The sequence below is a fragment of the Agelaius phoeniceus genome, assembly GCF_051311805.1.
Source record: "Agelaius phoeniceus isolate bAgePho1 chromosome W unlocalized genomic scaffold, bAgePho1.hap1 SUPER_W_unloc_2, whole genome shotgun sequence".
NCBI classification, from domain to species: domain Eukaryota; kingdom Metazoa; phylum Chordata; class Aves; order Passeriformes; family Icteridae; genus Agelaius; species Agelaius phoeniceus.
This window is the reverse complement of record NW_027509867.1, coordinates 2,175,452-2,426,485: the sequence shown is the minus strand read 5'-3', so window position 1 is coordinate 2,426,485 and position 251,034 is coordinate 2,175,452. Positions and strand designations below refer to the sequence as shown.

The following is a 251,034-nucleotide window of genomic DNA, read 5'->3' as shown; positions in this document are numbered from 1 at the left end:
TATGATGCTGTAGCTGCTCAATGACCTCACACAAAGAACTCTGTGATGTCATAGCCCAATATGTGACCTCACACAGCCCACTCTGTGCTGTCACACAGCCCCTTGCTGACATCACAGTTGCGCTGTGCCTCCATGACACAGCCACAGAGGAGCTGCTGTGACACAGCCCCCTCTGGGACATGCCACAGCCCCTGCCAGTGCTGAGCCCCTGGGAGCTCTGTCTATGCCCTGCTGGTGTCCCTGAGGGGCCCTGGCAGTGCCCCAGCCCTGCTGGGCTGTGCACAGGAGCTGCTCCTGCCCAGAGCTGTCTCTCTGCAGCTCTGCTGCCCTTGCCAGGAGCTGCCTCTGGGCAAGGAGCCCAGCCCAGCTCAGCAGCACAGACACAGCACAAGGGCTTTAATGACCCTCTGGGGCTTTGGTGCTCTTTGTGTCTACCGTGGCCAAAGTGCTGCCCAAGTTGGCTCTGGCAGGGCTGTCTTGCAGCTGCTGCCCATCCCTGTGCCCTGTGCAGCCCAGGCTGTCCTACGGTGTCCCTGCCCTGCGCCTCTGTCCCTGCAGGCTGTCGGCATCCCCCGGCTGCCCCACCTGGCTGGGCCCTTCCTTTGCTGACAGCTCTGCCTCCTGCCTGCCTCTGCCTGCCCACACAAAGCCTTGGGCTGCTCCAGGCTCCTCCTGGGGGACGTGCTGCACCACAGCCCTGCCCTGGCAGGGAAATTCCTTTCTCCTGGTGTCCAGCCTGGACCTCCGCAGGTGCCTTTGGAAATAATTCTTTCTTTCTCTGGCTGTTTTCTACTATGTCAAAAGGATCCACCATCTCTGAAACCACTCTTCAGTCCCTCCCAGGGCTCTCCTCCGATGTCCTCAGTCTCCACCCCACTGAGCACAGAGCTCCTGTGTCCCTATAGAGTGGTCAAGGGCTTGAGGCCAAGAGCACCCGGACAAGAGGGACAGTTCTTTTCTATAGGAAGGAAACCACAGAACCCCAGGGTTTGAAGGCAGATGAGAAGCAGTCACCAGAGGCCAAGGCCAGCGAGACCTGTCTGTCCTTGCAGCTTTTGTCTGAAAGCAGTGTTTGGATATATGGGGAGTTTTGGGTGTGGAATTCCATTTCAGCCACGGGTTCCTGGACTGGAATGACAGTTCTCCACAGGAAGGAAAGGACAGAGCCCCAGTGTTTCAAAGGCTGATTAGAGGCAACCCCAAGGAGGCCAAGGCAGCCAGATCTGTTGTCAGGGAAGAATCCTTGGATAGACAGAATCTGGGAGGCCAAACCCCACTTTTGTCTATTGGGCTCTGGACAAGAAGGACAGTTCTTTTCCATAGGAAGGAAAGTGCAGAACCCCAGTGCTTCAAAGGGAGATGAGAGCTGGCCCTTAGCAAGCCGAGGGAACCTAGATAGTCCTGAAAGCTTTTGTCTGGAGCTCTCCTTGGATTTAAGGAATTCTGGAGGTGAATTCTCAGTTTTGGCCATGGATGCCTGGACTTGAGAGATGTTTTTTCCCATGAGGAGAAAAGCACAGGCCCCCAGTGCTTTGAAGGCAGATGAGAGGTGGCCCCCAAGAGGCCAAGGCCAGCCAGAGCTGTCTGTCCCTCCAGGTGACCAATGGGAATAATCCTTGGATATAATCAAATTTGGAAGAGGAATCCCAATTTCAACCATGAACCCCTGGAGGAGAAGGACAATTCTTTCCCACAGTAAGGAAAGCACAGAACTCCAAGGTTTCAGGGGCTGATGAGAAGCAACCCTCAATATGCCAAGGTCAGCTGGACCAGTCAGGCAGCCCCCAGGAGGCCCAGCCAGCCAGACCTGTTCCATGTTCTTGGATCCTTGGGGCCCTGCAGCATCACAATGGCCCCTTGGTTCCATGAGGCTCTGTAGGATCACAACAGATCTTTGTTTCCATGAGGCCCAGTGATATAACAATGGTCTCCTTGGCTCCACAGTGGCACAATGGCCCCTTGCTTCCATGAGGCCTTGCAGTGTCCATGAGGCCTTGCTTGTTTCCATGGGACTGTGCAATGCCACAATGGCCCCTTGGTTCCATAAGGTCACAGAGTCTCAAAATGGCCCCTTGGTTCTTTTGGGTTCCTGAGGATCACAATGGCCCCTTGGTTCCAGCAGGCCTGGATGTGTTACACTGGCCCCTTGCTTCCATGGGGACCCGCAGTGTCACAATGGTCCCTTGCTTCCATGAAACCTTGCAGTGTCACAGTGGCTGCCTTGGTTCTGTGAGGCCCTGTGGTGTCACAATGGCCCCTTGGTTCCATGGGGACTCAGAGTGCCAGAATGGTCTCATTGGTTCCATGAAGCCCCTCAGTGTCACAATGGTCTCTTTTGGTTCCACAGTATCACAATGGCACCTTGGTTCCGTGAAGCCCTGAAGTAAAGAATGGCCCCTTGGTTCCATTGGGCTCCTCCCTGCCACACGAGTTCTCAGTTCCACGGAGCCCTGCAGTGTCACAGTGCTCTCCTTGGTTCCATGGTGCCACACAGGGTCACAAGGGCCCCTCAGCTCTACAAGACCCATAGTGTCACAATGGCCCCTTGCTCCCATGAGGCCGTGCCATGTCACAATGGTCTCATTGGTTCCACGAGGCCCTGCAGCTCCACAATGGCCCTTGAAGTGTCACAATAGTCTCAGCAGGTTCCCCGACTGGATCACAATGGCCTCCTTGGTTCCATGATGCCCCATAGTGTAACAATGGTATCCTTGGTTCCACAGTTAAAACAGCCCCATGGTCTCATAGAGCCCACAGCCCCTTATAGAGCCCCACAGCCCCTTGTGGAGCCCCACAGGGTCACTGTGATCCCCTTGATTCCATGAGGCCCTGCTGTGCTACAATGGCTCCTTGGTTCTATGAGGCCCTGTGGTGTCACAATGGCCCCTTGGTTCCAGTGGGTCCCTAAGTGTCATATCAGTCTCCTTGGTTCTATGAGGCCCCACAGTGTCACAATGGACTTTTTGTTCCATGAGCTTTTGTACTGCCAAAACCAGACAACAACAGTCTCCTTGGTTCCATGGTGTCACACTGGACCTTGGTTCCATGGGGACTCACAATGTCAGAAGGGGCTCCTTGGTTCCATGAGGCCCTGCAGAGCCCCGTGATTCAACGAGGCCTCAAAGTGTCATCATGGCCTCCAGGATGTCATGAGGCCCTGCAGTGTCATAATGGACCTTTGGTTCCATGTGTTCCAGCACTGTTCCACAAATCTTTAGTTCCATGGAGCCCTGTAGTGTCACAATGGACTCCTTGGTGCCACACAGTGTGACAACTGCCCCTTGGCCTGCCAACGCTCCATGGTACCACAATGATTCCTTGCTTCCAAGAGGCCTTGTAGTGTCACAATGCCCCCTTGTTTCAATGAGGCCTTTGGTGTCACCATGGTCTCCATGATTCCATAAGGCCTCGTAGTGTCACAACAGACCATTGGTTTCACTGAGCCCCACAAAGTCACTGTCATACCCTTGGTTCCACCGGCCCCACAGTGTAAAAATGAACTCTCGGTTCCATGAGGTTTCTCCATCCCAATGGCCTCCTTGGATCTGCAGTGTCACAGTGGCCCCTTGGCTCCATGTGGCCATGCTGTGTCACAATGGCTCATGATTCCATGAGGCCACAGAGTTTAACAAGGGACCCTTGGTTCCATAAGGCGTTGCTGTGTCACAATGGATTTCTGGTTCCATGAGCTTTCACACAGCCAACAGCATCTCCTTGGTTCTGCAGGGTCACCATGGACCATTTGTTCCATGAGGTTCCATAGCAGAACACGGTCACCTTGGTTCCGTGAGGTTCTGCAGTGTCACAATGGACCCATGGTTCTACCAGGCCTTGCTGTGTCGGAATGGCCCCATGGTTCCCAGAGGTTTTTCAGTGTCACAATGGTCTCCTTGAATGCACAGTTTCACAATGGGCCATTTTTTCAATGTGGCCCCAATGTGCCAAAATGGATTTTGGTTCCATGGGGTTCCATGCTGTCACAATGGACCCTTTATTCCATGGGTTTGCTCAGTGTCACAGCTGAATCCTTGGTTCTGTGAGGCCTCACCACTATCAAAGCCAAAATATCAAAATAGGACTCATTAACACTAAATTGCTGTTTAAGAGGGTATCATTTATTCAGGCCTGAGATCTAGTTTGGGATAACTCCTAACCCTATGTGGATGTGTAATTCTACCAGCGTCACTAAATGTGTATTACAATTTACCCATTACCATAAAATCCACCCCAAGTTCCCAGTTTCAGTCCTTCTTTTTTCTGCCGTTACATTCTTGAGCTAGATGTCTTCTTGTCTTCCAACCATCCTTGCTGGGAAAGCAGCCCCTGCATGGCTTGTTCTTGTGCTGAAAGTTCACAGGCACAGTAAAAATGGAATGAACCCTTTTGGTATCAGCCCAAGGCTTTGTGTGGGCAGGCAGAGGCAGGCAGGAGGCAGAGCTGTCAGCAAAGGAAGAGCCCAGTCAGGTGGGGCAGCCAGAGGATGCCGACAGCCTGCAGGGACAGAGGCGCAGGGCAGGGACACCGTAGGACAGCCTGGGCTGCACAGGGCACAGGGATGGGCAGCAGCTGCAAGACAGCCCTGCCAGAGCCAACTTGGGCAGCACTTTGGCCACGGTAGACACAAAGAGCACCAAAGCCCCAGAGGGTCATTAAAGCCCTTGTGCTGTGTCTGTGCTGCTGAGCTGGGCTGGGCTCCTTGCCCAGAGGCAGCTCCTGGCAAGGGCAGCAGAGCTGCAGAGAGACAGCTCTGGCCAGGAGCAGCTCCTGTGCACAGCCCAGCAGGGCTGGGGCACTGCCAGGGCCCCTCAGGGACACCAGCAGGGCACAGACAGAGCTCCCAGGGGCTCAGCACTGGCAGGGGCTGTGGCATGTCCCAGAGGGGGCTGTGTCACAGCAGCTCCTCTGGGGCTGTGTCATGGAGGTACAGAGCAGCTGTGATGTCAGCAAGGGGCTGTGTGACAGCACAGAGTGGGCTGTGTGAGGTCACAGACAGGGCTATGACAAGACAGAGTTTGTTGTGTGAGGTCACTGAGCAGCTACAGCATCATAGAGGGAACTGTATGACATCATAGAGGGGTTCTGTGACATCACAGAGCAGGCTGTGACATCATGGCATGGCTGTATGGCATCATAGAGCTGGCTGTGAGGTCAGAGTGTATACTGTGACCTTACAAAGTGGCAATATGACATCACAGAGAGGGTTTTGTGATATCATTGAGGGGTTTGTGACATCACACATCTGTCTGTGACATCACAGAGAACGGTGTGAGGCCATAGAGCAGATCCTGAATTCATAGAGGGTGGCTCTGTGACATCAGAGAGAGCATTGTGACATCACTGGCCAGCTGTGTAACATCATAGAGCAGGCTATGACATCACAGTACAGATTGTGACATCACAGGGTGACTTTCTGACATCACAGAGTCTTCTGCGACATCACAGTGCAGCTGCATGACATTCCAGGGTGACATCCCAGATTTGGCTCTGTGACATCACAGGGGCTGTGTGAGGTCACTGGGGAGGTCACTCTGCCCCGGCCCCCTCACAGTTCCCCCCAGAGCAGTCCAACCCTGCTCGTGCACAGTGGGGTCCCCTGTCCCCCCGGGTCCCCCCGCCCCCGGCACCGCAGCCTCCCCCAGAGGATGTTCCACGAGATCGACCCCAGAGCCTGACACGGGGACGGGGGGCCGGGGCCCTGGGGGTGGCACAGGGGGACAGGGACCCCCCGGCAGCGTCCCCATGTCCCCCAGGGCCAGAGCCTGGGCCAGGGCTCCTTCACCCTGGTACCAACGAGGCCTTGAGAGCGCTGAAAAAATCCCCAGCAAGGGATCAGCAAAAACCAGATTTAATATTAAGGGACAGCAGCACAAAGTTCCTTGGCAGGAGTCACTCTGCTCCTGACTGGACACTTCAGGCACACCAAGGAAACAAAGCAACAACAAAACCAAATAAAGTCTGGACAATCAAACCAGAAATGAGCCGAGAACTGTCCCTGTGTGTGTGTGTGTGTGTGACACAAGGACAGTGAGGGCAAGGATAAAAGGAATACGGCCCAAAAGCTGAACAGAGCTCAAACTTAACAGGACTTAACTTACACTTTAACCTTAACTGATACCTTCAACTTGACAATTTAGCAAAAGAACAGCACTTAACTTTAACACTGGCTGGGGGTTTATTTACAGATGCGAACGAGATGGGGGTGCTATGGAAAGCTCGAGCTGTTTATTTTTTCAGCATCAGTCTCATTACATGATTATGATAATGGGAAGATGCTAGCAGCTCACAATCCAGGCAGCAGGCCAGAAAACTTCATGTTACAACATACTTTATAAGCTTCTTGACCAATCACACAAAGCAAAAGCATATTGAGAGTAGTTCTATCCAATCACCATAAGCACACGTACCTTTGGTTAAAACAATGCTTGCTCTTTTAGAATACAGTACCTGTTTGTAAGAGACAACGCACAGAGCTCCATTACTAAGCTTTAACCTTCCTAATATCTTGCTAGATAAACTTTCTGAACTTAGAGAGCTATTCAGACAAGCATTAATACATAGGCTATTGTTCTATTTGCCCTTGCCTTTTCTACAGTTTAAATAATTTTTCTGCTGACCTATCTCATGACTGTTGCTTTAGCACTGTTCACAATTCTGCTGTATCTGAGGCCTGTCTTTTGCAGCTTTCCTAGAACCCTCTAATTTTATGGATTCCCACAAACAGTATTTAACCTAACTTACAACCTATGACTTAATGATTTAATGGTAGAATAACATTAAACAATATTCAACTTAGCTTATATCATATTAAACTTTACTTAGCAAAAAAAAGCTCTTAACACCATTTACCTTATTCCTCATGATGTAACCTTACTTACAGGCCTGACTGACTCAGCTATCCAAGGCTCTCAAACCCCTCAGAGAGCAGCATTTCTGCCACATTTCCCCAGCACATGCACTCCTGTGTGCACACAGACACAAAGAGTCACCTCCAAATTCCCTATATTCAAAGACTACTCCCAGACAAAATCTGCCATTCCTGGCAAGTCTGGCTTGCCTTGGACTAGAGAGGCTCTCACCTGGCTTCCAAACACTAGGGGTGTGTGCTTTCCTTCCTATGGAAAGGAACTGTCCTTCTGGGCCAGGCACACATGGCCAAATTTGGGATTTCACCTCCAACACTGCCTGTTGTGACAGCCTGGAGGAGATTGTTGGCTGGAAACATTTTGTGTGTGTGGGGGAGGAGGGGGCAGGTCCAGCCCTGCCCTGCCCTGGAACCCCAGCCCTGCCCTGCCCTGTGACCCCAATCCCCCCAGAGCCTCTATCCCAGCCCAGCAGTGGCTGCCAGTCCCTGGCACAGCACAGGCAATGCTCCACAGCCACCTCTGCAGCCCCAGCCCAGCTCCTGAGGGACCAAATGAGCCCAACCCCACCTGGGGGAAGGGCCCAGGGAGACCAAGGGCTATTGAAGGCTGACCACAAGGCAAGCACACATCTTGACCCGGAATCCTCTTGGAATTTCCATCTGAACTCTGCTGGAATCCAGGAGTTGGTAGCTGTGTATGCTTCTCTATATCACATTTTTCTCTCTTCCTGTGTCTTCTATTTTTGTCCCCTTGCAAATTTTGAGTAACTTAAAATTGAACAAGCTATGAATTTTTGAAGTTGAATGGGCCAAGGTAATGCTTTGAGAAGTGTTTTGTGTTGAATGAATGTTGTATTAAACCATTTGCCAAAGTTTCTCTGATTTTCTAAAGTTGCCAGTAAAATCTGTTTTGTTGCTTTGAGCTCCTGACAATCCCTTGTTGGTATTTCTCCAGCACATCCAATTCAGAGGAAACAAACAACTGTAAATTCCTTTTAATTGTCTCATTAAGAGAGTTGTATGGGGAATGGGAGTCAGGGCTTGTGTGTGCTGCTTGGCCCAGCCCAGGCAGGGCTTTCCCAGCCACATTCCACACTCCATTGCCCAGCTGGAGCCGCTGGTGCCTCTGAGTTGTGCTGCCCCAGCCCCAGGGACGCTCTCCTTGTCTGCCCATTCCCCCACGGTCTCTGGGCAGGGATGGCCTCACTGGGGGCTGCTGACATCCTCAGCAACTTGGAGGCTGCTGCTGAATTTCACTGCTCCAGAGGCTTGTTCAGCCTTCAGCTCTTGAGTGCAGGAATTCAGTGTCCCAGGGCTCATGAACATTCAGAACACCTGAACAAGCCAAGCCTCTGGGAATCATTTGATTTTAATTTTCAAATCCTTTGGTTAAGTAGATCTCAGTAGTGTATTGAAATTGAATACATGATATTTAAAAAGACAGCAAAAAAAGATTTTTTAGGTCCTGTTTAGTTTGGTTTTCCTGTTAATTCACTGATATGTTCAGTCTCCAATTGACACTGAATCCAGGTACCTCCTCATGCAGTTTGAATAGATATGAAAATCAAGACCCTTCCTGGCTGACAATCAATCAGACTCTGTCCCTACCCCCAGCCCACCATTTCCCCCATCCAAGCCCTGGCACTCAGAGCAGCCTTGTGCAAATCTGAGCTCCCTCCAGCCCAGGCTGCACCTGCAGCTTTCAGCTCCTTGGCTCCAACTCCCACCTGCTTTCCTTGCAGAAGGAGCTGCCCGAGACACAGAGGGATGTTCATTTCTTGTCAGCCAGCAAAGCCAAGGGAAGGCACAGCCCCATCAAATGCAAAAGTCATTCTTCTCCCTGGCTCTGCCCCTGATCCCCACAGCCTGTCCTGTTTCCTTCATCCCTGCATTGCCAGGGACTTTCTGGGTAAAGGGAGCTCTGCTCTGACTATGGAGGGAGGTGCAAATGCCACCACTGGAGTGGGAACCACAGCTCATCAGGTTTGTGTCCTTTGGGGGTCAGGAACTGGTGAGACTCAGAGGCACAGAAAGTTTCTCCTCATGGCCAACAGACCACGGTTGAACAGGACACAATTTAATAACAATCTCAGTCTTCCCTGAGCTATGTGCAAAGTCCCAGCAGTGCCTGATGTGTCCTCCATCCACATTTCCATTCAAACATTAATTTCACACAAATGTGGTTCTGTGATAGATATAAACACAATCAAGTTTTTGTATCAGGATGCTCATCCTGGAGTGGGGGCAAAACAGCTCCAACAATTCCTGATTTGCAAAGCTGTCAGTGGTGGATGGAGAAGGGAGGTCAGGCTGCTTTTGGTGCTGAGGAAATGCTGAAACCAGCCTGACTCATTTCATCTCCTCCTGTCCTGGCCGATCTCCCCTCTTTCCCCTTCCACCCATTGGCTTTTGTCTCCCACCAGGCCCCCGGTGAAGAGCCTGGCTCTGTGTTCTCCATCCCCTCCTCGCTGGCACTGCCAGGCTGGGATGAGGAGCCCCTCAGCCTTCCCTGCTCTGGGCTGGACAAGCCCAGCTCCCTCAGCCTCTGCTCACAGCCCGAGGGCTCCAGCCCCACCTTGGAGGCCCTTCCCAGACCCTGCTCCAGCTGCCAGACATCTTTCCTGCCCTGGGCAACCCAACCCAGGCCACAGTGACCTGGAGAATCCCCGTCCTTGATGTCCTGGTCACACAGCCCTGGCCCCTTGTCCCCATGTCAGGCTCTGGGGTGGATCCTGTGGAACATCCTTTGGTGGAGGCTGTGGCTCCAGGTGGGCCGGGGGGATCCCGGGGGACAGGGACCCCGCTGGGCATGGACAGCATTGGACTTGTTGGGAGAAACTGTGAGGGGGAGCTGGGGCCAAGTGACCAACCCAGTGACCTGACACAGCCCTGCTGGGATGGAACACAGCCCCTCTGGGATGTCACAGCCTGCTCTGTGAGCTCACAGCCCCTTCTCTAATGTCACACAGCTGGTCTCTGATGTCACAGCCAACTCTGTGATGTCATAGTCTGCTGTGTGATGTCACAGCTGGCACTGTGATGGCACAGTTGGCTCTGTGATGTCATAACTGATCAATGACCTCACATCCCCCACTCTCTGATGTCACAGCCCACTCTGTGACCTCATGTTACCAGATAATCAATTGCCTACACCAGGTGAGCTGACACCTGGAGCTTGTTCTCCACATCCCCAGGCCTATGGAAACCACACAAGGCCCATTGTGTGAGAAGGGGAACTGGAAGTTCAGCAGCCTCAGGGTCCTGCCAGCTCAGCCAGGCCCACTGGAACATTGGGGTCCACGACCACCTGGGACAACCAGAGAGACCCGCAGGACAGAACAACACATGGGTAAAGGGGAGGGGAAATATGTTAATGATTTTGGGGAAATGATTATCATATGTATGTTTAGTCCAGGACAATCAATGAATATGTGTGCAAAATACAGAATATAAACAGAAATTTTCCTGTACTCAGCCTGCACGGCTTTGGGAGGAGCTCTCCCCCGTGCAAGCAGCTGAATAAAGAATGCTGCTTCTTAGTGCTACATTGGGGTTAAGGAGTTTCCTGTTTTACTGAATTTTTGGTAACACTCCCACTGCCAAGGAAAGCTCTGTCTGCTGCTGTTCACAGACAGAGAAGGGCTGGGGGCAGATGTGGGACTCAGAGGCTGCCTGGGGCACAGTGACCATGAAATAATCAAGTTTTCAATGTTCTGTGAAAGAAGGAGGGGCAGCAACAAAACTTCTGCACTGGAATTAGGAAGGGACGACTTTGGCCTGTTCAGGATGCAGACCTGGGGAGTACCAAATTGGGTACTGATTTTTTTAAGGGAAACAGCCCTTAAAAACAAGGAGGGCTGGGAAGGGTGGACACATTTCAAGAAAGTAATCTTAAGGGGGAAGGAGCAGCCTGTCCCAGTGTGGCAAAAGATGAGCTGGTAAGGAAAATGACTGGCCTGGCAGGGCATGGAGCTTTTGTGGGAAAAGGGGAAAATGGACTGACAACTCAGGAAGTGTTTAAAGATGTCATTAGGTTATGCAGAAAGAAAATTTAAGAGCTGAAAACTCCATCAGAACTTAACCTATCAGCTTCTGTAAAAAAATAAAATTCTTTTTATAAAGAAATTTAATAGCAAAAGGAGGGAGAAGGAGAACCGCTACTGTTCATTAGATGCAGTGGGGAATACAGTAACTAAAGATAAGGCAAAGGCTGAGCTACTTAACACCTTGTTTCTCTCAATTTTCAATATTAGGACAGGCTGTCCTCAGGACAAGTGTTCTCCTGAGCTGGTAGATGGGCACAGGGAGCAGAACAGCCCCCTGGAATCCAGGAGGAAGCAGCTGGGGACCTGCTGAGCCACTCAGATGCTCACAGGTGTACGGGATGAGATGGGATCCATCCCAGGGGGATGAGGGAGCTGTGGATGAGCTCCCCAAGCTGCTCTCCATCATTTACCATCAGTCCTGGCTCAGCAGGGAGGTCCCAGAGCACTGGAGGTGCCAGTGTGAGCCCATCCCCAGGAAGGGCTGGAAGGAGGAGCTGGGGAACTCCAGGCCTGTCAGCCTGACCTGGGTGCCCGGTAAGGTTATGGAACAGATCACCTTGAGTGCCATCACAGGGCACCCACAGGATGGCCCAGGGATCAGAGCCAGCCAGCGTGGATTCAGGGGTGGCAGGTCCTGCCTGACCAACCTGGGCTCCTTTTATGCCCAGGTGACCCACCTGTGGATGGGGGAAAGGCTGTGGATGTTGTGTGCCTGGACTCCAGCAGAGCCTTTGACTCTGTCTCTGACAGCATTCCCTGGAAAAGCTGCAGCCCACGGCTTGGGCAGGTTCCCTCCTGGCTGGGAGATTTAAGAGCTGGCTGCAGGCTGGGCCCAGAGAGTGGTGGGGATGGTGCTGCACCCAGCTGGTGTCCAGGCACTGGTGCTGTCCCCAGGGATCTGTGCTGGGCCCAGTCCTGTTTAATATCTTCACTGATGATCTGGGTGAGGGGATCGACTCCAGCATTCACAAATTGCAGATGGCACCAAGATGGGTGTGAGTGTGGATCTGCTGGAGGGCAGGACAAGAAGACCCAGCCTTAAGCTGCACCAGGGGAGGTTCAGGCTGGACAATAGGAAGGAGTTCTTCACAGAAAGGGTGAGTGGGAACTGGAATGGGCTGGCCAGGGGGGAGGTGGCAGAGTCACTGTCCCTCTGCAGTGGCACTCAGTGGCATGGTCTGGGTGACAAGGCAGTATTAGGGCATTGGTTGGACTTGATGATCCCAAAGGTCTTTTCCAGCCTATTTGATTCTGTCATTCTGTGATGATTGGGACACTCTGGGGCCATTGTGACACTGCAGGGCCTCCTGGAACTAAGAGGACCATGCTGACACCGTGCAGCCCCACAGAACCAGGGGTCCATGGTGGTGCTGTGGGGCCAAATGGACCCAGGGAGTGCCCCATGACACTCTGGGCCCTCGTGGAACCACAGAGGCCATTGTGACACTGCAGGGCCTCGTGTAACCAAGGGGTTTCACCATTTTGACACTGCAAAACCAAGGGGACCATTGGGAGACTGCAGGGCCCAGTGGAACCAAGGGGCCGTTCTGACACTGCAGGGCCTCATGGCACCAAGGGGACATTGTGACACTGCAGGATCCTGTGTAACCAAGGGGCCACTGTGACACGATGGGGCCTCAAGGGATCTGGAAGAACGTTGTGACACTGTGTGGCCTTGTGGAAACAAGGAGTCCATTGTGACACTGAGGGGACTTGTGGAAGCACAGAGACCATGGTGACAGTGTGGGACCTCATGTGACCATGGGGCCATTGTGACACCCTGGGGCCCCATGGAACCAAGGGGCCACTGTGAAACTGCAGCACCAATGAGAACATTGTGACACTGTGAAGCCCCATGGAACCAAGGAGTCCATTGTCACATTTTGAGGCCCCATGGAACCAAGGAGACCAGTGTGACAGTGCAGGGCCTGGTGTAACCAGGAGGCCATTGTGACACTGAGGGGTCCCATGGAACCAATGGAACCCCATGGACATCGTCGCAAATGTCACCAAGCTGGATGTGAATGTTGACCTGCTGGAGGGTCAGGGGACTCTGCACAGTGACTTGGGCAGGCTGGATCCAGTGGATGAATCCAACAAGCTGAGGTTTAACAAATCCAAGTGCTAGGCAGTGATATTTGGCTCCAGTGCTACAGGCTGGGGACAGAGTGGCTGGAGAGCAGCCAGGCAGAAAGGGACCTGCAGGGACTGATGGACAGCAGGCTGGACATGAGGCAGCAGTGTGCCCAGGTGGCCAAGAAGGCCAATGGCTCCTGGCCTGGATCAGGAATGGTGTGGCCAGCAGGAGCAGAGCTTTTGTGCCAGCACTGATCTGCCCCCAGCTCTGCACACAGACATTGCTGCTGCAGCTCCAGAGAAGGGAACAAAAGCAGTATAGCCGCAGCTGTCTCTATAGAGAGCAGCAGACATGATTTTCTTAGTATTTTCTTGGGGAAGCTTGTGAGAAGATTGGAGAAAAGAGTAAGAAATTATTTTTATTTTTATTTGTTATACTTATTGTGTACACGTAGAATGTGTTTTAGAGATATGTTTATTAAATGGTGATTTCTTATTTAGACAATAGTAATAGTGTTTTAGATTCATTGACCAATTCAGTCAATGCTGTATTGGACTGTTGGTAAGGGGTTAAGTTTCTTAAGAAGTACAATATTATAAGATAATAAAGTGATTGATCAGCCTTTTAGAATCATGGAGTCAATGCTAATTATTACCTGGGTGGCAGCAGCCAACAACAAGGAGAATCTCTGGAGAAAACTTTGCTGGAAGATCCTTTAGTTCCTTTAAAGTCACCAAGAGCGCAGCCCCACATTGACACAGTCTGTGGCGAATGGGAATGTAGGGAGAAACAAAATGAGAAATGGCAAAAACAATGACCTTTCTTTGTGGAAAATATGAGAAAACTAAAACAAAAGAAAAATATTGCCACATAAATAAAAGCCCCCAGCCAAACCAACTCGCAGTATGAAAGATGACTTTTATTACAAGTGATTTGCAGAAATTTCCAGCAGTTTAATGTTTCTGAAAGCATCCAGTCATCAGTCTCCACACTGCAGCCTTGAGCTCCTGGTTCCTCAGGCTGTAGATGAGCGGGTTCAGGGCTGGAGGCACCACTGAGTACAGAACTGACAGGGACAGATCCAGGGATGGGGAGGACATTGAGGGAGGCTTCAAATAGGCAAACATGAGAGTGCTGAGGAACAGAGAGACCACAGCCAGGTGAGGGAGGCAGGTGGAAAAGGCTTTGTGCCGTCCCTGCTGGGAGGGGATCCTCAGCACAACCCTGAAGATCTGCACATAAGAGAAAACAATGAACACAAAAGAACCAAGTCCTAAAGACGCACTTAAAACAATGAGCCCAAATTCCCTGAGGGAATTGGAGTGTGAGCAGGAGAGCTTGAGGATCGGGGGCACATCACAGAAGAACTGGCCTAGGGCATTGCCATGGCACAGGGGCAGGGAAAATGTATTGGCCGTGTGCACGAGAGCAGTGAGAAAGGCACTGGCCCAGGCAGCTGCTGCCATGTGGGCACAAGCTCTGCTGCCCAGGAGGGTCCCGTAGTGCAGGGGTTTGCAGATGGACACATAGCGGTCGTAGCACATCACGGTCAGGAGGAAATACTCTGCTGAGATGAAGAACACAAAGAAAAAGAGCTGAGCAGCACATCCAGTGTAGGAGATGTTGCTGGTGTCCCAGAGGGAATTGTGCATGGCTTTGGGGACAGTGGTGCAGATGGAGCCCAGGTCGGCGAGGGCCAGGTTGAGCAGGAAGAAGAACATGGGCGTGTGCAGGTGGTGGCCGCAGGCTACGGCGCTGATGATGAGGCCGTTGCCCAGGAGGGCAGCCAGGGAGATGCCCAGCAAGAGGCAGAAGTGCAGGAGCTGCAGCTGCCGCGTGTCTGCCAATGCCAGCAGCAGGAAGTGCCTGATGGAGCTGCTGTTGGACATTTCTTCTGTCTTGGCAAGGGGACCTGTAGAAAAAGTAATCATGGAATAGTTGGGTTTGGAGAGGACTTGAAATATCCCAGCAGAGCCTGGGGGCACTTTCTCCCCACTGCCTGCCCAGGGCTCTGCTGCCTGGAGCTGTCCCTGCCAGCAGCTGCTTCCCTGTGCCCAGGGCTGGGCCCTGCCAGTGCTGCCAGAGCCCAGCCCAGCCCTGGGGGCTCAGCTCTGCCCTGCAGAGCCCTCCCAGCTCAAGCACTGCCCAGGGGCAGCTCTGGCTCTGCAGGCTCTGATGGCAATGTCAGAACAACCCTAGGAGGCTGGAAAAGCGACACTGATGCTGCATGTGAGCGGCCCTGTGCTGATTTCTTTCACTGCCTTGTTTAATCAGATCAAAGAGAAACTTTTTTTTTTTATTTTTCACAGGCTGAACTGAGAGATGAAGATCTATATGCAATTTCCAACCCAGAGCAGTTGATGAAAAAAGTAGGATATCCACTTTTATACAGCCCCTGCCTTGCTGTGCTCCCTGTATCATCTAAATTCTGCAGTTAAATGTCATGCTGAGAGCAGTCCTGAACAATGCAGCATCCTCCCCACACAAGGAGAACACTCCCAAGCCTCACCAGCTGTCTCCTGCCACCCAGATCTTGTCCCCCAGCGCTGGGAGCAGCTGCCAGGGCTGGCTGAGAGCTGTCCCTGGCAGGCAGCAGAGTCCCTGCCCCAGCACAGCACCCTGGGCTGCAGGACCCTGCTCTGCAGGACAGCCCTGGGCACCCCTGGCTGCTCTGCACAAGAGACAAGCAGAGAATGTACTCACAGGCTCTGCAGGCATTGGCATGTTCCAGCTTGAGGAGATGGCTCCAGGAGCTGCAGCTGCATTGTCCTGCAGCCAGAGGTTCCTGTGCCAAGGGCTGGCAGCGATTGTGCCCCAGGCACTTCTCAGCCCCTTCCCAGCCCTGACTGATTGAAGCTCTCTGTGCCTCTGGGCTGTGCCCAGGCTGGCTGCAGGCAGTGCCCCAGCCCTGCTGGGCTGGCACAAGAGCTGCTCATCCAGAGAAATGTGCTTTTGAAGCTCTTCTTGGTGACCAGGAGCTGCCTCTGTGCCAGGAGCCCAGCCCAGCTCAGCAGCACAGACACAGCACAAGGACTTTAATCAGCCTCTGGGGCTTTGTGCTCAGGCCCTGAACATCAGTCCCTGAGAGGGAGCTGAAGAAACCTCTCCAGAACTCCAAGGCAGAATCCAACTCCAAACTTTCTTGGACTTGTAATGGGTCCCAGAGAGGGACACAACTGAGCAAGTGTTCCCAGGCCCCAGGCAGAGCAGAGAACTGCAGGCAGTGATGACAGGTGGGGACAAAGAGAAGCCAAGTCTTGGTGCCCTGGGGCACAGCAGGGTCTGTGCCACCAAGGGCTGGGAGGAGACACCTTGTCCTGAGGCCCTGGGGCCTCCTGGCACAGCCCCAGCCAGGCTGGGCACTGTCAGCCCCTTGTGCTGCCCTCAGCATCCCCCCCTAGCCCACATCCCAGTGGCCTCAAGGATCTGCTGCAAGGAGTCCCTGGGGAGCCTTGCTCAGCAATGGCCCTGGGGGCTCCTTCATGCTCCCTGCTGGGACTGCAGGTTTTTCAAAGGACTTTGGGTTTGGCTTTTGCCTTGCAGTCTCTGAGAGGTTTGTGCAATCATGGCCTCCAATTATCTGCTGTAATTAGTCCCCGGAGAGGCTTTGTCATTAACAACACTTAGTGGGGCTCATTAATGCTTCAAGGTACTTCAGTTATTTGAAGGTACTTGGTGTTTCCCTTTTGATACAGACTCTGTGAGAGGTTTGTGCAATCATGGCCCCAATTAACGGCTTTAACGAGTCCCTTGAGAGCTTTGCACTGACACTCAGTGGGTCTCATTAATGCTTTGAGATACTCAAAATTTTTAAGGTAGTTTGGAATTTCCTTTCCATATTGAGACTCTGAGAGGTTTTTGGTTAATCCTGGCCTCCAATTCTCTCCTCCAAGATGTCCATGAGAAGCCTGTGTTGGGGATGGACCTCAGTGGGACCCATTCATGCTTTGAGACACTTTGGGGTTTTCTTCTGACTTTGACTCCTGGAAAGGTTTGTGCCATCTCCTCTCAGGCCCTGAGGTTCAAGAGCTCAGCTCCAAATGCACCACAGGGCTCATCAGGATGCGGCAAGTCCTGACAAACCATGGCTCTGCCTTGATTTCCCTCTGCTCTTATGCAGTTTATCAGGAATGTATCTGGAGTGATTTTGGTTTGCTAATTTGAGATTTCTCAGCCAATGCACCTATCAGTGCAGTGGGATCAGTGTTAGCTAATTACCATTGCACTCACTGGAATATATTTACTCATTTCCTGCTGTGAGATAGGATTAGGAGAAAGGTAAAGTAGGCTCAAAATTTTAAAAGGGTATATAGAAAAGTTTATTACCACTAGATAGAAAAAAGAATAATAAGAATCTAAACACTTCTCCTCTCCCTACAACCTTTTCTTTCTTACTGACAATGCAAGGAGACAAAACCTGAAATTTTCAGTCAGTTTACACCATCTAGAACAGTCTTTCTTCAGTTCACTTAGGGAGAGGAGACTCTCTTTCATGCTATGGAGACTTCTCCATAAGAAAAATGTTCTCTTGTGGCTCTCAATTCCCACGAAGAGCAGGTGCCCAGAAAATATGCAAGTGTGAAGTCCCTCCCATTTTTCACAGCTTAACCCACAGCTGGTTTTATGGGCCATGTCAACTAATGGGGTATGAGTTTAAAGATGAGCTGTTCAAGAGCAAAGATTCTCTTCATCTATTTCTGAAATCATCTTCATCTCTGAGAACAGAGATCTTCTTCTTCTCTCCCTGAGGGCACAGGATCTCACCACTCTTCTCTCTTTCTCTGTTTAAACTTCTCATGGGATCACAGCTACTTCAACATTTGCTTACTTTAGCATGGAGGATTTGCTGAAGAGGTCATCTCCCCATATTTTCAAATAGTTATAGGGAAAAGAGAGTCTGATATATTAATTCCATCCTTCTCCATAGCTTTACAAGAGGATTTCAGCCCCAAGATCAAGGCATCTCCTCATTCCTCCCATCTGGGACTCAGCTTCCCCTTCAGTGACCTGGGTGTCTTCATGTTTGTCCTTTTCTCTCACTGGAGGGAGGATGGAAGCACTGAAAGAGTTCATATCTCACCCGGGGCCTGCAGATGGTTCCGTGCCCCCGGCCGGGCTTGGTGCTTGCGGCCGGAGCTGTTTTACGATGGAGGTTTCTGCAGCGGCTGCGCTGGGGCTGTGTCAGGATGGGCCGCGCTGGGGCAGGGCCAGGATCTCAGCAGCCAGGCCAGAGCACAGCAGCAGCACGGCCGGGGGCCGATGGCTTCTCCTGCCCCTGCCCGGGGCTTGCGGCTGAAGCCCAAGGGTGGCAGAATCTTGGCCGAGCCGGCCCGGCCCGGGGCTGCTCCTGGGGCCCGGCGGATCCTGGCTGGGCCCGGGCTGGCGGCGGGGCAGGGCTCAGCAGGGCCCAGATGTTCCCAACTGCAGCCATGGCCCGGCCCGGCCTCGGCCCCGCGGCCTCCCCTGCCCTGCCCGGCAGCCGATGGGGCCTGGCGGGGTCCCTGGGAAGGGGCCCGGCCCCACGGCAGGAGCCGCCCGGCCCGGCCTGGCTGAGACGGGGCCGGGTCAGCCTTGTTACCTCTGTGCCAGCCAGAAGGGAAAGAGACCCTCCCAGGCTTTCCCATCTTTAACATGTGCCTTCACAGAGGTGTGTACAGTTTCCTTCATAGTTTAACAGATTGCCAATTCTCAAAGATAATTACTGATTGTTTTTTTTGTCAGACACGGAGGAAACTGCTAGCAGCTTCTCTTAGAACATCACTTCCGTGATGCAAAACCAACACAACAGCGCAGAGCACAGAGCTCGTTTGTCCATATATAGTGCTCATTTGCCCGAGGTTTCAAAATACCTCCCTGGGAGATCTCCGGGCCCTCTCCAAGGTGTTTTCAAATGAAAACATTCAGCTCAGAGTCTAAGAAAATCACCAGAGGACAGGGCCAGCCTGACCTGTCTGTCCTTACTACTTTTGTCTGAGATCAGTCCTTGGATAAACAGAATTGAGAGGCCAAATTCTAATTTTGGCCATGGTCCCTGGACCTGAAAGCCGGTTCTTTTCCATAGGAAGGAAGGAACAGAGCCCCAGTGTTTCAGGGGCAGATGAGAAATGGCCACCAGAGGCCAAGGCCAGCCAGAGCAAGCAGGATTTTGTTCTGAGTGATATCCTTGCATATAGGAATTGCTTTAGGGAGAGTTTCAATTTTGGCAATGGGCATCTGAAAAGGGGGGTGGTTCTTTCCCATAGCAAGAAAAGCACGGAGCCCCAGTTTTCCAGGAGCTGATGAGAGGCGGCCCTTGACATTGCAACATCAGCCAGACCTGTCAGGGGATCCCTGGGAAGCCAAACCAGCCAGGTCTGTTCCATGTTCCCTCAGTTCCATGGGGCCCCACAGTGTCCCAATGGTCCCTTGCTTCCCTGAGGCCCTGAGGTGCCATAATGCCCCCTTGGTGACACCAGGCCCTGAAGGGTCCCAATGGTCTCCATGGTTCCATCAGGCCCCACGGAGCCATAATGGTCTCTGGGTTCCATGAAGCCCCACTGTGTCACCATGGCCCCTTGGTTCCATGGGCTCCAGTGGTGCCACAATGATTCCCTTGGTTCCATGAGGTCTCCACAGTGTCCCAGTGATCTCCATGGGGAGGGAAGAACCCAGCCCCAGTGTTGCAGGGGCAGTCACCAGAGGTCCAGGCCACCCAGGCTTGATGGTACTGGCAGATTGTGCCTGGGAGCAACCCTTGGATATCCAGAATTTTGGAGGTGGAATCCAATTTCAGACATGGACACCTGGAGGATAAGGATGCTTGTTTTCCATTGGAAAGAAAGCACGGAACACTGATTACACAGTGACATTTGGGGATCTATGGGGAGTATTGGGGATTGTTCCTGCACCTCGTGACCCAACAGGAGCTTCTCTAATAAATGTTGCCTGAAGCTCCCACTGTGGTCATGACAGGAACCCATGTGAGTGTCTGGGACATCCCGGCTCTTTGGCAGCCTGGGGACTCCTGGGATGTCACCATGGGATGGCTGTGACTGTCTCTGACCCCAGGGCTCTTTACCATCCCAGAAAGCCCTGGGAGGCATCCATGGAGCCCCTGTCTCTGTGTGTGACATTCCAGCTCTGGAACAGCCTGGAGACTCTTGGAAAGTCCCCATGGAACCCTTCTGAGGACCTGTGACAAATCTGATCCTTAGCAGGCAACCATCACCAGTCCACTGTTGCTATGGTCAGTTTCCATGGCAACCATCACCAGCCCCCTGCTGCTATGCTCAGTCCCTTGGCAGCTCCATGGAGACCCCATGCCAGGGGTGGTTGCCATGGACACCAGCTCAGGCCTGCAGCCAGAGCCCGTTGCCATGGCAACCATTGGCAGCCCCCATCCCCAGGCTGATGGGATCCCAGAAGCACAGAATTGGCTGAGCTGGGAGGGACCCATCAGGATCCTCCAGTCCAACTGCTGGCCCTGCACAGGACCCCCCAACAATGCCAGCCTGGGCCTGGCAGCGCTGGCCAAACGCTGCTGCAGCTCAGAGAGCCCTGGAGCTGGGAGCCTTCCCTGGGGAGCCTGGCCAGGGCCCCAGCAGCCTCTGGCCAAAAACCTTTTCCTGACATCCAACCTGAGCCTGCCCCAACTCAGCTGCAGCCGCTCCCTCCACTCCTGTCCCTGGGCACCAGAGGGAAGAGGTTCCCACAGCCCCAGCCAGGGACCCGCTCCCAAGGCTGCTGCCATGGCCACCAGGGCTGCCACCAGCTGGGATGCTTGGTTTCCACGGGCCGGGTTTCAGGAATGGGATTCCCCAATTTCCTGCTCCCGCTAAAACCGTGCTGCCCTCACTGCCCTCCCGCCTCCCATGGAAAGCACAAAAGGCAAAGATCCCGGACTGGTTTAAGAACAATTTAATGGGAACAGCAACGGGATAAGGAACAAACAGGAACAGAAACAATATTGATAACAGAAAGGATAAATAAAACTGTTTACAGGGAAAACTACAACACAACTCACAGGGTCTGCCTGGCTACAATATTTCTTGCCTGGAAAGGACACCCTTCTCCTCAGGGAGAGAGAGAGAGAGAGAGTCCCTTTCCTGTCCCTGGCAATGATCTGAGGTGGGACTGAATGTAATGACAGGGCCATGGCCAGACCCTCATGTTCTCCAATCCCACATCAGGTCATTGGCAAAGGGCAGGAAAAGGTAAAGGTGTCTTCCCAGCATGGATCACAGGGATCATGGATCACCAGGGCTCTTTCCAATCTGGCTTCTCCCATGGGGGATGAAGCTGGAGTGGTGCATCAAGCTGTTCCTGCAATCGAGGCACTTGCAGGGCTTCATTTACTGGTGGCTCCGTTGGTGTCTTGTCAAGCTAGAGCTTCTGGTGAAGCTCTTCCCACACTGGGGACACTCGTAGGGCCTCTCCCCAGTGTGGATGCACTGGTGCCTGATGAGGGTGGAATTGTGCTTGAAGCTCTTCCCGCAGTCAGGGCAGTAGAAGGGCCTCTCATCCCTGTGAATGCGCTCATGCAGGAGGAGATTTGAGCTGGTCCGAAACCTCTTCCCACACGTGCGGCACTCGTAGGGTCTCTCCCCAGTGTGGATGAGCTGGTGCCTGATGAGGTGGGACTTGCGCTTGAAGCCCATCCCGCAATCAGGGCAGTGGAAGGGCCTTTCTTCTGTGTGAATCTGCCAGTGCCTGGCGAGATCAGGGCTGGTGTGAAACCTCTTCTGGCACTCAGGACACTCGTAGGGCCTCTCCCCAGTGTGGATGCACTGGTGGGTCAAAAGGGTGGAGCTGCAGCTGAAGCCCTTCCCACACTCCCCACACTCGTAGGGCCATTCCCCGGTGTGGATCATCTGGTGGCTGATCAGGGTGCTGCTCTGCCTGAAGCTCTTCCCACACTCCAAGCACTTGTGGCGCTTTTTCCCATCATGAAGCTGCTCATGGGCCACCAGCTCGGAGCTCTGGCTGAAGCTCTGTCCACCTTCCTGCCTCAGGGTGGGTCTTTCCTCCTCAGAGCACCCTGGGCTGGGTTTGGAGCCCCTTCTCCTGTGGGATCTCTGGGACTTGTCCTCCACGTTGGAATTCTGCACTGTGGAGCCACTGGAATTGGCCTCTTCCATGAGGTTCTGCCACAGGGATTTGCCCACCCTGGTCTCCATCCTCAGCTTCTTCCCTGCGGGAGGAAGGCCAAGGAGAGGATGGGATTTGCCTCCGTGCCAGAGGGAAGGGGAAGGAGATCCCCCCAGTGCATCCCCGGCAGGACGGGGTTGGCAGCAGGGTTGTCCTGGAGCCGGGGGCTGTGCTGGGCTGGGAGATGGAGCAGGAGAGAGGGGGAAAGGGGCACTGACTTCCTCCTCACCTGCCTGGGGCTCCTGGGGCACCGTCTTCTTCCTCACAGCCTCCTCCTCCATCTGGCCAAGTTTAAGGGATGGAAAATCCTGTTTTGAGAAGAAAACAAGGGATAAGTACATTGAATTTTGTACTTGTTTGAAGGCAAACCTGGGGAGGGTCTAAACCAGGATTACAATTTAATAAGAAAATGAAGATCAAGGCAATGATGCAGAAACACTGCCTTAAACTGACAGAGTCTGGATATAACCTGACACCCTGCTGGTCAGGCTGGTGGCTGCAGTCCCATTAAATGGTGGCTGCAGTCCTGTTGGAGTGATGAACGTGATTCTGTCCAAGCAGTGATCCTGTAGAAGGGTCTGGTCTTCCTCTGGAGGTCCAGGGGTGGTTCTGGAGCTCTTGTCCTCTGGGAATCCAGTAGGCAAGCTGCTCCTGGTGTTGCAAGGCTCAGCTTATATGCAGGTAGGAATGCTTGGATCCTCCCCCTGGGCGGAGCATCCCACAATGGGAGGATGGAATTCTATCAGTCCTGCAGTGACACTCAATGGCCCATTCCCAGAAGATCTCTCCCCTGGAGGGCGTTATCAGGGCTGAGTCATGGAAGAGATCAAGAACACTGCCCCACCTGTTTATAGCAGTTGATGAAGATGGGGATTGAAAACATGCATTTGGTTCCATCTTACATTGCAGCCTGAAACAGTGGGGGAATCCCTGCTCAGGGGGTGAACACCACCCCCCTTACCCAAACTGGCTTAGGTGTAAAACCCCCACCCCAGGAAGGCCACACACACAGGGGACAATGTCACACTTGCCCTGCTCCAGGGCAAATGGCATCTCTCTAATATTTTCTTAACCAGATTGCAAAATTATTTTGGCACAGTGAGTTCAGGGCACTGTTCTTTGACCCCTGTTGCCTTTGACAACAGCATGGTTCCTTCCTCTGAGGAGGTTGTGGGTCTCTCTGGAGGAACTCTTGGAAACTTGGATGCAGCTTCGTCTGAGCGACCTATGGGAGAACTGATGAGGAAAATGGCTGTTGTGGGACTGGAGTGTAAAGAAAATATTTTGTTGTCCCTCCTTGAAAAGTTTGTTAAAATCACTGGAGGAAATGGAGGAAATGATACCAGCAAGACTGACAAGGTTCATTCACCACATGGTGAGGAACACAAGGCTGCTAAAAGTCCCACAAGAAGCCCAGCTCAAGTAGCTAAATTCCCAAATAACTACTGAATTCCCAGGCTTGGGTTTTTTGCCAAATGTGAGAATCATTATTCTCTTCATCCCTGTCACCTTTGTGACAGCTACACAGTGCTTTCCCTTCCTTTTAATAATATCTGTATTGGGCCGAATTTGCACTTTTCTTTAATTGTAACCTGCCAGCAGCTGAGCTGGAGCTGTGCAGGAACCAAGGAAACTTAGAATTGCCCCAGAATTGCTTCTATTGTCAGCCGGTGCTGCGGCGGCCGTGGGGCAGAGGGGTGGGAAAGGGGGCTCCGGGGTGGCAGTGGAGGAAATGCCGGGCCCGGGGGCTGAGCACAGGGCTGAGCACGCAGAGATGGTTTTGTTCTTGCTGAGCTCGCACTGAGCCAAGGCCTGTCCTGCCCCTCATTCGGCCACGCTGGGGAGGGGCTGAGGGTGTGGGGGAGCTTGGGAGGGGACACAGCCAGGACAGGAGATCCCAGCTGACCCCAGGGATAGCCCAGACCATAGGACATCATGATCAGTGCATGAAGTGTGGGGAACAAGGAGGAAGGGGGCACATTTGCAGTGAGGGTTTTGTCTCCCCAGGTAACACTTAGGCAGGATTGGGCCCTGTTTCGCCAGTGGGCAGAGCCCGCACCAAAGACACAGACACCAACTTAACTTAAGGAACAGTGTAATTTAGATAATGCAAATTTGCAAAAAATTACAAAAATATTAGGTAGGCAAAGCAAATAATCATTAGTAAATAATTCCAAAAGAGAAGATGTTGAAATGAGTATCATACAACTGTCCATTTCTGGCTGCAGGCTCTGGAGATTCTATCTCTGCCTTCAATCAGGGTTGCATTCCCTAAAGAATCCTGGTACCAAATCCTGCTTTCCAAGGCTGGAACAGTGTCTCAGGTTTAGCTGGGTGTGTATTCAATTACCCTCTGTTAAAGGTGGGGCAATTATCATCTGTTAATTGAGCAGTTTACTTTATCTCTTCCGCAAGGAATCCTCCCTCCAGGGAGATATCTTCTGTTAATGGGCCATTGAGTGTCACTGATAAAAATTCCATCATCCCATTGTGAGAAGCTCTGCCCAGAAGGAGGAGCCAAGCATTCCTACCTGGATATAATCTGAGAATTGGCACAACAGAGTCAGCCTTCTCCCACAGGATTCCCAGAAGAGCAGCTTTCAGCTCCACTGGATCCCAGAGGAAGACCCGGCCGATTGGCACCACCACTGGACCTTCAGAGGAAAACTCCACCCTTCTGCAGGATCACTGCTCCAACAGAACCACACCTGTCCCTGCAGGAGCACTGCAGCCACCATTTAACAGGAGTGCTACCAACACTCTGACCCACAGGGTGTCAGGCCTTATTCTGACTCTGTAAGTGGTTTTTAGTATTACTGCATTTGTATTTTTAATTTTCCTTCTGAAGAACTGTTATTCCTATTCCCATAGACTTTGCTTGACAGCCCCTTGTTTTGAAAATTATAATTCCAAGTGAAGGGATTAACATTTTCCATTTAAAAGGAGTCTCCTGCCTTCCTTAGCAGACACCTGTCTTTTCAAACTGACACAATGCCCTGGGACACCCAGGCAGGTGAGGAGGAAGTCAGTGCCCCTTTCCCCCTCTCTCCTGCTCCATCTCCCAGCCCAGCACAGCCCCTGGCTGCAGGACAACCCTGCTGCCAACCCCGTCCTGCTGGGGATGCACTGGGGGAATCTCCTTCCCCTTCCCTCTGGCACGGAGGCAAATCCCATCCTCTCCTTGTCCTTCCTCCCCCAGGGAAGAAGCTGAGGATGGAGACCAGGGAGGACAAATCCCCACCGCAGAACCTCATGGAAGAGGCCATTTTGAGTGGCTCCACGGTGCAGAATTCCAACGTGGAGGACAAGTCCCAGAGATCCCACAGGAGGAGGGGCTCCAAACCCAGCCCAGTGTGCTCTGAGGAGGAAAGACCCACCCTGAGGCAGGAAGGTGGAAAGAGCTTCAGCCAGAGCTCAGAGCTGGTGGTCCATGGGCAGCTTCACAATGGGGAGAAGCCCCACAAGTGCTTGGAGTGTGGGAAGAGCTTCAGGCAGAGCAGCACCCTGATCAGCCACCAGATGATCCACACTGGGGAATGGCCCTACGAGTGTGGGGAGTGTGGGAAGGGCTTCAGCTGCAGCTCTGCCCTTGTCAACCACCAACACATCCACACAGGGGAGAGGCCCTATGAGTGTCCCCAGTGTCAGAAGAGGTTTCACACCAGCTGCCATCTCCTCTGCCACCAGCGAATTCACTCAGAGGAGAGGCCCTTCCACTGCCCTGACTGTGGGAAGGGCTTCAAGCAGAAATCCCACCTCATCAGGCACCAGCGCATCCACACAGGGGAGAGGCCCTACGAGTGTCCCAATTGTCAGAAGAGGTTTCCCACCAGCTTCCAGCTCCTCCAACACCAGCGGATTCACTCAGAGGAGAGGCCCTTCCTCTGCCCTGACTGCGGAAAGGGCTTCAAGCACAACTCCACCCTCATCACCCACCGTCGCATCCACACTGGGGAGAGGCCCTACGAGTGTCTCCAGTGTGGAAGAGCTTCACCAGCAGCTCTCATTTGACAAAACATAAATGGAGCCACCAGTAAGAGAAGCCCTGGAATTGCCCCGACTACAGGAACAGCTTCATGCACCACTCCAGTTTCATCCCCCATGGGAGAAGCCACATTGGGAAGAGCCCTGGTGATCCATGTTCCCTGTGATCCATGCTGGGAAGACACCTGTTTCTTTTCCTGCCCCTGCGAATGACCTGATGTAGGATGGAAGAACATGAGGGTCTGGCCATGGCCCTGTCATTACATTCGCTCCCACCTCAGAACATTGCCAGGAGCAAGAAAGGGACTCTCTCTCTTTCTCTCTCCCTGAGGAAAAAGGTGTCCTTTCCAGGCAAGGGGAAATTGTGGCCAGGCAGACTCAGTGAGCTGTGTTTTTGTTTTCCCTGTAAATAGTTGTATTTATCCCTTCTTTTATCAATATTTTTTTTGTTCTGTTTGTTTCCTTATCTCGTTGCTGTTCCCAATAAATTGTTCTTTTCCCAGACCGGGATCTTTGCCTTTTGTGCTTTCCATGGGAGGCGGGAGGGCAGCGAGGGCAGCGCGGTTTTAGCGGGAGCAGGAAATTGGGGAATCCCATTCCTGAAGCCCGGCCCATGGAAACCGAGCATCCCAGCTGGTGGCAGCCCTGGTGGCCATGGCAGCAGCCTTGGGAGCGGGTCCCTGGCTGGGGCTGTGGGAACCTCTTCCCTCTGGTGCCCAGGGACAGGAGTGGAGGGAGCGGCTGCAGCTGAGTTGGGGCAGGCTCAGGTTGGATGTCAGGAAAAGGTTTTTGGCCAGAGGCTGCTGGGGCCCTGGCCAGGCTCCCCAGGGAAGGGTCTCAGCTCCAGGGCTCTCTGAGCTGCAGCAGTGTTTGGCCAGCGCTGCCAGGCCCAGGCTGGCATTGTTGGGGGGTCCTGTGCAGGGCCAGCAGTTGGACTGGAGGATCCTGATGGGTGCCTCCCAGCTCAGCCAATTCTGTGCTTCTGGGATCCCATCAGCCTGGGGATGGGGCTGCCAATGGTTGCCATGGCAACGGGCTCTGGCTGCAGGCCTGAGCTGGTGTCCATGGCAACCACCCCTGGCATGGGGTCTCCATGGAGCTGCCAAGGGACTGAGCATAGCAACAGGGGGCTGGTGACGGTTGCCATGGAAACTGACCATAGCAACAGGGGCCTGGTGATGGTTGCCATGGAAACTGACCATAGCAACAGGGGGCTGGAGATGGTGAATTAAGAGTTTAAAGAAACTCCAAGTGTTAAAATCTAGAGGAAGGTTAATTTAGTCAAGGGGGACAGTATTGCGAGAGAAATAGAAATAATAAGGGACAGTTAATTATTTGTAGATAAAGTAGTTAAGTCCAGGGCAATATGTCTGCCTGTCAGAAATCACCTGCCTGTCTTTACTATGTTTAAAGAAACAGGGTGGGATGTGGATTGAATTGTGGAAGTGGACTGTGGCCTGCACCTGGGCCCTGAAACTTGAGCTGTAGCCATGGGTTTAGAAAGCCTGCCAACAAGTCATAAGTAAAGAGGTCAAATTGAGGAAGACATCTTTGCCTTCATCAGAAGGAGACCACTCCCATTTTAAAAACTCCTGACCCATTTGAAGGGAAAGACTGCACAAGCGTGAAGGAACTTTGGACTCAATTATAATACTTTTTAATATGAAGTGGGGATAGGCAGGGTTAGGTAATGAATATGTATTAGGCACTTTGGACATTATATGAATATATAAGACTTTTTCAGATAAATAGAGAGCCAGAGCCTGTAATTCTTTGCACATGCCTTTGGGAGATTACTCTGCTTGTGTCTGGCGCTGTCAATAAGCACACCACTTTCTAACTTTAACTGCTTGGGGAGTTCTATTCCACACCTCATTTGATGACCGTGGCAGGACACTTCTCTGCCCCGGCGAGAGCAGCCAGGCTGAGCACGTCTCTGGGCGCCCCCAGGACATTCCTTTCCTGGAGGGACCTACACTCTCGGCTGTTCATTGCAGGGACAGACAAGAACTGCTGGGACTGCGGATAATGGGCACGTTTAAATCTGTGTAAAGTAACCCACAAGCCGTACGTAGGGGAACGGCTGTTGGTAAGCCACACAGAGACATCCTGCACACAACATGAGCCTGTACAGTTTCCCTTTGGGTTTGTTGCCGGCAGAAGGATTTTCTGTGTTGATAAGGACCCGCTAGCAATTCTGGGTGAATTGAGCAAATTCTGGTTTATTGCTGCTATTTGATTGTGTGTTGTTATTTTGATTGTGTTTTGATTTTGATGTGTTTGTGTGAGCTGATTGGTGAGGTGAATGTGGGTGCATGCTAAGGTGCTGTATGCTGTGTGTTGAGAGGAGGTGAACACTTTATCCCTTGAAAAAGAGATACCCCTCCCCAGTGATTCTGTGTGTGGACTTTTTAGTTGCAGGGGATGGTGTTCCCTTTAGCACCTGGTGGTTGGGTTTAACTGGTCCCTGCCAATGTTTTGGGTTTGGGTTTCACCAATGCCCTGCCTCTGGAACTTGAGAGGCAAGGGTCGGATGCTGTAACACGGTGTCTTTGTGGTCCCTTTTTGCGGGGTTTGTGAAGCCGTAATGCCTTTATTTTCTTGGGTTTATTTGGTGTGGTTTGGGGTTTTGATGGTTAGTGTGTATTTTTAGTACAATACTGCCACACTGCCATCTTGTGTCGAAAGTTATAATGGCAAAAACCTGGTAATTTTTGCTTTGTGCAGCTGTGATTGTTGGCTATAGCTGTGTGTTGTTGGATGTCTTGTGGTGGCAGTTGAAGCTTGAGCCCGGGTTGAAATGGTTCAGCCCTTTAGGCCACCCCTTTTAGGATGGCTTCAGCTTGAACTGGTGTTTGTGGGTTGTTAGAGCTGTAACAGGGACAGCTTGTTGTATGAGAATAGTGGGGTGAGTTGACTCCTGGGATTTGAGCTAAGGAAAGGGTTGCCAAGAACTATCAGAGTGATCTGATAGGCACTGCTAAATGATTAAAATATATGATGAAACAACACAACCCAGACTGGACTGACATTCAATTCCTGTTGGATGCTTTTACTGAGATGGAAAAGCAGTTAATTTTGAAAATTAACAGGAACTTCATGGAAGACACTTGTAGACCAGCTGAACTTGATGCTAAGGAATTTTTCCCCCTTTGAGATCCATGATGGGATTGAACTAAACCAGAAGATTTTTCCAAACTGGAGGATTATCAGGAGATTATAATAAAGGGAATGGAAAGGTCAATCCCTAAAACCATAAACTGGGCTGCCCTATATGCAGTGAGACAAGGCCCTTCTGAAAGTCCTGAATTTTTAGACCACTTGTGGGAGGCAATGCATCATCATGCAGCTTTAGATCCTGATTCCTAGGATGGGATACAACAGTTAGTAAATTTGGCTTTGGGAAACAGGAGACATTAGGTGTAAGGTGTAGAAGATTTGGGGGCCTATGGGGTGAAATTTAGAAGCCTTATTAGAAGAGGCATGGAGGGGTTTTAGCAGTTGAGAGGAAGGATACAAACAAGGGATGAGAAAATTAGTAGCAGTAGAAAGAGAAGAGGAAAAAGAGAGATGGCATATTCAAATGACTTCCACAGGAGGTCATCAGCAGTGGAATTATAGGGCATGGATGGATGGCTGGTCCAAAAGGGAATGAAGCTCATGTTCTGCAAGTCAAGGCATTTTCAGAGATGGCACCACAGAAATGGACTGTGGGATCTTGGCTCCGAAATGGTCATTAGTATTGTTGATGCATTCAGTCTTTAAGCTGTTACAGTGCAACAAGGTCACTGAACTATTATCTTTGTTATATGCATGTAACAGTGTCTAAAGTTGGACCCTTGGCTGAAATATCAATCCTGACATAAGTTTAGACAAAAAGTCCCCGTATTCAGTGGGACAGAAGAGGAAGAACTCCTTAAAATAGGAGCCAAGATAGATAACAAAGGGAAGTGGAGATTAGCAGATGGGAGGCAAATGCTGAATAAACCCCTTGCCAGGAAAATGCTAGAAGGCATACATGAAACAACACACTGGGGTACACAAGCGCTAAGTGGTCAATTTCTGAAGGATTTGGGATGCAAAGGAATTTTCAGAATAGCTAAGAAGTAACTGAAAAGTGTGTGATATGTCAACAAGTGAATAAGAAAATCATGAGGCAAACACCCAGGGGAGGGCGAGAACTGGCCTTAAGGCCCTTCCAAAACATCCAAGTAGACTTTACTGAGCTTCCCCAGGTAACCAGGGGAAGTTTTTGCCAGTGATAGTAGATCACTTGACTCATTGGGTAGAGGTGGTACCCACTGTGAAAGCCAATGCCAATATTGTGAGTAAAACACTTCTAGAATCAATCATTCCCCAATATGGGATGGCAAACAGGATTGATTCAGACTGGGGAACTCATTTCACATCAAAGATATTGCAGAAAGTTGTTCAGGCCCTGGGAGTAAAATGGGAATTACACATTCCATGGCATCCACAGAGTTCTGGTCAGGTTGAGAGAATGAATCAAACTCTTAAAAGAGCTCTAGTTAAGCTAATGAGTGAAACCCAAATGTCATGGATAAAATGTCTCCCTTTGGCCTTATCAAGAATTAGAACCCAACCCCAGTCAGATCTGGGGGTGTCACCCTATGAAATGATGTTTGGGTTTCCCTTCCTGACCTCACCCCAGAAGGCTGCCACACATGAGGAAGGGGAAGCCAATGCCAAGAAATAAGTGATGTCTACAGCACAAACCTTAGAAGGGGTAAGACATAAAGGGGCAATTCCTCAAACTACCACCCTGGATTTCAGAATCCATAATATTAATCCTGGGGATTGGGTGATGATTAAGCCATGGAGAGATCAGCCTCTAACTCCTCAGTGGGAAGGTCCCTTTCAGGCACTGCTCAGCACTGAATCGGCCGTGCGAGCTGCAGAGCGGGGATGGACTCATGGCAACAGAGTCAAAGGCCCAGGAGAAGAACCCAAAGAGTGGACTGTAACATCCAGGCTGGGTGAAACAAGATTGACTCTAAAACAGACTGAGAGACAACCAGAAAAACACCAAGATGCCCAAAAAGCAGAGTCAAGCTTCCACCAACCAGCTCAAGAACTGTCTTCCCGTTTTCATGGGAGAGAATTACCAGCATCTGTTGAGGGGAAGTACACAAGGTACTGTAAAAGGTAATGGGACAGCTTCTTCAAGAAAATAAGACAAAGGAAGGAGGGCAAGACCAGGTTGGCCCCTTTGTTCGCTACCAAGAAGGCTCCATAGCCCTGCTGTGGGTAGCAACCCCATAGGCATGGTAAGGTAGGGACAAAAGGCCATTCCAGACCTCTGTAATTCCTCAGTTGTCTTTTAATTCAACAGGGACTGGAGGGCAGGACCAAGTTGGCCTCTGTGCTCACCCCTAAGATGCACCAACTATGGGTAGCAGCCACATAGGCACGGTAGATGGGAGTCAAAGCCACACTGGACCTCTGGGATGCCCTTTTGTCCATTCCAAATAAGTGTGTCTAAGGAAAACCTGAGATTTTTTCTCCTGTTCCCACTGTCCTTGCCCACATCAACAGATGCTGGTATGACTCATTCAAGAGAGAGAGAAAAATGTTTTTACTCAATTGTTCAAGCAAAATTACTTATAGATAAAGAAAAGGGGGGTTTATTATAGATGAGTAATCCTATGGTTGACTCTCACAATTAAGGGGTGCATATTAAATCTATGTTAAGAGAAGTTTTGTAGATGTACAGTTATCCTTCCCCTCCCCCTTGCATTGCTATCACAGGATGGCCTCAGTAGTTGGGGCATTTGGGAGGGTTGGCTTGTTCCTATGGCAGCACCTGACCTCCAATCAAGGTGTGAGACAGTGATCTCCACCACTGGACAGAGAAGAAGGAGTAGATTGACAAGACTTTGGGAGGGGCTAGAGGTGTAAAAGACAGAACATCCATTTTGTAGATGAGCACAGAGTGACTGAATTCTTTGCTCCAAGTGCTGTATTCTTTTCTTGATTCAGTCTTCTGTTGTATTTTGATAAGGTCTTAATAAACCATTTAAATTTTTGAAACCAGAAATAATTTCTCCCATGGGGTTGGGGAATGTGGGATAAGGTTGTCTATGCTATATCAGCTCTCAAAGTACAACTTCTCTGACCTGGCCAGACCTCCTTAGGAGAGACCCTGGATCAATATCAATCACAGAATGCTGCAATCAGCTCTTTGATAATATGAACAGCAATAAAGGCACCCATTAAGATAGGAATACATATTTCTTAGAAGCTCTTTGAAATATTTCTCCATAACTGTAAAAGGAAAACTTCCCGATGAACTGCACAAAAGCAGAGGGAAATCAAGGCAGAGCCATGGTTTGTCAGAACTTGCTTGATCCTAATGAGCCCTGAGGTGCATTTGGAACTGAGCCCTGGAACCTCAGGGCCTAAAAGGGGATTGCACAAACCTTTCCAGGAATCAAAGTCAGAGGAAACACCCAAAGTGTCTCCAGGCATGAGTGGGTCCCACTGAGGTCCATCCCCAACACAGGATCCTCATGGACTCCTGGAAGAGAGAATTGGAGGCCAGAATTGGACAAAAACCTCTCAGAGATTCAGAGTGGAAAGGAACATCCAAAGTACCTTAAAAACCTTGAGTATCTCAAGGAATTAATGAGCCCCACTGAGTGTCAGTACAAAGCTCTCCAGGGACTCATTAAAGCAGATAATTGGGGCCATGATTGCACAAACCTCTCACAGAGTCTGTATCAAAATGGAAACACCAAGTACCTTCAAATAACTGAAGTACCTTGAAGTATTAATGATCCCCACGGAGTGTTGTTACTGACAAAGCCTCTCCAGGGACTAATTACAGCAGATAATTGGAGGCCATGATTGCACAAACCTCTCAGAGACTCCAAGGCAAAAGCCAAAGCCAAAGTCCTTTGAAAAACCTGCAGTCCCTGCAGGGAGCATGAAGGAGCCCCCAGGGCCATTGCTGAGCAAGGCTCCCCAGGGACTCCTTGCAGCAGATCCTTGAGGCCACTGGGATGTGGGCTAGGGGGGGATGCTGAGGGCAGCACAAGGGGCTGACAGTGCCCAGCCTGGCTGGGGCTGTGCCAGGAGGCCCCAGGGCCTCAGCACAAGGTGTCTCCTCCCAGCCCTTGCTGGCACAGACCCTGCTGTGCCCCAGGGCACCAAGACTTGGCTTCTCTTTGTCCCCACCTGTCATCACTGCCTGCAGTTCTCTGCTCTGCCTGGGGCCTGGGGACTCTTTCTCAGTCATGTCCCTCTCTGGGACCCATTACAAGTCCAAGAAACTTTGGAGTTGGATTCTGCCTTGGAGTTCTGGAGAGGTTTCTTCAGCTCCCTCTCAGGGACTGATGTTCATGGCCTGAGCACAAAGCCCCAGAGGCTGATTAAAGTCCTGGTGCTGTGTCTGTGCTGCTGAGCTGGGCTGGGCTCCTGGCACAGAGGCAGCTCCTGCTCACCAAGAAGAGCTTCAAAAGCACATTTCTCTGGATGAGCAGCTCTTCTGCCAGCCCAGCAGGGCTGGGGCACTGCCTGCAGCCAGCCCAGGCACAGCCCAGAGGCACAGAGAGCTTCAATCAGTCAGGGCTGGGAAGGGGCTGAGAAGTGCCTGGGGCACAATCACTGCCAGCCCTTGGCACAGGAACCTCTGGCTGCAGGACAGTGCAGCTGCAGCTCCTGGAGCCATCTCCTGCAGCTGGAACATCCCAATGCCTGCAGAGCCTGTGAGTGCATTCTCTGCTTGTCTCTTGTGCAGAGCAGCCAGGGGTGCCCAGGGCTGTCCTGCAGAGCAGGGTCCTGCAGCCCAGGGCGCTGTGCTGGGGCAGGGACTCTGCTGCCTGCCAGGGACAGCTCTCAGCCGGCCCTGGCAGCTGCTCCCAGCGCTGGGGAGAAGCTCTGGGGGGAAGGAGCCGCCCTGAGCAGGGCAGGGGCTGCTGCTGAGAGGGGCTGGGTGGGGCAGGGCTGCTCCCAGCTCCAGACCAGCCTGGGCACAGCTCCACAGGACACTTCCCAAAGAAGGTAAGCCTGGGATTGCTGGAAAGATCAGGAGCTTTCCTGAGAGTGTTTTCCATTTCCTGCTTGAAGAAGGATGGGAACACTGGGGTAATGACAAAAAGATTTATTTTATACAATTTTCATATATTTGTAGCTCTACAAATTACTATTACATAATTATAAATCTTTATTCCTTTTTTAAGTCTATTAAACTCTTAATGAACTCTATTACTATTGCATCTATAACTAGAATCCTTTATTAACTTTATTTTTTTCCCTAACCTTTTTCTTTGATTTTAGAAAAATAAGCTGATTGTCTAAATGCATTCCTGAAATACATATAGTATACAATACATATAGTATCCTGTATAGTCTTATTATCAGGAAGAGGACCTACAAGAAGAACATTTTGTTTTTTGACCAGAATGTGAGCAGTCATAACAAAAAGTGAAGGCAGAGAAGCCCTTGGACCTACTCTAATGGATTGAGCCAGGGATGTGTAACTGGGGTAAGTGAATCTCCTATTGGATGTTCCTGTTAAATATCCTAACTAATCAACCTTAATTAATTGTTGAAATCAGGCCCTGGGTGTGCCCCATCCCCACTGGGACACCTGGAAGCTTCCAATAAAGGTCTGGTTTTTACTTTACTCTTCGAACACTGTTGCAAGGGAATTTTTTTCTCTTTTGATTATAAAAAACAAGGGGATGAGAGAAGCAGAAAAGGAATTGTAATCCAAGAATCCCAGGACATTCGGAGTTGAAAGGGATACACAGGATCATCAAAGGAATATTTGAGCATTTACAGAGAGTCCAGAACTGTAAATTAAGTTGATCAGTGTCTCTGCTGGGAGCCTCCCAAAGGGCCCTCAGCCACTCCTCAGCCCTGCACAGCAACAGCAGCACCTTTGCAGGGCCCAGCAGGGCTCTCCTGAGCTGCCCTTGCCCAGCTGCACACAGAGCCTGCCCCAGCCAGGGCCCTGCACACAGGCAGGTTTCTGTAGGGCCCCAGCCAGGGCACACAGGCTGGCATGGGCTCTGTGAGCGCTGGCAGGGACAAGGCTCCTCTCAGCAGGGAATGTCCAGGCCCAGGGAGATGCTCAGGGAAGGAGAGGGGGCTGGAGAGAGCAGGGCTGGGGCAGGAGGGCACTGTTGGTGTGTGGGAGGTGCCGGGCACAGCTGGGCACGGGAACACTGTCCTGAGTGCCCGGCTGTCTCTGCCCTGCCCTCTCAGGCACAGCACCACAACATCTGCTCTTGCTTCTGCACTGCCCTGACATTGGCACTGTTACCTGCTGCTCTCAGGGAGGCTCTGGCATCTGCAGCAGCTGAGTCAGGCACTGCCCTTGGCATTCCTGCCAGGCAGGGCTGTCCATGGGAATGGGGTGTCCAAGCTTCCCTGGCACCTGTGGGGCTGTGGGCAAAGCAGTCCATGGCAAAGGGGAATGAGCTGAGCCCCCTCCCTGAGATCCCATCATGGGCACAGCCAGGGATCTCCTTGCTGTGCCCTGCCAGGCTCTGAGCTGCCCTCCTGGGTGCAAATCTGTGCCAGAGCCTCTGGGAGTTCCCTGAATGTCCCACGGGGAAGGGCAGAGCTGCCACAGCTGAGGAAATGCTGCTGGGTTTGCCCAGGAAGCCGTGAGTGTCCTTGGCACAAGGGGGTGCTGAGACCTTGCCCAGAGACCTTGAGAGAGGGTGAGACATTCAGGGATCCCTCTGCTCTGGGCAGGGTCTGGTTTATCCCAGGCTGACCTGGGAGTGTGATTGTGCTCTGATTGCAGCCAAAGCTGCAAAGCCAGGGTAGCTGGGAACAAGCCCATCCAGCCCCTCACCTTCCCTGAGCCACGGGGAATCCTTTGTCTCTCCCATCTCTCAGTGGCAAACTCTGAGAGCAGCAGAAATGCTGGGGATTTGTGACCTCAGAGAGCCAGGAATGATGTGTGGGTAGGAAAACAATTCCTAAAATCCATTCCTGCCCTCCTTTAAAAGTGGGAGTTCAGTTGCTACCAAGCCTGTCTGCATTAGGAGTGATTCCCCTGACAAATCCTGAATATCCAGCCTTGTCCCTCTGCCTCATGGCCACAAACCCAGGGCAGTGAGGCAGGGATGGCTCCTTGAGACCCCCCACACACAGGCCTGGCTGCTCCTGGCACACTCAGCCAGCACAACTGGAGCTCAGGCAGGGACCTGGGTGAAGGTTTTCCCAGAGCAGAAACAAGGCTGGGTGAGTCCCAGCGGGGCAGTCTGCAGGGAATGGCCCAGGTTTGGCCCAAAGCAGCCTCTCCTGACTTGTCACTGTCCTTTCTCCATGAACAGGTGCCCATGTGCAGCCCCAGCAAATGTCCAACAGCAGCTCCATCAGGCACTTCCTCCTGCTGGCATTGGCAGACACACGGCAGCTGCAGCTCCTGCACTTCTGCCTCTTGCTGGGCATCTCCCTGGCTGCCCTCCTGGGCAACGGCCTCATCATCAGCGCCGTAGCCTGCGGCCACCACCTGCACACGCCCATGTTCTTCTTCCTGCTCAACCTGGCCCTCGCCGACCTGGGCTCCATCTGCACCACTGTCCCCAAAGCCATGCACAATTCCCTCTGGGACACCAGGATCATCTCCTACACTGGATGTGCTGCCCAAGTCTTTCTGATTTTCTTCTTCCTTGGATTAGAGTTTTATCTCCTGACCATCATGTGCTACGACCGCTACGTGTCCATCTGCAAACCCCTGCACTACGGGACCTTCCTGGGCAGCAGAGCTTGTGCCCACATGGCAGCAGCTGCCTGGGCCTGTGCCTTTCTCAATGCTCTCATGCACACAGCCAATACATTTTCCCTGCCCCTGTGCCATGGCAATGCCCTGGGCCAGTTCTTCTGTGAAATCCCACAGATCCTCAAGCTCTCCTGTGCCAAATCCTCTGTCAGGGAACTTGGGCTTCTTGCTGTTAGTGTGTGTTTATCTTCTGGTTGTTTTGTGTTCATTGTTTTCTCCTATGTGCAGATCTTCAGGGCTGTGCTGAGGATCCCCTCTGAGCAGGGACGGCACAAAGCCTTTTCCACCTGCCTCCCTCACCTGGCCGTGGTCTCCCTTTTCCTCAGCACTGGCTTTTTTGCCTACCTGAAGCCCCCTTCCCTGTCCTCCCCATCCCTGGATCTGGCCCTGTCAGTTCTGTACTTGGTGATTCCTCCAGCCCTAAACCCCCTCATCTACAGCCTGAGGAACCAGGAGCTCAAGGCTGCAGTGTGGAGACTGATCACTGGATGGTTTCAGAAACATTAAACTGTTGGCCAATTTCTGCAAATCATTTGTAGTAAAAGTTATCTTTGATCCTTCTTGTTGATTTAATTTTGGAGGTTCTTTTCCTTTGTTTTAGTATTTTCTTATTGTCCACAAAGAAATGCAAATCTTTGTGCTATTTCTCATTTTGTTTCTCTCCACCTTCCCTGTGGCCACAGACTGTGTCAGTGAGTGGTTGTGCTCTCAATGGCTTTAAAGGAACTAAAGGATCTCCCAGCAGAGTTTTCTGCAGAGATGCCCTTTTGTTGCCTTCTCTGGAGCTGCAGCAGCAATGTCTGTGTGCAGAGCTGGGGCAGATCAGTGCTGGCCCAGCAGCTGTGCCCAGCAGCAGCAGCAGCAGCAGCACTTGGTGTTGCCAGTGCTGCTGCCGTGGCCCTGCCCCGCTGCCCTGGTGGCCCTGGTGTTGCTGCAGGGCCTGAGTGCTCTCGGGGCCGGGCACAGCCCTGGGGGTGGCAGTGCCGGGGCTGCAGCAGGGACAGGCCATGGGCACTGCTGGGGCAGCGCTGACGCCTCAGGCCAGGCCCTGGGGGCTCCAGGCTCCTTGCCCAGGCTCTCTCAAGAACACGGCCAGGCCAATGCTCAACACAGAAACCCCCGTCAGCAGCCCCAGGCTGGCCGTGGGCAGGCTGGGGGTAAACAGCATGGCTGGGGCTCTGCAAGGGCCCTGGGGCAGACGGGAAGGAGCAGCAGAGCAGGGGCTGATCCATGCCCAGTGCGCTGCACAGCCCAGGGCAGCGTCCCAGAGCGTCCTCATGCAGCTGCCAACAACATCCCCCCTCTGCAGCCCTGGCCTCTCCCCCAGCTCACACAGGTGCCCCATCCTTGCAGGCACAGACACGGCAGCACTGCCTCAGCAGCCCCTGTTTGCATTGCACACAGCAGGGCCAGCACCCCCATGCTGTTGCTGTGGGGACATGAACCTGAGGGAGCACAAATGCCATCAGCCCCTGGGGCCAGCAAGGCCTGCGGGACACCAGGGAAACCACTCAGCTTTGTCCTGGCCTCTGCACTCAGCCAGAAAGTTTGTTCCCATCAGCTGGGAGTTTCCTGTGCCACTGCAGACGCTGTTGCTCAGAGCCAAGGCTGCCTGGCAGCCACCCCCAAACTGCCCTGAGAATTTCTTTGGCTGCACCTTTGCTTATTTACTCCTCCTGCTACAAATTTCTTCCTCTTGCCCACTCCAGGGGGCTCAGATATGGACACAGCACTCAAGGTGCTGCCCAAGCAGTGCCCCCGAGCACAGTAGAAGAATCCCTGCCCTGCTCCTGCTGGCCACACCATTCCTGATCCAGGCCAGGAGCCATTGGCCTTCTTGCCCACCTGGGCACACTGCTGCCTCGTGTCCAGCCTGCTGTCCATCAGTCCCTGCAGGTCCCTTTCTGCCTGGCTGCTCTCCAGCCACTCTGTCCCCAGCCTGTAGTGCTGCAGGGGTTGTTGTGGCCAAAGTGCAGGATCCGGCACTTGGACTTGCCTGTCCAGGGCCCTGTGCAGAGCCCTCCTACCCTCCAGCAGATCCACACTCCCAGACAATTTGGTGTCACCATGCTTTCATGAGGCCCCTGAGTGTCCCAATGGTCTCCATGATTCCATGAGGCCTCCCAGTGTCACCATGTCCCTTTGGTTCCATGGGACCCCTTGGTGTCACAAAGTCCCTTGGATCCTTGGGCCCTGCAGTGTCACAATGGATCCTTGGTTCCATCAGGTCTGGCAGGGCAGCAATGCTCTCCTTGGTTCCACAGTGTCACAATGGCCTCTTGTCCCAAGGGCCACCATGATGTCAAACATGTTTCCTTCATTCCAGGAGTCCCTGAGGAGCAGCACTGGCCCCTTGGGTCCATGGCGCCCTGCAGTGTCACAATGGTCCCATCGTGACACCAGGTCCTGCTCTGTCACAATGCTCTGCATGGTTCCACAGGGCCCTGCAGTGTCACAGTGGCCTCTGTGGTTCCAGCAGGGCCCAGACTGTCACCATGGACTCCTTGCTTCCATTCAGCCCCACAGTGTCACCATGGCCCCTTGGCTCTGTGCTGCCATGTTGTACACAGTGTCACCATGGTCCTCTTGGTGACACCAGGCCCCGCAGTGTCACAATGGCCCCTTGCTTCCCCAGGGCCCTGCAGTGTCACAATCATCAGAGAATCAACCAGGCTGGAAATGACCTTGGAGAGCATCAAGTCCAACCTGGCATCCAACACCACCTTGTCACCCAGGCCATGGCACTGAGTGCCACATCCAGTCTTTCCTTACACACCTCCAGGGACGGTGACTCACCCACCTCCCTGGGCAGCCCATGCCATTGCTCCATCACCCTCTGTGTGAAGAATATTTCCTAATGTCCAGCCTAAATGTCCCCTGGTGCAGCTGAAGGCTGTGTCCTCTTGTCCTGTCACTGTTCCCTGGGAAAAGAGCCCAACCCCCACCTGGCTGCACCCTCCTGTCAGGGAGTTGTAGAGAGTGATGAGGTCTCCCCTGAGCCTCCTCTTCTCCAGGATAAACAACCCCAGCTCCCTCAGCTGCTCCTCTCAGGACTTGTGCTCCAGATCCCTCCCCAGCCTTGTTGCCCATCTCTGGACACGCTCCAGCCCCTCCATGTCCTTCCTAAATTGAGGGCCCCAGAACTGGACACAGCACTTGAGGTGCTGCCCAACCAGTGCCAAGCACAGGGGAAGAATCACTGCCCTGCTCCTGCTGGCCACACCATTCCTGATCCATCAGAGTGCCAGGGGTTGGATGAGGGAAATGGTGGGGAGGGGGTGTGACAAAGTGTTATTGATTGTCAGCCATGAAGGGTCTTGATTTTTATATCTCTCCACACTGCATTGGGAGGTGCTGGGGGTCAATATCAATTGGACATTGATTATACCAAACTATAAACAGAAAAACAATACTGGATAAAATATTCTCTTCCCTTTTTTTTTTTTCAATACAGCAGATTCACATTGAAAACACTTCTGAAATTTGTCTAATTAACCACAGAAGAATTGAAAACTTCCATTATTCCTGAGGCCTGTTCTTGTTCAGGTGTTTTAAAGAGATGTTTATCAGCCTTATTCACTGAATTCCTGAACTGAAGAGCTGAAGAAAGAGGCCGCTGGAGTAATAAAATTCATTAGCAACCTCCAAAAGGCTGAGGATCCATGTCGATGAGAGCAGCAATGAACAGAAATGGGCACAGCTTTGTGGCTGCTGTCCCAGCTTTGCAATGGGCCCTGGGCCGGGAGCAGGAGCAGCTCTTGAGGGCCCCAAGGCTGGGGCTCTTGCGCTGCCCTGGGCAGATGGGATGGCAGCAGGGGCTGCAGAGCTCTCAGCACCTCAGGCCGAGGGCAGCAGGGCAGCCAGGGAGCCTCCTTTGGCCTTGGCCAAGCACCTTCCCCCATGGCTGGGGCTGAGTCCTGTGGCAGCTGCAGCTGCTGCTGTGGCCTTGGCAGGGGCTGAGGCCGTGGGGCCAGTGGCCAGAGCAGCCTGGCCTGAGCAGAGCTGTGGGGCCAGAGCCGGCTGGGCTGGGCTGGGCTCAGAGAGGCCCTTGGTGCTGCCCAGAGCTCAGGGCAGCTGGCAGAGCTTGCAGGGAGCTGGGCTGGGCTCCGAGAGCCTGGCCCAGAAACCATCAGTGTCCATCTCAGCCTGGCTGAGCGTGCAGGGGCAGGGCTCAGGCCAGGCCTTGTGGGGCAGGGCCAGCGCCTGTGCAAGGCATTGCAAACAGACAAGTGGCCAGAGAGGAGGCTGCTCTGTGCCCTTGGTGGCATGGACAGAGCAGGGAGGGGGCCCAGGACATTTGTCAGCACCAGCCTCTGTGCCCATGTGTTGGCAGGCCTGGCTGCTGAGCCCAGCTTTGGCCTGGGCTGAGTTTGGCTGTGGCCCAGCTCCATCCTCCTGCGGGGCTCAGGGCCTGTTCCCGGCCATGGCCAGCCCTGGCTGCCTCTCTGCCGGCCCAGAGGCCGGCAGAGCCCGGGGCAGGGCTGTCTGTGCAGCCCCACAGGTGCCACGGGTTCTGCAGGAGCTGGCAGGGGCTGCCCAGCAGGGAGGCCATGGGGCACAGAGCCCCAAGGCTGCTGTGGGCACCACGGCACAGGGGCCGTTCCCAGCCGCAATGCTCCTGGCCTGGGCTGGGCCTGCACAGGGGCTGGGCCACCATGGCTGGGCCAGCACAGGGCCACAAAGGGGCCACGCAGCCGCTCACGGGGCTGACAGCAAGGCCAGGCACACACAAGCAATTGCTGAGCATGGCCTGCGCTGGCCAGGCCTGACTGTGCCAAAGGCCAAGCTCAGCTGCCCTTGGGGTCTGCAGCAACACTCCAGAGCCCAAAGAGCCTCCATGGCTGGGCTGGAGACCAAGGCTGCAGCAGGGAAATGCAGGGCTGCTGCGGGATGGGGAGGCCATTGAATTCCAACACACACCTCAGCTCTCTGATGATCCCGGCACCATGCTGGGCCCTGTTTCAGACTGGAGCAGAGCAGATGTTGATGGGACAGGAGCCCTGTGAGGCTGTCAGGGACCTGCAGCTTGCAAGGTGCTCTGCTCTCCCTCAGGTGCTCTGGGAGAGATCCAATCCCAGCTGGGCACCTCAGGGCACAAGTGGCACTGCCTGTCCATGGGCACACAGCTAATGTCTTCCTGGAAAGGGGCACAGGTTTTAATACTTGTAAATTTCATAATATGCAAGCACATTTTCATTATCTGGGTCATTTGAGTACTCTTAAGACATGGCAAAATTTTCCCACCAGGAACAGCATTTTACTGGAAGTGCACTGATGGCAGGAGAAGAACTACTGATCTTCCCCTCTGCTTGAGTCTTCAATAATCTGTGTATTATATCACCTCCCTTTTCCTTCAGGTGTTACCAGCTCTCCTGTTTAAATGGCCATCTCTCTGCATATCTCTTCATTAGACACACTGGATCTTCGTCCTTCCCATTGGTCCCAGATTTCTTCCTCCAGGTGCTCTCTGGTCATTCAAGTGCCTCTCAACTGACTGGGTTCCTGTTTTGAACTTCAGGGAGTTTCTCAATCTTTCTGATATTCAAATAAATATCACCTTAGTACACATCCTAATTGTGTTTATATCTATCACAGAATTACCTTTGCTTATGTCCTTATCTAAAACTGTTCCAGAACAGAAATCCCTTGGTGGGGGACATGAGGGAAGAGCTGTGATGGTTATTAAACTGCTCAAATGTTCAACTTGTGTTTGTTGGCAAGAAACCTTTCTGTGCCTCTGAGTGTCACCAGGCCCTGAGCCCAAAGGACACAAACCTGATGAGCTGTGGTTCCCACTGCAGGGGCACTTGGACCTTGGCTCTGCACAGGAGAGCTCTTCATCCCCTTTCTCTCTTTTCCTCCCTCTGGGCATGGAGGGAGCTCCTGACTTCAGCCTGTGACTCGTGTGTGCAAAGAACAAATCTGGACAGAATCAGGGCAGGGAGGGTTTGGGGGGACCTTGGGATCTGTGCTGGGCACAGAAGGTGTTTTCCATTGCTCTGAGACTGTCTGCTGTGCAAAGTGGATTTAATATCCAGCAGAGGAATGACTTTGGCATTGGATGGAGCTGTGCCTTCCCTTGGCTTTGTTGGCTGACAAGAAATGAACATCCCTCTGTGTCTCGGGCAGCTCCTTCTCCAAGGAAAGCAGGTGGGTGTTGGAGCCAAGGAGCTGAAAGCTGCAGGTGCAGCCTGGGCTGGAGGGAGCTGAGATTTGCACAAGGCTGCTCTGAGTGCCAGGGCTTGGATGGGGGAAATGGTGGTGTGGGGGTAGGGACAGAGTCTGATTGATTGTCAGCCATGAAGGGTCTTGATTTTCATATCCATTCAAACTGCATGAGGAAGTACCTGGATTCAGTGTCAATCAGAGATTGCACAAATCAATGAATTAACAGGAAAAAAAAACTAAACAGGACCTAAAAAATCTCTTCTTGCTGTCTTTTTAATATCATGTATTCAGTTTGAATGCACTATTGAGATCTACTTAACCACAAAATATTTGAAAATTAAAGTCAAATTATTCCCAGAGGCTTGGCTTGTTAAGGTGTTCTGAATGTTCATGAGCCCTGGGACACTGAATTCCTGCACTGAAGAGCTGAAGGCTGAACAAGCCTCTGGAGCAGTGAAATTCAGCAGCAGCCTCCAAGTTGCTGAGGATGTCAGCAGCCCCCAGTGAGGCCATCCCTGCCCAGAGACCGTGGGGGAATGGGCAGACAAGGAGAGCGTCCCTGGGGCTGGGGCAGCACAACTCAGAGGCACCAGCGGCTCCAGCTGGGCAATGGAGTGTGGAATGTGGCTGGGAAAGCCCTGCCTGGGCTGGGCCAAGCAGGACACACAAGCCCTGACCCCCATCCCCTAAAAAACTCTCTCAATGAGACATTTGAAATGAATTTACAGTTGTTTGTGTCCTCTGAGTTGGACAAAGATTCTCAGGAGCTGAAAAGAACGAAACAGTCACTACTGGGAGCTTTAGAAAATCAGAGAAACTTTGGCAAACGGTTTATTATGACATTGTAGTGGTTTTAGTTTGTTAATTTAAGATTTTTCCAATATTGAGATTTCTTAAATAATGTATTGATGAGTGTAGTGAGATTTAGTGTCGGTTAATCATTTATGTATTTAATTTATTGTGAGATAGGATTACAGGAAAGGTAAACTAGGCCTAACATTTTAAAAGGGTATAAAGAAATTTTTATTAAAAGTAAATTGAAAAAGAAAAAATCTAGTAAGAACTAAAATAAACCAAATAAACCCTTTAGAACACTTTTTTTTCTTTATAACTTTTTCCTTTTACTGACAATGTAAAGTAAACTTAAAATTTCTAGTTGGTTTGTTATTTCAAGAGTAGTCTTTTTTTAGTTTACTTGGGGAGAGAAGTTTTTCTTGTTAAGGTTATGGAGATTTTTTACAAGAAGAATTTTTTTTTTTTTTGGTTCCTAATTTTTTCATGGATAACAGTTGTCTGGGGAACTTTGCTCTTGTGAAGTTGTTTTTTTTGCTACAAGCTTTTTCACAGCTTGTAGATGGGCCATGTCAACTTATGGGGTATTGTTTTAAAGATGAGTTCTTTAAGGGTCAAAGTTTTTATTTTTTACTTTTAAAATTATTTTTATCTCTGGGAATAGAGATCTTCTCTTGGGGATACTGGATTACTTGGATTTTTTTTCCCAGCTGTTTAAACTTTTGATAAAATTACAGTTATTTTAACATTTGTTTATTTTAGTATGGAGGGGTTTTTTTTAATATTAATTGTAATTTTTTAAAAAAGATTTTGTGTTATAAAGAAAAAGAGTTTTTTCATTATAGTTTACAAGAGGATTTTAGTTTTAAGATTAAGGTATTTTTTCTTCTTTTTTATTTGGGATTTAATTTCTCCTTTACTGACTTTAATAGTTTTATATATTTTTTTATATGCTGGTATTTTGTTTTTTTCTTTTACTCGATGGAGCAATGAAGTCTTGAAAGGATTAACACCTGACCTGCCAGTAACTTGTGGTGGAAGTTGTGGTTGGGTTGTGTTAGGATTGGTTTTATGGTTGGTTTTGGGGGTTTTTTTTGTGTTTAATTTTAGTTGTAGTGTTATTTTGTATGGGTTTAGGTTGTAGGGGTTTTTGGTTTTAGTTGTGTTAGGGGGAGGGGACTTCATGGTGAGATTTTAATGGCTGTGATTGGCTTTGTTCTGTTTGGGGTTTTGTAGCCTCTTTTGTTTTCCTGTTTGGGAGTTGTTGGGGTTTGGTTCGGTCAGAATGGGGCCAATGGGGAGGGGAGGGCAGCCTGGGGAGGGGGGAAGGGGAAAATCAGCCCATGGCAGGGTTGCTTGGTTTGGTTTGGTTTGGTTTGGTTTGGTTGGGTTTGGTTTGGTTGGGTTTGGTTTGGTTTGGTTTGGTTGAGATGGGGGCCAGGGCCGGGGCCCGCTGCTTCTTTGTTGACTGGAAAAGAAAGAGGAGGCTCCTGGGTTTTTTGTCTTTTACCTATGTGTTTCACAGAGGCATGTTCAGTATCTCAGTGGTTTAACAGATTGTCAGTTACACAAAAAGTTTTGTATTACTTTTTAAAAATCTTCTTATGTCAAACTACAACAGACATTCAATCAACAAAAAACATTTCTCAAAGCATTGACTTGACCCATTCAACTTCACAAACTCTAAGCCTGTTCAATGTAATGTTAATCAAAATTTGCAAGAGAAACAGAAGAAGAAGACACAGAAAGAAAGACAAAAAAGATACAGAGAAGCACACACACAGCTACCAACTCCTGGATTCCATCAGAGTTCAGAAGGAAATTCCAAGAGGAAGCAGGGTCAAGATGTGTGCTTGCCTTGTGGTCAGCCTTCAATACCCCTTGGTCTCCCTGGGCCCTTCCCCCAGGTGGGGCTTGGGCTCATTTGGTCCCTCAGGAGCTGGGCTGGGGCTGCAGAGGTGGCTGTGGAGCATTGCCTGTGCTGTGCCAGGGACTGGCAGCCACTGCTGGGCTGGGATAGAGGCTCTGGGGGGATTGGGGTTCCAGGGCAGGGCAGGGCTGGGCTTCCAGGGCAGGGCAGGGCTGGACCTGCTCCTTCCTCCCCCACACATGAAATGTTTTGAGCCAAGAATTTCCTCCAGTCTGTCACAACAGGGAATGTTGGAGATGAAATGCCAATTCTGGCCATGGGCACCAGGACAAGAAGGGCAGCTTTTTTCCATAGGAAGGAATGCAGAGAGCCCCAGTGTTTGGAAGGCAGGTGAGAGCCTCTCTAGTCCAAGGCCAGCCAGACTTGTCAGGAATGGCAGATTTTGTCTGGGAGCAGTCTTTGGATTTGAGGAATTTTGGAGGTGGAACCATAATCTCAACCATGGGCACCTGCAGAAGCAGGAAAGTTCTTTTCCATAGGAAGGTGAGCATGGAGCCTTCCCCAGGGTTTTAGGGACGGGTGAGACCTGACCCTTGTGAAACCATTTCCAGCCAGACTGGTCCTGGCAATATTCCTATTGGAACTATCCTTGGATATAAGGAAAATTTGGAGGTGAAATCCCAATTCTGGCCATGGTTGCCTGGCGGAGAAGGAGAGTTCTTTTCCATTGGGAAGGAAAGCACGGAGCTCCAGTGTTTCAGCAGCAGATGAGAAGAGACCCTCAACATGCAATGATCAGCTGGACCAGTCAGGCAGTCCATGGGAGACCAAACCTGTCAGATATGCTCTCTGTCCCCTTGGTTTTGTGGGGCCCCACAATGTCACAATGGCCTGTTGATTACAAGAATACCTGCAGTGTGACACTGGTCCCTAGGTTTGAAAGGGTCCCACAACGTCACAGTGGCCCCTAGGTTTCAGAAGGCCCCAAAGTATCACAATGGTCCCCACAATTCCACAAGGCCCTGAAGTGTCACTATGGTCCCAATGACTCCATGAGGCCTTGCAGTGTCACAATGGTCTCCTTGGTTCCACCGGCCCCACAATGTCACGGGACTCCTCTGTTCCATAAGCCCTGCAATATCACAATGGACCTTCGGACCCTGGGGGTTTGCAGTGTCTCAATGGTCTCCTTTGGCTCTACAGTGTCACAGTGAACCATTGATGACAGGAGGCCCCTCTGTGTCACCCTGGAGCTTTGGTTCCATGCAGCCCTGCAGTGTGACAAAGGCCTCTTGGTTTCATGAGGCCCCACAGCATCACAATGGTCCCCTTGGTTCTTTGGGGACCCCCAGGGTCACCATGGTCTCACTGGTTCCATGAAGCCTCACAGTGTCACAATGCTTTGCTTATTCCATGGGCCCTCATAGCATCACAATGGTCTCCATGATCCAATGGGTCCCCTCAGTGTCACAACGGTCTCCATGATTCCATGGTGCCCCAGAGTACAAAAAGGCCTCTTGGTTCCATGAGGCTGTGAAGTGTCTTAATGGTCTCCACGGTTCCATTAGGCCCTGTGGTGTTACAATGGACCCTTGGTTTGATGGGGCTTCACAGTGTCACAATGATCCCTACATTTCATGGAGTCACACAGCATCAGTACAGTCCCCTGGGTTCCATGAGGCCCAGCAATGTCACAGTGCTCTCCATGATTCCATGGGGCCCCACAGTGTCACAATGGTCCCTTGGTCTCACAGGGCCCCACAGTGTCACTATGGTCCCTTGGTTCCACGGGCCCTGTGCTGCTGCATTCCCCCCTCCCCTTCTCAGCCCGCCCTGCCAGCTGAGAAATGCTCCTTGGGGCTCGGCCTTGGCCAACAGCCCCTGGGCTCAGCTCCTCTGCAGCTCATCACAAACACTGTCTGCTCCAGGCACTGCTGCTGCCCAACCAGCTCCTGCTTTCTGGAGGAGCAGCCCTGGGAACTGGTTTTGTTCCCTCAGTGGCACAACATCCCTGTTCTCACCCTGCCAAAGAAAGCTGTTGGTGCCAAGTGCGGCCAGGATGAACCATTGCTGGGACTGAAGCCCCTCTCTTGGGGCCCTGCAAACAGCGCTCCAAAAGGAGCCCTTGGAGCTCTCGTGGGCCAGCGACTCCCTCTGAGTGGGGCCTCTCCCAGCCGGGAACTCTCCCGTTTGCTGCACTCGGGGATCCCCAACAACGACGGAGCCTGGGCTGATCCCCCCACTCCTCCAGGCTCAACCCTTCACCCTCTGGGGAGATGCCAAAGGATCCACAGGGAGCATTTCCTGCCCTCAGGGGAATTTCTCCCAGGTGCCCTGCACTGACTCTGGGTCTGTGTGCACACAGGAGTGCCCGTGCTGGGGAAATGTGGCAGATATGCTGCTCTCTGAGGGGTTTGAGAGGCTTGGATAGCTGAGTCAGTCAGGCCTTAAATTAAATCAAAAGGTCTAAGCTAACTGCAGCTAAGAGTTGTTCTTTTGCTAAGTTGTTATGTTTAATCTAAGTTATAAGCTAAGTTGAATACTGTTAAATATTATTCCTCTGTTAAATTGCTACATCATAGGTTTTAAGTTAGGTTAAATACTGTTTAGTGTTGTTCTTTTGCTAAATTTTGAAGATGAAGGTGTCAGTTGAGGTTAAGTTATAAGTTACGTCCTGTAAGGTTGAGCTCAGTAAGATTTTGGGCCATATTCCTTTTATCCTTGCCCTCACTCTCCTTGTGTCACACACACACAGGGAAAGTACTCGATTCATTTCTGGTGTGATTGCCTGGATTTGGTTTGGTTTTGTTCTTGCTTTGTTTCCTTGGTGTGCCTGAAGTGTCCAGTCAGGAGCACAGTGACTCTTGCCAAGGACCTTTGTGCTGCTGTCCCTTAATATTAAATCTGGTTTTTGCTGCTGCATTGCTGGGGATTTTTTCAGCACTCTCAAGGCCTCGTTGGTACCAGGGTGAAGGAGCCCTGGCCCAGGCTCTGGCCCTGGGGGACACGGGGACACTGCCGGGGGGTCCCTGTCCCCCTGTGCCACCCCCAGGGCCCCGGCCCCCCGTCCCCGTGTCAGGCTCTGGGGTCGATCTCGTGGAACATCCTCTGGGGGAGGCTGCGGTGCCGGGGGCGGGGGGACCCGGGGGGACAGGGGACCCCGCTGTGCACGAGCAGGGTTGGACTGCTCTGGGGGGAACTGTGAGGGGGGCCGGGGCAGAGTGACCTCCCCAGTGACCTCACACAGCCCCTGGGATGTCACACAGCAACCTGTGATGTCACACAGCCCCTGTGATGTCACAAAGCCCCCTGTGATGTCACACAGCCAACTCTGAGATGTAACCCTATGATGTCATTCAGCTGCACTGTGATGTCACAGAAGCCTCTGTGATGTCCAAATGTCACCCTACATTATCACAATTTGTTCTGTGATGTCACAGCGAGCTCTATGATGTTACACAGCCAGCCATTGATGTCACAACCCACTCTCTGATGTCACAGAGCCACCCTCTCTGATGGCAGGATCGACTCTATGGCCTCACACCTACTCTGTGCTGTCATAGATAGCTGTGTGATATCACAACCCCCTCAGTGATGTCACAAAACCATCTCTGTGATGTCATACTGCCACTCTGTAATGTCACAGCACACACTTTGACCTCACAGCCAGCTCTATGATGTCACACAGCCATGCCATGATGTCACAGCCTGCTCTGTGATGTCACAGAATACCCTCTATGATGCTGTAGCTGCTCAGTGACCTCACACAAAGAACTCTGTGATGTCATAGCCCAATCTGTGACCTCACACAGCCCACTCTGTGCTGTCACACAGCCCCTTGCTGACATCACAGTTGCGCTGTTCCTCCATGACACAGCCACAGAGGAGCTGCTGTGACACAGCCCCCTCTGGGACATGCCACAGCCCCTGCCAGTGCTGAGCCCCTGGGAGCTCTGTCTGTGCCCTGCTGGTGTCCCTGAGGGGCCCTGGCAGTGCCCCAGCCCTGCTGGGCTGTGCACAGGAGCTGCTCCTGGCCAGAGCTGTCTCTCTGCAGCTCTGCTGCCCTTGCCAGGAGCTGCCTCTGGGCCAGGAGCCTGGCCCAGCTCAGCAGCACAGACACAGCACAAGGGCTTTAATGACCCTCTGGGGCTTTGGTGCTCTTTGTGTCTGCCATGGCCAAAGTGCTGCCTAAGTTGGCTCTGTCAGGGCTGTCTTGCAGCTGCTGCCCATCCCTGTGCCCTGTGCAGCCCAGGCTGTCCTACGGTGTCCCTGCCCTGCGCCTCTGTCCCTGCAGGTGTGGGCATCCCCCGGCTGCCCCACCTGGCTGGGCCCTTCCTTTGCTGACAGCTCTGCCTCCTGCCTGCCCCTGCCTGCCCACACAAAGCTTGGGGCTGCTCCAGGCTCCTGCTGGGGGACGTGCTGCACCACAGCCCTGCCCTGGCAGGGAAATTCCTTTCTCCTGGTTTCCAGTCTGGACCTCCCCAGGTGCCTTTGGTATTATTTCTTTCTTTCTCTGGCTGTTTTCTACTATGTGAAAAGGATCCACCATCTCTGAAACCACTCTTCAATCCCTCCCAGGGCTCTCCTCTGATGTCCTCAGTCTCCACCCCACTGTACACAGAGCTCCTCTGTCCCTATAGTGTGGTCAAGGGCTTGAGGCCAAGAGCACCTGGACAAGAGGGACAGTTCTTTTCTATAGGAAGGAAACCACAAAACCCCAGGGTTTGAAGGCAGATGAGAAGCAGTCACCAGAGGCCAAGGCCAGCGAGACCTGTCTGTCCTTGCAGCATTTGACTGAAAGCAGCGTTTGGATATTTGGGGAGTTTGGGAGGTGAAATTCTATTTCAGCCATGGGTTCCTGGATTGGAATGACAGTTCTCCATAGGAAGGAAAGGACAGAGCCCCAGTGTTCCAAAGGCTGATTAGAGGCTGCCCCAAGGAGGCCAAGGCCAGCCAGACTTTTTGTCAGGGAGCAATCCTTGGACAGACAGAATTTGGGAGGCCAAACCCCACTTTTGTCTGGATGAGGGATCTGGATGAGAAGGAGAGTTCCTTTCCATAGGAAGGAAAGTGTGGAACCCCAGATTTTCAAACGAAGATGAGAGCTGGCCCTCAGGAAACCAAGGGAACCTAAACAGTCCTGGCAGCTTTTGTCTGGGAGCTGTCCTTGGATTTAAGGAATTCTGAAGGCCAATTCTCAGTTTTGGCCATGGATTCCTGGACTTGAAAGATGTTTTTTCCCATGAGAAGAAAAGCACAGGCCCCCAGTGTTTTGAAGGCAGATGAGAGGTGTCCCCAAGAGGCCAAGGCCAGCCAGAGCTGTCTGTCCCTCCAGGTGACATATGGGAATAATCCTTGGATATAATCAAATTTGGAGGAGGAATCCCAATTTCAGCCATGAACCCCTGGAGGAGAAGGACAGTTCTTTCCCACAGGTAGGAAAGCACACAACTCCAGGGTTTCAGTGGCTGATGAGAAGCAACCCTCAACATGCCAAGGTCATCTGGACCAGTCAGGCAGCCCCCAGGAGGCCCAGCCAGCCAGACCTGTTCCATGTTCTTGGATCCTTGGGGCCCTGCAGCATCACAATGGCCCCTTGGTTCTATAAGGCCCTGTAGGATCACAACAGATCTTTGTTTCCATGAGGCCCAGCAATATAACAATGGTCTCCTTGGCTCCACAGTGGCACAATGGCCCCTTGCTTCCATGAGGCCTTGCAGTGTCAAAATGGTTTCCTTGTTTCCATGGGACTGAGAATGCCACAATGGCCCCTTGGTTCCATGAGGTTGTAGTCTTAAAATGGCTCCTTGCTTCCATGGGTTCCTGAGGATCACAATGGCCCCTTCCTTCCATGAGGCCTGGATGTGTTACACTGGCCCCTTGCTTCCATGGGGACCCACAGTGTCACAATGGCCCCTTGCTTCCATGAGACCTTGCAGTGTCACAGTGGCTGCCTTGGTTCTATGAGGCCCTGTGGTGTCACAATGGCCCCTTGGTTCCATGGGGACTCAGAGTGCCAGAATGGTCTCATTGGCTCCATGAAGCCCCACAGTGTCACAATGGTCTCTTTTGGTTCTGCAGTATCACAATGGCACCTTGGTTCCGTGAAGCCCTGAAGTATGGAATGGGCCCTTGGTTCCATTGGGCTCCTCACTGTCACACGAGTTCTCAGTTCCACGGAGCCCTGCAGTGTCACAGTGCTCTCCTTGGTTCCATGGTGCCACTCAGGGTCCCAAGGGCCCCTCAGTTCTACAAGGCCCCATAGTGTCACAGTGTCCCCTTGCTCCCATGAGGCCGTGCCATGTCACAATGGTGCCATTGGTTCCATGAGGCCCTGCAGCTCCACAATGACCCTTGAAGGGTCACAATTGTCTCAGCAGGTTCCCCTGCTGGTTCACAATGGCCTTGGTTCCATGAAGCCCCGCTGGGTCACCATGGCCCCTTGGTTCCATGGGCTCCAGTGGTGCCACAAGGATCCCCTTGGTTCCATGAGGTCCCCACAGTGTCCCAGGGATCTCCATGGGAAGGAAAGAACCCAGCCTCAGTGTTGCAGGGGCAGTCACCAGAGGCCGAGGCCAAGGCCAGCCAGACTTGATGGTCCTGGCAGATTTTGTCTGAAAGCAACCCTTGGATATAGGGAATTTTGGAGGTGCAGCCCCAATTTTGGCCATTTCTGTGTAGATAATAAGGACAGTTCTTCTCCAAAGGAAGGAAAGCACAGAGCCCAAGTGTTTCAAAGGCAGATGAGGAGAGAAGTGGCTCCTGGGAGGCCAAGTCAGCCTGACCTGTTTTTCTTGGTAGCTTTTGTCATAGAGGGATCCTTGGATATATGGAATTTTGGAGGAGAAATCTCAATTTGTACAACACACCCTGGGTGTGACTGTGTTCACAGGGGTTCTTGGATGAGGGAAGAGACGAGAATGTTGACTCCATGTTCAGAAGGCTTGATTTATTATTTTATTATATATATATATATTACATTATAACTATACTAAAAAGAAAAAGAAGGACAGGTTTTCTGAGAAGCTAGCTAAGGTAAGAATAGAAAAGAATGAATAACAAAGATCTGTGTCTCGGACAGAGAATCCAAGCTATCTGGTCTGTTGTTGGCCATTAATTTTAAACATTCAAGATGGCCCAATCACAGATGGACCTGTTGCATTCCACAGCAGCAGATAACCATTGTTTACATTTGTTGCTGAAACTTCTCAGCTTCAGCAGGAAAAATCCTAAGAAAGATTTTCACAAAAAGATGTCTGCGACACCCATGAGAAGAAAGAAGGTTTTTTCCATAGGAAGGAAAGCACTGAGCCCCAGTGTTTGGAAAGCAGGTGAGAGGCAGCCCCCAAGAGGTCAAGGGCAGCCAGACCTGTCTGTCCTGGCTGCTTTCACTTGGGAGCAATCCTTGGATGTCTGGAGTTTTGGAGGTGGAATCCCAGGTTTGGCCATGGGCACCTGGTCATGATGGACGGCTTTTTCCTATAGGACAGAAAAGCACAAAGTCCAAGTGTTTTGGTAGAAGATGATGAGAGGTTGCCACCCTTAGGCCAAGCCAGCCATCCCTGTCTTTCCTGGCACCTTTCATGTAGGGACTATCCTTGGACATAGGGCATTTTTGAGGTGGAATATCAGTTTTTGCCATTGGCACCTGGACAAGAAGAAGAGTTCTTTTTATGAGTGTAATATATGTTATGAAATAATTCATGCTATAGAGAGAATGTATTTTATAAAAATTGTGAAATCCAAATGAGTCTCTGACCACAAGCAGCCCAAAGGCAGACATCTACTCAAATTCTGAGATTCCTGGAGGCGGCAGGAGAACAATCCGCAGTTAGCTTACCCAGCACGATGATCACCGCTATCCCAAGCCATCAGAAGATGCCTAAGAGTGATCATCACCCTGTTGATAACATCAATCAAGATAGCCAGAGTCACCAGAAAGATACATCTCAATACACAACTTCCCCGGACTCGATTAACACTGGCTATTGACCAGGAAACAGCAATTGTCCACCTCTGCACAGTGAAAGAACCAGCTTTGAATATGCAGAGTTACAAAAGAAACTGGGACTCCTCTGCCTCAGGAGTAATAAACTGTATAAAACAACCCCGCAGGAAGTGGCTCTCGTGAATGGGGAAGGGTCCAATGCGATAGAGGTCGGATCCAGGTTCACCCAGCGCCAAACCCAGGCTCGACGCTGTCTCTTTGGCTGTGGTGATTTTGAGGACCATATTTTGGTCGCAGAAAAAGATAAATAAAATATTTTCTCATTTTTGATAATCTGCCTTCTTGATTGATTATTTATAACATCTATGAAACCATACTTGCCCTTCTGGACAAGCATGACTCCCCCATCCTAAAGGAGGACCTTAAGTCACCTTTAGTCCCATCCTGGAGAATACTTTTTAAGATGTTGAAAAAGCGAGAGCAGCCAGATGCTGCCGGCCCCCTACCCTACTCTGGCTGTCCTCAGTCTGACTCTCCCTGCCCGCTTGAAACTGGCACCTCTCATACTGAAGAGCGGCCACAGCCATTAACCTTGCCCCTGCCCTGACAAAGGAGGGGAAGGCATCCTTTCTCACAGTCATTAGCAGTTTATATCACTGACCGAGGCTCTAGCAGGGAGGAGAGGGAGCCCTTTGACCCAAGGCCAATAGACTCAGAGTATGAGACTGATCCATTCCCTCCTGACCCTTCCCTTAGGATGCAACTAAAGAAAAATGGAGCAGGACCCCCAAATTTGCGGGAAATCTAGGCATTTGAAAAAGGACTGTTTTGAAAAGAGGGAAGCCAGATCCAAAACTCCTGGTATTTGCCCTTGGTGCTGTTATCAATGTCTGTCAAGTATGATTTTGAAGGGTGTCCGATATCGGGAAACCGGAGCAGAAGCGCTGAGCGGCGCCGTGTGAGACACAGATGCCCCAGCCGATGCCTCGGAGGGACCACGCAAGCCTCAGCCCGGTCTCCCCAAGCAGCCTTCGCCAGACCACAGGCAGCCCTGGCCGGACCATCCCCGAGCAGCCACCCCAGCGCAGGGATGGACCTGGCAACCTCCAACACAGTAACGTTGCTTGATTCATCTGTTCATGTGCTTCCCACAGGAGCCTTCAGACCACCTAGACAGTGTATGCATACTTTGTTTGCTCTCCCTTGGCTATGGACTCTGATTCCCTTGGAGAAATAAAGATCATGGCTTGGACTCCCCAGCTGCCCTGTACAATCCTGGCCGTGAGCCATATAACACAACTCATACTCTTTCCAGCAGTACCCCTATCTGCATCCCCGATAACTGAACAGAAGGAGGGGGATTTTTAGTTCCACAGAAGTCCCACAGATTTTATAGACACGGCATATTACATCTGAGCATCCAACATGCCCATGCAAGGTGACTCTGAAAGGCAGAGACACTCCTAACACACTCATTGATACAGGAGCCAATGTGACTGTTATCTCAAGGAGCCAATGTCCCAATGAGTGGCCATTAACAACTCAGGAACTCTCTGGCTTAAGTGGAAGGAGAGAAAGCCTGAAAAGCCAACACTTGGTGCAAATAACAGGAGCCTGATAAGCAGATCGCCATAGTTAAACTTTTTGTGCTGTCTGTCCCCCTAGTTTTGTGGGGGAGAGATTTGTTAACACAGTGGGGAATTTTTATGCATTCAGATTTTGTACAGGAGTCATTGGGGACGCTGACACCCCCACAATGGTCCCTGGCTGAAGTGCCCCAGACACTTTCAAGCATTGGAAGGAGCAGACCAGCTATCAAAAGCCACAGTTCACACAGATCTAAAGCCCTGAGAGACACCTAGCCTTGGTCAAATTTCCAGTTACTTGCCCTTTTTTTAAACAATATATTTGTTGTGAATTTTTTGGTACAGCTATTTAGTACTATGTAACTACATCTCTTTTTGGTTTAGCCTTCAATGCTTATATCCCATTGCTCTTATTAAGCCAAACTTAAATCTATCCTACAAGCAATCTTTAAAGCTGCTGCAGGGGGTGCACCTGCCCCTCCGCCCTGTCTGGCACCAGCCAGTGTTGAGATTCACCTTCTAACTTTGTGATTTGTGATTTTTAACAAGCTTGTTACTAGAAAAATTCCCAAGTGTTTGTATAGAAGTAGTGTCTTTTACCTATTAGTAACATAGGAAAAAATACATTGTTCACTAAGAGGAATTAGATAAGTTTGAAATTCAAAATTCTTTAGCTCCCATTCAAGACAAACCTTGAACTTTATCTGTACTGATTATTTGAGACTTAATTCCACTGTCAGCTTTGTTAAGTGCTTGCTTTTTACTCCATAGTTCTAACAAGGTAATTTTATTGTAAAGATTTCAGTACAGTTGTTTACTTGCATGTTGTTTACTCTGATGTTTAACTGCTATATGACAAATTTCCAGTAACCTTTTTGTAATAATAGAGTTTAAATAAGTTAATTCTTGTTAAGATTGATTTTGTTTAGTCTCAGTGATGTTAACTTTAGGTTCTTTTAGAGATACTTTATTAAAGCTAAGTTTTAGTGAAGTTGATTTTAAGTTTTGTTGAAGTATACCTGTTTGAGTTATAAGATATAATTCCTTTGCTATACAAGTGTATGACATAAAGTCTGAATGAATTTTTGTCAAAATTTGCTCATTTAAATTACAAGATAATGCTATTTTGCTATAGAAATAAGAACAATTTTTGCTATTTTATTTTTTATAAGTAGTATTGAAGAATGAGTCTCCATATTATGACCGTAATTAGTTATGAGTTGTTGGATGCTTTCTTTTACTTTTTTGCTTTAATGTCATATATGTCTAGGGAAATAAACCTCAATTTCTTAAGACAATTTCTACTGATATATTAAGTAACCCTGATTATGTTGTTAATCTTACAATGTGAATTCACTAACTTTTTATAACAAGCATTACTTTCTTCATTTGCAATTTGTTTATGGTACCATTGACTAACTAACAATAAATGAGAAAGCCAACTACTTTACAAACCTTCACTTATTGTTGTGAAACTATTTATAAGACATACATTATTTTTCTAAGTACTATTACTAAGAGGTTTCTAAAATATATTAAAAAGATTCTTCCAGTTAAAAGCCTGTACCGTGGCCAAGTCCTGGCCTTAACTAGTAGAGAAAATATTCTGTGCCAAAATTATATTGAAGTAATTTTGACTTACCAAAATTGGACCTATAACAGCTAAACCTCCTTTTAAGGTAAACTTAGAAATCTTACCCAGGAATGATTTTCCAAACCCTCACTTTAAAAAATAAAGCTTGCCAATTACTACAGACTCTAAGTAATAGTGCAATATTAAAGAAATTGATAAGGCATTGTTTTAAATCACCATTCTATTTTTCACATGCTACTAATTGTATCTATTATCTGATTTATTTTTACATAATATAAGTTTATTGTTATGTTACATGTTGTTTTGCTTTGATATTACCTTCATGTTCATAATGAGAAACACACGTGTTATTAAAAACCAAAAAATTAGGGGGGAATATTGCTCCTTCAGAACTTTACACTAAAAAAATTAATTTTTTTGAAAGCAGATCAAATCACATCAAATTGGATCCCTTACCCTCCTGAAACACCACTATGGAACCCCAAGAATTAGAATTCCTGAGTTCTGTGAAATTGGATTTTTGTGTTCATTTTAAATACATGGAAAGGAATCAGTCTAAAAATGTTTCTCCCTATCACCCTGTGTATAAGAATCAAAACTTTTTGTAAAATTACACTTCTGGTAGCCTTTCTAAATCCAGTAATGCAGCTGCCATCAGGAATGTTTTTAGTCTATAAAAATCAAGCCTGAACATTTTAGTGGCTACAGTTTTTAACTAAAAGATTCTTCTAAAGATAGGTACGTATGTGATGATTTTGATAATAATTGTATTAATCATGATACCTTTCAATGTGTGCAGAGATTAATTATTAAGGTCATTAAAGAGTATTTTTAGTCAAAAGGACGGGGGGAAATGTTGGAACGTTGAGGGACACAAGAGAGATGATGGACTTTGAACCTGGTTAAGAGATTTGATAACAGGATGCCTTAGCAAAAGCAAATGGAACTTTGAAAATTAGACCTGGATTGTAAGAAGATTAAATCAGACAGGCTTACCAGAAAAAGAAAATCCCAATAAACTCTGCAAGCAAGAGATGCTGTTATATGCATAAGTTTGTGTATGTGATTTTAACCTAATCATTGTAGTACACATTACCAGTCTTCCTGAAATAGTATATAAGCATTTGTATCCCACAATAAAATCGGATTCTGATCACCGAGTCAGGCTGCCTGTCTCTCTCCATCGCCGACAAGAGTGGGCTGTGTGAGGTCACAGGTTGGGCTATGACATCACAGAGTTTGTTGTGAGAGGTCACTAAGCACCCACAGCATCACAGAGGGGGTTCTGTGACATCACAGAGCAGGCTGTGACATCATGGCATGGCTGTCTGGCATCATAGAGCAGGCTGTGAGGTCAAAGTGTGTGCTGTGCCATTACAGAGTGGCAGTATGACATCACAGAGAGGGTTTTGTGACATCACTGAGGGGCTTGTGACATCATAGAGCTGTCTGTGTCATTACAGAGTAGGGTGTGAGGCCATAGAGCAGATTCTGCCATCATAGAGGGTGGCTCTGTGACATCAGAGAGTGGGTTGTGACATCACTGGGTGGCTGTGTAACATCATAGAGCAGGCTGTGACATCACAGAAAAGATTCTGACATCACATGGTGGCTTTCTGACATCAGAAAGTCTTCTGGGACATCACAGTACAGCTCTATGACATCACAGGATGACATCACAGAATTGGCTCTGTGACAGCAGAAGGGTGTTGTGTGATATCCCAGAGTGGGCAGTGACATAACACTAGGTTGTGTGACATCACAGAGGCTGTGTGACATCACAGGGGCTGTGTGACATCACGGGGGCTGTGTGAGGTCACTGGGGAGGTCACTCTGCCCCGGCCCCCCTCACAGTTCCCCCCAGAGCAGTCCAACCCTGCTCGTGCACAGCGGGGTCCCCTGTCCCCCCGGGTCCCCCCGCCCCTGGCGCCGCAGCCTCCCCCAGAGGATGTTCCACGAGATCGACCCCAGAGCCTGACATGGGGACGGGGGGGCCGGGGCCCTGGGGGTGGCACAGGGGGACAGGGACCCCCCGGCAGCGTCCCCGTGTCCCCCAGGGCCAGAGCCTGGGCCAGGGCTCCTTCACCCTGGTACCAACGAGGCCTTGAGAGCGCTGAAAAAATCCCCAGCAAGGGAGCAGCAAAAACCAGATTTAATATTAAGGGACAGCCCCACAAAGTTCCTTGGCAAGAGTCACTCTGCTACTGACTGGACACTTCAGGCACACCAAGGAAACAAAGCAACAACAAAACCAAACAGAATCCAGGCAATCAAACCAGAAATGAGCTGAGAACTGTCCCTGTGTGTGTGTGTGACACAAGGACTATGAGGGCAAGGATAACAGGAATACAGCCCAAAAGGTTAACTGAGGTGAAATTTAAAAGGACTTAACCTTAACTGATACCGTCAACTTCGCAATTTAGCAAAAGAACAGCACTTAACAGTACTTAACCTAACTTAAAACCAATGACTCAATAATTTTACACAGGAATAACACTTAACAAAACTAAGCTAATAACTAGAATTAAACTTAACAAGTTAGCAAAAGAACAACTCTTAGGAGCATTTAAATTAGCTTAGATCTCCTGACTTAACCTTACTTACTGATATCTGGATATCTTACTGTCTCAGCTATCCAAGGCACTCAAACCCCTCAGAGAGCAGCATTTCTGCCACATTTCCCCAGCACAGGCACTCCTGTGTGCACACAGACACAAAGAGTCAGTGCAAGGCACCTGGGAGAAATTCCCCTGAGGGCAGGAAATGCTCCCTGAGGATCCTTTGGCATCTCCCCAGCGGGTGAAGGGTTGAGCCTGGAGGAGTGGGGGGATCGGCCCAGGCTCCGTCATTGTTGGGGATCCCCGAGCGCAGCAAACGGGAGAGTTCCCGGCTGGGAGAGGCCCCACTCAGAGGGAGTCGCTGGCCCAGGAGAGCTCCAAGGGCTCCTTTTGGAGCGCTGTTTGCAGGGCCCCAAGAGAGGGGCTTCAGTCCCAGCAATGGTTCATCCTGGCCGCACTTGGCACCAACAGCTTTCTTTGGCAGGGTGAGAACAGGGATGTTGTGCCACTGAGGGAACAAAACCAGTTCCCAGGGCTGCTGCTACAGAAAGCAGGAGCTGGTTGGGCAGCAGCAGTGCCTGGGGCAGACAGTGTTTGTGATGAGCTGCAGAGGAGCTGAGCCCAGGGGCTGTTGGCCAAGGCCGAGCCCCAAGGAGCATTTCTCAGCTGGCAGGGCGGCCTGAGAAGGGGAGGGGGGAATGCAGCAGCACAGGGCCCATGGAACCAAGGGAGCATTGTGACACTGTGGGGCCCTGTGAGACCAAGGGACCATTGTGACACTGTGGGGCCCTGTGACACCAAGGGACCATGGTGTCACTGTGGGGCCTCATGGAATCATGGAGAGCACTGTGACATTGCTGGGCCTCATGGAACCATGGGGACCATACTGACGCTGTGGGCCTCCATGGAATGTAGGGATCATTGTGACACTGAGAGGCCGAAGGACAACCAAGGGTCCATTGTGACACTGTGGGGCCTCCTGAAACATTGGAGACCATTGTGACACTTGGGGCTTTCAGGGAAACAAGGAGCCATTGTGACACTGTGAGACCCCATGGAGCCAAAGGTCCATTGTGACATTGTAGGGCCTCATGGAACCAAGGGGCCATTGTGACACTGTGGGGCACCATGGAACCACGGAGACCATTGTGACACTGAGGGGACTCATGGGATCATGGAGACTATTGTGATCATATGTGGGTTAATGGAATAAGCAAAGCATTGGAACACTGTCAGGCTACATGTAACCAGTGAGACCATGGTGACCCTGGGGATCCCCACAGAACCAAGAGGACCATTGTGATACTGTGGGGCCTGGTGAAACCAAGAGGCCTTTGTGACACTGCAGGGATGCATGGAACCAAAGGGTCATTGTGACATTGCAGGGCCTGGTGTCATCAATAGTGCATTGTGACACCGTGGAGCCAAAGGAGACCATTGTGACACTGCAAACCCCCAGGGTCCAAAGGTCCATTGTGACATTGCAGGGCTCATGGAACAGAGGAGTCCTGTGACATTGTGGGGCCTGGGGAACCAGGAAGACCATTGTGACACCTTGGGGCCTTCTGGAACCTGGGAGCCATTGTGACACTCTGGGACCCCATTGAACCAAGGGTCTATTCTGACACTGCTGGACCCCATGGAATCAAAGTACCATTAGGACACTGCGGGGCCCATGGAACAAAGGGGACCATGGCGATACTGCAGGCCATCATAAAAGTGGGGGAACATGGAACAGGTCTGGCTGGTTTGGCCTGCCCTTGACTGCCTGACTGATCCAAATGACCTTGGCATGTTGAGGGTCTCTTCTCATCTGCTATTGAAACATTGGGGCTCTCTGCTTTCCTTCCCAATGGAACAGGTCTCTCCTTCTCCTCCAGGCACCCATGGCCAGAATTGGGATTTCATCCCCAAATTTCCTTCTATCCAGGGATTGTTTGCATAGGAATATTGCCAGGACAAGTCTCGCTTGTCTTCATGCAATGACTTCCTGGCAATGACTTCATGCGGGTCTCCTCCCATCTATCCCTAAAACACTGGGGAAGTCTCTGTGCTTTCCTTCGCATGGGAAAGAACTGTCCTGCTTTTCCAGGTGGCCATGGCTGAGACTGGGTTTCCACCTCCAAAATTCCCTATATTCAAAGACTGCTCCCAGACAAAATCTGCCATTCCTGTCAAGTCTGACTGGACTTGGCCCAGGCTCTCACCTGCCTTCCAAACACTGGGGCTCTGTGCTTTCCTTCTTATGGAAAAGAACTGCCCTTCTCAGCCAGGTGCCCATGGCCTGATATGGGATTTCACCTCCAACATTCCCTGTTGAGACAGCCTGGAGGAGATTGTTGGCTGGAAACATTTCATGTGTGGGGGAGGAAGGGGCAGGTCCAGCCTTGCCCTGCCCTGGAACCCCAGCCCTGTCCTGCCCTGGAACCCCAATCCCCACAGAGCCTCTATCCCAGCCCAGCAGTGGCTGCCAGGCCCTGGCACAGCACAGGCAATGCTCCACAGCCACCTCTGCAGCCCCAGCCCAGCTCCTGAGGGACCAAATGAGCCCAAGCCCCACCTGGGGGAAGGGCCCAGGAAGACCAAGGGGTATTGAAGGCTGACCACAAGGCAAGCACACATCTTGACCCTACCTCCTCTTGGAATTTCCATCTGAACAATGCTGGAATCCAGGAGTTGGTAGCTGTGTGTCTGATTCCCTATATCTTTCCTACTTCCACTTCTTGTAAAATTTTGAGTAACTTAAAATGGAACAGGCTTAGAGTTTGTGAAGTTGAATGGCAAAAATTAATGCTTTCAGAAGTGTTTTCTGTTTATTGAATATCATATTAAACCTTTTGTCAACCTTACTCTGATTTTCTAAAGTTGCCAGTAAAGGCTGTTTGGTTGTTTTCAGCTCCTGAGAGTCTCTTATTGGTATTTCTCCAGTACATGCAACTCTGAGTACAGAATCAATTGTAATTCCTTTAAATGTATCCTTAAGGGAGTTTTTTGGGGGATGGGAGTCAGGGCTTGTGTGTCCTGCTTGGCCCAGCCCAGGCAGGGCTTTCCCAGCCACATTCCACACTCCATTGCCCAGCTGGAGCCGCTGGTGCCTCTGAGTTGTGCTGCCCCAGCCCCAGGGACGCTCTCCTTGTCTGCCCATTCCCCCACGGTCTCTGGGCAGGGATGGCCTCAGTGGGGGCTGCTGACATCCTCAGCAACTTGGAGGCTGCTGCTGAATTTCCCTGCTCCAGAGGCTTGTTCAGCCTTCAGCTCTTCAGTGCAGGAATTCAGTGTCCCAGGGCTCATGAACATTCAGAACACCTGAACAAGCCAAGCCTCTGGGAATCATTTGATTTTAATTTTCAAATCATTTGTGGTTAATTAGATTTCAGTAGTGTATTAAAATTGAATCTATTCTATTTAAAAAGATAGAAAACATTTTTTAGGTCCTGTTTATGTTTTTTTCCCTGTCCATAAATTGATACGCGCAATCTCCAATGGACACTGAATCTAGGTACCTCTTCATGCAGTTTGAATGGATATGAAAATCAAGACCCTTCATGGCTGACAATCAATCAGACTCTGTCCCTACCCCCAGCCCACCATTTCCCCCATCCAAGCCCTGGCACTCACAGCAGCCTTGTGCAAAGCTGAGCTCCCTCCAGCCCAGGCTGCACCTGCAGCTTTCAGCTCCTTGGCTCCAACTCCCACCTGCTTTCCTTGCAGAAGGAGCTGCCCGAGACACAGAGGGATGTTCATTTCTTGTCAGCCAACAAAGCCAAGGGAAGGTACAGCTCCATCAAATGCAAAAGTCATTCCTCTGCTGGATATTAAATCCACTTTGCACAGCAGCCAGTCTCAGAGCAATGGAAAACACCTTCTGTGCCCAGCACAGGTCTCAAGGCCCCCCAAAGTCTCCCTGCCCCAATTCTTCCCAGATTTGCTCTTTGTACAAACGAGTCACTGGCTGAAGTCAGGAGCTCCCTCCATGCCCAGAGGGAGGAAAAGAGAGAAAGGGGATGAAGAGCTCTCCTGTGCAGAGCCAAGGTCCAAGTGCAGCCCCTGCAGTGGGAACCACAACTCATCAGGTTTGTGTCCTTTGGGCTCAGGGCCTGGTGACACTCAGAGGCACAGAAAGGTTTCTTGCCCACAAATAGAAGATGAACATTTGAACACTTTAATAACCATCACAGCTCTTCCCTCACCTCTCTGGGATGTCCCAGCAGCTTCTGACATGTCCACCATCCCCAAGGAATTTCTTACAGGAACAGTTTTAGACAGAGACATAAGCAAAGGTAATTCTGTGATACATATAAACAGAGTTAGGATGTTTATATGTAATGTGGAGTTGTATATGTAATATGTCAAGTTCAAATATATACCACTAATGTGGTATATATTTGAACTTCAGAAAGATTGGAAACTAGCTGAAGCTCAAAGCATGAAACCAGTCATTTCAGAGGCACTTGAATGACCAGAGAGCACCTGGATGAGAAAATCTGGAAGCGATGGAAAGGACATAGATCCAGTTGCTCTAAATTAAGAGATATTAGACATGGACATTTAAACAGGAGAGCAAGAAACACATGAAGGAGGTGGGGTCATTAAATATTACAGTCAATGTCAGTGGCAAAGGTAGAAGGGAAGATGAGTATTTCTTCTTCTGCCATCAGTAGAAGAAGGAAATTCCTGTTCCGGCTGGGAAAAGTTTGCTGTTTCTTGAAAGTACTCAAGTGACCCAGATAATAAAGATTTGCTTGTATATTATAAAACTAACAGGTATTAAAACCTGTGCCCCTTTCCAGGCTGACATCAGCTGTGTGCCCATGAACAGGCAATGCCACTTGTGCCCTGAGGTGCCCAGCTGGGATTGGATCTCTCCAAGAGCACCTGAGGGAGAGCAGAGCACCTTGCAAGCTGCAGGTCCCTGACAGCCCCACAGGGCTCCTGTCCCATCAACATCTGCTCTGCTCCAGTCTGAAACAGGGCCCAGCATGGTGCCGGGATCATCAGAGAGCTGAGGTGTGTGCTGGAATTCAATGGCCTCCCCATCCCGCAGCAGCCCTGCATTTCCCTGCTGCAGCCTTGGTCTCCAGCCCAGCCATGGAGGCTCTTTGGGCTCTGGAGTGTTGCTGCAGCCCCCAAGGGCAGCTGAGCTCTGCCTTTGGCACAGTCAGGCCTGGCCAGCGCAGGCCATGCTCAGCAATTGCTTGTGTGTGCCTGGCCTTGCTGTCAGCCCCGGCAGCGGCTGCGTGGCCCCTTTGTGGCCCTGTGCTGGCCCAGCCATGGTGGCCCAGCCCCTGTGCAGGCCCAGCCCAGGCCAGGAGCATTGCGGCTGGGAACGGCCCCTGTGCCGTGGTGCCCACAGCAGCCTTGGGGCTCTGTGCCCCATGGCCTCCCTGCTGGGCAGCCTCTGCCAGCTCCTGCAGAGCCCGTGGCACCTGTGGGGCTGCACAGACAGCCCTGCCCCGGGCTCTGCCGGCCTCTGGGCCGGCAGAGAGGCAGCCAGGGCTGGCCATGGCCGGGAACAGGCCCTGAGCCCCGCAGGAGGATGGAGCTGGGCCACAGCCAAACTCAGCCCACGCCAAAGCTGGGCTCAGCAGCCAGGGCTGCCAACGCATGGGCACAGAGGCTGGCGCTGACAAATGTCCTGGGCCCCCTCCCTGCTCTGTCCATGCCACCAAGGGCACAGAGCAGCCTCCTCTCTGGGCCACTTGCCTGTTTGCAATGCCTTGCACAGGCGCTGGCCCTGCCCCACAAGGCCTGGCCTGAGTCCTGCCCCTGCACGCTCAGCCAGGCTGAGATGGACACTGATGGTTTCTGGGCCAGGCTCTTGGAGCCCAGCCCAGCTCCCTGCAAGCTCTGCCAGCTGCCCTGAGCTCTGGGCAGCACCAAGGGCCTCTCTGAGCCCAGCCCAGCCCAGCCGGCTCTGGCCCCACAGCTCTGCTCAGGCCAGGCTGCTCTGGCCACTGGCCCCACGGCCTCAGCCCCTGCCATGGGCACAGCAGCAGCTGCGGCTGCCACAGGACTCAGCCCCAGCCATGGGGGAAGGTGCTTGGCCAAGGCCAAAGGAGGCTCCCTGGCTGCCCTGCTCCCCTTGGGCTGAGGTGCTGAGAGCTCTGCAGCCCCTGCTGCCATCCCATCTGCCCAGGGCAGCACAAGAGCCCCGGCCTTGGGGCCCTCAAGAGCTGCTCCTGCTCCAGCCCAGGGCCCATGCCAAAGCTGGGGCAGCAGCCACAAAGCTCTGCCCATTTCTGTTCATAGCTGCTCTGAGGGGGGTGGATCCTCAGCCACTTGGAGGTTGCTGATGAATTTTACTGCTCCAGAGGCCTCTTCTATCTGGAGCTCTTCACTTCAGGAATTTGGTGACAAAGGCTCCCAAACATTTGTTCAAAATACTTGAGCAAGAAAAACCTCTGGGAATAATCTATATTTTCATTTCTTCTGTGATTAATCAGACAGATTTCAGACGAGTATTTTAAGTGAATCTGCTATATTGAAAAAATGCCAGGAGAATTGTTATGTACTCTTTGGTTTTCTTTTCTTGTTAATAGATTGATATCAGCAATGTCCAACTGATATTGACCCTCAGCACCTTCTAATGTAGTCTGAATAGATATGAAAATCAAGACCCTTCATGGCTTACAATCAGTAGCACATTTTCCCCAACACCCCCCACCATGTCCCTCATCCAACCCCTGGAACACCTATGGATCAGGAATGGTGTGGCCAGCAGGAGCAGGGCAGGGATTCTTCCCCTGTGCTCAGCACTGGTTGGGCAGCACCTCGAGTGCTGTGTCCAGTTCTGGGCCCCCAATTTAGGAATGACATGGAGGGGCTGGAGGGTGTCCAGAGAAGGGCAACAAGGCTGGGGAGGGGTCTGGAGCACAAGTCCTGTGAGGAGTGGCTGAGAGAGCTGGGGTTGTTTATCCTGGAGAAGAGGAGGCTCAGGGGAGACAAGGCAGTGTCAGGGCACAGGTTGGACTTGGTGATCTCCAAGGTCTTTTCCAACCTTGATGATTCTGGGATTCTCTGGAATCACCTTTGGAGCAGTTGCAGGATGAGCCCTGGGCATCTTCTTCAGCAGCTCCAGCAGCCCAGGTCCCTCAGCTTCTCCTGGCAGCCCCAAAGCCCATCCTGTCAGTCCTGCAGAGCCTCTGCAGCTCCTCCTCATTGCCCAGAACAGGGAGCCCCAGAGGCAGAAACAGCAGCCCAGATGTGCCCCCCCTGGCCTGGGGTGCCTCTGGCAAGGGAGCAGCAGCAGGCACTGCAGGAGCCTGCAGACAATTCCTGCAGCACTTGTAGGATGATCCTGCTGCCCAAGGGACATTCCCATGGTGCCAAGTCAGGAACTGCAATGGGGAGTGGGGCCAGAGAGGAAAGGGCAAACAGGGATGGGCTGTTTGCTGGGCAGGAAACGGGAGTGGGCAGTTGGAAGAAATCTGAAGCAGGAAGAGTGGAGAAAGCAAAGGAGAAGGCAAGGAATTGCTCAGGGCAGTTTGGGGGTGGCTGCCAGGCAGCCCTGGCTCTGAGCAACAGCGTCTGCAGTGGCACAGGAAACTCCCAGCTGATGGGAACAAACTTTCTGGCTGAGTGCAGAGGCCAGGACAAAGCTGAGTGGTTTCCCTGGTGTCCCCCAGCCCTGGCTGGCCCCAGGGGCTGATGGCATTTGTGCTCCCTCAGCTTCATGTCCCCACAGCAACAGCATGGGGGTGCTGGCCCTGCTGTGTGCAATGCAAACAGGGGCTGCTGAGGCAGTGCTGCCGTGGCTGTGCCTGCAAGGATGGGGCACCTGTGTGAGCTGGGGGAGAGGCCAGGGCTGCAGAGGGGGGATGTTGTTGGCAGCTGCATGAGGACGCTCTGGGACGCTGCCCTGGGCTGTGCAGCACACTGGGCATGGATCAGCCCCTGCTCTGCTGCTCCTTCCCGTCTGCCCCAGGGCCCTTGCAGAGCCCCAGCCATGCTGTTTGCCCCCAGCCTGCCCACGGCCAGCCTGGGGCTGCTCCCGGGGGTTTCTGTGCTGAGCATTGGCCTGGCCGTGTTCTTGAGAGAGCCTGGGCAAGGAGCCTGGAGCCCCCAGGGCCTGGCCTGAGGCGTCAGCGCTGCCCCAGCAGTGCCCATGGCCTGTCCCTGCTGCAGCCCCGGCACTGCCACCCCCAGGGCTGTGCCCGGCCCCGAGAGCACTCAGGCCCTGCAGCAACACCAGGGCCACCAGGGCAGCGGGGCAGGGCCACGGCAGCAGCACTGGCAACACCAAGTGCTGCTGCTGCTGCTGCTGCTGGGCACAGCTGCTGGGCCAGCACTGATCTGCCCCAGCTCTGCACACAGACATTGCTGCTGCAGCTCCAGAGATGGCAACAAAAGGGCATCTCTGTAGAAAACTCTGCTGGGAGATCCTTTAGTTCCTTTAAAGGCACCGAGAGCACAGCCCCTCCTCGACACAGTCTGTGGCCACAGGGAAGGTGGAGAGAAACAAAATGAGAAATGGCACACACAATGACATTTCTTTGTGGACAATGTTAAAAAACTAAAATAAAGAAGAAGAACCTCCAAAATGAAACCAGCAAGTATCAAAGACTACTTTTATTACAAGTGATTTGCAGAAATTGGCCAGCAGTTTAATGTTCCTGAAAGCATCCAGTCATCAGTCTCCACACTGCAGCCTTGAGCTCCTGGTTCCTCAGGCTGTAGATGAGGGGGTTCAGGGCTGGAGGCACCACCGAGTACAGAACTGACAGGGCCAGATCCAGGGATGGGGAGGACATGGAGGGAGGCTTCAGGTAGGTTAATGTGCCAGTGCTGAGGAACAGGGAGAGCACAGCCAGGTGAGGGAGGCAGGTGGAAAAGGCTTTGTGCCGTCCCTGCTCAGAGGGGATCCTCAGCACAGCCCTGAAGATCTGCACATAGGAGAAAACCATGAACACAAAACAACCAAATGCCAAACATACACTAACAGCAATGAGCCCAAATTCCCTGAGGTAGGATTTGGAGCAGGAGAGCTTTAGGATCTGTGGGATTTCACAGAAGAACTGGCCCAGGGCATTGCCATGGCACAGGGGCAGGGAAAATGTATTGGCCGTGTGCACGAGAGCATTGAGAAAGGCACTGGCCCAGGCAGCTGCTGCCATGTGGGCACAAGCTCTGCTGCCCAGGAGGGTCCCGTAGTGCAGGGGTTTGCAGATGGACACGTAGCGGTCGTAGCACATGATGGTCAGGAGGGAAAGCTCTGCTGAGATGAAGAAGAGAAAGAAAAAGAGCTGAGCAGCACATGCAGTGTAGGAGATGTTGCTGGTGTCCCAGAGGGAATTGTGCATGGCTTTGGGGACAGTGGTGCAGATGGAGCCCAGGTCAGCGAGGGCCAGGTTGAGCAGGAAGAAGAACATGGGCGTGTGCAGGTGGTGGCCGCAGGCTACGGCGCTGATGATGAGGCCGTTGCCCAGGAGGGCAGCCAGGGAGATGCCCAGCAAGAGGCAGAAGTGCAGGAGCTGCAGCTGCCGCGTGTCTGCCAATGCCAGCAGCAGGAAGTGCCTGATGCAGCTGCTGTTGGACATTTGCTGTGGTGCCTTGGCATGGGGATCTGTAAGAAAAGTAATCATGGAATAGTTGGGTTTGGAGAGGACTTGAAATATCCCAGCACAGCCTGGGGGCACTTTCCCCCCACTGCCTGCCCAGGGCTCTGCTGCCTGGAGCTGTCCCTGCCAGCAGCTGCTTCCCTGTGCCCAGGGCTGGGCCCTGCCAGTGCTGCCAGAGCCCAGCCCAGCCCAGGGGGCTCAGCTCTGCCCTGCAGAGCCCTCCCAGCTCAGGCACTGCCCAGGGGCAGCTCTGGCTCTGCAGGCTCTGATGGCAACGTCAGAGAAACCCTGAGGAGGCTGAAAAAGCGACACTGAAGCTTTCGCTCAGGGGCCCTCTGTTGATCTCTGTAACTGCAAAGTTTATTCATATCTAAGAGAATTTTTAAATTTATTTTTCCCAGCCTTAACTGAGAGATGAATATCTATGGGCAGTTTCATATCCAGGCAACCCAGAGCAGTAGATTAAAAAAGCAGGATTTTCCCTTTTATGCAGCCCCTGCCTTGCTGTGCTCCCTCTATCATCTACTTGGAAATGTTCTGCAGTTCAATGCCATGCTCGGATCAGTCCTGAACAATGCAGCATCCTCCCCACACAAGGAGAACACTTCCAAGCCTCACCAGCTGTCTCCTCCCAGCCAGATCTTGTCCCCCAGGGCTGGGAGCAGCTGCCAGGGCTGGCTGAGAGCTGTCCCTGGCAGGCAGCAGAGTCCCTGGCCCAGCACAGCGCCCTGGGCTGCAGGACCCTGCTCTGCAGGACAGCCCTGGGCACCCCTGGCTGCTCTGCACAAGAGACAAGCAGAGAATGCACTCACAGGCTCTGCAGGCATTGGCATGTTCCAGCTGCAGGAGATGGCTCCAGGAGCTGCAGCTGCATTGTCCTGCAGCCAGAGGTTCCTGTGCCAAGGGCTGGCAGTGATTGTGCCCCAGGCACTTCTCAGCCCCTTCCCAGCCCTGACTGATTGAAGCTCTCTGTGCCTCTGGGCTGTGCCCAGGCTGGCTGCAGGCAGTGCCCCAGCCCTGCTGGGCTGGCAGAAGAGCTGCTCATCTAGAGAAATGTGCTTTTGAAGCTCTTCTTGGTGAGCAGGAGCTGCCTCTGTGCCAGGAGCCCAGCCCAGCTCAGCAGCACAGACACAGCACAAGGACTTTAATGACCCCCTCTGGGGCTTTGTGCTCAGGCCCTGGACATCAGTCCCTGAGAGGGAGCTGAAGAAACCTCTCCAGAACTCCAAGGCAGAATCCAACTCCAAAGTTTCTTGGACTTTTAATGGGTCCCAGTGAGGGACACGACTGAGCAAGTTAACCCAGGCCCCAGGCAGAGCAGAGAACTGCAGGCAGTGATGACAGGTGGGGACAAAGAGAAGCCAAGTCTTGGTGCCCTGGGGCACAGCAGGGTCTGTGCCAGCAAGGGCTGGGAGGAGACACCTTGTCCTGAGGCCCTGGGGCCTCCTGGCACAGCCCCAGCCAGGCTGGGCACTGTCAGCCCCTTGTGCTGCCCTCAGCATCCCCCCCTAGCCCACATCCCAGTGGCCTCAAGGATCTGCTGCAAGGAGTCCCTGGGGAGCCTTGCTCAGCAATGGCCCTGGGGGCTCCTTCATGCTCCCTGCAGGGACTGCAGGTTTTTCAAAGGACTTTGGCTTTGGCTTTTGCCTTGGAGTCTCTGAGAGGTTTGTGCAATCATGGCCTCCAATTATCTGCTGTAATTAGTCCCTGGAGAGGCTTTGTCAGTAACAACACTCAGTGGGGCTCATTAATGCTTCAGGGTACTTCAGTTATTTCAGGTACTTGGTGTTTCCCTTTTGATACAGACTCTGTGAGAGATTTGTGCAATCATGGCCCCAATTATCTGCTTTAATGAGTCCCTTGAGAGCTTTGTACTGACACTCAGTGCTGCTCAGTAATGCTTTGAGATACTCAAATTTTTTAAGGTACTTTGGATTTTTCTTTCCACACTTAATCTCTGAGAGGTTTTTTGTGCCATCCTGGCCTCCAATTCTCTCCTCCAAGGAGTCCATGAGGAGCCTGTGTTGGGGATGGACCTCAGTGGGGCCCATTCATGCTTTGAGGCACTCTGAGTTTTTCCTCTTACTTTGACTCCTGGAAAGGTTTGTGCAATCTCCTCTCAGGCCCTGAGGTTCCAGGGCTCAGCTCCAAATGCACCACAGGGCTCATTAGGATGCAGCAAGTTCTGACAAACCATGGCTCTGCCTTGATTTCCCTCTGGTCTTTTGCAGTTCAGCAGGAAGGTTTCCTTTTACAATTATGGAGAAATATTTCAATGAGCTTCTAAGTAATATTTAATACTATTTTAAAGAGTGCATTTTATTACTGTTCTCTTTAGAGAAGAGCTGATTGCAGCTTTCGGTTATTGATATTGATCCAGGGTCTCTCCCGAGGAGATCTGGCCAGGTCAGTGAAGTTGTACTTTGGAGCTGATCCAGTGTGGACAACCTTGACCCATATTCCCCAGTCCCCTGTTAGAAACCATTTTCACTTTAAAAAATTTAGATGCTTTATTAAGACCTTTACAGAATACAACAGAAAACTGAATAATGAAAAGAGTACTGCGCCAGGAGCAAAGGATTCAGTCATTGTGTTCTCATCTACAAAATGGATGTTCTGTCTTTTATACCTCTGGCCCCTCCCAAAGTCTTGTCAATCGACTCCTTCTTCTCTGTCCAGTGGTGGAGATCACTGTCTCACACCTTGATTGGAGGTCAGGTGCTGCCATAGGAACAAGCCAACCCTCCCAAATGCCCCAACTACTGAGGCCATCCTGTGATAGCAATGCAAGGGGGAGGGGAAGGATAACTGTACATCTACAAAACTTCTCTTAGCATATATTTAATATTCACCCCTTAATTGTGAGAGCCAACCATAGGATTACTCATCTATAACAAACCCCTCTTTTCTTTATCTATAAGTAATTTTGCTTGAACAATTGAGTAAAAACATTTCTCTCTCTCTTGAATGAGTCATACCAGTATCTGTTGATGTGGGCAAGGACAGTGGGAATAGGAGAAAAAATCTCAGGTTTTCCTTAGACACACTTATTTGGAATGGACAAAAGGGCATCCCAGAGGTCCAGTGTGGCTTTGACTCCCATCTACCGTGCCTATGTGGCTGCTACCCATAGTTGGTGCATCTTAGGGGTGAGTCCAGAGGCCAACTCGGTCCTGCCCTCCAGTCCCTGTTGAATTAAAAGACAACTGAGGAATGACAGAGGTCTGGAATGGACTTTTGTCCCTACCTTACCATGCCCACGGGGTTGCTACCCACAGCAGGGCTATGGAGCCTTCTTGGTAGCAAACAAAGGGGCCAACCTGGTCTTGCCCTCCTTCTTTTGTCTTATTTTTTTTGAAGAAGCTGTCCCATTACCTTTTACAGTCCCTTGTGTACTTCCCCTCAACAGATGCTGGTAATTCTCACCCATGAAAACAGCAAGACAGTTCTCAAGCTGGTTGGTGGAAGTTTGACTCTGCTTTTTGGGCATCTTGGTGTTTTTCTGGTTGTCTTTCAGTCTCTGCTTGAGAGTCAATCTTGTTTCACCCAGCCTGGATGTTACAGTCCACTCTTTGGGTTCTTCTCCTGGGCCTTTGACTCTGTTGCCATGAGTCCATCCCCGCTCTGCAGCTCGCACGGCCGATTCGGTGCTGAGCAGTGCCTGAAAGGGACCTTCCCACTGAGGAGTTAGAGGCTGATCTCTCCATGGCTTAATCATCACCCAATCCCCGGGATTAATATTATGGATTCTGAAATCCAGGGTGGTAGTTTGAGGAATTGCCCCTTTATGTCTTAGCCCTCCTAAGGTTTGTGCTATAGACATCACTTATTCCTTGGCATTGGCTTCCCCTTCCTCATAGGTGGCAGCCTTCTGGGGTGAGGTCAGGAAGGGAAACCCAAACATCATTTCATAGGGTGACACCCCCAGATCTGACTGGGGTTGGGTTCTAATTCTTAATAAGGCCAAAGGGAGACATTTTATCCATGACATTTGGGTTTCACTCATTAGCTTAACTAGAGCTCTTTTAAGAGTTTGATTCATTCTCTCAACCTGACCAGAACTCTATGCCTGTGTAATTCCAATTTTACTGCCAGGGCCTGAACAACTTTCTGCAATATCTTTGATATGAAATGAGTTCCCTGGTCTGAATCTATCCTGTTTGCCATTCCATATTGGGGTGTCCTGGTTTAGGGCAAATTTGGGAGAGAATCTCCAAAGGGGGGCCCCTCCAGAAAGCAAACCCACATGGCCCCTCCCCACAGCCAGTTTGGGAAGGATTCCTTCGAGAGAAGTGGAAAGAACCTGTTTATTTAACAGGCACAGCACCCCCAGCACACAGAATGAACAATACCGGATGACACCGCTCTTTCACCACTCTGAAAAAAGATGGCAAATTCAGAAAGTCTCTCTTGGGGGTGGTCACTCAGTCCCTCTGGCGCTGGGGCAGCTGCTGCAGGCCACAGGGTGCAAACACTCGGTGTTCCCAGGTCCCAGTCTGAAGCAGGTTCAAGATGGTTCAAAAAGGAAAGGAGAAACAGTCCAGGAAGAAATTTGGACAGTTTAGCTAAACTAGCTAATGAGCAGAAGCAAGAGAAAGCAGAAGTGAAGCAGAAGCAAGAGTGAGAGAGCAACGCAAAAAGCGAAGGCAAAAAGCAAAAGCAGCACTATGTACTGCGCGTCTCTGTGTCCCACCAGGCTGATAAGAAAACCAAAACAAAACTTTCACTCTTCAGAGCCAGTCTTAGAGGCATAGAACATAATATCCAGCATAAACAGAACACATGAATGGGGATACAAGCATCGTAACGTCACCCTAGGACATTCCACCCCTTATCCCCATATCATCAACATACTACAACACATCATGCATTTATTCACACAAAATTTCCATCTGTTCCCCCAAAAATTACAAGCAATACCCATCATGCCCTCATCACATCCTCACACTGGACCACTGAATCCAGGCCCTATACTACAGAGCTGCAGGATTTCACCCCTTTCACCTTACTCACTCAAAGTTCCATCTTTCACTTGCTCAGACCTTCGACACTTGCACATTTCCTTCTCCATCTCCCACTTGCCCAGACCTTCAGCACTTACACATTTCCTTCTATCTCATGTCTGTATGGTGTAATGTACAGGCAATGGCAGTAACATCCAACGAACAGTGATATTGCATATCATTCTCACCCCACAATCAGATCTCCCTGAGGTACACATCGTGTTGTTCCATCTCTTTGCATTATCCACCATGTGCAACCTGCTCCCTGGGCAAAGACAACCCCACGAATGGGTTTGTCTGTACTCGAGGCAGAATTGACCCACACAGTCTTCCCTAACAAACTTCTGACATGCACCACTGGGACTTTATCTCCATCTGTTATATTCAGGGACTCAGACTGGGCAAGGCCTGCTCGGTTGGTGGAACCTCAGGTGTTAACTAACCAGGTGGCCTTTGCTAAATGCTGCTCCCAATTTTTGAAAGATCCCCCACCCAAAGCTTTCAGCTGGGTTTTAGTAGTCCATTGTACCTCTCCACTTTGCCTGCAGGTGGTGCATGGTAGGGGATATGGTTCACCCACTCAATGCCACGTTCCCTAGCCCAGGTGTTGATAAGGCTGTTCTTGAAATGAGTCCCATTGTCTGACTCAATTCTCTCAGGGGTGCCATGTCTCCACAGGATTTGGTTTTCCAGGCCCAGGATGGTGTTCTGAGCAGTAGCATGAAGCACAGGGTAGGTTTGCAACCATCCAGTGGTGGCTTCCACCATGGTCAGCACGTGGCGCTTGCCCTGGCGTGTCTGGGGCAGTGGGATGGAGTCAATCTGCCAGGCCTCCCCATACTTGTACTTGGACCCCTGCCCACCGTACCATAGGGGCTTCACTCGCTTGGCCTGCTTGATGGCAGCACACGTCTCACAGTCATGGGTGACCTGAGAAATACTGTCCATGGTTAAATCCACCCCTCGGTCTCGTGCCCACTTATAGGTGGCATCTCTGCCCTGATGGCCTGAGGCATCATGGGCCCATCGAGCTAGGAATAACTCTCCCTTCTGTTGTCAATCTAAGTCTATCTTCGACACCTCTATTTTTGCTACCTGATCTACCTGTTTGTTGTTTTGGTGTTCCTCATTAGCCCAACTCTTGGGGACATGGGCATCTACATGGTGCACCTTCACAGGTAGCCTCCCTACCCTGGTAGCAATGTCTTTCCACTCTTCAGCAGCCCAAATTGGTTTTCCTCTATGCTGCCAGTTGGACTCATTCCACCTCTCCAGCCATCCCCACAGAGCATTGGCTACCATCCATGAATCAGTGTAGAGGTAGAGCTTTGGCCACTTCTCTCTTTCTACAATGTCCAGGGCCAGCTGAATGGCTTTGAGTTCAGCAAGTTGGCTTGATCCACCTTCACCTTCAGTGGCCTCTGTTACCTGTCGTGTGGGGCTCCATACGGCTGCTTTCCACTTCCAGTTCATCCCTACGATGCGACAGGAACCGTCAGTGAAAAGAGCGTAGCGCGTTTCCTCTGGGGGCAGTTGGTTACATGGAGGAGCCTCTTCAGCCTGTGTCACTGGTTCTTGTTCTTCATACGTGACACCAAAATTCGCACCTTCGGGCCCATTTGTAATTACCTCCAAAATCCCAGGGCGATTCAGTTTACCTATACGGGCACTGTCTCTGTCCCTCTGGGAGCCTCTCAGGAACCCTGGGCCATCCCGAGTTGGCAGACACCGGGGGCAGCCCCGACACAGCCGACAGCGGGGAGACACTCTCTGTGCCCCGAGGGTACTGAGGGCACCTGGGCTGGGCGCCTGGGCAGCACAAGAGACACCAGAGACATCGGTAGAAGATAAAGGGCTGACTCTTAGCAGGGGTTAATCCAAGGTTTTATTCTAGGAGTCCCAAAGGAGCCCCTACACCTCAGGGCACTCCTGCCCAGAGCCCCGGGAGATGTGCCAAGGTTACATTTAAAGGGAGGTGGAAACCCAAAGTAGATAACATTTTACTAACCAAGAAGTGACCCTAAGGGATGGGTACTGGGGGATGGACATTTAGGACAGCATATGGGGCAGGGCTTGGGGGGCTGACCCCTGGCCTCTGGCTGATCACTCGACATCCTGGAATGAAGCTTCTGGATGGAGGGGATGGGATGCTGACTGATTGACAGAGAGCCAGGGTGGGGGTTTGGGGATGATCTCAGCAAGGGAAAGGGATTACACAGGTAAAGGGAGGGGGGTACCATCTGGGATGAACCACTTGGGAAAAATACCAGGATTCAAACCCAAAACTATTACAAAACTCTTACAAAGTATAAAAACACACTACAACACACCACCCAGATCTGTTGTTTGCTGTGCAAGTGCCCAGATCCGGAAATTTCCCAGGGCTGGCACAGCCCAAGTCCAGCAATTTGCTGGCACAGAAAGCCAAAATCTGGCAATTTCCTGATGTCAATACAGGTGCCCAGACCTGGTGTTTGCTGCCACTGCCAGTGCCCAGATCTGGATATTTCCCTGTTCTGGCAGAGCCAAGTCCAACAATTTTCTGGCAAAGAAAGCCAAAATCTGGCAATTCCCTGCTACCGTCATTGGCAATGCCAGGATCCGGTGTTTGCTGGCACCACCAGTGCCCAGATGCAGGAATTGCCCGGTGCTGGCACAGCCCCAGTCAAGTAATTTTCTGGCAAAGAAAGCCAAAACCTTGCAAATACCTGGTGCTGGCCCCACCCAGATCTGGTGTTTGCTGGCACTGCCAGTGCTCAGATCCAGCAGTTTCCCAGTGGCAGCAAAGACCAAGTCCAGCAATTTGCTGGCACAGAAAGACAAAACCCGGCAATTTTCTGGTGTCAGCACTGGCACCACCCAGATCTGCGGTTAGCTGGCACCGCCAGTGCCCAGATTGGCAATTTCCCTGTGCCAGCACAACCCAAATGCAGCAATTGTCTGGCAAAGAAAGCCAAAACCCAGCACTGCCCAGATCTGGTGTGTTGGGGTTGGTTTAAAAGAAGAGGGAGACCTTGGCTTAAGGCTGTGGGAAAACCCTCTTTAGTCAGGGTCAGCAGGAGCTCCCGGCCATAATCCTCTTGTTCAGGTTTGCAGATTGTTACTAGAAAGTTCTGAGTTCTCTTTGCTACCATTGGTTACTTTATACTGCAAAAATTGTAATATTCTTAATCCTTCCTTCCTCTTGGATCCTTCCCTCAGATCCCACCTTAACCCCTCCCCATAAATAAATGGATAAATATCCCTGCTAGACCCTGGACCCAGGCTTTTTTCTGCTTTGCTCTCTCTACTGTGCACGCCGTCCTGTTTGTTGTGTTTGCCTTCATTGAAGTTCTGTTTCCAGAGCACCAGATGGAAGCAGTCTCTGTCTGTAAAGTGGCCAGAGCTGGTTCTCAGGGAAACCACTGGTCAATGGTCCGGACGAGGGCCAGAAGGTTTCACTGGTGTTTGCTGGCACCACCAGTGCCCACATCTGGAAATTTCCCTATTCTGACACAGCCCAAGTGCAGCAGCAATTTACTGGCACAGAAATCCAAAACCCGGCAACTTTCTGCTACTGGCTCTGGCACCGCCCACATCTTGTGTTTGCTGCGCCAGTGCCCAGATTTGGAAATTTCCCGGTGCCAGCGGAGCCCAAATGCAGCAGATTTCTGTCGCTGGCAACGACACCTCCCAGATCTGGTGTTTGCTGGCAGTGCCAGTGCCAGATCTGAAAACTTCCTGGTGCTGGCACAGCCCAAGTCCAGTGATTTGCTGGCACAGAAAGCCAAAATTTGGAAATCTGCAGGTTCTGGCTCCAGCACCATCCAGATCTGGTGTTTGCTGGCAGCGCCAGTGCCCAGATTTGGAAATTTCCCGATGCCTTCACAGCCCAGGTCCAGCAATTTGGTTTTAGCTAGCTTAGGCAGAGAAGTTCCTGGGACTGTGACTTTCCTTTTTCTTGGAACTGTTTAAACCTGCTCTGGACTGAAAACCCAGAAAAACACCGGCAGCTCACACCTGTGGCCCACCGAGCTCTGGGACGCTGCATTCCAGCACCAGAGGGACATAGAAGAGACCGAGTGAGCCAACTACACCCCACAAAAAGGACTTTCTGAATTTGCCATCTCTTCAGCACTGTCAGAAGTTTTATTTAATATTATTCATTTTTCATGCTTCTGAATACTTTACTTGTTAAATAAACTGGGGTTTTTTCACTTTTTTCGAGGGAAGTCTTTTCCTGAACTAGTAGGGGGACAGGCTGCTTGAACTTGCTTTCTAGACAGATCCCTTTTGGAGGTTTCCTCCCCAAATTTGCCCTAAGCCAGCACAAACAGTCATCATGAAAATTTCAGCAGTGGCATAATTTCCTGCTGGCAAATCTTGGGACAGAAGCTTGACCTTGTTCTCCATGAGACATTCTTGAGAAGAGAGACAGGAGAAGATTCCTGGAAAAACTGAAACAGCTTTCCAGAAGGGAAATGAAAATGAAAGAAACAATCCAAGATCTTTTCCTCTATTTATTTCTATGCTCCCCTTTTCCATGTTGCACTACTTCTCCATCCCAGGAATTCCAGATGCACTTCACCTCTAAGATCGGTGTCTTAGTGATTTTTAGACACTCAAAAAAACCATGAACCACACATAGTTTTCCTTCCCCTGGTTTTACTGGAAAGCAACACTGGAGATGTAAGTGCAGTGCTGGGCTCAGGTAGGAATCCTACAGCAAGGGAAGGTGGCCCGACAGTGTTTGACCCTCAGCCAGGCCAATGCAGAGCAGCAAGCGAGGGGATTGCTGTGCCAGTGTGCAGGAGTCAGGGCTCTGCATCTGGGCTCACCGCTGCAAAGTTCCCGTGTTTGGACAGACTCAGGGGCTGTGCCCGGGGCGCGCGGGGCTCGAACGTGGGGCTCGTGGGGCGAGCGGGGAACGGACACGGGGACGAACGGCCCCGGTGCTTCAGTTGCAGCGGCGGCAGCGGCGGCAGCAGCAGCAGAAAAGCAGATATTTTAGATCACTCTTTCTCTCTTTCTCTTTATCTTTTTCTTTCTCTGTCTCTCCCCTTCCCGCGGTCGGGCACCCTTCTCTCGGGGTCCCTTGCCCGGCGTCCCTCTCCTCTCCCCGCTTCCCTCTCCCCTGCCGGGCCGGGCCATGCCCCCGGCCCGCCCCCGGCCCCGGGCGGGGCTGCCCCGTGCCCGGCCCCGGCCGTCCCGCCGCGCTCTCGCCTCCGCCCGGCTCTGGCCGTACTGGCGGTGGCGCTGCTGGGCGGGCGTCAGTGCCTGGTGCGGGGGCGGCATCGCCGCCCTTCGGCTCCGCCTGGCCCGAGCCCGGCCCCGGACCCGAGGCAGGGTCCAGTCCCGGAACCGGAACCGGCCCCGGCCCCGGCCCCGGCTCCGGCCCCGGCTCCGGCTCCTCCCGGGGTCCGCGGAGGACACAGGCGGCGCGGCCGCTCCCGCCGCCTCCGCTGCGGCTTCCCCGGCCCGAGCTCCTCCGCTCGGCAGCGCGGCCGCCGGCCCCGAGCCTCCCGTGCCGCGTTCCAAAGAGCGAACGCCTGGGCATGGCCAGCCCAGGGCGGCTGAGGGGCGCTCGGGGGCCGTTGCTGGCCCCGGGCCGAGCGCTGACAGCCGCGTCCCGCCCGCAGGGAAGGCGCAGGAGGCCCTGCAGGAGCGCTACCGAGTGGGTTCGCTGCTGGGGCGCGGAGGATTCGGCAGCGTCTTCGCGGCCACGCGGCTCTCGGACGGCGCCCCGGTGAGCGGCGGGGCCGGCGGCGGGCGCAGGAGGAGGGGGCGGAGGAGGAGGAGGATGGGGCTGGGCAGGGCGGGCGGCGAGCTGAGCCCGCTGCTGTCCTTGGCTTGCAGGTGGCCATCAAGAGGGTGCCACGGAACCGCGTCCGGCACTGGGGCGAGCTGGTGAGTGAGCGGGGCCAGCGGCAGCAGCCGGGGCTGCGGGCGGGGATGAGCCGAGGCCCGGCACGGTGGAAGCCGCCAGGACGCCTCGAGGGAGAGCGGGCGTGGGTCCAGCGCAGGGCGCAGAGCATCCCGGGCTGGCTGAGGGCTCCCCGAGCCCCGGCACGGCATCAGCCCCACTGAGGGCATCGTGCTCCTCCCGCAGCCCGACGGCAGCAGGGCCCCGCTGGAGGTCGTGCTGCAGGCCAAGGTGTCCACTGGCTTCCCTGGTGTGGTGCAGCTGCTGGAGTGGCTCGAGCTCCCCGAACACATCGTGATGGTGCTGGAGCGGCCAGAGCGGTGTCAGGACCTGCAGCGTTTCATTGGGGCACGGCGGTTCCTGCCCGAGGAGGAGGCGCGGGAGCTGTTCTGCCAGGTGCTGGAGGCCGTGCGGCACTGCACCAGCTGCGGGGTCCTGCACCGCGACATCAAGCCCGAGAACATCCTGCTCGACCTGCACACCGGGAAGGCCAAACTGATCGACTTTGGCTGTGGCACCTACCTGCAAGACACAGCCTACACCCACTTTGCAGGTGAGCCCACGTAAGGGTGTACTCCTGGTCCCGGGATCTCATGGCCCAACATCTCCCAGCCCAAGCTGGCTGTGGCAGAGGGGATTCTCCCTTTTGCTGCCAGTCAGGGGACTGAGTCTTCAGCTGAGTTGCTTTAGAGCGGGGCTGGGTGGGGAGCCATCTTCCAGCCCTGCTGGCAGCCTTTGCCAGCCACTCTGCCCAGGACTGGGGCTGGGCTGGGGCAGCCAACCTGACCAAAACCCCCATGGGTGGGGGTAGCAGAGATGGGGGTGGAACCTGTGCCCCAGCCAGTTTGATGTGCAGGCGAGAGGAAGGGCTTGGACTGATCCACTCTCCCTGTTTGCCTTGGCTTCCTAATATTTTTGGGGCAATGCAGGCAGGGAGGATAAGGGCATGTTTTCCCCAACACGGAGAGGGTTTTTCCTTTGCAGGTCATGGTCAGGCTTAGCCAGGGCTTCCTCTGCCCTCTTCTGACACCAGTGGCTTCTTTTCCAAGCCTAAGTTTGTGCACAAGTCCCAGGTGCTGGCGAGAGGGCAGTGGTCACCCTGTGTGCCACTGATGCAGCCCCCGCAGGCCAGGGATGCTGGGGCCAGGCTGTGGGAGCAGCAGCATCCCCCTGCTGAACTCCATCTGTATTCCATAGGAACACCGTCCTACAGCCCCCCGGAATGGAACGACTTTGGCTGGTACCATGGCGAGGCAGCAACGATCTGGTCCCTGGGCATCCTGCTGCACCAGATGGTCTGCGGGGAGCACCCGTTCAGGAGGGGCCGGAACCTCAGCTGGGGCCAGCTCCCGCTGCCACAAGGGCTCTCTCAAGGTGGATCCTCTTCTCTGGGCACGGGGGGAATCCCAGTGCTGGGAGCCAGCAGCGGGCTCGTGAGCATCCCGCTCTGGCAGCTGCTGAGGAGGTGGCACATGTCCTGCTCTCCTCCAAAACAGGGAATTGATGGGAAAGTTTAGGCCCAAGCCTGACCACATCCAGAATGGCCTGGCCATGGGAATAGTGGGGCAAAGCAGACAGGAGCCTTCTCTGGCTGACCGGCAGGTTCTGCTTTCTCTTGCCAGAGTGCAAAGATCTGATCAGGTGGTGTTTATCCGTGAACTCCTTGGACAGACCCACATTAGAAGACCTGTTTTGTGATCCTTGGGTGCAGGATATTCCTCTGCCATAGAAGAAGGGAGAGAGCCACAGGCACACTTTGATGCAGGGCCCTGGTAAGTTCCAGCTCCACACATGCCTTGGCAATGAGAAGCAAAGGAACCCAGACCTTTTTGTGCTGCCTGTGTCACTGCACCGGGGCCATGGGATGGGCACACGCAGCCCTTGTGCTGGAGCTGAGCTGCTCTGCCCAGCACTGGTGGCCGCCATCCAAGCTGGTTTTGCTTGTGCTGGTTCCCTGACAGCTGGGGCCCTGGGCAGAGCCCTGAGAGCCTGGTCTCCCCCCAGGGAAGGAGCAGGAGCCCCTGGAGAAGCTGTACCGGGTGGGGATGCTGCTGCTGCTGCTGCTGCTGCTGCTGCTGCTGCTGCTGCTGCTGCTGCTGCTGCTGCTGCTGGAGACAGCCAGGATGACATCAAGGATGACAAGCTCTTCCTCAGCCTGGCCACTGGAGGCTGAAGGTGATGGACTTTGATTCTGGCACCTTCTTCAAAGGCAAACTCCACAGGGAATTTGCAGATGAGTCCACACCCAGGGAAATGCTGCCAGATTTGGGCACGGCCCAGCCTGGCTGGGAAGCAAAGGTTCCCCCTTTGCTGGGGCAGATGCAACTCAACCTTCAGTCACTGCCCAGCTGCTTTTTGGCAGGGCTGGGGGCATGGGCTGGGCTGGGTACGAAATGGGAGTGGGCTCCTGGCCCTGCCAACAGTCCCCAGCACCCACCGTGCCCCGGGCTGGGGCTGGGGCTGGGGCTGGGGCAGCCAGCCCGACACAAACAAAGCCCCATGATGGGAGCAGAGGTGGGACTCCAGAACCTGTGCAGGGGCTGCTTTGCTGTGCAGGCAAGGAAGGGCTTGGGCTGCCCCACTGCCCTTGTTTGCTTTGGGATCACGGTGATTTTGGGGGGCAGTGCAGGGGGGAAGAGAGAAAGTGTGGGCTTCCCTCAGCCATGGCTGGGTTTATCCCTACCATGTAGGAGTTGGGCCTTCCTCAAGGCCCTGACAGAGATAAGAGTTTTCACCATTTTTCTTGTTTTCCCTTTTTGCATCTAATCTCTTTTCAATAATGTGTTGTTTGTTTTTCCAGAGGAAGTGTTCTAGGTGGTCCAGTGTGGATGGGGAAGTGCTTGGGAGCAGCTGTGGCGTGGATGGGCCATGCCCTTGGAGAAGGCTGAGGCCATGGTTTGGGAGCAGCTTTTCTTGCAGCTGTGGCTGGTGTGAGGTGGGTCCCTGTGTGCTTGGCAGGGTGGGATCAGAGCTTTTGGGAGATGGCAGCGAGCACAGGGGCATCCTGCTCTGGGCAGCTGCTGAGGGCTGGATGTGCCGTGGCTGGCTGCAGGCTGGGCACATGTCCTGCCCTCCTGCTCTGCTGCCAAAGGCAGCAGGGATGGGCAGCTCTGGGCACAGCTCTGGGCACAGCCAGCATGGCCTGGGCACCGCAGGCCTTGGCACAAGGGCACAGGAGCCCTCAGCTGACGGGCGGTTTCTGCTTTCTCTCCTTGCAGCCGGGCTCTGCGGCTGCTGAGGCTGCTCTGGGCTCTGCCAGGGCTCTGCTGGGCTCAGCCCTGGGCCCAGCTGGGCTGGCTCTGCCCTCACATTGCTCTGACAGCTTTGCATCAGACGAGCCCCTTGCGAGCACAGCGCCTGAGCTTTCTGCTTTGGCTGCTGAGTGAGACTCTGCTGCAGGCCCAGAGATTGCAGCTGGGGACACACATCCAATTGGCAAGGACCCAAACTCTCCACAGTCCCAGCTGAACGCCTGCATCTGCACAGGGTGTTTGTCTGTCCCTTTCTTCCTTCTTGATTGGCTGGAATTGTGCAGTTGCACTTTCTTCCTCCTCTAGCAGTGCCACGAGTGGGCCAAAGCTGGCGAGTGGGCCGTGCTCCTGAGGCAGTGCAGTCTGGAGCTGCTGGATGGAGAATTGCCCTTCTGCATTGCCAAACCAGAGCAAAAAGCCCTAAGTGGGACTTGGTGTCTTTAAGAAACCCCTGACAGTTTCAACGGGAATGTGCAGCTCATTAACTGAGGGTGAGAAGGAAGGGCATCTTCTAAAGGATTTGGGCTTTGACAGAGTTTCCATTCCCAGTCCTGCTTGGAGGTGGCAGGGCACAAAGCAATTTCCCATTGCTTCACCCACAATTTAACAATGTTGGAAACAACCTCAAAAACTTTTCAAAAACGGGTGCTGAGGTCAGCAAGATGGATCCATGCCATCAGCACATTTGCAATGTAAATAACTGAGTTCTCTTTTTAAAATAATTCACTTCTTAATGCAAAGAATGTAACTTTGCATTTATGTTTTGTTATTTTCACTAACATTATGTTATGTTTTTTCACTAACACTTGGATTTTATTCTTATCTTTTACAATTTACCTATTTTTTTCCCTTTTTCTTTTTTCTTCCTTTAAATAGAAAACATGTCCTATCAAAGGAATGTCCTTTGCTCCTGGCTCCCGTGTGGAGCAGCTCCCTTCCTGCTGGCTGAGCTGCTCAGGCAGAACCTGGCAGCTCCTGGCCCTGCAGGGCTGAGGCTTTTCCTCATTGCTGGGCACAGACTGATGGAGCAGCACTGCTGAACACGGGCACACAGAGGGACCAGGAGCAGCTGCCTTTGCCCACCTGAGGCTCCAAGGCCCAAACTCTGAGCAGCCAGGGCTGGAAGAGACTGGCAGGATCTGATCCCTGACTCTGGGCCAGGGCTGCACAAATGACCCCACAGCAGCAGCAGCAGCAGCAGCAGCAGCAGCAGCAGCAGATGGAGCTGACTTTCAGCACAGCCCCTGCCCCTGTTCCCTCCCTTGTGCAGCGGTGTCACAGCAGCCTGAGGCACCTGGGAGCCCCCAGTGCCAGCAGGGACTTGAGATGGCAGCCCTGGGCTCCTGGAGGCTGTGCAAGGAACGGAGCTGGGCACTCCCTGTCCATGGGGAGCTTGCAGATGGAAAAGGCTGCTGTGCCCAGGCAGCTCCAAGGGCACAGAAAGGAGGCTCTGGAGCACTGGATCTGTGCCAGTGCCACAGTCCTGGGCAGCAGCCAGCGAGCCCTGGGGGAACAGAGGGCACAGCACGAGGGACAGAAGCAGGCAAGGGCAGAGACTGGAGAGAGCCAGAGCCAGGAGCAGGAACAGCTGCTCCATTGCACTCTTGGAGAAAGCTCTTGGCTGGTTCCAAGCGCTGAAAGGCGTGAAGGGCAGAGAGGAGGCCACAGCAAACAATGCTCCTGTTTGCACAGCCTCCCCTCTCCGAGTCCCAGAAGGAATTGCATGGACTGTGCTCTTCTCTCCGAGTCGTCTCGTTCAGCATGAGCAGCTCAGCACCAGGAGCTGAAGGAGCTGAAGCCTCAGGCCACAGGAGCTGGGCAAGAGGAGACTTTCTGAGCAAATGAGTGCTGCTAACATGGACCCAGCTGAATGCAGTGGATAGAATCATGGAATCACAGAATCCTTTCTGTTGGAAAAGCCCTCTGAGCTCACCCAGTGCAGCCGCTCAGCCAGCAGTGCCAAGCCCAGCACTAAACCACGTCCCTGAAGTGCCAAGGCCTGGACAGCAGCCCTGAGTGAGGCCTGAACAGCAGGCCCTGAGCCCAAGGTGGCCTCTGGATGAACCTTGCAACCAAAGGTTATCTTTGTATCTGCTCCCTGATGAAATATGCATGGTCATTAGCACTGTGATAGATGTAGCCACTCATTAGTGAAACATGTATTGACCTTTGTGTATTTAGAAGCCAGACCAGGCCATGAAATCTGACATCTGGCCTTGTTTGGGGCTGAATGGTCAAAGTCACCTCCCTTGGTTCCTCCTGGGGCCCTGGCCAGGTTTTGGGAGGGAGCCAAGAGGAGGATGAAACCAGATGTTGCCACACTAGCAGTGCTGTCAGTTTGTCCATTCAGCACTGTCAGAGCTGGGCCCTCTCCCAGCGGGGTTGGAGCCTCAGCTGTGGCTGGAGGCACCTGCAGGAATTGCCAGTGCCCAGGAGTGGCTCTGCAGCCCTTGGCTGTGACAGCTTCCCCAGCTGCTGTGTGGGTCTGGGGGATGGTAAAGGCTGAGGGTAACTGGGGCTGGATCTTTCTCAATCACTGCAGGCAATCTTTGGTGAGGATGGTCGGGTGCATTGCTGAGCTGCTCATTTTGTGATTCTTTGCTGCTTTGAGCTGCAGGAAATGACACTGATTCCTTCAGTTGGAGTCTGTGTCTTTGGTGCTGACCCTGCCCACTGGCAAAACAAAACTGGCCCAGTCTGGCCAGATCCCAACAAAATGTCCCTTGTTCAGTGTAAATGTGAGGAATCAGTGCCATCAGAAATTCCCAGATGGGAAGCCCTTCCCTGGAGTTCCCTGGCTCTGGAGTGGGCTGAGGTCGGAGCCCCGTGGGAGCAGTGGGGCAGTCGGGTAAAAGAGGCTGCACCCCTGGATGGCTTCAAATGCATCCAAAAATTGCACATGGAAAAGGAAAAGAACTTGTGGGTTTGGGCAGACAAAGATGAATTTGTTAAGAGTACATTGAAAAGAGGAGCAACAGAAGGAAAACCTGTTGTTGGAATGCTCCCACATAGAGCAAGAGAAGAAGGTTTTAATCTTGAGCTCAGATGCATTTGTGCAAGTGAAATATCAATATAATAAGTAACTATACATGTGTTTATAGTACAATAGGACCTTCATATATATATTTTTATATATTTTTATATGTATGTCTAAGTCTGTCTATCTATATCAATATGTTTATCTACATATAAAATTATAATAATGTGAAGTAGTGCTGACAATAGTAATTTGGTAGCTTTGACTGCTCAGGGATGTAACCCTAAATACCCTACAGAACAGGATTGGCCAGGACCCTAATGTCAGTGGTCAACTATGTGAGATTGTATACAATGAAAAAAGGAGGAAGGGAGGATATTGGCTGTTTTCCCAGGGTTTGCTGATACTGTGATGCAGAGTGCTTTGTCTGTTCCTGTGAAAAATTCCGTGATTAAGCCTGCAGGGTTTTTCATGTACCAGACTATGCACAAGCTGCAGGATTGGTTGCACGGGCAAAGGGGTTGTTTAAAAAGCAGTTGAAAAAATGAGGAGATGGAACCTTTGCCCATGGAGAACCCATCTCCCAGATGTGCTCCCTGCCCTTAACAATGGCCCACGGGGGAAATGGAAACCCCCTGGCTGTGCACGGCTGCCCCCAGTTTGCAAATCCAACCATGGGCAGTGAGACTTGGACTGCCTGGGAAATTGTTCTGGCTGTGATGGCCCCTGGCAGGGCCAGCCCAGAGGCTGCAGGGCTGGGCCTTCATGCACTGGAATTAGTTTGGATAAATTCAAAGCAAATGAGAGCTATCAACACTGAAACAGGAATTCAGATTCCTCCAGGACACTTTGGTTTGATAACTGCTCACCTGAGCTTGGCCTTGCAAAGTGTTCCTGTCATGGCAGGAGGAATTGATGCAGAATATCAAGGAGAAATTAAAGGAATTGTGTTAAACAATAGTGACCAGGATTGGATTAGTCAACCCCATGACAGGGTAGCACAATTATCAATATTGCAATTTTAAGAAGGATTGTGAAAAAAGGAGATCCACCTGCAATCACCACCGTTTGTGGAGATAAAGGGTTTGGATGCAGCAGCCCTAATAATGGAGCCCGAGTGTGGGTCTGGAGGCCAAATGGCCCTCCCGAGGCAGCTGAAGGAGCAGCTCCTGGGAAAGACAACTCTGAGTCCTGAAACCTGGGCAGGAACAATGGGAATGTGTCCCTGCAGCCAAGTGTTCTGTGTGAGAACAAGTAGATCTGACAGGATATTGTTTTACACATGCTGCCAGACCAAATCTCCCTGTTTGCCCCAAGGGCCCCTTTGGGAAATGCTCTGATCCACAGGGCTCCATGGGAAGGCTGCTGTGACACTGAGGGACTTGCACAGGAATTGCATCCAGGAGCCCGGGTGCCCCTCAGGGACTGGGACCCGGCCCCTTCCAGCCAGAGGGGAAAGGGCCCCCTCAGGCCTTGTTAGCCCCAGACAGCATGGTAAAGCTGAACAGAAAAGGGCCTGGGGGCATTATTCTGGAATTAACATGGTGCCAGCTCCATGGACAGCAGAATTCTTGTTCCTAACTCAAATGAGATTGAGAAAAATGAATGAAGAACGGTGTCACCAAAGTACTACTGGTGTCTGTAAGTTGTACCTTGATAGTCAGCCAGAATCTTTGTCTGCCACAAACACCTCTAGTGTTTGACCAAGGGGTTAGTCATCAAAATGTAATGATGAGTTCTGATGGATTGCTGAGCTTCTTTTGTAATTCTTTGCTAATGATGATGTGCTTTGCTGAGCTTATCCTTTTGTAATTCTTTGCAGCTGTGCATGATATAAATGACACAATTCCTTCAGTTGGTGTCTGTGTCTTTGGTAGTGACCCTGCCTACTGGTGAAACAGGGCCCCCTCTTGCCTGAGTGTTACCTGGGAAGGCAGAAACCTTCCCTCCAAAATTCCCCCCTTCCTCCTTGTTCCCCCCCTTCATACCCTGAGCATGATGTGCTCTGGTCTGGGCTGTGCCCGGGGTCAGTTGGGGTCACCTGTCCTGGCTGTGTCCCCTGCCCAGCTCCCCCGCAGCCCCAGCCCCTCCCCAGCGTGGCTGGACAAGGGGCAGGACAGGCCTTGGCTGTGCTGCAGCTCAGCAAGAACAAAACCATCTCTGCGTGCTCAGCGCTGTGCTCAGCACCCGGCCCAGCAGTGTCTCAGTGCCAGGGCCTGTGCCCCCAGTGCCTGCCAGGGGTTTCCATGGCAACTGCCAGGCCAGGTGACCCAGGTGTCCCCCCCAGTGCCGGTTGCCATGGAAACAGTGCCCAGCCCTGCCCCTTTCTGTCTTGCTGACCTGGCCTTTGGCCCTGGCAGTGCCCTTGGCTGCTGGTTCCTGGTGCCCGAGCGGCCAGCGCGGCACAGGGCAGGTGGCCATGGCACAGCCCCCAGCAAGGGATCCCCTCTGGCTCTGGGCACTGACACCAGCCCTGAGCAAGGGGCCCAGGGCAGCTTTCCATGGCCACCAACCACCACAACGGCTCTGGGCATTGGTTGCTATGGCACCAAACCAAGGAACGGGTCCCTGTGTCCATTGCCATGGCACCTGGTGGCACCGACGAGTGTCACTGCAATTGTTCCTGGAACAGCCCTGGCACCGCTTTGTCCTCAGGGTTGCCATGGCAGCCCAGGGCAGCAACAGCTCTGCAGGCAAGGGGCCATGGAACCTGGCTGCAGAAATGGCTCCCTGGGCTGGTTTCCAAGGAAACCTGAACTGATGGGGGTTGCCATGGCACCCAAAGCCAGCAGTGGGGTCCCTGCAGTGTCCATGGCAACAGCCTCTTGCAGTGGCCCACTGCCTGTTGGGATGATGATCCACCCTCACAGCTGGCCCAGAGCAGGTCTGGAGTGCTCTTGGTGGCAGCTTGGGCTTGGCACACACTTGAGGAGGATTTCTGTTTGCAATGGGGAAACTCAGGAGCTTTAGATTGCTTTAAAAAATTAAAAAGTCAAAATCCCTCTTCAGCTGAGTGAAGTCAGTTCTCCAAGCAAAGCAGGTCTCAGGTGAGTGAGGGGAGACAGGATGGGGTTCACAGGTGTGTTTGCTGTATGCTACACTGAACCCAATGAAAGGAAGAAGGGGGCACCGTGCCCTTTTTGCAACAATAGCCTTGGAAGTTGTCCCAACTCTCAGCCTGGCTGGACTTCTCCTGAATTTTGGGTGGTCCCTCACAGAAGACCCCTCACTTGTCTTACAACCACTGTGACAGACAGACTGAGATGTAAGAAACCTCTCCATCAAAGACCAGGACAGGAAATCCCTATGGGAAAAGGCCCCCCACACTCTTTCCAAGGACTGGGACTGAGACCCCCAGCCTGGGGGAGGTGTGTGGGGGAGGCAAGCTGACCAAGGCAAGATGGATGTTGTGGGTGTGAGCAGTGGACCAAGAAGACAATGGCTCTCGCCCACTGCAGAGAACATGGACTGTGTGTACCCTTCTCTAAATTCCATTTTCCCCCCAAAATACAATAGACTACCTTTGATTTGGTTTCAAGTTTTACCCCTTCCCCCATCAAAAAAAGAGTATAATAAGAGTTTGGATGAACTGCAACCCTGAGACCTCCCCAGACGTGACCTGGTGAACTCCATTGGCTGGATATTGAAGGACTTCGCCCATTCTACGTTTGGTAGCTCTACACCTTCCTTTCTCTTCCTCCCTCTTTTTCCCTTTCCCCCAGTTCCTCCCCAAAGCATTTTGTTGTGGTTATTCAATAAAGGTACATTTGTTTTGACTATCACTGCAACCCCCTGTACCGTGTTGGTGTTTTTTGCACTCTGAGATCAACCCACAAACCATCACAAAACCTGTTTGTAAGGACGGATTGTGACACTTGTATACATACTATAGAAACCTTCTATTAAACCTTAAAAATTCTCTACAAATTCATGTCCAACATTACTGGGTCTGGCACCGCCCAGATCTGCTGTTTGCTGCCACCACCAGTGCCCAGATCTGGAAATTCCCTTGTTCTGGCATAGCCAAATCCAGCAATTTTCTGGTAAAGAAAGCCAAAATCTGGCAATTTCCGCTGCTGGCACCGGCAATGCCAAGATCTGGTGTTTGCTGCCACCGCCCGTACCCTGATCTGGACATTTCTCGGTTCCAACACAGCCCAAGTGCAGCAATTTTTTGGAAAAAGACGACAAAACACAGCAATTTCCTGGTGCCAAGACTGTCACTGCCCAGACCTGGTGTTTGATGGCACCGCCCATGCCCAGATCTGGACATTTCCCTGTGCCACCACAGCCCAAGTGCAGCAATTTGCTGGCAAAGAAAGCCAAAACCAGGCAAATACCTGGTGCCTACGCTACTCTGATCTCGTGTTTGCTGACACCGCCAGTGCCCAGATCCGGAATTTTTCAGATGCCTGCACAGCATAATTCCAGCAGTTTGCTGGCACAGAAAGTTCACATTTGGCAATTTCCCAGTGGCAGCACATTCCCCACCAAGATCTGCTGTGCGCTGGCACTGCCAGTGCCCACATCTGGCAATTTCCCAGTGCTGGCACAACCCAATTGCAGCAATTTTCTGGCAAGAAAAGCCAAACGCGGCAGCTTCCTGGTGCTGCCACCAGCATCACTGTCTCTGTCCCTCTGGGAGCCTCTCAGGAACCCTGGGCCAGTCCCGAGTCGGCAGACACCGGGGGCAGCCCCGACACGGCCGACAGCGGGGAGACACTCTCTGTGCCCCGAGGGTACTGAGGGCACCTGGGCTGGGCGCCTGTGCAGCACAAGAGACACCAGAGACATCGGTAGAAGATAAAGGGCCGACTCTTAGCAGGGGTTAATGTGACCGTGCTCACAGGGGTTTTCAGGGGAAGTAAGAGACGAGAATGTTGACTCCATGATCAGAAGGCTTGATTTATTATTTTATGATATATATATATTACATTATAACTATGCTAAAAGGAAATAGGAAAGGAAAAGGTTTCCTCAGAAACTAGCTAAGCTAAGAATAGAAAAGAATGATAACAAAGGCAGCTCTCTCGGACTCTGTCCGAGACAGCTCGGTCCTTGATTGGCCATTAATTATAAACATCCAAGATGGGCCAATCACAGGTGGACCTGTTGCATTCCACAGCAGCAGATAACCATTGTTTACATTCTGTCTCTGAGGCCTCTTAGCTTCTCAGAAGGAAAAATCCTAAAGAAAGGATTTTTAGTGAAAAGATGTCTGTGACACGTCACCTTTTTTATTTAGTTAAATTAAAAAGAAAAGTGTTTGTAATTTTCTCTGCTGGGCACATGCAGAGGAAAGAACAAATACTTGACAGGTTATCTGTTGCCAATCAAAACGTGGGTCAAGTGCTCCTGTGGAATGAACAGGGAATTTCTTCACCTGTAGAACATTAAACTCTATCATATCACTAAACCATTTACAATATAAGAAAATGCAAAAGCAATGCAAAGAAAGTTCAAGTCCAAGCAGCTGAGTTTCAGGAAAAGTCCATGGACTGAAGATGTTCCTCTTTGCCATCTCTGAAAGTTCCTTTTGGTCCTGAAACAGGCTTGCTACAGAAAAATCCATCAATAGTTATCAAAAGTCCATTGACAGTCATCAAACAATTTCAAACAATTTTGAGAAGATTTCTGGAATGTCTTGCCACAGCCCTTTATGGAACAACTTGGGCTGAAGCTATCTTTTGGCCCTTCAATACTTCTGAGCTGCTGCCAGCTATTTCAACTCTTTTTATTTAATTTAATTTTTTTTTTTTTTTTTTTTTTTTTTTTGTCAGAAAGAGCAGCAGCAGCAGCAGAGGAGCCTGAGAGAGGCCCTGGGGGGCCCTGGCCCATGTGGAGGGATCAGGAACCCCAGACCTGGCCCACAAAACGGTGGCCCAGGACCTGAAGGGGGAAGCAAAGCCCCCAAACCCAGCAGGAGGCCGGGAGGTGGCCCTGGTCCAGGGACCCGAGCCCAACAGCCCAGGCCCGGTCCCGTGGCAGGCTCTGCATTGTCACAGACCCGCACCCTGCTGCCAGTACAATGGCAGAACAGGTGACCAAACGCTTCCTCCCCCAAAATCACCGAGGCATGCCAGCAATGGGGGGACAGAAGCTGCCCCGAGGATCTTCATCTCGGGTCTGGGAATGTTTGTTCCCCATAGCAAACAGGCGATGACCGCTTCCCGCTGTTCCCCTTGCCTCTGCAATGCAAATGCAAAAGGCGTTCCTCCCATCTGCCTCCCGGCACCACGCCAAACCTCTCCGGCCGGGGGACCGGGGGCAGAACTTTCGGGAGCCACCTCCCCAACGCCGCTGGGGCGCACGAGGGGCGGCAGGGATGGCAACCTCCAAGGGGCAGTCCCCGACCAAACACCCCCCACCCCGCCAAGAGCGCTGAGTTTGAAAGCAGGCAGCCGGGCTGCACCCACACCCAGCTGTCGGGCCATGCCTCCCCTACGGAAGGAGAGGCTCATGCCCTCTTCCCCTGTCCCAGCTCCACCCACAGGCGCAGCCCCGGGACAGCCCGAAAAACTCAGGGGGGAGTCACGCTGGGTGCAGGAGCCGCCGTGGCAGCTGCTGCCGGGGGCACTGGGACCACGGGCAGCTCCGAGGATCCGTCGGGCTCGGTGTCGTTTTCAGCAGCATCCTGAACTGGGACTGATTCGGCGGAAGGTGGCGAAGCCGCCGGGGGGGCTGGCGGGGGCGGCGGGGCCAGAGAGAATGCACCCCCCGCCGGGCCAGAAGCAGCAGCCGCGTCGTCGCCGCCTGGCAACACCGGCGCAGCGGCGGGAAGCGGTGGAAGCGACACCGGATCTCCGTTGCCTGGCAACACCAGCACAACCACGGGAAGCGGTGGAAGCGACGCCGGATCTCCGTTGCCTGGGAACACTGGCGCAGCCGCAGGAAGCGGTGGAAGAGACACCGGATCTCTGTTGCCTGGCAACACCGGCGCAGCCGCAGGAAGCGGTGGAAGAGACACCGGATCTCTGTTGCCTGGAAACACCGGCACAGCGGCGGGAAGCGGTGTTTCGGAGGTCAGCTGCGCAGGCGCAGAGGCCGGTGGAGCCGCGGGCGGGACTGCCCGGAGAAGCGGCCGCGGGGAGAGCTGGAGCGGCCCCCCAGGCACGGGAGGCGGCACCGCAGCCCCCAGAGACGGGACCTCGGGCACCGATGCCGCCCCCAGCTCTGAGCGGGGCGGGGTCCCAGGGCCTGGCCGGGGTGGGGCCTGCAGGGCTGCCAGGGGCGGTGCCGCCCACTCATCATCCCCTGGAGAGAGAGGAGGGGGGAAAAAGACGGCTCTGTCTGAGCATGCTCCAAAAACACAGGAAAAAACTTTCTTCAGCTCCGGGCGAAACTTCACCCCCCCTCTGCGATTCAGGGGGGCTGGGAAGCATCAGATTGTCCCCCTCCAAAGGGTCTCCTCCCACAAGAACTGAGGGGAATGGGGCTTGCCCCATGCAGTTAGCAATCCAGGGAAAAAGAGCTGCTCTCCGTTGCAAAACCGGAAAAAGTGCGCTGAACACTGGATAAATCCAGGCGTACCCGAATCTATTGTTCAAAACGACTTGGAAAATGGATTCCATGCACTCACACATGAACATATCAAGGGGATGGAGCACATTCGTAAAAAACACAAAGAGCTTTGCCCATTGAAAAAACTCATAGAAATATCTCTCCAACAGGAGAATTCTGTCCTCTTCACCCCATTTGTGCCAGAGGGCAATAAGTTTCTCCTCTGAAGGGGAGAAAGGAACCTCTGCCTCTGTGGGAGGGGTCCTCCACATTTGCAGCCACAAAGTGCAAAGGGCAGCATTGTCAGGAGGGGAAAAGCTAACAGAACCTTGTGACAGTGTCCAGCACTCTCTGGCCAGCTGCTTGGTGCTGCTGAGCTTTCTGGCCATTTTCCTGGAGGATTTTCAGAAGGTTCTCTCTGTGGTCTGCCTTGCTGTGAACTCTGTCCAAATCAGGATCTTCAGTTCTTCAGCTCCTGGCTAGAATCCACTTCTGTGGTCACTTATGAGATGACCATCAATGCCACACACTCGGGGTTTACCCAAATGCAGCAGTGCTCCTCTGGGGTCTCACCAATCGATGATTTTCCTCTTCAGTCACTCGGGGTCACAAACTGTGACCGTGTTCACAGGGGTTCTGGATGAGGGAAGAGACAAGAATTTTGACTCTATGTTCAGAAGGCTTGATTTATTAGTTTATGATATATATATATTACATTATAATTATACTAAAAAGAAATAGGAAAGGAAGAGGTTTCCTCAGATGATAACTAAGCTAAGAATAGAAAAGAAGAGAATGATAACAAAGGCAGCTCTCTCGGACTCTGTCCAAGATAGCTCGGTCCTTGATTGGCCATTCATTATAAACATCCAAGATGGGCCAATCACAGGTGGACCTGTTGCATTCCACAGCAGAAGACAATAATTGTTTACATTCTGTCTCTGAGGCCTCTCAGATTCTCAGAAGGAAAAATCCTAAAGAAAGGATTTTTAGTGAAAAGACGTCTGTGACAGTGGTGCATTTAGTTCCATCTTACATTGCAACCTGAAACAGTAATCCTGCTCAGGGATTACCCCACTGTTTCAGGCTGCAGTGTAAGATGGAACCAAATGCATGTTTTCAATGCCTATCTTCATCAACTGCTATAAACAGGTGGGGCAGTGTTCTTGATCTCTTCCATGACTCAGCCCTGATAACGCCCTCCAGGGGAGATATCTTCTGGGAATGGGCCATTGAGTGTCACTGCAGGACTGATCAAATTCCATCCTCCCATTGTGGGATGCTCCGCCCAGGGGGAGGATCCAAGCATTCCTACCTGCATATAAGCTGAGCCTTGCAACACCAGGAGCAGCTTGCCTACTGGATTGCCAGAGGACAAGAGCTCCATTAACCACCACTGGACCTCCAGAAGAAGACCAGAGCCTTCTACAGGATCACTGCTTGGACAGAATCACGTTCATCCCTCCAACAGGACTGCAGCCACCATTTAATGGGACTGCAGCCACCAGCCTGACCAGCAACAGGGTGTCAGGTTATATCCTGACTCTGTCAGTTTAAGGCAGTGTTTCTGTACCATTGCCTTGATCTTCATTTTCTTATTAAATTGTATATCCAACTTTGACCCTCCCCCAGGTTTGCCTTAAATCCTGTACAAAAGACCATGTGTGCACCCTTTGTTTTCCTCTTAGAACAGGATTTCCCATTCCCAAACCTTGATTGGATGGAGGAGGAGGCTCTGAGGAAGATGAAGGAATCCCAGAACACCCAGGCAGGTGAGGAGGAAGTCAGTGCCCCTTTCCCCCTCTCTCCTGCTCCATCTCCCAGCCCAGCACAGCCCCCGGCTGCAGGACAACCCTGCTGCCAACCCCGTCCTGCCAGGGATGCACTGGGGGGATCTCCTTCCCCTTCCCTCTGGCACGGAGGCCAATCCCATCCTCTCCTTGTCATTCCTTCCCCAGGGAAGAAGCTGAGGATGGAGACCAGGGAGGACAAATCCCCACAGCAGAACCACATGGAAGAGGCCATTTTGAGTGGCTCCACAGTGCAGAATTCCAACAGGGAGGAAAAGCCCCAGAGATTCCACAGGAGGGAGGGCTCCAAACCCAGCCCAGGGTGCTCTGAGGAGGAAAGACCCACCCTGAGCCAGGAAGGTGGACAGAGCTTCAGCCAGAGCTCGGAGCTGGTGGTCCATGAGCAGCTTCACAATGGGGAGAAGCCCCACAAGTGCTTGGAGTGTGGGAAGAGGTTCAGGCAGAGCAGCACCCTGATCAGCCACCAGATGATCCACACCGGGGAATGGCCCTACAAGTGTGGGGAGTGTGGGAAGGGCTTCAGCTGCAGCTCTGCCCTCATCATCCACCAACGCATCCACACTGGGGAGAGGCCCTACGAGTGTCCCCAGTTTCAGAAGAGGCTTCACACCAGCTCCCATCTCCTCTGCCACCAGGAAAGGGACTCTCTCTCTCTCTTCCTGAGGAGAAGGGTGTCCTTTCAGACAGGGGAAATTGTGGCTGGGAAGAGACAGTTAGTTGTGTTTAGTTTTCCCTGTCAAAGTTTAATTTATCCCTTCTGTTATCAATACTGTTTCCGTTCCATTTTTTCCTTATCTCGTTGCTGTTCCCAATAAATTGTTCTTATCCCAGCCCGGGATCTTTGCCTTTTGTGCTTTCCATGGCAGGTGGGAGGGCAACGAGGGCAGCGCGGTTTTAGCGGGAGCAGGAAATTGGGGAATCCCATTCTTGAAGCCCGGCCCATGGAAACCGAGCATCCCAGCTGGTGCCAGCCCTGGTGTTCATGGCAACCACCCCTGGCATGGGGTCTCCATGGAGCTGCCAAGGGACTGAGCATAGCAACAGGGGGCTGGTGATTGTGTCCATGGAAACTGACTACAGCAACAGGGTCCTGGTGATGGTTGCCTGCTAAGGATCAGATTTGTCACAGGCCCTCAGAGGGGTTCCATGGGGACTTTCCAAGAGTATCCAGGCTGTTCCAGAGCTGGAATGTCACAGGCAGATACGGGGGCTCCATGGAGACCTCCCAGGGGTTTCTGGGGATGGTAAAGAGCCCTGTGGTCAGAGGCAGTCACAGCCATTCCATGGTGACATCCCAGGGCACCTTGGGCTGCAAAGGCACCCATCTGTCACAGGCACTCACGGGGGCTCCACGGTGACATCCCAGGAGTGCCCAGGCTGCCAAAGAGCTGGGATGACCCAGACACTCACAGGGGTTCCTCTCATGGCCACAGTGGGAGCTTCAGGCAGCATTTATTAGAGAAGCTCCTGTTGGGTCACGAGGTGCAGAAACGAGCCCCAATAGCCCCCACAGATCCCCAAATGTCTCCATTGAGTCAGAGATGACACAGACTCAGATCAGAAGGCTAAGGGCTAAAAGCCACCTATTTATTCAATCCTCTTCCTTTTGACCTTGATTTTCTACTTGTAGAGAGCTTTTTGGATAATTGGTTAGCTGAGAAAGGACATTTCGATGTGATACCAATGGATAAGGATAGGGGAAACAAGCTGGGAACTGAGCAACCAGTGCCCAATCACTGACGAAGGTCACAGTGACCTTCCCTGAAACGGGAAGACGGGGGAGAAAATCGCTTGCCAGAAAATGTAGTTATCTTAGGTAGAAAAGTTAGAAGAATGCAAACATAGAAGCAAAATAATTGTTAAGAGATAGAAGTAGGTGTGGTTGATCTAAGTGTGCTTTAACCAATAATGAGCTCAGCTTTTGCAATATGTATAAGCTTCATTAACACCAATATAAATATGGGTGAGCTTTCAATAAACTTCGGGATTTGCTATTCACGCATATGGTGTGTCGCATTTCTCCCGCCGTTCACGACAAATGGTGACCCCGGACGTCGGGACTAGCCACGGTCGGCGGCGTGAGCGGAGTTCAGGTCCTATTGCAGCCGAGGACAGCAAAAAGCACCGCTGAAAAAGGGAAGGTGCCGAGCACCGGGTGACCCCATAGGGGGGCCCGGCTGATACGTGCTGCCGAAGCTGGAAAAGGGCTGCAAGAAGCGCGCTATTATCGTTCAACACGGATAAAGTCAAGCAAGCAGCATATAATTTATTTCCTAGCTTTTTATAAAAGCGTAAGGTTACGGGTATATATTTGCAGAAAGAGCTTCATGGGTTGTTAGCTCGTGCGTATGCTCAAAGACTTTTTCGGACTACTTGCACAGTGCATAGGTTATCAGACCTCCGTATATTTGGGGATTAGTTGTGGCAGACAGTCATAGATGCTGATAAAGCCGCGAGAAAGTTGGGAAATTTATGACGGGTCGTGCATGCTGAATTCTTGGAATACCAGGCAGAGGAAGGAGCTGCCCAGCAGACTAGCATAGCCCGTGAAAGAAACAGGAGTTACAGAGACTGGTTTGGGTCCCCGCCGACACTAGCTCCTGCTCTAAACAGCAGTTCCCCACCCCCATCGGCGCCTGCTCTAAGCAACACGGCCCCGCCGACATCAGCACCTGTTTTAAGTGGCACCCCCTCGCCGACTTCGGTTCCTGCCCCATACGGCGGTCCCCTGCCGGCACCCGCATCTACGTTAAGCGGCGGTTCCCTGCCGACACGAGTTCCTGCTCCAGACAGCAGCTCCCTGCAGCTATCAGCTCCTGCTTTGGGCAGCAGCCCCTCCCCCCGCGTGTACTCCAGCCGTGCCGCCCGCAGCCGCCCCGCCAGAGAGGCTCGTGCTGGCCCCGGTCCTGGGCGACTTAACAGCTGCAGCGCGGCCGCCTCCCATCCCGCTTCGCTCTGCAGCCGCCCCAACCCCCGAGCCGAGGGCGGGGGCGGCAGGACGGGTCTCCCACCCCCCGTGGAGCAGCGGGCTCCGGGACGTCCGCCCGCCCCGTGGCTGCCCGGCACAGTTCTGCTTCCCGGCCACCAGCTCCCTGCGCCCGGACGCAAGCAGCAGCTGTCACCACCTCGGCTCGACCTGCCTTTAGCCCGCCACCGCCAAGAGCCACAGAGCGGACCTGGCAGCAGCAGCGGACAGTAACCCTGATAACTGCTCACCCAGAAAAGGTTCCAACTGGGGTAAAAGGACAACTCATTATTGATGGATTACCTATGAGAGTTTTGCTTTTAGGACGTTCCTTGGCTACAGTGATTGGATTATTTGTTTTATCTGGAATAATGGATGCTGATTATACAGGGGAGATTTCTATTATGCTGTATACTCTTTTTCCACCTATGCAAATCGAACAATGAACTGTTAGATGAACTTTGACCTTTTTTAAAGAGAACTGATCCAGCACAGCCTGTTCGTATAACCCCTGAACAGGTTAAGACACTGCAGCAGATATTGGACTGTGTTACACAAGGCAGTGTTCGGAGACGTGATCTCGACCTCCCTGTACAGCTGACAGTTTGGTGTGGACCAAAATTTTTACTGGGTGCACTTACTCAGCATAACAGAAAAACGGGGGAGATACGGGCCTTGGAATGGATATCTCCTCCACTTCAACAAGATAAAACCCTTCTTCAGAAAATTGATATTTTAACTGATTTGCTCAAAAAAGGTCATGATAGGACAGTGGGGTTAGATTCAATGCCCAAAAAGATCACTAAAGCCCTTATCGGATGCTATAACTGCTTACACAGATGCAGGAGGAAAATCCAAACAACTGTTACTCATTGTACATATTTATATGTTTAGAAAACTGGACTGGATGTCATGTAACATTTAGAATTATAATTTAATCTGAATGTTAGTTTGCACAAAAACAAAAAAACTCCCACTCAAAACAGATACTAAAATATATAATAGACTTCCAATCATAATATTAATATTATTATTATTATTATTATTATTATTATTATTATTATTATTATTATTATTATTATTATTATTATTATTATTATTATTATTATTATTGTGGACAATTCTGATAAATAATTACCAAAAAAATATATTAATCCCTACTGTTCAAGCATCAATTGACTTTTAAAACATAAAACATAAACACTGATGTTTGAGGCCTAGAAAACATTCATTCTATTGTTTGAATAATGATTTTAGTCTACAGGAAAACTGTTGCTTAGCTTTTCCTGTAACATCGAACAAAGAATATTTTGTACTAAGTTGCTATCCTTTTTCTTTGTCCAAGTGAGAACACAATATGTTATTTAAAATATTCTCTTATTTAATTTACATTTTAATCTGAAAGAGAAGATGGGTTTAAAAATCATACCACAGCATTAACGTCCCTTTGCACTTAGAAACATATTTCTTGTACCTGTTCAATTTAAAGCAAACCCACAATACTCTAAGCACCCGACTTAACTTGTAACTTCTCCATCACTTCTTATATTTTTTTCCCTCTGAAAATAACCAGTGTGAGCTGTAGCTTGTCTCTCAGGTGTTAAGTTCTTCACTGGCTTTGCATAAGGAGATTCACAAGCACATGAGTTATTCTACACTGCTTATTTGTCTCAAACATGTGATCTAAAACACGTCATCTGATTTGTATTTTTTAATATTTTATAGGTGAGTTAGTTCTGAGTAATTTTTCTCTGTTTCCTGTGTCTAACCAAGATGCTGAAGGACTTTGTTGATATATCAGACTTCACTGAAACAAAGGCTTCACACAGATCAGGCATCTAAACTATTTGTTCATTTCAAAAGTGGTATTTTGGCTACAGTATATTTTTTCCACTTGTGTGGTAGAAATATTCCTCTAGCACAAGCAAACGTGATAGGTCCTATTTTGGGAGGTCAGGGTCCCAACCAGGTGTGAGAGGATTGTCTGAAGAACTTAAAGAAGCTGAAGCTGAGGAGAAAGAGACATTCTTAAGAGTTTGTGACAGACATGATGGCCGAGTGGCCCAAAAAGGTGCCTGGGAAAATCAAGATGAGATGGAAACTTTATGTTGTTGCTTTATTAATTTTTGCTTCCTTTGGGGACAGTGTAGACCATCAGGCATGGGCCCCCACCTCAGCCCAAGACTAACATATGGGTCACCCTGGCAAACTTAACCAAACAAGAGACTGTTTGCCTGTCACTGTCTTCTCCTGGCAATCCTTTCACAACTTGTTTGGTTGGATTACCAGCAGATCCCTGGCAGTGCCCTTTACATGTGCCAACTTGCAAGGCCAGCAATGCTAGGATGAGTGTGAACAATTGGGATCAATGGATTTCCTGCTTTCCTCTAGCACCACAGGAGCCCCAAGAGTTAGAGTTGTTAGGGTCAGTGATGGCAGATGCATGCATTCATTTTAACCATAGAAGCCTGCTGTCAGTCAAGAACCACTCTAATGTTGTAACTTCTAGCATGGCTGTCTATCGAAATGCATCGGCCTGGTGCAATTATACAACAAAGAGAGTGTCAGTCTCATCCAATGACCCTATTCAATTGCCAGCAGGATATTTCCTAATATGTGGAGACCATGCCTGGGCCGGTATCCCATCAATGCTGCACGGGGGACCATGTACACTTGGATGGCTGTCTCTACTTACACCCAACATGTCCATGATACTGAACATGAGCCGTCGCCATCGTAGAGGCAGACAAATGGCTCATGCATTTGCAGCTGATTGCCGAGACGATGTAAAGTTTTGGTCCCCAGCGGCCATAGTTGCAGCATCTTTCTTAACTCCAGGGGTATCAGCAGCAGGTGCTCATGCTATTTTAAATAAGTTAGAGTGTTAGCTTGCTAAACAAACAAATGCAACTTCTTTAGCAATTTCTAGTCTTTTGCTTGACGTTGATTCTATTCGCCATGCAACACTTCAAAATAGAGCTGCAAATGATTTTCTTTTACTTGCACAAGGCCATGGTTGTGAAGAATTTGAGGGCATGTGTTGCATGAATCTTTCTGATCATGCACAGTCTGTTCACTCTCAACTCTCCAAGTTGCGGAGGTTAACTGGGAACCTACAGGTAGAATCAGGCCTTGGTATTGATGGATGGCTCAAATCTTTAGGCCTGGGATCATGGTTATGCTCTATTGTTAAGGTCAGCATTATAGTGGGCATTATAGCTTTGTTAGTGGTATTAATTTTGCCGTGCTTTTGCATATGCCTGCAGAACATGGTGCAAAAGATGATATCTGTTGCGTTTAATCAGACCATGCTTGTTCAACAGAAAAACGGGGGAAATGTGGAGAGCTTTGTGGACAGCTGGCTAGCAGAGAAAGGGCATGCAGACATGATACTGCTGATTAAGATAGAAGAAAGCAAGTGTAGGAGTCAGCAGTCAGTGACTGATGTGACCTTGCTGCAACATGAGGATGGGGGAGAGGATCTTTTGACAGAAATATGGAGATAGCTTCAGCAGAATAACCACAAGAAGGTAAAAGTAATAACAAAATAACTATAAGAAAATAGAAGTGGCATGGTTGCCCGAAGAGTAATTAACGAATAATGAGCTCAGCTTTGCAATATGTATACGCTTCATTAACACCAATATAAATGTGTGTGAACTATCAATAAACTTTGGGAATTGCTGATCACTCATATTGAGTGCTATTCTTCCTCCACGGACCCGACAGGTACATGGGCATGGCTGTGTAGACTCTGAGGGCATGTGCTGCATGAACCTCTCCAGCCACAGCGAGTCAATCCACAAGAGCATTCAGGTACTGAAGGAAGGGTGCAAGAAGCTTCAAGTGGAAAACAAAGACTGGGTCAATAAACTCTTCCAATCCATGGAACTAAAGGGTTGGATGATGTGTAGCTAAAATAGGACTATTAATTCTCTTAGTGGTTGTTGTTGCATTGTTAATTGTCCCATGTTTGTTTGGATGCTTTTAGAAAGTCTTCCAAAATTCTTTCAGTTCCATCTTTGTTGTAAAACAGAAAGGGGGAAGATACCCAACACAGGCTCCTCATGGACTCCTTGGAGGAGAGAATTGGAGGCCAGGATGGCACAAAAACCTCTCAGAGACTCAGTGTGGGAAGGAAAATCCTTAAAAGTAACTAAAAGTATTCTTAAATCCATAAAGTACCTTAAAAACCTTGAGTATCTCAAGACATTAATGAGCCCCACTGAGTGTCAGTACAAAGCTCTCCAGGGACTCGTTAAAGCTGATAATTGGGGCCATAATGCACAAACCTCTCAGAGAGTCTGTATCAAAAGGGAAACACCAAGCACCTTAAAATAACTGAAGTACCCTGAAGTATTAATGAGCCCCACTGAATGTTGTTCCTGACAAAGCCTCTCCAGGGACTAATTACAGCAGATAATTCAAGGCCATGATTGCACAAAGCTCTCAGAGACTGCAAGGCAAAAGCCAAACCCCAAGTCCTTTGAAAAACCTGCAGTCCCTGCAGGGAGCATGAAGGAGCCCCCAGGGCCATTGCTGAGCAAGGCTCCCCAGGGACTCCTTGCAGCAGATCCTTGAGGCCACTGGGATGTGGGCTAGGGGGGGATGCTGAGGGCAGCACAAGGGGCTGACAGTGCCCAGCCTGGCTGGGGCTGTGCCAGGAGGCCCCAGGGCCTCAGGACAAGGTGTCTCCTCCCAGCCCTTGCTGGCACAGACCCTGCTGTGCCCCAGGGCACCAAGACTTGGCTTCTCTTTGTCCCCACCTGTCATCACTGCCTGCAGTTCTCTGCTCTGCCTGGGGCCTGGGGACACTTGCTCAGTCGTGTCCCTCTCTGGGACCCATTAAAAGTCCAAGAAACTTTGGAGTTGGATTCTGCCTTGGAGTTCTGGAGAGGTTTCTTCAGCTGCCTCTCAGGGACTGATGTTCAGGGCTTGAGCACAAAGCCCCAGAGGCTGATTAAAGTCCTTGTGCTGTGTCTGTGCTGCTGAGCTGGGCTGGGCTCCTGGCACAGAGGCAGCTCCTGCTCACCAAGAAGAGCTTCAAAAGCACATTTCTCTTGATGAGCAGCTCTTGTGCCAGCCCAGCAGGGCTGGGGCACTGCCTGCAGCCAGCCCGGGCACAGCACAGAGGCACAGAGAGCTTCAATCAGTCAGGGCTGGGAAGGAGCTGAGAAGTGCCTGGGGCACAATCACTGCCAGCCCTTGGCACAGGAACCTCTGGCTGCAGGACAATGCAGCTGCAGCTCCTGGAGCCATCTCCTCAAGCTGGAACATGCCAATGCCTGCAGAGCCTGTGAGTACATTCTCTGCTTGTCTCTTGTGCAGAGCAGCCAGGGGTGCCCAGGGCTGTCCTGCAGAGCAGGGTCCTGCAGCCCAGGGCGCTGTGCTGGGGCAGGGACTCTGCTGCCTGCCAGGGACAGCTCTCAGCCAGCCCTGGCAGCTGCTCCCAGCGCTGGGCAGAAGCTCTGGGGGGAAGGAGCCACCCTGAGCAGGGCAGGGGCTGCTGCTGAGAGGGGCTGGGTGGGGCAGGGCTGCTCCCAGCTCCAGACCAGCCTGGGCACAGCTGCAGAGGGCACTTCCCAAAGAAGGTAAGCCTGGGATTGCTGTAAAGATCATGAGCTTTCCTGAGAGTGTTTTCAATTTCCTGCCTGGAGAAGGATGGGAAAGTTGGGGTGATGGCAAAAAGATTATTGCTTTTTATACATTTTTGATATAATTCATAGCTTTGTAAATCAGTATTATATAGTTATAAATCTACTATCCTTACTTAACACTATTAAATATTTAATTAACTATATTAAACTACTATTATATACTTATATAATTATAATCCTTAATTAACACTAGTACGTTTCCTAACCTTTCTCTTAGATTTTAGAAAAATAAGCTGACTGTCTAAATACATTCCTGAAATACTGTCTTATTATCAGTCTTATTATCAAATAGTCCTATTATCAGGAAGAGAACCTACAAAAACATCTTTTTTATTGACCAGAATGTGAGCAGTCACAACAAAAAGTGAAGGCAAAGAAGCCCTTGAACCTACTCCAATGGATTGAGCCAGGGATGTGTAACTGGGGCAACTGAATCTCCTATTGGATGTTCCTGTTCAATATCCTAATTAATCAACCTTAATAAATTGCTGAAATCAGGGGCCGGGTGTGCCCCATCCCCACTGGGACACCTGACAGCTTCCATTTTATGTCTGGTTTTTACTTTACTGTTCTAACACTGTTGCAAGGGTTTTTATTTTTTTCTCGTTTGATTATAGACAACAAGGGGATGAGAGAAGCAGAACAGGAATTGTAATCAGATACAGAATATTCTGAGTTGAAAGGGACAGACAGGATCATCAAAGGAATGTCTGAACATTTACAGAGAGTCCAGAACTGTAACTTAGGGTGGTCAGTGTCTCTGCTGGGAGCCTCCCAAAGGGCCCTCAGCCACTCCTCAGCCCTGCACAGCAGCAGCATCACCTTTGCAGGGCCCAGCAGGGCTCTCCTGAGCTGCCCTTGCCCAGCTGCACACAGAGCCTGCCCCAGCCAGGGCCCTGCACACAGGCAGGTTTCTGTAGGGCCCCAGCCAGGGCACACAGGCTGGGATGGGCTCTGTGAGCGCTGGCAGGGACAAGGCTCCTCTCAGGAGGGAATGTCCAGGCCCAGGGAGATGCTCAGGGAAGGAGAGGGGGCTGAAGAGAGCAGGGCTGGGGCAGGAGGGCACTGTTGGTGTGTGGGAGGTGCCGGGCACAGCTGGGCACGGGAACACTGTCCTGAGTGCCCGGCTGTCTCTGCCCTGCCCTCTCAGGCACAGCACCACAACATCTGCTCTTGCTTCTGCCCTGCCCTGACATTGGCACTGTTATCTGCTGCTCTCAGGGAGGCTCTGGCATCTGCAGCAGCTGAGTCAGGCACTGCCCTTGGCATTCCTGCCAGGCAGGGCTGTCCATGGGAATGGGGTGTCCAAGCTTCCCTGGCACCTGTGGGGCTGTGGGCAAAGCAGTCCATGGCAAAGGGGAATGAGCTGAGCCCCCTCCCTGAGATCCCATCATGGGCACAGCCAGGGATCTCCTTGCTGTGCCCTGCCAGGCTCTGAGCTGCCCTCCTGGGTGCAGATCTGTGCCAGAGCCTCTGGGAGTTCCCTGAATGTCCCACGGGGAAGGGCAGAGCTGCCACAGCTGAGGAAATGCTGCTGGGTTTGCCCAGGGAGCCGTGAGTGTCCTTGGCACAAGGGGGTGCTGAGACCTTGTCCAGAGACCTTGAGAGAGGGTGAGACACTCAGGGATCCCTCTGCTCTGGGCAGGGTCTGGTTTATCCCAGGGTGACCTGGGAGTGTGACTGTGCTCTGATTGCAGCCAAAGGTGCAAAGCCAGGGCAGCTGGGAACAAGCCCATGCAGCCCCTCACCTTCCCTCAGCCACAGGGAATCCTTTGCCTCTCCCATCTCTCAGTGGCAAGCTCTGAGTGCAGCAGAAATGCTGGGGATTTCTGACCTCAGAGAGCCAGGAATGATGTGTGGGTAGGAAGACAATTCCTTAAACCAGCTCCTGCCATCCATGTCCTATAGGACTGTGAGTGCAGATGCTACCAAGTCTGTCTGCATTAGGAGTGATTCCCCTGACAAATCTTGAATATCCAGCCTTGTCCCTCTGCCAAATGGCCACAAACCCAGGACAGTAGGGCAGGGATGGCTCCTCGAGAGCCCCCATGCACACGCCTGGCTGCTCCTGGCACACTCAGCCAGCACAACTGGAGCTCAGGCAGGGACCTGGGTGAAGGTTTTCCCAGAGCAGGAACAAGGGTGGGTGAGTCCCAGCGGGGCAGTCTGCAGGGAATGGCCCAGGTTTGGCCCAAAGCAGCCTCTCCTGACTTGTCACTGTCCTTTCTCCATGAACAAGTGCCAATGTGCAGCCCCAACAAATGTCCAACAGCAGCTCCATCAGGCACTTCCTGCTGCTGGCATTGGCAGACACACGGCAGCTGCAGCTCCTGCACTTCTGCCTCTTGCTGGGCATCTCCCTGGCTGCCCTCCTGGGCAACGGCCTCATCATCAGCGCCATAGCCTGCGGCCACCACCTGCACACGCCCATGTTCTTCTTCCTGCTCAACCTGGCCCTCGCTGACCTGGGCTCCATCTGCACCACTGTCCCCAAAGCCATGCACAATTCCCTCTGGGACACCAGCAACATCTCCTACACTGGATGTGCTGCACAGCTCTTTTTCTTTATGTTCTTCATCTCAGCAGAGCTTTCCCTCCTGACCATCATGTGCTATGACCGCTACGTGTCCATCTGCAAACCCCTGCACTACGGGACCCTCCTGGGCAGCAGAGCTTGTGCCCACATGGCAGCAGCTGCCTGGGCCAGTGCCTTTCTCAGTGCTCTCATGCACACGGCCAATACATTTTCCCTGCCCCTGTGCCATGGCAATGCCCTGGGCCAGTTCTTCTGTGAAGTCCCACAGATCCTCAAGCTCTCCTGCTCACACTCCAACCTCAGGAAACTTAGGCTTATTGTAGTTAGCCTTTGTTTATCATTTGGCTGTTTTGTGTTCATTGTTTTCTCCTATGTGCAGATCTTCTGGGCTGTGCTGAGGATCCCCTCTGAGCAGGGACGGCACAAAGCCTTTTCCACCTGCCTCCCTCACCTGGCCGTGGTGTCCTTGTTTATCAGCACTGGCACATTTGCTCACCTGAAGCCCCCCTCCAACTCCTCCCCATCCCTGGATCTGTCAGTGTCCGTTCTGTACTCGGTGGTGCCTCCAGCCCTGAACCCCCTCATCTACAGCCTGAGGAACCAGGAGCTCAAGGCTGCAGTGTGGAGACTGATGACTGGATGCTTTCAGGGACATTAATGTGCTGGCCAATTTCTGCAAATCACTTGCAATAGAAGTCATATTTGATATTTCAGGTGGGTTTGGTTGTGATGGCATGTTTTCCTTTGTTTTAGGTATTCATATTGTCCACAATAAAAAGCCACTGTTTGTACCAATTCTCATTTTGTTTCTCTCCACCTTCACTGTGGCCACAGACTGTGTCAAGGAGGGGCTGTGCTCTCGGTGCCTTTAAAGGAACTAAAGGATGTCCCAGCAGAGTGTTCTGCAGAGATGCCCTTTTGTTGCCTTCTCTGGAGCTGCAGCAGCAATGTCTGTGTGCAGAGCTGGGGCAGATCAGTGCTGGCCCAGCAGCTGTGCCCAGCAGCAGCAGCAGCAGCAGCACTTGGTGTTGCCAGTGCTGCTGCCGTGGCCCTGCCCCGCTGCCCTGGTGGCCCTGGTGTTGCTGCAGGGCCTGAGTGCTCTCGGGGCCGGGCACAGCCCTGGGGGTGGCAGTGCCGGGGCTGCAGCAGGGACAGGCCATGGGCACTGCTGGGGCAGCGCTGACGCCTCAGGCCAGGCCCTGGGGGCTCCAGGCTCCTTGCCCAGGCTCTCTCAAGAACACGGCCAGGCCAATGCTCAGCACAGAAACCCCCGTCAGCAGCCCCAGGCTGGCTGTGGGCAGGCTGGGGGCAAACAGCATGGCTGGGGCTCTGCAAGGGCCCTGGGGCAGACGGGAAGGAGCAGCAGAGCAGGGGCTGATCCATGCCCAGTGCGCTGCACAGCCCAGGGCAGCGTCCCAGAGCGTCCTCATGCAGCTGCCAACAACATCCCCCCTCTGCAGCCCTGGCCTCTCCCCCAGCTCACACAGGTGCCCCATCCTTGCAGGCACAGACACGGCAGCACTGCCTCAGCAGCCCCTGTTTGCATTGCACACAGCAGGGCCAGCACCCCCATGCTGTTGCTGTGGGGACATGAACCTGAGGGAGCACAAATGCCATCAGCCCCTGGGGCCAGCAAGGCCTGGGGGACACCAGGGAAACCACTCAGCTTTGTCCTGGCCTCTGCACTCAGCCAGAAAGTTTGTTCCCATCAGCTGGGAGTTTCCTGTGCCACTGCAGACGCTGTTGCTCAGAGCCAGGGCTGCCTGGCAGCCACCCCCAAACTGCCCTGAGCATTTCCTTTCCTTCACCTCTGCTTTCTTTACTCTTCCGTGGTTCAGAATTCTTCCTCTTGCCCAGCCCTGTTCCCTTCCCTGCAAACAGCCCATCCCTGGTTGCCCTTTCCTCTCTGGCCCCACCCCCCATTGCAGTTCCTGACTTGGCACCATGGGAACGTCCCTTGGGCAGCAGGATCATCCTACAAGTGCTGCAGGAATTGTCTGCAGGCTCCTGCAGTGCCTGCTGCTGCTCCCTTGCCAGAGGCACCCCAGGCCAGGGGGGCACATCTGGGCTGCTGTGTCTGCCTCTGGGGCTCCCTGTTCTGGGCAATGAGGAGGAGCTGCAGAGGCTCTGCAGGACTGACAGGATGGGCTTTGGGGCTGCAAGGAGAAGCTGAGGGACCTGGGCTGCTGGAGCTGCTGAAGAGGAGGCCCAGGGCTCATCCTGCAACTGCTCCAAGGGTGGTTTCAGAGAATCCCAGAATCAGCAAGGTTGGAAAATACCTTGGAGATCATCAAGTCCAACCTGTGCCCTGACACTGCCTTGTCTCCCCTGAGCCTCCTCTTCTCCAGGATAAACAACCCCAGCTCCCTCAGCCTCTCCTCACAGGACTTGTGTTCCAGACCCCTCCTCAGCCTTGTTGCCCTTCTCTGGACACGCTCAGTCCCTCCATGTCCTTCCTTGATTGGGGGTCCCAGAACTGGACACAGCACTCGAGGTGCTGCCCAACCAGTGCTGAGCACAGGGGAAGAATCCCTGCCCTGCTCCTGCTGGCCACACCATTCCTGATCCAGGCCAGGAGCCATTGGCCTTCTTGGCCACCTGGGCACACTGCTGCCTCATGTCCAGCCTGCTGTCCATCAGTCCCTGCAGGTCCCTTTCTGCCTGGCTGCTCTCCAGCCACTCTGTCCCCAGCCTGTAGTGCTGCAGGGGTTGTTGTGGCCAAAGTGCAGGACCTGGCACTGGGACTGGTTAAACTTCACCTTGTTGGATTTGGTCCCTGGATCCAGCCTGTCCAGGGCCCTGTGCAGAGCCCTCCTACCCTCCAGCAGATCCACACTCACACCCAGCTTGGTGTCATCTGCAAATTTGCTGATGCTGAACTCAATCCCCTCATGCAGACCATCAATGCAGATATTGAAATCCACGCTGGCTGGCTCTGATCCCTGGGCCATCCTGTGGGTGCCCTGTGATGGCACTCAAGGTGATCTGTTCCATAACCTTGCCAGGCACCCAGGTCAGGCTGACAGGCCTGGAGTTCCCCAGCTCCTCCTTCCAGCTCTTCCTGGGGATAGGCTCACCCTGGCACCTCCAGTGCTCTGGGCCCTCCCTGCTGAGCCAGGACTGATGGTAAATGATGGAGAGCAGCTTGGGGAGCTCATCCACAGCTCCCTCATCCCCCTGGGATGGATCCCATCTGATCCCACACACCTGTGAGCATCTGAGTGGCTCAGTAGGTCAGCAGCTGCTTCCTCCTGGATTCCAGGGGGCTGTTCTGCTCCCTGTGCCCAACTACCAGCTCAGGAGAACACTTGTCCTGAGGACAACCTGCCCTAATATTGAAAAGTGAGGCAAACAAGTGTAAAGTAGCTTTGCCTTTTCCTTATCTTTAGTTACTGTATTCTCCACTGCACTCAAAAAAGAGTAGAGGTTCTTCTTACCTTATCATTTGATATTAATTTATTTATAGAAATATTTTCTATTGCGTTTCACAGAAGTGGCCAGGTTAAGCTCTAATTGAGCTTTCACATCTCAACTTTTCTTTCTGCATAACCTAACAACATCCTTAAACACTTCCTAAGTTGCCTGACCTTCTGTCAAAGTTCATGCATCCTTTTCTTTCCCGAGTTCCCACAAAAGCTCCATGTGGAGCAAGGCCAGTCCTTTTCCTCACCAGCTCATTGTTTGCCACAGTGGGACAGGCTGCTCTTCCCCCTTAAGATTACTTTCTTGAAATGTGTCCATCCTTCCTGGACCCCTTTGTTTTAAAGGGCTCTTTCTCTTTAAAAAAGTCAGTACCTGATTCGGTACTCCCCAAATCTGCATCCTAAACAGGCCAAAGTCTGCCCTTCCTAATTCCAGTGTAGAAGATTTGTTGCTGCCCCTCCTTCTTTCACAGAACATTGAAAACTTGATTATTTCATGGTCACTGTGCCCCAGGCAGCCTCTGAGCCCCACATCTGCCCCCAGCCCTTCTCTGTCTGTGAACAGCAGCAGACAGAGCTTTCCTTGGCAGTGGGAGTGTTACCAAAAATTCAGTGAAAGAGAAAACTCTTTTTAGCCCCAATGTAGCATTAAGAAGCAGCATTCTTTATTCAGCTGGATGCACGGGGGAGAGCTCCACCCAAAGCTGTGAATGCTGAGCACAGGAGAGTTTCTGTTTATTTTCTGTATTTTGCTCACATATCCATTGATTTTCTTGGACTAAACACACATATGATAATCATTTCCCCAAAATCATTAGCATATTCCCCCTCCCCTTTACCCATGTGTTCTTCTGTCCTGGGGGGTCTCTCTGGTGGTCCCTGGTGGTCGTGGACCCCAATGTTCCAGTGGGCCTGGCTGAGCTGGCAGGACCCTGAGACTGCTGAACTTCCAGTTCCCCTTCTCACACAATGGGCCTTGTGTGGTTTCCATAGGCCAGGGGATGTGGAGAACAAGCTCCAGGTGTCAGCTCACCTGGTATAGGCAATTGATCATCTGGTAACATGAGGTCACAGAGTGGGTTATGACATCACAGAGTGGGGGATGTGAGGTCATGGAGAAGCAATGACATCATAGGCCATATCTGTGACGCCACACGGCAGAATTCTGACATCATAGAGCAGATGATGACATCAGAGATTTGGCTGTGACATCAGAGACCAGCTGTGTGACATTAGAGAAGGGGCTGTGAGCTCACAGAGCAGGCTGTGACATCCCAGAGGGGCTGTGTGACATCCCAGAGGGGCTGTGTGCCATGCCAGAGGGGCTGTGTCAGGTCACTGGGTTGGTCACTCGGCCCCAGCTCCCCCTCACAGTTTCTCCCAACAAGTCCAATGCTGTCCATGCCCAGCGGGGTCCCTGTCCCCCGGGATCCCCCCGGCCCACCTGGAGCCACAGCCTCCACCAAAGGATGTTCCACAGGATCCACCCCAGAGCCTGACATGGGGACAAGGGGCCAGGGCTGTGTGACCAGGACATCAAGGACGGGGATTATCCAGGTCACTGTGGCCTGGGTTGGGTTGCCCAGGACAGGAAAGATGTCTGGCAGCTGGAGCAGGGTCTGGGAAGGGCCTCCAAGGTGGGGCTGGAGCCCCTGGGCTGTGAGCAGAGTCTGAGGGAGCTGGGCTTGTCCAGCCCAGAGCAGGGAAGGCTGAGGGGCTCCTCATCCCAGCCTGGCAGTGCCAGCGAGGAGGGGATGGAGAACACAGAGCCAGGCTCTTCACCGGGGGCCTGGTGGGAGACAAAAGCCAATGGGTGGAAGGGGAAAGAGGGGAGATCAGCCAGGACAGGAGGAGATGAAATGAGTCAGGCTGGTTTCAGCATTTCCTCAACACCAAGAGCAGCCTGACCTCCCTTCTCCATCCACCACTGATAGCTTTGCAAATCAGGAATTGTTGGAGCTGTTTTGCCCCTACTCCAGGATGAGCATCCTGATACAAGAAGTTGATTGTGTTTATATCTATCACAGAACCATGCTTGTCTAAAAATACTTTTAGGATGGAAATCCCTTGTGGATGGTGGACTCACTGCTGGGATGTTGTACATAGCTCAGGGAAGAGCGAGATTGTTATTAAATTCCTGTTCAACCATGGTCTGTTGGCCATGAAGAGAAACTTTCTGTGCCCCTGAGTCTCACCAGTTCCCGACCCCCAAAGGACACAAACCTGATGAGTTGTGGTTCCCACTCCAGTGGTGGCACTTGCACCTCCCTCCATCCCCAGAGCAGAGCTCCCTTGTCCCAGAGAGTCCCTGGCAATGCAGGGATGAAGGAAACAGGACAGGTTGTGGGGTTCAGGAGCAGGGCACAGCCAGGGAGAAGAATGACTTTGGCATTTGATGGAGCTGTGCCTTCCCTTGGCTTTGTTGGCTGACAAGAAATGAACATCCCTCTGTGTCTCGGGCAGCTCCTTCTCCAAGGAAAGCAGGTGGGAGTTGGAGCCAAGGAGCTGAAAGCTGCAGGTGCAGCCTGGGCTGGAGGGAGCTCAGATTTGCACAAGGCTGCTCTGAGTGCCAGGGCTTGGATGGGGGAAATGGTGGGGCGGGGGTAGGGACAGAGTCTGATCGATTTTCATATCTATTTAACTGCTTGAGGAGTTACTTGGATTCAGTGTCAATTGGAGATTGCACATTTCAATGTATTAACAGGAAAAAAAAACCCTAAACAGCACCTAAAAATCTTTTTTTTTTTCTTACTGTTGTTGTAAATAAAATACATTCACTTTGAATACACTACTGAAATCTGTCAAATTAACCACAGAAGATTTGGAAACTTAAATCAAATGATTCCCAGAGGCTTGGCTTATTCAGGTGTTCTGAATGTTCATGAGCCCTGGGACACTGAATTCCTGCACTGAAGAGCTGAAGGCTGAACAAGCCTCTGGAGCAGTGAAATTCAGCAGCAGCCTCCAAGTTGCTGAGGATGTCAGCAGCCCCCAGTGAGGCCATCCCTGCCCAGAGACCGTGGGGGAATGGGCAGACAAGGAGAGCGTCCCTGGGGCTGGGGCAGCACAACTCAGAGGCACCAGCGGCTCCAGCTGGGCAATGGAGTGTGGAATGTGGCTGGGAAAGCCCTGCCTGGGCTGAGCCAAGCAGGACACACAAGCCCTGACCCCCATTCCCCAAACAATTCTCTCAAGGAGACATTTAAAATAATTGCAGTTGTCTACTCTGAGTTGTATGTACTGGAGAAATACCAACAAGAGATTCTCAGGAGTTGAAAACAACCAAACAGCCTTTACTGGCAACTTTAGAAAATCAGAGAAACTTTGGCAAAAGGTTTATTACAACATTCAATCAACAGAAAACACTTCTCAAAGCATTAATTTGTGCCATTCAACTTCACAAATTCTAGGCCTGTTCAATTTTAAGTTGCTCAAAATTTTACAAGTGGGAATAGGAAAGATACAGGGAATCACACACACAGCTACCAACTCCTGGATTCCAGCACTGTTCCAATGGAAATTCCAAGAGGAGGTAGGGTCAAGATGTGTGCTTGCCTTGTGGTCAGCCTTCAATACCCCTTGGTCTCCCTGGGCCCTTCCCCCAGGTGGGGCTTGGGCTCATTTGGTCCCTCAGGAGCTGGGCTGGGGCTGCAGAGGTGGCTGTGGAGCATTGCCTGTGCTGGGCCAGGGACTGGCAGCCACTGCTGGGCTGGGATAGAGGCTCTGGGGGGATTGGGGTTCCAGGGCAGGGCTGGGCTGGGCTTCCAGGGCAGGGCAAGGCTGGACCTGCCCCTTCCTCCCCCAAACACAAACTCCTTTGAGCCACAATCTCCATCAGTCTGTCACAACAGGGAATGTTGGAGGTGAAATCCCAAATCTGGCCATGGTCACCTGGACAAGAAGGACACTTCTTTTCCATAGGAAGGAAAGCACAGAGCTCCAGTGTTTGGAAGGCAGGTGAGAGCCTAAGTAGGCCAAGGCCAGCCAGACTTGTCAGAAATGACATATTTTGTCTGGGAGCTATCTTTGGATGTAGGGAATTATGGAAGTGGAAGTCCAATCTCAGCAATGGGCATCTGGAGAAGCAGGACAGTTCTTTCCCATGGGAAGGAAAGCTCAGAGCCTTCCCCAATGTTTTGGGGACAGATGGGAGGTGACCCTTGTAATACCACTGCCAGCCAGACTTGTCCTGGCAATATTCCTATGGGAACAATCCCTGGATATACGGAAATTTGGAGGTGATATCCCAGTTCTGGCCATGGGTACCTGGCAGAGAAGGAGAGTTCTTTTCCATTGGGAAGGAAAGCACAGAGCCCCAGTGTTTCAGCAGCTGATAAGAAGAGACCCCCAACATGCCAAGGTCAGTTGGACCAGTCAGGCAGTCCATGGGAGGCCAAACCAGCCAGACTTATTCCATGTTCCATTGGTTTTATGATGCCCTGCATTATCACCGTGGTCCCCTTGGTTCAATGGGGTCCCAGAGTGTCACAATTCCTCCTAGGTTCCAGAAGGCCACCAAGTATCACAAGTGGTTCCCCAGGACCTACAATGTCAGATGACTCCTCTGTTCCATGAGCCCTGCAATGTCACAATGGACCTTTGGACCCTGTGTGTTTGCAGTGTCACAATGGTCTCCTTTGGCTCCATAGTGTCACAATGGACCATTGATGACATCAGTCCCGGCAATGTCACCCTGGACCTTTGGTTCCATGCAGCCCTGCAGTATCAAAAGGCCTCTTGGTTTCATGAGGCCCCGCAGAATCACAGTGGTCCTCTTGGTTCTGTGGGGACCCCCAGGGTCACAATGGTCTCACTGGTTCCATGAGACCTCACAGTGTCACAGTGCTTTGCTTATTCCATGGGACCTCATAGTGTCACAATGGTCTCCATGATTCCATGAGTCCCCTCAGTGTCACAATGGCCCCTTGGTTCCATGAGGCTATCAAGTGTCTTAATGGTGTCTCCATTGTTCCATGAGGCCTTGCAATGTCACAATGAACCTTTGGCTCCATGAGGTCTCTTAGTGTCACAATGGCCCCTTGGTTCCATGACACCCCAAAGTGTAATAATGGTCTCCACGGTCCCATGAGGCCCCACAGTGTCACAATGGACCCTTGGTTTGATGAACCCTCTCAGTGACATAATGATCCCTACATTCCATGGAGCCACACAGTGTCATTATGGTACCCTTGGTTCCAGGAGGCCTTGCAATGTCACAGTGCTCTCCATGATTCCATGAGGCCCCACAGTGTCACAATGGTCCCTTGGTCTCACAGGGCCCCACAGTGTCACAATGGTCCCTTGGTTCCATGGGCCCTGTACTGCTGCATTCTCCCTTCCCCTTCTCAGGCCGCCCTGCCAGCTGAGAAATGCTCCTTGGGGCTCGGCCTTGGCCAACAGCCCCTGGGCTCAGCTCCTCTGCAGCTCATCACAAACACTGTCTGCTCCAGGCACTGCTGCTGCCCAACCAGCTCCTGCTTTCTGGAGGAGCAGCCCTGGGAGCTGGTTTTGTTCCCTCAGTGGCACAACATCCCTGTTCTCACACTGCCAAAGAAAGCTGTTGATGCCAAGTGTGGCCAGGATGAACCATTGCTGGGACTGAAGCCCCTCTCTTGGGGCCCTGCAAACAGCGCTCCAAAAGGAGCCCTTGGAGCTCTCCTGGACCAGCGACTCCCTCTGAGTGGGGCCTCTCCCAGCCGGGAACTCTCCCGTTTGCTGCACTCGGGGATCCCCAACAATGACGGAGCCTGGGCCGATCCCCCCACTCCTCCAGGCTCAACCCTTCACCCGCTGGGGAGATGCCAAAGGATCCACAGGGAGCATTTCCTGCCCTCAGGGGAATTTTTCCCAGATGCCTTGCACTGACTCTTTGTGTCTGTGTGCACACAGGAGTGCCCGTGCTGGGGAAATGTGGCAGAAATGCTGCTCTCTGAGGGGTTTGAGTGCCTTGGATAGCTAAATCAGACAAGCCTGTAGGTAAGGTTAAATCACAAGGTCTAAGTGATGTTAAATGCTGGTAAGAGTTGCTCTTTTGCTAAGTTGTTATGTTTAATATAAGTTATAAGCTGATTTAAATTCTGTTAAATGCTAATCCTCTGTTAAATTGCAAAGTCATAGGTTATAATTTAGGTTAAATACTGTTAGCCTCTGGTTTTGGTTAATTGTGACATTTAAGGTATCAGTTAAGGTGGAAGTTAAGTCCAGTTAAGTTTGAGCTCTGGTAAGCTTTTGGGCCATATTCCTTTTATCCTTGCCCTCACTGTCCTTGTGTCACACAAATGCACAGGGACAGTTCTCTGTTCATTTCTGGTTTGATTGCCTGGATTCTGTTTGGTTTTGTTGTTGCTTTGTTTCCTTGGTTTGCCTGAAGTGTCCAGTCAGGAGCACAGTGACTCTTGCCAAGGAACTTTGTGCTGCTGTCCCTTAATATTAAATCTTGTTTTTGCTGATCCCTTGCTGGGAATTTTTTCAGCGCTCTGAAGGCCTCGTTGGTAGCAGGGTGAAGGAGCCCTGGCCCAGGCTCTGGCCCTGGGGGACACGGGGACGCTGCCGGGGGGTCCCTGTCCCCCTGTGCCACCCCCAGGGCCCTGGCCCCCGTCCCCGTGTCAGGCTCTGGGGTCGATCTCGTGGAACATCCTCTGGGGGAGGCTGCGGCGCCGGGGGCGGGGGGACCCGGGGGGACAGGGGACCCCGCTGTGCACGAGCAGGGTTGGACTGCTCTGGGGGGAACTGTGAGGGGGGCCGGGGCAGAGTGACCTCCCCAGTGACCTCACACAGCCCCTGTGATGTCACACAACCTCTGTGATGTCACAGAGCCAACTCTGAGATGCCATCCTGTAATGTGATACAGCTGCTCTGTGAAGTCACAGAAGTGTCTGTGATGTCACAAAGTCGCCCTATGATTTAACAGTCTGTACTATGATGTCACAGCCAGCTCTATGATGTTACACAGCCACCCAGTGATGTCACAACCCACTCACTGATGCCCCAGATACACACTCTATGATGGCAGAATGTTCTCTATGACCTCATACCTTGTTCTATGACATCACAGACAGCTCTGTGCTGTCACAACCTCCTCAGTGATGCCACAAAACCCTCTCTGTGATGTCATACAGCAACTCTGTAATTTCACAGCACACACTTTGACCTCACAGCCCCCTCTATCATGTCATACAGCCATGCCATGAGGTCACAGCCTGCTCTGTGATGTCACAGAATCCCCTCTATGATGCTGTGGCTGCTCAATGACCGCACACGACAAACTCTGTGATGTCATAGCCCAATCTGTGACCTCACACAGCCCACTCTGGGCTGTCACACAGCCCCTTGCTGACATCACAGCTGCTCTGTGCCTCCATGACACAGCCACAGAGGAGCTGCTGTGACACAGCCCCCTCTGGGACATGCCACAGCCCCTGCCAGTGCTGAGCCCCTGGGAGCTCTGTCTGTGCCCTGCTGGTGTCCCTGAGGGGCTCTGGCAGTGCCCCAGCCCTGCTGGGCTGTGCACAGGAGCTGCTCCTGGCCAGAGCTGTCTCTCTGCAGCTCTGCTGCCCTTGCCAGGAGCTGCCTCTGGGCCAGGAGCCCGGCCCAGCTCAGCAACACAGACACAAGGGCTTTAATGACCCTCTAGTGCTTTGGTGCTCTTTGTGCATCAGACTCAGTCCCTCAGAGTGTGCTCAAAGAACTTCTCAAGAACTCAAAGTGAGATTGAACCACTGAAGTTTCTTATACATAAAATAGATCCTTCTGAAGGACAGGACTGAGAAAGTGTCCCCAGGTTCTAGTCACAGCAGAACACTGGTGGCAGTGATGACAGATGGGGACAAACAAGGCAAAGGTGTCTCTGGTGCTGAGCAAACCTGGATGTGGTTCAGGAATGCAAAGGGCCAAGGCCTGAGCCCCAGCGCCTGGCAAGGCAGATCCTGTCCCTCCCTCCTTGCTCAGGGCTCTTCCCGGGATGGGCACTGGGATGTGGGGATGGGCAATGCCAACGGCAGGAGCATGGGGCGGCCCCTGCCAGGCTGCTGAGCAGAGACAAGGAGGCAATGAGGCCCCAGGCCTGCAAGGGTCACTTGTCCCCTCGTGGGCTCAGGCCCAGGGCCAGCAGCCATGGCCAAAGTGCTGCCCAAGTTGGCTCTGTCAGGGCTGTCTTGCAGCTGCTGCCCATCCCTGTGCCCTGTGCAGCCCAGGCTGTCCTACGGTGTCCCTGCCCTGCGCCTCTGTCCCTGCAGGCTGTCGGCATCCCCCGGCTGCCCCACCTAGCTGGCCCCTTCCTTTGCTGACAGCTCTGCCTCCTGCCTGCCCCTGCCTTCCCACACAAAGCCTTGGGCTGCTCCAGGCTGCTGCTGGGGGACGTGCTGCACCACAGCCCTGCCCTGGCAGGGAAATTCCTTTCTCCTGGTGTCCACTCTGGGCCTCCCCAGCTGCCCTTGGTGCTATTACGTCTTCTTCAGGCTCATTCCCACTAGGAACAAAAGCTCCAGCCCCTCTGAAACCACCCTCCAATCCCTCCCAGGCTACTCCTGTTCTGTCCTCAGTCTCCACACCACGGTGCCCAGAGCCCTCAGCCTCTACCTGCTGGTTTTGTGATGAGGCCTCCAAACCCCATCTTGGGAGATTTTTGGGTCCTCTCCAAGGTCTGTGAAAATGGAAAAATAGTGATCAAAGTTATTTTCTCCCAAATCTTGCAGTCACAAAACAAGGGTCAATATCTCTAAACTGAATTAGGGCAGATTTACATTTGTTAGAAGAGGAAATATTTCACAATTATGGAAGTGACATGAAACTGCAACTTTCATGCAGTTTCATGCAAAAACAAAGTTTTTCCACAGAAGTGGATTCCCCATCCCAGGAATTGTCCAAGAGCAGGAACTTTGTGCAACCTGACCCAGTGAAACCCCCTGCCCTCCCCAGTGACAGAATTCTTGTAGTGTGGGTTCTCTGATGTGCTGGGTGCCCTCACAACGCTTCTGGCCAGAATGTCTGCTGAGGGCAGCCAGGCTGCTGCAGGGGCAGTGACCTCACAGCCATCACCATGGCAGCCCTGTCCCCTGGGCCTGGCTCTGCCCTTTCCTCTGCCCCTGCCTTGCCTCTGCTGGCATGAAGAGTTTTGTCATTGATATCTTGTCCCCAAGGTGCTGGGGCCAATGGCTTCCCAGTCAGGCTCCTGGAGCAGAAGTGGCTTTTCAGAGCCCAGGCAGGAATGAGCCCTGAGGCAGCAGCTCTGCAGTGGTGGCCACCAGGCCGGGCTGCCAAGGGAGGCTTCTGGCCATGGCCTGCAAGCAGCTGCTGCTGCCAAGGTGCCTTTGGTGCCTCAGGCTCTCCCTGACACAGCTCCCAGCACGGCACTCTGCCCTTGTGCCCAAGGCCTTCCCTGTGCTGGGGCTGGCCTGGGGCTTTTCCTGCAGCGGGACCTGCCCTGCTGATGGCACAGGAAAGGCAGTTCCTGCTGGAGCAGGAGGCTCTGCCTGCAATGGCCTCCAACAACTCCAGCAACACTGTGTTTGCAAAGGCCGCAATGGGAAATGAAGGAGGGTGGGGGTCACGCTGCTTTTGGGGTGAATAATGCAGAAACCAGCCTGACTCCTCCATCCCAAAGTTGAACATCCTCAGAGGGAGCTGAAGCTGTGACAGTGCTGGAAAATCCCCAGAGAAAGGAACAACCAAGTGACACCACTGAGAGCTTCTGCAGAGCTGCTGAGCCAGCCCAGCCTGGGCACACCTGACTGACAGAGCAGAACCTCAGACTAGAAAAGCCCCATCCCAAATTTTAAAGGCAGCATCCCCTGACATTTCCCTTCCTGGGGGGTGTGGAGATTCCTCCCTGCAGTCGGGACACCCCTCAAGGTCACTGCTTCAGGCTGAGCCAAAGGGATTTGCCCATGGTCATTGGTCTGTGGGAGTGACATCAATCTCTCCTTAAAAACAGCTTCTTTTCCTTTAATAAAATTGCTTTGAAATCCCTTCTGAGTGCTTTCTATAAATTAGTATAATATAATATAATATGGTACAGCTCTTATACCTTGGAGTAAACAATTCTGATTAAGATAATTTTTTCTAATCGTTACCATAATAGATAATATAATTTTTTTATAAATATATATGCTTTGTCATCCTTAATCTGTGGGACAAATGCTAAAGGTTAAATTTCACCTTGATAATTCTTTACCCATGAACTCTGTAAAAGTCTGAGGCTGGGATTGGAGCCAGCTGCTCCAAGGCTCCTCTCACAGAAGGAGATTACAAAGCCTGGAGGTCCTTGGGGGTATTTTTCTGTGGATATGAGAATCTGGTCAGAGACACAGAAAGCAAGAGAGTTTTCCCATTAATTAGATTGGGAACCGTTAGGAAACTGGAGAGAAAGAATTGTAAATTATCGACAAGTGGTGTCTGTAATAGGTTGTTTTTTCCATAAAGTTGTTTACTGAAGGGGGTTGTCTTTATCAGCCAATCATGTGAAATGTGTTGATTAAATGACCAATGAGATCCACCTGTGGAAAACCAAGGTCAAAAGGAAGAGGATTGAAAAAATGGGTGGCTTTTAGCCCTTAGCCTTCTGATCTGAGTCTGTGTCATCTCTGACTCAACGGTGACATTTGGGGATCTGTGGAGACTATTGGGAATCCTGTCTGCACCTCGTGACCCAACAGGAGCTTCTCTAATAAACGCTGCCTGAAGCTCCCACTGTGCCCATGACAGGAACCCCTGTGAGTGTCTGGGACATCCCGGCTCTTTGGCAGCCTGGGGACTCCTGGGATGTCACCGTGGAGCCCCCGTGAGTGCCTGGGACAGATGGGTGCCCTTGCAGCCCAAGGTGCCCTGGGATGTCACCATGGAATGGCTGTGACTGCCTCTGACCACAGGGCTCTTTACCATCCCCAGAAAGCCCTGGATGGTCTCCATGGAGCCCCTGTCCCTGCCTGTGACATTCCAGCTCTGGAACAGCCTGGAGACTCTTGGAAAGTCTCCATGGAACCCCACCGAGGGCCTGTGACAAATCTGATCCTTAGCAGGCAACCATCACCAGCCCCCTATTCTATAGTCAGTTTCCATGGAAACCATTACCAGCCCCCTGTTGCTGTGTTCAGTCCCTTGGCAACTCCATGGAGACCCCATGCCAGGGGTGGTTGCCATGAACACCAGGGCTGGCACCAGCTGGGATGCTCGGTTTCCATGGGCTGGGCTTCAGCAATGGGATTCCCCAATTTCCTGCTACCGCTAAAACCGCGCTGCCCTCGCTGCCCTCCCGCCTCCCATGGAAAGCACAAAAGGCAAAGATCCAGGGCTGGGATAAAAACAATTTATTGGGAACAGCAACGAGATAAGGAAAAATTTGAACAGAAACAATATTGATAACAGAAGGCATAAATAAAACTTTGACAGGGAAAACTACAACACAACTGACTGTCTCTTTCCAGCCACAATTTCCCCTGTCTGGAAAGGACACCCTTCTCCTCTGGGAGAGAGAGAGAAGGTCCCTTTCCTGCCCCTGGCAATAGCCTGAGGTGGGAGTGAATGTAATGAAAGGGCCATGGCAAGACCATCATGTTCTTCAATCCCACATCATGTCATGGGCAGGAAAAGGGAGAGGTGTCTTCCCAGCATGGATCATGGGCAACACAGATCCCCAGGACTCTTCCCAATGCGGGTCCTCTAAAGGGGGATGAAGCTGGAGCGGTGCATGAAGCTGTTCCTGCAGCTGGGGCATTTGCAGGGCTTTCCTTACTGGCGGCTCCGTTGGTGTCTGGTCAAGGGAGAGCTGCTGGTGAAGCTCTTCCCACACTGGGGACACTCGTAGGGGCTCTCCCCAGTGTGGCTTCACCAGTGGGTGAGGAGGGTGGAGCTGTGCTTGAAGCCCTTCCCACAGTCAGGGCAGCAGAAGGGCCTCTCCCCAGTGTGAATCTGCTGGTGGCAGAGGAGACTGGAGCTGGTCTGAAACCTCTTCTGACACTGGGGACACTCGTAGGGCCTCTCCCCAGTGTGGATGCATTGGTGGTTGATGAGGGCAGAGCTGCAGCTGAAGCCCTTCCCACACTCCCCACACTCATAGGGCCATTCCCCAGTGTGGATCATCTGGTGGCTGATCAGGGTGCTGCTCTGCCTGAAGCTCTTCCCACACTCCAAGCACTTGTGGGGCTTCTCCCCATTGTGAAGCTGCCCAAGGACCACCAGCTCTGAGCTCTGTCCACCTTCCTGTCTCAGGGTGGGTCTTTCCTCCTCAGAGCACTCTGGGCTGGGTTTGTAGCCCCTCCTCCTGTGAAATCTCTGGGGCTTTTCCTCCACGTTGGAATTCTGCACCGTGGAGCCACTTAAAATGGCCTCTTCCACGATGTTCTGCTTTGGGGATTTGTCCTCCCTGGTCTCCATTCTCAGCTTCTTCTCTGGGGGAGGAAAGACAAGGAGAGGATGGGATTTGCCTCCGTGCCAGAGGGAAGGGGAAGGAGATCCCCTCAGTGCATCCCCGGCAGGACGGGGTTGGCAGCAGGGTTGTCCTGCAGCCAGGGGCTGTGCTGGGCTGGGAGATGGAGCAGGAGAGAGGGGGAAAGGGGCACTGACTTCCTCCTCACCTGCCTGGGTATCCCAGGGTATTGTGTCAGTTTGAAAAGACAGGGGTCTGCTAAGGAAGGCAGGAGAGTCCCCTGAAATCGAAAATGTTAATCCCTTCACTTGGAATTATAATTTTCAAAACAAGGGGCTGTCAAGCAAAGTCTTTGGGAATAGGAATAACAGTTCTTCAGAAGGAAAATTAAAAATACAAATGAAGTAGTACTAAAAACTACTTACAGAGTAAGAATACAACCTGACACCCTGTGGGTCAGAGTGTTGGTAGCACTCCTGTTAAATGGTGGCTGCAGTGCTCCTGCAGGGACAGGTGTGGTTCTGTTGGAGCAGTGATCCTGTGGAAGGGTGGAGTTTTCCTCGGAAGGTCCAGTTGTGGCGTTGATTGGCCTGGTCTTCTTCTGGGATCCAGTGGAGCTGGAAGCTGCTCTTCTGGGAATCTTGTGGGAGAAGGCTGACTCTGTTGTTCACATTCTCAGATTATATCCAGGTAGGAATGCTTGGCTCCTCCCTCTGGGCAGAGCTTCTCACAATGGGATGATGGAATTTTTATCAGTGACACTCAATGGCCCATTAACAGAAGATATCTCCCTGGAGGGAGGATTCATGTGGAAGAGATAAAGTAAACTGCTCAATTAACAGATGATAATTGCCCCAGCTTTAACAGAGGGTAATTGAATACACACCCAGCTAAACCTGAGACACTGTTCCAGCCTTGGAAAGCAGGATTTGGTACCAGGATTCTTTAGGGAATGCAACCCTGATTGAAGGCAGAGATAGAATCTCCAGAGCCTGCAGCCAGAAATGGACAGTTGTGTGATACTCATTTCAACATCTTCTCTTTTGGAATTATTGACTAATGATTATTTGCTTTGCCTACCTAATATTTTTGTAATTTTTTGCAAATTTGCATTATCTAAATTACACTGTTCCTTAAGTTAAGTTGGTGTCTGTGTCTTTGGTGCGGGCCCTGCCCACTGGCGAAACAGGGCCCAATCCTGCCTAAGTGTTACCTGGGGAGACAAAACCCTGACTGCAAATGTGCCCCCTTCCACCTTGTTCCCCACACTTCATGCACTGATCATGATGTCCTATGGTCTGGGCTATCCCTGGGGTCAGCTGGGATCTCCTGTCCTGGCTGTGTCCCCTCCCAAGCTCCCCCACAGCCTCAGCCCCTCCCCAGCGTGGCCGAATGAGGGGCAGGACAGGCCTTGGCTCAGTGCGAGCTCAGCAAGAACAAAACCATCTCTGCGTGCTCAGCCCTGTGCTCAGCCCCCGGGCCCGGCATTTCCTCCACTGCCACCCCGGAGCCCCCTTTCCCACCCCTCTGCCCCACGGCCGCCGCAGCACCGGCTGACAATAGAAGCAATTCTGTGGCAATTCCAAGTTTCCTTGGTTCCTGCACAGCTCCAGCTCAGCTGCTGGCAGGTTACAATTAAAGAAAAGTGCAAATTTGGCCCAATACAGATATTATTAAAAGGAAGGGAAAGCTCTGTGTAGCTGTCACAAAGGTGACAGGGATGAAGAGAATAATGATTCTCACATTTGGAAAAAACCCAAGCCTGGGAATTCAGTAGTTATTTGGGAATTTAGCTACTTGAGCTGGGCTTCTTGTAGCACTTTTAGCAGCCTTATGTTCCTCACCATGTGGTGAAAGAACCTTCTCAGTCTTGCTGGTATCATTTGCTCCATTTCCTCCAGTGATTTTAACAAACTTTTCAAGGAGGGACAACAAAATATTTTCTTTACACTCCAGTCCCACAACAGCCATTTTCCTCATCAGTTCTCCCATAGGTCACTCAGACGAAGCTGCGACAGTTTCCAAGAGTTCCTCCAGAGAGACCCACGACCTCCTCAGAGGAGGGAACCATGCTGTTGTCAAAGGCAACTGGGGTCAAAGAACAGTGCCCTGAACTCACTGTGCCAAAATAATTTTGCAGTCTGGTTAAGGAAATACTAGAGAGATGCCATTTGCCCTGGGGCAGGGCAAGTGTGACATTGTCCCCTGTGTGTGTGGCCTTCCCGGGGTGGGGGTTTTACACCTGAGCCAGTTTGGGTAAGGGGGGTGGTGTTCACCCCCTGAGCAGGGATTCCCCCACTGTTTCAGGCTGCAATGTAAGATGGAACCAAATGCATGTTTTCAATGCCCATCTTCATCAGCTGCTATAAACAGGTGGGGCAGTGTTCTTGATCTCTTCCATGACTCAGCCCTGATAACGCCCTCCAGGGGAGATATCTTCTGGGAATGGGCCATTGGGTGTCACTGCAGGACTGATCAAATTCCATCCTCCCATTGTGGGATGCTCCGCCCAGGGGGAGGATCCAAGCATTCCTACCTGCATACAAGGTGAGCCTTGCAACACCAGGAGCAGCTTGCCTACTGGATTCCCAGAGGACAAGAGCTCCAGAACCACCCCTGGACCTCCAGAGGAAGACCAGACCCTTCTACAGGATCACTGCTTGGACAGAATCACGCTCATCACTGCAACAGGACTGCAGCCACCATTTAATGGGACTGCTGCCACCAGCCTGACCAGCAACAGGGTGTCAGGTTATATCCTGACACTGTCCGTTTAAGGCAGTGTTTCTGTATCATTGCCTTGATCTTCTTTTCTTATTAAATTGTAATTCTGGTTTAGACTCTCCCCCAGGTTTGTCTTCAAACCAGTAAAAATTCAATGCGCTCATCTCTTGCTTTCCTCCCAAAACAGGATTTCACATCCCCAAACCTTTGCCAGATGGAGGAGGAGGCTGCAAGGAAGAGGAAGGAGGCCCGGGACACGCAGGCAGGTGAGGAGGCAGTCAGTGCCCCTTTCCCCCTCTCTCCTGCTCCATCTTCCAGCCCAGCACAGCCCCCGTCTGCAGGACAACCCTGCTGCCAACCCTGTCCTGCCGGGGATGCACTGTGGGGATCTCCTTCCCCTTCCCTCTGGCACGGAGGCAAATCCCATCCTCTCCTTGTCCTTCCTCCCCCCGGGAAGGATCTGAGGATGGAGACCAGGGAGGAGAAATCCCCACAGCAGAAACTCATGGAAGAGGCCATTTTGAGTGACTCCAGGGCACAGGAATCCAATGGGGAGGAAAATCCCCAGAGATCCCACAGGAGGAGGGGCTCCAAACCCAGCCCAGGGTGCTCTGAGAAGGAAAGACCCACCCTGAGCCAGGAAGGTGGACAGAGCTTCAGCCAGAGCTCAGAGCTGGTGGTCCATGGGCAGCTTCATGATGGGGAGAAGGCACACAAGTGCTTGGAGTGTGGGAAGAGCTTCACGCAGAGCAGCACCCTGATCAGCCACCAGATGATCCACACTGGGGAATGGCCCTACGAGTGTGGGGAGTGTGGGAAGGGCTTCAGCTGCAGCTCTGCCCTCATCATCCACCAACGCATCCACACTGGGGAGAGGCCCTACGAGTGTCCCCATTGTCAGAAGAGGTTTCAGACCAGCTCCAGTCTCCTCCAGCACCAGCAGATTCACACTGAGGAGAGGCCCTTCCGCTGCCCCAGCTGTGGGAAGGGCTTCAAGCGCAACTCCACCCTCATCACCCACCGGGCATCCACACTGGGGAGAGGGAGAGGCCCTACGAGTGTCCCCAGTGTCAGAAGAGGTTTTACACCAGCTCTGATCTCCTCCTGCATGAGCGGATTCACACAGATGAGAGGCCCTTCCGCTGCCCTGACTGTGGGATGGGCTTCAAGCACAACTCCCACCTCATCAGGCACCAGCGGATCCACACCGGGGAGAAGCCCTACAAGTGTGGGGAATGTGGGATGAGCTTCAGCCAGAACTCTAACCTGATCTCCCACCACAAGACCCACACCAGGGAACGGCCCTATGAGTGTGGGGAATGTGGGAAGAGCTTTAGGCAGAAGTCTCTCTTGATCTGCCACCAGAGGATCCACACTGGGGAAAGGCCATACAACTGCGGGGAATGTGGGATGACCTTTAGTAGGAAGACCCAAATGAACATCCACCAAATGATCCACACAGGGGAGAGGCCCTACCAGTGCCCCGAGTGTGGGAAGAGGTTTCACACCAGCTCTCAGCTCCTCCAGCACCAGCGCATTCACACGGATGAGAGGCCCTTCCTCTGCCCTGACTGCGGGAAGGGCTTCAAGCACAACTCCACCCTCGTCACCCACCGGCGCATCCACACTGGGGAGAGGCCCTACGAGTGTCCCCAGTGTGGGAAGAGCTTCACCAGCAGCTCTCACTTGAGCAGACACCAACGGAGGCACCAGTAAAAGAAGCCCTGCACATGCCCCAACTGCAGGAAGAGTTTAATGCACTGCTCCAGCTTTATCCCCCATTGGAGACCCCACGTTGGTCAGAGTCCTGGCGATCCATGTTCCCTGTGATCCATGCTGGGAAGACACCTGTCCCTTTTCCTGCCCCTGCCAATGACATGATGTGGGGTTGGAGAACATGATGGTCTGGCCATGGCCCTGTCATTACATTCACTCCCACCTCAGGTCATTGCCAGGGGCAGGAAAGGGACTCTCTCTCTCTCTCTCCCTGAGGAGAAGGGTGTCCTTTCCAGACAGGAGGAAATACATTGCCAGGAAGAACTAGTTGTTGATGTTGTAGTTTTCTCTGTAAATAGTTTTACTTATCCCTTCTGTTATCAATATTGTTTCTGTTTCTGTTTGTTCTTTATCTCGTTGCTGTTCCCAATAAATTGTTCTTATCCCAGCCTGGGATCTTTGCCTTTTTTGCTTTCCACGGGAGGCGGGAGGGCAGCGAGGGCAGCGCAGTTTTAGCAGGAGCAGGAAATTGGGGAATCCCATTCCTGAAGCCCGGCCCCTGGAAACCGAGCATCCCAGCTGGTGCCAGCTCTGGTGGCCATGGCAACCACCCCTGGCATGGGGTCTCCATGGAGCTGCCAAGGGACTGAGCATAGCAACAGGGGGCTGGTGATGGTTGCCTGCTGAGGATCAGATTTGTCACAGGCCCTCAGAAGGGTTCCATGGGGACTTTCCAAGAATCTCCAGGCTGTTCCAAAGCTGGAATGTCACAGGCAGAGACAGGGGCTCCATGGAGACCTCCGAGGGGTTTCTAGGATGGTAAAGAGCCCTGTGGTCAGAGGCAGTCACAGCCATTCCATGGTGACATCCCAGGAGTCCCCAGGCTGCCAAAGAGCTGGGATGTCCCAGGCACTCACATGGGTTCCTGTCATGGGCACAGTGGGAGCTTCAGGCAACATTTATTAGAGAAGCTCCTGTTGGGTCACGAGGTGCAGAAACGATCCCCAATGCTCCCCATAGATCCCCAAATGTCACTGTTGTATCAGTGTTCCGTGCTTTCTTTCCAATGGAAAACAACCATCCTTATCCTCCAGGTGTCCATGTCTGAAATTGGGATTCCACCTCCAAAATTCTGTATATCCAAGGGTTGCTCCCAGGCACAATCTGCCAGTACCATCAAGCCTGGGTGGCCTTGACCTCTGGTGACTGCCCCTGCAACACTGGGGCTGGGTTCTTTCCTTCCCATGGAGAACACTGGGACACTGTGGGGACCTCATGGAACCATGGGGATCATTGTGGCACCACTGGAGCCCATGGAACCAAGGGGCCGTGGTGACACCGCGGGGCTTCATGGAACCCAGAGACCATTCTGGCTCTGTGGGGCCTGATGGAACCATGGAGACCATTGGGACCCTTCAGGGCCTGGTGTCACCAAGGGGGCATTATGGCACCTCAGGGCCTCAGGGAAGCAAAGGACCATTGGGACACTGTGGGGCCCCATGGAACCGAGGGAACATGGAACAGGCCTGGCTGGCTTGGCCTCCCAGGGGCCACCTGAAAGGTCTGGCTGATGTTGCAATGTCAAGGAATGCCTCTCATCAGCTCCTGGAACACTGGGGCTCTGTGCTTTCCTTGCTATATAAAAGAACTGTCCCTCTTTTTAAATGTCCATTGCCAAAATTGTTATTCTCTCTAAAAATTTTCCTATATGCAAGGGTTTCTCTCAGAAAAAAACCTGCCACTTCTGGCTGGCCTTGTCCTCTGGTGGTCACTCTCTTCTGCCTGGCAAACACTGGGGCTCTGTTCCTTCCTTCCTACGGAAAAGAACCAACCTTCATGTCCATGGTCCATGGCCAAAATTAGAATTTGGCTTCCCAAATTCCATATATCCAAAGATTGCTCCCAGACAAAAGTAGTAAGGACAGACAGGTCAGGCTGGCCATGTCTGCTGGTGATTTTCTTAGACTCTGAGTTGAATGCTTTCAGTTGAAAAAACCTTGGAAAGGGGCCAGAGATCTCCCAAGAAGGGTTTTTGAGGACTTGGACACATGACCGATACATATGGACAAAGGAGCTCTGGGCTCTGTGCTGTTGTGGTGATTTTGCATCATGGAAGTGATGTTCTTAGAGAAGCTGCTAGCAGTTTCATCTGTGTCTGACAAAAAAACCAATCAGTAATCAGCTTTGAGAACTGACAATCTGTTAAACCACTAAGGAAACTGTACACACCTCTGTGAAGACACATGTTAAAGATGGGAAAGCCTGGGAGGGTCTCTTTCCCTTCTGGCTGGCACAGAGGTAACAAGGCTGACCCGGCCCTGTCTCAGCCAGGCCGGGCCGGGCGGCTCCTGCCGTGGGGCCAGGCCCCTTCCCAGGGACCCCGCCAGGCCCCATCGGCTGCCGGGCAGGGCCGGGGAGGCCGCGGGGCCGAGGCCGGGCCGGGCCATGGCTGCAGTTGGGAACATCTGGGCCCTGCTGAGCCCTGCCCCGCCGCCAGCCTGGGCCCAGCCAGGATCCGCCGGGCCCCAGGAGCAGCCCCGGGCCGGGCCGGCTCGGCCAAGATTCTGCCACCCTTGGGCTTCAGCCGCAAGCCCCGGGCAGGGGCAGGAGAAGCCATCGGCCCCGGCCGTGCTGCTGCTGTGCTCTGGCCTGGCTGCTGAGATCCTGGCCCTGCCCCAGCGTGGCCCATCCTGACACAGCCCCAGTGCAGCCGCTGCAGAAACCTCCATCGTAAAACAGCTCCGGCCGCAAGCACCGAGCCTGGCCGGGGGCACGGAACCATCTGCAGGCCCCGGGTGAGATATGAACTCTTTCAGTGCTTCCATCCTCCCTCCAGTGAGAGAAAAGGACAAACTGCAGGCACAGAGAGGAGCAACATGAAGACACCAAGGTCACTGAAGAGGAAGTTGAGTCCCAGATGGGAGGGATGAGGAGATGCCTTGATCTGGGGGCTGAAATCCTCTTGTAAAGCTATGGGGAAGGATGTAATTGATACATCAGACTCTCTTTTTCCCTATAACTAATTGAAAATATGGGGAGATGACTTGTTCAGCAAAAACCTCCATGCTAAAGTAAGCAAATGTTGAAGTAGCTGTGATCCCATGAGAAGTTTAAACAGAGAAAGAGAGAAGAGTAATGAGATCCTGTGGCCTCAGGGAGAGAAGAAGAAGAAGATCTCTGTTCTCAGAGATGAAGATGATTTCAGAAATAGGTGAAGAGAATCTTTGCTCTTGAACAGCTCATCTTTAAACTCATATCCCATAAGTTGACATTGCCCAGAAACACAGCTGTGGGGAAAGCTGTGAAAAATGGGAGGGACTTCACAATTGCAGATTTTCTGGGCACCTGCTATTCATGGGAATTGAGAGCCACGAGAGAACTTTTTTCTTATGGAGAAGTCTCCATAGCATGAGAGAGAGACTCCTCTCCCTAAGTGAACTGAAGAAAGACTGTTCTAGATGGTGTAAACTGACTGAAACTTTCAGGTTTTGTCTCCTTGCATTGTCAGTAAGAAAGAAAAGGTTGTAGGGAGAGGAGAAGTGTTCAGATTCTTATTATTCTTTCTTCTATTCACTGATAATAAACTTTTCAATATACCCCTTTAAAATTTTGAGCCTACTTTGCCTTTCTCCTAATCCTATCTCACAGCAGGAAATGAGTAAATATATTCCAGTGAGTGCAATGGTAATTAGCCAACACTGATCCCACTGCACGAATAGTTGCATTGGCTGAGAAATCTCAAATTAGCAAACCAAACTCACTCCAGATACATTCCTGATAAACTCCATTAGAGCAGAGGGAAATCAAGGCGGAGCCATGGTTTGTCAGGACTTCTGCATCCTGATGAGCCCCGTGGTGCATTTGGAGCTGAGCCCTGGAACCTCAGGGCCTGAGAGGAGATTGCAAAAACCTTTCCAGGAGTCAAAGTCAGAGGAAAACCCAAAAGTGTCTCAGAGCTTGAATGGGTCAAACTGAGGTTCATCCCCAACACAGGCTCCTCCTGGACTCCTTGGAGGAGAGAACTGGAGGCCAGGATTGACCAAAAACCTTTCAGAGTCTCAATGTGGAAAGGAAATTCCAAACTACCTTAAAAATTTTGAGAAGCTCAAAGCATTACTGAGCCCCACTGAGTGCCAATGCAAAGCTCTCCAGGGACTCATTAAAGCAGATAATTGGGACCATGATTGCATAAACCTCTCACAGAGTCTGTATCAAAAGGGAAACACCAAGCACCTTAAAATAACTGAAGTACCCTGAAGTATTAATGAGCCCCACTGAATGTTGTTCCTGACAAAGCCTCTCCAGGGACTAATTACAGCAGATAATTGGAGGCCATGATTGCACAAACCTCTCAGAGACTCCAAGGCAAAAGCCAAAGCCAAAGTCCTTTGAAAAACCTGCAGTCCCTGCAGGGAGCATGAAGGAGCCCCCAGGGCCATTGCTGAGCAAGGCTCCCCAGGGACTCCTTGCAGCAGATCCTTGAGGCCACTGGGATGTGGGCTAGGGGGGGATGCTGAGGGCAGCACAAGGGGCTGACAGTGCCCAGCCTGGCTGGGCTGTGCCAGGAGGCCCCAGGGCCTCTGGACAAGGTGTCTCCTCCCAGCCCTTGCTGGCACAGACCCTGCTGTGCCCCAGGGCACCAAGACTTGGCTTCTCTTTGTCCCCACCTGTCATCACTGCCTGCAGTTCTCTGCTCTGCCTGGGGCCTGGGGACACTTGCTCAGTCGTGTCCCTCAGTGGGACCCATTAAAAGTCCAGGAAACTTTGGAGTTGGATTCTGCCTTGGAGTTCTGGACAGGTTTCTTCAGCTGCCTCTCAGGGACTGATGTTCAGGGCCTGAGCACAAAGCCCCAGAGGCTGATTAAAGTTCTTGTGCTGTGTCTGTGCTGCTGAGCTGGGCTGGGCTCCTGGCACAGAGGCAGCTCCTGCTCACCAAGAAGAGCTTCAAAAGCACATTTCTCTTGATGAGCAGCTCTTGTGCCAGCCCAGCAGGGCTGGGGCACTGCCTGCAGCCAGCCCGGGCACAGCCCAGAGGCACAGAGAGCTTCAATCAGTCAGGGCTGGGAAGGGGCTGAGAAGTGCCTGGGGCACAATCACTGCCAGCCCTTGGCACAGGAACCTCTGGCTGCAGGACAATGCAGCTGCAGCTCCTGGAGCCATCTCCTGCAGCTGGAACATGCCAATGCCTGCAGAGCCTGTGAGTACATTCTCTGCTTGTCTCTTGTGCAGAGCAGCCAGGGGTGCCCAGGGCTGTCCTGCAGAGCAGGGTCCTGCAGCCCAGGGCGCTGTGCTGGGGCAGGGGCTCTGCTGCCTGCCAGGGACAGCTCTCAGCCAGCCCTGGCAGCTGCTCCCAGCACTGGGGGACAAGATCTGGCTGGGAGGAGACAGCTGGTGAGGCTTGGGAGTGTTCTCCTTGTGTGGGGAGGATGCTGCATTGTTCAGGACTGCTCCCAGCATGGCATTGAACTGCAGAACATTTCCAAGGAGATCATACAGGGAGCACAGCAACGCACAGGCTGGAGAAAAGGGAAAATCCTGCTTTTTTAATCTATTGCTCTGGGTTGCCTTGATGGGAAATTGCACATAGATATTCATATCTCTGTTCAGGATGGTATTAAAAAAAAAAAAAAACAAACAGACAAAATTTCCCAGATCTAAATAAACCAGGCAGTGCAGAAATCAGCAAAAGACCCCTCAGAGGCAGCATCAGTTGGACCGTGGTCACAAGGGTTTTCAGGATGAAGAAGAGACAAGAATGTTGACTTCATGATCAGAAGGCTTGATTTATTATTTTATGATATATGTTACATTAAGACTATACTAAAAAGCGATAGAAAGGAAAAGGCTTCTTCAGAAGCTAGCTAGGCTAAGAATAGAAAAGAATGAACAACAAAGATCTGTGTCTCAGACAGAGAGCAAGAGCCAGCTCTGCCATGAGTAGTCAGGAAATCCAAACATCCACAGGAGACCAATCACGGGTCTACCTGTTGCATTCCACAGCAGCAGATAAACATTGTTTCCTTTTGGTTGCTGAAACTGCAGCTTCTCACAAGGAAAAAACCTAAGAAAATATTTTTCATGAAAGATGTCTGTGACAATCAGTGTCACTTTTCCAGCCTCCTCAGGGTTTCTCTGACGTTGCCATCAGAGCCTGCAGAGCCAGAGCTGCCCCTGGGCAGTGCCTGAGCTGGGAGGGCTCTGCAGGGCAGAGCTGAGCCCCCAGGGCTGGGCTGGGCTCTGGAAGCACTGGCAGGGCCCAGCCTTGGGCACAGGGAAGCAGCTGCTGGCAGGGACAGCTCCAGGCAGCAGAGCCCTGGGAGGGCAGTGGGGGGAAAGTGCCCCCAGGCTGTGCTGGGATATTTCAAGTCCTCTCCAAACCCAACTATTCCATGGTTACTTTTCTTACAGATCCCCATGTGCAGCCCCAACAAATGTCCAACAGCAGCTCCATCAGGCACTTCCTCCTGCTGGCATTGGCAGACACGCGGCAGCTGCAGCTCCTGCACTTCTGCCTCTTGCTGGGCATCTCCCTGGCTGCCCTCCTGGGCAACGGCCTCATCATCAGCGCCGTAGCCTGCGGCCACCACCTGCACACGCCCATGTTCTTCTTCCTGCTCAACCTGGCCCTCGCTGACCTGGGCTCCATCTGCACCACTGTCCCCAAAGCCATGCACAATTCCCTCTGGGACACCAGGGACATCTCCTACACTGGATGTGCTGCACAGCTCTTTTTCTTTGTGTTCTTTACTGGAGCAGAGCTTTATCTCCTGACCGTGATGTGCTACGACCGCTACGTGTCCATCTGCAAACCCCTACACTACGGGACCCTCCTGGGCAGCAGAGCTTGTGCCCACATGGCAGCAGCTGCCTGGGCCAGTGCCTTTCTCAATGCTCTTATGCACACGGCCAATACATTTTCCCTGCCCCTGTGCCATGGCAATGCCCTGGGCCAGTTCTTCTGTGAAATCCCACAGATCCTCAAGCTCTCCTGCTCCAAATCCTACCTCAGGGAATTGGGGCTTCTTGCTGTCAGTGCCTGTTTTGGTTTTGGCTGTTTTGTGTTCATTGTTTTCTCTTATGTGCAGATCTTCAGGGCTGTGCTGAGGATCCCCTCTGGGCAGGGACAGCACAAAGCCTTTTCCACCTGCTTCCCTCACCTGGCTGTGGTCTCCCTGTTCATCAGCTCTGCAGTGTTTGCTCACCTGAAGCCTCCCTCCATCTCCTCTCCATCCCTGGATTTGCCACTGACAGTTCTGTGCTCAGTGGTGCCTCCAGCCCTGAACCCCCTCATCTACAGCCTGAGGAACCAGGAGCTCAAGGCTGCAGGGTGGAGACAAATGACTGGATGGTTTCAGAAACATTAAACTGCTGGCCAATTTCTGCATATCACTTGTAATAAAAGTCATCTTTCATACTTCTTGTTGGTTTCATTTTGGAGGTTCTTTTTCTTTTTTTTACTTTTTTCATATCATCTACAAATAAATGTCATTGTTTGTGCCATTTCTCATTTTGTTTCTCTCCACCTATCCTGTGGCCACAGACTGTGTCAATGAGGGGTTGTGCTCTTGGTGGCTTTAAAGGAACTAAAGGATCTCCCAGCAGAGTCTTCTCCAGAGATGCCCTTTTGTTGCCTTCTCTGGAGCTGCAGCAGCAATGTCTGTGTGCAGAGCTGGGGCAGATCAGTGCTGGCACAGCAGCTCTGCTCCTGCTGGCCACACCATTCCTGATCCAGGCCAGGAGCCATTGGCCTTCTTGGCCACCTGGGCACACTGCTGCCTCATGTCCAGCCTGCTGTCCATCAGTCCCTGCAGGTCCCTTTCTGCCTGGCTGCCTCTCCAGCCACTCTGTCCCCAGCCTGTAGCACTCGGGCCAAATATCAGGGCCTGGCCCTTGGATTTGTTAAACCTCACCTTGTTGGTTTCATCCTCTGGATCCAGCCTGTCAAGGTTCCTGTGCAGACCACTCCTATGCTCCAGCAGATCAACGCTCGCACCCAGCTTGGTGTCATCGGCAAAGATGTCCTTGGTTCCAAGGGGCCCCTCAGTGTCACAATGGCCTCTTGGTTACAGCAGGCCCTGCACTGTCACACTGGTCTCCTTGGTTCCATAAGACCATGCAGAGCAATAATGGTCTCCTTGGTTTCATGGGGCTTCACAGTGTCACAATGTTCTCGTAGGTGCTCCAGTTTCACAGTGGCCCCTTGGTTCCATGGGCCCCAGGGTGTCACAATGTCCCCATGGTCACATGAGGTCCCACACTGTCACCATGGTCTCTTTGGTTCCACAAGTCCCCTCAGTGTCACAATGGACTCCTTGTTTCCACAAGGCCACACAGTGTCACAGCATTCTTCCAGATCCCTTGAGGCCCCATCGTGTCACAGTGGCCCCTTGGTTACACAGGATCCTGCAGTGTCACAATGTCCCCTTGGTTCCATGAGGCCCCGCAGTGTCAGAACGGCCCCTTGGTTCCACTGGGCCCTGCAGTCTCCCAATGGTCCCCTTGGTTTTGCAGTGTCAAAATGGTGAAACCCCTTGGTTCCACGAGGCCCTGCAGTGTCACAATGGCCTCTGTGGTTCCACGAGGGCCCAGAGTGTCACGGGGCACTCCCTGGGTCCATTTTGCCCCACAGCACCACCATGGACCCCGGGTTCTGTGGGGCTGCACGGTGTCACCATGGTCCTCTTAGTTCCACAAGGCCCTGCAGTGTCACAATGGCCCCAGAGTGTCCCAATCATCACAGAATGACAGAATCAAATAGGCTGGAAAAGACCTTTGGGATCATCAAGTCCATGCAATGCCCTAATACTGCCTTGTCACCCAGACCATGCCACTGAGTGCCACTGGAGAGGGACAGTGACTCTGCCACCTCCCCCCTGGCCAGCCCATTCCAGTTCCCACTCACCCTTTCTGTGAAGAACTCCTTCCTATTGTCCAGCCTGAACCTCCCCTGGTGCAGCTTAAGGCTGGGTCTTCTTGTCCTGCCCTCCAGCAGATCCACACTCACACCCAGCTTGGTGCCATCTGCAATTTGTGAATGCTGGACTCGATCCCCTCACCCAGATCATCAGTGAAGATATTAAACAGGACTGGGCCCAGCACAGATCCCTGGGGACAGCACCAGTGCCTGGACACCAGCTGGGTGCAGCACCATCCCCACCACTCTCTGGGCCCAGCCTCCAGCCAGCTCTTAAATCTCCCAGCCAGGAGGGAACCTGCCCAAGCCGTGGGCTGCAGCTTTTCCAGGGAATGCTGTCAGAGACAGAGTCAAAGGCTCTGCTGGAGTCCAGGCACACAACATCCACAGCCTTTCCCACATCCACAGGTGGGTCACCTGGGCATAAAAGGAGACCAGGTTGGTCAGGCAGGACCTGCCAGCCCTAAATCCACGCTGGCTGGCTCTGATCCCTGGGCCATCCTGTGGGTGCCCTGTGATGGCACTCAAGGTGATCTGTTCCATACCCTTGCCGGGCACCCAGGTCAGGCTGACAGGCCTGGAGTTCCCCAGCTCCTCCTTCCAGCCCTTCCTGGGGATGGGCTCACACTGGCACCTCCAGTGCTCTGGGCCCTCCCTGCTGAGCCAGGACTGATGGTAAATGATGGAGAGCAGCTTGGGGAGCTCATCCACAGCTCCCTCATCCCCCTGGGATGGATCCCATCTGATCCCATACACCTGTGAGCATCTGAGTGGCTCAGCAGGTCCCCAGCTGCTTCCTCCTGGATTCCAGGGGGCTGTTCTGCTCCCTGTGCCCATCTACCAGCTCAGGAGAACACTTGTCCTGAGGACAACCTGTCCTAATATTGAAAATTGAGACAAAAAATGTGTTAAGTAGCTCAGCCTTTTCTTTATCTTTAGTTATTGTATTACCCACTGCATCCAATGAAGAGTAGAGGTTCTCCTTCTCCCTCCTTTTGCTACAAATTTTTTTATAAAAACATTTTTATTTTTTTACAGAAGCTGATAGGTTAAGTTCTGATTGAGTTTTCAACTCTCAACTTTTCTTTCTGCATAACCTAATGACATCCTTTAACACTTCCTGAGTTGTCAGTCCATTTTCCCCTTGACTTCCCACAAAAGCTCAATGGGCAGCCAGGCCAGGTATTTCATCACCAGCTCATCTTTTGCCACACTGGGACAGGCTGTTCCTTCCCCCTTAAGATTACTTTCTTGAAATGGATTCATCCTTCCTGGACCCCTTTTTTTTAATGGCTGTTTCCCTTAAAAAATCAGTACCCAATTTTGTACTCCTCAAATCTGCATTCTGACCAGGCCAGTCTGCCCTTCCTAATTCCAGTAGAAGTTTTGTTACTGCCTCTCTTTCTTACCCAGAATATTGAAAACTTGAAAACCCCAATGTTCCAGTGGGCCTGGCTGAGCTGGCAGGACACTGAGGCTGCTGAACTTCCAGTTCCCCTTCTCACACAGTGGGCATTGTGTGGTTTCCATAGGCCTGGGGATGTGGAGAACAAGCTCCAGGTGTGAGCTCACCTGGTGTAGGCAATTGATAATCTGGTAACATGAGGTGACAGAGTGGGCTATGACATCACAGAGTGGGGGATGTGAGGTCATTGATCAGCTATGACATCAAAGACTGCCTCTGTGACATCAGAGAGCCAGCTGTGACATCACAGAGGCAGTCTATGACATCACAGAGTTGGCTGTGACATCAGAGACCAGCTGTGTGACATTAGAGAAGGGGCTGTAAGCTCACAGAGCAGGCTGTGACATCCCAGAGGGGCTGTGTGACATCCCAGAGGGGCTGTGTGCCATCCCAGCAGGGCTGTGTCAGGTCACTGGGTTGGTCACTCTGCCCCAGCTCCCCCTCACAGTTTCTCCCAACAAGTCCAATGCTGTCCATGCCCAGCGGGGTCCCTGTCCCCCGGGATCCCCCCGGCCCACCTGGAGCCACAGCCTCCACCAAAGGATGTTCCACAGGATCCACCCCAGAGCCTGACATGGGGACAAGGGGCCAGGGCTGTGTGACCAGGACATCAAGGACGGGGATTATCCAGGTCACTGTGGCCTGGGTTGGGTTGCCCAGGGCAGGAAAGATGTCTGGCAGCTGGAGCAGGGTCTGGGAAGGGCCTCCAAGGTAGGGCTGGAGCCCTTGGGCTGTGAGCAGAGGCTGAGGGAGCTGGGCTTGTCCAGCCCAGAGCAGGGAAGGCTGAGGGGCTCCTCATCCCAGCCTGGCAGTGCCAGCGAGGAGGGGATGGAGAACACAGAGCCAGGCTCTTCACCAGGGGCCTGGTGGGAGACAAAAGCCAATGGGTGGAAGGGGAAAGAGGGGAGATCAGCCAGGACAGGAGGAGATGAAATGAGTCAGGCTGGTTTCAGCATTTCCTCAGCACCAAGAGCAGCCTGACCTCCCTTCTCCATCCACCACTGACAGCTTTGCAAATCAGGAATTGTTGGAGCTGTTTTGCCCCGACTCCAGGATGAGCATCCTGATACAAAAACTTAATTGTGTTTATATCTGTCACAGAACCACATTTGTGTGAAATTAATGTTTGAATGGAAATGTGGATGGAGGACTCATCAGTCGCTGCTGGGACGTTGCACATAGCTCAAGGAAGAGTGAGATTGTTATAAAATTGTGTCCTGTTCAAATGTGATCTGTTGGCCATGAGGAGAAGCTTTCTGTGCCTCTGAGTCTCACCAGTTCCTGGCCCCCAAAGGACACAAACCTGATGAGTTGTGGTTCCCGTTCAAGTGCATGCACTTGCACCTCCCTCCATCCCCAGAGCAGAGCTCCCTTGTCTCAGGAAGTCCCTGGCAATGTAGGGATGAAGGAAACAGGACAGGCTGTGGGGATCAGGGGCAGGGCATGTCCAGCGATTTGGGGTGGTTGTGAGCCCAGGGCAGGATCCGGCCCCTGGCCTTGGTGAACCTCATCCAATTGTCCTGGGCCCATGGCTCCAGCCTGTCCAGATCCCTCTGCAGAGCTTCCTGCCCTCCAGCACAGCCACACTCCCACCCAGCTTGGGCTCACCTGGGAACTGACTGAGGGTGCCCTTGAGGGCCTCATCCAGATCAGCAATAAAGAGATTGAATTGATCTGTCCCCAATCCTGAGCCCTGGGGACACCCCTGGATGCGACTCCATTCCTCAGCTGCTCTGAGTGCCAGGGGCTGGATGAGGGAAATGGTGGGGTGTGGGTAGGGACAAAGTGTGATTGATTGTCAGCCATGAAGGGTCTTGATTTTCAAATCTGTTCAGAGTGCATGAGGAGGTGCTGGTGGTCACTATCAAGTGGACATTGCTGATGTCCATTGCTATAAACAGGAAAAGAAAACTTAAACGGGCAAAACAATTCTCTCAGCATTGTTTTCAATATAGTATATTCACTTTGAATACACTTCTGAAATATGTCTATTAACCAGAGAAGAATTGAAAACTTCAATTATTCCCATGGGATTTTCTTGTGTGGGGGTTTCGAACAAATATTTATGAGCTTTTCCCACTGAATTCCTGAACTGTAGAGCTCAAGAAAGAAGAGGCCTCTGGAGTAATAAAATTCATCATCAACTCCAAGTGGCTGAGGATCCATGCCCATGAGAGCAGCAATGAACAGAAATGGGCACAGCTTTGTGGCTGCCCCAGCTTTGGCATGGGCCCTGGGCCTGGAGCAGGAGCAGCTCTTGAGGGCCCCAAGGCCAGGGCTCTTGTGCTGCCCTGGGCAGATGGGATGGCAGCAGGGGCTGCAGAGCTCTCAGCACCTCAGCCTCAGGGGAGCAGGGCAGCCAGGGAGCCTCCTTTGGCCTTGGCCAAGCACCTTCCCCCATGGCTGGGGCTGAGTCCTGTGGCAGCTGCAGCTGCTGCTGTGCCCTTGGCAGGGGCTGAGGCCGTGGGGCCAGTGCCCAGAGCAGCCTGGCCTGAGCAGAGCTGTGGGGCCAGAGCCGGCTGGGCTGGGCTGGGCTCAGAGAGGCCCTTGGTGCTGCCCAGAGCTCAGGGCAGCTGGCAGAGCTTGCAGGGAGCTGGGCTGGGCTCCGAGAGCCTGGCCCAGAAACCATCAGTGTCCATCTCAGCCTGGCTGAGCGTGCAGGGGCCAAGAAGAGCAGCCCAGGGTCCGCAAGTTCTCTGGGTGGGAGCTGAGCTTGTGACCCCCTGAGCCCTCTCATGTGCTGGGGCTGCACCCCCAGCTCCAGAGGAGATCTGACAGATGGGAGCAGACACAAATAATTCCTGCTGGGTTGTTTATTGTGTTTGCTCATACAGGTGACCTGGAGTCATATGTAGATGAGGAATTTGGTGTCAAATAACACTGGTAAATTGATAAGAATTATATTTTTTAGCTGAATATAGTATTTCATGCATAATACACAGTGGGGGAAAAAAGGCACATGATCAGATGAGCATCTGAGTTTTTTCGAGAATGATAGATTCATTGATGTTCTTGTAGTCAAACCTGTTCAAATACTTTCCTCAGGGCATTCTTGAGATTAGAGTTGACCACCAGAGGCCAAGGCCAGCCAGAGCAGTCTGTCCTGGCAGCTTTTGTCTGGGAGAGACCTTGCATATGGGGAATTTTTCAGGAGGAGTGTCCATTTTGGCCATGGGCACCTGGAAAGACAGATGGTTCTTTTCCATAGGAAGGAAAGCACAGAGCTCCAGTTCTCCAGAGTCTGATCAGAGGCAGTCCTCAACATTCCAAGATCAGCTTCACCTGTCAGGTGGCCCCTAGGAGGCCAAACCAGCTGAATCTGTCCCATGTCCCCTTCATTGCATGATGCCCCAAGTGTCTCAATGTTCTCCTTGCCTCTGAAGTGTCACAATGGCCCCGTGCTTCCATGAAGCCCTGCAGGGTCACAATGGTCTCCTTGGTTCCACAACGTCCTGCAGAGCCTCTTGGTTCAATGAGTCCCTGAATTGTCATGGTGGTCTCCAGTATTCCATGAGGCCCTGCATTGTCACAATGAACCTTTGGTTCCACGGGGTCCCCCATTGTTCCATGAATCCTTAGTTCCATGGAGCCCTGTAGTGTCTCAATTTTCTCCTTGGTTCAGTGGTGCCACACAGTGCCACAATTGCCCTTTGGCCCATAGGGCCTCATAGTGTCACAGCAGGCTCCTTGGTTCCCTGGGGACACAAAGTCCACAATGGCTCTTTGGCTTCACAAGTCCTCAAAGTCTAAAAATGGCCTCCATGGTTTCACGAGGCCGTACTGTTTCACAATGGACCCTCAACTCCATGATGTCCCAGAAGGTCACAACGGCCTCCTTGATTCTGCACTTTAAGGATGCCCCCTTGGTCCTTCGGAGCCCCACAGTGTCACCATTGTGCCCTTGGTTCCATGAGATCCTGCAGTGCCACAATGGTCCCTTGGTTCCATGTGGCCCCATGTGTCACAATGGCCTCCTTGGTTCCATGATGTCCGTTAGCATAGGAATGGTCTCCTTGGTTCCATGGGGTCAGAGTGGCCCCTTTGTTCCATGGAGCCCCACGGTGTCACTGTGGTCCCTTTGGTTCCATGAGGCCCCTCTGTACTACAATGACCCCTTGGTTACAATGGGTTCCAAAGGATCATAATGTTCTCCATGGTTCCATGAGGCCCTGCAATATCCCAGTGGATCCTTGGTTCCAAGAGGGCCCCGCAGTGTCACAAGGCTGCCTTAGTTCAATGAGGCCCTGCAGTGCTTTAGTGGCCCCTTGGTTCCATGAGGCAAAGCAGAATCAGAATGGCCCCTTGGTTCCAGGAGCATCACAGTGTCACCATGGTCCCATTGGTTCCATGGAGCACCACAGTGTCACCATGGTCCCCTTGGTTCTACAGGGCCCCGCCGTGTAACAATGGACCTTGGGTTCCATGAGGTTCCACTGCATCACAATGACTTTGGTTCCATGAGCTTCCACACTGTCAACAATGGTCTGAGTTCCACAATGTCACCATGGATCCTTTGTTCCATGAGGTTCCATAGCATAACATGACCACCTTGATTCCAGAATATACTGCAGTGTCACAATGGTTCCATGCAGCCCCAAACTCTCACAATGACCCCATGGCTCCATGAGCTTCCACACTGTCAGCAATGGTCTCCTGGGCTCCATGAGGCCTTGCGCTGATACAATGGGCTTTTAGTTCCATGGGGTTCTGCTGCATTGCAATGGACCCTTTGTTCCATGAGGTTCCAAGTGTCACAGCTGGATCCTTGTTTCTGTGAGCCTCTGCAGTCACCAAATGTACAAAATATCAGAATAAGACTCCTTAATACTAATTTGGTGTCTAAGAGAGCAGCATTTATTCAGGGCTGAGGTCCAGCAGGTGATAACTCCTTAGGTGGACACGTAATTTTACAAGGGTACAGCTTATATACAGTCACCATGTGTATATTAAAATTTACCCATTTCTGTAAAACCCACCCCAAGTTCCCAGTTTCAGTTCTTGCTTTTTCTATCACTGCATTCTTGAGCCAAGATGTCTTCTTCTTCTCTTCTAACCACCCCTGCTGGGAAAGCAGCCCCTGCATGCCTTGTTCCTCTACTTAAAGTTCACAGGCATGGTTAAAATTGAATAAACCCTTTTGGTATCAAGGCCAAGGCTTTGTGTGGGCAGGCAGAGGCAGGCAGGAGGCAGAGCTGTCAGCAAAGGAAGGGCCCAGCCAGGTGGGGCAGCCGGGGGATGCCCACAGCCTGCAGGGACAGAGGCGCAGGGCAGGGACACCGTAGGACAGCCTGGGCTGCACAGGGCACAGGGATGGGCAGCAGCTGCAAGACAGCCCTGACAGAGCCAACTCCTGCAGCACTTTGGCCATGGCAGACACAAAGAGCACCAAAGCCCCAGAGGGTCATTAAAGCCCTTGCGCTGGGTCTGTGCTGCTGAGCTGGGCCGGGCTCCTGGACCAGAGGCAGCTCCTGGCAAGGGCAGCAGAGCTGCAGAGAGACAGCTCTGGCCAGGAGCAGCTCCTGTGCACAGCCCAGCAGGGCTGGGGCACTGCCAGGGCCCCTCAGGGACACCAGCAGGACACAGACAGAGCTCCCAGGAACTCAGCACTGGCAGGGGCTGTGACATGTCCCAGAGGGGGCTGTGTCACAGCAGCTCCTCTGTGGCTGTGTCATGGAGGCACAGAGCAGCTGTGATGTCAGCAAGGGGCTGTGTGTCATCACAGAGTGGCTGTGTGAGGTCACATATTGGGGTATGACATCACAGAGTTTGTTGTGTGAGGTCATTGAGCAGCTATAGCATCATAGAGGGAACTGTGTGACATCACAGAGCAGGCTGTGACATCATGGCATGGCTGTATGACATCATAGAGGGGGCTGTGAGGTCAAAGTGTGTGCTGTGACATTACAGAGTGGCAATATGACATCACAGAGAGGGCTTTGTGGCATCATAGAGTGGTTGTGATATCACTGAGGGTGTTGTGACATCACACAGCTATCTGTGACATCATAGAGTAGGTGTTAGGCCATGGAGCAGATCCTGCCATCATAAAAGGTGGCTCTGTGACATCAGAGAGTGGGTTGTGACATCACTGGCTGGCTGTGCAACATCATAGAGCTGGCTGTGACATCACAGAACACACAGTGACATGATATGGTGACTTTGTGACATCACAGTGTCTTCTGAGACATCACAGTGCAGCTGCATGACATTCCAGGGTGACTTCTGAGAGTCGGCTCTGTGACATCACAGGGATGCTATGTGACATCCTAAAGTGGGCTATGATATCACTGGTGGCTGTGTGACATTGCAAAAGTGATCTGTGGCATCAGAGTGGGCTGTGTGACATCACAGGAGCTGTGTGAGGTTACAGAGATGTCAGTATGACATCACAGGGTTCTGTGTGACATCACAGGGGCTGTGTGAAATCACAGGTTGCTGTCTGACGTCACAGGAGGCTGTGTGAAATCACGGGGGCTGTGTGACATCACAGTGGGCTGTGTGACATCACAGGGGCTGTGTGAGGTCCCTGGGGAGGTCACTCTGCCCCGGCCCCCTCACAGTTCCCCCCAGAGCAGTCCAACCCTGCTCGTGCACAGCGGGGTCCCCTGTCCCCCCGGGTCCCCCCGCCCCCGGCGCCGCAGCCTCCCCCAGAGGATGTTCCACAAGATCGACCCCAGAGCCTGACACGGGGACGGGGGGCCGGGGCCCTGGGGGTGGCACAGGGGGACAGGGACCCCCCGGCAGCGTCCCCGTGTCCCCCAGGGCCAGAGCCTGGGCCAGGGCTCCTTCACCCTGGTACCAACGGAGGCCTTGAGAGCGCTGAAAAAATCCCCAGCAAGGGATCAGCAAAAACCAGATTTAATATTAAGGGACAGCACCACAAATTCCCTTGGCAAGAGTCACTCTGCTTCTGACTGGACACTTCAGGCACACCAAGGAAACAAAGCAACAACAAAACCAAACCAAATCCAGGCAATCAAACAAGAAATGAGCTGAGAACTGTCCCTGTGTGTGTTTGTGTGACACAAGGACAGTGAGGGCAAGGATAAAAGGAATATGTCCTAAAGCTTCAAAGAGCTCAAACTTAACAGGACTTAAGTTAAACCTTAACCTTAACTGATACCATCTACTTCACAATTTAGCAAAAGAACAGCACTTAACAATATTTAACCTAACTTATAACCTATGACTTTGCAATTTAACAAATCTAATAATTAAACTTAGCTAATAATTTATATTAATCTTAACAACTTAGAAAAAGAACAACTCTTAGGAGCATTTAACTTAGTTTGGACCTTGTGACTTAACCTTACTTACTGATGTTTGGATATCTGACTGACTCAGCTATCCAGGGCACTCAAACCCCTCAGAGAGCAGCATTTCTGCCACATTTCCCCAGCACAGGCACTCCTGTGTGCACACAGACACAGAGTCAGTGCAAGGCACCTGGGAGAAATTCCCCTGAGGGCAGGAAATGCTCCCTGTGCATCCTTGGGCATCTCCCCAGAGGGTGAAGGGTTGAGCCTGGAGGAGTGGGGGGATCGGCCCAGGCTCCGTCATTGTTGGGGATCCCCGAGTGCAGCAAACAGGAGAGTTCCCGGCTGGGAGAGGCCCCACTCAGAGGGAGTCGCTGGCCCAGGAGAGCTCCAAGGGCTCCTTTTGGAGCGCTGTTTGCAGGGCCCCAAGGGAGGGGCTTCAGTCCCAGCAATGGTTCATCCTGGCCGCACTTGGCACCAACAGCTTTCTTTGGCAGGGTGAGAACAGGGATGTTGTGCCACTGAGGGAACAAAACCAGCTCCCAGGGCTGCTCCTCCAGAAAGCAGGAGCTGGTTGGGCAGCAGCAGTGCCTGGAGCAGACAGTGTTTGTGATGAGCTGCAGAGGAGCTGAGCCCAGGGGCTGTTGGCCAAGGCCGAGCCCCAAGGAGCATTTCTCAGCTGGCAGGGCGGGCTGAGAAGGGGAGGGGGGAATGCAGCAGCACAGGGCCCATGGAACCAAGGGACCATTGTGACACTGTGGGGCCCTGTGAGACCAAGGGACCACGGTGACACTGTGGGGCCCTGTGACACCAAGGGACCACGGTGACACCGTGGGGCCCTGTGACACCAAGGGACCATGGTGTCACTGTGGGGCCTCATTGAATTATGGAGAGCACTGTGACATTGCAAGGCCTCATGGAACCAAGGGGGTCGTACTGATGCTGTGGGACTCCATGGAATGTGGGGATCATTGTGTCAGTGAGAGGCCCCATCAAACCAATAGTCCATTGTGACACTACAGGGCCTCATGGAACTGTGGAGACCATTGTGATACTTTGGGAGGTCATGGAACCAAGGGGCCATTGTAACACTGTGAGACCCCATGGTCTCACAATGGTGCCAAAGGTCCATTGTGACATGGCAAGGCCTTGTGGAACCATGGAGACACCATCAGGACAATTTGCAGCCTCATGGAACCAAGGAAACCATTGTGACACGGTGAGGCCCCATGGAACCAGTGAGACCATTGTGACCCTGGGGGTCCCCTCAGAACCAAGAGCACCATTGTGATACTGTTGGGCCTCGTGAAACCCAAAATGCCTTTGTGACACTGCAGGGCTGCATGGAACCAAAGGTCCATTGTGACATTGTGGAACCTCATGTCATCGGGGGTCCATTTTGACACTGGGAACTAAAGGAGACCATTGTGACACTCCAGGGCTGCATGGAAAATTGGGACCATTGTAACATTGTGGAACCCCATTCAACAAAGAGGCCTTTTTGACACTGCAGGGCTGCATGGAACCAAAGGGTGACACAGAGGGGCCTCCAGTCATCAATGGTCCATTGTGACACTGTGGAGCCAAAGGAGACCATTGTGACACTGCAAAACCCCAGGGTCCAAAGGTCCATTGTGACATTGCAGGGCTCATGGAACAGAGGAGTCCCGTGACGTTGTGGGGCCTGTGGAACCACGGAGGCCATTGTGACGCTGCAAGACATCATGGAATCCTTGGGACTGCTGTGACACTGCAGGGCCTTATGGAACCTAGGGGCCACTGTGACACTCTGGGACCCCATTGAACCAAGGGGACCATGGTGATACTGCAGGGCCTCATAAAAGCAAGGGAACATGGAACAGGTCTGGCTGGTCTGGCCTCCCGTTGACTGCCTGACTGGTCCAAATGTCCCTGGAATGTTGAGGGTCTCTTCTCATCTGCTATTGAAACACTGGGGCTCTGTGCTTTCCTTCCCAATGGAAAAGAACTGTCCTTCTCCGCCAGGTTCCCATGGCCAGAATTGGGATTTCATCTCCAAATTTCCTTATATCCAGGGATTGTTCCAATAGGAATATTGCCAGGACAAGTCTGTCTTGCAGTGGTTTCACAAGGGTCACTTCCCATCTGTCCCCAAACCACTGGGGAAGGCTCCATGCTTTCCTTCCTATGGAAAAGAACTGTCCTGCTTCTCCAGGAGCCTACGGCCAAGATTGGGCTTCCACCTCCATAATTCCCATAATCCAAAGATAGCTTCCAGACAAAATCTGCCATTACTGACAAGTCTGGCTGGCCTTGGCCTAGTGAGTCTCTTAGGTGCCTTTCAAACACTGGGCTCTGTGCTTTCCTTCCTATGGAAAAGAACTGTCCTGCTCCTCTATGCACTCATTGCCAGAATTGGGATTTCACCTCCAACATTCCCTGTTGTGACAGACTGGAGGAGATTGTTGGCTCAAAACATTTCATGTGTGGGGGAGGAAGGGGGAGGTCCAGCCTTGCCCTGCCCTGGAGGCCCAGCCCTGCCCTGCCCTGGAACCCCAATCCCCCCAGAGCCTCTATCCCAGCCCAGCAGTGGCTGCCAGTCCCTGGCCCAGCACAGGCAATGCTCCACAGCCACCTCTGCAGCCCCAGCCCAGCTTCTGAGGGACCAAATGAGCCCAAGCCCCACCTGGGGGAAGGGCCCAGGGAGACCAAGGGGTATTGAAGGCTGACCACAAGGCAAGCACACATCTTGCCCCTGCATCCTCTTGGAATTTCCATCTGAACACTGCTGGAATCCAGGAGTTGGTAGCTGTGTGTGTGCTTCTCTAAATCTTTTTTGTGTTTCTCTCTTTCTGCGTCTTCTTCTTCTGTTTCTGTGCTCCTGCAAATTTTGATTAACATTAAATTGAACAGGCTTAGTGTTTGTGAAGTTGAATGGGCCAAGTCAATACTTTCAGAAGTGTTTTTTGTTGATTGAATATCTGTCGTAGTTTGACATGAGAAGAATTTTTAATAGTAATGTAAAACTTTTTGTGTCACTGACAATCTGTTAAACCAGTGAGATACTGAACACGCCCCAGTTAACCACAAATGCTAAAGATGAAAAAACCCAGGAACCTCCTCTTTCTTTTCCAGTCAACAAAGAAGCAGCGGGCCCTGGCCTTGGCCCCCATCTCAACCAAACCAAACCAAACCAAACCAAACCAAACCAAACCAAACCAAACCAAGCAACCCTGCCATGGGCTGAGCCCCTTCCCCCCTCCCCAGGCTGCCCCCCCCATCGGCCCCATTCTGACCAAACCAAACCCCAACAACTCCCAGACAGGAAAACAAGAGAGGCTACAAAACCCCAACCAGAACAAAGCCAGCCACAGCTATTAAAATATTACCATCAAGTCCCCGCCCCCAACAGAACTCAAACCAAAAACCCCTACAACCTACAACACACACAAAATAACCCTACAACTAAAGATAAAAACCCCCAAACCAGCCATAAAACCAATTTTACACAACCCAACCACAACTTTCACCACAAGTTACCAGTGGGTCAGGTGTTAACCCTTTCAATACTTCAATCCTCCCTCAGGTAAAAGAAAAAAACAAAATATAAGCATATAAATACCCACAAAACCATCAAAGTCAGGAAAGATGAATCTAAATCCTAATTAAAAAAGAAGAAAAAAATCTTAATTTTAAAATTAAAATCCTCCTATAAACTATAAAGAAAAAGCTCTTGTTCTTTATAACACATAAAACTATAAAAAATATTCAAAATAATATCAAACAAAAACCTGCATAATTAAATAAACAACTTGTAAAAAAACTGTAATTTCATAAAAAGTTTAAACAGAAAAAAAAAAAGTAATCCACTACCCCCTAGAGAAGATCTCTATTCCCAGAGATAAAAATAATTTGTAAAGTAAATACTAAAAACTTTTACCTTTAAGGAATTCATCTTTAAAACAATACCCCATGAGTCGACATGGCCCATCAACAAGATGTAAAACAGCTTGTAGCACAAAAACCAACTTCAAAGTAACAAGGTTCCCCAGACAACTGTGATCCATGACAAAACTAAGAACCACAAATTCCTATTTTTTCCTCTTGTAAAAAAATCTCCATAACCTTAAAAAGAAAAACTTCTCTCCCTAAGTCAACTAAAAAAGACTATTCTAGAAACAGTAAACTAACTAGAAATTTTAGATTTATTTTCTTTACATTGTCATAAAAAGAAAAAGTTGTAAAGAAGAATAAAGTGTTCTAAAGAGTTTATTTTAATTCTTACTTCTTTTTTTCTTTTAGTTACTTTTAATAAAATTTTCTTTATACCCTTTTGGAATTTTAAGCCTACTTTACCTTTCTGCTAATCCTATCTCACAACAAAATAAATACATAAATACTAAACCGACACTAAAACCCACCACATTCATAAATACATTAATTAAGAAATCTCAACATTAGAAAAAATTTAAAGTAACAAACCAAAACCACTATAATGTCATAAAAAACACTTTCCCAAAATTTCTGTGATTTTCCAAAGTCACCAGTAAAGGCTGTTTAACTCTTTTGAGCTCCTGAGAATCTCTTGTTGGTATTTCTCCAGGGAGTCCAACTCAGAGAACACAAACAATTGTAATTCCTTTTAAATGTCTCCTTGAGAGAGTTATTTTAGGGATGGGGGTCAGGGCTTGTGTGTCCTGCTTGGCCTAGCCCAGGCAGGGCTTTCCCAGCCACATTCCACACTCCATTGCCCAGCTGGAGCCGCTGGTGCCTCTGAGTTGTGCTGCCCCAGCCCCAGGGACGCTCTCCTTGTCTGCCCATTCCCCCACGGTCTCTGGGCAGGGATGGCCTCACTGGGGGCTGCTGACATCCTCAGCAACTTGGAGGCTGCTGCTGAATTTCACTGCTCCAGAGGCTTGTTCAGCCTTCAGCTCTTCAGTGCAGGAATTCAGTGTCCCAGGGCTCATGAACATTCAGAACACCTTAACAAGCCAAGCCTCTGGGAATCATTTGATTTTAATTTTCAAATCATTTGTGGTTAATTAGACAGATCTCAGTAGTATATCCAGAGTGAATGCAATATATTGAAAAAGACAGTGAGAAAAGATTTTTCAGATCCTGTTTAGGACTTTTTCCCCTGTTAATTAAATGATATGTGCAATCTCCAATTGACACTGAATCCAAGTACCTCCTCATGCAGTTTGAATAGATATGCAAATCAAGACCCTTCATGGCTGACAATCAATCAGACTCTGTCCCTACCCCCACCCCACCATTTCCCCCATCCAAGCCCTGGCACTCAGAGCAGCCTTGTGCAAATCTCAGCTCCCTCCAGCCCAGGCTGCACCTGCAGCTTTCAGCTCCTTGGCTCCAAATCCCACCTGCTTTCCTTGGAGAAGGAGCTGCCCGAGACACAGAGGGATGTTCATTTCTTGTCAGCCAACAAAGCCAAGGGAAGGCACAGCTCCATCAAATGCAAAAGTCATTCCTCTGCTGGATATAAATCCACTTTCCACAGCAGACAGCCTCAGAGCAATGGAAAACACCTTCTGTGCCCAGCACAGATCCCAAGGTCCCCCCAAACCCTCCCTGCCCCAATTCTGCCCAGATTTGCTCTTTGCACACATGAGTCACAGGCTGAAGTCAGGAGCTCCCTCCATGCCCAGAGGGAGGAAAAGAGAGAAAGGGGATGAAGAGCTCTCCTGTGCAGAGCCAAGGTCCAAGTGCAGCCCCTGCAGTGGGAACCACAACTCATCAGGTTTGTGTCCTTTGGGCTCAGGGCCTGGTGACACTCAGAGGCACAGAAAGGTTTCTTGCCAACTAACACAAGTTGAACATTTGAAGAGTTTAATAACCATCACAGCTCTTCCCTCAGCTCTCTGGGATGTCCCAGCAGCATCTGACATGTCTCCCATCCCCAAGGGATGTCCATACAGGAACAACTTCAGACAAAGACATAGGAAAAGATAATTCTGTATAAGATGGAAACGCAAATAAGATGTTGAGTAATATAGTTTTTTTTGAACATCAGAAAGACTGGGCAACTGCCTGTTCCTCAAAGCAAGAAAGCAGTTGCTTTAGAAGCATATGAATTACCAGAGAGTACCTGGAGAAGGAAATCAGAGAGCAGTAGGAAGGACATAGAAGGACTCTAAATGAAGAGATATCCTTTGACATGGTCATTTAAACAAGGAGAGCTGTAAATACCTGAAGGAAGCGGGAGAGGAAACAATGAACAGAATATTGGTGACACAAGTAGAAGGCAATATCAGGACTTCTCCTCCTGCCATCAGTATACCTCCAGGAAATTCCTGTTCCTTGTGGGAAAACTTGGCCATTTCTTAAAAAGCAATCAAATGACCCAGATAATAAAAATTTGCTTGTATATTATCAAACCAACAAGTATTAACACCTGTGCCCCTTTCCAGGCAGACATCAGCTGTGTTCCCATGGACAGGCAGTGCCACTTGTGCCCTGAGGTGCCCAGCTGGGATTGGATCTCTCCAAGAGCACCTGAGGGAGAGCAGAGCACCTTGCAAGCTGCAGGTCCCTGACAGCCCCACAGGGCTCCTGTGCCATCAATATCTGCTCTGCTCCAGTCTGAAACAGGGCCCAGCATGGTGCTGGGATCATCAGAGAGCTGAGGTGTGTGCTGGAATTCAATGGCCTCCCCATCCCGCAGCAGCCCTGCATTTCCCTGCTGCAGCCTTGGTCTCCAGCACAGCCATGGAGGCTCTTTGGGCTCTGGAGTGTTGCTGCAGCCCCCAAGGGCAGCTGAGCTCTGCCTTTGGCGCAGTCAGGCCTGGCCAGCGCAGGCCATGCTCAGCAATTGCTTGTGTGTGCCTGGCCTTGCTGTCAGCCCCGTGAGCGGCTGCGTGGCCCCTTTGTGGCCCTGTGCTGGCCCAGCCATGGTGGCCCAGCCCCTGTGCAGGCCCAGCCCAGGCCAGGAGCATTGCGGCTGGGAACGGCCCCTGTGCCGTGGTGCCCACAGCAGCCTTGGGGCTCTGTGCCCCATGGCCTCCCTGCTGGGCAGCCTCTGCCAGCTCCTACAGAGCCCGTGGCACCTGTGGGGCTGCACAGACAGCCCTGCCCCGGGCTCTGCCGGCCTCTGGGCCAGCAGAGAGGCAGCCAGGGCTGGCCATGGTCGGGAACAGGCCCTGAGCCCCGCAGGAGGATGGAGCTGGGCCACAGCCAAACTCAGCCCAGGCCAAAGCTGGGCTCAGCAGCCAGGGCTGCCAACGCATGGGCACAGAGGCTGGTGCTGACAAATGTCCTGGGCCCCCTCCCTGCTCTGTCCATGCCACCAAGGGCACAGAGCAGCCTCCTCTCTGGGCCACTTGCCTGTTTGCAATGCCTTGCACAGGCGCTGGCCCTGCCCCACAAGGCCTGGCCTGAGCCCTGCCCCTGCACGCTCAGCCAGGCTGAGATGGACACTGATGGTTTCTGGGCCAGGCTCTCGGAGCCCAGCCCAGCTCCCTGCAAGCTCTGCCAGCTGCCCTGAGCTCTGGGCAGCACCAAGGGCCTCTCTGAGCCCAGCCCAGCCCAGCCGGCTCTGGCCCCACAGCTCTGCTCAGGCCAGGCTGCTCTGGGCACTGGCCCCACGGCCTCAGCCCCTGCCAAGGCCACAGCAGCAGCTGCAGCTGCCACAGGACTCAGCCCCAGCCATGGGGGAAGGTGCTGGGCCAAGGCCAAAGGAGGCTCCCTGGCTGCCCTGCTCCCCTCGGCCTGAGGTGCTGAGAGCTCTGCAGCCCCTGCTGCCATCCCATCTGCCCAGGGCAGCACAAGAGCCCCGGCCTTGGGGCCCTCAAGAGCTGCTCCTGCTCCAGGCCCAGGGCCCATGCCAAAGCTGGGGCAGCCACAAAGCTGTGCCCATTTCTGTTCATTGCTGCTCTCATGGGGATGGATCCTCAGCCACTTGCAGGCTGCTGATGAATTTTGCTACTCCAGAGGCCTCTTCTTTCTTGAGCTCTTCAGTTCAGGAATTCAGTGAGAAGAGCTCATAAACATTTGTTCAGAATACCTGAACAAAAAAAGGCCCCATGGGGAATATTTCAAGTTTTCAGTTCTTAATGTGGTTAATTAGACAGATGACAGAAGTGTACTCAAAGTGAATATACAATAGTATAAAACAATGCCGAGAGTACAGTTTTGTTCAGTTAAGTTTTATTTTCCTGTTTATAGCTTGATCTTAGCAATTTCCAATTGATATTGATTCCCAGGAGCTTTTAATGCGGTTTGAACAGATATAGAAATCAAGACGCTTGATGGCTGACAATCAATCAGAATTTTTCCCCACTCCCTCCCCACCATTTCTCTCATCCACCCCCTGGCACTCCTATGGATCAGGAATGGTGTGGCCAGCAGGAGCAGGGCAGGGATTCTTCCCCTGTGCTCAGCACTGCTTGGGCAGCACCTCGAGTGCTGTGTCCAGTTCTGGGCCCCCCAATTTAGGAAGGACATGGAGGGGCTGGAGCGTGTCCAGAGAAGGGCAACAAGGCTGGGAGAGGGGTCTGGAGCACAAGTGCTGTGAGGAGTGGCTGAGGGAGCTGGGGTTGTTTATCCTGGAGAAGAGGAGGCTCAGGGGAGACAAGGCACTGCCAGGTCACAGGTTGGACTTGATGATCCCCAAGGACTTTTCCAACCCTGCTGATTCTGGGATTCTCTGGAACCACCCTTGGAGCAGTTGCAGGATGAGCCCTGGGCCTCCTCTGCAGAAGCTCCAACAGCCCAGGTCCCTCAGCTTCTCCTGGCAACCCCAAAGCCCATCCTGTCAGTCCTGCAGAGCCTCTGCAGCTCCTCCTCATTGCCCAGAACAGGGAGCCCCAGAGGAAGACACAGCAGCCCAGATGTGCCCCGCTGGCCTGGGGTGCCTCTGGCAAGGGAGCAGCGCCAGGCACTGCAGGAGCCTGCAGACAATTCCTGCAGCACTTGTAGGATGATCCTGCTGCCCAAGGGACGTTCCCAAGGGGCCAAGTCAGGAACTGCAATGGGGAGTGGGGCCAGAGAGGAAAGGGCAAACAGGGATGGGCTCTTTGCATGGGAGGGAAAAGGGGTGGGCAAGAAGAAGAAATTCGAACCAGGAGGAATGGAGAAAGCAAAGGTGAAGCCAAGGAAGTGCTAAGGGCAATTTGGGGGTGTCTGCCAGGCAGCCCTGGCTCTGAGCAACAGCGTCTGCAGTGGCACAGGAAACTCCCAGCTGATGGGAACAAACTTTCTGGCTGAGTGCAGAGGCCAGGACAAAGCTGAGTGGTTTCCCTGGTGTCCCCCAACCCTGGCTGGCCCCAGGGGCTGGTGGCATTTGCGCTCCCTCAGGTTCATGTCCCCACAGCCACAGCATGGGGGTGCTGGCCCTGCTGTGTGCAATGCAAACAGGGGCTGCTGAGGCAGTGCTGCCGTGTCTGTGCCTGCAAGGATGGGGCACCTGTGTGAGCTGGGGGAGAGGCCAGGGCTGCAGAGGGGGGATGTTGTTGGCAGCTGCATGAGGACGCTCTGGGACGCTGCCCTGGGCTGTGCAGCGCACTGGGCATGGATCAGCCCCTGCTCTGCTGCTCCTTCCCGTCTGGCCCAGGGCCCTTGCAGAGCCCCAGCCATGCTGTTTGCCCCCAGCCTGCCCACGGCCAGCCTGGGGCTGCTGACGGGGGTTTCTGTGCTGAGCATTGGCCTGGCCGTGTTCTTGAGAGAGCCTGGGCAAGGAGCCTGGAGCCCCCAGGGCCTGGCCTGAGGCGTCAGCGCTGCCCCAGCAGTGCCCATGGCCTGTCCCTGCTGCAGCCCCGGCACTGCCACCCCCAGGGCTGTGCCCGGCCCCGAGAGCACTCAGGCCCTGCAGCAACACCAGGGCCACCAGGGCAGCGGGGCAGGGCCACGGCAGCAGCACTGGCAACACCAAGTGCTGCTGCTGCTGCTGCTGCTGGGCACAGCTGCTGGGCCAGCACTGATCTGCCCCAGCTCTGCACACAGACATTGCTGCTGCAGCTCCAGAGAAGGCAACACAAGGGCATCTCTGCAGAAAACTCTGCTGGGACATCCTTTACTTCATTTAAATGCATCTAGAGCGCAGCTCCTCATTGACACAGTCTGTGGCCACAGGGAAGGTGGAGAGAAATCAAATAAGAAATGACAGAAACAATGACAATTTTGTAGATAGTATGGAAAACTAAAACAAGAGAAAAAAGACCCTACATCCAAACCAGCAAGAAATATGAAAGATTACTTTTATTACAAGTGATTTGTAGAAATTGGCCAGCAGTTTAATGTTTGTGAAAGCATCCAGTCATCAGTCTCCACACTGCAGCCTTGAGCTCCTGGTTCCTCAGGCTGTAGATGAGGGGGTTCAGGGCTGGAGGCACCACTGAGAACAGAACTGACAGGACCAGATCCAGGGATGGGGAGGACATGGAGGGAGGCTTCAGGTACAAAGAAGTACCAGTGCTGAAGAACAGGGAGAGCACAGTCAGGTGAGGGAGGCAGGTGGAAAAGGCTTTGTGCCGTCCCTGCTCAGAGGGGATCCTCAGCACAGCCCTGAAGATCTGCACATAGGAGAAAACTATGAACACAAAACAGCCAAAACAGAAGCAAGTGCTAACTGCAATGAGGCCAACTTCCCTGAGATACGATTTGGAGCAGGAGAGCTTGAGGATCTGTGGGATTTCACAGAAGAACTGGCCCAGGGCATTGCCATGGCACAGGGGCAGGGAAAATGTATTGGCCGTGTGCAGCAGTGAATAGAGAAAGGCACTGGCCCAGGCAGCTGCTGCCATGTGGGCACAAGCTCTGCTGCCCAGGAGGGTCCCGTAGTGCAGGGGTTTGCAGATGGACACGTAGCGGTCGTAGCACATGATGGTCAGGAGGGAAAGCTCTGCTGAGATGAAGAACATAAAGAAAAATACTTGGGCAGCACATCCAGTGTAGGAGATGTTCCTGGTGTCCCAGAGGGAATTGTGCATGGCTTTGGGGACAGTGGTGCAGATGGAGCCCAGGTCAGCGAGGGCCAGGTTGAGCAGGAAGAAGAACATGGGCGTGTGCAGGTGGTGGCCGCAGGCTACGGCGCTGATGATGAGGCCGTTGCCCAGGAGGGCAGCCAGGGAGATGCCCAGCAAGAGGCAGAAGTGCAGGAGCTGCAGCTGCCGCGTGTCTGCCAATGCCAGCAGCAGGAAGTGCCTGATGCAGCTGCTGTTGGACATTTGCAATGCCTTGGCCTGGGGATCTGTAAGAAAAGTAATCATGGAATAGTTGGGTTTGGAGAGGACTTGAAATATCCCAGCACAGCCTGGGGGCACTTTCCCCCCACTGCCTGCCCAGGGCTCTGCTGCCTGGAGCTGTCCCTGCCAGCAGCTGCTTCCCTGTGCCCAGGGCTGGGCCCTGCCAGTGCTGCCAGAGCCCAGCCCAGCCCTGGGGGCTCAGCTCTGCCCTGCAGGGCCCTCCCAGCTCAGGCACTGCCCAGGGGCAGCTCTGGCTCTGCAGGCTCTGATGGCAATGTCAGAGCAACCCTGAGGAGGCTGGAAAAGCAACACTGATGCTGCCTCTAAGGGATCCTGTGGTGATTGCTGTTGCTGCCTGGTTTATACAGATGTCAGAGAAAATATTTTTATTTTTTTTCTCCCTGAACTGAGAGATGAAAATATACATGAAGATTCTCAACCCAGCAACCCACAGCAGTAGAATAAAAAGCAGGATTTTCCCTTTTGTGCAGCTCCTGCCTTGCTGTTTCCCCTGTATAACCTACTTGGAAATGTTCTGCAGTTCAATGCCATGCTGGGAGCAGTCCTGAACAATGCAGCATCCTCCCCACACAAGGAGAACACTCCCAAGCCTCACCAGCTGTCTCCTCCCAGACAGATCTTGTCCCCCAGTGCTGGGAGCAGCTGCCAGGGCTGGCTGAGAGCTGTCCCTGGCAGGCAGCAGAGTCCCTGCCCCAGCACAGCGCCCTGGGCTGCAGGACCCTGCTCTGCAGGACAGCCCTGGGCACCCCTGGCTGCTCTGCACAAGAGACAAGCAGAGAATGTACTCACAGGCTCTGCAGGCATTGGCATGTTCCAGCTTGAGGAGATGGCTCCAGGAGCTGCAGCTGCACTGTCCTGCAGCCAGAGGTTCCTGTGCCAAGGGCTGGCAGTGATTGTGCCCCAGGCACTTCTCAGCCCCTTCCCAGCCCTGACTGATTGAAGCTCTCTGTGCCTCTGGGCTGTGCCCGGGCTGGCTGCAGGCAGTGCCCCAGCCCTGCTGGGCTGGCACAAGAGCTGCTCATCCAGAGAAATGTGCTTTTGAAGCTCTTCTTGGTGAGCAGGAGCTGCCTCTGTGCCAGGAGCCCAGCCCAGCTCAGCAGCACAGACACAGCACAAGGACTTTAATCAGCCTCTGGGCCTTTGTGCTCAGGCCCTGGACATCACTCCCTGAGAGGGAGATGAAGAAACCTCTCCAGAACTCCAAGGCAGAATCCAACTCCAAAGTTTCTTGGACTTTTAATGGGTCCCAGAGAGGGACACGACTGAGCAAGTGTCCCCAGGCCCCAGGCAGAGCAGAGAACTGCAGGCAGTGATGACAGGTGGGGACAAAGAGAAGCCAAGTCTTGGTGCCCTGGGGCACAGCAGGGTCTGTGCCAGCAAGGGCTGGGAGGAGACACCTTGTCCTGAGGCCCTGGGGCCTCCTGGCACAGCCCCAGCCAGGCTGGGCACTGTCAGCCCCTTGTGCTGCCCTCAGCATCCCCCCCTAGCCCACATCCCAGTGGCCTCAAGGATCTGCTGCAAGGAGTCCCTGGGGAGCCTTGCTCAGCAATGGCCCTGGGGGCTCCTTCATGCTCCCTGCAGGGACTGCAGGTTTTTCAAAGCACTTTGGCTTTGGCTTTTGCCTTGGAGGCTCTGAGAGGTTTGTGCAATCCTGGCCTCCAATTATCTGCTGTAATTAGTCCCTGGAGAGGCTTTGTCAGTAACAACATTCAGTGGGGCTCATTAATGCTTCAGGGTACTTCAGTTATTTGAAGGTACTTGGTGTTTCCCTTTTGATACAGACTCTGTGAGAGGTTTGTGCAATCATGGCCCCAATTATCTGCTTTAACGAGTCCCTGGTGAGCTTTGTACTGACACTCAGTGGGGCTCATTAATGCCTTGAGATACTCAAGGTTTTTAAGGTACTTTATGGGTTTAAGAATACTTTTAGGTTCTTTTGAAGATTTTCCTTCCCACACTGAGTCTCTGAGAGGTTTTTGTGCCATCCTGGCCTCCAATTCTCTCCTCCAAGGAGTCCATGAGGAGCCTGTGTTGGGTATCTTCCCCCTCTCTGTTTTACAACAAAGATGGAATTGAAAGAATTTTGTAAGACCTCCTAAAAACATTCAAACAAACGTGGGACCATTAACAACACAATAACAACCACTAAGAGAATTAATAGTCCTGTTTTAGCTAGACATCATCCAACCCTTTAATCCCTCGGATTGGAAGAGTTTCTTGAACCGGTCTTTGTTTTTCACTTGAAGCTTCTTGAACCCTTCCTTCAGTACCTGAATGCTCTTGTGGATTGACTCGCTGTGGCTGGAGAGGTTCATGCAGCACATGCCCTCAGAGTCTACACAGCCATGCCCATGTGCCCAGAGTAAAAACTCTATCGCTGTTCTGCAAGGTGGCGTGTCTGATGGTCTCTGTGTCTGAGAGCAGCCACTCAATGTGAGGGAGGCAGCATTGGTTTGCTTACTCAACAGGCACCCAGGATGGTCTGATTGTCCTAAAGCTTTAGCTGCAGTCACCCAAGGTAGTCCAAATTGGGGGTGCTACCATCCGACACCTGGATTAAAGCTTTCAAAGCCATCTCTTTGATATCATCCAATACTTCTCTGGGGATACCTGCTGCTTGATCATCTGGTAGGCTGTGTTGTCCTTCTCCAGCTCGATGGTTGATTGTCAATTCTGCCCTTGCCTCATTATTAGCATAGTCTGCTATTAATTGATTTAGTAAACACTTCCATCCCCCTTCCCACAGGGTGTATTCTGTAGGTGACAACAACATGGTCATAATATATTTTAAATCATAGGGGGTTAAGACATATGCTGTAAACATGGCCCTCATTCGGCCATTAGAACAAGGTAAGTCCTTCCTATGGTCTTTAGCTGCCCTACACAGATCCTTGATTTCCCCATAAACCAATGGTTGATACCTGGGATTCTTCCTCCTTCTTCCATACCATACCAGGGCATTGAGGAGTTTCGAGGTTGTTTGCCAGTCTCCTTCCTTAACTGGAGGCATGGCCCAGGGTGGAGAGGATGATTGACAGTGGGGGCGTGACCCACAGTTGTGGGGATGGAGTCTGGAGGTTCGTTCAGGGCGGAAGTGAAGGCTGTGGTAGCAGGAAGTGGAGGAGCCAAGATGGAGGGAGGATGGTTGGGCTCCCGAGCCACATTCAGGCTCCTTCCACCTTGAGTCTCCAGGGCATGATGCTCCAAGGCTGCGTGGCCATTGCCATTTGGGCCATTGTGGAAGGTCTGAGAAAGGCAGGTTTGAGGGGTGGTCCTGAGTAAGGAGTGAGCTTTGGATTGAGTTTTCGACACGCTGCTTGCTGGTGAAGGGTCTCAAGGTTGGTGTGGAAGATGGGGAGCATGCAGAGTGCAATGGGGTCACTTTTGGTCGAAAGGTTGTACAGTTTAACTCCCACTGAGTCCCAAAATTCAGTGGTATGGATTTCGTCAGCAGGGGCATCTGAAAAATTTTTAATGATCTACCTCACAATTGATTTTAATTTGTTCTTTGAAAATATTTGGTCATGATCAGTGAGAATTAAAGCATCCATGAATGCTCCTTTCTACTTTGGACATCTGGCTGCCCATTTTTCTCTGTGTCCACCTGAGGGGGAACAGCCACCGAACACCCAAAATCAATTATGGGACATGGGTTCATACTGTAAAAACACAGTGGCAAAAAGGGCAATAAATGTCTTGCATTTCCCCAAACCCACCTGCAATCCTATGCAGGTGAAACCATCGTTGTCCCTGCTGATCCTGGGCAAGGTCCCTCGAAGCAACGATGAATCCACTGGGCCCAGCACAATCCAAAATCCCCGGGAGCCCTGGCCTATCCATCAGCTAACCCCAGCTGACGTGACTGACACAGGGAGCCCTGAGTGTCATGGTCCCTGTTCGGGCGCCAAAGGTCACAATGAGGGTGGTTGTGACAAACCTCTCTGGTTCCCTGACTTCAGGGCAAGGGTGGCAAAAATGAAAAGGAGAAGGATCAATGGAGTTGCTTAAAAGGAACTTTAATAACAGGGTGAAAAACAATAAACATGTAGAAGTCAAGAACAGTATGAGGGGCAGGATGCAATGACCCAAGACAAAGGGGAGCAACAACATGTACACCTGGGGGTGGAACACTCTAGAACAATAACCCAATAGGGGAAAAAAGTAACCAATAGGGGAGGAGAACTTGGACAACTTTGCATAACAACTCTGAAGGCTTTTTGGAGAACTTTCAAGCTCACCTTAATTTAAACAAATGATTCCCAGGGCTTGAAACTCACGCCCAGTTCTTCCAGGGTAACATCTGTCTGACTCTGAGTTACAGCTGGGCTAACTCCCACACCGCTGCTTTGCTCTGGCCCCTTGGGACCATGCAGCCCAATAGAGCCACAATGATGTCCTTGGTTCCACGAGGCCCCACAGTGTCACAATGGTCCCTTGGATCCATGGTGCTCTGCAGTGTCACAATGGCCCCTGCATTTCCCAAGGCTCCCAAATGTCACATTGGTCTCCATAGGAAGGAAACCACGGAGCCCTCGTGTTTCAGGAGCTGATGAACAGCAGCCACCAGAGGCCAAGGCAAGCCTGACCTGTCTGTCCTGGCAGGCTTGCCTGGAGCAACCCTTGGATATTTGAAATTATGAATGTGGAGTCCTAATTTAAAAGATTTGTGCGTAGAGAAGAGTGATGGGTTTTTTTTCATAAAAAGAAAAGCACAGAGTCCTTTCCAGTGTTTGGAAAATAGGTGAGTGCTGCCCCTCAGGAGTCAAAGACCAGCCAGACTTGTCTGTCCTGGCAACTTTTGTCTGGCATCAATCCTTGGATACACAGAAATTTGGAGGTGGAATCCTAATTTTGACCATGGATGCCTGGAAAAAATGGACAGTTCTTTTCCATACAAAGGAAAGCCCAGAGCCCCACTGTTTCAGGGGCAGATGGGAGTGGCCTTCCACATTCCAAGGTCAGCCAGACCTGTCAGGTGAGCCCTGGGAGGCCAAGGCAGCCACACCTGTTTCATGTTCCCTTGGTTCCACAGGGCCCTGCAGTGTCACAATGGTTCTCTGGCTTCCATGAGGCCCTCAGGTGTCATAATGGCCCCTTGATTACACAAGTCCTTAAGGATCCTAATGGTCTCCATGGTTCCACAAGGCCCCACAGTGTCCTGATGGTCTATTGGTTCCATGAAGCCTGGCTGTGTCCAATGGCCCCTTGGTTCCATTGGGGCCCAGTAGTGCAACAATGATTCCCTTGGTTCCACAAGTTCCCATAGTGTCACAATGGTCCCTTCCTTCCATGGGGCCCACAGTGTCACAAGGGTCTCCATGATTCCATGGGGCCTTGCAATGCCACAATGCTCTCCATGGATCCACGGTGCCCTGCAGGATCACAGTGGCCCTTTGGCTCCACGAGGCCCTGAAATGCAGCAATGGCCTCTGGGTTCCACAAAGCCCTGCTGCTTCACACTGGCCCCTTGGGACCATGCGGCCCAGCAGAGCCACAGTGATGTCCTTGGTTCCACGAGGCCCCACAGTGTCACAGTGGCCCCTTGGATCCATGGTACCCTGCAGGGTCACAATGTCCTCTGCATTTCAGAAGACCCCAAAGCTTCCCAATGGTCTCCACGGTTCCTCAAGACTCCACAGTGTCACGGTGGCCCCTTGGATCCATGGTACTCACAGTGTCACAATGATCCCTTTGGTTCCACAAGTTCCACCAGTGTCACCATAGCCCTTTGGCTCCACAATGCCCCGCAGTGTCACAATGGTCTCCATAGTAAGGAAACAAGTGAGCCCCAGTGGTGCAAGATCAGATGAGAGGCAGTCACCAGAGGCCAAGGCTGGCCAGACTTGACTGTATTGGTAGATTGTTTTGGAGAGTAACCCTTGAATATACGGAATTTTAGAGGTGGAATCCTAATTTCAGCCATGTGAGCTTAGACAAGAAAGACAGTTCTTTCCCATAGGAATAAAAGCACAGAGCCCCAGTGCTTCATGGTCAGATGGGAGTGGCCCTTGGCATGTCTAATTCAGTGGGACCTGTCAGACAGCCCTCAGGAGGCCAAACCAGGCAGACCTGTTCCATGTTCCATTGACTTCATGGGTCCTAACACTGTCACAATGGTCTCCTTGATTCCATGAGCTCTGGCAATGTCACAATGGCTTCTTGGTTTCATGAGACCCAACAGAGTCACAGGGTTCCCATGGCTCCATGTGGCCCCGCTGTGTCACAATGGCTCCTTGTTTCTATGGGCCCCAATGTTTGATCATTGACCCTTGCTTCCATAGGGCCCCTGAGTTGCACAACGGTCTCCTTGATTCCATGAGGTTCCGTGGTGTCCTTGGACCTGCATTGTCACAACAGAGCCACAGCTCCATGAGGTTCCGTAGTGTCACCGTGGTCGCTGTCAGAGGCTGGATGAGATCCATGTCCCGAGACACCTTGGGATGCTCGGAATGCCCGTGTGGGGCCAGGGCCGGGTCAGGCCTTGGCTTGTGGTGGGACAGAGCCCCGCCCCCAGCCCTGGCCTGGCAGAGCTGCCAATCACACAGCAGGGGCGGTGCTAACCCAGCTCTGATTGGCCCAGCTGTCAATCAATCAATCACACACCAGCAGCTGGTGCTACCCTGGCTCTGATTGGACGAGCAACTGGCAGTCCCACCCCAGGGGCGGGGCCATGAAGTCCCAGGGGGTTAAAAGCCGGAGCACGAGGCCAGCCCAGGGTCTGGATCCTGTTTTCTCCTAGGGTTCCTCTGTTGGTGATGCTGGAACCCCAGCAGTTGGTGCCCATGTGTGTGTCTTTCTATGGATCTTCTGTCTTTCTGTTGGTCTCTGTTTCTTCTCCTTCTAATCCTACTTACCTGGAACATTTCTGGGTAACTTAAAATCTTAAAGGTTAAAGTTTTTTAGGTTAAATGTGTGGGAATCCAGGGCACAGGGAATATTTCTCTGTCTGCTCTCAGGCATCCTGTCCCCCAGAGAAACACTGCCTTTAACCTTCACCCATGGAGAGGACTTCCAGGACTTTGAGACAGATTAGAATTTACCAAAGTGTGAAATAGATCAGAGGGTAGTATTGTATTTCACTAGGGTGAGAAATTTAGGTTTTGGGATTTTTAGTATGGTGTAGATAGGAAGCAAGATGGAGGAATTTGGGTGTAGTCCCTGTCTTCTTCATCTACTCCTTTTCCTGCAGTGTTTGTGGCAAAGGGTCACTGGTCAAGGAAAGCACAGTGCAGAGGTTATGTGGACAGTCAAGGGATGAGTTACTAGTAGATAAGTAGAAATAATGTCCATTTTAAGAGTTAATTGGATGAGACAACTTTTACAGACCTTGAAACTGTACATTTTGGGGCCATTTTGAGGAGTTTTTCCAATGTGCTGAGCTTGGTGTGGACAGAAATGCAAAACTTTAGATAAGATAACCATTAACAAGAAGCTGAAGACCAATAAAGTTCCATGTGTGTCCTTTTACCTGGCACAGAACTGCTACAGAGGGTTTCCCCCATCCAGGGAGCCCCCAGAAAGGCCCAACATAAAACAAACCTCAATGACTGGTGCGCTGACAATGTTTGTAATAAGTTGGCTTTCTTCCATAAAGTTGTTCACTGAAGGGTGTTGTCTTAATTGGCCAATCATGTGAAATGTGTTGATTAAATGACCAATGAGGTCCAACCATAGCAAACCAAGATATAAAAGAAGAGGATTGAAAAAACAGGTGACTTTTAGCCCTTAGCCTTCTGATCTGAGTCTGTGTCATCTCTGATTCAGTGGTGACATTTGGGGATCTGTGGGGGCTATTGGGGATCCTGTCTGCACCTCGTGACCCAACAGGAGCTTCTCTAATAAACTTTACCTGAAGCTCCCACTGTGCCCATGACAGGAACCCCTGTGAGTGTCTGGGACATCCCGGCTCTTTGGCAGCCTGGGCACTCCTGGGATGTCACCGTGGAGCCCCCGTGAGTGCCTGTGACAGATGGGTGCCTTTGCAGCCCAAGGTGCCCTGGGATGTCACCATGGAATGGCTGTGACTGCCTCTGACCACAGGGCTCTTTACCATCCCCAGAGAGCCCTGGGAGGTCTCCATGGAGCCCCTGTCTCTGCCTGTGACATTCCAGCTCTGGAACAGCCTGGAGACTCTTGGGAAGTCCCCATGGAACCCCTCTGAGGGACTGTGACAAATCTGATCCTTAGCAGGCAACCATCACCAGCCCGTTTCTATAGTCAGTTTCCATGGCAACCCTCACCAGGCCCCTGTTGCTATGGTCAATATCTAGGGCAACCATCACCAGCCCCCTGTTGCTATGGTCAGTTTCCATGGGAACCATCACCAGGCCCCTGTTGCTATGCTCAGTCCCTTGGCAGCTCCATGGAGACCCCATGCCAGGGGAGGTTGCCATGGACACCAGCTCAGGCCTGCAGCCAGAGCCCGTTGCCATGGCAACCATTGGCAGCCCCATTTCCAGGCTGATGGGATCCCAGAAGCACAGAATTGGCTGAGCTGGGAGGGACCCATCAGGATCCTCCAGTCCAACTGCTGGTCCTGCACAGGACACCCCAACAATGCCAGCCTGGGCCTGGCAGCGCTGGCCAAACGCTGCTGCAGCTCAGAGAGCCCTGGAGCTGGGACCCTGCCCTGGGGAGCCTGGCCAGGGCCCCAGCAGCCTCTGGCCAAAAACCTTTTCCTGACATCCAAGCTGAGCCTGCCCCGACTCAGCTGCAGCCGCTCCCTCCACTCCTGTCCCTGGGCACCAGAGGGAAGAGGTTCCCACAGCCCCAGCCAGGGACCCGCTCCCAAGGCTGCTGCCATGGCCACCAGGGCTGCCACCAGCTGGGATGCTCGGTTTCCACGGGCCGGGCTTCAGGAATGGGATTCCCCAATTTCCTGCTGCCGCTAAAACCGCGCTGCCCTCGCTGCCCTCCCGCCTCCCATGGAAAGCACAAAAGGCAAAGATCCCGGACTGGGATAAGAACAATTTATTGGGTACAGCAACCAGATAAGGAAAAAACAGGAACAGAAACAATATTGATAACAGAAGGGATAAATCAAACTATTTACAGGGAAAATTCCAACACAACTGCCTGTCTCTTCCCAGCAACATATTTCCCCCACCTGGAAAGGACACCCTTCTCCTCATGGAGGGAGAGAGAGAGAGAGATTGGTTTCCTGCCCCTGGCAATGACCTGAGGTGGGAGTGAATGTAATGACACAGCCATGGCCAGACCATTATGTTCTTCAGTTCTACACCATGTCATTGACAGGGGAAGGAAGACGGACAGGTGTCTTCCCAGCATGGATCATGGGGAACATGGATCACCCGGGCTCTACCCAACATGTTTTTCTCATGGGGGATGAAGCTGGAGCAGTGCACGAAGCTCCTCCTGCAGCTGGGGCATTTGCAGGGCTTCCCTTACCGGTGCCTCCATGGGTGTTGTTTCAAGGCAGAGCTCCAGGTGAAGCTCATCCCACACTGGGTGCACTCGTAGGGTCTCTCCCCAGTGTGGATGTGCCAGTGCCTGATGAGGTGGGATTTGTGCTTTAAGCCCTCCCCACAGTCAGGGTAGCAAAATGGCTTCTCCCCAGTGTGAATCTGCTGGTGGCGGAGGAGACTGGAGCTGGTCTGAAACCTCTTCCCACAGGTGGAGCACTCATAGGGCCTCTCCCCAGTGTGGATGTGTTGGTGCCTGATGAGCTCTGAGCTGCAGCTGAAGCCCTTCCCACACTCCCCACACTCGTAGGGCCATTCCCCAGTGTGGATCATCTGGTGGCTGATCAGGGTGCTGCTCTGCCTGAAGCTCTTCCCACACTCCAAGCACTTGTGGGCCTTCTCCCCATCATGAAGCTGCCCATGGACCACCAGCTCTGAGCTCTGGCTGAAGCTCTGTCCACCTTCCTGGCTCAGGGTGGGTCTTTCCTCCTCAGAGCACACTGGGCTGGGTTTGGAGCCCCTCCTCCTGTGGGATCTCTGGGGATTTTCCTCCCTGTTAGATTCCTGTGCCCTTGAGTCACTCAAAATGGCCTCTTCCATGAGGTTCTGCTGTGCGGATTTGTCCTCCCTGGTCTCCATCCTCAGCTTCTTCCCTGGGGGAGGAAGGACAAGGAGAGGATGGGATTTGCCTCCATGCCAGAGGGAAGGGGAAGGAGATCCCCCAGTGCATCCCCAGCAGGACGGGGTTGGCAGCAGGGTTGTCCTGCAGCCAGGGGCTGTGCTGGGCTGGGAGATGGAGCAGGAGAGAGGGGGAAAGGGGCACTGACTTCCTCCTCACCTGCCCGGGTACCCCAGGGCTCCTTCTTCCTCTTCCTCAGATCCTCCTCCTCCATCCAGTCAAGGTTTGGGAATGGAAAATTCTCTTTTGGGAACCAAACAAGGGGTGAGTACATTGTCTTTTGTACAGGATTGAAGGCAAACATGGGGGTTAGTCTAAGTCACAATTTGAATTTAATAAGAAAATTACAATCAAGGCAATGATACAGAAACACTGCCTTAAACTGACAGAGTCTGGATATAACCTGACACCCTGTTGCTGCTCAGGGTGGTGGCAGCAGTCCCATTAAATGGTGGCTGCAGTCCTGTGGGAGTGATGAACGTGATTCTGTCCAAGCAGTGATCCTGTAGAAGGGTCTGGTCTTCCTCTGAAGGTCCAGTGGTGGTTCTGGAGCTCTTGTCCTCTGGGAATCCAGTAGGCAAGCTGCTCCGGTGTTGCAAGGCTCAGCTTATATGCAGGTAGGAATGCTTGGATCCTCCCCCTGGGCGGAGCATCCCACAATGGGAGGATGGAATTTGATCAGTCCTGCAGTGACACTCAATGGCCCATTCCCAGAAGATATCTCCCCTGGAGGGCGTGATCAGGGCTGAGTCATGGAAGAGATCAAGAACACTGCCCCACCTGTTTATAGCAGTTGATGAAGATGGGCATTGAAAACATGCATTTGGTTCCAACCTACATTGCAGCCTGAAACAGTGGGGGAATCCCTGCTCAGGGGGTGAACACCACCCCCCTTACCCAAACTGGCTCAGGTGTAAAACCCCCAGCCTGGGAAGGCCACACACACACAGGGGACAATGTCACACTTGCCCTGCTCCAGGGCAAATGGCATCTCTCTAATATTTTCTTAACCAGATTGCAAAATTATTTTGGCACAGTGAGTTCAGGGCACTGTTCTTTGACCCCAGTTGCCTTTGACAACAGCATGGTTCCTTCCTCTGAGGAGGTTGTGGGTCTCTCTGGAGGAACTCTTGGAAACTTGGATGCAGCTTCGTCTGAGCGACCTATGGGAGAACTGATGAGGAAAATGGCTGTTGTGGGACTGGAGTGTAAAGAAAATACTTTGTTGTCCCTACTTGAAAAGTTTGGTAAAATCACTGGAGGAAATGGAGAAAATAATACCAGCAAGACTGACAAGGTTCATTCACCACATGGTTAGGAACACAAGGCTGCTAAAAGTCCCACAAGAATGCCAGCTCAAGTAGCTAAATTCCCAAATAATTACTGAATTCCCAGGCTTGGGTTTTTTCCAAATGTGAGAATCATTATTCTCTTCATCCCTGTCACCTTTGTGACAGCTACACAGAGCTTTCCCTTCCTTTTAATAATATCTGTATTGGGCCAAATTTGCACTTTTCTTTAATTGTAACCTGCCAGCAGCTGAGCTGGAGCTGTGCAGGAACCAAGGAAACTTGGAATTGCCCCAGAATTGCTTCTATTGTCAGCCGGTGCTGCGGCGGCCGTGGGGCAGAGGGGTGGGAAAGGGGGCTCCGGGGTGGCAGTGGAGGAAATGCCGGGCCCGGGGGCTGAGCACAGGGCTGAGCACGCAGAGATGGTTTTGTTCTTGCTGAGCTCGCACTGAGCCAAGGCCTGTCCTGCCCCTCATTCGGCCACGCTGGGGAGGGGCTGAGGGTGTGAGGGAGGTTGGGAGGGGACACAGCCAGGACAGGAGACCCCAGCTGACCCCAGGGATAGCCCAGACCATAGGACATCATGATCAGTGTATGAAGTGTGGGGAACAAGGAGGAAGGGGGCACATTTGCAGTGAGGGTTTTGTCTCCCCAGGTAACACTTAGGCAGGATTGGGCCCTGTTTCGCCAGTGGGCAGGGCCCGCACCAAAGACACAGACACCAACTTAACTTAAGGAACAGTGTAATTTAGATAATGCAAATTTGCAAAAAATTACCAAAGTATTAGATAGGCATAGCAAATAATCATTAGTAAATAATTCCGAAAGAGAAGATGTTGAAATGAGTATCACACAACTGTCCATTTCTGGCTGCAGGCTCTGGAGATTCTATCTCTGCCTTCAATCAGGGTTGCATTCCCTAAAGAATCCTGGTACCAAATCCTGCTTTCCAAGGCTGGAACAGTGTCTCAGGTTTAGCTGGGTGTGTATTCAATTACCCTCTGTTAAAGATGGGGCAATTATCATCTGTTAATTGAGCAGTTTACTTTATCTCTTCCACATGAATCCTCCCTCCAGGGAGATATCTTCTGTTAATGGGCCATTGAGTGTCACTGATAAAAATTCCATCATCCCATTGTGAGAAGATCTGCCCAGAGGGAGGAGCCAAGCATTCCTACCGGGATATAATCTGAGAATGTGAACAACAGAGTCAGCCTTCTCCCACAAGATTCCCAGAAGAGCAGCTTTCAGCTCCACTGGATCCCAGAAGAAGACCAGGCCGATCGACGCCACAACTGGACCTTCAGAGGAAAACTCCACCTTTCTACAGGATCACTGCTCCAACAGAACCACACCTGTCCCTGCAGGAGCACTGCAGCCACCATTTAACAGGAGTGCTACCAACACTCTGACCCACAGGGTGTCAGGTCGTATTCTTACTCCGTAAGTAGTTTTTAGTACTACTGCATTTTTATTTTTAATTTTCCTTCTGAAGAACTGTTATTCCTATTCCCATAGACTTTGCTTGACAGCCCCTTGTTTTGAAAATTATAATTCCAAGTGAAGGGATTAACATTTTCCATTTCAAGGGAGTCTCCTGCCTTCCTTAGCAGACACCTGTCTTTTCAAACTGACACAATGCCCTGGGACAGCCAGGCAGGTGAGGAGAAAGTCAGTGCCCCTTTCCCCCTCTCTCCTGCTCCATCTCCCAGCCCAGCACAGCCCCTGGCTGCAGGACAACCCTGCTGCCAACCCCATCCTGCTGGAGATGCACTGGGGGGATCTCCTTCCCCTTCCCTCTGGCACGGAGGCAAATCCCATCCTCTCCTTGTCCTTCCTCCCCCAGGGAAGAAGCTGAGGATGGAGACCAGGGAGGACAAATCCCCAAAGCAGAACCTCATGGAAGAGGCCATTTTGAGTGGCTCCACAGTGCAGAATTCCAATGTAGAGGAAAAGCCCCAGAGATCCCACAGGAGGAGGGGCTCCAGACCCAGCCCAGGGGGCTCTGAGGAGGAAAGACCCACCCTGAGCCAGGAAGGTGGACAGAGCTTCAGCCAGAGCTCGGAGCTGGTGGCCCATGAGCAGCTTCATGATGGGAAAAAGCCCCACAAGTGCTTGGAGTGTGGGAAGAGCTTCAGGCAGAGCAGCACCCTGATCAGCCACCAGATGATCCACACCGGCGAATGGCCCTATGAGTGTGGGGAGTGTGGGAAGGGCTTCAGCTGCAGCTCTGCCCTCATCACCCACCAACGCATCCACACTGGGGAGAGGCCCTATGAGTGTCCCCAGTGTCAGAAGAGGTTTCACACCAGCTCCAGTCTCCTCTGCCACCAGCGAATTCACACCGATGAGAGGCAGAGCTGCCCTGACTGTGGGAAGGGCTTCAAGCAGAAAGCCCACCTCATCAGGCACCAGCGCATCCACACTGGGGAGAGGCCCTACGAGTGTCCCCAGTGTGGGAAGAGCTTCACCAGCAGCTCTCACTTGACAAAACACCAATGGAGGCACCAGTAAGGAAAGCCCTGCAAATGCCCCAGCTGCAGGAAGAGCTTCATGCACCACTCCAGCTTCATCCCCCTTTAGAGGACCCACGTTGGGAAGAGTCCTGGGGATCCGTTTTGCCCGTGATCCATGCTGGGAAGACACCTGTCCCTTTTCCTGCCCTGTGACATGATGTGGGATTGAAGAACATGATGGTCTGGCCATGGCCCTTTCATTACATTCACTCCCACCTCAGGCCATTGCCAGGGCCAGGAAAGGGACTCTCTCTCTCCCTGAGGAGAAGGGTGTCTGTCGTAGCGGCGGGAGAGATGCGACACACCATATGCGATGAATAGCAAATACCGAAGTTTATTGAAACTCCACACATATTTATATTAGTGTTAATGAAGCTTATACATATTGCAAAAGCTGAGCTCATTATTGGTTAAAGCACACTTAGATCAAACACACCTACTTCTATCTCTTAACAATTATTTTGCTTCTATGTGTACATTCTTCTAATTTCTCTACCTTGGGATAACTACATTTTCTGGCAAGCAATTTTCTCCCCCGTCTTCCCGTTTTAGAGAAGGTCACTGTGACCTTCATCAGTAATTGGGCACCGGTTGCTCAGTTCCCAGCTTGTTTCTCTTACCCTTATCCATCGGTATCACATCGGAATGTCCTTTCTCAGCTAACCAATTCTCCAAAAAGCTCTCTACATCTCCCCTGTTTTTCTGTTGAACAAGCATAGTTTGATTAAATGCAGTAGTTATCATCTTTCGCACCATATTCTGCAAGCATATACAAAAACAAGGCAAAACTAATACTAACAACAAAACTACAATAGCTACTACAATGCTAACCTTAATAATTGAACGTAACCATGATCCTAAGTTTAAAGATTTGAGCCATCCATCAATACCAAGGCCTGATTCCACCTGTAAGTTCCCAGTTAACCTCCGTAACTCAGAGAGCTGTGAGTGTACAGATTGTGCATGATCAGAGAGATTCATGCAACACATGCCCTCAAATTCATCACAGCCATGGCCTTGTGCAAGTAAGAGAAAATCAACTGCAGCTCTATTTTGAAGTGTCGCATGGCGAATAGAATCTACATCAAGCAAAAGACTGGAAATTGCTAAAGAAGTTGCATTTGTTTGTTTAGCAAGCCAACATCCTAACTTATTTAAAATAGCATGAGCACCTGCTGCTGATACCCCTGGAGTTAAGAAAGATGCTGCAACTATGGCCGCTGGGGACCAAAACTTTACATCATCCCGGCAGTCAGCTGCAAATGCATGAGCCATTCGTCTGCCTCTACGATGGCGATGACTCATGTTCAGTATCATGGACATGTTGGGTGTAAGTAGAGACAGCCATCCAAGTGTACATGGTCCCCCGCGCAGCATTGATGGGATACCAGCCCAAGCACGGTCTCCACATATCAGGAAATATCCTGCTGGCAATTGAATCGGGTCATTTGATGAGACTGACACTCTCTTTGTTGTATAACTGCACCAGGCCGATGCATTACGGTAGACAGCCATGCTGGAAGTTACAACATTAGAGTGGTTCTTGACTGACAGCAGGCTTCTATGGTTAAAGTGAATGCATGCATCTGCCATCACTGACCCTAACAACTCTAACTCTTGGGGCTCCTGTGGTGCTAGAGGAAAGCGGGAAATCCATTGATCCCAATTGTCCACACTCACCCTAGCATTGCTGACCTTACAAGTTGGCACATGTAAAGGGCACGGCCAGGGATCTGCTGGCAATCCAACCAAGCAAGTTGTGAAAGGATTGCCAGGAGAAGACAACGACAGGCAAATAGTCTCCTGTTTAGTTAGGTTTGCCAGGGTGACCCATATGTTAGTTTTGGGCTGAGGTGGGGCCCATGCCTGATGGTCTACACTGTCCCCAAAAGAAGCAAAAATTAATAAAGCGACAACATAAAGTTTCCATCCCATCTTGATTTCCTCAGGCACCCTTTTGGGCCACTCGGCCATCAAGCCTGTCACAAACTCTTAAGAATGTCTCTTTCTCCTTAGCTTCAGCCCCTTTAAGCTTTTCAGACAATCCTCCCACGCTTGATTGGGATCCTGACCCACCAAAATAGGACCTATCACGTTTGCTTGTGCCAGAGGAATATTTCTATCACACTTAGTCTGCAAGATACAGGACCGAGATATCCCCAGAATACGTCTGACTAAATGTTGTATTTCCCACCTAAACCATGCGAGGATCTTCTGTTCTGGGGACTCATACAATTGTAACCCCTGGAAACCGGGCAGCCCTGTGAACGATGTAAGATCCCTCTGCCAAGAGTTAAACCGCCAATAGAACTTACAGTGTTCACACCACAACTCAGGTAAACGAGTTTGGTGTACCCACTTAGTCTCCTGACAACCTCCACAAAAAAGCAGTACCCATGCAGTACAGTGTCTATCTTGACACTTAATACAAGCTAAATTTCTAGGCCCCTTAAATTCCAACTCAGAAAGCGTCGAATACAAGCTTAATATGTTATCAAGAGACTTGCACCGATCAATTGCTCGATCGATGGCAGCACCACAGTGTCCTTTCAGTTTGAGAAGTATCGGTCGAAGGATGATCAGCAGCTTCGTCCCCACCCGCTGACGATCCCCTTCTCTCAGCCGGTCGAGATGTTCCATCAAACACAGCTGCTCGGGTCCACTTAGCAGGTACCCACAAAGGTCCTGTAGGAGTAGAAACACAAAGATATCCACGGCCCCAATATAACACCTTAGCAGGACTTTGCCATTGTCCTGACTTGGGATCCCTGTATCTCACCCACACATCTTTCTTTACACCATCTGCTTCACGTACATAGTGACGAATCACAGCAGGAACCTTGTTTTCCCCAAAAACACACAGGTGGTTCAAAACAAACAAGCACTTTAACAATCTCTCTTGTGGCTCTCTGGTATCCTTATATTTACTCAGATATCTTTTTAAGGTACCATTTGCTCTCTCAACAATCGCTTGTCCTGTAGGAGAATTGGGGATGCCGGTTATGTGCTCTATTCCCCACATTTGCAGAAATTGCTTTATTCTTTTGCTACAATAAGCAGGCCCATTATCTGTCTTGATGCGCTGTGGTACTCCCATTACTGCAAAACAACTGCTGAGATGTCTCTCTACCTGCCCTGCTTTCTCACCAGTCTGCGCTGTGGCCCATATAAAATGACTGTAAGTGTCTATGGTAACATGTACATACTTCAACCTCCCAAACTCTGCCACATGTGTGACATCCATTTGCCAGGTCTCATTTGTGCTCAGCCCTCTTGTGTTAACTCCCAGACCTAAACCACAGCCTCCATTATGATGACTGCATATAGGACAGGCTTTGACTATTGCCCGTGCCTCCTCCATAGATATTTGAAATTCTCTATGAAGGCCTTTTGCATTCTGGTGGAACATGGAGTGTGCCTCTCTGGCTATGGTCTGTTTGGGAATCGGAGTTGCTTGTGTGACTGAGACTAACTTATCTGCTCGCATGTTACCTTCTCCCAGACCAATATCCCATTTGTGACTTCTGATATGGATAACACAAAAGGAATGCTTTCTTAGCCTAATTGCTCTCTGCAGTTGCATAAACAGCTCGTGTAACCTCCTGTTTTGAACCTCTTTTATGGAGGCATCCTCTATTCTCTCACACACTCCTGCAACATACAAAGAATCTGTTACAATGTTAAGAGGTCCAGAGAAATGCATCATGGCCCATACAACAGCCAATAGCTCCATCGTTTGCAAAGTGTCCACCTCAGTAGCTCGGAGTATGTGATGATGCCATTGTCCCTTTTCTCGCCAGGTCACTGCAGCAGTTTTAGATTTTCTTCCTGCATCAGTGTAGGCAGTTGTAGCATCCGATAAGGGCTTCAGTGATCTTTTTGGGCATTGAATCCAACCCCATTGTCCTACCCAATTCAATGGTGCGTTGGGAATATCATCAGTGGCAGTCACGCTACCGGCTCCCAGCAGGGCGTCTTGTAACTCCATACTGTTTGCCAGATACCATGTCAATGTATCCTTTTTCATTGGTATCCGTATCTGATCAGGTTCCTTTCCCATAATCTGTATTGTCCGTTCACGACCCTTTTTAAGCAGATCAGCTAGACTTTCAATTTTCTGAAGAAGGGTTTTCTGTTGTTGAAGTGGAGGAGATATCCATTCCAAGGCCCATGTCTCCCCCGTTTTTCCGTTATGCTAAGTAAGTGCACCCAGTAAAAATTTTGGCCCGCACCAAACCATCAGCTGTATAGGAAGGTCGAGATCACGTCTCCGAACACTGCCTTGTGTAACACAGTCCAATATCTGCTGCAGTGTCTCAGCCTGTTCAGGGGCTATACGAACAGGCTGTGCCGGATCAGTCCCCTTCAGTAAAGGTCGAAGCTCATCCAAGAGGTCATTAGGGATACCAACAATGGGGCGTAGCCACTGTAGATCCCCCAGTAATTTCTGAACATCATGCAATGTATGTAATTTGATGTTTAATTGCAATTTTTGAGGGGTAACAATTTGATCAGTAAGTGTCCACCCCAAATATTTCCACGGTGCAGACAACTGAATTTTTTCAGGAGCTACAGTCAGTCCATGGAGCTTCAGAGCATCATGTATTGCCTGAATTTGTTGACGCGCAAAAGGTTCTGGTTGGGCAAATAGAATGTCATCCATATAATGATAAATAATTGTGTCAGGCCAGGCATGCCGTAAGGGTTGTAAAGCTGCAGCGACATAAAGTTGACACAAGGTGGCGCTGTTCCGCATTCCCTGGGGAAGAGAAACCCATTTGAATCTCTTGTCCGGCTCTCCCCTGTTTAAAGACGGCAAAGTGAATGCAAACCTCCGAGTATCTCGAGGATGCAGAGCAATAGTAAAAAAGCAGTCCTTCAGATCAATAATCAAAAGTGGCCAGTCCCTTGGTAGCATAGCCGGGTTAGGTAAACCAGGTTGTAGGGCTCCCATTGGCTCCATCTGTTCATTCACAGCTCGCAAATCATGTATTAAGCGATACTTTCCCGACTTCTTCTTAATCACAAAGATGGGCGTGTTCCATGGACTTGTTGACAGCTGTAAATGTCCTTGTTTATATTGTTCGTATACCAGCATGTGAACCTGCTCGAGACTTTCCCTTTTTAAAGGCCACTGCTTAACCCATACCGGAGTGTTCGTGGTCCAGGTCAATGGGATTGGGAAAGTCCATGCAATGGCCCTTAGCCTAAAGGGTGCTCATTTGTCAAAACCACACCCATCTGAGCCAGAATGTCCCGACCGATTAGACACTGCACAGTAGGAGGCAAAGGTACAACTGACAAAACACCTCGTACAGTTTTATCCTCAACCGTCACAGATAGCATGGGTGTCTTCCTTGCAAGTGTCAGGCCTCCAACTCCGGTTACTGGCATAGTAGTTGACTGCAATGGCCAATTGTGGGGCCAAAAATCCGGACTCACAATGCTGGAGTCTGCGCCAGTGTCTAACAGTCCTTCCAAGGTTCGCCTTTCGCCCTGATAGTCCAAAATAACAGTGCTCTTTGGCCGTTCATTTAAGTTCATTGTCAAAAGGGCAAGGCCCCCCGTGGATCCGAATCCATGCTCTCCTCTGGACTGTGCCTGGCGAGGGGGTACAGTCTTAGCCAACTGCTGCAGAGGAATCAATTGAGCTATCCTTTGTCCCTTTTCGATCCGCATCGGTGGAAAAAGAGTATGCACCATAATAGAAATCTCTCCTGTGTAATCAGCATCTATTACTCCAGCTAAAACAAATAATCCCATCATCGTAGCCGAGGAACGCCCCAAAAGCAGAGCCCCCATAGGTAAGCCGTCAATAATGAGTGGCCCTTTTACCCCAGTTGGAACCTTTTCCGGGCGAGTAGTCATCAAAGTCACGGCTGCTGCTGCTTCGAGGTCTAGTCCAAGGCTCCCGGCAGTTGCGGGCTGGGGGCAGGTTGAGCCGAAGTGGTGACAGCTGCTATTTGTGTCTGGGCGCGGTGGCTGGCGGGCGCGCTGGCTCTGCCGTTTCCCGAGCGGCGTCTGCAGATTCCGGTATTGTGGGTGTCCAGGCGGCAACGGCTACACCAAACACTGACGGCGGGACAGTCCCGTCGCGCATGTCCCGTTCCACCACATCGGTAGCACCTGCATCGGCTAGTGGATGGAGCTCGTGGAGCATTTATTGCAGCTGCTTGGAGCGGGGCGAGGGCTGCCAGTACTTGGTTTTGAGAGGACTCTGCCTGCTTCTGCAACCCGGCCCCTAGCTCTTTAATAGCATCTACTAACATTGCCTGTGATCCCAGCGGGACATTAGCTAATCGCTCTAAAGCTTCCTCTATAGACCAATTAGCCCCCAGGGTATTTATCACATTCTTGGTAAGCTGATTGCCGTTTTGAAGTGCGCATTGTTTGAGCATGGACCCTTTCATGAATTCAGGGACTCCTGCTCGTTCAATAGCGCTGGCTACCCTGTCTATAAAAGCTCCGAAAGACTCCTCCGTACCTTGCTTCATTCCCATGTAAGAAGGAATTCCTCCCGGGTCCTTAATTCTGTCGATAGCTAAACGTGCTAACCGCATAGCCTCCCTGCACTTTTCGGGCCCAATCAATGCTTGTGCCTCCGTTCTAAGAAACGGCCCGAACCCCAGTAACTCCTCCAGGGTCACCCCATATAACGGGTCTCCTGGTTGCCGTACCACTGCGACACATTGCTGACAAATCGCCTGCCAATGGGCATTAAATAAAAGCTGTTGGTGTTGAGTAAAAATGAGCCGCGTTACCGTCCTGCAATCTGCCGGCAGCAAAACCTGAGTGCCCCAGATGTAATCCAGCATTTGTTTTGTGGGTTCACTAGTTACTCCAAATTGACTAACTGTGGATCGTAACTGCGATAACAGTTTCCAGTCCAGGGCAGTTATCGTGGCTTGAAACCCTCCCCCCGGCTGGGGAGAATAGATCACCGGGCAGGCCATTTCCATAGCAGCCGATCTTGCCTCCTCATCCCCCGTGTCCATAAATTCTTTAGCTACTGCCGCCCATGCCTCCCTCCGCTGCTGAGCAACGGCCCTTGCAAGGTCACCGTCCGACCCGGGGACGGTCGAACCGCTAAGCGGAGGAGGTGTAGGGCTTAACACCGGGACAGGCGGCGCGGACGGCACGGCTGGAGGACACGCAGGGGGGGGCTGCTGCCCGAAAGAGGAACTGGTAGCGGCGGGGAGCCGTTGTCTGGAGCGGGGGCTGGGGTTGGCGGGGAGCCGCCACTTATTGCAGATGCTGGTGCCGGCGGCAGACCGCCACCTGAGGCAGGAACCGAAATCAGTGAGGGGGTGCCCGTCAAAACAGGCGCCGAAGCTGGCGGGGCCATGCTGCGTAAGGCAGGCACCGATGGGGGTGGGGAACTGCCGTTTAAGGTAGAAGGCGATGCCGGCGGCAGATTGACTGTGGACGTAACAGGAGGCAGCGGGGAACCAAACCAGTCCCCATAACTCCTGTTCCTTTCATGAGCTGCACTGGCCTGCCGGGCAGCTCTTTCCTCTGCCTGGTATTATAGCAATTCATCATGAACGACTCGCCATAACTTCCCCCACTTTTTCGCGGTCTTATCGTCATCTATGACTGCGTGCCACAGCTTATCCCCGAATATACGCCACTCCGACAATTCATGCACTGTATGTGGATTACGAAAAAGCCCCTGTGCACACCCATAAGCTAACAACCCAGGAAGTTCTTTCTGTAAATCTATTCCTCTAATCTGACGCCCTCGTAAAAAGTCAGTAAATAAATCATATGCTGCTTGCCTGTCTTTATCCATTTTAACGACGATAGCGCGCTTCTTGCGGCTCTATTCAGGTCCGGCAGCACGTAGCAGCCGGGCACTCCTCTGAGCTCACCCGGGGCACTTGACACCTTCCTTTTTCAGCGGTGTTTTTTGCCGTCCCCAGCCGCGAAAGGACCTGCACTTGACTTTTACGCCTCCGACCGTGGCTAGTCCCGAAGGAACGCGTCCGGGGTCACCATTTGTCGTAACGGCGGGAGAGATGCGACACACCATATGCGATGAATAGCAAATCCCGAAGTTTATTGAAACTCCACACATATTTATATTAGTGTTAATGAAGCTTATACATATTGCAAAAGCCAAGCTCATTATTGGTTAAAGCACACTATGATCAAACACACCTACTTCTATCTCTTAACAATTATTTTGCTTCTATGTGTACATTCTTCTAATTTCTCTACCTTGGGATAGCTACATTTTCTGGCAAGCAATTTTCTCCCCCGTCTTCCCGTTTTAGAGAAGGTCACTGTGACCTTCGTCAGTAATTGGGCACCGGTTGCTCAGTTCCCAGCTTGTTTCTCTTACCCTTATCCATCGGTATCACATCGGAATGTCCTTTCTCAGCTAACCAATTATCCAAAAAGCTCTCTACAGAAAAGGTTTCCTCAGAAACTAGCTAAGCTAAGAATAGAAAAGAAAAGAATGATAACAAAGGCAGCTCTCTCGGACACTGTCCGAGATAGCTCGGTCCTTGATTGGCCATTAATTATAAACATCCAAGATGGGCCAATCACAGGTGGACCTGTTGCATTCCACAGCAGCAGATAACCATTGTTTACATTCTGTCCCTGAGGCCTCTTAGCTTCTCAGAAGGAAAAATCCTAACGAAAGGATTTTTAGTGAAAAGATGTCTGTGACATGTCACCTTTTTTATTTAGTTAAATTTAAAAGAAAAGTGTTTGTAATTTTCTCTGCTAGGCACATGCAGAGGAAAGAACAAACACTTGACAGGTTATCTGTTGCCAACAGAACTTGGGTCAAGTGCTCCTGTGGAATGAACAGGGAATTTCTTCACCTGTAGAACATAAAATTCTATCACATCACTAAACCATTTACAGTATAAGAAAATGCAAAAGCAATGCAAAGAAAGTTCAAGTCCAAGCAGCTGAGTTTCAGGAAAAGTCCATGGACTGCAGATGTTCCTCTTTGCCATCTCTCAAAGTTCCTTTTGGTCCTGAAACAGGCTTGCTACAGAAAAATCCATCAATAGTTATCAAAAGTCCATTGACAGTCATCAAACAATTTCAAACAATTTTGAGAAGATTTCTGGCATGTCTTGACACAGCCCCTTATGGAACAACTTGGGCTGAAGCTATCTTTTGGCCCTTCAATACTTCTGAACTGCTGCCAGCTATTTCAACTCTTTTTATTTAATTTAATTTTTTTTCTTTCTTTTTTATTGGTCGGAAAGAGCAGCAGCAGCAGAGAAGCCTGAGAGAGGCCCTGGGGGGCCCTGGCCCATGTGGAAGGATCAGGAACCCCAGACCTGGCCCACAAAACGGTGGCCCAGGACCTGAAGGGGGAAGCAAAGCCCCCAAACCCAGCAGGAGGCCGGGAGGTGGCCCTGGTCCAGGGACCCGAGCCCAACAGCCCAGGCCCGGTCCCATGGCAGGCTCTGCATTGGCACAGACCCGCACCCTGCTGCCAGTACAATGGCAGAACAGGTGACCAAACGCTTCCTCCCCCAAAATCACCGAGGCATGCCAGCAATGGGGGGACAGAAGCTGCCCTGAGGATCTTCATCTCAGGTCTGGGAATGTTTGTTCCCCATAGCAAACAAGCGATGACCGCTTCCCGCTGTTCCCCTTGCCTCAGCAATGCAAATGCAAAAGGCGTTCCTCCCATCTGCCTCCCGGCACCACGCCAAACCTCTCCGGCCGGGGGAGCGGGGGCAGAACTTTCGGGAGCCACCTCCCTGATGCCACTGGGGCTCGTGAGGGACGGCAGGGATGGCAACCTCCAAGGGGCAGTCCCCGACCAAACACCCCCCACCCCGCCAAGAGCGCTGAGTTTGACAGCAGGCAGCCGGGGTGCACCCACACCCAGCTGTCGGGCCATGCCTCCCCTACGGAAGGAGAGGCTGACGCCCTCTTCCCCTGTCCCAGCTCCACCCGCAGAGGCAGCCCCGGGACAGCCCGAAAAACTCGGGGGGGAGTCATGCTTGTTATAAAATTGACTCAAAACGAGTAATTTCCAATCAAAGAATTTATTAATTATTGAAGCAGTTATACTACGTAAGCAAAGGCTCAGCGCTGGGCGACAGGGGAGTCTCCGCTCCACCTACTGCCGCCCCAACTAGTTTCTGATTCAGTCCTTTTATCCTCTCCATCCTTCAGGAGTCCATGTTATCTCGGAGTTCTCTGCGCCTGCGCTGGTTGTTGCTAGAGGGTCATCCTGCTGTCTCCTGGTGGTCGGTGATAAAAGGCTGCGGAGTCTTCCTCAGCTGCGTCTTCTTCACCCTATGTCTTTATTTGGTGACTTCTCCGTGGAAAATTACCAAAATCTTATGATTAACGCAATATGTGCCCTATCAAGCTTAAGCAAGCAAATATCCTGCCTTGCAGACTGTTTATCTGCCCCTGCCCCTTCCCCAGCTTTTCCCTGGTCGTTATCTCTGTGAGTTATCTGCTTGTACCATTTGTCAGCGGGAAAGGTTTCCCTGCTGGGTGTTAATCTGCCCCTGCCCTTTCCCCAGCCTTTCCCTGGTCGTTATTTCTGTGAGTTATCTGTTTGTACCATTTGCTGGGTGGGACTATGTGTGGGCTCCTGCAACCCCTTCCCTGGTATCCTTGTAGCTCATATCTCATGAAGTAGTACAGAAATAGTCAGCAGACAACTCTTGTAACACACTGGTCTCTTTTTCGTGACGAACAAAATGTAGTCCCTCATCTCAGGAACCAGTCCTGAAACAACGGGCCCCGCTCACTGCTGGCACCGGTTTGTGCTGTTCAGAACTGGGCTGTCTGTACCTGTTCTCAATGGATTTATTCTCCACTCTTCCCTCCATGTGCCGTCCTGCTCCCCTCCCAGCGGTAGATTATAAAAGAGCCCTGAGTTAACCAAAGACTTTGAGACTCTCCCCGATGTGACAAGACAGATCTATTGGCCGGACCACGAGGATTTCATCTCGCTCTTGGCAGCTATTCCCCCCCTCCTTTTCTCTGTCTCTCTATCCTTTATCTGCTTTCCAATCCTTGTGTTGCATCTGCTGTGGGCACTCAATGAAAGGTGCATTTGTTTTGGTTAATACTGAAGGTCCCCTGCTGTGTGTCTTTGCACTCTGAGATCAGTAAAACGAACCATCGTGACCCCCCTTGTGCCAGGGGATGGTGACACGGCCTGATGGGGCTGTGCCCACAGCATGTGAGCGTGATCTCCTTGGTGGTGACAACACTGGCTCATCTGCTCTTGCTTTCTGGTCTGCCTATCCCAGAATTACCTATGCCACCTGCTTTTCTTATATTGTGGTTCTCTGTGGTTCCTTCAATAGTCAGCCCTTCTTAGGTTCACTCTTGGAATAGGGGATCATCACCTCCCATCATATCGAGTGCATTGGAATGCACTTGAATGCATTTTGCCTGCATTCAAAGTACGGTCCCTGTTTTTGATTTACTGTGGAATCTCTGTTTGTATTTTCTACCTCTGTCAAGGCCTGGATTGAAGGCACTTGAGATGATATTTTGCATTCAGATTCAGATGGTTTTTGTTTCTTATCAGTGACACAGCCTCACAACCATGAGTTCTGCAGCCTTTCATCTAAGGCACAAAATGGCTCAGTGTCTCTTGTTACAAGGCCTGGATGGTACCAAGGAGACCATGGTGATACTGGGGATCCAAGGAGACCGTGGTGACACCATGGAAACTCATGGAACCATGGGCATTGTGACACAGCAGGGCTTCATGGAACCAAGGAGTCAATTGGGACTCTGCCAAGCCTCATGGAACCAAGGGCCCATTGTGACACTGAGAACTTCAGGGACCCAAGAGTCTCTTGTGACACAGGGGGTACTCCTGAAACCATGGAGACCATTTTGAACCTTCAAGGCCTGATGGAACCAAAGGGTCATTCTGGCACTTCTGAGCCCTGGAACCAAAGGGACCACAGTGACACAGTGGGGCTCTGTGGAACCAAGGGGCCTGTGGTGACATTGTGGAGTGTCATTGAACCAACTGTCCATGGTGACACTGCAGGGCCTGATGGAATCATGGGCACCATTGTGACACTGCAGGGCGCCATGGAAGCAAGGGGCCATTGTCACACGATGGGGCCTCTTGGGATCCAAGGGCAGTTGTGATACCATGGAAATTATGGCAGCTGTGGCACCATGAAACCAAGGAGACCATTGTGACCCTACAGGACCTCATGGAACTAAGGATTCATGGAACAGTGCAGGACACATGGAACCGAGGGGCCATAGGGAAGCTGTGGAACCAAAAGAGCCCATTGTGACACTGTGGGCCCCCATGGATCCAAAGGTCCATTTTGACATTGCAGGGGCTCATGGAATTAGATGAGATTTATAGTCCTTGCAATTAAAATGTGGACCCACATCTGGAGAGCCGGACCTCACCATCTGGGAAACTTCTTCCTTCTTTCAGAAACCGAACCACCACCATCTGGGGATACTCCTTTCTGGGAAACATCCTGAGAAAAACTAAATCACAATAGTGTATAGAATTGTGAGGTAAAAATTGGGAATAGAAACTGCTGAGAAAGCTGATGAGTACCCCTATAAATACCCGTAAGCCTCAACTATGGGTGTGCAGTTGGAGGGAAAACCTCCCCGACGGTACCCAGCGCTGTATTGCTCATGCTTTACCATATTAATTAATAAATTGATTGTTGCTTGAATATTGGGCTAGTCAAGCTTCTCATTTATAACACAGTGCTCAGTGGATGCTCGAGGGGTCTCTGTACCTCATGCCCTGGGAATGCTTGGGAGGGGCTGGGGGGGTTGTCCCTGTCCCTGTCACCCCAGGCCATTCGCCAGGGTGTCCATGTCCCTGTCACCCCAGGCCATTCCCCAGGGTTGTCCCTGTCCCCATCACCCCAGGCCATTCCCCAGAGGTGTCCCTGTCCCTGTCACCCCAGGCCATTCCCCAGGGGCTGTCCCTGTCCCTGTCACCCCAGGCCATTCCCCAGGGGTGTCCCTGTCCCTGTCACCCCAGGCCATTCCCCAGGGGTGTCCCTGTCCCTGTCACCCCAGGCCATTCCCCAGGGGTGTCCCTGTCCCTGTCACCCCAGGCCATTCCCCAGGGGTCTCCATCATTCTCACCCAGGGAATGCCTGGGGGGTCTCCCTCCCTCTCTCCCCTGTGCCAGGGGGTGCTCGGGGCAGTCTCTGTCCCTCTCAGCCCAGGGGATGCTCGGGGCTCTCTGTCCCCTGGCCCTGGGGGATGCTCGGGGGGTCTCCATCCCTCTGGCCTCAGGCAATGCCTGTGCAGGGCTGGGCACCAGGGGCTCTGTGTCCCTCTCACCGCTGAGGCTGCTCGGGGCTGGGGGGGCTCTGCCACCTTCTCACCCCTGGGGAGGCCGGGGGGGTCTCTGTCCCTCTCAGCCCTGCTGGGACCCCACCCAAACATCATCGGGGTCACAGGGACAGAGACATCCCCAAACCCCCAGAAGGGCTGAACCTGGGATTTGGTTTGGGGCCGAGGATTTAGGAAGGGGCTGGAATTGGGGCTGGGCTTGGAGTTGGGGCTGAGATTTGGATTAGAGCTGGGATTGGGGTTAAGTCTAGACATGGGATTGGCTTTAGGGCTGGGGTTGGGATTGGGTCTGGGGCTAGATGAGTCTGGCACTGGGATGAGATTAAATACAGAACTGTGAGTGTGTCTGAACATGGAGTGAGATAGAGACCAGGATCAGGGTCAGGTTTGGGACTGAGCTCACCCGGAGTAGGACAGGGGGGATGTCACTGCAGGATGTCCCTGGCATTGTCCCAGCCCTCCTCAGGCACCTCCAAACATGGGGGGCAGCTGGGTGCCCCAAGATCCAGGTGCTCCCACGCTGCCCCTCAATACCAGGTGAGCATTCCCTGAGGGCAGCCCTGACTGTGACCCTTGGGGCTCTGGGATCAGCCCTCACATTCTTGTGGGAGCAGCTGCAGACAGGATGAGAGATTTCCCCCCTCTCTTTCCTGTGGGAGGATGAAGCCTGGCTGCCCTTTTCTTGTGGTGCCTCCTCCTCTCCTCAGCTGAGGATGTTAAATTCCCCAGGAGCAGGAAAATCCCCATTCCCTGTTTGCTTGTGGCTGAAGCCTGGAACATCCACCCAGAATGAAGGACTTTCTGACAGCCCTGCTGAATAACACCAGGAGGAGGTTTGTGAGAAGGGGAAGAAATTGTGTATTGATAGTAAATAAAAGGGGCAAAATTATTTCTTTCTCTCATATTCCTTTTCAGTCAGTTCTGGTCTGTTTTCAGAGTGCCACCTTCTCAGCTGATTGTGTTTGTGTTCTCCTTTCTCTTCTGCCTCTCTTTGCCTGCTCTGTTTCTCTCACAGTGTCTCCCTTGATCCAGGGCAGCTCCCACCAAAGACCCTGCCCTGATTTAATTCCCAATCCAGGAGCTACAACAACCATGGGTGAATTTATGAAGGCTGGCAGTGAAATGTCACTGTAAGATCTTGCTCCACTTGGCTTTTGGCTCCTTCTTGAGAGCTTTGCCTTCCAGGGCAGGAACATCTTTTCCTGGTTGGGAACTGGAATTCCAGCCCCTGGCAGTGTGTGCCATGGATCCCAGAGGGGCATTCCCGAGGCTGCCAGGCTGCTGCTCCTGCCGTGCCTCCCAAGGAGCTGTGCAGGGCCAGGGGACAAGGTCCAGCAGCTCTGTGGGCTCCCAGAGCACACAGCAAAGGTGGCTTTGATGGACATTTCCCAGCACCTTCCCCGCTGGAAGCAGAGGGAAGAAGGGAAGTGAGTCACTGATAGAATTCCAGAATGGTTGTGGTGGGAAGGGACCCTGCCATGGGTTACGATTTCGCGAGGGAGAGACGCCTCTGCCCCAGGGAAGGTGCGAATGAGAGCATGGGAACGCAACCTGTGGATCTGCTCGAACTTGGATTGAACTGAACAAGAAATGGGGAGGAGAGACGGAGAGAAAGAAATCGGGAAGAGGTCTCATAAAGACAGAAACAAATAGGAAAGAGTTCTCAGAGGGGGAGAAAGAAAGAGGAAAAGGCTCCGGCCCGGACTCCGCAGCTGCCGGGGACACCCGCGGGGCTCAGCGCCTTTCACAATTCCAGCCAATCAGAGGAGGCGCTGAACAATTTCCAGCCAACCAGAGCTTTTCTCGCCGGTGACTCACCGGTTGCCAGGCGGACCCGCAGAGCCCAGCGGCCCCGGAGCGGAGTTTGGGGCTCGGGCCGGGGGCACGGATCCGCCCCGGGGGGGTCCCCGAGCCCCCTGCCCAGCCCCGGGGCCGATCGGGGGCTCCCCCACCCAGCAGCCGGGGCTGCGGGGCCGCGGGGCAGAGGGGTGGGAAAGGGGGGTCCGGGCTGGCAGCGGAGGAAATGCGGGAGGAAGAGGAGGGAGAGGTGGAGCAGGAGCGGGAGCGGGAGAATCCCGGCGCTCGCAGCGCCCGCACGCTGAGCCTGCAGCAGCCCCTGCCCCGGGAGCATCGCCCCCAGCCCCGAGCCGCAGGTGAGGGCGAGGCCGAGCTCGCCCCGGCTCCAGCCAGGGGTGTCCGGGAGGATTTTTTTGGAGCGTGTTCGGAGCCGGCAGATCCCGGACTCGAGCCCCGGGTATCTCCGGGCTCCCTAAGAGGAGCTTTTTCGGGGGCAGAGGAGCCGCGATCGCCCCTCGGGAGGGTCCCGGGGGTCCACGTGGGGATGGCCCGGTACCGACGGGGCGGGACATTGGTTTTGGGGATCCCCGTGAGAGCCGGGGCTGTGGAACGGGGGACCCCCGGGGCGGGGAGAGGGGAAGGGGCGATACCGGAGCGGGGGCACCCCCGGCAGCCCGGAGATGAGGCGGGGACGGGACCCCCTGACCCTGACAGGGGCGCGTCCTGGGGTGACTTCATGATGCTCGTGCCCCATCGGTCTGTTTAGCCAAGAAATGAGTTCTGCACCTTTAAGGCTGGTTCTGAGAGCCAAGGGGAGGAGGAAGAGGCTGCAGTTTGTTTTCAGGCACTGCACTCACTGCTCCACATTCCGGCTCCTGGATGGACAGAGGGCGGGACAGAGCTCTCCTTTGCTTTTAGTTAGTTTTTAGCTCGCTGAGGCAGAGAAGTTCCCTGGACTGTGGTTTTTCTTTTTCTTTGGAGCTGTTTAAACCTGCTCTGGACTGAACAACCAGGACACCACTGGCAGCTCCCACTTGTGGCTCACCGGGCTGAGCCTGGACCGCGGCATTTCCAATACAGGAGGGACTGATAAGAGACTGATAAGAGACTGATAAGAGACAGACAAGAGACAGATTAGAGACTGATAAGAGACTGATAAGACACTGAGTGAGCCAAGCCCCAGCCCAAGGAGGGACTTTTGGAGTTTGTCACCTATTTTCCAGCAGCAGGAGGTTTTATTGGTTAATATTGTTCAATTTTTGTGCTGGTGAATGCTTTGCCTGTTAAATAAAGTGTTTTTTTCACTTTTCTCCAAGGAAATAATTTCCCGAACTGGCTGAGGGTGGGGCTGCTGAATCTGCATTCTAGAGGAAACCCCTTTCGGGAGTTTTCTCCCAAAATTGCCCTAAAGCAGGAAAGGATGGTGGGAAGAGGGCGGAAGCCCAAGTGGCTGGATTGAGGGGAGGCTGGAGAGTGGGACCTTGGGACTCCAAAATCCGCCTGCATCCCTTAGCAGGACCCTGGAGAGGGGGGATCCCCAGGACCCATGAGATCCCAAACAGCCCAGAGACAGGGGACCACCAGAACCCCAGAGGGATGAGACTGGAAATGGGGCACTCCTGGTGACTTTTTTCTTATACACTCTTGATTTTTGGAGGTTTTTATGGACATCAGGTGACTTCCAGAGATGGACTTGTGTGGGAGGAATCCCCAACCCAAGGCATTCACACCTTGTTTCTCCCCAAATCAGTATTTTCCCCAAACCTTCCCACAGTGACATCCCCTCTGTCCTGCTCTGGGTGAGCTCACTCCCAAACCTGACCCTGATCCTGGTCTCAATCTCACTCCATGTTCAGACACACTCGCAGTTCTGTATTTAATCTCATCCTAGTCCCAGACTCGTCTAGCCCCAGACCCAATCCCAACCCCAGCCCTAAAGCCAATCCCATGTCTAGACTTAACCCCAATCCCAGCTCTAATCCAAATCTCAGCCCCAACTCCAAGCCCAGCCCCAATTCCAGCCCCTTCCTAAATCCTCGGCCCCAAACCAAATCCCAGGCTCAGCCCTTCTGGGGGTTTGGGGGTGTCTTTGTCCCTGTGACCCCGATGATGTTTGGGTGGGGTCCCAGCAGGGCTGAGAGGGACAGAGACCCCCCCGGCCTCCCCAGGGGTGAGAAGGTGGCAGAGCCCCCCCAGCCCCGAGCAGCCTCAGCGGTGAGAGGGACACAGAGCCCCTGGTGCCCAGCCCTGCACAGGCATTGCCTGAGGCCAGAGGGATGGAGACCCCCCGAGCATCCCCCAGGGCCAGGGGACAGAGAGCCCCGAGCATCCCCTGGGCTGAGAGGGACAGAGACTGCCCCGAGCACCCCCTGGCACAGGGGAGAGAGGGAGGGAGACCCCCCAGGCATTCCCTGGGTGAGAATGATGGAGACCCCTGGGGAATGGCCTGGAGTGACAGGGACAGGGACACCCCTGGGGAATGGCCTGGGGTGACAGGGACAGGGACAACCCACCCAAGCCCCTCCCAAGCATCCCCCAGTGTGAGAGAGTCAGTGACCCCTTGACCATCCCCAGGGCACTGGACAAAGTAAAGTTGTTTCTTGACAAAAATCAAACTTAACCCTACAGAAAATGCCTTGAATTTGCTCTTCCCACAAGTCACTTGTGGTGAAAATGCAAACAAATCCCAAAATTCAGTAAACTGACAGTAGAAGCAATTTTGTGGCAATTCCAAAATCCATTGGTCCTGCCCAGCTCCAGCTCTGCTGCTGCCACATTCTGATAAAAGAAACGTGGAAATTCGGCCCAATACATTGCGATACCTCTTTTATGAAAATATTAGGAAAAGGAAGGGAAAGCTCTGTGTAGATGTCACAAAGGTGACAGGGAAAGAGAAAAAAATTATTCTTAGATTTGGCAAAGCCCCCGGCCTGTGAAAGAGAAAAGGGGTGACAGCCACAGAGTGACAGGGACAGAGACCTCCCCTGGGGCAGGGCAAGTGTGACATTGTCCCCTGTGTGTGTGTGGCCTTCCCAGGCTGGGGGTTTTACACCTGAGCCAGTTTGGGTAAGGAGGGTGGTGTTCACCCCCTGAGCAGGGATTCCCCCACTGTTTCAGGCTGCAGTGTAAGATGGAACCCAATGCATGTTTTCAATGCCCATCTTCATCAACTGCTATAAACAGGTGGGGCAGTGTTCTTGATCTCTTCCATGACTCAGCCCTGATAACGCCCTCCAGGGGAGATATCTTCTGGGAATGGGCCATTGAGTGTCACTGCAGGACTGATCAAATTCCATCCTCCCATTGTGGGATGCTCCGCCCAGGGGCAGGATCCAAGCATTCCTACCTGGATATAAGCTGAGCCTTGCAACACCAGGAGCAGCTTGCCTACTGGATTCCCAGAGGACAAGAGCTCCAGAACCACCACTGGACCTTCAGAGGAAGACCAGACCCTTCTACAGGATCACTGCTTGGACAGAATCACGTTCATCACTCCCACAGGACTGCAGCCACCATTTAATGGGACTGCTGCCACCAGCCTGACCAGCAACAGGGTGTCAGGTTATATCCTGACTCTGTCAGTTTAAGGCAGTGTTTCTGTAGCATTGCCTTGATCTTCTTTTCTTTTTAAATTGTAATTATCGCCTAGACCCTCCCCAGGTTTGCCTTGAAACCACTACAAAATTCAATGTGCTCATCCTTTGCTTTCCTTCCAGAACAGGATTTCACATCCCCAAACCTTTGCCAGATGGAGGAGGAGGCTGCAAGGAAGAGGAAGGAGCCCCGGGACATTCAGGAAGGTGAGGAGGAAGTCAGTGCCCCTTTCCCCCTCTCTCCTGCTCCATCTCCCAGCCCAGCACAGCCCCCGGCTGCAGGACAACCCTGCTGCCAACCCTGTCCTGCCGGGGATGCACTGGGGGGATCTCCTTCCCCTTCCCTCTGGCACAGAGGCAAATCCCATCCTCTCCTTGTCCTTCCTCTCCCCAGGAAGGAGCTGAGCATGGAGACCAGAGAGGAGAAATCCCCACAGCAGAAACTCATGGATGAGGCCATTTTGAGTGACTCCAGGACACAGGAATCCAATGGGGAGGAAAAGCCCCAGAGATCCCACAGGAGAAGGGGCTCCAAACACAGCCCAGGGTGCTCTGAGGAGGAAAGACCCACCCTGTGCCAGGAAGGTGGACAGAGCTTCAGCCAGAGCTCAGAGCTGGTGGTCCATGGGCAGCTTCACGATGGGGAGAAGCCCCACAAGTGCTTGGAGTGTGGGAAGAGCTTCAGGCAGAGCAGCACCCTGATCAGCCACCAGATGATCCACACTGGGGAATGGCCCTACGAGTGTGGGGAGTGTGGGAAGGGCTTCAGCTGCAGCTCTGCCCTCATCATCCACCAACGCATCCACACTGGGGAGAGGCCCTATGAGTGTCCCCAGTGTCAGAAGAGGTTTCAGACCAGCTCCAGTCTCCTCCAGCACCAGCAGATTCACACTGATGAGAGGCCCTTCCACTTCCCTTACTGTGGGAAGGGCTTCAAGCGCAACTCCACCCTCATCACCCACCAGCGCATCCACGCTGGGGAGAGGGAGAGGCCCTATGAGTGTCCCCAGTGTCAGAAGAGGTTTTACACCAACTCCGATCTCCTCCTGCATGAGCGGATTCACACGGATGAGAGGCCCTTCCGCTGCCCTGACTGTGGGATGGGCTTCAAGCGCAACTCCCACCTCATCAGGCACCGGCGGATCCACACCGGGGAGAAGCCCTATGAGTGTGGGGAATGTGGGATGAGCTTCAGCCAGAACTCTAACCTGATCTCCCATCAGAAGACCCACACCAGGGAACGACCCTATGAGTGTGGGGAATGTGGGAAGAGCTTTAGGCAGAAGTCTCTCTTGATCTGCCACCAGAGGATCCACACTGGGGAAAGGCTATACAACTGCGGGGAATGTGGGATGACCTTTAGTAGGAAGACCCAAATGATCATCCACCAAATGATCCACACAGGAACCCTACCAGTGCCCCGAGTGTGGGAAGAGGTTTCACACCAGCTCTCAGCTCCTCCAGCATCAGCAGATTCACACGGATGAGAGGCCCTTCCTCTGCCCCAACTGCGGGAAGGGCTTCAAGCACAGCTCCACCCTCGTCACCCACCGGCGCATCCACACTGGGGAGAGGCCCTACGAGTGTCTCCAGTGTGGGAAGAGCTTCACCAGCAGCTCTCACTTGAGCAGACACCAACGGAGGCACCAGTAAAAGAAGCCCTGCACATGCCCCAGCTGCAGGAAGAGTTTAATGCACTGCTCCAGCTTTATCCCCCATTGGTGACCCCACGTTGTTCAGAGCCCTGGTGATCCATGTTCCCTTTGATCCATGCTGGGAAGACACCTGTCCCTTTTCCCGCCCCTGCCAATGACATGATGTGGGATTGGAGAACATGATGGTCTGGCCATGGCCCTGTCATTACATTCACTCCCACCTCAGGTCATTGACAGGGGCAGGAAAGGGACTCTCTCTCTCTCTCTCTCTCTCCCTGAGGAGAAGGGTGTCCTTTCCAGACAGGAGGAAATACATTGCCAGGAAGAACTAGTTGTTGATGCTGTAGTTTTCTCTGTAAATAGTTTTACTTATCCCTTCTGTTATCAATATTGTTTTTGTTCCTGTTTGTTCTTTATCTTGTTGCAGTTCCCAATAAATTGTTCTTATCCCAGCCCGGGATCTTTGCCTTTTGTGCTTTCCATGGCAGGCGGGAGGGCAGCGAGGACAGCGCGGTTTTAGCGGGAGCAGGAAATTGGGGAATCCCATTCCTGAAGCCCGGCCCGTGGAAACCGAGCATCCCAGCTGGTGCCAGCCCTGGTGGCCATGGCAACCACCCCTGGCATGGGGTCTCCATGGAGCTGCCAAGGGACTGAGCATAGCAACAGGGGGCTGGTGATGGTTGCCATGGAAACTGCCCATAGCAACAGTGGACTGGTGATGGTTGCCTACTAAGTATCAGATTTGTCACAGGCCCTCAGAAGGGTTCCAAGAATCTCCAGGCTGTTCAAGAGCTGCAATGTCACAGGCAGAGACAGGGGCTCCATGGAGACCTCCCAGGCGTTTCTGGGATGGTAAAGAGCCCTGTGGTCAGAGGGAGTCACAGCCATTCCATGGTGACATCCCAGGAGTGCCCAGGCTGCCAAAGAGCCGGGATGTCCCAGACACTATGGGTTCCTGTGATGGGCACAGTGGGAGCTTCAGGCAAAGTTTATTAGAGAAGCTCCTGTTGGGTCACGAGGTGCAGAAACGATCCCCAATGCTTCCCATAGATCCCCAAATGTTACTGTGTAATCAGTGTTCCGTGCTTTCTTTCCAATGGAAAACAACCATCCTTATCCTCCAGGTGTCCATGTCTGAAATTGGGATTCCACCTCCAAAATTCTGTATATCCAAGGATTGCTCCCAGGCACAATCTGCCAGTACCATCAAGCCTGGCTGGCCTTGGCCTCTGGTGGCTGCCCCTGCAACACTGGGGCTGGGTCATTCCCTTTCCATGGAGATCACTGGGACACTGTGGGGACCCCATGGAACCAAGGGGATCCTTGTGGCACCACTGGAGCCCATGGAACCAAGGGGCCATGGTGACACAGCGGGGCTTCATGGAACCCAGAGACCATTATGGCTCTGTGGGGCCTGATGGAACCATGGAGACCATTGGGACCCTTCAGGGCCTGGTGTCACCAAGGGGGCATTATGACACCTCAGGGCCTCAGGGAAGCAAGGGACCATTGGGACAATGTGGGGCCCCATGGAAGTGAGGGAACATGGAATAGGTCTGGCTGGCTTGGCCTCCCAGGGCCCCTGACAGGTCTGGCTGATGTTGTGATGTCAAGGGCTGCCTCTCATCAGCTCCTGGAACACTGGGGCTCCGTGCTTTCCTTGCTATAGAAAAGAACTGTCCCTCTTTTTAAATGTCCATTGCCAAAATTGGTATTCTCTCAAAAAATTTTCCAATATGCAAGGGTTTCTCTCAGAAAAAAAACCTGCCACTTCTGGCTGGCCTTGTCCTCTGGTGGCCATTTCTCTTCTGCCTGGCAAACACTGGGGCTCTGTTCCTTCCTTCCTACGGAAAAGAACCAACCTTCATGTCCATGGTCCATGGCCAAAATTAGAATTTGGCCTCCCAAATTCCATATATCCAAAGATTGCTCCCAAGGACAGACAGGTCAGTCTGGCCATGTCTTCTGGTGATTTTCTTAGACTCTGAGCTGAATGCTTTCAGTTGAAAAAACCTTGGAAAGGGCCCAGACATCTCCCAAGAAGAGTTTTTGAGGACTTGGGCACATGACTACTACATATGGACAAAGGAACTCTGTGCTCTGTGCTGTTGTGAGGGTTTGGCATCATGGAAGTGATGTTCCAAGAGAAGCTGCTAGCAGTTTCCTCCGTGTCTGACTAAAAAACCAATCAGTAATTAACTTTGAGAATTGACAATCTGTTAAACTGCTAAGGAAACTGTACACGCTTCTGTGAAGACACATGTTAAAGATGAGAAAGCCTGGGAGGGTCTCTTTCCCTTCTGGCTGGCACAGAGGTAACAAGGCTGACCCGGCCCCGTCTCAGCCAGGCCGGGCCGGGCGGCTCCTGCCGTGGGGCCGGGCCCCTTCCCAGGGACCCCGCCAGGCCCCATCGGCTGCCGGGCAGGGCAGGGGAGGCCGCGGGGCCGAGGCCGGGCCGGGCCATGGCTGCAGTTGGGAACATCTGGGCCCTGCTGAGCCCTGCCCCGCCGCCAGCCCGGGCCCAGCCAGGATCCGCCGGGCCCCAGGAGCAGCCCCGGGCCGGGCCGGCTCGGCCAAGATTCTGCCACCCTTGGGCTTCAGCCGCAAGCCCCGGGCAGGGGCAGGAGAAGCCATCGGCCCCCGGCCGTGCTGCTGCTGTGCTCTGGCCTGGCTGCTGAGATCCTGGCCCTGCCCCAGCGCGGCCCATCCTGACACAGCCCCAGCGCAGCCGCTGCAGAAACCTCCATCGTAAAACAGCTCCGGCCGCAAGCACCGAGCCTGGCCGGGGGCACGGAACCATCTGCAGGCCCCAGGTGAGATATGAACTCTTTCAGTGCTTCCATCCTCCCTCCAGTGAGAGAAAAGGACAAAGTGCAGGCACACAGAGGAACAACATGAAGACACCGAGGTCACTGAAGGGGAAGTTGAGCCCCAGATGGGAGGGATGAGGAGATGCCTTGATCTTGCAGCCTGAAATCCTCTTGAAAAGCTATGGAGAAGGATGTAATTGATACATCAGACTCTCTTTTTCCCTATAACTAATTGAAAATATGGGTAGATGACCTGTTCAGCAAAAACCTCCATGCTAAAGTAGGCAAATGTTGAAGTAGCTGTGATCCCATCAGAAGTTTAAAGAGAGAAAGAGAGAAGAGTGGTGAGATCCTATGCCCTCAGGGAGAGAAGAAGATCTCTGTTCTCAGAGATGAAGATGATTTCATAAATAGATGAAGAGAATCTTTGCTCCTGAACAGCTCATCTTTAAACTCATACCCCATAAGCTGACATGGCCCATAAAAACAGCTGTGGGAAAAGCTGTGAAAAATGGGAGAGACCTCACAATTGCAGATTTTCTGAGCAGCTGCTATTTGTGGGAATTGAGAGCCACGAGCGAACTTTTTCCTTATGGAGAAGTCTCCATAGCATGAAAGAGAGACTCCTCTCCCTAAGTGAACTGAAGAAAGACTGTTCTAGATGGTGTAAAGCGACTGAAACTTTCAGGTTTTGTCTCCTTGCATTGTCAGTAAGAAAGAAAAGGTTGTAGGGAGAGGAGAAGTGTTCAGATTCTTATTAATCTTTCTTCTTTTTACTGGTAACAAACTTTTCTATATACCCTTTTAAAATTCTGAGCCTACTTTTCTTTTCTCCTAATCCTATCTCACAGCAGGAAATGAGTAAATATATTCCAGTGAGTGCAATGGTAATTAGCTAACACTGATCCCACTGCACAAATAGATGCATTGGCTGAGAAATCTCAAATTAGCAAAACAAAATCACTCCAGATACGTTCCTGATAAACTGCATAAGAGCAGAGGGAAATCAAGGCAGAGCCATGGTTTGTCAGGATTTGCTGCATCCTGATGAGCACTGTGGTGCATTTGGAGCTGAGCCCTGGAACCTCAGGGCCTGAGAGGAGATTGCACAAACCTTTCCAGGAGTCAAAGCCAGAAGAAAACCCCAAAGTGTCTCAAAGCATGAATGGGTCTCAGTGAGGTCCATCCCCAACACAGGCTCCTCATGGACTCCTTGGAGGAGAGCATTGGAGGACAGGATTGACCAAAAACCTCTCAGAGTCTCAATGTGGAAAAGACAATTCCAAACTACCTTAAAAAATTTGTGAAGCTCAAAGCATTACTGAGCCCCACTGAGTGTCAGTACAAAGCTCTCCAGGGACTCATTAAAGCAGATAATTGGAGCCATGATTGCACAAACCTCTCACAGAATCTGTATCAAAAGGGAAAGACCAAGTACCTTCAAATAACCGGAGTACCTTGAAGTATTAATGAGCCCCACTGAGTGTTGTTATTGACAAAGCCTCTCCAGGGACTAATTACAGCAGATAGTTGGAGGCCATGATTGCACAAACCTCTCAGAGAGTCCAAGGCAAAAGCCAAGCCCAAAGTCCTTTGAAAAACCTGCAGTCCCTGCAGGGGGCATTCAGGAGCCCCCAGGGCCCTTGCTGAGCAAGGCTCCCCAGGGACTCCTTGCAGCAGATCCTTGAGGCCACTGGGATGTGGGCTAGGGGGGGATGCTGAGGGCAGCACAAGGGGCTGACAGTGCCCAGCCTGGCTGGGGCTGTGCCAGGAGGCCCCAGGGCCTCAGCACAAGGTGTCTCCTCCCAGCCCTTGCTGGCACAGACCCTGCTGTGCCCCAGGGCACCAAGACTTGGCTTCTCTTTGTCCCCACCTGTCATCACTGCCTGCAGTTCTCTGCTCTGCCTGGGGCCTGGGGACACTTGCTCAGTCGTGTCCCTCTCTGGGACCCATTAAAAGTCCAAGAAACTTTGGAGTTGGATTCTGCCTTGGAGTTCTGGAGAGGTTTCTTCAGCTCCCTCTCAGGGACTGATGTTCAGGGCCTGAGCACAAAGGCCCAGAGGCTGATTAAAGTCCTTGTGCTGTGTCTGTGCTGCTGAGCTGGGCTGGGCTCCTGGCACAGAGGCAGCTCCTGGTCACCAAGAAGAGCTTCAAAAGCACATTTCTCTTGATGAGCAGCTCTTCTGCCAGCCCAGCAGGGCTGGGGCACTGCCTGCAGCCAGCCCGGGCACAGCCCAGAGGCACAGAGAGCTTCAATCAGTCAGGGCTGGGAAGGGGCTGAGAAGTGCCTGGGGCACAATCACTGCCAGCCCTTGGCACAGGAACCTCTGGCTGCAGGACAGTGCAGCTGCAGCTCCTGGAGCCATCTCCTCAAGCTGAAACATGCCAATGCCTGCAGACTCTGTGAGTACAACTCTGGGTATTTCTGGTGCAGGGGAGGTAAAATACTGATGAAGATCTGACATGCTGAGGGGTTCTGATCAGTCATAGAATATTTCCAAGTCAATGATTTCAACAATAACAACAACATTTCCTAAGACTTTTTAGTCAGTTTCCTAGTACTGGAGAATGGTGGGGGGCGGGGAGTGGGGTGGTGGGGGGGAGTATATTAAAGGTTATGTATTTTTAAGTATTAATTTTGAATAGTGCCTGAGACATCCAAAGTGTTGCCTTTAGTGACCAATAGGTTCACAGGAGATCCCTAATGTGCTTTCAGCCACTCTGCCCATGGACAGCAGCAGCATCACCTTTGCTGGAGCCATCAGGCTCAGTCTGAGCTGCCCTTTCTCCAAGCTGCAAACAGAACCTGCCCCCAGCCAGTGCCCTGCAAACAGGCAGGGTTCTTGAGGGCAAAGGAGAGTGCACAGAGATTTGGGGTCTGTGAGTGCTGGCAGGGAGAGATCAGGCAGAGGGAAACACTTGCAGGAGGAAAATCTGCAGGAAGCAGAGAGAAGATCAGGCAATGAGAGAAAACAAAGCCCAGCAATGCTGTGGCAGGGAGAGTTTAGAGATGCCCACAGGAGCCCCTGCAGTGCAGCCCCTCCCTCTGAACAAGCCCCCTCCCTCCTGTGCCCCAGCCAAGCCTCTGCCCTCAGGGCCGGGGCTCCAAGGCGTGCAGCCCCTCCTGTGCAGGCAGAGCTGCAGCAGAGCCGTGGGGCAGCTCTGCAGCCCCGGGCCCAGTTCCCTCTGCAGAGCACAGGGCTGGGAGCAGCTGCCCGGCCCTGGGGGCTCTGGAGGGGGCACAGCTGGCTCAGGGTGACGCTGTCCCCAGGGCCCAGCTCTGGGCATTGCTGTCAGTGCAGCCAGGGAAGGAGCTGCATCTCCCTCAATCCAATGCCATCATAAGGACACTTGGGAGTCTCCCTGAGATTTCAGTCCAGGATGGGAGCTTCAGTCCAGGGTGCAAACCTGTCCTAGAGCATCTCTGAGTTATAAGATTGGTGGGGAAAGGCAGAGGTGTTGTGACACTGAAAATGCTGCTGGGTTGGTGAAATGAGAAACGTGAATCCTTGGCTACAAATGTGGAGCTGGGCTGTGGTGGATTCATCTGCTCTCAGCAGTGCCTCGTGGCATTTTAGGGAAAACATTGCATGGTGATCATCCTCCACCTGAGAGAGTTTAAAGCCCAGATAAACTCTGAACAAGTCAGAATGTCAGACAATTTCCCCTGCATCTCTTCTTATCACATTGACTCACAGAACTTGCTCTGTTCTCCCTTAGTGCAGAAAGAATGTTGAGGGTTTCTCATATTCAAGAATACCAGGAGACACATGGGAGGGGCCTAAAAAGAAAACCTCAGTCCTCTTAAACACAGAAGCATTTAATTTAAAATGAAATTAATCTGTGTAGGTTACAGAGGAGGGTGTATGGGAAATGGCTTTGATTTTGGTTACAGGTATCTCCTCTAACACTTCACTGTCCCTTTCTCCACAAACAGGTGCCCATGTGCAGCCGCAGCAAATGTCCAACAGCAGCTCCATCAGGCACTTCCTCCTGCTGGCATTGGCAGACACGCGGCAGCTGCAGCTCCTGCACTTCTGCCTCTTGCTGGGCATCTCCCTGGCTGCCCTCCTGGGCAACGGCCTCATCATCAGCGCCGTAGCCTGCGGCCACCACCTGCACACGCCCATGTTCTTCTTCCTGCTCAACCTGGCCCTCGCTGACCTGGGCTCCATCTGCACCACTGTCCCCAAAGCCATGCACAATTCCCTCTGGGACACCAGCAACATCTCCTACAAAGGATGTGCTGCTCAGCTCCTTTTCTTTGTGTTCTTCATGTCAGCAGAGCTTGCCCTCCTGACCATCATGTGCTACGACCGCTACGTGTCCATCTGCAAACCCCTGCACTACGGGACCCTCCTGGGCAGCAGAGCTTGTGCCCACATGGCAGCAGCTGCCTGGGCCAGTGCCTTTCTCACTGCTCTCATGCACACGGCCAATACATTTTCCCTCCCCCTGTGCCATGGCAAAGCCCTGGGCCAGTTCTTCTGTGAAATCCCAGAGATCCTCAAGCTGTCCTGCGCCAAATCCTACCTCAGGGAACTTGGGCTCATTGCAGTAAGTTCCTGTTTTGGTTTTGGTTGTTTTGTTTTCATAGTTTTCTCCTATGTGCAGATCTTCAGGGCTGTGCTTAGGATCCCCTCTGAGCAGGGACGGCACAAAGCCTTTTCCACCTGCCTCCCTCACCTGGCCATCGTCTCTCTGTTCCTCAGCACTGCAGTCTTTGCCTACCTGAAGCCCCCCTCCATGTCCTCCCCATCCCTGGATCTGGCCCTGTCAGTTCTGTACTCAGTGGTGCCTCCAGTCCTGAACCCCCTCATCTACAGCCTGAGGAACCAGGAGCTCAAGGCTGCTGTGAAGAGACTGATGACTGGATGCTTTCAGAAACAGTAAACTGCTGGCCAGTTTCTGCCAATTACTTTAAATAAAAGTCATCTTTGACACTTCTTGTTGGTTTCATTTTCACGGTCCTTTGTCTTTCTTTTACTTTTTTCATATTGTCCACAAAGAAATGTCAGTCTTTGTGCCATTTCTCATTTTGTTTCTCTCCCCCTTCCATGTGGCCCCACACTGTTTCAATGAGGGGCTGCGCTCTTGATGGGTTTAAAGGAACTAAAGGATGTCCCAGCAGAGTTTTCTGCAGAGATGCCCTTTTGTTGCTTTCTCTGGAGCTGCAGCAGCAATGTCTGTGTGCAGAGCTGGGGCAGATCAGTGCTGGCCCAGCAGCTGTGCCCAGCAGCAGCAGCAGCAGCAGCACTTGGTGTTGCCAGTGCTGCTGCCGTGGCCCTGCCCCGCTGCCCTGGTGGCCCTGGTGTTGCTGCAGGGCCTGAGTGCTCTCGGGGCCGGGCACAGCCCTGGGGGTGGCAGTGCCGGGGCTGCAGCAGGGACAGGCCATGGGCACTGCTGGGGCAGCGCTGACGCCTCAGGCCAGGCCCTGGGGGCTCCAGGCTCCTTGCCCAGGCTCTCTCAAGAACACGGCCAGGCCAATGCTCAGCACAGAAACCCCCGTCAGCAGCCCCAGGCTGGCCGTGGGCAGGCTGGGGGCAAACAGCATGGCTGGGGCTCTGCAAGGGCCCTGGGCCAGACGGGAAGGAGCAGCAGAGCAGGGGCTGATCCATGCCCAGTGCGCTGCACAGCCCAGGGCAGCGTCCCAGAGCGTCCTCATGCAGCTGCCAACAACATCCCCCCTCTGCAGCCCTGGCCTCTCCCCCAGCTCACACAGGTGCCCCATCCTTGCAGGCACAGACACGGCAGCACTGCCTCAGCAGCCCCTGTTTGCATTGCACACAGCAGGGCCAGCACCCCCATGCTGTTGCTGTGGGGACATGAACCTGAGGGAGCACAAATGCCATCAGCCCCTGGGGCCAGCAAGGGCTGGGGGACACCAGGGAAACCACTCAGCTTTGTCCTGGCCTCTGCACTCAGCCAGAAAGTTTGTTCCCATCAGCTGGGAGTTTCCTGTGCCACTGCAGACGCTGTTGCTCAGAGCCAGGGCTGCCTGGCAGCCACCCCCAAACTGCCCTCAACATTTCCTCTGTGCCACCTTTGCTTTCTTTCCTCTTTCCTTAGACAAATTTCTTCCTCTTGCCCCGCCCCCCCCCCCCCCCCCCCCCCTTCCCTGCCCTGCAAACAGCCCATCCCTGTTTGCCCTTTCCTCTCTGGCCCCACTCCCCATTGCAGTTCCTGACTTGGCACCATGGGAACATCTCTTGGGCAGCAAGATCATCCTACAAGTGCTGCAGGAATTGTCTGCAGGCTCCTGCAGTGCCTGCTGCTGCTCCCTTGCCAGAGGCACCCCAGGCCAGGGGGGCACATCTGGGCTGCTGTGTCTGCCTCTGGGGCTCCCTGTTCTGGGCAATGAGGAGGAGCTGCAGAGGCTCTGCAGGACTCACAGGATGGGCTTTGGGGCTGCCAGGAGAAGCTGAGGGACCTGGGCTGCTGGAGCTTCTGAAGAGGAGGCCCAGGGCTCATCCTGCAACTGCTCCAAGGGTGGTTTCAGAGAATCCCAGAATCAGCAAGGTAGGGAAAGACCTTGGAGATCATCAAGTCCAACCTGTGCCCTGACACTGCCTTGTCTCCCCTGAGCCTCCTCTTCTCCAGGATAAACAACCCCAGCTCCCTCAGCCACTCCTCACAGGACTTGTGCTCCAGACCCCTCCCCAGCCTTGTTGCCCTTCTCTGGACACGCTCCAGCCCCTCCATGGCCTTCCTAAATTGGGGGGCCCAGAACCGGACACAGCACTCAAGGTGCTGCCCAAGCAGTGCTGAGCACAGGACAAGAATCCCTGCCCTGCTCCTGCTGGCCACACCATTCCTGAGCCAGGCCAGGAGCCATTGGCCTTCTTGGCCACCTGGGCACACTGCTGCCTCATGTCCAGCCTGCTGCCCATCAGTCCCTGCAGGTCCCTTTCTGCCTGGCTGCTCTCCAGCCACTCTGTCCCCAGCCTGTAGCACTGGGGCCAAATATCAGGGCTTGGCACTTGGACTTGTTCAACCTCACCTTGTTGGATTTGGGCCTTGGATCCAGCCTGTCCAGGGCCCTGTGCAGAGCCCTCCTGCCCTCCAGCAGATCCACACTCACACCCAGCTTGGTGTCATCTGCAAATTTGCTGATGCTGGAATCAATCCCCTCATCCAGACCATGAATGCAGATATTGAAATCCACGCTGGCTGGCTCTGATCCCTGGGCCATCCTGTGGGTGCCCTGTGATGGCACTCAAGGTGATCTGTTCCATAACCTTGCCGGGCACCCAGGTCAGGCTGACAGGCCTGGAGTTCCCCAGCTCCTCCTTCCAGCCCTTCCTGGGGATGGGCTCACACTGGCACCTCCAGTGCTCTGGGACCTCCCTGCTGAGCCAGGACTGATGGTAAATGATGGAGAGCAGCTTGGGGAGCTCATCCACAGCTCCCTCATCCCCCTAGGATGGATTCCATCTGATCCCAGAGACACCTGTGAGCATCTGAGTGGCTCAGCAGGTCCCCAGCTGCTTCCTCCTGGATTCCAGGGGGCTGTTCTGCTCCCTGTGCCCAACTACCAGCTCAGGAGAACACTTGTCCTGAGGACAACCTGTACTAATACTGAAAATTGACAACAAGATATTAAGTAGCTTTTTCTTTTACTTATCTTCAGTTGCTCTATTTCTAACTGCATCCAATAAAGAGTAGAGGTTCTCCTTCTCCCTCCTTTTGCTATAATTGTTTTTATAAAAAATTTTTTTATTCTTTTTACAAGCCGCCATTTTAAATTCTAATTGTGCTTTCATTTCTTCACATCACTTTCTTCATAACCTAACAACATCCTTAAACACTTTCTGCATTGCTGGTCCTTTTTTCCCCTGAGTTCCCAGAAAAGCTGCATGTGCAGCCAGGGCAGTCCTTTTCCTCTCTAGATCATGTTTTGGCACACTGGGACAGGTTGCTCCTTCCCCCTTAAGATTACTTTCTTGAAATTTGTCCATCCTTCCTGGATCCCTTTGTTTTAAAGGGCTCTTTCCTTTCAAAAAATCAGTACCAGATTTGGTACTCCCCAAAGTCTGGGGAGGGCCAAAGTCTGCCCTTCCTAATGCCAGTGTAGAAGTTTTGTTGCTACCCCTCCTTCTTTCATAGAACATTGAAAACTTGATTATTTCATGGTCACTGGGCCCCAGGCTGCCTCCGTGTGAACAGCAACATACAGAGCTTTCCTTGGGAGTGTCACCAAAAATTCAGCAAAACAGAAAAATCCTTAACCCCAGTGTAGCATTAAGAAGCAGCATTCTTTATTCAGCTGGATGTACGGGGGATAGCTCCTCCCAAAGCCATGCAGGCTGAGTAGAGGAAAGTTTCTGTTTATTTTCTGTATTTTGCTCACATATTCATTGATTGTCCTCGACTAAACATACATTTGATAATAATTTCCCCAAAATCATTGACATATTTCCCCTCCCCTTTACCCATGCATTCTTCTGTCCTGGGGGTCTCTCTGGTGGTCCCTGGAGAACAAGCTCCAGGTGTGAGCTCAGCTGGTGGAGACAATTCATCATCTGGTAACATGAGGTCACAGAGTGGAATGTGACATCACAGAGTGGGGTATGTGAGGTCATGGAGAAGCTATGACATCATAGGCCATATCTGTGACACCACATGGCAGAATTCTGACTTCATAGAGCGGATGATGACCTCAGAGATTTGGCTGTGACATCAGAGACCAGCTGTGTGACATTAGAGAAGGGGCTGTGAGCTCACAGGGCAGGCTGTGACGTCCCAGAGGGGCTGTGTGACATCCCAGAGGGGCTGTGTGACATCCCAGAGGGGCTGTGTCAGGTCACTGGGTTGGTCACTCGGCCCCAGCTCCCCCTCACAGTTTCTCCCAACAAGTCCAATGCTGTCCATGCCCAGCAGGGTCCCTGTCCCCCGGGATCCCCCGGCCCACCTGGAGCCACAGCCTCCACCAAAGGATGTTCCACAGGATCCACCCCAGAGCCTGACATGGGGACAAGGGGCCAGGGCTGTGTGACCAGGACATCAAGGACGGGGATTCTCCAGGTCACTGTGGCCTGGGTTGGGTTGCCCAGGGCAGGAAAGATGTCTGGCAGCTGGAGCAGGGTCTGGGAAGGGCCTCCAAGGTGGGGCTGGAGCCCCTGGGCTGTGAGCAGAGGCTGAGGGAGCTGGGCTTGTCCAGCCCAGAGCAGGGAAGGCCGAGGGGCTCCTCATCCCAGCCTGGCAGTGCCAGCGAGGAGGGGATGGAGAACACAGAGCCAGGCTCTTCACCGGGGGCCTGGTGGGAGACAAAAGCCAATGGGTGGAAGGGGAAAGAGGGGAGATCAGCCAGGACAGGAGGAGATGAAATGAGTCAGGCTGGTTTCAGCATTTCCTCAGCACCAAAAGCAGCCTGACCTCCCTTCTCCATCCACCACTGACAGCTTTGCAAATCAGGAATTGTTGGAGCTGTTTTGCCACCACTCCAGGAGGAGCATTCTAATACAAGAACTTAGTTGTGCTTATATCTGTCACAGAACCACATTTGTCTGAAATTAATTTTAGTATGGAAATCCCTTGTGGATGGTGGACTCCTCAGACACTGCTGGAACTTTGAACATAGCTCAGAGAAGAGCGTGATTGTTATTAAATGGTGTCCTGTTCAACAGGGGTCTCCAGGCCATGAGGAGAAACTTTCTGTGCCTCTGAGTCTCAGCAGTTCCTGACCAAGGACACAAACCTGGTGAGTTGTGGTTCCCAATCCAGAGGCTTCACTTGCACCTCCCTCCATCCCCAGAGCAGAGCTCCCTTGTCCAAGAAAGTCCGTGGCAAAGGAGGGATGAAGGAAACAGGACAGGCTAAGGGGATCAGGGGCAGAGCACAGTCAGGGATTTGGGGTGGTTGTGAGCCCAGGGCAGGACCCGGCCCTTGGCCTTGGTGAATCTCATCCAATTGTCCTGGGGCCCATGGCTCCAGCCTGTCCAGATCCCTCTGCAGAGCTTCCTGCCCTCCAGCACAGCCACACTCCCACCCAGCCTGGGCTCACCTGGGAACTGACTGAGGGTGCCCTCGATGGCCTCATCCAGATCAGCAATAAAGAGATTGAATTGATCTGTCCCCAATCCTGAGCCCTGGGGACACCCCTGGATGTGACTCCATTCCTCAGCTGCTCTGAGAGCCAGGGGTTGGATGAGGGAAATGGTAGAAGGGGGAAGGGACAAATTGTGATTGACTGTCAGCCATGAAGGGTCTTAATTTTCATATCTGTTCAGGCTGCATTAGGAGGTGCTAGAGGTCAATATCAACTGGGGATTGCTGACACCAATCTATGAACAGGAAAAGAAAACTTAACAGGACAGTTCTCTCTTCATTGTTTTCATTACAGAATACTCACTTTAAATACATTCTGAAATTTGTCTAATTAACCACAGAAGAATTAAAAGCTTGAATGATTCCCAGGGGCTTTCCATGTTTGGGTATTTTGAGCAAATGTTTATGAGCTTTTCACACTGAATTCATAAATTGAAGAACTCAAGACAGAAGAGGCCTCTGGAGTAATAAAATTCATCAGCAACCTCCAAATGGCTGAGGATCCATCCCCATGGGAGCAGCAAGGAACAGAAATGGGCACAGCTTTGTGGCTGCCCCAGCTTTGGCATGGGCCCTGGGCCTGGAGCAGGAGCAGCTCTTGAGGGCCCCAAGGCCGGGGCTCTTGTGCTGCCCTGGGCAGATGGGATGGCAGCAGGGGCTGCAGAGCTCTCAGCACCTCAGCCCCAGGGCAGCCAGGGAGCCTCCTTTGGCCTTGGCCAAGCACCTTCCCCCATGGCTGGGGCTGAGTCCTGTGGCAGCTGCAGCTGCTGCTGTGGCCTTGGCAGGGGCTGAGGCCGTGGGGCCAGTGCCCAGAGCAGCCTGGCCTGAGCAGAGCTGTGGGGCCAGAGCCGGCTGGGCTGGGCTGGGCTCAGAGAGGCCCTTGGTGCTGCCCAGAGCTCAGGGCAGCTGGCAGAGCTTGCAGGGAGCTGGGCTGGGCTCCGAGAGCCTGGCCCAGAAACCATCAGTGTCCATCTCAGCCTGGCTGAGCGTGCAGGGGCAGGACTCAGGCCAGGCCTTGTGGGGCAGGGCCAGCGCCTGTGCAAGGCATTGCAAACAGGCAAGTGGCCCAGAGAGGAGGCTGCTCTGTGCCCTTGGTGGCACGGACAGAGCAGGGAGGGGGCCCAGGACATTTGTCAGTGCCAGCCTCTGTGCCCATGCGTTGGCAGCCCTGGCTGCTGAGCCCAGCTTTGGCCTGGGCTGAGTTTGGCTGTGGCCCAGCTCCATCCTCCTGCGGGGCTCAGGGCCTGTTCCCGGCCATGGCCAGCCCTGGCTGCCTCTCTGCTGGCCCAGAGGCCGGCAGAGCCCAGGGCAGGGCTGTCTGTGCAGCCCCACAGGTGCCACGGGCTCTGCAGGAGCTGGCAGAGGCTGCCCAGCAGGGAGGCCATGGGGCACAGAGCCCCAAGGCTGCTGTGGGCACCACGGCACAGGGGCCGTTCCCAGCCGCCATGCTCCTGGCCTGGGCTGGGCCTGCCCAGGGGCTGGGCCACCATGGCTGGGCCAGCACAGGGCCACAAAGGGGCCACGCAGCCGCTCACGGGGCTGACAGCAAGGCCAGGCACACACAAGCAATTGCTGAGCATGGCCTGCGCTGGCCAGGCCTGACTGTGCCAAAGGCAGAGCTCAGCTGCCCTTGGGGGCTGCAGCAACACTCCAGAGCCCAAAGAGCCTCCATGGCTGGGCTGGAGACCAAGGCTGCAGCAGGGAAATGCAGGGCTGCTGCGGGATGGGGAGGCCATTGAATTCCAGCACACACCTCAGCTCTCTGATGATCCCGGCACCATGCTGGGCCCTGTTTCAGACTGGAGCAGAGCAGATGTTGATGGGACAGGAGCCCTGTGGGGCTGTCAGGGACCTGCAGTTTGCAAGGTGCTCTGCTCTCCCTCAGGTGCTCTTGGAGAGATCCAATCCCAGCTCAGGGCACCTCAGGGCACAAGTGGCACTGCCTGTTCATGTCCACAAAACTGATGTCTGCCTGGAAAGGGGCAAAGGTTTTAATAACTCTTAGTTTCATAATATAGAAGCAAATCTTTATTATCTGGGTCATCTGAGTACTTTTAAGGAATGTTTTCCCATCAGAAACAGGCATTTCCTGGAAGTGTACTGATGGCAGAAGGAGAAGAAATACTGATCTTGCCCTTCCTTCACCAATATTCAGTCTATTATTTAATCTTTCTTTCCATCGTGTTTCCAGCTCTCCTGTTTAAATGTCCATGTCTAAGGACATTTCTTCTCTTAGAGCAGGTGGACCTATGTACTTCCTGCTGCTCCCAGATTTGCTTCTCTAGGTCCTCTCTGGTCATTCAAGTGCCTCTCAATTGAGTGGTTTCATGCTTTGAGCTGCAAGAAGTTGCCCAATATTTCTGAAGTTGAAATGAATAAATAATTAAACATCATCTCAATTGTGTTTATATGTATCACAGCATTGTGTTTTCTTATGTCTTTGTCTAAAACTGTTCCTGTACAGAAATCCCTTGGAGATGGTGGACATGTCAGATGCTGCTGGAACATCCCAGAGAGCTGAGGGAAGAGCTGTGATGGTTATTAAACTGTTCAAATGTTCAACTTGTGTTTGTTGTCAAGAAACCTTTCTGTGCCTCTGAGTGTCACCAGGCCCTGAGCCCAAAGGACACAAACCTGATGAGTTGTGGTTCCCACTGCAGGGGCTGCACTTGGACCTTGGCTCTGCATAGGAGAGCTCTTCATCCCCTTTCTCTCTTTTCCTCCCTCTGGGCATGGAGGGAGCTCCTGACTTCAGCCTGTGACTCGTGTGTGCAAAGAGCAAATCTGGGCAGAATCAGGGCAGGGAGGGTTTGGGGGGACCTTGGGATCTGTGCTGGTCACAGAAGGTGTTTTCCATTGCTCTGAGACTGTCTGCTGTGCAAAGTGGATATAACACCCAGCAGAGGAATGACTTTTGCATTATGGAGCTGTGCCTTCCCTTGGCTTTGTTGGCTGACAAGAAATGAACATCCCTCTGTGTCTTGGGCAGCTCCTTCTGCAAGGAAAGCAGGTGGGAGTTGGAGCCAAGGAACTCCAGGTGGGAGGTGCAGCCTGGGCTGGAGGGAGCTCAGATTTGCACAAGGCTGCTGTGAGTGCCAGGGCTTGGATGGGGGAAATGGTGGGGTGGGAGTAGGGACAGAGTCTGATTGATTGTCAGCCATGAAGGGTCTTGATTTTCATATCCATTCAAACTGCATGAGGAGGTACTTGGATTCAGTGTCAATTGGAGATTGCACAAATCAATGAATTAACAGGAAAGCAAAACTAAAAGGACTTTAAAAATCTTTTCTCACTGTCTTTTTAAATAACAGGTATTTAGTTTGAATACACTACTGAGATCTACTTAACCACAGATGATTTGAAAATTAAAATCAAATGATTCCCAGAGGCTTGGCTTGTTCAGGTGTTCTGAATGGTAATGAGCCCTGGGGCACTGAATTCCTGCACTGAAGAGCTGAAGGCTGAACAAGCCTCTGGAGCAGTGAAATTCAGCAGCAGCCTCCAAGTTGCTGAGGATGTCAGCAGCCCCCAGTGAGGCCATCCTTGCCCAGAGACCGTGGGGGAATGGGCAGACAAGGAGAGCGTCCCTGGGGCTGGGGCAGCACAACTCAGAGGCACCAGCGGCTCCAGCTGGGCAATGGAGTGTGGAATGTGGCTGGGAAAGCCCTGCCTGGGCTGGGCCAAGCAGGACACACAAGCCCTGACCCCCATCCCCCAAACAACTCTCTCAAAGAGACATTTAAAAGGAATTACAATTGTTTGTGCCCTCTGAGTTGGATGTGCTGGAGAAATACCAACAAGGGATTCTGAGGAGCTCAAAAGAACTAAACAGCTTTTACTGGGTACTTTAGAAAATGAGACAAACTTTGGCCATAGGTTAAAATTATACTCAATCAGCAGAAAACACTTTTCAAATCATTAATTTGGCCCATTCCACTTCACAACTCTAAGCCTATTCAATTTAAAGTTAATCAAAATATTCAAGACAACAGATTAGAGGAAGTAGACAGAGAAAGGAAGACAAATAAGATACAGAGAAGCACACACACACAGCTACCAACTCCTGGGTTCCAGCAGTGTTCAGATGGAAATTCCAAGAGGAGGGAGGGTCAAGATGTGTGCTTGCCTTGTAGTCAGCCTTTTTACCCCCTGGTCTTCCTGGGCCCTTCCCCCAGGTGGGGCTTGGGCTCATTTGGTCCCTCAGGAGCTGGGCTGGGGACTGCAGAGGTGGCTGTGGAGCATTGCCTGTGCTGTGCCAGGGACTGGCAGCCACTGCTGGGCTGGGATAGAGGCTCTGGGGGGATTGGGGTTCCAGGGCAGGGCAAGGCTGGACCTGCCCCTTCCTCCCCCACACATGAAAGATTTTGAGCCAACAGTCTCCTTGGGACTGTCACAATAGGGAATGCTGGAGGTGAAATTCCAATTCTGGCCATGGGCACCTGGACTAGAAGGACAGTTCTTATTCCTAAGAAGTGAAGTACAGAGCCCCAGTGTTTGGAAGGCAGGCGAGATCATCACTAGGCCAAGGCCAGCCAGACTTGTCAGGAATGGCAAATTTTGTCTGGGAACAGACTTTGAATTTACGGAATTTTGGACGTGGAACCACAATCTCAGCCCTGTGCACCTGGAGAAGCAGGACATTTCTTTCCCATAGGAAGGAAAGTACGGAGCCTTCCCCAATGTTTTGGGGACAGATGGAAAATGTCCCTTGTGAAACCACTGAGAGACAGACTTGTCCTGGCAATATTCCTATGGAACAATCCCTGTGTATAAGGAAATTTGGAGCTGAAATCCCTGAAGTTCTGGGCATGGGTGCTTGGAGGAGGACAGATCTTTTCCATTGGAAAGGAAAGCATGGAGCCCGAGTGTTTCAGCAGCAGAAGAGAAGAGACCCTCAACATGCCAAGGTCAGTTGGACCAGTCAGGTGGTCCATGGAAGGCCAAACCAGCCAGACCTGTTCTGTGTAACCTTGGTTTTGTGGGGGCTCACAGTGTCACAATGGCCCCTTGATTACAGGAAGACCTGCAGTGTCACAATGGATGTTTGGTTCAATGGGGTCCCACAATGTTAAAATGGCCCCTAGGTTCCAGAAGGCCCTGCAGTGTCACAATGGTCCCAAGGATTCCATGAGGCCTTGCAGTGTCACAGTCGTCTCTGTCGTTCCCCAGGCCCCACAATGTCACATGACTCCTCTGTTCCATGAGCCCTGCAATGTCACAATGGACCTTTGGACCCTGGGGGTTTGCAGTGTCACAATGGTCTCCTTTGGCTCCACAGTGTCACAATGGACCACTGATGACACAAGGCCCTGCAATGTCACAATGGACCTTTGGTTCCATTCAGTCCTGCAGTGTCACAAAGGCTCTTGGTTTCAGGAGGCCCCACAGTATCACAATGATCCTCTTGGTTCTGTGGGGACCCCCAGGGTCACAATGGTCTCACTGGTTCCATGAGGCCTGACAGTGTCACAATGCTTTGCTTATTCCATGGGGCCTTATAGTGTCACAATGGTCTCCATGATCCCATGAGTCCTCTCAGTGTCACAATGGCCCCTTGATTTCATGAGGCTGTGAAGTGTCTTAGTGGTCTCTCCATTGCTTCATGAGGCCTTGCAATGTCACAATGAACCTTTGGCTCCATGGGGTCTTGCAGTGTCACAATGGCCCCTTGGTTCCATGAAACCCCAAAGTGTCACAATGGTCTCCACAGTTCCATGAGGCCCCGTGGTGTCACAATGGAACCTTGGTTTGATGGGGCCGCTCAGTGTCACAATAATCCCTGCATTCCATGGAGCCACACAGTGTCAGTATGCTCCTCTTGCTTCCATGAGGCCCCACAGTGTCACAATGGTCCCTTGGTCTCACAGGGCCCCACAGTGTCACAATGGTCCCTTGGTTCCATGGGCCCTGCACTGCTGCATTCCCCCCTGCCCTTCTCAGCCCGCCCTGCCAGCAGAGAAATGCTCCTTGGGGCTCGGCCTTGGCCAACAGCCCCTGGGCTCAGCTCCTCTGCAGCTCATCACAAACACTGTCTGCTCCAGGCACTGCCGCTGCCCAACCAGCTCCTGCTTTCTGGAGGAGCAGCCCTGGGAACTGGTTTTGTTCCCTCAGTGGCACAACATCCCTGTTCTCACACTGCCAAAGAAAGCTGTTGATGCCAAGTGCAGCCAGGATGAAACATTGCCTGCAGGTAAGGTTAAGTCACAAGGTCTGTTGTTTTGCAGAGAGAGAGAGAGAAAAAAACTCCACAAATTTGTGAAAGTTGTAAAGCCACTATGTTTATTACAGCACTGGACGCATGCACAGATTACTCTCCTTGAAAGGCATGCATACCTCTGGGAACTTCAGGTCCCTTTTTATCCTCCTCTCAAATACATATGCATACAGTTTCACAATAGGTTCATACATATTCATTTTTATGAATTTCACGTGACATTTGCTGCTAGTTCTTCTTTATCAGAAAGAATTCCTAGGTCAGGCTGACCTGCTTTTACAGCAGTCTTTCTGTCTCTCTTTATCACCCTCTGTCTCGTGTCCCCCCCCACACCCCCCCTTATCTCTGTCTTTCGTTGATGCAGTTTGCCTTGAGCCTAGGCCTTGCAGTCAGGCTACACAGACTTAGAGGTGTTCATTTCACCTAAATCAAAATGGATTTCTACTCTGGGGAATTTTTACTCTGTTTCACTATGTGAAGTTAAATGCTGCTAAGAGTTGTTCTTTTGCTAAGTTGTTATGTTTAATTTAAGTTATTAGCTGAGTTAAATACTGTTAAATGTTAATCCTCTATTAAACAAAAAGTCATAGGTTATACGTTAGGTTAAATTCTGTTAGCTGCTGGTGGGGTTTTTTTGGTTAAATTGTCCCCTTAAGTTTGAGCTCTGTTAAGCTTTCAGGCCGTATTCCTTTTATCCTTGCCCTCACTGTCCTTGTGTCACACACACACACACACACACAGGGACAGTTCTCACTTCATTTCTGGTTTGATTGCCTGGATTTTGTTTGGTTTTGTTGTTGCTTTGTTTCCCTGCTGTGCCTGAAGTGTCCAGTCAGGAGCAGAGTGACTCCTGCCAAGGAACTTTGTGCTGCTGTCCCTTAATATTAAATCTGGTTTTTGCTGCTGCCTTGCTGGGGATTTTTTCAGCGCTCTCAAGGCCTCGTTGGTACCAGGGTGAAGGAGCCCTGGCCCAGGCTCTGGCCCTGGGGGACACGGGGACGCTGCCGGGGGGTCCCTGTCCCCCTGTGCCACCCCCAGGGCCCCGGCCCCCCGTCCCCGTGTCAGGCTCTGGGGTCGATCTCGTGGAACATCCTCTGGGGGAGGCTGCAGCGCCGGGGGCGGGGGGACCCGGGGGGACAGGGGACCCCACTGTGCACGAGCAGGGTTGGACTGCTCTGGGGGGAACTGTGAGGGGGGCCGGGGCAGAGTGACCTCCCCAGGGACCTCACACAGCCCCTGTGATGTCACACAGCCTCCTGTGATGTCACACAGCCCCTGTGATGTCACACAGCCCCTGTGATGTCACACAGACTTCCTGTGTTGTCACACATCGCCTGTGATGTCACAGCTCACTCTGGGACATCACAACCCACCCTTGTGATGTCACAGAGCAAACTCTGGTATTTCACCCTGGAATGTCATGCAGCTGCACTGTTATGTTGCAAAAGACCCTGGGATGTCAGAAAGCCACCATTTGATGTCAGAATCTGCTCTGTGATGTTTCACAGCCACCCGGTGATGTCACAACCCACTCCCTCATTTCACAGAGCCACCCTCTATGATGGCAAGGTCTGCTCTATGGCCTCACACTATGATGTCACAGACAGTTGTGTGATGTCACAACCCCCTCAGTGATGTCACAAAACCCTCTCTGGGATGTCATACTAACACTCTGTTATGTCACAGCACACACTTTGACCTCACAGCCAGCTCTATGATGTCATACAGCCATGCCATGATGTCAGAGCCTGCTCTGTGATGTCACAGAATCCCCTCTATGATGCTGTAGCTGCTCAGTGACCTCTCACAACAAACTCTGTGATGTCATTGCCCAATCTGTGACCTCACACAGCCCACTCTGTGCTGTCACACAGCCCCTTGCTGACATCACAGCTGCTCTGTGCCTCCATGACACAGCCACAGAGGTGCCCCCTCAGGCTTTGGTGCTCTTTTCATCAGAGTCAGTCCCCAGAGAGGGCTCAAAAATTTCTCGGGAACTCAAACTTAGATTGAAACACTGAAGTTTCTTGTACTTTAAATAGATTCCTGTGAGGCACAAGAGTGACAAAGTGTCCCCAGGTTCCAGGTAGAGCAGAACACTGGAGGCAGTGATGACAGCTGGGGACAAGCAAGGCAAAGGTGTCTCTTCTTGGCCCCTGCACGCTCAGCCAGGCTGAGATGGACACTGATGGTTTCTGGGCCAGGCTCTCGGAGCCCAGCCCAGCTCCCTGCAAGCTCTGCCAGCTGCCCTGAGCTCTGGGCAGCACCAAGGGCTTCTCTGAGCCCAGCCCAGCCCAGCTGGCTCTGGCCCCACAGCTCTGCTCAGGCCAGGCTGCTCTGGCCACTGGCCCCACGGCCTCAGCCCCTGCCAAGGCCACAGCAGCAGCTGCAGCTGCCACAGGACTCAGCCCCAGCCATGGGGGAAGGTGCTTGGCCAAGGCCAAAGGAGGCTCCCTGGCTGCCCTGCTCCCCTTGGGCTGAGGTGCTGAGAGCTCTGCAGCCCCTGGTGCCATCCCATCTGCCCAGGGCAGCACAAGAGCCCCGGCCTTGGGGCCCTCAAGAGCTGCTCCTGCTCCAGGCTCAGGGTCCATGCCAAAGCTGGGGCAGCTACAAAGCTGTGCCCATTTCTGTTCATTGCTGCTCTGCATGGGCATGGATCCTCAGCCACTTGGAGGTTGCTGATGAATTTTACTGCTCCAGAGGCCTCTTCTTTCTTGAGCTCCTCAGTTCAAGAATTCACTGAAAAAGGCTCATAAACATTTGTTCTAAAGACCCAAACAAGAAAAGCCCCATCGAATAATTTTAGTTTTCAATTCTTCTGTGGTTAATTAGACACATTTCACAAGTGTATTCAAATTGAATCTGCTATATTGAAAAAAAAAAGCAGAGACAACTGTTTTGTCCTGTTTTTTTTCCGTGTTTATAGTTTGGTATCAGCAATTTTCAATTGATATTGACCCCCAGCAACATCTAATGCAGTCTGAATAGATAAGATCAAGACCCTTCATGGCTGAAAATCAATCAGACTTTGTCCCCACCCTCTCCCCACCATTTCCCTCATGCAACCCCTGGCACTCCTATGGATCAGGAATGGTGTGGCCAGGAGGACCGTCACACTGGGATCTTTTCTCCTGAGAATCTGGGAACCTTCGTCTTTTCCATGTTTTGCTACTTTGGAATGCGATTTAGAGAATTGTTTACCCCCCAGGTAAAATCGTTCCTACTTGATGACCAATCAGACGTCCAGCCCGTTTGGGACTCTGGTCAGTCACAAGATTTTATTATCATTCCATTCCTTTACTTCCTAGCCTTTGGATGAAATCCTTTCTTTTATTCTTTTAGTATGGTTTTAATATATCATTTTCTTTTAATATAATATATATCATAAAATAATAAATCAGCCTTATGAAACATGGAGTCAAGATTTTCATCTCTTCCCTCATCCTGGGACCCCTGCGAACACCACCACAGAGGACCAGGGCAGTGATTCTTCCCCTGTGCTCAGCACTTGTTGGGCAGCACCTCGAGTGCTGTGTCCTGTTCTGGGCCCCCAATTTAGGAAGGACATGGAGGGGCTGGAGCCTGTCCAGAGAAAGGCAACAAGGCTGGGGAGGGGTCTGGAGCACAAGTCCAGTGAGGAGTGGCTGAGGGAGCTGGGGTTGTTTATCCTGGAGAAGAGGAGGCTCAGGGGAGACCTCATCACTCTCTACAACTCCCTGACAGGAGGGTGCACCCAGGTGGGGGTCGGGCTCTTTTCCCAGGGAACAGGGACAGGACAAGAGGACACAGCCTTCAGCTGCACCAGGTAAAGTTTAGGCTGGACATTAGGAAATATTTTCCACACAAAGGGGGATTGGACATTGGAATGGGCAGCCCAGGGAGGTGAATGAGTCACCATCCCTGGAAGTGTTTAAGGAAAGACTGGATGTGGCACTCAGTGCCATGGCCTGGGTGACAAGGTGGTGTTGGGTCCCAGGTTGGACTTGATGCTCCCCAAGGTCTTTTCCAGCCTGGCTGATTCTCTGATGATTGTGACATTGCAGGGCCCTGGGGAAGCAAGGGGCCATTGTGACACTGCAGGGCCTGGTGGCACTAAGAGGACCATGGTGACACTGTGTACGACATGGCAGCACAGAGCCAAGGGGCCATGGTGACACTGTGGGGCTGGATGGAAGCAAGGAGTCCATGGTGACAGTCTGGGTCCTGCTGGAACCAGGATTTCCCTCTGCTCTAGTGCAGTTCACTAGGTAGGTTTCGTGCTCCAGTTATGGAGAAATATTTCAACAAGCTTCTAGGAAATACATATTTCTATTTGAAAAGGTGCCTTTTATTGCTGTCCTATTACACAAGAGGTGATTGCAGCATTCTGTGACTGATATTGATCCAGGGACTCTCCTAAGGAGGTCTGGCCTGGTCAGAGAAGCTGTGCCTTTAAGTCTGACCCAGTGAGGACAACCTTGCTCCACATTCCCCAACCCCATTCTTTCTCTCCTCACTCACCTGGGACCTGCTTTGCTTGGTGAACTGGCTGCACAAAACCAAAGAGCGGCTTTTCTTCTTTTATTTTTTGAAGAAATCTAAAACTCTTTGAGTTTCCCCATTGCAAACAGACATCCTCCTCAAGTGTGTGCCAAGCCCAAGGTGCCACCAAGAGCACTCCAGACCTGCCCTGGGCCAGCTGTGAGGGTGGATCATCATCCCAACCTGCACTGGGCCATTGCAAGGGGCTGTTGCCATGGACACTGCAGGGACCCCACTGCTGGCTTTGGGTGCCATGGCAACCCCCATCAGTTCAGGTTTCCTTGGAAACCAGCCCAAGGAGCCATTTCTGCAGCCAGGTTCCATGGCCCCTTGCCTGCAGAGCTGTTGCTGCCCTGGGCTGCCATGGCAACCCCGAGGACAAAGCGGTGCCAGGGCTGTTCCAGGTACAATTGCAGTGACACTCGCTGGTGCCACCAGGTGCCATGGCAATGGACACAGGGACCCGTTCCTTAGACTGGTGCCAAGGCAACCAATGCCTGGAGCCGTTGTGGTGGTTGGTGGCCATGGAAAGCTGCCCTGGGCCCCTTGCTCAGGGCTGGTGTCAGTGCCCAGAGCCAGAGGGGATCCCTTGCTGGGGGCTGTGCCATGGCCACCTGCCCTGTGCCGCGCTGGCCGCTCGGGCACCAGGAACCAGCAGCCAAGGGCACTGCCAGGGCCAAAGGCCAGGTCAGCCAGACAGAAAGGGGCAGCGCTGGGCACTGTTTCCATGGCAACCGGCACTGGGGGGGACACCTGGTCACCTGGCCTGGCAGTTGCCATGGAAACCCCTGGCAGGCACTGGGGGCACAGCCCCTGGCACTGAGACACTGCTGGGCCGGGTGCTGAGCACAGCGCTGAGCACGCAGAGATGGTTTTGTTCTTGCTGAGCTGCAGCACAGCCAAGGCCTGTCCTGCCCCTCGTCCAGCCACGCTGGGGAGGGGCTGGGGCTGCGGGGGAGCTGGGCAGGGGACACAGCCAGGACAGGTGACCCCAACTGACCCCGGGCACACCCCAGACCAGAGCACATCATGCTCAGGGTATGAAGGGGGGAACAAGGAGGAAGGGGGAATTTTGGAGGGAGGGTTTCTGCCTTGCCAGGTAACACTCAGGCAAGAGGGGGCCCTGTTTCACCAGTGGGCAGGGTTACTACCAAAGACACAGACACCAACTGAAGGAATTGTGTCATTTATATCATGCACAGGTGCAAAGAATTACAAAAGGATAAGCTCAGCAAAGCACATCATCATTAGCAAAGAATTACAAAAGAAGCTCAGCAGTCCATCAGAACTAATCATTACATTTTGATGACTAACCCCTTGGTGAAACTCTAGAGGTGTTTGTGGCAGACAAAGATTCTGGCTGACTATCAAGGTACAACTTACAGACACCAGTAGTACTTTAGTGACAACATTCTTCATCCATTTTTCTCAATCTCATTTGAGTTAGGAACAACAATCCTGTTGTCCATGGAGCTGGCACCATGTTAATTCCAGAATAATGCCCCCAGGCCCTTTGCTGTTCAGCTTTACCATGCTGTCTGTGGCTAACAAGGCCTGGGGGGGCCCTTTCCCCTCTGGCTGGAAGGGGCCGGGTCCCAGTCCCTGAGGGGCACCCAGGCTCCTGGATGCAATTCCTGTGCAAGTCCCTCAGTGTCACAGCAGCCTTCCCATGGAGCCCCGTGGATCAGAGCATTTCCCAAAGGGGCCCTTGGGGCAAACAAGGAGATTTGGTCTGGCAGGATGTGTAAAACAATATCCTGTCAGATCTCCTTGTTCTCACACAGAACACTTGGCTGCAGGGACACATTGCCATTGTTCCTGCCCAGGTTTCAGGACTCAGAGTTGTCTTTCCCAGGAGCTGCTCCTTCAGCTGCCTCGGGAGGGCCATTTGGCCTCCAGACCCACACTCGGGCTCCATTATTAGGGCTGCTGGATCCAAACCCTTTATCTCCACAAACGGTGGTGATTGCAGGTGGATCTCATTTTTTCACAATCTTTCTTAACATTGCAATATTGATAATTGTGCTACCCTGTCATGGGGTTGACTAATCCAATCCTGGTCACTATTGTTTAACACAATTCCTTTAATTTCTCCTTGATATTCTGCATCAGTTCCTCTTCCCATGACATGACCACTTTGCAAGGCCAAGCTCCAAGTGAGCAGTTACCAAAGCAAAGTGTCCTGGAGGAATCTGAATTCCTGTTTCAGTATTGATAGCTCTCATTTGCTTTGAATTTATCCAAACTAATTCCAGTGCATGAAGGCCCAGCCCTGCAGCCTCTGGGCTGGCCCTGCCAGGGGCCATCACAGCCAGAACAATTTCCCAGGCAGCCCAAGTCTCACTGCCCATGGTTGGATTTGCAAATTGGGTGCAGCCGTGCACAGCCAGGGGGTTTCCATTTCCCCATGGGCCATTGTTAAGGGCATGGGGCACATCTGGGAGATGGGTTCTCCATGGGCAAAGGTTCCCATCTCCTCATTTTTTCAACTGCTTTTTAAACAACCCCTTCACCCATGCAACCAATCCTGCAGCTTATGCATAGTCTGGTACAGACTATGCATAAGCCCTGCAGGCTTAATCACTGAATTTTTCACAGCAACAGACAAAGCACTCTGCATCACAGTATCAGCAAACCCTGTAAAAACAGCCAATTTCCTCCCTTCCTCCTTTTTTCATTGTATACAATCTCACAAAGTTGACCACTGAAATTAGGTTCCTGGCCAATCCTGTTCTGTAGGGTATTTAGTGTTACATCCCTGAGCAGCCAAAGCTACCAAATTAGCATTGTCAGCACTACTTCACATTATTATAATTTTACATGTAGATAAACATATTGATATAGACAGACCTAGACATACATATCAAAATATATATATGAAGATCTTATTGTACTATAAATACATATAGTTATTTATTATATTGATATTCCATTTGCACCAATGCAGCTGAGCTCAAGATTAAAATCCTCTTCTCTTGCTCCATGTGGGAGCATTCCAACAATAAATGTTCCTTCTGAAGGTGCTGTTTCCAATGTACTCTTAACAATTTTATCTTTGTCTGCCCGAACCCACACATTCTTTTCCTTTTCCCTTATGTAATTTTTGGATGCATTTGAAGCCATCCAGGGGTGCAGCCTCTTTTACCCGACTGCCCCACTGCTCCCACAGGGCTCCGACCTCAGCCCACTCCAGAGCCAGGGAACTCCAGGGAAGGGCTTCCCATCTGGGAATTTCTGATGGCACTGATTCCTCACATTTACATTGAACAAGTGACATTTTGTTGGGATCTGGCCAGACTGGGCCAGTTTTGTTTTGCCAGTGGGCAGGGTCAGCACCAAAGACACAGACTCCAACTGAAGGAATCAGTGTCACTTCCTGCAGCTCAAAGCAGCAATGAATCACAACAGGAGCAGCTCAGCAATGCACCCAACCATCCCCACCAAAGATTGCCTGCAGTGATTGAGAAAGATCCAGCCCCAGTTACCCTCAGCCTTTACCATGCCCCAGACCCACACAGCAGCTGGGGAAGCTGTCACAGCCAAGGGCTGCAGAGCCACTCCTGGGCACTGGCAATTCCTGCAGGTGCCTCCAGCCACAGCTGAGGCTCCAACCCCGCTGGGAGAGGGCCCAGCTCTGACAGTGCTGAATGAACAAACTGACAGCACTGCTAGTGTGGCAACATCTGGTTTCATCCTCCTCTTGGCTCCCTCCCAAAGCCTGGCCAGGGTCCCAGGAGGAACCAAGGGAGGTGACTTTGACCATTCAGCCCCAAACAAGGCCAGATGTCAGATTTCATGGCCTGGTCTGGCTTCTAAATACACAAAGGTCAATACATGTTTCACTAATGAGTGGCTACATCTATCACAGTGCTAATGACCATGCACATTTCATCAGGGAGCAGATACAAAGATAACCTTTGGTTGGAAGGTTCATCCAGAGGCCACCTTGGGCTCAGGGCCTGCTGTCCAGGCCTCACTCAGGGCTGCTGTCCAGGCCTTGGCACTTCAGGGACGTGCTTTAGTGCTGGGCTTGGCACTGCTGGCTGAGCGGCTGCACTGGGGGAGCTCAGAGGGCTTTTCCAACAGAAAGGATTCTGTGATTCCATGATTCTATCCACTGCATTCAGCTGGGTCCATGTTAGCAGCATTCATTTGCTCAGAAAGTCTCCTCTTGCCCAGCTCCTGTGGCCTGAGGCTTCAGCTCCTTCAGCTGCTGGTGCTGAGCTGCTCATGCTGAACGAGACGACTCGGAGAGAAGAGCACAGTCCATGCAATTCCTTCTGGGACACGGAGAGGGGAGGCTGTGCAAACAGGAGCATTGTTTGCTGTGGCCTCCTCTCTGCCCTTCACGCCTTTCAGCGCTTGGAACCAGCCCAGAGCTTTCTCCAAGAGTGCAATGGAGCAGCTGTTCCTGCTCCTGGCTCTGGCTCTCTCCAGTCTCTGCCCTTGCCTGCTTCTGTCCCTCGTGCTGTGCCCTCTGTTCCCCCAGGGCTGGCTGGCTGCTGCCCAGGACTGTGGCACTGGCCCAGATCCAGTGCTCCAGAGCCTCCTTTCTGTGCCCTTGGAGCTGCCTGGGCACAGCAGCCTTTTCCATCTGCAAGCTCCCCATGGACAGGGAGTGCCCAGCTCCGTTCCTTGCACAGCCTCCAGGAGCCCAGGGCTGCCATCTCAAGTCCCTGCTGGCTCTGGGGGCTCCCAGGTGCCTCAGGCTGCTCTGACACCGCTGCACACGGGAGGGAACAGGGCCAGGGGCTGTGCTGAAAGTCAGCTCCATCTGCTGCTGCTGCTGCTGCTGCTGCTGTGGGGTCATTTGTGCAGCCCTGGCCCAGAGTCAGGGATCAGATCCTGCCAGTCTCTTCCAGCCCTGGCTGCTCAGAGTTTGGGCCCTGGAGCCTCAGGTGGGCAAAGGCAGCTGCTCCTGGTCCCTCTGTGTGCCCGTGTTCAGCAGTGCTGCTCCATCAGTCTGTGCCCAGCAATTGGGAAAAGCCTCAGCCCTGCAGGGCCAGGAGCTGCCAGGTTCTGCCTGAGCAGCTCAGCCAGCAGGAAGGGAGCTGCTCCACACGGGAACCAGGAGCAGAGGACATTCTTTCGATAGGACATGTTTTCTATTTAAAGGAAAAAAAAAGAAAAAGGGAAAAAAATAGGTAAATTGTAGAAGATAAGAATAAAATCCAAGTGTTAGAGAAAAAACTGAACATAATGTTAGTGAAAAAAACAAAACATAAATGCAAAGTTACATTCTTTGCATTAGGAGGTAAATGATCTTTTGAAAAAGAGAACTCAGTTATTTACATTGTAAATGTGCTGATGGCATGGATCCATCTTGCTGACTTCAGCACCCCTTTTTATAAGTTTTTGAGGTTGTTTCCAATATTGTTAAATTGTGGGTGAAGCAATGGGAAATTGCTTTGTGCCCTGCCAGCTCCAAGCAGGACTGGGAATGGAAACTCTGTCAAACCCCAAATCCTTTAGAAGATGCCCTTCCTTCTCAGCCTGTGAATGAGCTGCACATTCCCGTTGAAAATGTCAGGGGTTTCTTAAAGACAAAAAGTCCCACTTGCAGCTTTTTGCTCTGGTTTGGCAGTGCAGAAGGGCAATTCTCCATCCACCAGCTCCAGACTGCACTGCCTCAGGAGCACGGCCCACTCGCCAGCTTTGGCCCACTCGTGGCACTGCTAGAGGAGGAAGAAAGTGCAACTGCACAATTCCAGCCAATCAAGAAGGAAGAATGGGACAGACAAAACAGCCTATGCAGATGCAGGCGTTCAGCTGGGACTGTGGAGAGTTTGGGTCCTTGCCAATTGGATGTGTGTCCCCAGCTGCAATCTCTGGGCCTGCAGCAGAGTCTCACTCACTGCCAAAGCAGAAAGCTCAGGCGCTGTGCTGGCAACGGGCTCGTCTGATGCAGAGCTGTCAGAGCAATGTGAGGGCAGAGCCAGCCCAGCTGGGCCCAGGGCTGAGCCCAGCAGAGCCCTGGCAGAGCCCAGAGCAGCCTCAGCAGCCGCAGAGCCCGGCTGCAAGGAGAGAAAGCAGAAACTGCCCGTCAGCTGAGGGCTCCTGTGCCCTTGTGCCAAGGCCTGCGGTGCCCAGGCCATGCTGGCTGTGCCCAGAGCTGTGCCCAGAGCTGCCCATCCCTGCTGCCTTTGGCAGCAGAGCAGGAGGGCAGGACATGTGCCCAGCCTGAAGCCAGCCACGGCACATCCAGCCCTCAGCAGCTGCCCAGAGCAGGATGCTCCTGTGCTCGCTGCCATCTCCCAAAAGCTCTGATCCCACCCTGCCAAGCACACAGGGACCCACCTCACGCCAGCCACGGCTGCAAGAAAAGCTGCTGCCAAACCATGGCCTCAGCCTTCTCCAAGGGCACCGCCCATCCACGCCACAGCTGCTCCCAAGCACTTCCCCATCCACACTGGACCACCTGGAACGCTTCCTCTGGAAAAACAAACAACACATTCTTGAAAAGAGATTAGATGCAAAAAGGGAAAACAAGAAAAACAGGAAAAACTCTTATCTCTGTCAGGGCCTTGAGGAAGGCCCAACTCCTACATGGTAGGGGAAAACCCAGCCATGGCTGAGGGAAGCCCACACTTTCTCTCTTCCCCCCTGCACTGCCCCCCAAAATCACCGTGATCCCAAAGCAAACAAGGGCAGTGGGGCAGCCCAAGCCCTTCCTTGCCTGCACAGCAAAGCAGCCCCTGCACAGGTTCTGGAGTCCCACCTCTGCTCCCAGCATGGGGCTTTGTTTGTGTCGGGCTGGCTGCCCCAGCCCCAGCCCCAGCCCCAGCCCAGGGCACGGTGGGTGCTGGGGGCTGTTGGCAGGGCCAGGAGCCCACTCCCATTTCGTACCCAGCCCAGCCCATGCCCCCAGCCCTGCCAAAAAGCAGCTGGGCAGCGACTGAAGGATGAGTTGCATCTGCCCCAGCAAAGGGGGAACCTTTGCTTCCCAGCCAGGCTGGGCCGTGCCCAAATCTGGCAGAATTTCCCTGGGTGTGGACTCGTCTGCAAATTCCCTGTGGAATTTGGCTTTGAAGAAGGTGCCAGAATCAAAGTCCATCACCTTCAGCCTCCAGTGGCCAGGCTGAGGAAGAGCTTGTCATCCTTGATGTCATCCTGGCTGTCTCCAGCAGCAGCAGCAGCAGCAGCAGCAGCAGCATCCCCACCCGGTACAGCTTCTCCAGGGGCTCCTGCTCCTTCCCTGGGGGGAGACCAGGCTCTCAGGGCTCTGCCCAGGGCCCCAGCTGTCAGGGAACCAGCACAAGCAAAACCAGCTGGGATGGCGGCCACCAGTGCTGGGCAGAGCAGCTCAGCTCCAGCACAAGGGCTGCGTGTGCCCATCCCATGGCCCCGGTGCAGTGACACAGGCAGCACAAAAAGGTCTGGGTTCCTCTGCTTCTCATTGCCACGGCATGTGTGGAGCTGCAACTTACCAGGGCCCTGGATCAAAGTGTGCCTGTGGCTCTCTCCCTTCTTCTATGGCAGAGGAATATCCTGCACCCAAGGATCACAGAACAGGTCTTCTAATGTGGGTCTGTCCAAGGAGTTCACGGATAAACACCACCTGATCAGATCTTTGCACTCTGGGCAGAGAAAGCAGAAACTGCCGGTCAGCCAGAGAAGGCTCCTGTCTGCTTTGCCCCACTATTCCCATGGCCAGGCCATTCTGGATGCGCTCAGGGTTGGGCCTAAACTTTCCCATCACTTCCCTGTTTTGGAGGAGAGCAGGACCTGTGCCACCTCCTCAGCAGCTGCCAGAGCGGGATGCTCACGAGCCCGCTGCTGGCTCCCAGCACTGGGATTCCCCCCGTGCCCAGAGAAGAGGATCCACCTTGAGAGAGCCCTTGTGGCAGCGGGAGCTGGCCCCAGCTGAGGTTCCGGCCCCTCCTGAACGGGTGCTCCCCGCAGACCATCTGGTGCAGCAGGATGCCCAGGGACCAGATCGTTGCTGCCTCGCCATGGTACCAGCCAAAGTCGTTCCATTCCGGGGGGCTGTAGGACAGTGTTCCTATGGAATACAGATGGAGTTCAGCAGGGGGATGCTGCTGCTCCCACAGCCTGGCCCCAGCATCCCTGGCCTGCGGGGGCTGCATCAGTGGCACACAGGGTGACCACTGCCCTCTTGCCAGCACCTGGGACTTGTGCACAAACTTAGGCTTGCAAAAGAAGCCACTGGTGTCAGAAGAGGGCAGAGGAAGCCCTGGCTAAGCCTGACCCTGACCTGTAAAGGAAAAACCCTCTCCATGCTGGGGGAAACATGCCCTTATCCTCCCTGCCTGCATTGCCCCAAAAATATTAGGAAGCCAAGGCAAACAGGGTGAGTGCATCAGTCCAAGCCCTTCCTCTCGCCTGCACACCAAACTGGCTGGGGCACAGGTTCTGCCCCCATCTCTGCTACCCCCACCCACTGGGGTTTTGGTAGGGCTGGCTGCCCCAGCCCAGCCCCAGTCCTGGGCAGAGTGGCTGGCAAAGGCTGCCAGCAGGGCTGGAAGATGGCTCCCCACCCAGCCCCGCTCTAAAGCAACTCAGCTGAAGACTCAGTCCCCTGACTGGCAGCAAAAGGGAGAATCCCCTCTGCCACAGCCAGCTTGGGCTGGGAGATGTTGGGCCATGAGATCCCGGGACCAGGAGTACACCCTTACGTGGGCTCACCTGCAAAGTGAGTGTAGGCTGTCTCTTGCAGGTAGGTGCCACAGCCAAAGTCGATCAGTTTGGCCTTCCCGGTGTGCAGATCGAGCAGGATGTTCTCGGGCTTGATGTCGCGGTGCAGGACCCCGCAGCTGGTGCAGTGCCGCACGGCCTCCAGCACCTGGCGGAACAGCGCCCGCGCCACCTCCTCGGGCAGGAACCGCCGTGCCCCAATGAAACGCTGCAGGTCCTGACACCGCTCTGGCCGCTCCAGCACCATCACGATGTGGTTGGGCAGCTCAAGCCACTCCAGCAGCTGCACCACACCAGGGAAGCCAGTGGACACCTTGGCCTGCAGCACGATCTCCAGCGGGGCCCTGCTGCCGTCGGGCTGCGGGAGGAGCACGATGCCTTCAGTGGGGCTGATGCCGTGCTGGGGCTCGGGGAGCCCTCAGCCAGCCCGGGATGCTCTGCGCCCTGCGCTGGACCCACGCCCGCTCTCCCTCGAGGCGTCCTGGCGGCTTCCACCGTGCCGGGCCTCGGCTCATCCCCGCCCGGCAGCCCCGGCTGCTGCCGCTGGCCCCACTCACTCACCAGCTCGCCCCAGTGCCGGACGCGGTTCCGTGGCACCCTTTTGATGGCCACCTGCAAGCCAAGGACAGCAGCGGGCTCAGCTCGCCGCCCGCCCTGCACAGCCCCATCCTCCTCCTCCTCCTCCTCCGCCCCCTCCTCCTGCGCCCGCCGCCGGCCCCGCCGCTCACCGGGGCGCCGTCCGAGAGCCGCGTGGCCGCGAAGACGCTGCCGAATCCTCCGCGCCCCAGCAGCGAACCCAGGCGGTACCGCTCCTGCAGGGCCTCGTGCGCCTTCCCTGCGGGCGGGACGCGGCTGTCAGCGCTCGGCCCGGGGCCAGCAACGGCCCCCGAGCGCTCCTCAGCCGCCCCGGGCCGGCCATGCCCAGGCGTTCGCTCCTCGCAATCCGGCACGGGAGGCTCGGGGCCGGCGGCCGCGCTGCCGAGCGGCGGAGCTCGGGCCGGGGAAGCCCCAGCGGAGGCGGCGGCAGCGGCCGCGCCGCCTGTGTCCTCCGCGGGCCCCGGGAGGAGCCGGGGCCGGGGTCGGGGCCGGGGCCGGGGCCGGGACTGGACCCTGCGTCGGGTCCGGGGCCGGGCTCGGGCCAGGCGGAGCCGAAGGGCGGCGATGCCGCCCCCGCACCAGGCACTGACGCCCGCCCAGCAGCGCCACCGCCACTACGGCCAGAGCCGGGCGGAGGCGAGAGCGCGGCGGGACGGCCGGGGCCGGGCACGGGGCAGCCCCGCCCGGGGCCGGGGGCGGGCCGGGGGCATGGCCCGGCCCGGCAGGGGAGAGGGAGGCGGGGAGAGGAGAGGGACGCCGGGCAAGGGACCCCGAGAGAAGGGTGACCGACCGCGGGAAAGGGAGAGACAGAGAAACAAAAAGATAAAGAGAAAGAAAGAAAGAAAGAAAGAAAGAAAGAAAGAGTGATCTAAAATATCTGTTTTTCTGCTGCCGCTGCTGCTGCTGCCGCTGCTGCTGCTGCCGCCGCTGCCGCCGCTGCAACTGAAGCACCGGGGCCGTTCGTCCCCGTGTCCGTTCCCCGCTCGCCCCACGAGCCCCACGTTCGAGCCCCGCGCGCCCCGGGCACAGCCCCTGAGTCTGTCCAAACACGGGAACTTTGCAGCGGTGAGCCCAGATGCAGAGCCCTGACTCCTGCACACCGGCACAGCAATCCCCTCGCTTGCTGCTCTTCATTGGCCTGGCTGAGGGTCAAACACTGTCGGGCCACCTTCCCTTGCTGTAGGATTCCGACCTGACCCCAGCACTGCACTTACATCTCCAGTGTTGCCTTCCAGTAAAACCAGGGGAAGGAAAACTCTGTGTGGCTCATGGTATTTTAGAGCATCTAAAAATCACTAAGTCACTGATCCTATAGGTGTGGTACGTCTGGAATTCCTGGGATTGAGAAGTAGTGCAACATGGAAAAGGGGAGCATAGAAATAAATAGAGGAAAAGATCTTGGATTGTTTCTTTCATTTTCATTTCACTTCTGGAAAGCTGTTTCAGTTTTCCAGGAATCTTCTCCTGTCTGCTCTTCCCAAGAATGTCTCATGGAGAACAAGGTCAAGCTTCTGTCCCAAGATTTGCCAGCAGGAAATTATGCCACTGGTGAAATTTTCATGATGACTGTTTGTGCTGGCTTAGGGCAAATTTTGGGAGGAACCTCAAAAAGGGCTCTGTTTTGCAGAGATAGCCAAAACCTCCACAACTTTGTGTAAGTTGTAAAGCCGGTATGTTTATTATTACAGTGCCGGATGCATGCAGAGATTACTCTCCTTGAAAGGCATGCGTACCTCTGGGAACTTCAGGTCCCTTTTTATCCTCCTCTCAAATACATATCCATACAATTTCACAATAGGTTCATACATATTCATTTTTACAAATTTCGCGTGACATTTGCCACTAGTTCTTCTTTATCAGAAAGAATTCTTAGGTGAGGTTGACCTGCTTTCACAGCAGTCTCTCTGTGTCTCTTTATCACCCTCTGCCCCGTCCCCCCCCTTATCTCTGTCCTTCACTGAATCAGTTTCCCTGAGCCTAGGCTTTGCAGTCAGGCTACATAGCTATGTTTTCTAACCACAGACTCAAAGATGTACATTTCACCTAAATCAAAATGGATTTCTACTCTGGAAAATTTCTGCTCTGTCTCAGAAGCACTCCTCCCTCTGTCCCTCACACGCTGGCCCTGTCTGGCATTCCTCATCCCTTTCCCCACCGCTCTCCTGCCCTTCCCCTCTGCTAGAAGGCGGACAAAGCTGCCTTGGACAGCAAAGTCGATTGTAGCCAGTGTGAAGAGAACATGGAGGAGCTGGATGAGAGGATGCAGGAGTTGCAGAGCCAGATTTCAGGCCAGGAGCAGCACTGGAACAATACCCAGCAGCAGTTCAGCCATGCAATTGAAGACAAGGTGAGGGGTATCTCGTCCCCACCACGAGGAACTGGCACCTTTGGGACTTGACAGCCTGAGGCAGCATCCCTCTTAGGATCCCCCTCCAGGCTTTTCCCTGGAGAGCTCCATGTCACATCCTGGAGCAGCTGGCTGAGGCTGTGCACCTGTTCACAGCTGGATCGCCTGGAGCTGAAGACTTTCCGTAAACACCGGGAGGACTCCTGGAACAGAAACATGGAGGAACTTGAGGATAGGCTGTTGTGTGAAAATGCTGCTGGGATTAAGAAGTGAGTGCAATGGAGATTCTGATGGCTTTGGGGACAGCGATGGCAACTGCTCCTGCCAGGCAGGGCTGTCACACACCCTGCCCTGAGCTGGGTCGTGCCCTGCCCTCCTGGCCGTGCACACGGGGGAGCTTTGGTGCCAGAGAGGGGCTGAAAGCGCTGCAGGGGCTGCTTGGGATGGTGGCACGGGTGCCTGTGCCCTTCACCTGGCATCAGCCAGCACCTTGGGGATGGGGAGAAAAGGCTCAAGAGCCCACGGTTCACCCTGCAATGGCCGTGCCCCTGTGCAGTGAGCTGCCCAGCAGCTGGCTGCTGCAGGGAGCTGCTGCCTGTGTGCTGCAGGGCTGTGGCCCCAGGAGCTCAGCCAGCCCTCTTCCCTCCCCCTCCTTAGGCAGCTGCCAGTCCCTTTCTCGTGCCTGTCCTGTGACCGCATGCTCAGCGTGCAGGTTCCTGGCCAGTGAGTAGCACCAGTGCCTCGGGGGCAGCGGGGCTGGCATGGGGGGAGATGGGTGCCAGCAGTGACCTGCTGTGCTGGCACAGGGGGACAGTGTCTGCTTGGGAGGGGCTGATGTGGGGAGCCCCCTCGGCAGCCCTGCCCATCAGCAGGGGCTGTGGGGGCTCATCCCAAGGGCTACAGGCAGCGGGATGCCATGGGCTACAATCCCATGGCTTTGGGGGGGCTGCCTCCAACAGGAACAGGTTCTTTGTCCCCTGTCACACACCTGTGACTCCTGCCCTCCCCAGGTACCCCGAGACACTCCCGTATTTGCAGCCCATGGCCCCCAGCAAGGAGCCACCGCCCAGCCAAAGGTGAGGGCCCTGAGGACACATCCCCAGCGCCTGGGGTGCAGAGCAGCCCTGACACAGCAAGGAGGGCTCTGCACCTGGGCTGGGGCAGAGCAGCCTGGGGGGACGGGGCAGGGCAGGGGAGCAGAGGGCAGCTGTGGAGGGCCAGTGCTTGCCCCAGGGCTGGGGGCTTTTGCATTCCTTGCCTTGCACTGCCCTGTCTGGCCCATCTCTCTGTCCCAAGGCTGCTGAAAGCACATCTGATGAGCTGCGTCTGTTTGCAGTCTGAGCTCAGGCTTGGAGGGCTGTCGGGGAAGATGAAACAGGAAAGCCTTATAAATATGATTGCCTGGCAAAAGATTTTGAGAATATGGAAACTATAAGCGAGATTGAAATGAAAGCAAGCTTTGAGATCCCTTAGTTACTGAACAAAGGGAAAACAATGGTGTGGCCGGCTGAAGGTAATCCCCTTTTGATGAAACAAGACCCTCTGCTTGCAGGCAGGTCCAAGGGTCCGAGCAGACCCTGCCAGCTTGGCAGAAGGGGTCCAAAGAGGAGTTTTTAGGGTTTAAAATGTAGCACAGTATGGTAATGTAGTGATTCTTATAGGCTGTATGGAAATGCTATAGGATTTGTATGTTGTACTAGATTGGTTAAGTGAGAATCAGAATATTCAACACAGAAGATGATTTATTGTATTGTAACGGGAACTTAGCTCTTACTTTTCTATGCTCTTAGCTCTTACCTCTTAGCTCTTACCTCTTGTCTCTTAGCTCTTGCCTTTTATCCTCGTACCCCTTTTACTCTCTTATGCTTTTACTCTCTTACCCTCTCATCCTCTCTACCCCTCTCTTCTCTCAGGCCTGCTCTGAGCTGTGGCTGACAGCTCCAAGCAGGGCCCTGCACCCACGCCCTTTGCAATAAACCGTCCACGACCTGGCTTCAGAGATCTCTCGTCTCCGTTCATCCCGACCGTGCTACCCCCGTCAATCCTACAGACGGGGATTGGGTGCCTCCTATGAAAGGAGTTCCCAAAACCAATCCCTGCAGCTGGGACAGCCCAGCTCCTGCCAGTTGGTGTCCTGTGCACAGGGACCTGCCTGGTGCCATGGTCAGCACACCTGGCCATGGGGACAGAGCCAGCAGATGCAGCCTGGTGGGATGGGCTTGGGGCTCCTGCAGCAGGTGGACAGGAGCTGGCAGGGACATGCCCCTGCAGGCAGCACTGCCAGTGCCCTCCCTGGCACAGCAGGGTGATGCCCTGCATGCCACAGGGCTGGGCACTGAGTGTCCTCTGTCCCATCCCACAGGAGGCCGCTGGTCTGTGCCAGTGTCCCCGTGTGCCACAGAGCTCTGGGGACCATCAGAGCAGCAGCTCCACGATGCAGAACATCAAGGCTTCCCCACATACCAGTGCACAGCTGCAGTGTCTCCTGGTAGACAACAAGGTAGGTGTGATGTAGGTGGGGACACAGAATGGTGACAGGCTTGATGGCATTGCTGACTGTCCAGGGGGAACCTGTGCCTTCAGTCTCCAGAGAGACCTGAGTTGGATTATTGGGGTGTGCTGGATTGGGCCCTGCATTGCAGCCAGCTGCCCCTGTCCTCCTCAGCCCAGTGTGACCCTGCTGCACGGTGATGGACACATCTCGAGGGGCCGTAATGACCAGCATCGTACGGCGATCAGGACACAGGATGCGTCAGGTATGGCCTTGTCAGGGCAAGGGGGTCAATGACGACAGGGGCTGATTATCTGCAGGGTGCCGGCTGGGGGATGAGCAGGGCTCTGTGTACAGAGCTGGGTAATGTGGCGTGGGTATTTTGTGTCTGGGGTAAGAAGAAAGGGGCAGAATGGAGCAGGAGGACTGGCACATGGGGCAACTGAGCTTGGAGCTGGAGTAACGTGGGAGAATGGCCATGCCCAGTGTGGGACAAGAGCCTGAGTCCTGGTGCGCTGGGGCCAGCACCTGTGGCGGCTCACCCTTGCCCTTCACGCCCAGGCCCTGCCACCTCAGGAGAGCACGGCCAGGCACAGCTCCTCGACAGGTCTCATGGGCCCCAGGGCTCGAGCAGCCTCTGCAGCCCCGCCAGACATCAACAGCCCCCGGCCAGCTGGAAAGGACTCAGCGCCCAATGCTCGACCTGGGACATCTTGTCCAAAGCGAGAAACGCCTGTGACAATTGTCATAAGAAACTTGACTTTTTACTTGTATATAGTTATTAAGTTAGTTGTATATAGTTATTAGGTTAATAAAACCTGTTAAAATTATAGGCAGAGCCTTGTCTCACAGCCTGTCTCTCCCCGGGCTCCCTGGTGCTCCTTCAGCTCCTTCCCCCTGCTGTGGCTCTGCCCCCGGGCTGAGCAGATGGAGCCCCGGGCCGGGCCCTGAGGCCGCTGCTGCTGCCACGGCGCCTGCGGGGCAGCCCTGAGGCTCCGGGCCGGCTGTGGGAGCAGGAGCGGCGCTGCAGAGCCCGCGGCCCTCACGGGCTGCGAAGGCACGGGCAGATGGCCGTGGGGCCCGGCCGGCACTGCCGGCGCTGCTGCTCTCGGCTGCCGCCTGCAATCCTTACAGGCAGCCCTTAGGCCGGCTCAGGAGCCGCTCGGAGCCGTGCCCGAGGGCTGGCCCCGAGCCCCGGCCCCCAAGGGCACTTGTCCCTTCATCTCTGCACTGCCACATTGCGAGCTCATTTGTCAGCTTCCTCCTGCCCTTCCTTCCTGCGGGGCAGCGTTAGGGGCTGGCCCAGCGGCTTTCCTCCCGCACGGCTGCAGCCCCTTGCCCACAGCTCCCTGGCGGGAGCCAGAGCTGCTTTGCAGCCGGGCACCCCCGCCGTGTCCCGCAGCCCGGGCCGGCTCCTGCCCGCTGCCGGCGAGGCCCCGCGGCTGGGCCCGGCCATCCCGGGCCAGAGCAGCTCCCTGCCCGGGGGAACACAGGGGGACACGGGGGGATGTGAAATACAAAGCTGTGTGTCCTGTCAGGTACACACAGGCAATGTGTGCATTTGTGATTGCGATATGTGTGGAGACCGACAATGGGACAGTTGTGAATTCGATAATAACTGAGGAAAGTAAAGCATGGAAGAAGTCCTTTGAACCCATCTTTTGTTTGCAATTAACCTTGGCTGATTTAGGAGCATTGGCATTAAAGCATTAAGGATGTTGCTTTTTGCTTGTAGTTAATTCTTAAGACTTCTGCAATAATAACCTTTTGAAGTATAATTTTAGAACATTGCTTGTATCCTTGAAACTATAGCTTTGGAATATATATAATGGAAACATGCTTATCTCATGCTTTAATAAAGCAGAGAAAAACAGCTTGAGAAAGGAAGATGAACACCACCTCAAGGATTTATAGTTTCAACCAAGGGAAGCTTCACATCACTGTTGTTAGATTTATAGTCTCTGCAATTAAAAGGAGGACCCACATCTGGAGAGCTGGACCTTACCAGATGGGATTCGTCTTTCTTCTTTTGCTAACCAGACCACCACCATCTGGGGATACTCCTTTTGGGATACTCCTGAGAAAAACTAAATCACAATAGTGTGTAGAATTGTGACGTAAAAATTGGGAATAGAAACTGCTGATGAGTAAGAATTGGAATAGAAACTGCTGAGAAAGCTGATGAGTACCCCTATAAATACCTGTAAGCCTCAACTATAGGTGTGCAGTTGGAGGGAAAACTTCCCCCACTATACCCAGTGCTGTATTGCTCATACTTTACCATATTAATTAATAAATTGATTGCTGCTTAAATATTGGGCTAGTCAAGTTTCTTATTTATACAATCCATAACTGTAAAAGGAAAACTTCCTGCTGAACTGAAAAAGACTCGATGGAAATCAAGGCAGAGCCATGGTTTGTCAGGACTTGCTGTATACGAATGAGCCCCGTGGTGCATTTGGAGCTGAGCCCTTGAACCTCAGGGCCTGAGAGGAGATTGCACAAACCTTTCCAGGAGTCAAAGTCAGAAGAAAACCGCAAAGTGTCTCAAAGCATGAATGGGTCCCACTGAGGACCATCCCAACCAGGCTGCTCATGGACTCCATGGAGGAGACAATTGGAGGCCAGGATGGCACAAAAACTTCTCAGACACTCAGTGTGGAAAGGAGAATCCAAAACACCTTAAAAAACCTTGAGTATCTCAAAGAATTAATGAGCCACACTGAGTGTCAGTGCAAAGCTCTCAAGGGACTCGTTAAAGCAGATAATTGGAGGCCATGATTGCACAAACCTCTCAGAGACTCCAAGGCAAAAGCCAAAGCCAAAGTCCTTTGAAAAACCTGCAGTCCCTGCAGGGAGCATGAAGGAGCCCCCAGGGCCATTGCTGAGCAAGGCTCCCCAGGGACTCCTTGCAGCAGATCCTTGAGGCCACTGGGATGTGGGCTAGGGGGGGATGCTGAGGGCAGCACAAGGGGCTGACAGTGCCCAGCCTGGCTGGGGCTGTGCCAGGAGGCCCCAGGGCCTCAGCACAAGGTGTCTCCTCCCAGCCCTTGCTGGCACAGACCCTGCTGTGCCCCAGGGCACCAAGACTTGGCTTCTCTTTGTCCCCACCTGTCATCACTGCCTGCAGTTCTCTGCTCTGCCTGGGGCCTGGGGACACTTGCTCAGTCGTGTCCCTCACTGGGACCCATTAAAAGTCCAAGAAAGTTTGGAGTTGGATTCTGCCTTGGAGTTCTGGAGAGGTTTCTTCATCTCCCTCTCAGGGACTGATGTTCAGGGCCTGAGCACAAATGCCCAGAGGCTGATTAAAGTCCTTGTGCTGTGTCTGTGCTGCTGAGCTGGGCTGGGCTCCTGGCCCAGAGGCAGCTCCTGGTCACCAAGAAGAGCTTCAAAAGCACATTTCTCTGGATGAGCACCTCTTGTGCCAGCCCAGCAGGGCTGGGGCACTGCCTGCAGCCAGCCCGGGCACAGCCCAGAGGCACAGAGAGCTTCAATCAGTCAGGGCTGGGAAGGGGCTGAGAAGTGCCTGGGGCACAATCACTGCCAGCCCTTGGCACAGGAACCTCTGGCTGCAGGACAATGCAGCTGCATTCTGGAGCCAACTCCTCAAGCTGGAACATGCCAATGCCTGCAGAGCCTGTGAGTACATTCTCTGCTTGTCTCTTGTGCAGAGCAGCCAGGGGTGCCCAGGGCTGTCCTGCAGAGCAGGGTCCTGCAGCCCAGGGCGCTGTGCTGGGGCAGGGACTCTGCTGCCTGCCAGGGACAGCTCTCAGCCAGCCCTGGCAGCTGCTCCCGGCCCTGGGGCACAAGATCTGGGTGGGAGGAGACAGCTGGTGAGGCTTGGAAGTGTTGTCCTTGTGTGGGGAGGATGCTGCATTGTTCAGGACTGCTCCAAGCATGACATTTAACTGCAGAACATTTCCAAATAGATTATACAGGGAGCACAGCAATGCAGGGGTTGCATAAAAGGGAAAATCCTCCTGTTTTAATCTACTGCTCTGGGTTTCCTGGATGGGAAACTCCACATAGATATTGATCTGTCAGTTCAGGTGGAAAAAAACCAAATTTCTCTCCGATCTGAATAAAGCAGGCATAGACAGAAATCAGCACAGGGCCCCTCAGAGGCAGCATCAGTGTCGCTTTTTCAACCTCCTCAGGGTTGCTCTGATGTTGCCATCAGAGCCTGCAGAGCCAGAGCTGCCCCTGGGCAGTGCCTGAGCTGGGAGGGCTCTGCAGGGCAGAGCTGAGCCCCCAGGGCTGGGCTGGGCTCTGGCAGCACTGGCAGGGCCCAGCCCTGGGCACAGGGAAGCAGCTGCTGGCAGGGACAGCTCCAGGCAGCAGAGCCCTGGGCAGGCAGTGGGGGGAAAGTGCCCCCAGGTTGGGATATTTCAAGTCTTCTCCAAACCCAACTATTCCATGATTACTTTTCTTACAGATCCCCATGCCAAGGCATCACAGCAAATGTCCAACAGCAGCTCCATCAGGCACTTCCTGCTGCTGGCATTGGCAGACACGCGGCAGCTGCAGCTCCTGCACTTCTGCCTCTTGCTGGGCATCTCCCTGGCTGCCCTCCTGGGCAACGGCCTCATCATCAGCGCCGTAGCCTGCGGCCACCACCTGCACACGCCCATGTTCTTCTTCCTGCTCAACCTGGCCCTCGCTGACCTGGGCTCCATCTGCACCACTGTCCCCAAAGCCATGCACAATTCCCTCTGGGACACCAGCAACATCTCCTACACTGGATGTGCTGCACAGCTCTTTCTGATTTACTTCTTCCTTGGATCAGAGTTTTTCCTCCTGACCATCATGTGCTACGACCGCTACGTGTCCATCTGCAAACCCCTGCACTACGGGACCCTCCTGGGCAGCAGAGCTTGTGCCCACATGGCAGCAGCTGCCTGGGCCAGTGCCTTTCTCTATTCACTGCTGCACACGGCCAATACATTTTCCCTGCCCCTGTGCCATGGCAATGCCCTGGGCCAGTTCTTCTGTGAAATCCCACACATCCTCAAGCTCTCCTGCTCCAAATCATACCTCAGGGAACTTGGGCTCATTGCTGTAAGTTCCTGTGTGGTATTGGGTTGTTTCATGTTCATTGTTTTCTCCTATGTGCAGATCTTCAGGGTTGTGCTGAGGATCCCCTCTGAGCAGGGACGGCACAAAGCCTTTTCCACCTGCCTCCCACACCTGGCCATCGTCTCTCTGTTCCTCAGCACTGCAGTCTTTGCCTACCTGAAGCCCCCATCCATCTCCTCCCCATCCCTGGATCTGGCCCTGTCAGTTCTGTACTCAGTGGTGCCTCCAGTCCTGAACCCCCTCATCTACAGCCTGAGGAACCAGGAGCTCAAGGCTGGAGTGTGGAGACTGATGACTGCATGTTTTCAGGGACATTAACCTGCTGGCCAATTTCTGCAAAGCACTTGTAAAAAAATCATATTTGACACTTCCTGTTGGTTTAATTTGAGAGGTTCTTTTTCTTTGTTTTACTTTTTCAATATTGTCCACAAATAAATGTCCTTGTTTGTGCCCTTTCCCATTTTCTTTCTCTCCACCTTCCCTGTGTTCACACTCTGTCAATGAGGGGCTGCGCTCTTGGTGCCTTTAAAGGAACTAAAGGATCTCCCAGCAGAGTTTTCTGCAGAGATGCCCTTGTGTTGCCTTCTCTGGAGCTGCAGCAGCAATGTCTGTGTGCAGAGCTGGGGCAGATCAGTGCTGGCCCAGCAGCTGTGCCCAGCAGCAGCAGCAGCAGCAGCACTTGGTGTTGCCAGTGCTGCTGCCGTGGCCCTGCCCCGCTGCCCTGGTGGCCCTGGTGTTGCTGCAGGGCCTGAGTGCTCTCGGGGCCGGGCACAGCCCTGGGGGTGGCAGTGCCGGGGCTGCAGCAGGGCCAGGCCATGGGCACTGCTGGGGCAGCGCTGACGCCTCAGGCCAGGCCCTGGGGGCTCCAGGCTCCTTGCCCAGGCTCTCTCAAGAACACGGCCAGGCCAATGCTCAGCACAGAAACCCCCGGGAGCAGCCCCAGGCTGGCCGTGGGCAGGCTGGGGGCAAACAGCATGGCTGGGGCTCTGCAAGGGCCCTGGGGCAGACGGGAAGGAGCAGCAGAGCAGGGGCTGATCCATGCCCAGGGCGCTGCACAGCCCAGGGCAGCGTCCCAGAGCGTCCTCATGCAGCTGCCAACAACATCCCCCCTCTGCAGCCCTGGCCTCTCCCCCAGCTCACACAGGTGCCCCATCCTTGCAGGCACAGACACGGCAGCACTGCCTCAGCAGCCCCTGTTTGCATTGCACACAGCAGGGCCAGCACCCCCATGCTGTTGCTGTGGGGACATGAACCTGAGGGAGCACAAATGCCATCAGCCCCTGGGCCCAGCAAGGCCTGGGGGACACCAGGGAAACCACTCAGCTTTGTCCTGGCCTCTGCACTCAGCCAGAAAGTTTGTTCCCATCAGCTGGGAGTTTCCTGTGCCACTGCAGACGCTGTTGCTCAGAGCCAGGGCTGCCTGGCAGCCACCCCCAAACTGCCCTGAGCATTTCCTTGGCTTCACCTTTGTTTTCTTTACTCTTCCCTTGTACAAATCTCTTCCTCTTGCCCAGCCCTGTTCCCTCCCCTGCAAACAGCCCATCCCTGTTTGCCCTTTCCTCTCTGGCCCCACTCCCCATTGCAGTTCCTGACTTGGCCCCATGGGAACGTCCCTTGGGCAGCAGGATCATCCTACAAGTGCTGCAGGAATTGTCTGCAGGCTCCTGCAGTGCCTGCTGCTGCTCCCTTGCCAGAGGCACCCCAGGCCAGGGGGGCACATTGGGGCTGCTGTGTCTGCCTCTGGGGCTCCCTATTCTGGGCAATGAGGAGGAGCTGCAGAGGCTCTGCAGGACTGACAGGATGGGCTTTGGGGCTGCCAGGAGAAGCTGAGGGACCTGGGCTGCTGGAGCTGCTGAAGAGGAGGCCCAGGGCTCATCCTGCAACTGCTCCAAGGGTGGTTTCAGAGAATCCCAGAATCACCAAGGTTGGAAAAGGCCTTGGAGATCATCAAGTCCAACCTGTGCCCTGACACTGCCTTGTCTCCCCTGGGCCTCCTCTTCTCCAGGATAAACAACCCCAGCAGCTCCCTTAGCCACTCCTCACAGGACTTGTGCTCCAGACCCCTCCCCAGCCTTGTTGCCCTTCTTTGGATACGCTCCAGCCCCTCCATGTCCTTCCTAAATTGGGGAGCCCAGAACTGGACACAGCACTCGAGGTGCTGCCCAAGCAGTGCTGAGCACAGGGGAAGAATCCCTGCCCTGCTCCTGCTGGCCACACCATTCCTGATTCAGGCCAGGAGCCATTGGCCTTCTTGGCCACCTGGGCACACTGCTGCCTCATGTCCAGCCTGCTGTCCATCAGTCCCTGCAGGTCCCTTTCTGCCTGGCTGCTCTCCAGCCACTCTGTCCTCAGCCTGTGATGCTGCGGGGGTGGTTTTGGCCAAAGTGCAGGACCGAGCACTTGGACTTGTTAAACCTCACCTTGTTGGGATTTGGGCCCTGAATCCAGCCTGTCCAGGGCCCTGTGCAGAGCCCTCCTACCCTCCAGCAGATCCACACTCCCAGACAACTTGGTGTCACCACGGTTCCATGAGGCCCCTGAGTGTCCCAATGGTGTCCATGGTTCCATGAGGCCTCCCAGTGTCACAATGTCCCTTTGGTTCCATGGGAACCCTTGGTGTCACAAAGTCCCTTGGATCCTTGGGCCCTGCAGTGTCACAATTGCCCTTGGTCCCCCCAGGCCCTACAGTGTCACAATGGATCCTTGGTTCCATGAGGTCTGGCAGTGCAGCAATGCTCTCCTTGGTTCCACTGTGTCACAATGGCCTCTTGGTTCCAAGGGCCACCACAGTGTCAAAGATGTTTCCTTCATTCCAGGAATCCCTGAGGAGCAGCCCTGGCCCCTTGGTTCCATGGGGCCCTGCAGTGTCACAATGGCCCCATCATGACACCAGGTCCTGCTCTGTCACAATGCTCTGCATGGTTCCACAAGGCCCTGCAGGGTCACAGTGGCCTCTGTGGTTCCACAAGGACCCAGACTGTCACCATGGACTCCTTTCTTCCATCCAGCCCCACAGTGTCACAATGGCCCCTTGGCTCTGTGCTGCCATGTCGTACACAGTGTCACCATGGTCCTCTTAGTGCCACCAGGCCCTTCAGTGTCACAATGGCCCCTTGCTTCCCCAGGGCCCTGAAGTGTCACAATCATCAGAGAATCAGCCAGGCTGGAAAAGACCTTGGAGAACATCAAGTCCAACATGGGATCCAACACCACCTTGTCACCCAGACAATGGCACGAGTGCCACATCCAGTCTTTCCTTACACACCTCCAGGGACGGTGACTCACCCACCTTCCTGGGCAGCCCATTCCAAAGCCCAATCACCCTTTGTGTGAATAATATCTCCTAATGTGCTGTCTAAAAATCCCCAGGTGCAGCTGAAGGCTGTGTCCTCTTGTCCTCTCACTGTTCCCTGGGAAAAAAGGCCAACCCTCACTTGTCTGCACCCTCCTGTCAGGGAGTTGTAGAGAGAGATGAGGTCTCCCCTGGGCCTCCTCTTCTCCAGGATAAACAACCCCAGCTCCCTCAGCCACTCCTCACAGGACTTGTGTTCCAGACCCCTCCCCAGCCTTGTTGCCCTTCTCTGGACACGCTCCAGCCCCTCCATGTCCTTCCTAAATTGGGGCGCCCAGAACTGGACACAGCACTCGAGGTGCTGCCCAAGCAGTGCTGAGCACAGGGGAAGAATTACTGCCCTGCTCCTGCTGGCCACACCATTCCTGATCCATAAGAGTGACAGGGGCTGGATGAGGGAAATGGTGGGGAGGGAGTGGGGACAAAGTTATTGATTGTCAGCCATGAAGGGTCTTCTTCTTCATATCTATTCAAACTCAATTAGAAGGTGCTGAGAATCAATATCAACTGAGGATAGCTGATAGCCATCTATAAACAGGAAAAGGAAACAGGACAAACCATTCTCTCGCATTGTTTTCGATAGAGTACATTCACTTTGAATAGAGTTCTCAAATCAGTCTAAATACCAGGGAAGAACTGAAAATTTGAATTATTCCCAGGGTCTTTTCTTGTTTGGGCATTTTGACCAAATGTTTATTAACCTTTCTCACTGAATTCGTGAACTGAAGAGTTCCAGAAAAAATAGGGCTCTGGAGTATTAAAATTCACCAGCATCCTCCAAGTGGCTGAGGATCCATGCCCATGAGAGCAGAAATGAACAGAAATGGGCACAGCTTTGTGGCTGCTGTCCCAGCTTTGGCATGGGCCCTGGGCCTGGAGCAGGAGCAGCTCTTGAGGACTCCAAGGCCGGGGCTCCTGTGCAGCCCTGGGCAGATGGGATGGCAGCAGGGGCTGCAGAGCTCTCAGCACCTCAGCCCCAGGGGAGCAGGGCAGCCAGGGAGCCTCCTTTGGCCTTGGCCAAGCACCTTCCCCCATGGCTGGGGCTGAGTCCTGTGGCAGCTGCAGCTGCTGCTGTGGCCTTGGCAGGGGCTGAGGCCGTGGGGCCAGTGCCCAGAGCAGCCTGGCCTGAGCAGAGCTGTGGGGCCAGAGCCGGCTGGGCTGGGCTGGGCTCAGAGAGGCCCTTGGTGCTGCCCAGAGCTCAGGGCAGCTGGCAGAGCTTGCAGGGAGCTGGGCTGGGCTCCGAGAGCCTGGCCCAGAAACCATCAGTGTCCATCTCAGCCTGGCTGAGCGTGCAGGGGCAGGACTCAGGCCAGGCCTTGTGGGGCAGGGCCAGCGCCTGTGCAAGGCATTGCAAACAGGCAAGTTGCCCAGAGAGGTGGCTGCTCTGTGCCCTTGGTGGCACAGACAGAGCAGGGAGGGGGCCCAGGACATTTGTCAGCGCCAGCCTCTGTGCCCATGCGTTGGCAACCCTGGCTGCTGAGTCCAGCTTTGGCCTGGGCTGAGTTTTGCTGTGGCCCAGCTCCATCCTCCTGCGGGGCTCAGGGCCTGTTCCCAGCCATGGCCAGCCCTGGCTGCCTCTCTACTGGCCCAGAGGCCGGCAGAGCCCGGGGCAGGGCTGTCTGTGCAGCCCCACAGGTTCCAGGGGCTCTGCAGGAGCTGGCAGAGGCTGCCCAGCAGGGAGGCCATGGGGCACAGAGCCCCAAGGCTGCTGTGGGCACCACGGCACAGGGGCCGTTCCCAGCCGCAATGCTCCTGGCCTGGGCTGGGCCTGCACAGGGGCTGGGCCACCATGGCTGGGCCAGCACAGGGCCACAAAGGGGCCACGCAGCCGCTGCCGGGGCTGACAGCAAGGCCAGGCACACACAAGCAATTGCTGAGCATGGCCTGCGCTGCCCAGGCCTGACTGTGCCAAAGGCAGAGCTCAGCTGCCCTTGAGGGCTGCAGCAACACTCCAGAGCCCAAAGAGCCTCCATGGCTGGGCTGGAGACCAAGGCTGCAGCAGGGAAATGCAGGGCTGCTGCGGGATGGGGAGGGCATTGAATTCCAGCACACACCTCAGCTCTCTGATGATCCCGGCACCATGCTGGGCCCTGTTTCAGCCTGGAGCAGAGCAGATGTTGATGGCACAGGATCCCTGAGGGGCTGTCAGGGACCTGCAGTTTGCAAGGTGCTCTGCTCTCCCTCAGGTGCTCTGGGAGAGATCCAATCCCAGCTGGGCACCTCAGGGCACAAGTGGCACTGCCTGTTCATGGGGACACAGCTAATGTCTGCCTGGAAAGGGGCACAGGTGTTAATACTTGTTGGTTTGATAATATACAAGCAAATCTTTATTATCTGGGTCATTTGATTACTTTTTAAGAAATGGCCAAGTTTTCCCACAAGGAACAGGAATTTCCTGGAAGTGTACTGATGGCAGGGGGAGAAACACCGATCTTTCCTTCTAGTGGTGTCACCAATATTCTGTTCATTTTTTTCTCTCCCTTTTCCTTCAGGTATTTACAGGTCTCTTGTTTAAATGTCAATGTCAAAGGACATCTCTTCATTTAGAGTAGGTGGATCTATGTGCTTCCTACTGCTCTTTGATTTCCTTCTCCGGATGTTCTCTGGTGATTCATATGCTTCTCAACCAACTGGTTTCATGCTATGAGCAACAGGAAGTTGCCCAGTTTTCTGATGTTAAAAAAAAACCTTTATTAGTCAAAATCTTATTTGCGTTTCCATCTTATACAGAATTACCTTTTCCTATGTCTTTGTCTGAAGTTGTTCCTGTATGGACATCCCTTGAGGATGGGAGACATGTCAGATGCTGCTGGGACATCCCAGAGAGCTGAGGGAAGAGCTGTGATGGTTATTAAACTGTTCAAATGATCAGGTTCTGTTTGCTGGAAAGAAACCTTTCTGTGCCTCTGAGTGTCACCAGGCCCTGAGCCCAAAGGACACAAACCTGATGAGTTGTGGTTCCCACTGCAGGGGCTGCACTTGGACCTTGGCTCTGCACAGGAAAGCTCTTCATCCCCTTTCTCTCTTTTCCTCCCTCTGGGCATGGAGGGATGTCACAGACATCTTTCATGAAAAATCCTTTCTTAGGATTTTTCCTTGTGAGAAGCTGCAGTTTCAGCAACCAAAGTAAACAATGGTTATCTGCTGCTGTGGAATGCAACAGGTAGACCCGTGATTGGTCTCCTGTGGGTGTTTGGATTTCTTGACCACTCATGGCAGAGCTGGCTCTACTCTGTCTGAGACACAGATCTTTGTTATTCATTTTTTTCTATTCTTAGCTTAGCTAGCTGCTGAAGAAACCTTTCCTTTCTATTGCTTTTTAGTATAGTCCTAATGTAACATATATCATAAAATAATAAATCAAGCCTTCTGGTCATGGAGTCAACATTCTCGTCTCTTCTTCATCCTGAAAACCCTTGTGACCACAGTCACAATTGGTGACCCTCGACTGAGGAGGACAATCATCACTTGGTGAGACCACCAGCGGAGCATTGCTGCACTGGGTAAACCCTGAATGTGTGGCATTGATGGTTGCTTCACAAGCAACCACAGAAGTGGATTCTAGCCAGGAGCTGAAGAACTGAAGATCCAAATTTGGACAGAGTTCACAGCAAGGCTGACCACAAAGAGAACCTTCTGAAAAGCCCCCAGGAAGATGTTCGGAAAGCTCAGCAGCACCATGCAGATAGCCAGAGAGTCCTGGACACTGTCACAAGGTACTGTTGGTTTTTCTCCTCCTAAAGATGAGGCCATTCGCAGTTTGTGGCTGCTCATCTGGAGGACTTCTCCCCTAGAGGATGAGGTTCCATTCTCCCCTTCAGAGGAGAAACTTATTGCCCTCTGGCAAAAATGGGGTGAAGAGGACGGAATTCTCCTGTTGGAGACAGATCTCTATGAGTTTTTCCAATGGGCAAAGCTCTTTGGGTTTTTACGAATGTGCTATATGCCCTTGATATGTTCGTCTGGGAGTGTATGGACTCCATTTTCCAATTCTTTTTATACCGTGGGTTCGGATGCCCCTCAATTTATCCAACCTTTTTGTTGCTCTTTCTAGTCTTGAAACGGAGAGCAGCTGTTTTTCCCTGGATTGCTAACTGCAAGGGGAAAGCCCCGTTCCCCCCAGTTCCGGGGGAAGACCCTTTGGAGGGGGACGCTCTGCTGCTTTCCAGCCCCCCTGAACCACAGTGGGGGGGCGAAGTTTCGCCCGCAGCCGAAGTTTTTTTTACTGCGTCTTCGGAGCATGCTCAGACGGAGCCGTTTGTTCCCCCCTCCCATTGCTCTCAGGGGGGATGGGAGTGGGCGGCGCTGCCCCGGCCAGCACCACGGGCACCGCCCCGGCCAGCGCCGTGAGCGCCGCCCCAACCCGCCCCGCGGGTGCGGGCGGTTCCCCGCGCAGCCCCTCCCGCGGCCGCCCCTCCAGCGGAGTCTGTGGGCGCTCCGGCCACGGTTCCGCCGGCTTCCCCGCCTGTGTCTGAGGCCTCAGAGACGCCGCTTCCTGCGGCTGCGCCGATGTTGCTGGGCACCAGCGATCCACCGCTCCCCCCGGCCGTCCCGCCGCCTTCTGCGACTGCGCTTCTGCGGCCGATGTCCGTCGCAGAAGAAGCTGCCAACCCCGTGCCACCCCCGCCGCCCCCGCCGCCTCCCCAGGCGGCCCCGCTGCCCGCCCCTGCGGGGACTCCGTCCTCCGTGTCTGCGTCAGAGGCTGCCCTGGAGCCGGCGGCAGCTGCAGCGGCGCCTCCTGCACCCAGCGTGACTTCCTCCCCGAGTTTTTCAGGTTGTCCCGGGGCTGCCCCTACGGGGGGAGCTGGGACAGGGGAAGAGGGCGTCAGCCTGTCCTTCCGTGGAGGAGGCATGGCCCGACAGCTGGCTGTGGGCGCAGCCCGGCTGCCTGTTTTCAAGATCAGCATTTTTGGCGGGTTGGGGGGTGTTTGGTCCGGGGTTTCCCCCTGGGGGATGCAGATCTCTCTGCCGCCCCTCGCGCGCCCCAGCGGCGAGGGGGAGCTGGGTCCCGAAAGTTCTGCCCCTGGTCCCGAGCCCAGAGGGGGTGGAGGTGGTGCCGTGAGGCAGATGGGAGGAACACCTGGTGCATTTGCGTCGCAGAGGCAGAGGGCAAAGCAGGAAGCGAGCATCGCTTGTCTGCTGTGGGGAAAGGACATCCCCAGACCCGAGACGAGGTTTCTCGGGACAGCTTCTGTCTTCCCATTGCCGGCATGCCTCGGTGATTTTGGGGAAAGGAAGCGTTTGGTCACCACTTCTGCTATTGTACTGGCAGCAGGGTGCGGGTCTGTGCCAATGCAGAGCCTGCCTCGGGGGCTGGGCCCGGGCTGTCTGGCTTGGTTGCTTGGACCAGGGCCACCTCCTGGCCTCCTGTTGGGTTTGGGGGCTTTGCTTCCCCCTTCTGGTCCTAGGCCACCGTTATGTGGGCCAGGTCTGGGGTTCCTGATCCTTCCACATGGGCCAGGGCCCCCAAGGGCTCTCTCTGGCTCCTTTGCTGCTGCTGCTCTTTCCGACAAGACAAAAAAAAACCAAAAAAAAAACCACAAAAAAAAAAAAAACCAAAAAAAAAATTAAATTGAATAAAAAAGGGTGAAAGAGCTGGCAGCAGCTCAGAGGCAGGGATTGGCTTCAGCCCAAGTTGTTCAATAAAGGGCTGTGGCAAGACATTTAGACATTTCAGAAATTTTCTCAAAATTGTTTGAAGACTGTCAATGGACTTTTGATAACTATTGATGGACTTTTCTGTAGCAGGCCTGTTTCAGGACCAAAGGAAACTTTCAGATATGGCAAAGAGGAACATCTTCAAGCCATGGACTTTTCCTGAAACTCAGCTGCTTGGACTTGAATTTTCTTTGCATTGTTTTTTCATTTTCTTATATTATAAAATTGTTTTAGTGATATGATAGAATTTATGTTCTACGGGTGAAGAAATTCCCAGTGCATTCCACAGGAGCACTTGAGTGGAGTTTGATTGGCAACAGATAACCTGTCAAGTGTTTGTCTTTTTCTTCAGCATGAGTACAGCAGGGAAAATTACAAACGCTTTTTCCTTTTAATTTAATTAAATAAAAAAAGGTGACATGTCGCAGACATCTTTCATGAAAAATCCTTTCTTAGGATTTTTCCTTGTGAGAAGCTGCAGTTTCAGCAACCAAAGTAAACAATGGTTATCTGCTGCTGTGGAATGCAACAGGTAGACCCATGATTGGTCTCCTGTGGGTGTTTGGATTTCTTGACCACTCATGGCAGAGCTGGTTCTTGCTCTGTCTGAGACACAGATCTTTGTTATTCATTTTTTTCTATTCTTAGCTTAGCTAGCTGCTGAAGAAACCTTCTCCTTTCTATTGCTTTTTAGTATAGTCTAATGTAACATATATCATAAAATAATAAATCAAGCCTTCTGATCATGGAGTCAACATTCTCGTCTCCTCTTCATCCTGATAAACCCTTGTGACCACAGTCACATCTCTGTATGTGTTCATTGGTGAAATATGGATTTACATTCCTGTATTTAGAAAGCAGGCCAGGTCCCATCTGGCTTTGTTTGAGGCTGTAGGATCAAAGTCACCTCCCTTGGTTCCTCCTTGAGCCGTGGCCAGGCTTTGGGAGAAGCCACTCAGGAGAATGAAACCAGATGTTCCCACACCAGCAGTGATGTCAGCTTGTTTGTTTAACAGTGTAAAAGCTGGGCCCTCTCACAGTGAGGTTGGAGCCTCATTGTCTGCAAAGGTGGGTGCACCTGCAGGAATTCCCAGGGTCCAGGAGTGGCTCTCCAGTCCTTGGCTGTGAAAGGGTTAAAAGCACTGTGCCCAGGCATACTTGGGAGAGAATAAGAGACACTGCACCCAATATGGAAGCTTGCAAAGATTGAGCCACAAGCTCAAGACACAGGATGAAAGTTGGCAAGAAACAGGGAACAAAACTGGCAGAAATGAAGGGCAGAGCCTGCTAAAACCAGTGAGGAAATTGCTGAAACTGCCAGCAAGAGACTGTGCATGCCTAGAGGAGAAAGGTGCAAAGGGCACGGCGATGAAGACGACCAGCCTTCATCAGGAGACCCCCGAGGAAGACGCGGAGCCTTCCTCAGTGCCAGCACCAGTGCGCGCTGCGCCTGCGCCTGGCGCATGCTAATGATGGTAATGAGTGCTGAGAGATCGTTTGCATAACCACACCTTTTCTAAGGAAAACCATGAATGTGCATAGAGTATAACCATCCATTGTAATCTCTGTGTGCTGTGTGCTGTCAGGAGGAGATATCCCCGCACACCCGGCGCTGAATAAAGCAAATCCCCCTCCCTGGGCCTTGTCTGGGAAGTGTCTCTGGGCCCCGTTTGGGGCCATCCACGTCCATGGGGTTCTGTCAAGTCCCAGTGGAACCTTGGTGCCACGTTGTTCCCCAGCCTCACAATGCTCTCCTGCTGCCATGAGGTCCCTCCCTCTGTGACACCCTGCAGCCCTGGCTCCATCAGGGTCTCTGGGGTTCCTTGGTGCACGCCTTTCTCCCATCTGAGCCTTGCTCCCATGGCTTCCATGGACTGACAGTGGCCCTCTGCATTCCATGGGCCCAGCTAGATCACAGCAGAGCCTGGCTTTCATCAGGTTCTGATACCTGTTCTGCCAGCTGACAGGGCTGATTTAAAGAGCACAGAAACCAATGGGAAGAATGGTCTTATTTTACTGTGAGTGTTAAGGCAACAGAAAAGTAAAATTATACATTCAATACAACTACATGCTTGGCTTTAGCAACAAGCAAAAAGAAGCAAGGTAATGCACCTAATCATTATTACAGGAGAGAAAGGATAGGGACTGAGAAAGACACATCCCCAATTGCCTAAACACTTTACCATCACCCAGAGTCCGCAGTCACTGGGGAGCCCCATTTCACAGCGAGGACCTGGAGAACTCTTGGAAGCACTTGGGAAAATCCCACGTGGTGCATCCACCCATAGGTGAGGTCTCCCAATTTGCTCCAAAAGTGGGTTCAGCATTCATAGGCCCAAATGAGCAAGTCAAAGTGACTTGATGATACTTCTAACACATAAACTCCTGGATCTCTTGGCACTTTTGCTGAGCAGGAGGGCCCAGGGCTTGGCCAGAGCCCAGTCCCTGGCTTGGAGGGTTTCCCCTAAAATATCCTACAAGCCTCTATTCATGTCAGTTGGGAAAATTTCTTAGAATGACACATTTCTTGCAGGTAACTACACAAGATTATGTGAAAGTCTCCAAAGCAGCTGGCTTGGTGTTAAACAGCTGCAGAAGCACCTTGGTCATCTATTTTTAGCTAACTAAAACTGATGGTGTTAGTCACATAATGCCCAGGGTTTGTCCTGTAAGCCAGCTCTGGCTGAGGGCTGCCCCTCAGGCCTGAGCACATCAGCAGCTGAAGTGACCACGACTGGGAATGGCAAAAACACCCCCTGGGACTGGCCCAGAGGCCCTGGGACTCCCTGGCATGGATCACCTCAGGAGACAGGATTTCAGGGAGCCCAAAGGATTTTGGGGAGAGCTGCTGTGGACACAGAGGGAATGGCACAGCTGGATCCCTTGCCTGGGCTCCCAGAGGACCCTTCTGCTGTGGGGCTGCTGAGGGTGGAGGAGCAGCAGGTACCCATGGCCACCCCAAAGCAGGGCCCCGTTGGCAACACGGCCCCGACCGGGGCTGCGGGACCCCATCCCTGGGATGAGTCAGGAGCTGCAGAGCTGGGAGTGCTCAGCCAGAGCCGCTGAGCCTTCAGCAGCCCCACACGGCCAGAGCGTGAGCCCAGTGGGGAGTGGGCACTGACAGGGACTGTGGGGCCTGAACCAAGGCCCAGCCCCACTGAGAGCGGCTGTGCCGGACACGCTGCAGCTCCAGGAGCAGCTGGAGCCCCAGGCAGCCAAGGGGTGCCACCATGGATGTTCCTTTCTTCCCCTCAGAAAGGACACTGGGAAGCTGGGGAAGTGTAAATGAAAGGAGTAGGGATGGTGGGAGCTGTGGAACAGCACTGACACGAGAAACCCAAACTCTCCTGAGAAAGGAGGGCAGAAATCCCTGGTGTCCAGCATCCTTCCAGAGAAACCCATTCCCAGAATTACCAACATAAAGCCATCCTCCAATTCTCTGGATTGTGCTGCTCCCGACCCACTTACACCTTCCCCCCAGAGTGAAGCTCTGAAGTGGGATTGATGGAGGAAAGCTGAGCCCTGAGCCAGGCCAGGGGCAGTGCCAGGAGCATCCCTTGGCGCTGTTTGACAGTGGCTCTGCAGGAGCTGGGGATGCAAACAGGACAAACCTGAGCATCTCCCAGCATCAGATACCTCAGAGCTCACACAGCAACACGGCCGTGGCTCTCCCAAACTGGATTTAGGAATGGCACACCTACTGCAGCCATTGGATCCAGATCAGCCCAGATCCCTTTGGGACTGTTGTAAATGAGAAACTTGACTGGGCCATTATTCAAGCACAAACCAGTGCCAGCAGTGAGCGGGGCCCGTTGTTTCAGGACTGCTTCCTATGGGAAACATCCCGCTTCCCATGGCAGACATCCCGCTCCAGTCAGGCCAGCACCCCTTGGTTAGAATTTGAAGGGTCTCAGTCTCAGTCCTTGGGGAGGGCTTCAAGCTCCGTCCTTGACAGCACTTGTGAGGCATGTTATGAATAAGAAGCTTGACTAGGCCAATATTCAAGCAGCAATCAATTTATTAATTATTATGGTAAAGTATGAGCAATACAGCGCTGGGTACAGTGGGGGAAGTTTTCCCTCCAACTGCACCCCGATAATTGAGGGTTACAGGTATTTATAGGGGTACTCATCAGCTTTTTTCAACAGTTTCTATTTCCAATTTTTACTCATCAGCAATTTTTATTTCAAATTATTACATCACAATTCTATACACTATTGTGATTTTAATTTCTCAGGATGTATTTTCAAAGGAGTATCCCCAGATGGTGATGGTCCGGTTTCCAAAAGAAGAAAGACGAATCCCATCTGGTGGAGTCCAGCTCCCCAGATGTGTCCACCTTTTAATTGCAGAGACTATAAATCTCATAACAGTGATGTCCAGCTTCCCTTTGGTCAAAACCATAAATCCTTGAGGTGATGTTCATCTTCCTTTCTCAAAATGTTTTTCTCTGCTTCAATAAGGCCTGAGATAAGCATATTTCCTATATATATGTTCCAAAGCTATAGTTTCAAAGATACAAGTAATATTCTAAAATTATACTTCAAAATGTTATTATTGCAGAGCTTTTTTATGGATTAAATAGAAGCAAAAAGCAACATCCTTAACACCTTCATTCCAATGCTCTTAAATCAACCAGGGTTAATTGCAAACAAAAGATAGGTTCAAAGGCCTTTTTCCATGCTTTGTTTTCCTCAGTTATTATTCGAATTCACAACTATCCCATTGTCGATGTCCACACATTTCGCATTCGCAAGTACACATTGGCCTGTTTGTACCTGACACGAAACACAGCTTTGCATCTCACAGGCACATGAGGGATCTTTGGACCGTCTCTTACAGACTGACATCCCAAAACATAAAAGTAATCATGCATTTCCTCTTAAAAATAAAATTTACTGAATTAATAAAATTAAAATTATTTTTCTTATTTATAAAATTATGCCATATTTGTATTACCAAATTTGACTATTTATATTAAAAATTCTATACCTTTTTAGCAAGCAAACAATTTATTGGTCATTGGTTCTAAGTAACACAATTCCCTTCATTAATTCATTGACCAGTGTGGCTGTTGATTTCTCCTTCTTTATGCTAATTAGTCCCATTTTAAATCTTTTTGTCATCTTTTTTATAATTTTCACAGACAGGGTAAAAAGGGGCCACATTGTGGTCCAGGGAGAACTTTCTAGGGATATTTGGGGCAGTTCTGGGTCTGCAGAGGGAATTCAGAGAGAACTTGAGGGACTGGAGGACACTTGGGGGAGCTGGGTGGGCACTTGGAGGGGCACTCAGGGATTCCGAGGGACATTTCGGGGTCCGGGGCAGCACTTTGGGGGCTCTGATGGGGCTCTCTGGGGCGCGGGGGGTGATGGGAGTTGTAGGCACGGGTCTAATACAGTTTAACAGGGCCGGGGAGCATCACGGGAGATCGAGGCGCAGCTGCAGGGGCTCTCGGTGGAAGCGCGGGGCATGACGGGAGATGAAGTCCCGGCTGGAACAGCTCTGGACGTGGGCCGCGGAGCATGATGGCAGCCGTAGTCCCGGAAGTAGTTCGAACGCTTTGTTTAGGGGTCTGGGAAGGCACTTGGGGGAGCCTTTTGCGTCCGAGCCGCGACTTGAGATCCTCGTGGTAACGTAAACGGTTCAGGAGAACTTGCGGGGATCTCAGGGAGCTCTACCCAGGCTCTTTAGGGCGTGGGGCACAGCAGGAGTTTTCGGCGCTGGACTGTGTTATGAGGGGTCTGGGGCCGCGGAGGATGAGAGGAGATGAATTCCCAGAAGTGGCTGTACCGGGCATCTGTGGGCTTGGGAGCACTGAGGGGTCCGGGGACGCTTCTGGGGGGTGCCGAATGGGCGCTGAAGGGGGACTGAGGGATCCTGGGGGGTCTGAGGGACACTTAAGGGATAGAGGGGTCGCGGATACCGGGGGTTCTGTGGAGCGCGGCGCATGACGGGCGTTGTAGTCCCGGCTCCAATGGGGCTCAATTGGCCCGCGGGGCATGACGGGAGTGTAGGCAAAAAGGAAAGATGGCGCCGAGCTGAGGACCGCCTTCGAGGCCCCTTTCAAGGCAGTGATTGGCTGTGGGTGCTGATGGGCGGAAGCCTCGGCAAATGGGATGCGGTGGAGGCGGGAACAGCCCATTCAACCTCTCCAGTCCCTCCCAGTACAGCGCAGTTCATCCCCAGTACTACCCCAGTCCAACCCCAGTGCCCCTCCAATCCCTCCCAGGACAGCCCAGTAAAACCCCAGTTCCTCCCCAGTCCCTCCCAACACACCTGAGTGTACATTCCCTGTCCCTTCCAGTTCCCACCCAATGTCATCCACAGGATGCCCCAGTGTCTCCCAGTCTTCCCCCAATGTTCCCAGCGTCCCTAGTATGCCCCAGTCCTCCCCAGTGTCACTCCCAGTATGTTCCAGTGTCTCCCACAGCGTTCCCAGTGTTCCCCAGTATGTCCCAGTCCCCCCCAGTGTTTCCAAGGACAGTTTAATTTCTCTCGGTGCCCGTGGCAGCCAAACCCAGCAGTGGGGTCAGTGCAGTGCCCATGGCCACAGCCCCTTGCAGTGGCCCAGTGCAGCTTGGGCTGATGATCCACCCTCACAGCCGGCCCAGGGCAGCTCTGCAGTGGCTCTGGTGGCACCTGGGGCTGGCACACACCTGAGCAGTGTGTCTGTTTGCAGTGGGGAAACTCAGGAGTTTGAGATTGCTGCAAAAAGCACAAAAAGGGAAAACCCCTCTTAGGCTGGGTGCAGCCAGCTCTCCAAGCACAGCAGCTCCCAGGGCAGTGAGGACAGACAGGATGGGGCTGGACAATGTGGAGCAAAGTTGTCCACGCTGGGTCAGAGCTCCAGGCACAGCTTCTGTGAGCAGGCCAGGGCTGCTGAGGAGAGACCCTGGGTCAATATCAATCACAGAATGCTGCAATCACCTCTGCTCTAAAGAGAAATTTAATAAAAGACACCCTTTAAAATAGGAATGTGTATTTCTTACAAGTTCTTTGAAATCTTTTTCCATAACTGGACTAGGAAAACTTTAATGACCCTCTCAGGGCTTTGGTGTTGTTTACATCAGACTCAGTCCCTGAGAGTGTCTTAAAAAAAATTGTCAAAAACTCCAAGTCGGTTTCAAACTCCAAATTTTCTTGACGTTTTAATGGATCCCACTGAGGAACTTGACTGGGAAAATGTCCCCAGGTTCCAGGTAGAGCAGAACACGGGAGGCAGTGATGACCGGTGGGGACAAGCAAGGCAAAGGTGTCTCTGATGGTGGAGCCCTGGAAAATGTTAAAAATAGTCTTTGAAAATATTGGGCTTTGTGTTTTCTCAGATTGCTGCACCTGCGTAGGCAGTATGATAAAAGATATAATTGTTAGATGTGGTGATTGTTTAGTAATTAAATGTAATTATTATATAACCATAAGAAGAATCATGAGAAACTATGTTGGAAATTTAAAGGGGGCTATGTTTAGGTGAAATCTGTGTATACAATAGAACAATATAAGTTTAATAATTAACATGAAAGTTATGTAATGATAGAGTATAAAACACGTTCACCTCGAATGTATGGTCGGAATCAGATTTGGGTGGAAACTACCCCAATTCCCAGAGCTCTTGAATAAAAAGCACCGCATATAATCGCTGATGTGATTATGTGTTTGTGAACGCTAACATCTCTGGTGCTGAGCAAAGCTGGATGTGTTTCAGGAATGCAAAGGGCCAAGGCCTGAGCCCCAGCCCCTGGCCAGGCAGATCCTGTCCCTCCCTCATTGCTCAGGGCTCTTCCCGGGATGGGCACTGGGATGTGGGGATGGGCAATGCCAAGGGCAGGAGCATGGGGCGGCCCCTGCCAGGCTGCTGAGCAGGGACAAGGAGGCAATGAGGCCCCAGGCCTGCAAGGGTCACTTGTCCCCTCGTGGCCTCAGGCCCAGGGCCAGCAGCCATGGCCAAAGTGCTGCCCAAGTTGGCTCTGTCAGGGCTGTCTTGCAGCTGCTGCCCATCCCTGTGCCCTGTGCAGCCCAGGCTGTCCTACAGTGTCCCTGCCCTGTGCCTCTGTCCCTGCAGGCTGTCGGCCCTGAGCAATGAGGGAGGGACAGGATCTGCCTGGCCAGGGGCTGGGGCTCAGGCCTTGGCTCTTTGCATTCCTGAAACACACCCAGGTTTGCTCAGCACCAGAGACACCTTTGCCTTGCTTGTCCCCAGCTGCCATCACTGACTCCAGGGTTCTGCTCAGAGTGGAACCTGGGGACACTTTCCCAGTCGAGTCCCTCTGTGGGACCCATTAAAACTTCAAGAAAATTTGGAGTCTAAATTTAAATTTGAGTTCTTGAGAAGTTTTTTCAAGACACTCTCAAGGACTGAGTCTGATGTAAACAACACCAAAGCCCTGAGAGGGTCATTAAAGTTTTCCTAGTCCAGTTATGGAAAAAGATTTCAAAGAACTTGTAAGAAATACACATTCCTATTTTAAAGGGTGTCCTTTATTTCTCTTTAGAGCAGAGGTGATTGCAGCATTCTGTGATTGATATTGACCCAGGGTCTCTCCTCAGCAGCCCTGGCCTGCTCACAGAAGCTGTGCCTGGAGCTGTGACCCAGCGTGGACAGCCTTGCTCCACATTGCCCAGCCCCATCCTGTCTGTCCTCACTGCCCTGGGAGCTGCTGTGCTTGGAGAGCTGGCTGCACCCAGCCTAAGAGGGGTTTTCCCTTTTTGTGCTTTTTGCAGCAATCTCAAACTCCTGAGTTTCCCCACTGCAAACAGACACACTGCTCAGGTGTGTGCCAGCCCCAGGTGCCACCAGAGCCACTGCAGAGCTGCCCTGGGCCGGCTGTGAGGGTGGATCATCAGCCCAAGCTGCACTGGGCCACTGCAAGGGGCTGTGGCCATGGGCACTGCACTGACCCCACTGCTGGGTTTGGCTGCCACGGGCACCGAGAGAAATTAAACTGTCCTTGGAAACACTGGGGGGGACTGGGACATACTGGGGAACACTGGGAGCGCTGTGGGAGACACTGGAACATCCTGGGAGTGACACTGGGGAGGACTGGGAAATACTGGGGAACACTGGGAACATTAGGGGGAACACTGGGAGACACTGGGGCATCCTGTGGATGACATTGGGTGGGAACTGGAAGGGACAGGGAATGTACACTCAGGTGTACTGGGAGGGACTGGGGAGGAACTGGGGTTTTACTGGGCTGTCCTGGGAGGGATTGGAGGGGCACTGGGGTTGGACTGGGGTAGTACTGGGGATGAACTGCGCTGTACTGGGAGGGACTGGAGAGGTTGAATGGGCTGTTCCCGCCTCCACCGCATCCCATTTGCCGTGGCTTCCGCCCATCAGCACCCACAGACAATCAGCGCCTGGAAAGGGACCTCGAAGGCGGTCCTCAGCTGGGCGCCATCTTTCTTTTTTGCCTACA

The 251,034-nt window shown here is 52.6% G+C and overlaps 4 protein-coding genes across 4 annotated transcripts; 3 read left to right on the top strand and 1 right to left on the bottom strand.

Annotated features, from left to right (window-relative positions):
- Positions 1–92,495: 92,495 nt before the first annotated feature.
- LOC143692642 (uncharacterized) lies at positions 92,496–169,492 on the top strand. The gene is made up of 6 exons (XM_077172891.1): positions 92,496–93,269; positions 95,710–95,954; positions 112,821–112,831; positions 125,684–126,063; positions 126,153–126,696; positions 169,017–169,492. The coding sequence occupies exons 1-6, from the start codon at positions 92,496–92,498 to the stop codon at positions 169,490–169,492; spliced, it is 2,430 nt and encodes an 809-aa protein (XP_077029006.1).
- Positions 106,258–107,190, top strand: LOC129133394 (olfactory receptor 14A16-like). Its single transcript, XM_054653118.2, has one exon. The coding sequence runs from the start codon at positions 106,258–106,260 to the stop codon at positions 107,188–107,190; it is 933 nt and encodes a 310-aa protein (XP_054509093.2).
- Positions 154,617–155,549, bottom strand: LOC143692570 (olfactory receptor 14C36-like). The gene has a single exon (XM_077172818.1). It carries the CDS (start codon positions 155,547–155,549, stop codon positions 154,617–154,619), a length of 933 nt encoding a protein of 310 aa, XP_077028933.1.
- Positions 169,493–183,280: 13,788 nt separating the features above from the next.
- Positions 183,281–240,432, top strand: LOC143692641 (uncharacterized). The gene is made up of 8 exons (XM_077172890.1): positions 183,281–183,339; positions 188,734–189,518; positions 189,598–189,841; positions 225,696–225,761; positions 226,049–226,114; positions 227,442–227,538; positions 227,704–227,794; positions 240,242–240,432. The coding sequence occupies exons 1-8, from the start codon at positions 183,281–183,283 to the stop codon at positions 240,430–240,432; spliced, it is 1,599 nt and encodes a 532-aa protein (XP_077029005.1).
- The last annotated feature ends 10,602 nt before the right edge of the window (positions 240,433–251,034 follow it).

Excerpts from the sequence above, each read along its gene's own strand:
- LOC143692642 (XM_077172891.1), top strand. The coding sequence starts at position 92,496 with ATGCCTCCCCTACGGAAGGAGAGGCTCATGCCCTCTTCCCCTGTCCCA. Across the intron at positions 93,270-95,709 it reads GGTCCCAGGGCCTGGCCGGG|GAAGGTGGACAGAGCTTCAG; the intron begins GTGGGGCCTGCA and ends ACCCTGAGCCAG. Across the intron at positions 126,697-169,016 it reads GCCCTACGAGTGTCCCCAGT|GTGGACAGAGCTTCAGCCAG; the intron begins GTGGGAAGAGCT and ends TGAGCCAGGAAG.
- LOC129133394 (XM_054653118.2), top strand. The coding sequence starts at position 106,258 with ATGTCCAACAGCAGCTCCATCAGGCACTTCCTGCTGCTGGCATTGGCA.
- LOC143692570 (XM_077172818.1), bottom strand. The coding sequence starts at position 155,549 with ATGTCCAACAGCAGCTGCATCAGGCACTTCCTGCTGCTGGCATTGGCA.
- LOC143692641 (XM_077172890.1), top strand. The coding sequence starts at position 183,281 with ATGGGGGGCAGCTGGGTGCCCCAAGATCCAGGTGCTCCCACGCTGCCC. Across the intron at positions 189,842-225,695 it reads AGACACCAACGGAGGCACCA|GCAGCTGCCAGTCCCTTTCT; the intron begins GTAAAAGAAGCC and ends CCCCCTCCTTAG. Across the intron at positions 225,762-226,048 it reads AGCGTGCAGGTTCCTGGCCA|GTACCCCGAGACACTCCCGT; the intron begins GTGAGTAGCACC and ends TGCCCTCCCCAG.